A 275,103-nucleotide genomic window follows, 5' to 3' on the forward strand; every position below is an offset into this window, starting at 1 on the left:
GCTAAAAATTAAAACAATTGAACTCGTGGAGATAGGAGAAGGGTGGTTACCAGAGACAAGGAAGGGTAGTTGGCAGTGGGGGCTGGTGATGGAAGGGGAGATGGTTGATGGGTACAAAAAATAGTTAGAAAGAATAAATAAGACCTACTATTTGCTAGCACAACAAGGTAACTATAGCAAAAAATAATTTAATTGTACATTTAAAAATAATTAATAGAGTATAACTGGATTGTTTGAAACATAAAGGTTCAATGCTTGCAGTGATAAATACCCTATTTACCTGAATATGATTATTATGCATTGCATGCCTGTATCAAAACATCTCATGTAACCCATAAATATATACACCTACTATGTACCTAAAAAATTAAAAATAAAAAATATCAAAAATGCAGGCTGGAGGCCGGGCATGGTGGCTCACGCCTGTAATCCCAGCACTTTGGGAGGCCGAGGCAGGCAGTTCACAAGGTCAGGAGATCGAGACCATCCTGGCTAACACAGTGAAACCCCATCTCTACTAAAAATACAAAAAAATTAGCTGGGTGTGGTGGCGGGCGCCTGTAGTCCCAGCTACTCGGGAGGCTGAGGCAGGAGAATGGCATGAACCCGGGAGGTGGAGCTTGCAGTGAGCCGAGATTGTGCCACCGCACTCCAGCCTGGGTGACAGAGCGAGACTCCGTCTCAAAAAAAAAAAAAAAAAAAATGCAGGCTGGGCACAGTGGTTCACACCTGTAATCCCAGCACTTTGGGAGGCCAAGGCAGGAGGATTGCTTGAGCCCAGGAGTTTGAGACCAGCCTGGGCAACATGATGAGACCCCATCTCTACCAAAAAAAATTAGCTGGGTATGGGGCATGTGCCTGTAGTTCCAGCTACTGGGGAGGCTGAGGTGGGAGAATTGCTTGAGCCCAGGGGGCTGAGGATTCAGTGAGCCATGATCACACCACTGCACTCCAGCCTCAGTGACAGATTGAGATCCTGTCTCAAAACAAACAAACACACACAACGCGGTATCATTTACATCAGCTCCCTCCAGAATGAAATATTTAAGTACAAATCTAACAAAATATGTACAAGATTTATATATTTTTTAAAAACTATGAAACTCTGATGAAAGAAATCAAAGAAGCCCTAAATAAATAGAATAATATTCCATGTTCATGATTAGGAAGACTCAATATTGTTAAGATGTCAGTTCTCCCTAACTTTGTCTATAGATTCAATGCAATCCCAATCAGTATTCCAGCAAGTTATTTTTTATATTGACAAACTGATTGTGAAGTTTATATGGAGACATTTAAAACAAACATCACCACCACCAAAGATACCCAGAGTAGCCATCACAATATTAAAGGAGAACAAACTCAGAGGACTAACACCATTCAACTTCAGGACTTACTATATAACTACAGTAATCAAGACACTGTGGTACTGGAAAAAGAGCAGACAAATCCATCAATGGACTAGAATAAAGAGCCCAGAAATAGACTCACATAAATACAGCCACCTGATCATTAACAAAGGGGCAAAGGCAATACAAATAGAGCAAAGATAGTCTTCGCAACAAATGGTGCTGGGACAACTGGGCATCACATGCAAAAAAAAAAAAAAAAGAAAAAGAAAAAAAGAATCTAGACACAAACCTTAAACCCTCCACAAAAATTAACTTGAAATGAATCATAGACCTAAATGTAAAATACGAAACTGTAAAACTCATAGAAGATAACATAGGAACAAATCTAGATGACCTTGTGTATGGCAAATACTTTTTAGATGCAATCTACTCATCTGACAAAGGGCTAATATCCACAATCTACAATGAACTCAAACAAATTTACAAGAAAAAAACAACCCCCGGCCAGGCGCGGTGGCTCACGCCTGTAATCCCAGCACTTTGGGAGGCTGAGGCGGGTGGATCGCCAAGGTCAGAAGATTGAGACCATCCTGGCTAACACAGTGAAACCCTTTCTCTACTAAAAAAAACACAAAATTAGCCAGGCGTGGTGGCGGGCACCTGTAGTCCCAGCTACTCAGGAGGCTGAGGCAGGAGAATGGCGTGAACCTGGGAGCTTGCAGTGAGCCGAGATCGCGCCACTGCACTCCAGCCTGGGTGACAGAGCGAGACTCCGTCTCAAAAAAAAAAAAAGAAAAAAGAAAAAAACAACCCCATCAACAAGTGGGCAAAGGATATGAACAGACACTTCTCAAAAGAAGACATTTATGCAGCCAAAAGACACATGAGAAAATGCTCATCATCACTGGCCATCAGAGAAATGCAAATCAAAACCACAGTGAGATACCATCTCACACCAGTTAGAATGGCGATCATAAAAAAGTCAGGAAACAACAGGTGCTGGAGAGGATGTGGAGAAATAGGAACACTTTTACACTGTTGGTGGGACTGTAAACTAGTTCAACCATTGTGGAAGTCAGTGTGGCGATTCCTCAGGGATCTAGAACTAGAAATACCATTTGACCCAGCAATCCCATTACTGGGTATATACCCAAAGGATTATAAATCATGCTGCTATAAAGACACATGCACATGTATGTTTATTGTGGCACTATTCACAATAGCAAAGACTTGGAATCAACCCAAATGTCCAACAATGATAGACTGGATTAAGAAAATGTGGCACATATACACCATGGAATACTATGCAGCCATAAAAAATGATGAGTTCATGTCCTTTGTAGGGACATGGATGAGGCTGGAAACCATCATTCTCAGCGAACTATCGCAAGGACAAAAAACCAAACACTGCATGTTCTCACTCATAGGTGGGAATTGAACAATGAGAACACATGGACACAGGAAGGGGAACATCACACAGAGGGGCCTGTTGTGGGGTGGGGGAGGGGGAAGGGATAGCATTAGGAGATATACCTAATGTTAAATGATGAGTTAATGGGTGCAGCACACCAACATGGCACATGTATACATATGCAACAAACCTGCACGTTGTGCACATGTACCCTAAAACTTAAAGTGTAAAAAAAAAAAGATATAACACCAAAGGCCTGATCCACAAAAGAAATAATTGATAAATTGGGCTTCATTAAAATTAAAATCCTGCTCTGTAAAATACAATGTCAAGAAAATGAGAAGACAATCCACAGACTGGGAAAAAAATATTTGCAAAAGACATTTCTGAAAAAGTACTGTTATGGAAAATATACAAAGCATGGTGGCTCATGCCCATAATCCCAGCACTTTGGGAGGCCAAGGCAGGCAGATCATTTGAGGTCAGGAGTTCGAGACCAGCCTGACCAACATGGCAAAACCCCGTCTTTCCTAAAAATACAAAAAAAAAAAAAAAAAAAGCCAGGCATGGTGGCGCACACCTGTAGTACCAGCTACTCAGGAGGCTGAGGCAGGAGAATCACTTGACCTGGGAGGCAGAGGTTGCAGTAGCAGAGATCATGCCACTGCCCTCCAGCCTAGGCGACAGAGCGAGACTTCATCTAAAAAAAAAAAAGAAAGAAAAAAAGGAAAGAAAAGAAGAGAAAATTTACAAAGAACCCTTAAAACTCAACAATAAGAAAACAAACAACCTGATATAAAAATGAGCAAAATATCCTGAAGAGGCACCTCAAAAGAAAATATACAAATGGCAATAAGCATATAAAAAGATGTTCAACCTCATATGTCATTAGGAATTGCAAATTAAAATAATGAGCTACCACCCCACACCTATTATAATGGCAAAACCCCAAAACACTGACAACACCAAACCTGGTGAGAATGTGTAGTAATAGAACTCTCATTCATTGCAAGTGGAAATGCAAAATGGTACAGCCACTTTGGAAAATAATTTGGTGGTTTCTTACAAAATTAGACATATTCTTACCATATTATCCAGCAGTTGCACTCCTTTTATTCAAATGAGTTGAAAACTTGTGTACACACACACACACACACACACAAACATGCACATGGATGTTTTAGCAGCTTTATTTATAATTGCCAAAACTTGGAAGCAACCAAGATGTCCTTCAGTAGGTGAATAGATAATGGAATATTATTCAGTGCTAAAAAGAAATGTACTATCAAGCCATTAAATGACATGAAAGAACCTTAAATGCGTATCACTAAGTGAAAGAAGCCAGTCTGAAAAGGCTACATGCTGTAGTATTCCAACTACATGACATTCTGAAAAAGGTAAAACTATGCAACAGCAAAAGGATCAGTGGTTGCCAGAGGTTAAGGGAGAAAGAGGGATGAATACAGGGAGTACAGAGGAGTTTCAGGGCAGTGAAACTACACTATCTAATACTATAATGGTGGATACAGATCATTATATATTTGCCAAAACCTATAGAAGGTACACCACCTGGAGTGAGCCTCAATGTAAACTATAGATGTTGGATAATAATGATGTGCCAAAGTATGTTCATCAACTGTAACTAATGTAAGGCCTCCCAGTTCCCCCTCACTTTTTCTCTTGTTCTGACAGAGAAACAGAGCGCCTTAGCAGCTGTATGTTATTCCCTGCAGGCTTGACCCCAAGCCGGGGACTTGAATATTCCCAGGCACTGAATAAGGTGTTTAGGTTGTTGCTCAAAACACTGAAGGAAACAAGCCCAAGCACTGAGCCAGGCTCTTTAAACCAACATATAAACTCATACCCCAACCTCCTTGTTGTAGGCATGCCTAGGTAGACCATCCTTTTTTCTTGCTCTCTGTTGTGATGATACACTGCAGCACTCTGTAAGTTTCCCTGAGAAATGGACTAACTACCTGGCATTTAGTTCTTCTTTCTTTGGATTCTAACTGACAGTTTGGGGCAATTCCCATACCTCAGCTTTTGGGGCAACTCCAGCCTCAAATCCACCAGGATAAAAAACTACCACTCTGGTGTTCTGGTATGGGATATTGATAGTTGGAGAGGCTGTGCATGTGTGGGAGCAGAGGGTCTATAGGAAATCTCTGTATCTTCTGCTTGATTTTGCTGTGAACCTAAAACTGCTCTAAAAATAAAAATTTAGAAAAACGACTCAGACTTCTTGATTTCAAAACTTACTACAAAGCTACAGTAATCAAAACAGTGTTGCTAGCATAAAATCGACATATAGACCAATGGAAAAAATTTGAGAGCCCAGAGATAAACACTCATTTATGGTCAATTAATGTTTGACAAGGGTGCCAAGACTATATAAGGGTGAAAGAACAATCTCATCAACAAATGGAGCTAGGACAAAGGGATATCCACATTCAAAAGAATAAAATTGGACCCCTACCTCACACCATATACAAAATTAACTCAAAATTGATCAAAGACCTAACTATAAGAGCTAAAACTATAAAATGCTTAGAATAAAAAATAGGGGTAAAATTTCATGGGCTTAGATTTGGCAATGGTTTCTTAGATATGATACCAAAAGCATAAGAAACAAAAGAAAAAATATAAAAATATGTGAATTGGACTCCATCAAAATCTTAAATTGTGCATCAAAGAACACTATCAACAATAAAAAGGCAACCTGCAAAGTGGGATAAAATATTTGATAATCATAAAACAGATTAAGGGTTTGATATCTGGAAAATATGAAGGAAGAATTCTTGCAATTCAACAACATAAAGATAAATTATTTAATCAAAAAATGAGCAAATGACTTGAATAGACATTTCTCCAAAGATGTACAAGTGTCCAATATTATGAAAAGATGCACAAAATCATTCATTAGGGAAATGCGAGATAGGAAAACACAATGAGATTCCACCTTACAAACAATAGAATACCTACCGTTAAAAGGACAGACAGTAGCAAGTACTGGTGAAGACATGGACTAATTGGAACCCTCATACGTTGCTGGTGGTGATACAGAATGATGAAAATGCTTTGGAAAACTGTTTGGTAGTTCCTCAAAAACTTAAACAGAGTTACCATGTAACCCAGCAATTCCACTCCCTGTTATAGGCTGATTTGGTCTCCCACCCCAAATTCACATGTTGAAGCCCTAACCCCCAATGTGACTATATTTGGAGGCAGGGCCCTTAGGGAGGTGATTCATGTTATGTGAATCATAAAGACAGGGCTCTAATTCAGTAGGACTGGTGTCCATATAAGAAACTGAAGAGAGACCAGAGAGCTCTCTCTCCACACATTCACAGAGAAGAAGACCATGTGAAGACACAGTGAGGAGGTGACTGTCTACAAGCCAGGAAGAGAGATCTCACCAGAAACTAACCGTGTTCTTGATCTCCTATTTCTAGCCTCTAGACCTGTGATTAAAGAAATCTCTGTTTATTAGGTCACCCAGCCTGTGGTATTTTGTTATGGCAGCCCTAGCAAACTGATACACACTTCTAGGTATATACCCAAGATAACTGAAAACGTGTATTCACACAGAAACGTGTATATCCGTGTTCATGATAGCATTATTCACAAAGACCCAAAAGTGGAAACAACCTGTCTTAGTCCGCTTGTGCTGCTATAACAACATACTACAGGCTGGGTGATTTATAAACAATAAAATATTATTTCTCACAGTTCTGGAAGCTAGGACATCCAAGATGAAGTCTCCAGCAGGCATGGTGTCTGGTAAGGGTCCAGTCTCTGCTTCTGAGATGGCACCTTATTGTTGTGTCCTCAGTAGTGTACTCATGGCCTAATCAGCTCCCAAAGACCCTCCCTCTCAATACTACTGCATTGGGGATTAAGTTTCAACATGAAGTGTGGAGGGGACACAAATGCTCTAACCATAGCACAACCCAATATACATCAATGGGTGAATGGATAAACAACAGGTAGTATAGCCATATAATGTCGTATTATTCAACCATGAAAAGGAATGAAATATTAATACATGCTGCATCATGGTTAAACCTTGAAAATATTATGCTAAGTGAAAGAAGAAGCCAGACACAAAAAGCCACATATCATATGGTTTCATTTATATGAAATGTCCAAAATAGGCAAATCCATAAAGAAAGTAAATCGTGGTTGCCAGAGGCTGGGAAAATGAGAAATGGAAGTGACCTGGGTGAAAGAGCGAGACTCCGTCTCAAAACAAAACAAAAAAAAAAACTGTGAGAAATAATATGGCATTTCCTTTGGGGGTAGTGAAAATATTTTGGAATTAGATAGTTGTGATGACTCCAGAATCTTATAAATATATTAAAATAACTAAATTTTACACTTTAAAAGGAATTTTTTTTGAGATGGGGTCTTGCTATGTTGCCAAGGCTGATCTTGAACTCCTGGAGGCAAGTGATCCTTCCACCTCAGTCTCCTGAGTAGCTGAGACTACGGATATATGCCACCATGCCCAACTAAAAGGGAGAATTTTATGGTAGGTGAAATAAATATTGATATAAAATTTTTTTAATGATGAATGTACAAAAGCAGCAAAATTGAAAGACATCTCAATGGCCAAATCTGGAACAAGATGAGCAACAAAATAAATCATGAGAGTAATAAATTAAAATCTTTTTTTTTTTTTTGAGGCAGGGTCTCACTCTGTCGCCCAGGCTGGAGTGCAGTGGCACAATCAGGGCTCACTGCAGCCTCGACCTCCCAGGCTCAAGTGATCCTCCTACCTCAATCTCCTGAGTAGCTTGGACTACAGGCTTGCATCACCACACCTGGCTAATTTTTTGTAGTTTTAGTAGAGACAGGGTCTCAGCATGTTGCCCAGGCTTGTCTCAAACTCCTGGATTCAAGTAATCTGCCCAACTCAGCCTCTCAAATTACCGGGATTACAGGTGTGAGCCACCACGCCTGACCTAAATTAAAATCTTTAGAGTAAATATCCATGAGCCCATGTTGATGTAAATAAATCATTGAATAAATAAATAAATTAGGGAGAAAGAACAGCCTCAGAATGCAAATTTTAAAATGTATAGCCTGGGCAATATAATGAGACCTCATCTCTACAAAAAGAGATTTTAAAATTAGCTGGGCATGGTAGTGTGTCCCTGTAGTCCTAGTTACTTGGGAGGCTGAAGCAGGAGGATTGCTTGAGCCCAGAAGGTCAAGGCTGCAGTGAGCCCTGATTGCACTACTGCACTCCAGCTTGTGCAGCAAAAGTGAGACCCTATCTCAAAAAAGAAAAGAAATGTAGAAAGAATGATGGAAATAGAAAATCACCATTAGGCAAACACCATAATAATAATTGTTTCAGGCAAGAATCATGAATCAATGCTCAAATCTGTGGGCAAAAGCATGGTGAGGAACAGGTTATTTGCATAGTCTCAAAATAGTTCCCTACAAGACACTTATGATTACAAAATAAAGACTAGTAACTTCACAGTGGAGAACTCTGACAGAAGACAGACACCACTTTAAGCAAGTGATCAGAGCAAAGCACCAGGAATAGGAGAAGTAATGTGCTGCATTAAGAAGGGCGCAAGAGCACTTACGTGACATTCTTGCCAGAAATACCACCCATCTAATTAGGAAAAGACATCAACCAAATCCTAATGGAGAGATATTCTACAAAATAACGGTCAGTGCCCAAGTCAGAGTCATCACAGAATCACAGAGGAACTGTCACAGATAGAAGACTAGAAGGCATTTCCGAAACTAGACGCAATGTGAGACCCTGGAGTGAATCCTGGACCAGAAAAAGGGCATTAATGGAAAAACTGGCAAAATTCTAGTAACGACTACAGATCAGTTAGTCTTATTTTATCAGTGCAGATTTCCTGGTTTTGATCATTGGACTACGGATATAGAAGATGATAACGTTAGTGTCACAGTATCGTTAGGGTGTCCCTTTGCCAGCTGGAAACCTCCATGGCCCGTGGCGCCTGTACTTGGGTTTTGCACCCACTGGGCTCATTCTGCACACCCGGCCTGGGAGGCTGCATTTGGCTAGTGCTACCAGCACAGATCCCACACCTGCCAAGGGCAAGCCAGGGATGTGTGAGCCAGCGAGTGTGGGGTCCAGCCACCGCGCGGAACAGGCACACCAGCCGCTGCTGCAGGGCAGGCAGCTCTGGGTGTCAGCACAGGTGCCGGCTCCATGCGAGGCTGCGGCTGGACCAGATGTAACACACACAGCTTCCGCTGCGGGCACCCGTGTCTGGACGAGGGGAACACAGTGGCACCCAGAAGCTTGGAGATGCCAGGAACTGCAGAGCCCCAAAGAGGCTGTCACAGCCCCTGGCTTGGGGAGCCCCTAGGTCTGGGGATCCTGGAAGGGCCTCAGCTCTTCTCTCCTTCTTGTCTCTCACAACATGGCAAGGGTTGGGGGGTATGGCAGGGACGTGTTTTAGCCCTGTTTGTGTTACAGCTCTTTCAGTCCTGCCATTTGGCAGGTCCTAAGTTCTTGTCCTGTGACCAGGAAGAATGAAGTACATGGACAACTGGAGGGTGAGCAAGGTGGAGAGGAGCTTCATTAAGCGACAGAACAGCTCTCAGGAGACCCGAAGTGGGTAGCTCCTTTCTACAGGCAGGTTGTTCCCCGAGTGACCAGCTCTCAGCAGAGGAGAGACCTCCAGTGGGTAGCTCCTTTCTGCAGACAGGTCATCCTTTCTGCAGGCAGGTCATCCTGAAGAGTCCAGGAGACCCAAAGTGGGCCGCTGCTTCCCTCTGCTGGTAGTCCTGAAGTCTGTTGGAGTCTGGCTGAGTCCTGGGTGTTTATAGGATCAGAAGGGAGGAAGTGCGTGCTGATTGGCCCATGGACGGCTATGGGTGGGCCTGGAAAAAGCACCGTAAATTCTCCCTCAGGACTTCGGACTCCACCCAGAACTGGCAGCCCAGCTCCCAGGCTTCAGGCCATTTCTCGCTTGAAGGTAGGGTTTCACCAGGACCACCCCTTTCCGCCCAGGAGCCTGTCTGCCTCCTGCCACCATCAACATGCTGTCCTGTCCGTGGTGCCCAGGCTGTTCATGCTGAGGGGAGCCTGCAGGCCCGAACCCAGCCCCGCCTTGGCCTCCCTCCCATGCTTATCAGTGCCCAAAGTCTGGAGGTGGCCAAGGTGGCAGGGGGCTGGTGTGTCAATGCCACCTCGAGTGTGCACACACCCAGCTGGGTTGCAACAGCGCCTAGGCTGGGCCACAACTTTGCTCCAGGAGTGGGGAGAGGCCAGGGAGCGGGAGCAGGCACTTTCAAGCCTGTGGGGGCAAAAGGCTTCCTGGGCCCTGAAGAGCGCAGGGATGCTGGGGTCTGGAGCTGCAGCTGGGTGGCTGCGGCTGCACCAGGGGTGCTGGCTCCTGCCCTGCCAAAGGGGCTTTCACCTGTTCCCAGCTCCCGCCGGCCCCGTGGGCCACACAGCCCCGGCTGTGCCTCCTCCTCTGCGACTCCCACGCTGCAGCCTGCATCTTCGCAGCTGTGGCTCCCGATGGGCTGCTGCTGCCATTAGGAGAAGCCAGGTGAGGAATATTTAAGAACTCTTTGTACTACTTTTGCAAGTTCTCTCTAAGTCTAAAACTATGTCCAGTAAGAGTTGAAAAAAGTAATGAGATGGTGGTATGGTCTACATGTTTGTCTCCCTAAAATTCACAGGTTGAAATCCCAACCCTCAAGGCGATGGAACTAGGAGATAGGGCTTGGGGTGAGATGATTAGTCATGAGGGTGGAACTGTCATGAATGAGATCAGTGAGCTTATTAAAAAGGGCCAAGAGGGCGTGGTGGCTCACGCCTGTAATCTCAGCACTTTGGGAGGCTGAGGCCGGCGGATCACAAGGTCAGGAGATCGAGACCATCCTGGCTAACACGGTGAGACCCCGTCTCTACTAAAAATACAAAAAAATCAGCTGGACGTGGTGGCAAGTGCCTGTAGTCCCAGCTGCTCCAGAGGCTGAGGCAGGAGAATGGCATGAACCCAGGAGGCTGACCTTGCAGTGAGCCGAGATCGTGCCACTGCACTCCAGCCTGGGCGACAGAGCGAGACTCCGTCTCAAAAAAAAAAGGGGCCAAGAAAGCTGCCTTGCCCCTTCCACCATGCGAGGATACAGCAAGAAGGTGCCATCTGTGAACCAGGAAATGGGTCCTTGGCAGATACCGAATCTGACAGTGTCTTGATCTTGGACTTCCCAGCCTTCAGAACTGTGAGAAATAAACTTCTGTTATTTATAAACTACCCATTGTATGGGGTTTTGTTTTAGCAGCCCAAACAGACTAAGACAGATGGTTATTGTCTAAGTAAGAGAAGCCACATCCACCTCTAACCCTTGGTTCCTAGACTGTTGTATTATGACCAAAAGAGAAAAAACATCACATATAGGTCATTGGTTCAGAGCACTGTACTGTGATTACTTAGATTGTGTATTTGTCTGTTTGGCATCCATTAACCTAAGGGCCAAACTAATGGCTAAAGTTGTTTCCATCTTTCCTGTGATCCAGAGCCCATACTCTGAACTACTTTCTTACTCAACCCTCAAACACCAAACCAATATTTCTCCTGCCCTGAATCAAATCAGGGCCAGGTGCTAGACAACAAGAGACAGCCCCTATGCCCCCAAACCCACCAGAGTTATTCAAATTAGCCAATCCTGTGCTCTTTCTGAGGTAGGAGACCAGTAGGACTTGTTTTCTGATCACAACACTGCTGACCAAAACAGGATCTGATCTAGACAGGATAAAGTGAGGAAACTGGCAGGAACCAGCACATAGCAAGGAAAGTGATCCCTGGCTGCCCTCATTATTCATTAGCATAAGCCACTCCCACAAGTACCGTGACCATTTAGAAATGCCATGGCAATGACCTGGAAGCTACCACCCCTTTCCATGGCAACAACTTGGAAGTTACTGCCCTTTTCCTAGAAAGTTCTAAATAACCAGCCCCTCAATTTGAATTGACTCACTCCTTAATTTGAATATAATTGAAAATGCATTTAAGTGAATATAAACACAGTTGCCAAGACTCCATACATTTCTTTTTTTTCTTTCTTTTTTTGAGATAAAGTCTCACCATGTCATCCAGGCTGGAGTGCAGCGGTGTGATCTTGGCTCACTGCAACCTCCGACTCCTGGGTTCAAGAGATTCTCCTGTGTCAGCCTCCCAAGTATCTGGGACAGGCACCCGCCACCACGCCTGGCTAATTTTTGTATTTTTAGTAGAGACGGGGTTTCACTATGCTGGCCAGGCTGGTCTTGAATTCCTGACCTCATGATCCACCCAACTCAGCCTCCCAAAGTGCTGGGGATTACAGGCGTGAGCCACCATGCCTGGCATTTTTTGTTTTGTTTTGTTTTGAGACGGAGTCTTGCTCTGTCGCTCAGGCTGGAGTGCAATGCACCATCTTGGCTCACTGCCACTTCTGCATCCTGGGTTTAAGTGATTCTACTGCCTCAGCCTCCTGAGTAGCTTGGATTACAGGCACTCACCACCACGCCCGGCTAATTTTTGTATTTTTAGTAGACACGAGGTTTCACAATGCTGGCCAGGATGGTCTGGAACTCCTGACCTCAAGTGATCTGCCTGCGTCGGCCTCCCAAAGTGCTGGAATTACAGGTGTGAGCCACCATGCCTGGCCTAACCCATACATTTCTTACTCTGGGTGCACTGCCAATTAGTTAGTCATGGTCTGCAAGGAGCAGCACCATTCGGTAAAAGTTGCTGTTGTCTAACACCACTGGCTCACCCTTGAATTCTTTCCTGGGTGAAGCCAAGAACTCACCCAAGCTCAGCCCTAATTTTGGGGCTTACCTGTCCTGTATCATCTGGTGACCACAAAGACAACAAGCAGAGATGACAGCTATTGGTGACTGGTGAAGTGGCAGTGAGACAGTGGTGACCAGCGATCAGCAGAGAAGTGATGTGACAGCAGAGACGGCAGCAATCAGTGGACAGATGGTGAGAGACAGTGATTGACAGTGAGACTGGTGATCCACGATTGGCAGAGAGGTGAGACGATGAGAGACAGGGAGAAATGGTGATCAGCTAGACAGAGATTGGCAAGGCGGCGGACAGTGAAGAGGCAGCAATAAGAGAGAGGCAATGAGAGGCAGCAAGACAGCAATGAATGAGAGTAGGTGAGATGGTGACTGGTGCTACAGCAATACATGCTGCAGAGCTGTAAGACTAGCCAAAGGCTCTTTTAAGAGCCATTACCTTTCCTGGCAGGCAGTGGAGCCGAGCAGACAGGTGAGCAGCCACAGAGCTACTGCGTTGTGTGGGACCCGCCACTCTGACGAGCAGATCACTGGCCTGTGCGCCAGTATCCGCCATGGTAGCTGAGCCTGTTCAAGCTGGGGAAACTTGGGGAGGAGCCCTTAACCCAGGCCCCAAGTTGGAGACTGACTGGTCCATTTTGGCTCCTGCAGATGGGTGACTGTCTTCTCTGTCCCTTGATGTTAAGCCAAGAAATAAGGCTTTGGGCTAGATTGTCATTTCAAAGTCTCCCATGGCATATCTGACCAACTATGTCATTGTCACTCCTTCTCTCAGTCTTTTCCCTAACATCTTTTCATTTTTCCATTGCCATTTATTTTTTATTTTAAATGTTTTTCTTTTTCTTTTTATTTATGTATTCATTGTTTGAGATGGAGTCTCACTCTGTGTTCCAAGCTGGACTGCAGTGGCATGATCTTGGCTCACTGCAACCTCCACCTCCTGGGCTCAAGCGATCCTCCCACCTCAGCCTCCTGAGTAGCTGGGACCACAGGTGCATGCCACCACACTTGGTTAATTTTTTGTATTTTTGGTAGAGACAGGGTTTCACCATGTTGCCCAGGCTGGTCTCGAACTCTTGAGCTCAAGCAATCCACCTGCCTCAGCCTCCCAAAGTGCAAAGATTACAGGCATGAGCCACCACGCCCAGCCTTTTATTTTATTTTAATTTTTTCTCTGAAATGTATGTTTCATTTGTAGTTTTTGCTTTAGTTCCCTGATAGACTGTATTTGGGCAGTTGTTTAAGGCAGAACACTTGTCTTTGAGAGGTCCCCTGTTGTGTTGACCCTGGGACACCAGAGTCATGTTGTTCTGTGGCCCCAACCAGGCCTTTGGGGTTCACTGTTGGCTGCCCCCTGGCACTCCAAGGGTTTTGGCATTGGTACTGTCTCTCAGGATTGTGGGATAGAGGCACACTCTAGGGGAATCTCGGTCTTGCCTTTTCTTGTTTTCTGCCTTAAAGTTAAAGTTATTTTCTGTAGCAGCATTTTCTTTTCTTGCCACTTCATTTACACTTTTCCTTCTACATTTTGCTTGATAAAAATACTTTCTTTGTCGTACTTCATCCACTGGAAAATGCCTACAATCCACTTCCATAATGCCTTGCTTACACCTCTGCAGGAAATGAGAATCTAAAAGGGAAAAATAATGACAGCCCAGTTGTTTTCCCTCTCACTAGACTTAGAAAAACTTCTGGCCAGGCGCAGTTGCTCATGCCTGTAATCCCAACACTTTGGGAGGCCGAGGCCGGTGGATTACTTGAGGTCAGGAGTTCGAGACCAGCCTGACCAACATGGTGAAATTCCATCTCTAGTAAAAAAATACAAAATTAGCCAGGCGTGGTGGCGCATGCCTGTAATCCCAGCTACTCAGGAGGGTGAGGCAGGAGAACTGCTTGAATCCAGGAAACGGAGGTGGCAGTGAGCCAAGATCGTGCCATTGCACTCCAGCCTGGGCAACAAGAGCGAAACTCCATCTCAAAAAAAAAAGAAAAGAAAAGAAAAGAAAAACTTCTATGTCCAGTATAAATCCTTGTTAGACATGGAGACAACGATGAACATCCCAGAAGACTCACCACTAGGGTGTCTTTTAGGCTGTTGGAGCAAATTCAAATTCAACTTAACGAAAAAGAAACTCATTTTCTATCGCAGCACCACTTGGGTCCAAAACAAATTAGAAAACCAAGAGATTTGGCCTAATATATAGATTTGGTTCTATATATTGTAATGCTATTTTACAATTGGACTTATTTTATATAAAATAAGGAAAATGGGAGGAGGTCCTTTATGTACAGGCTTTTATGGTCCTTTATGGGCTCATGTTACTCCCAGGAACCCGGAAGCCATGCCTAAGGGTTTCCCTCCTAGCTTCTCCCCCTAGAAGGCCTACATCTTTCCTGGAGTCTCCTCAGTCCCCCAATTCTGAGGGAGTCCACCCCAAGTTTATCAGGCACCCTTATCCAACTAGCCCCAGCCTATATTCCTCACTTCCCAAGGTAGTAAGCCCAACCAGTACCACCAGGAGTGGGGCCCCATATTAGCCTCTAAAATAAAACTTGTGTCCATTGTAGGAGGTAACTGATGGAAATGGGGTAATACTTAGAATACATGTGCCATTTTCTATGTCAGATTTGGCTTTATGCAAAAAATTTGGCCAGTTTTCAGAAAATCTAGAAAAGTTTATAGAAGAATTTGTTGACAATGTTTTTAATTTAACTTGCCATGACTTGCAAGTATTGTTGTCTCCCTGCTGTGCCATGGGGGAAAAAAGTGGAGGAAAAAGTGTGTAGTTAAGCCAGCCAATTATGACAAAGTTAGATAAGTAACTCAGGGAAAAGATGAAAATCCCACTCTGTTTCAAGGTTGTTTGGTTGAGGCACTCAGGAAATATACTAACACAGACCCAGACTCCCCAGAAGGGCAAACTCTTCTGGGTATGCATTTTATTACTCAAGTTGCCCCTGACATTAGGAGGAAGCTACAAAAAGCAGCAATGGAACCTCAAACCCCTATGAGCCAATACTGAAACTTGGCCTTTAAAATTTACAACAATAGGGACAGGGAAAAAGAGTTGAAAAAAAAAGACAAAAGAAACAGCTCTAGCCCGGGCAACATGATGAAACTCTGTCTCTACTAAAAATACAAAAAATTAGCTGTGCATGGTAGTGTATGCCTGTGGTCCTAGATACTGAAGAGGCTGAGGTGGGAGAATCACCTGAGCCCAGGAGGTTGAGGCTGCAGTAAGCTGAGATGATGCCACTGCAACTCCAGCCTGGGCAAGTGGAGTGAGACCCTGTCTCAAAAAAGAAAAGAAATAGCCAAAAAGTGCAATTGTTAGCTGTTACTTTAAGTCTTCTGCCACCTTAGAATTACCTATCCTGAGAAAGTGTCACAAGATCACCATCTGGGATGCCCAAATGAGAGCCCCCAACTCACTGGCTCCTGGTCCAGAATCAGTGTGCCTACTATAAGCAAAAGGACCATTCACAATGAGAATGTCCTAACCATCGCCAGCAAATGAGGGAAAAAGCTCCCTGTCAATATTAGAACTAACCTTCTTCCATATGTCCCAATGTGTTTTTTATTGGGAAAAATAATAATTTTTGTCTAATTTGGAAGTTATTAAAAGAGAGGTTCAAAATGTGAAGGAACCAGTAAGTAAACAAGAGAGATATGAAGAAAGTTATGGATAGATGTACTTTTTGCAAGGAAGGATACAAAGAAGGATACTAGGAAGGATACAAAGAAGGATACAAGGAAGGATACAAAGTTATTTTATATGAGGAGGGATCTTGTGTAGTAAATTCTTATCCTAGAGTAAAATGATTAGTTCTTTAAGGAAGGGGTCCTATAGGACAAGTCAGAAAGTCCAAGCATGTTGTAGATGGTCCATGTGGGTCATGATGGGGTTTGTGAAAGGGAATTTTGTGTATGATTAAGCTTAAGCTGACTATGACTAAAGGAAAACTGTTTGTGGTAGACTTTCTAGAGAATGGTCTATATATTGGCAACAGGTTTTCTTAAGGTATTGATTTGCTAAATTACAGAAAGTTTTGCTTTTAATAATCTACCTGGTTTATTTTAAAATGTCTTGGATTCATATCTCAAAGATTCAACTGTTGTTGTGTCTCACTGCTTTCAATTCTTTCTCCATTTAAGAAGGCCTGGGATGATGGCTCTTTCCATCAACCTTTTCATCAACATTGTGACTTTTTTTCCTCTGGTTCTGACTATTGTTGGGCCCCAGTGCTAAAATGTTTTGTCTTAGAGGTCTGTGAAAACAGTGTTTTCCCCCAATATAGCTTGATTCTATGCTGTTTTTTTTTTTTTTTTGACATATAACCTTATTGGCATTTAGTTTTTGACTCTTATATTGCTTTAAAAGATTTTAAGGGCAAATGAGTGCCTGCTCACCTCCATTTCCTTCTGACCTAGGAGGTTTAATTAGCTATAAGTCTTTTGACTCTAAGTCCCTTAGCCAAAGGGAATTCCAAAGAAGCCTTCAAAAAAAAAAAAAAGAAGTCAGACCATGACAGGAAACAGGGGGCCAAACATGCCTCACTGTGCCACCCCTTAGAATTTAGGCTAGGCACAAAGGCCCTTCAAAAATTATAAAAACAAAGTACTTCCCTTTCCCACACAGGAAAGAAATAGCTCCTCTGTTCAACCTGAACACCTAGTCTTATGAAAAACTTTTTGTTAAAAAAGATCCCCAGAGGATCAATTACAACCCAAACGGAAGAGCCCCTATCAGGTATTGTTAAGTACCTTCCCTGCTGTTAAACTTCAGGGAATCACTAGTTGGGTACACCTGTCCAAGATTAAATCTGTTTCCTATGAATTCCTGACAGCATAAGAGGAGGACACCATGATTTACACTTGTGAGCTCCTACAAGACTTAAAGCTGTTGTTTCACAAACACAAAGATAAAAAACATGATGCCGTGGGCATAGATGCATTAATTTTTCTCCTCCTCCAAATTATAATTTTCCTGTTGACCTCCTACTTAAGTTTATGTCTTCTAGATTCCACATAAAGATGATGCTGGCACAAGGTTTCAACCCATCCCATCTTATGACCTGAAAAATGAAAATATCCTGCTGTTGCACCCTTTAGATCAGGTATCCAGAGATTACCAGAGGCTAGGGGCATGGGAGAGCAGGAAATGGGAAGATATTGCTCAAAAGGTACAAAGTTTCAGTTAGACAGGTGTATTAGAGTTCTCTAAAGGGACATAACTAATCGGATAGATGTATATATGAAGGGAAGTTTATTGAGGAGTATTGATTCACATGATCACAAGGTGAAGTCCCACAATAAGCTGTCTGCAAGCTGAGGATCAGGGAAGCCAGTCCAAGACCCAAAACCTCAAAAGTAGGGAAGCCAACAGTGCACCCTTCAGTCTGTGAACGAAGGCCCAAGAGCCGCAAACCACTGGTGTAAGTCCGAGAGTCCAAAAGCTGAAGAACTTGGAGTCTGATGTCCGAGGGCAGGAAACATCCAGCATGGGAGAAAGATGAAAGCTGGAAGACTCAGCAAGTCAAGTCCTTCCATGTTCTTCTGCCTGCTTTAATCTAGCTGTGCTGGCAGCTGATTAGATGGTGCCATGCCAGACTGAGGGTGGGTCTGCCTCTCCCAGTCCACTGACTCAAATGTTAATCTCCTTTGGCAGCACCCTCAGAGACACACCTAGGAACAATACTTTGCATTCTACAACATTTTTATATTACTGTATTGTATTAGAGATGGGGTCTTACTCTGCCACCCAGGCTGAAGTGTAGTGGCACAATCATGGCTCACTGTAGTCTTGAACTCCTGGGCTCAAGTGATCCTCCTGCATCAGCCTCTCCAGTAGCTGGAGCTACAGGTGTGAATCACCACACCTGACTAATTTTTTTGGGGGGTTAGAGATGGGGTCTCACTATGTTGCCCAGGCTGGTCTGAAACTACTGGCCTCAAGAAATCCTCTCACAGCCGGGCGCAGTGGCTCACACCTATAATCCCAGCACTTTGGGAGGCCGAGGTGGGTGGATCATGAGGTCAAGAGATTGAGACCATCCTGGCCAACATGGTGAAACCCCGTCTCTACTAAAAATACAAAAATTAGCTGGGCATGGTGGCATGTGCCTATAGTCCCAGCTACTCAGGAAACTGAGGCAGGAGACTCACTTGAACCCGGGAGGTGGAGGTTGCAGTGAGCCAAGATCACGCCACTGCACTCCAGCCTGGCAACAGGGCAAGACTCCACCTCAAAAAAAAAAAAAGAAATCCTTTCACATTAGCCTCCCAAAGCACTGGGATTACAGGCATGAGCCACTGCAGCTGGCTATGAGGTAGACATTTTTAGATTTTGCATGTAAATGAGATCATGTGGTATTTGTCTCTCTGTGCCTGGCTTATTTCACTGAACATAATGTTCTCTAGGTTCATCCCTGTTGTTGCAAATAATAGAATTTCCTTTTTTTTTTTTTTTTTTGACACAGTTTCACTCTGCCTCCTAAGCTGGAGTGCAGTGGTATGGTCTTGGCTCACTGCAATGTCTACCTCCTGGTTCAAGTGATTCTCGTGCCTCAACTTACTGAGTAGCTGGGATTACAGGTGTGCACCACCATACCCAGCTAATTTTTGTATTTTTAGTACAGACAGAGTTTCACCACATTGGCCAGGCTGGTCTCAAACTCCTGACCTCAAGTGATCCGCCCACCTCGGCTTCCCAAAGTGCTGGGATTATAGGCATGAGCCACCGCGCCCAGCCAGAATTCCCTTTTTTGGGGAAAAAAAAAAGGCTGAATAGTATTCTGTTTTGTATATACACCACATTTTCCTTATTCTTTCATCCACCGGTGGACACATAGGTTGATTCCATATCTTGGCTATTGTGAATAATGCTGTGATTAATATGAGATTGTAGATGTCTCTTCAACATATTCATTTCAGTTCCTTTAAATATATACCCAGCAATGGGATTCCTGGATCATATGGTAGTTCTATTTTGAGTTTTTTAGGAACCTTCATACTCTTTCATATTAGGGCTGCACTAATTTACATTTCTACCAACAGTATACGAGAGTGCCCTTCTCTCCACATCCTCGCCAACACTTTGTCTTTAATCTTTTTATTTTTTTATTTTCTTATTTTTATTTATTTGTTTGTTTTTTTGAGACGCAGTTTCACCCTGTCGCCCAGGCTGGAGTGCAGTGGCGAGATCTCCACTCACTTCAACCTCCGCCTCCCGTGTTCAAGTGATTCTCCTGCATTAGCCTCCCAAGTAGCTGGGACTACAGGTGTGCACCACCACACCAGGCTAATTTTTTTTTTTTTTTTACTTTTTAGTAGAGATGGGTTTTCACTATGTTGGTCAGGCTGGTCTCGAACTCCTGACCTCAGGTGATCTGCTTGCCTTGGCCTCCCAGAATGCTAGGATTATAGGCATGAGCCACTGTGCCCAGCCTCATCTTTTTAATAATAGCCATTCTAACACATGTGAGGTGATATCTCATTGTGGGTTGCATTTCCATAATGATTAGTCACGCTGAGCATTTTTTCATATACCTTTGGCCATTCATATGTATTTTGAGAAATGTCTGTTCAGGTCCTTTGCCCATTACTTCACTGGGTTATTTGTTTTCTTGCCATTGAGTTGTTTGAGTTATATATTTTGCATATTAACTGCTTATCAGATATATGGTTTGCAAATATTTTCTCCCATTCTGTTTTTGTCTCCAGTCTATTAATTGATTCCTTTGCTGCCCAGAGGCTTTTTAGTTTGATACCATCCCATTTGTCTATTTTTGCTTTTGTTGCCTGTGCTTTCAGGGTCATTTTCAAAAATTCATTGCTCAGACCAATGTCGTGGATCTTTTCCTCTATGTTTTGTTTTTTCTAGTAGTTTTACAGTTTGTTTTATATTTAAGTCTTTAATCCATTTTGAGTTGATTTTTGTATATAGTGTAAGATAAGAGTCTAGTTTCATCTTCTGCATTCTCAATACAATTTATTGAAGAGAGTATCCTTTTCAAATTGTATATTCTTGGCATCTTTGTCAAAAATCAATTTGCCATAAATGTATGGGTTTATTTTGGGGGCATTATATCCTGTTCCATGTGTTGATATATCTTTTTTTTTTTATGCCAGTACCATGCTATTTTGATTACAGTAATTTTATAATATATTTTGAAATCAGGGAGTATGATGCCTCCAGATTTGTTCTTTTTGCTCAAGATTGCTTTGACTATTTGGGGTCTTTTGTGATTCCATGTGGATTTGAGGATTGTTTTTTCTTTTTTATAAAAAAAGACTTTGGAATTTTGATAAGGATTGCATTGAATCTGTGGATTTGGGTAGTTTGGTTACCACGGACATTTTAACAATACTAATTATTCCAATCCATGAACATGGGATATCTTTGCATTTATATGTGTTTCCTTCCATTTCTTTTTTTTTTTTTTTTTTTTTTTTTTTTGAGATGGAGTCTCACTCTGTTACCCAGGCTGGAGTGCAGTGGCACGATCTCAGCCCACTGCAACCTCCACCTCCTGAGTTCAAGTGATTCTTCTGCCTCAGCCTCCTGAGTAGCCGGGACCACAGGCATGCACCACCACGCCCGGCTACTTTTTGTATTTTTAGTAGAGATGGGGTTTCAGCATATTAGAAAGGCTGGTCTCGAATTCCTGACCTCGTGATCTGCCCACCTCGCCTTCCCAAAGTGCTGGGATTACAGGCGTGAGCCACCGTGCCTGGCCTCCTTCCATTTCTTTCATCAGTGTTTTATAGTTTTCAGTATACAGGCCATTCCCCTTCTAACAGCAAAAGCATTTGACAAAATTCAACACCTTTTCATGATAAAAATAAACACTCAACAAACTAGAAATAGAAGTATATGCCCTCACCATAATAAAAAGCCATATATAAAACACCCACAGTGAACACCATACTCAACGGTGAAACATTGAAAACATTTCCTCTAATATCAGGAACAAAGCAAGGATGCTTGCTTTTACTATTTCCATTCAACATAGCACTGAACATTCTAGCCAGAGCAATTAGGCAAGAAAAAGAAATAAAAGGCATCCATATTGGAAAGGAAGAAGTAAAATCATCTCTGTTCACTGATTATATTGATCCTTTTTTTTTTAGTTGGGGTCTTACTCTATTACCCAGGCTAGGGTGCAGTGGCACAATCATGGCTCACTGCATCCTTAAACTCCTGGCCTCACGTGATTCTCCCACCCCGGCCTCCCAATTTGCTATGATTACTGGTATGAGCCACCAGGCTCAGGCCTGATATGATCTTTTACGTAGAAAATTCTAAAGGTTCCACACATCAAAAAAAAAAAAAAAAACCTGTTAGAATTAATAAATGATTTCAACAAAGTAGCACATACAAAGTAAACACACAAAAAGTCACATTTCTATGTGCTAACAATCTGAAAAGGAAATTTAAAAACAATTCCATTTACAATACATTAAAAAGAATTAAATATTGGCCAGGTGCAGTAGCTTACGCCTGTAATCCCAGCACTTTGGGAGGCTGAGGCGGGTGGATCACCTGAGGTCAGAAGTTCAAGACCAGCCTGGTCAACATGGCAAAACCCCGTCTCTACTAAAAATACAAAAATTAGCCGGGCATGGTGGCAGGCCCCTGTAATCCCAGCTACTCGGGAGAGTGAGGCAGGAGAATCGCTTGAACCCAAGAGGCGGAGGTTGCAGTGAGCTGAGATCGTGCCACTGCTCTCCAGCCTGGGCGACAAGAGGGAAACTCCATCTCAAAAAATAAAATAAAATAAAATAAATAAAATAATTAATAAATAAAATAAAATTAAATATTTAGGAATTAACCAAGAGGTAAAAGACTTATACAATAGAAACTACAAAACATTGCTGAAAGAAATTAAAGAAGACACAAATTAATGGAAACACATCCCATGTTTGTGGATTGGAAGAGTTAATATTGCTAAGATGTGAATACTACCCAAAGCAATCTACATATTCAATGCAATCCCTATTAAAATCACAATGATGTTTTTCACTGACATTTCTTAAATAACCATCCTAAAATGTATATGGTATCTCAAGGTGACACAGGGCAAGTTCTTGGCTTTATTCAGGAAGGAATTCAAGAGCAAGCCGGGGGTAGAAGAAAACAGGTTTATTGAAGCAGTGGCAACGTTACAGCTCCGTGGCTGCCCCTGCCATGCAGGGCTACCCCATAGGCAGTGTGCTGAGAGTAGCAGCCTAGGGGCAGTTTTGCAGTTATATTTATACCCACTCTTAATGGTATGCTAATTAAGGGGTCGGTTATTTTAAAATAGCTCAAAAATGAGCAGTGACTTTCAGGTGTTGCCATGGCAATGGTAAACAGTCATGGCATTAGTGGGCAGGTCTTATGGAAAAGTGCCTTCAGTGTCTCTTCCCAGTTTCTTTTTTTGAGATGGAGCCAGGCTGGAGTGCAGTGGTGAAATCTCAGCTCACTGCAACCTCCGTCTCCCAGGTTCAAGTGATTCTCCTGTCTCAGCCTTCTGAGTAGCTGGGACTATAGGTGCCCGCCACCACATCTGGCTAATTTTTGTATAATATTTTATATTTTTAGTAGAGACGGTGTTTCACCATGTTGGCCAGGCTGGTCTTGAACTCCTGGCCTCAAGTGATGTGCCCGGCTCGGCCTCCCAAAGTGCTAGCATTACAGCCGTGAGCCACCGCACCCAGACTCTTCCCAGTTTCAACCAGTCTTCAACCTGGCCCAGAGTCGAGTCCCACCTGCCTCCTACCTCATTCTCCCCTCAGAGATCAGATACTCCTCCTTAATCTGAAAGGGGTTGCAAAAGGGTGGAGGTCCATGTTCTGTAACTGCTCCCTGTTGAGTTTATGGGAATAGGCCCTGCATAGCACTAGAGGAGTAAAAATCTCCAGATACCTGACCCAAGGCGGCCCAAAGGCAGGATGCTTTCATTCTCTAGGTCAGAAGATGGATGGGTTAGAAATCTTGTGCCAGCATTGTCTTTACCTGGAACTGTTGTAACCTAGAAGACACAAACTTTATTAAGAGGTTAAACAAGCAGGCCGGGAGTGGTGGCTCATGCCTGTAATTCCAGCACTTTGGGAGGCCGAGGTGGGCAGATCACCTGAGGTCAGGAGTTCGAGACCAGCCTAACCAACATGGTGAAACCCCATCTCTACTAATAATTCAAAAATTAGCCAGGTGTGGTGGCTCACACCTGTAATCCCAGTTACTCGGGAGGCTGAGGCAGGAGAATCATTTGAACCCAGGAGGGGGAGGTTGCAGTGAGCTGAGATTGTGCCATTGCACTCCAGCCTGGGCAACAAGAGCAAAACTCCATCTCAAAAAAAAAAAAGAGGTCAAACAAGCAAGGGACAAAGATTAGTAATAATTACAAGACAGCTATCAAAGGTCCTAGGAGAGGTAAGAACCAAGTGAGACTTGGGAGGGCTTTTTTTTTTTTTTTTTTTTTTTTTTTTTTGAGATGAAGTCTCACTCTTGTTGCCCAGGCTGGAGTTCAATGGCACGATCTCAGCTCATTGCAACCTCTGCCTCCCGGGTTCAAGCGATTCTCCTGCCTCAGCCTCCCAAGTAGCTGGGATTACAGGCGCCCGCCACCACGTACATCTAATTTTTGTATTTTTAGTAGAGAGAGGGATTCACCATGTTGGCCAGGCTGGTCTCGAACTCCTGACCTCAGGCAATTCACCCGCCTCGGCCTCCCAAGTGCTGGGATTACAGACATGAGCCACCGTGCCCGGCCGGGAGGGCATTTTTGATAATCGACCAGATATAGCTGGAGTCAGTGACCCAGCATCTATGTGACCAGATAGATTGCTGATAGATCGTTTGAATGTTAATCTCAACCTGTCCAGGTTTTATTCATAACTGCACAGGTTCCACCTTGTTCAGCTAGTAGATAATCCAATGCTAGTCTGTTATCAAGAACTACATTTGCCAAAGAGTCTGGGAATCCTTGAATTCCTTTTAATGCCTGACCTGTGTTGGTGGCTAATGATTCCAGGGTTTGAGTCAGTTCTTTAGGGTTAACTCATGGTAGGCAAAGCCACCCTAGGGGGCCACTAGTTCTATTGCCACTCCAGTTCCTGTCAGAATTAATCCTATTGCTCATTGATTTCTGGTATTCCTCAGTCTTACAGGGTTTTATATGGTGACCGGCCAAGGGTGGCCAACATACACTCAACCCTGTTCCAAGTTTTTGATATACAAAGGAAGGCTACTCTTAAAAGAACAGGAGGTCCCCTGGGGAGTTAGGAGTGGTTATGGGATGTGACTTCTTCCCACTTATGACCACAAATGAAAATGAACCCATTTGGGGTGCAATAGAGGCCCTATGAGGTGTGATGTCTATCTTTTGCCACTAAGTTGGGTCTGTAGAGATATAAGATATCTCCCCCCACTCCAGTGGGGGGGACCAAACAACTCTGGTAGAGTTTTCTGGGTTTTGTTTGTTTTTTGCTTTTTGACAATTGGCAGAGCTAACTGAGGCTTTATTTTGAAAAAACAAAACAAAACAGTGGAATTGTTTTGTGCCTGGAGGCATGGGCAAGGGAGTTACCCTGCACAAGTGGGCTGTGGAGGAGGGCTGAGCCTCAAGTGTGTCTCCTGTTCCCTGCGCCTTCCTGCACGGCGGCCTCCCCCACAAGCTCTGGGGTAGCTGCAGGAGGGGGTAGGCTAGGAGGGACTGCCATAGTTTTTCGCTTGGGCAGGACATCAGAGGAGTCGGACACCAGCTTCCCAACCATGGTCCTGGAGGAGCTGGTGTGGCTGAAGGAGCTGAAATCCCTGCCAGAGTCAAGGCTGGAGCCCAGGCCGTAGCTGAGGCCAGGGCTTGTGAGGCCCCCGGAGGCCGAGCTCAGCTGTCTACTCAAGCAGCTGTGGCACCAGGTCCTGTTGGCCCGCTGCAGGGCGGCCTCCAGCTCCACCAGCTCCCCACGCTGCTCAGCATCCGCAATGGCCTCTGAGGCCCTCAATCTCAGCATGGACCCCACTGATGCTGCGGATCATCTCAGAGTTCTCCATCTTCCTGCGACGCAGGTCATCCCCATGCTTCCCAGCCAGGGTCTGCAACTCCTCATCCTTGACCTGGTGCAAACTCTTAGCCTTGCCTGGCCACAGTGGGCGATCTCCTCACACTGGGCCTTGACCTCCGTGATGATGCCATCCACGTCCAGGGAGCAGCTGTTGTCCATGGACAGCACCACAGATGTGTCCGAGATCTGGGACTGCAGCTTCCAGATCTCCTCTTCACACAGCTCTCTGGGGAAGTTGATCTTGTCAGTCAGCCCTTCCAGGTGAGACTCCAGCGCTGCCTTGTTCATGTAAGCTCCATCTACCTCCTTCTCAATGAAGGCAAATTCATTCCCCATCTCTGTCCGCTCGTCGATCTCATCCTGGTACTTATCGTTGAAGTCTTCCAGCAGCCCCTGCGTGTTGCCAAGCTCTGCCTCCAGCTTCAGCTTCTCCCGGCTCACTGTCCAGCTGCTGCCCAAGGCTGTGGATGTGGCTCTCAAACACGCGTCCATGTTGCTCCCAGCTGTCTTCCGCTGCTGCAGGAGGCTCCACTTAGTCTCCAGCATTTGTTCTGCTGCTCCAGGAACTGCACCTTGTCGATGAAGGAGGCAAACTTGTTGAGGGTCTTGATCTGCTCCTTCTCCTGGGTATGCACAGCCTGGATGTTGGGGTCCAGGTCCAGCTTAAGGGGGCTCAGCAGACTCTGGTTCACCATGATGGCTGTGTCGCCCACCCCCACCCCATAGCACTGCCCCGCCATAGCCACCACCCAGACTCATGCTGGTGCCTAGGCCACTCCAGAAGCTGCTGTGGCTGCCAACTCGGGAGAAGCTCAAGGAGCTGATGTGGGCACTGGGACCGCTGGTGTAGGAGCAGCTGCTGAAGGCCCAGGGGCCAGAGATGGATGCCTTGTAGGGCTTCTGGGTCACCGTGATGGACACGATGGAAGCAGGAGTGGAGGTAGGCAGGCCGAACCAGATGTAGATTCAAGGAGTGGAGAAGCTGCCTCTAGGTCAGCCCTTGTTTTCCAGAAGGGGGTGGTAATCCCAGCTTCCCAGATTAGGCAGTTGTTTTTTTCTCTGTATGTTCTGATCTGGGAGAAGGCACTGTATATGGTCTCCTTGCTCACAAGTGGAATCTTATTTATCTTGCTGTGGCCTTGGGAACTTGGCAACTAGAGTTGGGTCACAGCATTGCGGGGAAACTTCCACTTTTGTGTCATTAACACAACAGTGGTTGCAAAAGATAGAATCATTAGTGATCTAGAGATCTAGATACACACCTTGATAGAATCATTAGTGCCCTGGGGATCTAGATACATGCCTTGATAGAATCATGAGTGCCCTAGAGATCTAGATACATGCCTTGATAGAATCATGAGTGCCCTAGAGATCTAGATACACGCCTTGATAGAATCATGAGTGCCCTGGAGATCTTGACACACGCCTTCCCAGGTCCAGGCAATAGTGGTGGGGGATTTCAGGTAGCATCCATCAAGTGCACGAGAGAAAGTTCCACCTAATGGTCGGGGTCTGGGTACTTAGAGATTGCTATGGATGGTGAAGAGGGCCAGGGAGTTAGCCAAGAGAGTTTTTGGATTGGCCAGAAGGTGAAATTCTCTATCCTGGGGATGTGGATGACAAATCCAGCAACCATGAAGATGATTTCCTAAAGCTATAATTTTTGAAATATTTACTATAAAGTTTTGTTCCCACTTACATGGGATTAGGTTAATTGGAGAGCAAACAGGATTAATGGTGGCACATGGTATCCACTTGGGCCTTAGAGTGGCCTCTACACCCAACAAGGACAAAAGAGATGCTTCCTGGGAGGAGGTAGTTGCCCAAAGCGACAGAAAAGAAGTATTACAATCAGGAAGAAGAGAAAAACGTTCCCACCCACAGCGTCACGTTACCACTTATGGCTGAATATTGATTCTTTTAAATAGGTAGCAGAGGTCCTCCAAAGGTTCACAGATGTAGGTCGTGGTATCCTGCTTTTGTGCCTGTGACTCATAAGAAACAGGTTTAATCCTAGACAGGTGTACCCAACAAGTTATTCCCTGAAGTTTAGCAGCAGAGGGGCTACTCAACAACACCTGATAGGGGCTCTGTCATTTCGGTTGTAATTGATCCTCGGGGGAATCTTTCTTTCCAACTTTTTATTAAGACTAAGCCTCCTGGCCGGGCGTGGTGGCTCACGCCTGTAATCCCAGCACTTTGGGAGGCCAAGGCGGGCGGATCACAAGGTCAGGAGATCGAGACCATCCTGGCTAACACGGTGAAACCCCGTCTCTACTAAAAACACAAAAAATTAGCCGGGCGTGGTGGTGGGTGCCTGTAGTCCCAGCTACTTGGGAGGCTGAGGCAGGAGAATGGCGTGAACCCCGGGGGGTGGAGCTTGCAGTGAGCTGAGATCGCGCCACTGCACTCCAGCGTGAGCAACAGAGCAAGACTCCATCTCAAAAAAAAAAAAAAAAAAAGACTAAGCCTCCTGGTTGAATGGTGGAGTCAATTTCTTCTCTTGTGAGATGAGCCAATATTGTATTTCCGTATGCTTGGAGGGCTCAACCTGGCCTAAGTTGATAATATGAATGAGCATTGTATGTGCCTCTTCATCAAACAAGAGGTCTAAAATTAAAAAGGGCTTCTCATAAGTCATTTCAAATGTGCTAAGCTTTAAGGCTCCCCTTGGAGCCGTCCTCATGTGCAGAGGAGCTAAGGTAGGAGAGAAACTCAGGCCACTGAGGTCTCCTGACAGGATTTTGCTAATGTCCTTTTAATTTTTATTTTATTTTTATTTTTTGAGACGGAGTCTCACTCTGTTGCCCAGGCTGGAGTGCAGTGGCGCTATCTCGGCTCACTGCAACCTCTGCCTCCCGGGTTCAAGCGACTCTCCTGCCTCAGCCTCCCAAGTAGCTGGGATTACAGGCACCCACCACCACGCCTGGCTAATTTTTGTATTTTTAGTAGAGACAGGGTTTTGCCATGTTGGCCAGGCTGGTCTCAAACTCCTGACCTCAGGTGATCCACCCGCCTCAGCCTCCCAAAGTGCTGGGATTACAGGCGTGAGCCACCGCACCTGGCCTGCTCGTATCCTTTTAAAAACACGGTTGGGGCCAGGCACGGTGGCTCACGCCTGTAATCCCAGCACTTTGGGTGGCCGAAGCGGGCACATCATGAGGTCAGGAGATCAAGACCATCCTCGCTAACACAGTGAAACCCTGTCTCTACTAAAAATACAAAAAAAATTAGCCAGGCGTGGTGGCGGGCGCCTGTAGCCCCAGCTACTCGGGAGGCTGAGGCAGGAGAATGGCGTGAACCCGAGAGGTGGAGCTTGCAGTGAGCCGAGATCACGCCACTGCACTCCAGCCTGGGTGACAGAGCAAGACTCTGTCTCAAAAAAAAAAAAAAACAACAACAACGTGGTTGGGTTTTTCTACTGTACCTGAGGATTGAGGTCTCCAGGAGGAGTGAAGATGATAGATGATGCCTGAGTCTGAGGAAACCTGCTGGGTCACCCTAGCTGTGAAGGAGGGTCTGTTATCACTGTGCAGGCTTTTTGGTAATCCAAACCCTGTCTCTACTAAAAATACAAAAATTAGCCAGGCGTGGTGGTGTGTGCCTGTAGTCCCAGCTACTCGGGAGGCTGAGGCAGGAGAATTGCTTGAACCTGGGAGGCAGAGGTTGCAGTGAGCCGAGATCTCACCATTGCACTCCAACCTGGCTGACAGAGTGAGACTCCGTCTCAAAAATAAATAAATAAATATAAAAAAATCAGCCGGGCATGGTGGTGGGCACCTGTAATCCCAGCTACTTGGGAGGCTGAGGCAGGAGAATTGCTTGAGCCCGGGAGACGGAGGTTGCGGTGAGCCGAGATTGTGCCACTGCACTCCAGCCTGGCTGACAGCGGACTCTGTCTCAAAAAAAAAAAGGAAAGGAAAAAAATGCATATTTCCTAGCTTTGTCCACTGGAAATATCTAGAAACAAAGGCTAACTCAGTAGCAATGAATACATCTAGTATCAGATCAGATTACTAAATATCATTTCCCACTGAAGGGAACCAGGGATCTTTGGAGAGATGTATAATTCCAAGTCTGGGGCAGGAAATGTACAAGATGAGCCAGGAACATCTTGTGGTACTAGAAAACAAAGATATGTATAAAAGATCACTATGGTCATATCAGAAGATTCAGGAGATAACTTGAAGAGACTTCCACTGGCAGAAGATGGGGAAATTTGCACCTCAATAAGAATAATAACCACAATTATGTGAAACATAAAAGTGTTAATCCATTATTATTTTTATTTATATTTATTTATTTAATATTTATTTAACATTTTTAAAAGGTTCACCATTGGAATATGCTAGGGCAACAAATCATTATTTTAAGAACTGGAAAATAAAAGGATTTTTTTTGAGATGCAGTCTCGCTCTGTTGCCCTGGCTGGAGTGCAGTGGTTTGATCTCAGCTCACTGCAACCTCCACCTCCTGGGTTCAAGCAATTCTCCTGCCTCAGCCTCCTGAGTAGCTGGGATTATGGGCATGCGCCACCACGCCCAGCTAATTTTTGTATTTTTTAGTAGAGACAAGGTTTCACCGTGTTGGCCAGGCTGGTCTCGAACTCCTGACCTCAAGTGATCCACCCACCTCAGCTTCCCAAAGTGCTGGGATTACGGGTGTGAGCCACTGTGCCCAGCATAATTATTTTGTCTTTCTTATCCTCAGTGTACCAACAGGCAATCAAATGGCTGATGGGGAGAGTTTTTCTTTATAGACCTATTTCAGCTAGTAAATGAAGAAGAAATGGGAGGACTTAGAATATCAGTTTTAGGCTGGGCACCATGCCTCATGCCTGTGATCCCAGCACTTTGGGAGCCCAAGGGAGGGGAGCAGATCACTTGAAGTCTGGAGTTGGAGACCAGCCTAGCCAACATGGTAAAACTCCGTCTCTACTAAAAATACAAAAATTAGCCTGGCGTGGTGGTGTGCGCCTGTAATCCCAGCTACTCGAGAGGCCGAGGCAGAATTGCTTGAACCCGGGAGACAGAGGTTGAGCTGAGTGAGCCGAGATCGCGCCACTGCACTCCAGCCTGGGCTACCAGGTGAGACTCTGTCCCAAAAATATCTGTGTGTGTGTGCGCGCACATGCGTTTTAACTTCTAACGAATTAAAGGATCTGTGTGTGTGTGTGTGTGTGTGTGTGCGCGTGCGCGCCCGCGCGCGTTTTAACCTCTAACGAATTAAAGGATCTAGGCAATGATCATCTATGGCTGCTAACCTCACAAAAAGAGGGAAAAACACAAAACCACCCATGAGGTAGTCTTGCCCCCTCCCCTCCCCAAAGAATCGAATTAAGCTTCTAGATGTAATTACAGAAAATACAGGTATAGATTACCTTGACACTATAGGAATGCAATTACTAATATCCAGACTATGGGAAACTTGCAAAACCAAAAACATAAAAATAAAAAATAAGATCCAACATCTACTCCCAATTTTTAAAAGCTCTTAGTAGTACAGCTTTAATGAGACATATATAACAAGTCAAAAGGCAGTTTCATGATTATTGGTGAAACAGCAGAAGCACTCCCATGAAAGTTTCAGGAAAAAGACAATGTTGTCCTCTGATACCAGTAACATTTGAAAGACTGTTCTGCAAGTACTGGCCAAGGCAATTAGAAAAGAAAACAAATTACAAGGTGTAATGAAAACAAAAAAAGACAAAAAACAAAAAGAAGATGTAATGGTGAGGTAAAAATTATCATTATTTGAAAGAGAGGTGAGTAATTCTGGGGATCTTAAGAAAATAAAATAAAAATCACTAGGAACAAAATAATTCAGTCGATATCTAGTTTAAAAATGGACATATAAAAATCAACAGGTTTGCTATAGACAAGGGGTTTGAAAACTATGGCCTGTGGTTCAAATCCAACCCCTTGTCTGTCTTTGCAAAGATTTACTGGAACACAACAATGCTCATTCATTTATGTATTGTCTATGGCTGCTTTCATGCTATAACGGTGAAGTTGAGTAGCTGCGACAGAAGCCATAAAGTCCACAAAACCTAAAATATTTACTATTTGACCCCTTACAGAAAAAGTTTGCCAACCTCTGCTATAAATTTAAAAAAAAAAGTTGAAAATAAAATGAAAAAAATAAAAGCCCCAATTTTGGTTTTTAGAGAAAGGATCTCCCTCCATAACCCAGGCTGGTGTGCAGTGGTGCAATCGTGACTCGAACGGCAGCCTCAAACTCCTGGGCTTAAGTGATCTTCCCACCTTAGCTTCTTGAGTAGCTGGGACTACAGGCACATGCCACTGTGCCCTACTCATGTTTAAAAAAAATTTTTCTTTGTAGGAACGGAGTCTTGCTATGTTTCCCAGGCTGGTCTCAAACTCCTGGCCTCAAGCAATCCTCCCCCATCTTGGCATCCTAAAACACTGGAATTACAGGTGTGAATCATCATGCCCAGCCCCTCAGTTCTTAATAGAAACAATTATTAATATAAGCTAGGAAGAAATAAACTTTACAATATGTATTAATAACTATTATATATGAACAAAACCTCACAACTGTACAGATATCCAAGGAGATGTGAATAAATAGAATTATGTCTTTCCTGGTAGAAAACTAAAGCAAGCCTTTTTCTAAATTAATCTGACACTCTAGTCAAAGACCACCAGGAATACCTCTGCAGTTGAACAAATTGGGTGTATTACTCCTGCACTCTGGGGAATTTCAGTAAGAGGGTGCTAGAAAGGACTTAAAGGAGGATTTGTGCCCATGTTCAGTGATTTCAGTCAGGGTTTAGGGAAGCCAGGCTTCTCTCTGGTTTGGATGCTGTCAGAGGTGGGGGTATGTCTATGACGGACTATCTTAATGAATCTTGCCCAGGAGAGAAGATTAGTTGGAGGCTAATGCTGTAATTGGTAAGGAAACAACAGTCACTCTCTTATGGGAGAAAGAGGGATGTTTCATGCCTTTTGTGGTTTGGATAGTGTTCACCTTTGTCAGCGTTCAGATGTGACGATGGAGTGGTTCTGTTTCTGTCTTGCTCCCTCACGGTCACAGAGTGACCTTGTCCGATGCTGATGTTCTCTGAAATTGTTTATGTTCAACAGAATACCAAGGCCAGCTCCCAGATGTCCAGGGATGTATAAATTCAATGCAGTTTAAACCTAAATTTCCAGTTTTGTGTTTGTTTTATGTGAGAACTTGAAAAAATATATCTAAGTTGGGTGTCTGAACAAATAAACATTAGAGAAGAGCTGAGAAACCAAAGAGAGAAATCTAAAAGACTGAAAAATGTTGGTAAATTTGACTACAAAAACTTAGTGTTTGTCCTGGGTGCAATGGCTCATGCCTGTAATTCCAGTGTGATTTGGGAGGCCAAGGCGGGCAGATCACTTGAGTCCAGGAGTTCAAGACCAGCCTGGGCAACAGGGCAAAACTCCGCCTCTACCAAAAATACAAAAATTAGCGACATGGTGGCGCAGGCCTGTGGTTCCAGCTACATGGGAGGCTGAGGTTGGGGGATGGATTAAGCCTGGGAGGTCGAGGCTGCAGTGAGCCAATCAAACCACTGCACTCCAGCCTAGGCGAGTGAGACCTTGTCTAAAAAACCAGACAAACAACAATAAAAATAAGTCTTTGTCCAGCAAAAATCACCTTTACACAGGTTTGCAAGACAAACCACAGATAAAACATTTTCAATGCATTTAAGAAAAGGGTTGATGTCCCTAATAAACTAAAAATGAATAACCTACCTACTAATCAATATAAAAAGAGTATTTTTCAGAATCGTTTTAGATTTTTACAACGACATGTGCCATTAAAAACAATAAAAGAAAAAAACCCGGCTGGGCGCGGTGTCTCACGCCTGTAATCCAAGCACTTCTGGAGCCGAGGCTGGAGGATCACCTGAGGTCAGGAGTTTGAGACCAGCCTGGCCAACATGGCGAAACCCCGTCTCTACTAAAAATACAAAAATTAGGTGGGCGTGGTGGTGTGCGCCTGTAATCCCAGCTGCTCCGGAGGCTGAGGCAGGAGAATCACTTGAACCCAGGAGACAGAGGTTGCAGTGAGCTGAGATCGTGCCACTGCACTCCAGCCTGGGCGACAAAACGAGGCTCTGTCTTTAAAAAATATATATAAATAAGAAAAAGAAAGAAAGAGGGAAGAAAGGGAAGGGAAGGGGGGAAGGCAGGGAGGCAGGGAGGAGGGGGGAAGGGGAGAGGGAGGGGGAGAGGAAGCGGGAGGGGGGAGGGGAGAGGGAGGGGGGAGGGGAGGTGGGGAAGGAAGGAAGGAAAAAGACAAAACACAACTGGAAAACCCTAGGACTTGGACCCAGGGAAAGCGTTAGGGGTAAGGGGACTACACTTCCCGTGAAGCTCCGCGGCGGCTTCCCGTGAGGCTCCGCGGCGGCTTCCCGAGAGGGCCTGCGCGGCTTCCCGAGAGGGCCTGCGCGCCTTCCGCGCAAGTTTCAGCGTCAGCCCGCGAGCCCTGGCGTCGTGTAGGAGCGAAGATGGAGAGCGGCGACGAAGTGGCCATCGAGAGGCACCGCGTCCACTTGCGCTCCGCCACATTGCGCGACGCCGTCCCCGCCACACTGCATCTACTGCCCTGCGAGGTCGCGGTGGACGGGCCCGCCGCGGTGGGGCGCTTCTTCACGCCCGCCATCCGCCAGGGCCCCGAGGGTGAGCCCTGCGGCCGGACTACGGCTCCCGGCAGCCCCCGCGCCGGCCCGCGCTCTCCTCATCGCCTGGGCTCCTGGGGATCGTGGTCCGTCCGGAGGTGGCGGGAGGGCAGCTCCGGGCTCGGCCCCAGGGGCTCGGGCCCTGGGCCTAGTGTGGGTCCTGCCTGAGGCCCTTTGCGCCTCCCGCTCCAGGACTCGAAGTGTCGTTTCGGGGCCGCTGTCTACGGGGAGAGGAGGTGGCGGTGCCGCCTGGCCTCGTGGGATACGTGATGGTGACGGAAGAGAAGGAGGTGTCGATGGGGAAGCCAGACCCCTTGCGGGATTCCGGGACTGACGACCAAGAAGAGGAGCCGCTGGAACGGGACTTCGTGAGCAAAGGGATAAGGTTGAAAGGGGGTGCGGGCGGGAGCTGTAGTCCCGATGCTGAGCCAGGCCCCTTCCCCAGGACCGCTTCATTGGAGCCACTGCCAGCTTCAGCCGCTTCACCCTGTGGGGTCTGGAGACTATCCCTGGCCCGGATGCCAAAGTGCGTGGGGCCTTAACTTGGCCCAGCCTTGCGGCAGCGGTGAGTAAACAAGGAGTTGCGTCTTGCCCCCGGGTGGATGGGCTGGGAAGCACAATTGCGCAGACAGAGCCTGGAGGATTCTACTGGGTAGTGTGTGGGAAGCGTAGCTCCCTGACCACTCTTCCTAGCATGTCTAGAAGGGGTTATTCTGAACAGCTGGGTCCTTCCTCGGGTATGGGGGCCAGCCTGCCGCCCTGTCTTACAAGTCCAACAGTAGAGGCGACTCCTGTTGCAGATTCACGCACAGGCGCCCGAGGACTGAGAACCAGAACTTGAAATTCAAAGCTGCGATCCCTTCACAGCAGTAAACCAGCTCTTTGGAACCACTGATTCCATCATCCCAATAAAGGAGCTCTTCACAGCACCTGTGAGTCTGGGCGCCTTAGAGCCCCTAAGCCAGCATGGGCCCCTTCCCCCTCCTTCCCCCACGAACTTTGCATGGCTCTGGCATATAGAAACAATTTATTTATTGCCGGGGGCAATAGGGGTAAGAGAAGCCAGAAATTTTTGCAGCCAGCACCCACCCCACCCCCAACTTCTACTTTACAAAAGAAATTTTTACAATCACCAGCCCTCTGTACAGAGCTCCCCCACCCCCCATCTCACTGTACACAGCTGCCTGGCTCCCTCTGGTCCCTGCTTCAGAGCAGGCCTGGGCCTGTGGCCAGCTGACCTTGGAGTTGGCCTGAGCCTGGAGCTCGCCTTGGTGCCGGGCACCGATGGGCCCCTGCTAGGCCTGTCCCCTCCTTTTCGAGCTGTCCTCAGCCCCATCTCCCTTAGACTGCTTTGTGGGAGCTGCAGCGGGGGCGGGGTGGGCTATCAGCCCCAGTCCTGCTGCCATCTTGGCACTGCAGCGGGCAGTGCCCGGTCACCACTTCCCCCTCTTGCTCCAGTCCTTGGGAGTGAAGTGCAGACACTTGGAGTCGATCCGCAGGAGCCGCTTGAGCATGGCCCGCTCATGGCCATCAACGATGTCCTCTGACAGTGTGAGGATGTACTGGCCCTGGGCAGAGGAGATGGATTCAGCAGGTGGTCAGCCCACAGGGGCCTGCACTCTGCATCCCACATACCTGTCTCCCCTGCCTGCCTCCCTACCTTGTAGTAGTTGATGAGATTGAGGTACTGCAGAGTGGAGATGACATCCTCCTTCTTGATGCTGGTGATTTCACTTATCTCACTGTGGGAGAGCAAAGGTCAGGTTCCCTGAGGACCTTCATCTATCCCCAGGGGCCCCGAGAGAGTGAGAAAGCCCAGCAACAGACAAGCCATGCCATGTACCCCCAGGTAGGCAGCGCCAGGCTCACTTGATGGTGATCTGTGGCCTCTCCCCGCTCTCCGACTTCAGCCCCATCAGGATCTCCAGGATGGTCTGGGACCAGTAGCTTCGATAGGATAGGAGGCCAAGGTCTGAGAGGGGCTTCTCAGGGGTCCCTGTTTTCCCTTCCACTTTGGAGAGTTCATAGCCTAAAGCAATGGAGCAGGAGAGGGTGAGTAAGAGGCCACAGATGAATATAAGCAACGTTTAAAAACACAGGTCGCCAAGGCAGGCTGCCTAGTTCCCATCATGGCCCTGCCACTTGGCAGTTCTGTGCCCTCCACTTCTGTGCCGCAGTTCCCTGAGGAAGAACTGAGTATTCACTCTTCCCGTGTGCTGCGCACAGTGGAGGGCGTGAGGGCACCGAGAGCAGCAGCTGCAGTCAACCATGAGGGTGATGAGAGGCCAGTGAAGGCTTACGGGCGGGGGATGCAGAGAAATGGCTCATGGGAAGAAGGTGCCTCCAGTTTTCCTTTTGCCATCCCAGGCTCCGTGTCTGGGCATGAAAGGAAGTGGAGACAGATTCCTGTCTCTAATCCAGACCTGAGAATGCTTGAATTCTCAAAGTCCTCCTAGCTGGGATCTTGCGAGTGTCAGCTGCTTTAACACCTGAACGGCCTGACTGGGTGGTTGTGAGGATGCAAGGAGAAAAGGTGCACCAAGGTGCTTCCTAAGTTGGGGAGACCATTCCTGGTAGCCAGGTGACTGACCCCCACCGTGGCTCTTTCCCTCCAACTCGTGCAGATAGCTGGGCACTGGGAGGCTGTCCCCAGTGAGATCCTCAGACCCTGCACAGCCCTGAGTGGCTTCACATCTCTCGGTCAGTGTCTTCATTCTCCTCAGTCAGGGACCTGGGATGTTTGTTACTTCTAGAAGCCCCTCCTAACCCTCATAATGGACCTTAGCCCCTTGCTGGTCCCACTCACATCCCGTCTCCATTGCTGTCTGAGCTCCAAGACTGAGTTTCTTCAAGCATCCACTTGTGCTACCAGGCTGAGAAATTCTGAGGATGTGACCCCATCTGGGCATCATTTAACCAATAAAATTTCTTGAATGGACCATAACCTTGATCAGGTAAAGCCTCTGTGTCTTCACCAGGCCAACAGCTAGAACTTCCTCCTTGTTTCTCAGATCAGAGCTTGGTTATTCCAAGTGAGTGGTGAGATAGAATGGGGGGTGATGGGGAGTAAGAGGCTGGGAAGAAGGGGCCTCAGGGTTGGGGAGGGCCCTGAAGAGCCCATGTGTGATGAAGGTCAGAGTTCCTTCTGGCTTTAAGAGACTGACCTCACTGGACACAAGGAGCGAGGGACAACATGCTTACGTCTATCTGCTGACAGCATTTTGGACACCTGCCTGCAAGGCTCGGGACAACTGGGGACATTAGCCACTGGTCCTTGCCCAAGGACTCGTATCATGGCACACGTTACCAGATACATGAGCACCAGCGGCTCACTAACCTTCTGCCCATGGCCCCAGGCAGCAGCATGTAAGTCAGATTTGGGGAAAGCTGAGTGGCACTTAGAACCCTGGCCAAGGAGCAAACTGGGGGGCTGAGAACCTACCCCAGATAAGCAGGGCAGTCAGCCTGAACGGAGAGAACCCCGGGAGAGTGCCACTGTTATTTCTGGCTGGCTCCCCTAGAGGCTGGGCCGCACAGCCAGGGTTGAGAATCACAGTAGCCTGGCACATCTGCCCGTGAGGCACCGATGATGGGTCCACTACCCCCTGGCCGCAGCACACATACTCACTGAACTCGATCAGCAGCTTGCCGTAGCCCCGGCGCTGGTAGGGAGGCAGGGTTAGGATGCAGGCCACATTGTAGTCTTCTGTTGATTCTTTCTCCTAGAAAAGGGGGTCAGGTGAGTGTCAGGGAAGGGACCTGGCTCAGGACAGGGCACAGGGACAGCTTGGGCAAGCACTGACCTTGGAGAAGTAGCCCACGATGTGGAAGCCCTTACAGTCGTACTCCGTCATGACGTAGAAGAGGAAAGGGTCTGTATCATAGTACAGTGTCTTATGGTCAAGGAAACACTTGGCCAAAAGACACAGGTTCTGGGAATAACTCTGCAAGAGAAAAGACTTGTCACCACTCTGGGTATCCCGCCTTGAGCCTGGTTCAGGGTCGACCAGGAGCTTCACTGTTCGTGCTATGCCCCAGGCTGATAGGTGATGAGTGTTCTTCCCTGGCTGGGCCTGACCCACTCCACCAGCCTGCAGCTTAGGCAGCAGAGCTGCTCCTCAATGTTGAAAAGCCTGTGTGCCAGATGTGTGATGGTATCTGAGTGCCTCCCTGCTCAGTCGGGCAAGTTTCCCGCCCTGCTCCGCACACCTCCATCTAAGCCTGACCAGGAGAGACCAACCGCCTTTTAATGTTTTTTAACAGCAGACAACAAACTAATGTGTCCAAAGTCAGACTCTGACCACAGCTCCTCAGAGAAGGTCTCTCCCTATCTGACAGTCTTGGGAGTCTAGCTGTTAAAAAACCTAACATTCTACATCCACAGTCACACCTCCTGGGAACTGATCTGCTACTCTACAACAGAGTTGAGGAATTCTGGAATTTAACAAAGTAACTGCCTTAGGGGTTACCCCAGCAAAATTATGAATCCTGCTGCTTTACTTCTGCACACAATTTCTCCCGCATTTCAGATATTGTGGGGTTTTTTTTTTTTTTTTTTGAGACAGGGTCTTACTCCTGTCACCCAGGCTGCAGTGCAGTGGTGCAATCATGCAATCATGGGTCACTGCAGCCTTGACTTCTCAGGCTCAGGTGATTCTCCCAACTCAGCCTCCCGAGTACCTGGGGGTTTCTCCATGTTGCCCAGGCTGGTCTCGAAATTCTGGGCTCCAGTGATTGGCCCACTTTGGCCTCCCAAAGTGCTGGGGTTACAGGTATGAGCCACTGTGCCCAGCCAGAAATTGCTTTTTATTTATTATTATTTTTTTAGACGAAGTCTTGCTGTCGCCCAGGCTGGAATGCAGTGGTGCAATCTCGGCTCACTGCAAGCTCTGCCTCCTGGGTTCAGGCCATTCTCCTGCCTCAGCCTCCCGAGTAGCTGGGACTACAGGCACCCACCACCACGCCCGGCTAATTTTTTGTATTTTTTAATAGAGACAGGGTTTCACCGTGTTAGCCAGAATGGTCTCGATCTCCTGACCTTGTGATCCGCCCACCTCAGCCTCCCAAAGTGCTGGGATTACAGGTGTGAGCCACCGCACCCAGCCCAGGAATTGCTTTTTAACCGCCTGCTGCTGGGTACTGCCACTTGGATGCCCAGGTCCACATTAATAATTACAGAACGGTGGTTAACACAGCATCTTCATCACCTGAGCTCTGTCCCGTGTAAGAGCCTTCCCTCATCCTCCCTTTTCTGCCTCCCAGTCAGAATGATCTCTGCCTTTCACAAAGACTATCTTTGTGCATCCATGCCTACTCCTCAGAACACCACTGCGAGAAATCCCCTCAGCCACTTTGTCATCCACCAAGGCTCAAAGGTAATCCTCTATGAAGCTCTGCTGACCACCTCCTTTGGGTCCTGCTAACCTACCCTCTGTTTCATGACAATTAGGACACTGGGAGCTAGAGGTCATTGGTATGTCTGTCTCTCCCATGGACTAAGCTGTCAGAGAACAGAGACTGTCTCATTCCTGGCTGCCAGCACCGGCCAGACAGCAGGAACTCAATAAAAATGGGCTGGACTGATCTGCTGGCTTGACTGGTCAGTGTTTACCTGAGCAAGAACAAGCTATCATAATTTGATTCACCCCAGCGCCCCACTGCCTCTCAGGCACTAACCTTGTTCTTACGTCCATCAATCTCAAAAAAAGAGATGGTGCCCTTGCGGTAAATCTCATTGCCTGGAGGATGTCGTAGGTCGCACTTGGTCTGGGGAAGAGAGGAGGATCAGGAACAAGGGCAACGTGGTGCTGGGAAGGCAGCCTCCCTGGACCCCTCATACCAAATGACGCTGAAGACACTTGAGGCTACGGCCGTACTTGAGGCAGAACTCGCACAGGTAGAGGACAGGCAATGTGGTGAGTTCCTGTGGGTACGGGGAGAAGTACCACGGCTTGAGGCGGTGCCGGCCCAGCTCAATGCACTCAATGTTCTTCATCCGGGTGACGATGTCGTCGTGGCTTCGGTCAGACACCAGGCTGCCAGTCATGCGTGGTGCTGACGGTATTCCATCTGAGCTGTCCTGGGAGTCCTGCCCAGGGCCAGTGGAAAATACCAGGTTATAAGAGACAGCTCAGCAGGACACCACAGCTCATAGCCCTTTGACAGGTTTCCTTCAAGCCTTACAACAACCCTATGGGGGAGGTCCCATGATCCCCAATTTCCAGATAAAAAATCTGAAACCCTAAGGAATTGATGATGTGGAAAAGATCACCCAATGACCCTGCTTTTGAGATGGAGTCTCAGTCTGTCGCCCAGGCTGGAGGGCAGTGGCGTGATCTTGGCTCACTGCAACCTCCGCCTCTGGGGTTCAAGCAATTCTCCTGCCTCAGCTTTCCGAGCTGGGATTACAGGCGCCCGCTATCACACCTAGCTAATTTTTGTATTTCTAGTATAAACAAGGTTTCACCATGTTGGCCAGGCTGGTCTCAAACTCCTGACCTCAGGTGATCCGCCCGCCTTGGTTGGACTCCCAAAGTGCTGGGATTACAGGTATAAGCCATGGTGCCCGGCCCCAATGACTCATTTGAACCATGTTCTGCCTGTCTCCTAATCCCACCAACACTAGCCTTGCCCACCACCCCTTATTTTTAAACTCATCACTAAATAACTCTCCACCCTGCCTGCATCCCTTCCTTTTCACCCAGCTCCCTTCTGCTGCTCCCCAGACCCACCTCATCAGTGCCCAAACAATTCGATTTTCGCTTCCGTCCTGGCTGGGCTGCCACTGCCCTACGGGCTGCTCCATTCTGCCGAGACAGTAGGAAAAGAAGGGATGGTTATGAAATGAGCCTGAAAAAAGCCACCAGAAGGTAGAAGAGAGGAAGGGAACACGAGATGGTTTGGGGAACTCACCTGGGGAAAAACCGAGGCCGGGGCTGTCTCGCTGGGCACTGGAGTTGCTGGTGAAACCACCTCCACCTTCCGTTTCTGCAGAGAGAAACCAACAAAGGTGGGTCAGAAGGTAGAGAAGGTGGGACCTGAGAAGAAAGCAAGGTCCCTGGAATTGCTGAGGGTACCGTTGAGCGGTGGTTGGGCTGCAGGCAGGAGCTGGAGGAGAGCGGCTGGTCAGGCTCGCCACCGGGAATGGCCTCCCGCTCCTTGGGCAGGTTGAAGCGGAGTGTGATCTGGACCGGGATTGGCAAGGTCTTCCCGCTGGCCTGGGCCGAGGCCGGCTGTAGAGATAGGTCCAGGGTCTTCCTCTGGGGCGGGGATGGCAGTGGGATGGGGAAGGGGAAGAGGGGTCCCTCACCTCAAAATTATCAAACCCCACCCTCGCCTTCTGAAGGACACAGGACTAGCTACTGGACTCTGGGAGCTATATGTGCAATTTGGCCCCCATCCTTTGCAAGATGAAGTCAGGGTGAGAGGGAGCCGCCTCCTGCCCATCCAGGAGCCCCTAATGCCAACAGACAAGAGAAATAGGAGGCAGGAGAGAAGAGGTGAAGTGGGGGACCTACTCACCACCTCTCTCTCTGGAGAGCCGGGACGGGACCCAGGAAGTCCGTTCTTGGTGGGGGTCTTGGCCTCTTTCTTGGGGAACTGGATCTTCTTTAGGTCCAGCCGCTCGTGCGTCACCCATTCATCCAGACGTTTGTTGACTGCAGCAGTGGGGATGGCTCAGGACAGAATGCCAAAGACTGTCCCCCAACCCTACCCTGATGTCCCACCTCAGGCCCAGAACTCACAGTCAATGTAATGGACGTAGAAAAGCTTCCGGCCACTGATGTCCTTCACGCTCAGGATCTCGGCCAGGGCTATGAGAATAGCATAGACAGGGGCCTTAGACGGGCCAGGCTATGAGACTCCACCCTTCCACGACCTGAACTCCACCCCCAGGCCGGATCCCTAAGCTCCAGCACTTAGGTCTCTCCTAAGCCTCCTTCAGTCACAAGTGCCACCCCTTTCCACGCCCCGCCCTGTACCTCTCGGAGCAGCTAAGAGCCACGCCCCTTCATCAGAGTATCTGCGCCCCGCCCGCCCCATAACTCCAGAGGCCCCTCCCCATCCCGGGGGGTCAGTTGACTCCCTCCCGCCCCTCGCCCTCAGATTCCTTAGCCCCGCCCCCCAACGTCACTCACGCCACTCATCTTCGTTGTCCTGGTTCCGCCGCAGCACGGGTAGGCGGCAGCCCTCGATTATCTCCCCCTGGGGAGACAGCGCGACGCCAGGGTCGGCTACTGGGGGGCCTCGGGCTCTACCCACCTCCCCTGGCTCCCTCCGCCCCGCCCCGGGCACCGGACTCACCACCTCCGCCATCTTCCCTCCCTCCACTGCCACTTCCGGCCCCTCTGGGAGACGTCACTTCCGGGACCGAGCCCGCTGTGGGCCCGGGCCTCACGAAGCCCCTGTAGAGGGGGACCTTTGAGAGACACCGCGACCCAGCTGCAAGGGGCAAGACTGCCCCTGTGACTCGGGGGAAAACGGAGTGTTACAAGCCTCAGGCCGAGCGCTAGGTGGAAACCCCATAACATGCACAGCGATTGGAGGGCTACTGAGTCTGTCACGTGACGCCCACCGGGTGCGACGCTGGTCACGTGAATGCGGAGCGGATCACGTGGCAATACCGTTTGGGTTTTGACGGAGGGAAGTCCTCGGGCGTCTCCTTGTGGCGGCGGGAGGTGTTGCCGGGAGTCAGCTGGGCGCGAGAGGCTGGAGAAAGGAAGTGGGCCTAGAAGGGCTCGAAAGCTCCCCCAAGTCTGTGGGCTTCATTCTGTAGGCAGGAGGACTCAGGGAAGATTCCTAGCTTTATTTTGTATATTAGGCTTTTTAAATTTTTATTTATTTTTGAGACGGAGTCTCGCTCAGTCGCCAGGCTGGAGTGCAGTGGCACGATCTCAACTCCCTGCAACCCCCGCCTCCCGGGTTCAAGCGATTCTCCTGCCTCAGCCTCCCGAGTAACCAACTAATTTTTGTATTTTTAGTAGAGGCGGGGTTTCACCATGTTGGCCAGGATGGTCTAGATCTCTTGACCTCGTGATCCGCCCGCCTCGGCCTCACGAAGTACTGGGATTACAGGCGTGAGCCACCACACTCAGCCATATTAGGCTTTTTTTTTTTTTTTTTTTTTTTTTGAGACAAGGTCTGGCTCTCTCGCCCAGGCTGGAGTGCATCCAGCGAGGCACAATCTCCGCTCACTGCAGCATCCCCCTCCCGGGATCAAGTGATCCACCTCAGGCTCCGTAGTAGCTGGGACTACAAGCGCGCACCACCAAGCCTGGCTAATTTTTTAAAATTTTTGTGTAAACAGGGTTTGGAGACTGGGCATGGTGGCTCACACCTGTAATCCCAGCCGCCTCCAGTCTAGTCATGAGAAAAACATCAGACAAATCCCAATTGAGAAACATTTTACAAAATACCCCATGAATATTCCTCAAAACTGTGAAGGTGTCACCAGTGGAGGGTGTCCAGGTTCTTGGCGTCTAAAATAATTGGACAAAACGGCTGGGCGCGGTCGCTCACGCCTATAATCCCAGCACTTTGGGAGGCCGAGGCGGGCGGATCACGAGGTCAGGAGATCAAGACCATCCTGGCCAACACGGTGAAACCCTGTCTCTACTTTAAAAAAATACAAAAAATTAGCTGGGCGTGGTGGCAGTCGCCTGTAGTCCCAGCTACTCGGGAGAATGGCGTGAACCCAGGAGGCGGAGCTTGCGGTGAGCTGAGATTGCGCCACTGCACTCCAGACAGAGCAAGACTGTCTCAAAGAAAAAAAAAGAATTGGACAAAATGCACAAACAAAGCAAGGAAGGAATGAACGATTTATTGAAAATGAAAGTACACTCCAGTGTTGGGGCCGGCGGAGCACAGGTGCTCAAGGGCCCAGTTACAGAATTTGTTGGAGTTTAAATACCCTCTGGAGGATTCCATTGGTTATTTGGGATACGCCATATGTAAATGAAGAGGATGAAGTAAAGTTACAAAGTCATTTAGGGTGTACACCCTAAGGAGAGGATACTTCCTGTCATAACTGACGTGTGAATCGGCCTTATATGTTCCCTGCCTCCAGACCCTATTTTCCTGCCTCAAAGGTGGCTGAACATGGTGGCTTACACCTACAATCCCAGTGTTACAGGAAAGGGGTCCCCATCCAGACCCCAAGAAAGGGTTCTTGGATCTCGTGCAATAAAGAATTCAGGGCGAGTCCAGCACTTTGGGAGGCCAGGCAGGTGGATAACCTGAGGTCAGGAGTTCGAGACCAGCCTGACCAACATGATGAAACCCCATCTCTACTAAAAATACAAAAATTAGGCAGGCGTGATGGTGCGCACCTGTAATCCCAGCTACTCGGGAAGCTGAGGCAGGAGAACCCGGGAGGCGGAGGTTGCAATGAGCCAAGATCAGGCCACTGCACTCCAGCCTGGGAACAGAGCAAGACTCCGTCTCAAAAAAAAAAAAAAAAAGTATTCAGGGCGAGGCCATAAAGTGAAAGCAAATTTGTTAGGAAAGTAAAGGAACTCAATGCTGGTTGCCTATTTTTATGGTTATTTCTTGATGATATGCTAAGCAAGGGGTGGATTATTCATGTCTCCCCTTTTTAGACCATGTATGGTAACTTCCTGACGATGCCATGGCACTGGTAAACTGTCATAGCACTGGTAGGAGTGCAGCAGTGAGGACGACCAGAGGTCACTCTTATGACCATCTTCGTTTTCTTCGGCTTTCTTACTGCAACCTGTTTTATCAGCAAGGTCTTTATGACCTGTATCTTGTACCGACCTATCATCTCCTGTGACTTAGAATGTCTTAACCGTCTGGGAATGCAACCCAGTAGGTCTCAGCCTCATTTTACCCAGCTCCTATTCAAGATAGAGTTGCTCTGGTTCATGCACCTCTGACACCGAGGCGGGTGGACAACTTGAGGTCAGGCGTTCGAGACCAGCCTGGCCAACATGGTAAAACACCGTCTCTACTAAAAATACAAAAGTTAGCTGGGCATGGTGGCATCCGCCTGTAATCCCAGCTACTCAGGAGGCTGAGGCGAGAGAATCGCTTGAACCCAGGAGGCAGAGGTTACAGTCAGCCAAGATCGTGCCACTGCACTCCAGCCTGGGCAACAGAACGAGACTCTATCTCAGAAGGAAAAAAAAGAGGCTGTGTGTGGTGGCTTGCTCCTGTAATCCCAGCACTTTGGGAGGCCAAGGCAGGCAGATCACAAGGTCAGGAGTTCGAGACCAGCCTGGCCAATATAGTGAAACCACGTCTCTACTAAAAATACAAAAATTAGCTGGGCGTGGTGGCATCTGCCTGTAGTCCCAGCTATTCAGCAGGCTGAGGCGGGAGAATCGCTTGAACCCAGGAGGCAGAGGTTGCAGTGAGCCAAGATTGCGCCAGTGCACTCCAGCCTGGGCGACAGAGGGAGACTCCGTCTCAAAAAATAAATAAATAAATGAAATAAAAAAGAAAAGAAAAAGATGTTGCTCAGGCTGGCCTCAAACTCCTGAGCTCAAGCAATCTGCCTGCCTCAGCCTCCCAAAGTGCTAGGGCCACCGCACCCTGCCGTTGTTTTGTATATTAGGTTTCTTTTTTTTTGGTCCAGTGGCTCACGGCTGTGATCCCAACACTGGGAGGCAGAGGTGGGAGGATCGCTTGAGCCCAGGAGTTACAGATCAGCCTCGGCAACAGAGCGAGACTCCGTCTCTACAAAATTTTTGTTTTAATCAGCCAGGCGTGGCGGTGGCCCTCGCTTGTGTTCCCAGCTACTCAGGAGGCAGAGGAGGGAGGATCGCTTCAGCCTAGGAGTTTCAGGCTGCAGTGAGCTGAGATCGTGCCACCGCACTCCACCCTGGGTGACAGACAGACCCGTCTCAAAATAAATAAAGACCTCTTGCCCTCAGGGCGCTTACATTCTTGGAGTTTGGGAGAGAAGAGGATGGGTATAGATAGTAATCAAACATATTTTTAAAATAAATTATTCAATTAAAGAGTAGTAAGTGTTAAGGAAAACAAAAAACTGAACAAGGTAAAGAAAATATTTAAAAATAGGTAAAGAAGATGAACAGGCAGGTCACAATTTTAAATACAGTGCTGAGGCAGGCATGGCTGAAAATATATTATTTGAGCAAAGGTTTAAAAGGGTAAACCTGCAGATAGCTACGGGGAAATGTTCCAGAAAAACACCACAAGAAGGGAGAGAAAATATAACCTCATGTTATTCGAGGGAAGTGTGCACAATGAACATTTTGGCCTAGTGTCTTGTAGACCAAGGGTGGGCAAACAGTGGCCTGTGGGTCAAAGCCAACCTTCTACTTGTTTTCTTACAGCTTGTTGACTAATAATGATTTTTACTTTTTTTTTTTTTTTTTTTGAGATGGAGTTTCGCTCTTGTTGCCCAGGCTTGAGTGCAGTGGCACAATCTCAGCCCACCACAACCTCCGCCTCCCGGGTTGAAGCGATTCTCCTGCCTCAGCTTCCCGAGTAGCTGGGATTACAGGCATGTGCCACCACTCCCGGCTAATTTTGTATTTTTAGTAAAGACCGGGTTTCTCCATGTTGGCCAGGCTGCTCTGGAACTCCCGACCTCAGGTGATCCAGCTGCCTCAGCCTCCCAAAGTGCTGGGATTACAGGCATGAACCACCGTGCCCGGCCAATTGTTACATTTTTAAATGGGGAAAAAAAAATCAAAAGAAGAATATTTCATGATGCAAAAATTATAACGAAATTTAAATTTCAGTGTTCATGAATAAAGTTTTATTGGGACATAGCCACACTTGTTCATTTACATATATCTATGACTCCTTTCACATTAAGACTGAATACTTGTGCCTGAGATGTACAGTTCACAAAGCCTAAAATCTTTGCTATCTAAAGTGTTTGCCAACTCCTACTTTAAACTATTGTGCTGTTTAACACAAAAATTGGTAATTTGGTTCTTAGTATGCATACCGACTTGTTACTAAACATTCTATAGCACTATTTTAATGATTAAATAGTGTTAGATTATTTAGATGCACCTTGTAACCCATCCTGTTATTTGTTGAATATTCAAATTATTTCCAATATTCCTCTATTACAAACAGTGTCGCAAAGAGCATCATTATACATACAATTTTTTACATATTCAACCCAACATGATTTGCACTGAAGATATAAGTGGGTGTATTAGGGTTCTCTAGAAGGACAGAATTAATTAGATAGATGATAGATGGATAGATAGATAGATGGATAGATAGATAGATAAAGGAGAACTTATTAAGTATTAACTCACATGATTACAAGGTCCCAAAATAGGAGAAAGGAGGGCCAGTCCGAATCTCAAAACTGAAGAACTTGGAGTCCGACGTTCAAGGACAGGAAGCATCCAGCACAGGAGAAAGATGCAAGCTGGAAGGCGAGGCCAGTATCTCCTTTTCACGTTTTTCTGCCTGCTTTATATTCGCTAGCAGCTGATTAGATTGTGTCCACCAGATTAAGGGTGGATCTGCCTTCCCCAGCCCGTTGACTCAAATGTTAATTTCCTTTGGCAGCACCCACACAGACACACCCAGGATCAGTAGTTTGTATCCTTCAACCCAATCAAGTTGACATTCAGTATTAACCATCACAAGTCCACCCCTTTTCAACTTGAACCCATACACATCTCCTGAGATCATACATAATCTCCAAATAAAGACAATAATAAGGTCATAATTAAGCCTAACATAATACAATTATCCTTCGTACAACCAATCCCCAACCCAAATACAATTACATAAAGTTAGCAATATTTAAATGCTGATATGAAATCAATAAATCTTATGTCACAAGATAGAGGAAAAGGAAATAAAGAATTTTTTTCTTTTCTTGTCTTTTTTTTTTTTTTTTTTTTTTTTGAGACAGTGTCTCACTCTGTTGCCCAGGCTGGAGTGCAGTGGCGTGATCTCGGCTCACTGCAACCTTTGCCTCTCAGATTCAAGCAATTCTCCTGCCTCAACCTCCCGAATAGCTGGGATTACAGGCACACGCCACTGTGCCCGGCTAATTTTTGTATTTTTAGTAGAGATGAGGTTTCGCCATGTTGGCCAGGCTGGTCTTGAACTCCTGACCTCAGGAAACCTGCCCGCCTCGGCCTCCCAAAGTGCTGAGATTATAGGCGTGAGCCATCCCACCTGGCTGTAGCTGGTATTGATGACTACATTCTTCTACTACCCATTCTGTATTCTCTTTGCCTTCAGCAAGCACTTCAGCAGGTCGTGGTTTTCTCCCTGGTGGGGTTACCCAAACCTTCACTCCTGAGGGGTCTGGGCCATTTATAGTCCTGCCTGGATTGGGCTGTTGTAGTTTTCATTGACCTTAATCTCAGGGCATCGTAATATTCAGAGATGCCCTAATGGATCTCCTGTGTTCCATGCATACTCTTCCTTACCTCTGTTGTGGAGTAGTAAACTGATTTCATCTTGATAGTCTGGGTCAGTCACCCCAGCCAACACTGTAACTCCCTTCTTAGCCTGTTGACTTAAAGGTAGGAGGAGCCCAAAGTGTCCAGGCGGCAACCTTAACTTCCAGTTTAATGGAATCGTTGTGTCTCCGGGTGGCAGCGTTCCTCCCTCTGGAACTAAGACTTGTAGGCCAGCAGAACCTAATGTTGCAGGAAGAGGAAGCAAAAATTTTGCTAGTGGATCACTAGGGGTGACAGTGAGTGGTGCCACTTCCACTTCCACCCCTTGATTCCTGGACCAGTGAATCCTGGCTATGGGAGAAACAGTACCGTATATTGGACACTGATTCAGAGCATACCTGGTCTTCTGGAGAACTTTGCCCCAGGCCTGCAAAGTACTGTCACCTAGTTGGCATTGTAATTGTGACTTCAAAAGGCCATTCCACCGTTCTATCAATCCAGCTGCTTCAGGATAATGCAGAACATGGTAAGACCAGTGAATTCCATGAGCATGAGCCCACTGCCACATTTCTTTAGCGGTACAGTGAGTGCCTTGGTCAGAGGCAATGCTGTGTGGAATACCATGACGGTGCATTCCGTGAGTCCACAGATGGTAGTCTTGGCAGAAGCATTGCGTACAGGATAGGCAAACACATATTCGGAATAAGTGTCTATTCCAGTGAGGACAAACCTCTGATCTTTCCATGATGGACGAGGTCAAATGTAATCAACCTGCCACCAGGCAGCTGGCTGATCGCCCCGAGGAATGGTGCCATATTGAGGGCTCAGTGTTGGTCTCTGCTGCTGTCAAATTGGGCACTCAGCAGTGGCTGTAGCCAGGTCAGCCTTGGTGAGTGGAAGTCCGTGTTGCTGAGCCCATGCGTAACCTCCATCCCTGCCACCATGGCCACTTTGTTCATGGGCCCATTGGGCAATGACAGGGATGGTTGGGGAAAGAGGCTGAGTGGTGTCCACAGAACAGGTCATCCTATCTACTTGATTATTAAAATCCTCCTCTGCTGAGGTCACTCATTGGTGAGCACTCACATGGGTTACAAATAGTTTCACAGTATTTGACCACTCAGAGAGATCCATCCACATACCTCTTCCCCAGATTTCTTTGTCACCAATTTTCCAATCATGCTTCTTCCAAGTCTCTAACCATTCAGCCAAACCATTGGCTGCAGCCCATGAATCAGTATATAATCCCACATCTGGCCACTTCTCCTTCCATTTAAAGTTCACAACCAGGTGCACTGCTCAAAGTTCTGCCCACTGGGAAGATTTCCCTTCACCACTGTCCTTCAGGGATGTCCTAGAAAGGGGCTGTAGTGCTGCAGCTGTCCACTTTTGGGTGGCGCCTGCATATCGTGCAGAGCCATCTGTCTTCTGCACAGGCCAAATGGGAGAGTTGAACGGGGATGTGATAAGAATCACCATCCCTGCGTCTTCCAAGTCCTTGATGGTGGCATTACTCTCTGCAATCCCTCCAGGGATGCAATACTGTTTTTGATTTACTATTTTTCTAGGTAGAGACAGCTCTAATGGCTCCCATCTGGCCTTTCCCAGAATAATAGCTCTCACCCTACCAGTCAGGGAGCCAATGTGGGGGTTTTGTCAGCTGCTAAGTATGTCTATGCCAATTATGCATTCTAGCACCGGAGAAATGACCACAGGATGAGTCTGGGGACCCACCGGAACCACTGTAAGTCGGACCTGAGCTAAAACTCCATTAATTACCTGACCTCCATAAGCCCCTACTTTAACTGGAAGACCACAATGACTTTTAGAGTCCTCTGGAATCAATGTCAGCTCAGAGCCAATGTCCAGTAGTCCCTGAAATGTCTGATCATTTCCCTTTCCACAATGGACAGTTACCCTGCTAAAAGCCAGAGGTCTCCTTGGGGAAGGATGAGAGAGAGATCCACTGCATAAATTGTCAGTAATCTAGTGGGGTCCTTCCTCAAGAGGACCCAGTCTCCCCTTCGTTCAAGAGTTTTTGGGTCTGTAAACTGGCTCAAGTCTGGAAATTGATTGAAGGACCCTGATTCTCTATTTTTATAATTCAAATTAGCATTTTGTCCATTCGACCTAGAAGTTTTCTGCTTGTATAAATCAAGTAGGAATGAAGTAGGCTTCCTATCAATTTCACTTCTAGGAACACCATGAGTCAGACTATTCTGATTGCCACTTTGCCTCTGCTGTCCATCACAGTAGCTACTCCCACCTTGCCTTTGATGGTTGAGTGCCTCCACTTGCCCCTGCCACCTCAAGATCCAATTACTCCCATTGTATTTAAATTTTGTAGTTGAGTGACTGTGGTTCCTGCCATTAGCTCTGACATACAACAATTATAGGGCTCTTCGAAGATGCGGGAGCTGTCCTCACAAATCTATTTCGTAAGGCAAAGGTTAAGGGTATAGCTTCTGGACCCTCACAGCTGGGATGAGTAGGTCATCTAATTTGACTAATCCACTCTACCATTGCAATCTCCCTAAGCATTTGGATACCTTCCTGTACATTAAACAAAGAGAGATCAGGCATTTCCAGTTTGCTTACAGTGGGCCATCTTTTAATTCATATTTAGCTAACCAACCTTTAACTTTTTTTAACTCCCAGAGCTGCAACATTAAATGCAGAGTCCCTACTTAGTGGGCCCAAATTAATAAATTCAGCCTGATCCAACTCTGTTTCTTCCACAATTATCCCATACCCTTAATATCCATTCCTATGCCTGTTCTCCAGATTTCTGTTTAGATAAATTAGAGAACTCAAACAGTTATTTTTGAGTATAGCACACTCTCAGCCTCACCTCTAGGGGCCTGCCGGGACTGAAGTCTAGTTATAGGTCTAGAAGCAAGCAGGTGTTGGGGGTGGTTCCTGGGAAGAATCAACACTATGTTGCCTGGCAACTGCCTGGAGGAGGCCATTACTGTTGCCCCAGGACGAACAGGGTTTATCTCCTCAGACAAAGGTAGAAAGGCTAATGACAGCATGGGTTGGGGAGGGGATGTTGCCGCTACTGGGAATGGGGAAGCTGTGTCTTCTGGCAAAAAAGGTTCATCAGAGTTTACAAGCTCAGTGTCCCCAGCTTCATCAGGGTCCTCCCACATGTCCCCATTCCAAGTTGCAGGGTCCCATTCTTTTCCAATCAGTGCCCTCACTTTAACAGTAGACACCTGGCGAGGCTGTGCATGCACCTTTCCTTGCAGGTCAGCCACTTCCATGATAAGAGCTTGTATCTGTTTTTCCACAATTTCAGCTCTTTCACTACAGGAGATAAAAAACTCACTCAGGGCAATCTTAGCAGATTTGAGGCTCAGTATCTGCCTCTGAAGCCGGCAGACAGAATCCCTGAGTTCATTTTCTTTAATCACTTTGTCCACTGAACTTAGGAGCAACCACCAGCATCATTATATTCCTTGGTTCTCCACATATGGTTAAAGGTATTATGTACAGAGTCACTAAACTCCTTGCCTCTCACGAGCAGTGAATCTGGAGTGTCAAATGCATTTATTTTGCATAACTCTCTAAACAGTTCGCTCCAAGGACTAACAGTGTTCTCCATACTATTAGAAATAGAGTCTCTGCCGGGCACGGTGGCTCACACCTGTAATCCCAGCACTTTGGGAGGTCGAGGTGGGTGGATCACCCGAGGTCAGGAGTTCGAGACCAGCCTGGCCAACATGGCAAAATCCCGTCTCTACTAAAAATGCAAAAATTAGCTGGGCATGGTGGCAGACGCCTGTAATCCCAACTACTCGGGAGGCTGAGGCAGGAGAATCGCTTAAATCCGGGAGGTGGAGGTTGCAGTGAGCCAAGATCATGCCACTGCACTCCAGCCTGGGTGACAGAGCAAGACTGTCAAAAAAAAAAAAAGCAGTGTCTCTCCATTTTTGGATCTAATCATATTAAACAGCTAACTCCAGAAACCCCAAAACCAAAAAAATAACTACATCCTTAATATTCTGTTCCTCTAGAACCACTCCTGGTACCAAAATCTGTATTAGTCAGGGTTCTCTAGAGGGACAGAGCTAATAGGAGATTATATTATTAAGTATTAACTTACACAATCACAAGGTCCCACAATAGGCTGTCTGCAAGCTGAGGAGGAAGGAGAGCCAGTCCAAGTCCCAAAACTGAAGAACTTGGAGTCCGATGTTTGAGGGCAGGAAGCATCCAGCACAGGAGAAAGATGCAGGCTGAGAGGCAAGTTTAGTCTCTGTTTTTCACGTTTTTCTTCCTGCTTTATATTCACTGGCAGCTGATTAAATTGCTCCCACCCGGTTAAGGGTGGATCTGCCTTCCCCAGCCCACTCACTCAAACGTTAATCTCGTTTGGCAACACCTTCACAGACACACCCAGGCTCAGTAGTCCAATCAAGTTAACACTCAGTATTAACCATCACAATGGGGTAGAGTATATATTTGCATTTTAGAAAGATCACCCAATGGCAGCATTCTGGGGTTGGAGGAGGTTGGACCACAACCGGAGACGAATCAGCAGATGTTAAAATCAGCCATTCACTAATAACAGTTAATAAATGTTTATCCAGGACCTGCCAAATATTGCAATAAGCACAATTTTGGCCCTGTCCCCTTGTGAAAGTCACAGTGGCATCCCACATCGCAAATCAATTGTCCACTTTCCAATCCTTAGTGGCAAATTGGTGGCATTTGACATGGTTGGCCACACCTTCTTCCTTTAAACACTCTTTTCTTTGCTTCCCAGGACAGCAGACCCTCCTGGTTTCCTTCCATTTCCCTCGCTGCTCCTTGTCTCCTTTGCGGGTTCCTCTCCCTGTTTCTGACCTCTAAACATTCACAAAACCCAGATTCAGTCCTGGACTTCATCTTTGTATTCACACTCACTTCCTTAATGATCCCCTTGAAGATCTTGGCTTTAAATACCATTCATGTGCTGAGGTTTCTCAAATTTGTATCTTCAACCCAGATTTCTTCCCTCAACAAGACTCTCACTGCCCACTCAGCAGTGAGATTTGGATTGTCTAAAGGGCACATCCAAAACTAGACTCCTGATCTGCCTTCCCAACCTGCTTCTCCCACCATCTTTCTTGTTCCTGTCAATGATCATTTCATCCTTCCAGTTTCTCAAACCAAAAAAAATTTTGTTTTAAATGAATAGGGAGAGGGCCTCACTATGTTGCCCAGGCTGATCTCAAACTCCTGGCCTCAAGAGATCCTCCTGCCTTAGCTTCCAAAAGTGCTAGGATTACAGGCGTGAGCCACTGCACACAACCACAGATCAAATACCTTAAAGTCATCCCTGACTTCCGTGTTTTTTTCACATTCAATCTGTCAACAAATGCTCTTGGCTCTGCCACTTCTATCTGCCTTTGCCATTGACGCTCTGGTGCAAGCTACCACCATCTTTTCACAGAACTCTTGCAGTAGCCTATATGTAGGAACAGGAGAGATCCTTTAAAAATATAAATCAAGGCCAGGCGTGGTCACTCATTCCTGTAATCCCAGGGCTTTGGGAGGCCAGGGCAGGAGAATCACTTGAGGCCAGGAGTTTGAGATCAGCCTGGGCAACATAGCAAAACCCCTGTCTCTACAAAAAAAAAAAAAAACTACACACACAGCCGCACACACACAAACTCACACAAATCCAGCCTCCCTTCCTCCCGCCGTCCCACAATTACTGCTCTGCCTCATCCTCTCCTGCTCCCCCACTTCTCCCCCAACCCCCACTTCCCCCCCACCCCCCCACCCCCCCACCTCCTCCCCCACCGCCCTTGCATTCCAACCACATCCACCACCCTGTTGTTTTAGCACAAAGCAGGCAGGTTCATCCCTAGGCTCTTTGCTGTTTCCTGCCTGCAGCATTTTCTCTCCATTTATCTACTGGGCTTTATCCCTCACCTCATTCAAGTCTTTGCTCAAATGTCACCTTCCCTGGGAGGTCTTTTCTGACCTCCCAGTTAAATCTGCCCATCCCCACCCGCCTCCTGCCCTCCTGGTCTCCCTCCTTCTCCACTTCATTTTTCTACGTAGCATTTATCCCCAGCCGCCAAATCACACATCTTCCCTGTTCACTTACTTCCTGTCCTCCACCCGCTAGAATGTAAGATCCATTAAGGCAGCGTTTACATTGTTGTGTCTACTGCTATTTTCCCAGCTGCTGGCATAGTGCCTAACTTATAGTAGCCATTCAGTGAAAGGCGCCAAATAGATGGGGCACATGGTCTCATCAGGGGGTCAGAGATGTGCGCTAACAATGACTGCGGACAGTCTAATGTGATGGGAAGGAAGCCCAGGTTGGGGCCCAGGAAGGGGTCTCAGAGCATAGAGGATGAGGTGAAGAAAGGGGCTGGGGACATTCCAGAGAGTGGGGCCAGACAAAGAGATCAAGAAAAAAGGAGGGAAAAGGAAACAGCCAGGTTAACAGGGGATTGGCCATTGAACAGCATTAATTGAGCAACTACTGTGTGCAACACCTTGAAGGGGCAATGTGAGCAAAAACAGATGAGGCCCCTGCTTTAGGGGCAGCCATGAGCAATTAAACACAACAAAGCAAAAAACAATCTCTTTGGATAGTGGCAGGGGCTGTAACAATTATGGAACAGTGTAATCCTGTCAGGAGTGAGGGGCTGGTCAGGGTGACCCCACTCTGGGGCCATCACTGCAATTCACACAGCACCAGCTCAAACTGGCTTCATTGGGGAGGCCTTGACCCAGGCACACAGGGCTTCAGAGATGGCTTTGCCTGGGGACACAACATTGTCACTACCAACACTGTTTCTGTCCTTCCATTCTGGCCTCCTCGGGGTTGACTGCTCTTATGCTTGACAGACAGATGGTGGCTCACAGCTGCGAGGCCTCATGTGTCCTCCTTCCACAGAGGAAACTCTCTTCCCAGCTGTGGAAGGAAAGTACTGGGCTTCCCTTGGATCCCTTGGATTTAACCTTTTTTTGTTGTTGTCGCCCAGGCTGGAGTGTAATGGTGCGATCTCGGTGCTCACCACAACCTCCACCTTCTGGGTTCAAGCAACCCTCCTGCCTTGGCCTGCTAAGTAGCTGGGATTATAGGTGCCTGCCACCATGCCCAGATAATTTCTGTATTTTTAGTAGAGACGGGGTTTCGCCATGTTGGCCAGGCTGGTCTCGAACTCCTGACCTCAGGTGATCCGCCCGCCTTGGCCTCCCAAAGTGGTGGGATTACGAGCTTGAGCCACCGCGCCCCGGGTAGATTGAATCATTTTAGGGATGTGCCTCTGCCTCAGCCAGTCTCTGTGGCCAGGAGAATGGAAGGCCACTGCTTTAGGTGAACCAGGACCCACCCCTGCAGCTGGGGCGGGCCAGTCCCATCCAAACAGTTTGGGTGCGACAGCTGAAGGAGGATGGAACAACTGCCGGGAGGCAGTCGGGGTGTCCACTGCAAGAGATAGTAAGTGACCTGAGGCAGGATCTTCATGGGGACGGAGGAGGACAGAGGTAAGACGAAGAGACAGAAACAGAGTCCCATGGAGGCTGGAGACTGGTACAGGCAGATGCTACCCCCTCCCTTGTGCAGGACTCATTCTCTTCCCCCTCATGCCACTCTCTGGCCTCTCACCGCCCTTCCTGCCTGGGCACCCTCCCCTGGCTGACACCTTCTTGGCTTAGATGCCTCTTCCTCCAGGAAGCCTCCGTACCTCACAGCCCCAGCTGCTTGTGGGTTGTGAAGTGAGTATCCAGCTACGCATCTATTTCCCCTGCTCGTGGGGCTGCGTCGTCATCCAATTGCACCAGCACCATCCAGTGCCTGCGCAGAGGAGACTCTTAGTGAACATCTGCTGGACGAATGGATCTGAGTGGTTCCACCCTCATGTCACCCTGTGAATGGCATAGGTGCTCTGCCCATTTGACAGGTGAACCATGAAGGCACAGCGCTCTGGTGACTTAACCAAACAATGGAGCTGAGACACCATTCCAACACAGACTCTACCTTCCTTCCAACCCAGTGTTCAACCCACTGCCAGGCCTGCTCCAGGTGAGTGACCAGGGCCAGCAGAGACCCAGAAGGACAGACCTTACCTTGGCAAAGAAGCTGGGGGAGCTGTCTGAGTGGCCGCAACAGTGACTGGCAGGCAGGAGACAGCCTGTAGGTGCTGTGGGGTGTTTTGTTTTGGAGACAAAGTCTCACGCTATTGCCCAAGCTGGAATGCAGTGGCGCAATCTCAGCTGACTCAAACCTCCGCCTCCCGGGTTCAAGCGATTTTCATTCCTCAGCCTCCTGAGTAGCTGGGACTACAGAACTGTGCCACCACACAAGGCTATTTTTTTTTTGTATTTTTAATAGAGACAGAGTTTTACCATGTTGGCCAGGCTGGTCTCGAACTCCTGGCCTCAAGTCATCCGCCTGTCTTGGCCTCCCAAAGTGCTGGGATTACAGCTATGAGCCACCGAGCCAGGCCGTGTACATTCTGTGTTTCATCCTAAAGATGAATGTGGGGTTTCTCATTCTAGTTTACAAGAGCAGACTTTTGTTGTTGTGATCAAGTCTTCTTAACCACAAATAGTGTGCTTAAGTATTTTCAAATATCCTTCTTATGCCCATTGTTGCAAAAATGCAACATGTCTGATTGAGCAGTATTGGTTCTTGCTCCATCTGTCCTAATGAGCACACTTTCACACGTCAAGTGGTCTTCTGAGGCATAAGGAAAATTTGACTTGTGCTCTGCGGAGGACCATCCTGAAGATAGAGGGCTCATGTAGACTTTTCAGAATTATAATTTCACCCAAAATATACTTCATTGTTTAAAAATATTTTTTTCTCTGATTATATAAAACCATTATAAAGCCCTGTCCACCCACAGCAATGTCACCATCCCCACTGGGCCACATGCAAAGTGGATAGCAAAGAGAAAGACAGGACTCACCCTTCTACGTTAGCTCAGAGTTTTGGCTGGAAGGGTGTTCCAAAAGTGTTTGCTTGAGAAAACTAGCCCCTCCTCAGACCGAGTCATCTCCTTCAAGATAGCACTTGCTTTCCATTCTAAATGTCACCAGCACAGAGGACCCCAACTCCATTTTGCCACTTTCAGAAGAGTTTATGTGCAGAATTCACGGAGACACACTGGTTGCTTTATCATGGGGACAATCATGGTAACACCTAGAGATGATGCACTTGGGGGTCAGGCATGGTATTCAGCACGTGATGGGCATCCAAAAATCAATAGGTCTTCTTAACCACAAATAGTGTGCTTAAAGATTTTCAAATATCCTTCTTATGCCCATTGTTGCAAAAACGCAACATGTCTGATAGTGCTCTGTCCCCCAACCCCTGCATCCCTGATCAAGGTGTCTCACACATATACCTGCAACTCTGGGGCTTCCCCTGGCTGCAGGAGTGTGTCCAGCCTATGCATCCGGAAGGCCAGAAGTGTGAGGAGTTGACACCTCCTGAAGCAACTCTCAGCCAATGCCTGATGGGAGTTGGAGGGTAAACTCCCTTGTCCATGGGGTGAGACCACTCTGAGGGAGGGCAGACTTTTAAATTTAAAATGTTTTTAGATACATTTCATATATATTTTTCCATAAATGCATATATAGTCTTGATGGTTAATTTTAAGTATCAACTGGGTTATGGGGTGCCCAGATAATTGATTAAATATTATTCCTGGGTGTGTCTGTGGGGTGTTTTTAGATGATGTTAGCATTTGAATGGATAGATTGAGGAAAGCAGAGGGCCCTCCCCAGTGCAGGTGAGCATCATAGTCAGAGACTGAATAACACAAAAAGGTGAAGGAAGAGAGCGTTTGCTCCCTCTGTCTGACTGCTGGAGCTAGGACACCAATCTCCTAACCTCAGACTGGAACTTACACCTCCAGCTTTCCTGGGTCTCCAGCTACAGACAACAGATTGTGGGACTCCCCAGCCTCAGCCGCCATGATTGCATGGACCAGTTTCATATATGTCTCTCTCTCTCTCTCTCTCTCTCTCTCTCCATATATATCTATATAAAATCTCCCATTGCTTCTGTTTCTCTGAACTCTGATGAATATATGGTCATAATACATGTTTGTTTTTGAGACAATGTCTCATTCTGTTGCCCAGGCTGGGGTGCAGTGGTGCCATCTTTGCTCACTGAAGCCTCCACCTCCCAGGCTCAAGTGATCCTCTTGCCTCAGCCTCTGGAGTAGCTGGGACTACTCCGGGCATGCATCACCGTGCCTGGCTCATTTTTGTATTTTCTGTAGAGATGGGTTTCGCCATGTTGGCCAGGCTTTTCTTGAACTCCTAGACTCAAGTGATTTGCCCACCTCAGCCTCCCCAAATGCTGGGAGTACAGGCGTGAGCCACTGCGCCCAGCTCATAATACATGTTTTTTAATGCAGTCTATTTTTTCTTTGTCTTTCTTGCTCGACTTCTCCCTCTCTCCACTCGTATTTCCCACTTTACCCCTAGATAACCCAGGTTAACACCCTGATATGTATCTTCTATATTTTACCCATACTCTTATAAGTAAGAATAAACCTATATCTAATTGGAGTCTCTATAAAGGTATATACGCGGGATGTGTCTAGTGTTTTGTTTTTAGTCACAATTGCTTTTACTAAATGCACTTTTCTTGTTCAACAGTAGCTTGTGGAACATTCTCTGCTCTTTTTAATGGCTTTAATACTCCACAGTGTGGAATGTGGCTCTCTGTGGGCCTTTGCTTTATTCCCAGTTTTATGACAACGTGAACAATAAATTCCTCATAGGGTCTAAGGGATGGAGTCGCATGAATGAGATTGTTGGGCTGAAAATGTAAGAATGTTCTATTTTACTAGATATTAGCTAAGTTTTTAAAACTTAACATCTCTTATCCACAAAAAAGTATGAAAATTTCCATCTCCCCATATCCCCATCATTAATAGATGTTAAAGCTCATATATATTTATATTATATATAAAACATATATAAGTATATATATAGTATTAGTCAATTTCCATACTGCTATAAAGAACTGCCTGAGACTGGGTAATTTATAAAGGAAAGAGGTTTAATTGACTCACAGTTCAGGATGGATGGGGAGGCCTCAGGAAATTTACAATCAAGGCAGAGGGTGAAGGGGAAGCAAGGCACCTTCTTCACGAGGTAGCAGGAAGGAGAAGTGCTGAGCGAAGGGGAAAGAGCCCCTTATAAAACCATCAGATCTCATGAGAACTCACTCACTATCATGAGGACAGCATGGGGGAAGCTGCCCTGATGATTCAATTACCTCGACCTGGTGATTACAATTCAAGATGAGATTTGGGTGGGAATACAAAGCCTAACCATATTTTATATATATGATATATAGATAGATATAGTATATATATATGATATATATGATAGATATGATAGATATGATTGATAGATATGATAGATATGACAGATATAACATATGATAGATATGATAGATATGATATATGATATATATGATATATATGATATCTAGATATCATATACATGATATATAGATAGATATCATGTATATGATATCTATATATAGATATATATGATATCTATATATAGATATATATGATATCTATATATCATATATATGATATCTATATATCATATATATGATATCTATATATCATATATATGATATATATATGATATGATATGATATATCTAATCATATATATAACCATATCATATATATATCTATATCATATATATAACCATATCATATATATATAACCATATCATATATATATATATATATTTTTTTTTATCCTGAGGCACAGTCTCAAGAGGTCCTGAGAACATGTACCCCAGCTCCTGGCTTGAGCAATGCTCCTGCTTTGGCCTCCCAAAGTGCTGATATTATAGGCATGAGCCACCATGCCTGGCCCCAAAGCCTTTTCAATTCTTGCCAAGCTGATGGGTATAGTAGTATAACTTTACTTTGCATTCCCCAATCTTTTAGCCAGATTAAGCTAAAAGATTTTCTTAAACAAAAGATTTTCTTTTGTTTGTTGGCCACTGGAACTTTTCTTATGTGAATTGCTCCTCTATATGTTTAGCCCACTTTTCTGTTGTGTTGTCCACTTCTTGATTTGCAAAAACCCCTTTTTTGGGGTGATATTAAGCTGCTATTGCCTTCAGCTGTGTAAACATTTTTTCTGAGTTTCTCCTTTGTCCCTATACTTTGTCTCCAGCCTCTTTTGGCATGCATACATTTAAATAGTCACATTTCGGCCGGCGCAGTGGCTCACGCCTGTAATCCCACCACTTTGGGAGGCTGAGGCAGGCGGATCACGAGGTCAGGAAATCGAGACCATCCTGGCTAACACAGTGAAACCCTGTCTCTACTAAAAAATACAAAAAATTAGCTGGGCGTTATGGCAGACACCTGTAGTCCCAACTACTTGGAAGGCTGGGGTAGAAGAATGGCATGAACCTGGGAGGCAGAGCTTGCAGTGAGCCAAGATTGGGCCACTGTACTCCAGCCTGGGCGACAGAGTGAGACTCTGTCTCAAAATAAATAAATAAATAAATAAATTGTCACATTTCATAACTTCTGGGTTTCCAGTCTTGGTTGAGAAGGTCTTCTCATATTTTACATTTTTTTACAAGATTCATATTATGGTTTGTTTTTTTTTTTTTCATTTAATAAATCTCTTCTGGAATTTGTTTTGTGGGCTAGTGTAAGAGACAGGCCCAGGTGCACTTTCTTCCAGATGGGGAGTGAGCTGACTGCAGCGCCTCTCATTACATAATTCCACCCTTTCCCGCCGAATTAAAATGCCACATGTGGCTGGGCGTGGTGGCCCACACCTATAATTCCAGTGCTTTGGGAGGCTGAGGCAGGCAGATTACTTGAGGTCAGGAGTTCAAGACCAGCCTGGGCAACATGGTGAAACCCCATCTCTACTAAAAATACAAAAATAGCTGGGCGTGATGGCACATGCCTGTAATCCCAGCTACTCAGGGGGCTGAGGCAGGAGAATCACTTGAACTGGGGAGGCAGAGGTTGCAGTGAGCCAAGATCGTGCCACTGCACTCCAGCTTGGGTGACAGAGTGAGACCCTGCCTCACACAAAAAAAAAGGAAGTCAAGAAAGAAAGAGACACTGTGGGACCAGCTGGCATGCAGGGAGCATGGGAGGAACAGAGTAGCACTTGTCTGTGACATTAAGGAGCACGCAGCCTCCAGCCAGTAGTCATAACACAACAAAGCAGAGAACCTTTACTTTCTTTATTTCTTTATTTTCTCCATAACTAAACTTAATCTCTGATTTCAGATCCATCATGCTTAGGGCGGTAGGGAACATAATCTCAGGAACTTTTGAGATGTAGACTCCCATCCAAGGTGGAGCTGGAGGGCAAGGACAGGATGACCTGGAGATACATCAGTCATTTGATTTGATGGGTGAGAGCCATATGAGAAACAAAGAATAGTACTGAGAATTAAAAGAGACATTTTATCTTTATAAAGGAGTTATTTCATTAAGAAAACATCAAAGTCATAACAGTATGCATTCAATAATTCAAAATGCATGAAGCAAAAACTGACAGAACTGAAAGGAGAAATTCCTTTGAGACAGGCATGAGCCACCATACCTGGCCTGTCTTGCTGATTTTAAGTGTGCAATTCACTGCCATTCAGTACATCTACAATGTCATGTAACTAACACCATTTTCCATCTCTGGCATTTTTTCATTGTCCCCAACATAAATTCTGTATCCATTAAGCAAAACTTCCCATTCCCCTCCCCTCAGCCCCTGGTAATCTCTATTCTACTTTTTGTTTTTATGAATTTGCCTATTCTAGGTACTTCATATAAGTAAAAATCACACAATATGTATCCCTCTGTGTCTGGCTTATGTCACTTGGCATAATGTGACATAGGTTGATCCATGCTGTAGCATATGCCAAAATTTCACTCCTTCAGATTGCCACAGAATATTCTATTGTATGTATACACTGCATCGCGTTTCTCCATTCATCTGTGGATAGACATTTGAATTGTTTCCACATTTTGGCTATTGTAAATAATGTTGCTATCAACATTGGTGTACAAATATCTGTTGAAGTCCTTGCCGTCAGGTTTTGTTTTGTTTTGTTTGTTTGTTTTGTTTTGTTTTGTTTTTGAGATGGAGTCTCGCTCTGTGGCCCAGGCTGGAGTGCAATGGCACGATCTCGGCTCACTGCAACCTCCATCTCCCCAGTGCAAGTGATTCTCCTGCCTCAGCCTCCTGAGGAGCTGGGATTACAGGCGCGCACCACCACGCTGGGCTAATTTTTGTATTTTTACTAGAGACAAGGTTTCATCATGTTGGTCAGGCTCGTCTTGAACTCCTGACCTCGTGATCCACCGCCTCGGCCTCCCAAAGTGCTGGGATTACAAGTGTGGGCCACCGCTCCCGACGCAGTTCTTTTGGATATATACTTAGAATTGGAATTGCTTGATCATAGGATAGTTCTGTGTTTAACTTTTTGAAGAATTGCCAGGCTGTTTTCCACAGTGGCTGTACCTTCTTGCATGCCCACCAGCAAGGCACTAGGGCTCCAATTTCTTCACATTCTCACCACAGCTTATCTTTCATTTTTTGGAATTAAGGGTTTGATTTTAACAGTTGTTCAGATTATATCACATTGCTCCATGGCAACAGTTAATAATGGTATATTCTAGACTTTTGATTAAAATATGTACTGCTTCCAAGAAGCCTTTCTCATTTTGAGAGTGAGATTCAGTTTTATAGATTCAAACAAGAATACCAATCAAAATCTCAGCAGACTGGATTGGTAGAAATTGACAAGCTGATTCTAAATGGTATACAGAAATTCAATGGCTCACACCTGTAATCCCAGCACTTCGGGAGGCTGAGACAGGAGGATAACTTGAGGCAGGAATTTGAGAATGGCCTGGGCAATGTAGGAAGACCCCATCTCTACAAAAATAAAATAAAATATTAGCCATGTGTGGTGCCATACGCCTGTAGTTCTAGCTACTCAAGAGGCTGATGCAAGAGGATCACTTGAGCCCAGGAGACACAGACAAAAACCATATGATTATCTCAATTGAAACAATTATTAAATTGCATTTAATAAAATTCCATATCCTTTCATGATAAAACCTCTAAACAAACTAGGAATAGAAAGAACTTACTTCGGCCGGGAACGGTGGCTCACGCCTGTAATCCCAGCACTTTGGGAGGCCAAGGTGGGAAGATCACGAGGTCAGGAGATCGAGACCATCCTGGCTAACACGGTGAAACCCCGTCTCCACTAAAAATACAAAAAAATTAGCCGGGCGAGGTGGCGGGCGCCTATAGTCCCAGCTACTCGGGAGGCTGAGGCAGGAAAATGGCGTGAACCCTGGGGGGCAGAGCCTGCAGTGAGCCAAGGTCGTGCCACTGCACTCCAGCCTGGGTGACAGTGAGACTCCATCTCAAAAAAAAAAAAAAGAAAGAACTTACTTCATAACAATTTATTGATATAACAAACCCACAGCTAACATCACATTGAATGGGGAAAATCTGAAAGTCTTTTCTCTAAGATCTGGAATAAGACAAGAATGCCCACTTTTATCACCCCTATTCAATACAGTGATGGAAATCCTAGCCAGAGCAATCAGGCAAGAAAAAGAAATGAGTGGCATCCAAATTGAAAAAGACAAAGTCAAACTATCCCTCCTTGCTGATGATATGATCATATATTTAGGAAAACCTAAAGACTCCACCAAAAACTCCTATAATTAATAATAAATTCAGTAAAGTTGCAGGATACAAAATCGACATACAAAAATCAATAGCATTTCTACATACCAATAATGAGCTAGCTCAGAAAGAAATGAAGAAGCCCATTTATCTTGCTGCAAAAAAAAAAAAAAAAAAAAAAAAGTCTAGGAATAAATCTAACCAAGAAGGTGAACTATCTCTACAATGAAAACTACAAAACACTGATGAAAGAAATTGAAGAGGACACAAACAAATGGAAAGACATCCCATACACATGAAATCAGAGAATTAATAGTGTTAAAATTGAGAGAGGAGACCAGCAGGTCTTGTTTGGAAAGAATCAGCAGATGGTGACAAAAGCAATCCCTAGCTGCCCTCATTGTTCCTTAGCATAAGACACTCCCACCAGCATCATAACAGTTTACAAATGCCATGGCAATGACCCAGAAGTCACCACCCCTTTCCACACCAGTGACCCAGAAGTCACCACCCCTTTCCACACCAATGACCCACAAGTCACCACCCCTTTCCTAAAAGGTTCTAAATAACCCCGCCATCAATTTGCATTAACTCACCCTTCTATTTACATATAATTAAAAATGAGTATAAGCGAATATAAATACAGTTGCCAAGAGCCCATAGGTTGCCTGCTGCAGGTGCACTGCCTATGAGTTATCCCTGCTCCACAAAGAGCAGTACCATTCAATTAAAAAACTGCTCTCTAATACCACTGTCTTCCTCTTGAATTCCTTCCTGTGTGAAGCCAAGAACTCTCCCAGGCTAAGCCCCAATTTTGGGGTTCATCTGTTCTGCATCCCCTGGTGACCATGAAGACCACAAAGACAGCAGAGATGGCAGCAACTGGCAATTAGCAGACAGGCAGCAAGACAGTAAAGACGAGAAAATTGGCAATTGGTGGTCAGCAATTGGCGGGATGGTGAGACAGAACAGAAAGACAGCAATAGATAGCAATTAGAGAGAAGTGGTGAGAGCAACTGGCAAGACAGTGAGACAGCAGAGAGATGGCAGGAGGTGGCAGTTGGAGAGAGGTGGCGAGAGATGTCAAGACGGTGATCAGCAAGAGACAGCAGGTGATCAGTGCTACAAGCAATCAAAGTTGCAGAGTTTCTAACACTGCAGAGGTGTAGCACTAGCCCAAAGGTTCATTTTTAAGAGCCACTGTCTTGGCTGGGCACAGTGGCTCACTCCTGTAATCCCAGCACTTTGGGAGGCCAAGGCCAGTGGATCACCTGAGGTCAGGAGTTTGAGATCAGCCTGGCCAACACAGTGAAACCCCATCTTTACTAAAAATACAAAAATTATCCTGACATGGCGGTGCACACCTATAATCCCAGCTACTCAGGAGGCTGAGGCAGGAGAATCGCTTGAACCCAAGAGGTGGAGGTTGCAGTGAGCCGAGATTGCGCCACTGCACTTTAGCCTGGGCAACAGAATGAGACTCCGTCTCAAAAAAAAAAAAAAAAAAAAAAAAAAAAAGAGCCACTGTCTTTCCTGGCAACCAGTGCAGCCAAGCAGATGGGCGAGCAGCCATAGCAGCACTGCCTTGTGTGGGACCCACTATTCCAGCTGGCATGTTGCTGGTATACCTGCTGATCCCCCTTTGGCAGCCAAGCTCGCCCAAGCTGGGGAAATCTGGGGAGGAGACCTTCACTGTGCCCCACATTAGAGACTGGCCAGCACCATTTTGGCTCTTGCGGACAGGTGACTGTCCCCTTTGCCTCCTCCCCTCCATATCAGGTGATCCAGGAAATAAGGCTGTTGGCTAAATAGTCAATTCAAAGTCCCTCAAAGCGTGCCTGACCAATTGCATCCTTGTTGCCCCTTCTCTTGGTCCCTTCTCCTCTCATGCCATTTAATTTTTCTGTTGGCCATTTTATTTCATTTTATTTTCCACTCTGAAATATATATTTCTTTTGTAGTGTTTGCTTTGAATCCCCACTAACTGTATTTGGGCAATTGTTTAAGGCAGGACACTTGCTTGTGAGAGGTCCCTGTTGTATTGACCCTGGAAAAAGTTGTTCTATGCCCCTGACTTGGTCTTTGGGATTCACTGTTGGCCACCCCCAAGATGGTCCAGGGTTTTTGACATTTGGTGTGAGGACTCTCATTGGCAGTGAGGTGGTGGGGGCTGGGACATGGGCTCTTCCTGGGGACACCCCAACTCCTCTGCTCCTTTCTACAACCTCTGCTGTTCCTCTCTTCTCCTTTCCTCATCCTTTCATAATCACCTTGGTGGGCAGTGGTAAGGTGACTGGCTCAATATCTGAGCATTTATTCTTCCAAATCTTTTTGGGTTTGGGTTTGGGGGAGTTTTTGTTTTGTTCTGTTTTTTAGACAGCATCTCACTCTGTCTCCCAGGCTGGAGTGCAGTGGTGTGATCATGGCTCACTGCAGCCTCAACCTTCAGCGCTCAGGTAATCCTCCCCACTCAGCCTCCCAAGTATCTGGGACCAAAGGTACATGTCACCACACCTGGCTAATCTTTGTATTTTTTGTAGAGACGGAGTTTGGCCATGCTGCCTAGGTTGGTCTGGAACTCCTGTCCTCAAGCCATCCACCCGCCTCGGACTCCCAAAGTGCCGAGATTACAGGCGTGAGCCACTGTGCCGGCCCATATCTATTGTTTATGACACTGAAACCGGCATCGTGAGTTCTTTTGTTCTACTGTGTCCTGAGTCAGGGACTGGAGTGGGAGGGTCACAGGACAACAGGAAATGTGTGTGTGTGTGTGTGTGTGTCTGTGTGTGTGTGTCTGTGTGTGCTTATGTGTGTGTGTCTGTGTGTGTTTGTGTGTGTGTGTCTGTGTGTGTCTGTGTGTGTGTGTGTGTATGTGTATTTGACCTGTGATATCATCTCACACTGTGTTCTCCTGTTTGGGTGTCTGTTAGAATCGGGTTGAGGGGAGTGAGGGAGGGTGGAAGTCGGGCGGGGAAGAGCGCTGATGCTTGATTTTGGACCCTGGCAGGGCTGGAGAAAGATTTTGGAGGTAAAAGAGGCCCGAGATAGGGGGAGAGTCTGAGAGTGGGGAGGAAGATGTCTTGAGAATAGGTGAGCCATGGCCGGGCGCAGTGGCTCACGCCTATAATCCCAGCACTTTGGGAGGCCGAGGCGGGCGGATCACGAGGTCAGGAGATCGAGACCATCCTGGCTAACACAGCGAAACTCCGTCTCTACTAAAAATACAAAAAATTAGCTGGGCAAGGTGGTGGGCGCCTGTAGTCCCAGCTACTCAAGAGGCTGAGGCAAGAGAATGGGGTGAACCCGGGAGGCGGAGCTTGCAGTGAGCCGAGATTGCTCCACTGCAGTCCGGCCTGGGCGAAAGAGCGAGACTCTGTCTCAAAAAACAAAAAAAAAAAAAAAAAAAGAGAGAGAATAGGTAAGCCAGATTTCAGGCTGAAGAAGGCAGAATGTGAGTTTGGTCAGAAATGCCCATGGGCGCTGGCTGGAGGAGGCAGCAGACAGTTAGGGAGCGAGCTCTTGAGTTTGGGAGGAGGTGGGGAGGCCAGTAGATTGGGCCTGTCTTGCTGTCTGCTTATTTAGTGTTTGGTGATGGGGAAGCAGGATTTTTTTTTTCCTTTTTACTGGAATTTGGCCAGATTAAGCTCTAAGACTGCCCTGCACATATGGCCTCTCCAAACCCTGGGACCAGCCAAGGCTTCTTATGTGGGGTCACCCCAGCCAGCTCCATGGCCCTGTTCTTCATGTAGCTACCTTATCTGGGACCACATTTCCAATGGGTCTCCGATCTAGAAAGCTGGAATGATCCAGAGAGGCTCTAGATCAAGGGGTGGGGCATGTCTCTGCCTACATGGGACTTAATTCCTGTCTCTTTAAAATGTCAACTCCACCAGGCCTTATGACTTCTTCTTGTCCACTCCTCTATCCTGGGCACATTGTGGACACACAGTAAATATCTGCTGAGTGAATTAGCCAAGATCTGAGAGGATTCCCTAGGCTGGGAAGGAGCCACGTGTCTTCTCTACAGCCCCAAAGGGCAGAAGGCTGACCATCCCATGGAAGCTAAAGGGGGATGGATTTGAACCTATCACAAAGGGCCTTGACCAGCCAGAGCTGCTGAGAGCATCGTGTCACCTGAGCTGACCATGCTGGGGCCAGGGGTGAACCCGGAATGACACTGTGGAAAATGGCTTGCTTCAAGCAGACCTGAAGGGCCCCTGAGGATCCTTGCAGCCACTGTGTCCAGAACTAGGCTTCTGGGTCCCATTGTGGTAGGTAATGGCAATTGAGATGGCAGCTCTCAGCCAAGGGCAGTGGCTCACACCTGTAATCCCAACACTTTGGGAGGCCAAGGCGGGAGGATCGCTTGAGCCCAGGAGTTCAGGACCAGCCTGGGCAACATGGCAAAAACCCCCATCTCTACAAAAAAATACAAAAATTAGCCAGGGATAGTAGTGTGGGCCTGTAGTCCCAGCTATCCGGGAGGCTGAGGTGGGAGGATTGAGCCCAGGATTTCAGGATCAGCCTGGGCAACATAGCCATCCCCCGTCTCCAATTTTTTTTTTTTTAATGTGAAAAAGAGAGAGAGAGAGATGGCAGTCAGACAGACCTAGGTTTAAATCCTGGGTCCTCCATTAATCTGCATGATTTGGGCATGTTACTCAATGTCTCTAAACCTGTTACCTCATCTACAATGTGAAGATACTAATGGTATCACCTCAAAGGCTGGCTGTAAGCATTAGATTCAAATAATAACCTTTTTTTTCCCTTGAGTCCGGGTCTTGCTCTGTAACCCAAGCTGGAGTGCAGTGGCTTGCTGCAACCTCAAATTCCTGGGCTCAAGAGATCCTCCCACCTCAGCCTCCCGAGTAGCTGGGACCACAGATGTGCACCACCACGCCCTGATCATTTCTGGGTTTGTTTGTTTTTGTATAAACAGGGTCTCAGTTTGTTGCCCCGGCTGGTCTCTAACTCCTGACCTGAAGCAGTCCTACTGCTGCAACCTCCAAAGTGCTGGGATTACAGGCATCACCCACTGCACTCAGCCTCAAACAACAGCCTATTATTTAGAGCAACATCTATTTTAGATCAACATCTGGCACACGGCCTAGACTCAATAAACATTGGCTATTGTTACCGTGCTGGAGATGGGCCAGAGGGGGCTGGTTCCTAGGGCCCAGTGAACCAGGACAGACGACATGTAAAGTAAAAAAACTGGTCGGCAGACAGAAAAGTGCATGAGTGCTTCTTTAGATACCCAAAGTACACTTTTCTAGTATGATACAATTTTTTTGAAGAGACAGGGTCTTGCTGTGTTGCCCAGGCTGGAGTACTGTGGCTGCTCACAGGCACGATCCCACTACTGATCAGCTCAGGAGTTTGGATCCACTCCTTTCCGACTTGGACAGGTTCACCCCCCTTAGGCAACGTGGTGGTCCTGCTCCCAGAAGGTCGCCCTATTGAAGGTGAACTTGGTGCAGACACCCAACGGGTATAGTGCACTGTCGCCCAGAGCTCCAGGGCTGAAGCGAGCCTCCCGCCTCAGGCTTCCCAGTAGCTAGAACTGTAGACGTATGCCACCATGGGGGTGTGCCTAGAAATTTCATACAATTTGGATTCATATACTTCCAAATAATCATGGGGAGTGGGGAGCAATATCCAGAGATACAAAAGGTGGTGTTTTTTAAAAGAGCTACAGAAACAGATATTAAATCCATAACTGGTACCGATGTTTCTCATTTGTGTTAAATACAAAATGACAGATATCTTGATTCTAAGTCGCTTACGCACACAGAAAGGTTTCAGGCCTAGTTTCTTCCCTCTTATAACAAACATCTCCAACAAAAAAGCTATCTAGGGCTGGGCACAGTGGCTCACACCTGTAATCCCAGCACTTTGGGAGGCTGAGGCGGGCAGATCACTTGAGGTTAGGAGGTCCAGAACAGCCTGGCCAACATGGTGAAACCCCATCTCTACTAAAAATACAAAAATGAGCCAGGCATGGTGGCGCACACCTGTAATCCCAGCTACAAGGGTGGCTGAGGCAAGAGAATCGCATGAACCCAGGAGGCGGAGGTGTCAGTGAGCCAAGATCACACCACTGCACTCCAGCCTGGGCAACAGAGCAAGACTCTGTCTCAAAAAAAAAAAAGCTCTCTAGATTGTGCTACTGACAATACTTACATTGTTTTATTAACCTAAACTCTGTGTTAAACTGGATCATTTGTGGAAATAGTAAGTACATCAATAATGACAATAAACTTTCAGGGTTTTTTTATTATTTTATTTTTTGAGACACGGTCTCATTCTGTCACCTAGGCTGGGGTGCAGTGGCACAATCACAGCTCACTGGAGCCCCAACTTCCCAGGCTCAAGTGATTCTCCCACCTCAGCCTCCTGAGTAGCTGGGATTACAGCTGCATGCCACCAAGCCTAGTTAATTTTTTTTTTTTTTAGAGATGGGGTTTCACTATGTTACCCAGGCTAGTATCAAACTCCTGGACTCAAACTATCTTCCTGCCTCAGTCTCCCAAAAAAGCGCTGTGACTGTAGCCAAGTATTCCCATTTTTCTTAGAAAAACAGAATAAGTTACTATTATTTTTTTCTTCTTTTCTCTTCTTTTTTCTTTTCTCCATTTCTCCTATTCGCCACTTCCTAATTAACCAATGCAATTATAACCTTTCAGCTCCCCTTCACCAGACACTCCCCACAGGGCAAGTTCATCTAACCACGTGCTTAGAGGCTCCAGGGCAGAACGCTCTCCCACCAAGCGACTGTCTCAGAGATAACAGTCAATTTGCAACCCAAAGTATGCCCACTATGAAACTCTCTCCCACCAGGAGGTTGCCGCAAGAGACAACAGTCCATCTACGACCTCAAGTATGCCCACTACAAGACTGTCTCCCACCTGGAAAGTCTTTGGCCACTTTTACAACCCACGAAGGTGCCAGCAGTTACCAACGTGACTGCCCAGTAGATAAGGCACCAAAGGGAGTCAGCAGATCCCCCACCTGCTTGCTTCCTCTCCCACATGCCATGCATGCCAGCATGCCAGCCTCCCCCACATTAAAAGCGCCCACTTTCTGCTCCAAAGCCAAAGCACTGCCCTCAAGGCAGGAAGCCGGTACTTCTTCCCCTAAGTTAGCTTTGGAATAAAAAGTCTCTTTATACCAGACCTTGCTCTCATTAACTGGACTCTGGAAGCAGCAAGCGACTGAACCTGCATTTCAGTTACAATTTTGGTGACCCACACGGGGAAGTGCTGCCCGCCCTAGGTGAGTCTGAGCTGGATAGCCCAGTTATGCTCCTGGGTGAGGCATGGGGTCACCTGTGAGTGCTAGCCGCTCATAGCTAGCCGACCCCGTGACAGGAACATCATGGAACTTCCCGGCAGCTGCCAAAAATGCTTTTGTTTTTGGAGGAGTCTTCCTTTCACCTCCCAGCATGACATCTGCCACCTTCAGTGTTTCACTGGTACAAAGCAAGTGACCTCTGAAGAAGACAGCAAACTTTGGAACTGGGTGAGTTATTTGGAGTGCACCTGACCACCCTCTACCTCTTTTGCAGTGTCACTGGGGGCCCTGCTCTACTTAAGATTTGGCTGCTATTGACACCATTTGAGCATTTTATGCATTTATATTTGTTTGTGCATGTGGAACCATAAGAGCTTTGCTTAGCTCAAACTCAGCTGCCCATGAAGCCATTTGGATCTGAGGAGGGGGATTCAGGGCCTTACCCAGCCCCTCAGTTGGAGACTCACTGGGAAGCACACTGTTTGTTTGCAAATGTGAATGTATGACTGTGTGTGGGCTCTGGCCCTTTTCTTGACTCTCTACCTTCAATTTCACCCTCCTGACTATCCAGGAGAGCTGCCCACATGGGCTACTGAGACTTTCCCTCATGGAAGACAAACAAGAATGGTGGGGTTTTTGTTTTGTTTTGGTTGTTTTGTTTTGTTTTCCAAGAGGACTCTTTTTTTTTTTTGAGACAGAATCTTACTCTGTCACCCAGGCTGGAATGCAGTGGCATGATCTTGGCTCGCTGCAACCTCCACCTCCCAGATTCAAGCGATTCTCCTGTCTCAGCCTCCCAAGTAGCTGGGATTACAGGCATGCACCACCATGCCTGGCTAATTTTTGTATTTTTAGTAGAGACGGGGACTCACCATGTTGGCTAGCCTGGTCTTGAACTCCTGACCTCAGGTGATCCGCCCACCTCGGCCTCCCAAAGCACTGGGATTACAGGTGTGAGCCACTGCACCCAGCCTCATCTATTTATTGATATTACTATTTAGCCACTTCCCAGCAGTGTGACTGCTGTAACAAGAACAGGACTCAATTTCTAAAGGTAATAAAATAACAAGGACATCATAGACAGAACATCGGGAACACTCCTTATAGGGAACTGGCTTTTCTTTTCCAGCCAGGTGCCAGGTAGCATTCCTGATTACCCGCCTCCTGGTCCCAAACAGAGGCACATCTTTGCTCATCTCAGCCCCGGGGTTGGGGGGCAGTGGTATTCTGGATGGCCATCTCCCTGCCCCTGCACCGCCTGACCTTCTCAGTTCATCTGGGTAAACCTGCCGTGCTTCCTGTCCAGGAAGCGAGAAGTGAGGCGCTCACGAAAGGCTGAGCCAACGTCTACTAACTGTGGTGGCTGGAAGGCTCGTGAGTTTCCTTTCGGTCACTTTCCCTTTTTTTCTTCCTCTCCTTTCTTTCTCGTGTCCCACTTGTGAATCCCGGCTCCTAGGCAGAGGCCTGCCAGGTTGGCTTTCTCTGTCTTCTTTTCTGCCTGCTTTACATCTGCTGTTACTAAGCTGCTGGTGCTGAGATAAGACTCATTGTTTGCGGACTAGCTAGAATGTGAACGCTGGAAACGAATTTGAAACTGAAGGAAACACGGGCAAAAGAGGTGTTTTTAAAGACCAAACCGCCACAGACACTGCTTTACCCCAAATTTTTTTTAATTAATTTTTTTTTTTTTTTTTTTTTTGAGACAGAGTCTCGCTGTGTCACCAGGCTGGAGGGCAGTGGTGCGATCTCAGCTCACTACAATCTCCACCTCCCAGGTTCAAGCGATTCTTCTGCCTTAGCCTCTTGAGTAGCTGGCACCCGCCACCGCACCCGGCTAATTTTTGTATTTTCAGTAGAGACAGGGTTTCACCATATTGGCCAGGCTGGTCTCAAACCCCTGACCTTGTGATCCACCCACCTCGGCCTCCCAAATGGCCTGGATTACAGGCATGAGCCACCACGCCTGGCCTACCCAAATTTTAGTTCATAGCTTTCATTGGATTATATACTGGGGCAAACAAATTTTATTTAGCCATGTAAACATTCCAATTTCGTGAAAGAATAGTGTGGATTCAGCTATCTTTTATAAAAGTGGTGAGTCTGTATTTTTTTTTTTAACAAATGAGACTAATTTGTTATTACTAGTTCAATGAAAACAGCTAAATCTTCTGAGTTATCAACAGAATGCCTATGTGTTTGACTTTAAGGTTCTTAAACACCCAATGCTCACAGCCTTTAAAAATGGTTAACAGGGAAATAATTTTAAATAATGACCACCTTTGTGTAATATCTCAGTTTTCAGAAGTAATCTAAATAAACGATTAAATATGGGAAAATTGGGTACATACAAATGAGATACATTCTTGTAAGTAAACTTTTGTATAATTTAAAATCTTAAAATCATGTTGGACATTTATCGGATGTCTATGTCATTTCCAATTAAGAAAGGGTTATCGTATGGAAAACGTTCCAAAAGTTGTTGAATGGTTCTCATCTATAAAATGCTAATATCTGATAGGCAGTTCAGGATTTCTTGCTTCCCAAGTTTATATAAAATGTGCCAAAGAAGATGTGTTCTTAGCTGGGCGCGGTGGCTCACGCCTGTAATCCCAGCACTTTGGGAGGCCAAGGCGGGTGGATCATGAGGTCAAGAGATCGAGACCATCCTGGCCAACATGGTGAAACCCCGTCTCTACTAAAAATACAAAAATTAGCTGGGTGTAATGGGGCGCACCTGTAGTCCCAGCTACTCGGGAGGCTGAGGCAGGAGAATCACTTGAACTCAGGAGGCAGAGATTGCAGTGAGCCCAGATCACTCCACTGCACTCCAGCCTGGGCACAGAGTGAGACTCCGTCTCAAAAAAAAAAAAAAGAAGATGTGTTCTTATTGAGAAAAAGAATAATTTTGTCTAATTCAAAAGTTATCTAAAAGCTCATTCAAGCTGGGTGCAGGGCCTCATGCCTGTAATCCTAAAACTTTGGGAGGCTGAGGTGGGAGGATCACTTGAACCTGGGAGGTCGAGGCTGCACTGAGCCGTGTCACACCACCGCATTCCAGCCTGGGCAACAGAGCAAGACCCTGTCTCAAAAAAAAAAAAAAAAATCTAATTCAAATTATGGACTTGGAAAGGTTATTACGTCCATGTAACCTTCTGTATTGCTTTTAAACCCCTTGTGCTGTTAAGTCACAGGGCTTTGACTCTTGGGTCTGAAAAGGGCACATGATAATGTCATGTTCAGCCTTAATTCTTCTGAGGAGTTATCCTTTGCAAGCTCACCAGTGACTGCTCTAGGCTCCTTCTGGGAAGAACAATGGTGTCTCCCCCATGCTGTAGCTCAGTAGCTAAGGCTTCAGTCTTTCACAACGGCAGCCTGGGTCCAATTCACGATTTAGAGAATGAGTCTTTTCTGGTTTGTTATTTGTTGACCTTTGCCATTTATTGATTCATTTTCCCTCCGTGGACAGATTCTGATTTCCTGTCTTGAAATTTTTCTTTCTCTGAGCTACCTCTGGGGCAACTCTAGATCGTGTAAAAAATGCTTGCCATGGCCGGGCGCGGTGGCTCATGCCTGTAATCCCAGCACTTTGGGAGGCCGAGGTGGGTGGATCATGAGGTCAGGAGATCAAGACCATCCTGGCCAACACAGTGAAACCCCGTCTCTACTAAAATACAAAAAATTAGCCGGGCATGGTGGCGGGCGCCTGTAGTCCCAGCTACTTGGGAGGCTGAGGCAGGAGAATGGCGTGAACCCGGGAGGCAGAGCTTGCAGTGAGCCAAGATCATGCCACTGCACTCCAGCCTGGGCGACAGAGCAAGACTCCGTCTCAAAAAAAAAAAAAAAAAAAAAAAAAAAAAAAACGCTTGCCATCTCTGAAAATACCTCGTGCACCTGTGGTTAAGTCATACCCTTAGTTAAGGCTTATTGATTTCACGTAGGAGGTTACATTTAGTTAAAAAAAAAAAAAAAAAGTTCAAAAGTCAGAAATATCAGTCATTTGTGCTGGCTAAAATCTGGTAATAAAAAATTTAAAAAGGGTTTTTCTTTTGAGAGCTCTATAGTTAGAAACTGACTTAATTAAAGCTGATATTTGGGCTATATGCGTACAGATAGTGCTTTGAAGCCCCTGCTGTCCCTCTAAAAACTCCTCAGTCAATGGAATCCTGTCTGATTCTCCATTTACTCCTGTCTGTTCCCCTTCCTCTTTTTAGTTATTTATTTGTTTGCTTGTTTGTTTATTTTGAGATGGCATCTCAGTCTGTCGCCCAGGCTGGAATGCAATGGCGCGATCTCGGCTCACTGCAACCTCCGCCTCCTAGGTTCAAGCAATTCTCCTACCAAAACCTCCCGAGTAGCTGGGATTACAGGCACCCACCACCATGCCCAGCTATTTTTTGTATTTTTAGTAGAGATGAGGTTGTGCAATGTTGGCCAGGCTGGTCTTGAATTCCTGACCTCAAGTGATCCACCCGCCTTAGCCTCCCAAAGTACTGGGAATACAGGCATGAGTCACCATGCCCGGCCCAAAATTTTATTTTATTAAAACTAATTAATATTAGATAGATTTGTTTATAAGGTTTTATTAAGAATTGGGTTTAACAGGCCAGGCACAGTGTCTCACGCCTGTAATCCCAGCACTTTGGGAGGCCGAGGTGGGCAGATCACCTGAGGTCAGGAGATCGAGACCAGCCTGATCAATATAGTGAAACCCCATCTCTACTAAAAATACAAAAATTAGCCAGGCATGGTGGCACCTGCCTGTAATCCCAGCTACTCGGGAGGCTGAGACAGGAGAATCGCTTGAACCCGGGAGGTGGAGGTTGCAGTGAGCCGAGATCACACCATTGCACTCCAGCCTGGGCAACAAGAGCAAAACTCCATCTCAAAAAAAAAAAAGAATTGGGTTTAACATTAATAGTACACTAAAGCAAAGGTGAAATTTGACTTTCTCTTTTGAACAAATATTTGTGTAATACTAAAAGGTAATAAAACATTTTGCTAGCCTGGGCAACACGGTGAAACCCTGTCTCTACCAAAAACACAAAAATTAGCTGGTCGTGGTGGCAGACACCTATAGTTCCAGCCACTCATACGGGAGGACTGCTTGAGCCTGGGAGGTTGAGGCTACAGAAAGCCAAAATCACACCACCGCACTACAGCCTGGGTGACAGTGAGACCCTGTCACAACAACAACAAAAAAACCCAAAACATTGTTTGTCATTTGAATAAACAACAGAAAAAAAGGGGAGGGAAAAGAGACAGATTTGGTTGGCCTCATGCTGTCTTTATTGAGTCTTGTTTGGAAAGTCGAGTCTACCATCAGTCAAGAAGTAAAGATTTTTGCCTTTAAAATTTTTTTGAGTTATCATTTTGGCTACATAAATGACTTCTAATGACCTGGGATTCTATTTTGTAATATCAAGTGTTTAAACCTTTGATATATGACAAACTTTCCAAAGTCAAATTCTAAATTAAGTCTTGTTTTTATCTGGTTAACGCTTTTTGATATTAGGTACCCTAAAGACCTAAAGAGACATATTAGGCCTAGTTGGTATATTAAACTGTTGGAGGGCAAGCAAGCTTCAAAACTGGGGCTTAGCCTGGGAAGGTTCTTGGCTTTGCTCAGGAAGGAATTCAAGAGAAGCCAGTGGTAGAAGAAAACAGCTTTACTGAGGTGGCAGCGTTACCGCTCCATAACTGCTCTGCAGAGCATGGCCACCCCATAGGCAGTGTGTCGAGAGCAGCAGCTCAGAGGCAGTTCTGCAGACATATACATGTCCGCTTTTAATTATATGCAAATTAAGGGGCAAGTTATTTGGAATTTTCTAGAAAAGGGGTGGTATTTCTGGAAAGGGGTGGTAACTTCCAGGTGCAGTCATGGCAATGGTAAAGTGACATGGCACTGGTGAGTGTGTCTTATGGAGAGGTGCTTTTGCCTCCTCCCTGTTTCAGCTGGTCTTCAGCCTGGTCCAGAGTTCAAGCCCCACCTCGGGAGTCAAGTCCTGACTCCTATCTCATTCTCCCCTCAGAGATGAGATACTCCTCTTTACTCTTAAGGGGGCTACAGAAGGGTAGAGTTCCATCCTCTGTAACTATTAATACTTCCTGCTGAGTTGATGGGCATAGGCCCTGCTTAGTACTGGAAGGGTAAAAATCTCCAGATACCTGATCTAAGGGGCCAAAAGGCAAGATGTTTTTATTCTCCAGGTCAGAAGTTGGATGGGTTGGAAGCCTTGTGCCAGCATTGTCTTTACCTGGAACTTCTGTAATCTAGAAGACACAAACATTACTAAGAGGTTAAACAAGCAAGGGCCAAAGATTAGTAATAACAAGACAGCTATCAGAGGTCCTAGGAGAGGTAAGAACCAGGTGAGCTTGGGAGGACATTTTTGATAGTCAACCAGATATAATTGGGGTCAGTGCCCTGTTTAAATCTATGTAGACAGGTAGCTTGCTCATAGATCTTTTGAGTGTTAATCTCAACCTGTCCAGAGTTGGTAATATATATGCAGCAGGTTTTATTCATAACTGCACAGACTCCACCTTGTTCAGCTAGTAAATAATCCAATGCTAGTCTGTTTTCAAGAACTACATTTGCCAAAGAGCCTAGGGACTCTTGACTTCCCTTTAATGCCTCACCTGTGTTGGTAACTGGGGATTCTAGAGTTTGAGTCAAGTTCTTTTTTTTTTTTTGAGACAGGGTCTCGCTCTGTCACCCAGGCTGTAGTGTGGTGGCGCAATCTTGGCTCACTGCAAGCTCCGCCTTCCGGGTTCACGCCATTCTCCTGCCTCAGCCTCCCGTGTAGCTGGGACTACAGGCACCCGCCACCACGCCCAGCTAATTTTTTTGTATTTTTAATAGAGACGGGGTTTCACCATGTTAGCCAGGATGGTCTCGATCTCCTGACCTTGTGATCTGCCCGCCTCAGCCTCCCAAAGTGCTGAGATTACAGGCGTAAGCCACCGCGCCTGGCCTGAATCAAGTTCTTTAGGGTTGACTCGTGGTAGGCAAAGCTGCCCCAGGGTGCCACTAGTCTTATTGCCACCCAATTCCTACCAGAATTAATCCTATTGCTCATTTATTTCTGGTGTTCTAGGTCTCATGGGGCTATAGAATGTGACCCCTGGAGGTGCAGGGGTAGCCAACGTGCATTCCTCTCTCTTCCAAGTTTTTGATATACGAGGGAAAGCTACTCCTAAAAGAACAGGTGACTGCATGGGAATCAGGAGTGGTTACAGGATTGACTTCTTCCCAGTCATTGACACACAAAAATGAAACCAGTTGGGTCACAAACAGAAGCCCTATGGGGTGTGATATTAACCCTTTGCTGCCCAGTGGGTCTATAGAGATATTTTTCCCCTGCTGCGATAGCAGTGGCCAAACAATCTCTGTTTTCCACAAAGGGCAATACTCCCCTCTTTTTTTTGAGACAGAGTCTTGCTCTGTCACCAAGCTGGAGTGCAGTGGCATGATCTCGGCTCACTGTAACCTCTGCCTCCCAGGTTCAACCAATTCTCCTGCCTCAGCCTCCCGAGTAGCTGGGATTACAGGCACACACTAGCACGCCTGGCTAATTTTTTGTATTTTTGTAGAGATGGGGTTTCACCATGTTGGCCAGGATGGTCTCGAACTCCTGACCTCGTGATCCGCCCACCTCAGCCTCCCAAAGTGCCAGCACCTGGGATTACAGGCGTGAGCCACCGCGCCCGGCCAGTACTCCCCCCTTCCTAGACTAAGCAGTTGCTTTTCCCCTGTGTGGTGTCATCTGGGAGAAGGCACCATATATGGTTTCCTCACTTACAAGTGGAATCCTATTTATCTTGCTGAGGCCTTGGGAACTTGGGAACTTGGCAACTACAGTTGGATCAGAGCATTGCAGAGAAACTTCTGCTTTTATGTCATTAACACAACAGTGAGTGCAAAAGACAGAATCATTAGTGCACTGGAGATATACATACCCAACTTCCTAGGTCCAGGCAATAGTGGTAGGGGGATTCAGGTGGAATCTGTCAAGTGGAGGAGAGTTCCACCTCACAAGTTGGGGTTCTAGGTACCTTGGGATTGCTATGGTTAGTTAGGAAGCCTGGGGAGATGATAGATTTTCTGGATGGGACAGAAGGTACAACTCTCTCTCCTAGGGATGTTGATGACAAATCCATCAACCATGAAGATGATTCCCTGATGCTGTAATTTTTGAAATATTTACTATGGAATTTTGTTCCCAGCCACAGTCAGTCAGGGTAACTAGGAGAGCAAAGCCTTGGAGTGACATCTATACACAATGAAGACAAAGTAGGTGTTTCCTAGGAGGAGACAGTTGGCAAAAGCAGTAGAAAAGAAGTATTACAGTCAGGAAGAAGAGAAAAATGAACGCTCCTATTCCCACCCACAGCATCACATTACCATTTCTGGCTGAGTGTTGATTCTTTTTTTTTTTCTTTTTTTTGGGGGGGGATGGAGTCTCACTCTGTCACCCAAGGTGGAGTGCAGTGGCATGATCTTGGCTTTTGTGCCTGCAACTCATAAGGAACAGGTTTAGGCCGGGCATGGTGGCTCACGCCTGTAATCCCAGCACTTTGGGAGGCCGAGACAGGCAGATCATTTAAGGTCAGGAGTTCGAGACCAGCCTGGCCAACATGGTGAAACCCTGTCTCTACTAAAAATACAAAAATTAGCCAGTCGTGGTGACGTACGCCTGTAATCCCAGCTATTTGGGAGGCTGAGGCAGGAGAATTGCTTGAACCTAAGAGGCGGAGGTTGCAGTGAGCCAAGATCGCACCACTGCATTCCAGCCTGAGCAACAAAGCGAGACTCCTTCTCAAAACAAAACAAAACAAAACAACAAACAGGTTTAATCCTGGATAGGTGTACACCCCAGCAAGTTATTTCTTGAAGTTTAGCAGCAGTGGGGATACTCAGCAACACCTGTTAGGGGCCCTTTCATTTTGGTTGTAATTGATCCTTAGGGGTTCCTTCTTTCCACATTTTCAGTAAGACTAAGCCTCCTGGTTGAAGGGGTGGGGGTAATTATTTATCTTGTGGAAGGAGGCAATATTTTATTTCCATACCTTGAAGGGCTTTTGCACCTGGCCTAAGTTGATAATATGAGTGAGAATTCTATGTGTCTCTCCATCAAACAAGAGGTCTGAAGTTAAAATACTTCATAAAATAAGATTAAAACTTATTTTGCAAATAAATTTGTACTACTATGATTTGTCTTTAGCAAAATTGGGATTAGAGAGATAAAAATTATGTTTTGGAAAAAAACTATAGGCCGGGAGCAGTGGCTCACACCTGTAATCCCAGCACTTTGGAAGACCAAGGCAGGCAGATCACTTGAGGCCAGGAGTTTGAGACCATCCTGGCCAACATGGCAAAACCTCATCTCTACTAAAAATACAAAAAATTTGTTGGGTGTGGTGGCACACGCTTGTAATCCCAGCTACTTGGGAGGCTGAGGCATGAGAATCACTTGAATCTGGGAAGCAGAGCCTGCAGTGAGCCGAGATTGTGCCACTGCTCTCCAGCCTGGGCAACAGAGTGATACTCTGTCTCAAAAAAAAAAAAATATAGTAAACCTGTTGTTAGATTCTAGTCTTGTCTGTAGTTTTCGAGTTTTTATAATTTTCCACAACTTGGATTAAATCTTGAATTCTTTCCAGGCTACAGGTTATTAAATTAATGCTTTCAAATTATTCTTCCATTGTTCTGATTTGAACTCAATGAAAGTACTACTACATTATTCCTTGTAATACAGGTGAGAAAAACACATCAGATGGCCACTCCCTTCCTCCTCTGTGATTAAAGATGCTTTGAATCTAACATCTGGATATATTGTGCCTAATATTAACCTTTGTTTTTCTTCTGTTTCCATAGAGGCTAACATCTGGATATATTGTGCCTAATATTAACCTTTGTTTTTCTTCTGTTTCCATAGAGGCTAACATCTGGATAAACTGTGCCCAAAATTAACCTTTGTTTTTCTTCTGTTTTCATAGAAATGCCTGTTTTTATTTTGAGACCTCTGTCGCCCAGGCTGGAGTACAGTGGCTTGATCTCAGCTCACTGCAACCTCTGCCTCCCAGGTTCAAGTGATTCTCTTGCCTCAGCCTCCCAAGTAGCTGGAACTACAGGTGCCCGCCACCACGCCCGGCTAATTTTTGTATTTTTAGTAGAGACAGGGTTTCACCATATTGGCCAGGCTGGTCTCGAACTCCTGACCTTGTGATCCACACGCCTCGGCCTCCCAAAGTGCTGGGATTACAGGTGTGAGCCACTGCACCCGGCCAGAAATGCCTCTTATTAAAAGTCTGTTTGCTTTCATCACATGTAAATGCCTAGCCCATCTGCAATGCCACCTCCTGGATGGGACGCAACTATTTAACCAAACTGATCCATTCTCAAGAACTAGACAGGACTTATGATCACCTTCATGAGTGTTTATAGCTTTTCCTGTAACCTGTTAAATCCATATTTAGCCAACCTGTCATCATATCTGGTTACAATGGACAGTGGGGAACCTGCCTTATAATTAAGACTAACTGCTGTGTATACATCACAGATAATTTGGAAATGTCTCAGATAGCCCTGCAAGATATGCACCAGCAAATCAAAGCTATGTCTGCCCCCACATGGTCGCTAGATCCATGGATGGCGTCCTGGTTCGGGTCAGGACCATCCTGGGGATGGAAGCTACTTACTACTCTAGCCCTAGTTGCAAAAACAGGTACACTTCTCCAGTGTGGATTTTACTGCTGTTGCATCCTCTGTATGAGACTGCATGACAGGCTTTCCCAGAGAATTTCCACACCTCGCACCCTAATGTTCCAACAAATATCATCTGTAAGACCGGGTACTTGTGAAGATTTCCAACTTCAAATAGATCAGTTCCTCTTTGACACCCAATGACCTATAACCACTTTCAGCAGGAAGTAGCCAGAATGAATATGGTGTCCAAATCCCAAAGAAATGGAATGGAACTTGATGGTGGGGAATTGTAACCAAGTACCCCCAGTTTTCAAAGAAAAAGATAATGAATTACTACTATTTTTTTTATTATTTTCTCTTATTTTCTGTTTTCTCCATTTCCCCCATTCCCCACTTCCTATGTAGTCCTTTAGAAATGCAATTGTAAACTTTTACCTCCACTTCACCACACACTCCCTACAGGGCAAGTTCATCTAACTATGTGCTCAGAAGCTCCAGGGCAGAACTCTGTCCGACCAGGGGACTGCCTCAACAGGTAACAGCCAATTTACAAACCAAAGTGTACCCGCTGTGAAATCTCTCCCACCAGGAGGTTGCCTCAAGAACCTACATTACAATAATAGTCCATCTACAACCCAAAGTACACGCACTACAAAAATCTCTCCCCTTTGGAGAGTTCTGGGCCACTTTTACAACCTAGTCCTGCCCACAAAGGCACCAGCAGCCACCAGCTTGACCACCTGGTAGATAAGGCACTGAAGCGAGTACACGAACCCCCACTTGTTTGCATGCCAGCATGCCAGCACCCCCACCTTTAAAAGCATCAGCTTTCTGCTCTGAAGGCAAAGTGGTACCCTTAAGGCAGGAAGCCTGTGCTTCTTCCCCTAGCTGGCTTTGGAATAAAAAGTCAGTTTCTTTATACCAGACCTCACTCTTATTAATTGGACTCTGCAAGCAGTAAGCAACTGAACCTGTGTTTCAGTTACAGGATTACAGGTGTGAGCCACTGTGCCTGGCTCACCAGTTTTTTACTTACTTACTTACTTATTTATTTTTTGTTTGTTTGTTTGCTTTTGTTTTTTGTGTTTTTTTTGAGACGGAGTCTCACTCTGTCACCGAGGCTGGAGTGCAGTGGCGCGATCTCGGCTCACTGCAAGCTCCGCCTCCCGGGTTCAAGCAATTCTTCTGCCTCAGCCTCCCAAGTAGCTGGAACTACAGGTGCCTGCTACCACGCCTGGCTAATTTTTTGTATTTTTGGTAGAGACGGGGTTTCACCGTGTTAGCCAGGATGGTCTTGATCTCCTGACCTTGTGATCCGCCCACCTGCCTCAGCCTCCCAAAGTGCTGGGATTACAGGCATGAGCTACCGCACCTGGCCAACAGTTTTTTAAAATGTAGCAAAAGGCTGGTCGCGGTGGTTCACACCTGTAATCCCAGTGCTTTGGGAGGCCGAGGTGGGTGGATCACAAGGTCAGGAGATCGAGACCAGCCTGGCCAACACAGTGAAACCCCGTCTCTACTAAAAATACAAAAAATTAGCCGGGGGTGGTGGTGGGCACCTGTAGTCCCAGCTACTCAGGAGGCTGAGGCAGGAGAATGGCATGAACCCGGGAGGCGGAGCTTGCAGTGAGCTGAGATCGCGCCACTGCACTCAGCCTGGGTGAAAGAGTGAGACTCCATCTCAAAAAAAGAAAAAAGAAAAAAAAGTAGCAAATGGGGCCAGGTGTGGTGACTCACGCCTATAATCCCAGCACTTTGGGAGGCCAAGGCGGGTGGATCACGAGGTCAGAAGATCGAGACCATCCTGGCTAGCACGATGAAACCCCGTCTCTACCAAAAAATACAAAAAATTAGCCCGGTGTGGTGGCGGGTGCCTGTAGTCCCAGCTGCTCAGGAGGCTGAGGCAGGAGAATGGCGTGAACCCGGGAGGCGGAGCTTGCAGTGAGCTGAGATCACACCACTGCACTCCAGCCTGGGCGACACAGTAAGACTCCGTCTCAAAAAAAAAAAAAAAAAAAAAATGTAGCAAATGGGCCGGGCACAGTGGCTCACACCTATAATCCTAGCATTTTGGGAGGCTGAGGTGGGCAGATCACCTGAGGTCAGGAGTTTGAGACTAGCTTGGCCAACATGGTGAAACCCTGTCTCTACTAAAAAGATAAAAATTAGCCAGGTTGGACCGGTGTGGTGGCTCACGCCTGTAATCCCAGGATTTTTGGAGGCCGAGGTAGGTGGATCATAAGGTCAGGAGTTCAAGACCAGCCTGGCCAACATGGTGAAACCCCGTCTCTACTAATAATACAAAAAAATTAGCTGGGCATGGTGGCGCGTGCCTGTATTCCCAGCTACTCGGGAGGCTGAGGCAGGAGAATTGCTTGAACCGGGACCTGGGAGGCGGACATACCAGTGAGTGAGATCACGCCATTGCACTCCAGCCTGGGCTACAGAGTGAGACGCTGTCTCAAAAACAACAACAAAACAAAACAACAACAAAACAAAACAACAACAACAACAACAAAATTAGCCGGGAATGGTGGCACATACCTGTAATCCCAGCTACTCAGGAGGCTGAGGCAGGGGAATCACTTGAATCCAGGAGGTGGAGGTTGCAGTGAATGGAAATCATGCCGCTGCACTCCAGCCTGGGTGACAGAGTAAGACTCTGTCTCAAAAAAAAAAAGCAAATCTAGTTAACCTTAGGCCAATGTTTGTAAATTCCCAGAACAAGAACAATGATGAAATTCTGACTTTGAGACTCTTATTTAGAGCTAAACTCACGAGAGAGGCCAAATTAGTTCCAAAATGGATCCAGTGCTCCCATACCTCCTCACCCTACCAGTCCTAATGGCAGAAGATGGAGCAGAAGCAGAAACAAGCCCTCTGTGGAAGGAAGCGTTCCCAAGGTGAACCCACGGAACTGTTATTTGACCTCACAACCACCCACCAAACCCATGAAGGTAAACGACCATGAGTGCATATCAGCAGAAACAAGAAACAACTTCCTGTATATGGCATAAGGGAAAGACCAAGTTTCACTATTTTTCCCTATTGTTCCAGCACCATTTCTCAAAAAGATTAAACTTTCCCCCATTAAGTTTCCTTGGAAAACTTGTTAAAAATCAATTAAGAGAGGCCAGGCGCGGTGGCTCACAACTGTAATCCCAGCACTTTGGGAGGCCGAGGTGGGTGGATCACAAGGTCAGGAGATCAAGACCAGCCTGGCCAACACGGTGAAACCCCGTCTCTACTAAAAATACAAAAAAAGTAGCCGGGCGTGGTGGCAGGCACCTGTAGTCCCAGCTACTTGGAAGGCTGAGGCAGGAGAATGGTGTGAACCCAGGAGGTGGAGCTTGCAGTGAGTCGAGATCGCGCCACTGCACTCCAGTGTGGGTGACAGAGCGAGACTCTGTCTCAAAAAAAAAAAAAAAAAAAAAATCAATTAAGAGAAATAGGGAAGGAGAGGTGAGTGGAGGGAAGAATTTGTTCTCACTCCAGGACTGGCTAGGAAACATTGCTAGCAATGTAAACAGAGGGAATTTCTGCAATAAAGAGTGCCTTCATCACTTTTTTTTTTTTGAGACAGGGTCTCACATTGTTACCCAGGGTCAAGCAATCCTCCCACCTCCCACCTCCCAACGAGCTGGGACTACAGATGTGTGACACCACACGCAGCTAAGTTTAGTATTTTTTGTAGGACACCAGACTCAGCTAATGTTTCAAATTTTTTGTGGAGACAAGGTCTCCGTATGTTGTCCAGGTTAATCCTCCTGCCTCGGCCTCCCAAAGTGCTGGGATTATAGGCATGTGCCACCACACCCAGCCAGTGTTATTTTCTTAGTTTTGTTTGTTTTGTTTTGTTACTGTCAGTAAAACTTTCTTTAATCAAGCCCAATATTTGGCTGGGCATGGTGGCTCACACCTGTAATCCCAACACTTTGGGAGGCCAAGGCGGGCAGGTCACTTGAGGTCAGGAGTTTGAGACCAGTCTGGCCATCATGGTGAAACCTCATCTCTACTAAAAAATACAAAAATTAGCCAGGCGTGGTGGCATATGCCTACAGTCCTAGCTACTTGGAAGGGTGAGGCAGAAGAATCACTTGAACCCGGGAGGTGGAGGTTGCACTGAGCTGAGATCGAGCCACTGCACTCCAGCCTGGGTGACAGAGTGAGACTCAGTCTCAAAAAAAAAAAAAAAATTTTCTAGAGATGGAGGTCACTATGTCTCCCAGGCTGGTCTTGAACTCCTGGCTTCAAGCAATCTCTCACCTCAGCCTCCCAAAGCACTGGCATTGCACGTGTGAGGCACCATGCCCAGCCATGGGCCTGATTATTTGAAAGGACTAACGTTTCAGATAACATTTCTATTCTCAAAGCCAAACTGTTTTTAAAAGTCCCTTTTGCTGTAGGGGCGTGAGTAGAGCAGTTAAGATAGTGTTTTACATTAAGACTTTATTGAGTTAAATATGTATGTTCAATATTATCGTAATATAGTAAGACCGCATTGAACATGTTAAGGTATTTGGGGCCGGGCGCGGTGGCTCATGCCTGTAATCCCAGCACTTTGGGAGGCCAAGGTGGGCGGATAACCTGAGGTTGGGAGTTCGAGACCACCCTAGCCAACGTGGAGAAACCCCGTCTCTACTAAAAATACAAAATTAGCCGGGCGTGGTGGCACATGCCTGTAATCCCAACTACTTGGGAGGCTGAGGCAGGAGAATCGCTTGAACCCAGGAGGCAGAGGTTGCGATGAGCCAAGATTGCGCCATTGCACTCCAGCCTGGACAACAAGAGCGAAACTCCGTGTCAAAAATAAATAAATAAATAAATAATAAAATAAACAAGGCATTTGGCAAAATCCAGTAATCACAATCAAAACTCTCAGCAAACTAGAGATAGAAAGGAATTCCTCAGCCCATTAAAGGCATATATGAAACACCTGCAATTAACATCTTACTGAGGAACAAGAATGCTTTTCTTATAAGATCTGGAAAGGACAAGAATGTCCACTGTGACCACTTCTTTTCAAACTTGTACTAGAAGCTCTAACCAATGGAGTAGTTTTGTTTTGGGTTTTTTTTGTTTGTTTGTTTGTTTTTGAGACAGAGTTTTGCTCTTTTGCCCAGGCTGGAGTGCTGTGGCGTGATCTTGGCTCACTGCAACCTCCGCCTTCCGGTTTCAAGCGATTCTCCTGCCTCAGCCTCCTGAGTAGCTGGTGTTACAGATGCCTGCCACCACGCCCGGCTAATTTTTGTATTTTTAATAGAGACAAGGTTTCACTATGTTGGCCAGGCTGGTATCAAACTTCTGACCTCCTGATCCACTCGTGCCTCGGCCTCCCAAAGTGCTGGGATTACAGGTGTGAGCCATCGCATCCAGCTTGCTCTGTTTTTAAAAGAGAATTAAAAGGCATTCAGATTGGAAAGGAAAAGGTAAAGCTGCTTTTATTTACAGACAACATGATCATCTATGCAGAAAATCCTAAGGATTTACAAAAAACGGAGTTACAAGAACTAATATGTGAGTTCAGCAAGGTTGTATGTCTCAAAAAAAAAGGTACATGGATAAGAAATAACATGAGAAAAGATTCTCAAAAAAACCTCAAATCTCTGACAATAAAAAGAGTAAGCACAAATCAATACTCTAACGAATGAAAGGGAAATGTAATTACAGATATAGCAGATTTGTTGTTGTTGTTATTTTTTGATACAGAGTCTCGCTCTGTCGCCCAGGCTGGAGTGCAGTGGTGTGGTCTCAGCTCACTACAACCTCCGACTCCCAGGTTCAAGCGATTCTTCTGCCTCAGACTCCGGAGTACCTGGGATTAGAGGTGCACACCACCTCGCCCGGCTAATTTTTGTATTTTTAGTGGAGACAGGGTTTTGTGGTGTTGGCCAGGCTGGTCTTGAACCCCTGATCTCAGGTGAGCTGCCTGCCTCATCCTCCCAAAGTGCTGGGATTACAGGCGTGAGCCACCACACCCGGCCAGATGGGGGTGTGTGTGTGTGTGTGTGTGTGTGTGTTGGGTTTTGTTTGTTTGTTTGTTTGTTTGAGACAGGGTCTCACTCTATTACCTAGGCTGGAGTGGCACAATCATAACTCACTGCAGCCTTGACCTCCTTGGCCCAAGCGATCTTCCCACTTCAGCCTCCTGAGTAGCTGGGACCACAGGTATGCACCACCACACCCAGCTAATTATTATTATTATTATTTTTTTTTTGAGATGGAGTCTTGCTCTGTCGCCCAGGCTGGAGTGCAATAGCATGATCTCGGCTCACCACAACTTCCACCTCCCAGCTTCAAGTGATTCTCCTGCCTCAGCCTTCCGAGTAGCTGGGATTACAGGCATGCGCCACCACGCCCGGGTAATTTTGTATTTTTAGTAGAGATGGGGTTTCTCCACGTTGGTCAGGCTGGTCTCGAACTCCTGGCCTCAAGCGATCCTCCCACCTCGGCCTCTCAAAGTCCTGGGATTACAGGTGTGAGCCACAATGTCTAGCTGAAGATACTAAAAACATATGAGAACTGTCCTTAACACAAATAAATTTGAAAACCTAGTGCCCTGCTGAAACCTAAACCCCAAGGTGATCAGAAGTGGGAGGTGATTAGGTCATGAGAGTGTGATTAGTGCCCTTATATTAATAGAAGATACTTTTGCCCCTTCTGCTGCTTGAGGACACAGTAAAAAGGCACCATATTGGCTGGGCGCAGTGGCTCACGCCTGTAATCCTAACACTTTGGGAGGCCGAGGCAGGCGGATTACCTAAATTCAGGAGTTCAAGACCAGCCTGACCAACATGGAGAAACCCTGTCTCTACTAAAAGCACAAAATTAGCTGGAGGTGGTGGCGCATGCCTGAATCCCAGCAACTCGGGAAGCTTTGGCAGGAGAATTGCTTGAACCCGGGAGGCAGAGGTTGAAGTGAGCCGAGATCGCGCCATTGCACTCCAGCCTGGGCAATAAGAGCGAAACTCTGTCTCAAAACAAACAAGAAAAAAAGAAAACAAAAATAGCCGGCTGTGGTGGTGGGCGCCTGTAATCCCAGCTACTCGGGAGCCTGAGACAGGGAGAATTGCTTGAACCCTGGAAACGGAAGTTGCAGTAAGCTGAGATCGAGCCACTGCACTCCAGCCTGAGCGACACAGCAAGACTCCGTCTTGGGGGGAAAAAAAAAAAAAAAGGCACCATATTTGAAGCAGAGAACAAGTCCTCACCAGACACTGAACCTGCTGGCACCTTGACTTGGACTTCCCAGCCTCTGGAAAGCAAGCAATAAATTTGTTGTTTGTTTAATTACCTAATCTAAGGTATTTTGATATAGCAGCCAGAATGGAAATATTCCATTGACTCAAGAAAAATGGAATAATCCTATAAATACTAAATATTCATGTATATTAAAGAAATTGGCCAGGTGTGGTGGCTCACACCTGTAATACTAGCACTTTGGGAGGCCAAGGCAGGAGGATCGCTTAAGTCTAGGAGATCCAATCAAGATCAGTCCTTCTGATCTTGATTAGAGAACTCTTATAGAAGAATTCTCACTGCAACCTCTGCCTCCCAGGTTCAAGCATTCATTTAAAAATTTTTGCAGATGGCAGATTGTGGGGCTTCTCAGCCTCCATAACCTTGTCAACCAATTTCCATAATAAGTCACCTCTTATATATCTATATCTGTTTGGTTCTTTCTGGAGACCCCGGACTAATGCAAATGGATTAATAAACTGTGGGCCAGGTGCAGCCCACAAAAATTCATTTAAAATTGACTAAGTTTACCATAATAAAACTCAGAATTTCTGTTCATCAAAAGACATCCTCATACTGCAATTTATCTAAGAAACTCTGGATATAAAATATATTTTTTAAGAAGAAAGAAGAGGCCGAGTGCAGTGACTCACAGCTGTAATCCCAACACTTTGGGAGGCCAAGGGGGGGGGGGGGGCGGATCACCTGAAGTCAGGAGTTCAAGACCAGCCTGGTCAACATGGTGAAACCCCACCTCTACTAAAAATACAAAAATTAGCTGGGCATGGTGGTGCACGCCTGTAGTCCCAGCTACTTGGGAGGCTGAGATAGGAGCGATTATTGCTTGAACCCAGGAGGCAGAGGTTGCAATGAGCTGAGATCATGCCACTGCACTCCTGCGTGGGCCACAGAGTGAGACTCCATCTTTAAAAAAAAAAAAGAAGAAGAAGAAGGAGAAGGAAGAAAACACATGATGAAATAGAAAAAAGAAGTGGCCGGGAGCGGTGGCTCATGCCTGTAATCCCAGCAAGCACTTTGGGAGGCCGAGGCGGGCAGATCACAAGCTCAGGAGATCGAGACCATCCTGGCTAACATGGTGAAATCCTGTCCCTACTAGAAATACAAAAAATTAGCCGGGCGTGGTGGTGGGTGCCTGTAGTCCCATCTACTCGGGAGGCTGAGGCAGAAGAATGGCATGAACCCGGGAGGTGGAGCTTGCAGTGAGCCAAGATCGTGCCACTGCACTCCAGCCTGGGCGACAGAGCGAGACTCTGTCTCAAAAAAAAAAAAAGAAAAGAAAAAGGAAAAAAAAAGAAAAAAGTGTTATCAGTCTGAGTGTGGTGGCTCACACCTATAATCTCAGCTCTTTGGGAGGAGGCCGAGGTAGAAGTATTGCTTGGGCCCAGGAGTCTGAGACCAGCCTCGGCAACAAAGCGAGACCTCATCTCTACTAAGATTTTTTAAAAAAAATTAGTGGGGTGTTAGCTGGGCGTGGTGGCCCACGCCTGTAATCCCAGCACTTCGGGAGGCTGAGGCGGGCGGATCACGAGGTCAGGAGATCGAGACCATCCTGGCTAACACGGTGAAACCCCATCTCTACTAAAAATACACACACACAAAAAAAATTAGCCAGGCGTGGTGGCGGGCACCTGTAGTCCCAGATACTCAGGAGGCTGAGGCAGGAGAATGGCATGAACCCGGGAGGCGGAGCTTGCAGTGAGCCGAGATCACGCCACTGCACTTCAGCCTAGGCGACAGAGCAAGACTCCATCTCAAATAAAATAAATAAATAAATAAATAAATATTAAAAAATTAGTGGGATGTTATAGTGAGTGCCTGTAGTCTCAGGCCTCAGTCTCCTCTGAAGACTGAAGGGTGAGGATCCCTTGAGCTCAGAAGTTTGGGGCTACAGTGAGCTATGATTGCACTATTGCCCCAGCCTGGGCAACAGAGCAAGATCCCGTCTCAAAAAAAAAATTAGTTACTTATAGGGGGAGGGAGACAGCAGGTTGGAGAGGACAGGGATAGAAACAAGACTTCTTTTAATATATCTTGTTATATAGATTTGACTTTGGAACGATGTAATATTTCATCACATCATTATGAAGAAAAATAAAACTTTAAAAAGCAATTCCTTAAAAAGGAAAATAAAACTATGTATCAATTTGCTGGTATAACTTTATGGAGATTAACTATTCAAAGAGATTCAAAACAAAGTTATCTGACTATCATCCCTAGTGGGCTATAACCTAAGGACAAGAACTACAAAAATATATTTTCAGAAATCATATTATGTTGAGTCATAAGTTTTATGAAAAATAAAAACAAGAAAAAAGAAATCATTATGGAGGTAGAGTTGGTATCATTATTCTGAAACTGTTTTGTATACAGTGTGAGATAAAGCAAATGAGTAATGGGTTGGTGTCACTGAGAACTGAGGCTGGGTGCAGTAGCTCATATCTGTAATCCCAGCACTTTGGGAGGCTGAGATGGGAGGATTGGTTGAGCCCAGAGCCAAGGAGTTCAAGACCAGCCTGGGCAACAGAGCAAGACCCCATTTCTAAAATAAAATAAAATAAAAAAAAGAGAAAGAATTGAGATTTTTTAAATTGTGGTTAAATATATATAACATAAAACCTACCATGTTACCCATTTATAAGTGTGCCACTGAATGGCACTTAGTACATTCACACTGTGTGCAACCATCAATCACCACCATCCTGCTCCAGAATCTTTTCATCTCCCCAACATAAACTCTGCATCTGTTAAGCATTAACTCACCATTTCCCCTTCTCTCCAGCTTCTTGTAATGGGTATTCTACTTCCTTTCTCTATGAATTTGACTATTGTAGGTATCTCACATAAGCAGAATCATATAACATTTGTCCTTTTATGTCTGGATTCTTTGACTTAGCATGTTGCCGTCAAGGCTCCTCAATATAGCATGTATCAGAATTCCCTTCCTTAAGGCTGAATAATATTCCTGTGCATGTATATACCACATTTTGGGGTTTTTTGTTTTGTTTTGTTTTGTTTTTGAGACGGAGTCTCACTCTGTCACCCAAGGTGGAGTGCAATGGTGTGATCTCAGTTCACTGCAACCTCTGTCTCCTGGGTTCACGCAATCCTCCTGCCTCAGCCTTCCAAGTAGCTGGGATTACAGGCATGCGCCACCACACCCAGCTAATTTTGTATTTTTTTTTTAGTAGAGACAGGGTTTCGTGGGGTTTCACCATGTTGGCCAGGCTGGTCTTGAACTCCTGGCCTCAAGTGATCCACCCGCCTCAGCCTCCCAAAGTGCTGGCATTACAGGTGTGAGCCACCGTGCCCGGCCCGCATTTTATTAATCCATTTGCATTAATCCGGGATCTCCAGAACAGAACCAAACAGATACAGATATATAAGAGGCGATTTATTATGGGAATTGGATGACAAAGTTATGGAGGCTGAGAAGTCCCACAATCTGCCATCTGCAAGCTGGAAGACCCGGAAAGCCAATGGTGTAATTCATTCCAAGTCCAAAGACCTGAGGACCAGGTGAGCCAATGGTGTAATGTCTCCGAGTCTGAAGGCCTCCAGGAGCTCTGATGTCTGAGAAGATGGATGTCCCAGCTCAAGAAAGGAGAGAATTCACCTTTTCTCCACCTTTTTGTTCTATTTGCGCCCTCAGTGGATTCGATGATGGCCACCTACGTTGGATAGGGTGGATCGTTTTACTCAGTCTGATTCAAATACTAACCTCTTCCAGAAACACTCTCACAGACATACCCAGAAATAATATTCTGCCAGCTATCCGGGTATTCCTTGGGCTGGTCAAGTTGACACACGAAATTAACTATCACACTGGTCATGCATCAATGGACATCTGGGTTGTTTCCGCCTTTTGGCTATTGTGAATAATGCTGCTATGAACACTGGTGTACAGATATCAATTTGAGTTCCTGCTTTCAGTAGTTTTGAGTACTATGAAATTTCTGGATCATGTGTTATTTCTGGTTTAATTCTTTTGAGGAACCGCCATACTGTTTTCCAGAGCGACTGCACCATTTTACATTCCCACCAGCAATTCACAAGTGTTCCAATTTCTCCACATGTTCTCCACATCTCCACATTTCTCAGCAAACAGCTGTTACCTTATTTTTCTGATAACAGCCATCCTGACGGGTGTGAAGTGGTATCTCTTTGTGGGTTTTTTTTGTTTTGTTTTGAGACGGAGTCTGGCTCTGTGGCCCAGGCTGGAGTGCAATGGCACGATCTCAGCTCACTGCAAGCTCCGCCTCCCAGGTTCACGCCATTCTCCTGCCTCAGCCTCCCGAGTAGCTGGGACTACAGGCGCCTGCCACCAGCCCGGCTAATTTTTTGTATTTCTAGTAGAGACGGGGTTTCACCATGTTAGCCAGGATGGTCTCGATCTCCTGACCTCGTGATCCGCCCGCCTTGGCCTCCCAAAGTGCTGGGATTACAGGCGTGAGCCACCGTGCCCGGCCTATTATTAGTTCTTTATATGTTCTGGGTATTAATCCTTATCAGATATGTAATTTGCAAATATTTCCTACCATTCGGTGGGTTGATTTTTTACTTCAGTATATTGTATTTGATGTACAAAAGTTTTTAATTTTTATAAGCCTAATTTTTTTTGTGTGGTCTGTGCTTTTATGTTGTATCCGAGAAATCACTGCCAAATTCAATGTCATGAATATTATACAACATAAATGATAACATATAAACAATAAAAACATAAATAATAACATATAAACAATAAAAAACATGGAGCACTATGTTTTTTTCTGAGTTTATAGTTTTAGGTCCTACATTTAGGTATCTGGTCCCTTTTTAATTCTTTCTCTTTTTTTTGAGAGAGTCTTGCTCTGTGGCCCAGGGTGGAGTGCAGCGGCGCGATGTCGGCTCACTGCGAGCTCCGCCTCCCGGGTTCACGCCATTCTCCTGCCTCAGCCTCCTGACTAGCTGGGACTACAGGCGCCCGCCACCGCGCCGGGCTAATTTTTTTTTTGTATTTTTAGTAGAGACGGGGTTTCACCGTGTTAGCCAGGATGGTCTTGATCTCCTGACCTCGTGATCCGCCTGCATCGGCCTCCCAAAGTGCTGGGATTACAGGCGTGAGCCACCGCGCCCGGCCCCAGTTCTTTATTTTTTTGAGACAGGGTCACACTCTGACGCTTAGGCTGGAGTGCAGTGACACGGTTCACTGCCGTGAACTCGAACTCCTGGGCTCAAGCGATCCGTTTCAACCTCCTGAGTAGCTGGGACTACAGGCATGCACCACCATGCATAGCTAATTTTTTTCTTTTTTTTTTTTTTCTTTTGTAGAGATAGGATCTCGCTATGTTGACCAGGCTGGTTTCAAACTCCTGGGCTCAAGTGATCCTCCCGCCTTGGCTTCCCAAAGTGCGGGAATTACTGATGTGAGTCACCAGGTCCAGCCATTTGATCCATTTTGAGTTAATTTTTGTATATAGTGTTAGGTAAGGGTCAACTTCATGCTTTTGCATGTGGATACCCAATTTTCCCAAAACCATTTGTTGAAAAGATTGTCCTTTCCCCCAGTGAATGGTCTTGGCGCCCTTGTTGAAAATCATTCAGCCGTATATGGAAAGGTTTTATTTTTATGGGCTCCCTATTCCGTACTATCGGTCATATGTTTGTCTGTTTTTTTTTTTTTTTGGAGACAGAGTTTCACTCTTGTTGCCCAGGCTGGAGTGTAATGGCTCAATCTTGGCTCACTGCAATCTCCACCTCCCGGGTTCAAGCGATTCTCCTGCCTCAGCCTCCCAAGTAGCTGGAATTTCAGGCATGTGCCACCATGCCTGGCTAATTTTGTATTTTTAGTAGAGACGGGGTTTCTCCATATTAGTTAGGCTGGTCTTGAACTCCCAGCCTCAGGTGATCCACCCACCTCAGCCTCCCAAAGTGCTGGGATTACAGACGTGAGCCATGACGCCTGGCCTATATGTCTGTCTTTATGCTAGTATCACACTGTTTTGATTACTGTAGCTTTGTACTAAGTTTTGAAATCAGGAAGTATGAGTCCTCCACCTTAGTTTCTCTTTTTTAAGATTGTTTTGGTTATTTGGGTCCCTTAAGACTCCATATGGACTTAATTTAAGAGTGGACTTTTCTATTCCCTCAAAAGAAAATCAAGATTTTTGACATGGGAGAAATATGTAAAGTGACTAAGGTTAAGTTAAAACCCTATAATTCTAGCCGGGTGCAGTGGCTCACACCCGTAATCCCTGCACTTTGGGAGGCTGAGGCAGGTGGATCACGAGGTCAGGAGTGTATAAAACCAGCCTGGCCAAGATGGTGAAACCCCGTCTCTACTAAAAATATAAAAATTAGCCAGGCATTGTGACAGGTGCCTGTAATTCCAGCTACTCAGGAGGCTGAGGCAGAGAACTGCTTGAACCCAGAAGGCAGAGGTTACAGTGAGCCTGGGCAACAGAGCAAGACTCCATCTCAATAATAATAATAATAATAATAAATAAATAAAAATTTAAAAACCCTGTAATTCTAAATTTGAATATGAAACATTAGTATGAATTCCTGATGCATTTCGTATTTTTAAAAAAATTACAGCCAGGTTCGGTAGCTCACGCCTGTAATCCCAGCACTCTGGGAGGCCAAGGCAGGCAGATGACAAGGTCAGGACAGGAGATCGAGACCATCCTGGCCAACATGGTGAAACCCCGTCTCTACTAAAATACAAAAAAAATAGCAGAGCGTGCTGGCGCGTGCCTGTACTCCCAGCTACTCAGCAGGCTGAGGCAGGGGAATTGCTTGAACCTGGGAGGCAGAGGTTGCAGTGAGCCGAGATCGCGCCACTGCACTCCAGCCTGGCAAATGAGCAAGACTCCATCTCAAAAAAAAAAATTACTAACTAGGCCAGGCACAGTGGCTCATGCCTATAATTCCAACACTTTGGGTGGCTGAGGCAAGAGGAGTGCTAGAGCCCAGGAGTACAAGATGAGCCTGGGCAACATAGTGAGACCTCATCTCTACTAAAAAATAAAAAATTAGCTGAGCATGGTGGTGGGTGCCTGTAGTCCCAGCTACTGGGGGACCTGAGGAGGGAGAATCACTTGAGCCTAGGAGTTCGAGCCTGCAATGGGCTATGATCACACCACCACTGCAATCCAGCCTGGATGACAGAGCAAGACTCCCATTTTTTAAAAAATTACTGGCTGGGCATGGTGGCTCACGCCTGTAATTCCAACACTTTGGGAGGCCGAGGCGGGCGGGTCACTTGAGGTCAGGAGTTGGAGACCAGCCTGGCCAACATGGAGAAACCCTGTCTCTACTAACAATACAAAATTAGCCCGGTGTGGTAGCACATGCCTGTAATCCCAGCAACTCGGGAGGCTGAGGCAGGAGAATCACTTGAACCCGGGAGGCAGAAGTTGCAGTGAGCCGAGATCATGCCATTGCACTCCAGCCTGGGCAACAAGAGTGAAACTCTGTCTCAAAAAAAAAAAAAAAAAAAATTACTAACTATTCACCGAAAACATCTACAATGACTGACTCAGTAGCAATAAGTATCCGAAGTACTCAAGCTGTAGTCTTTAAATATCATTTCCTACTAAGAGAAATCAGGACTCCTTGGAAAGCTGTCTGATTCCAGATCTGGGCAGAAAATTTACTAGATGAGTCTAGAAATATCTTTTCAGGCCAGGCGCTGTGGCTCATGCCTATAATCCCGGCACTGTGGGAGGCCGAGGCAGGTGGATCACCTGAGGTCAGGAGTTCCAGACCAACCTGACCAACATGGAAACCCCATCTCTACTAAAAATACAAAAATTAGCTGGGCGTGGTGGCACACTCCCGCAATCCCAGCTACTTGGGAGGCTGAGGCAGGAGAATTGCTTGAACCCGGGAGGCAGAGGTTGCAGTGAGCCGAGATTGCACCATTGCACTCCAGCCTGGGCAGTAAGAGCGAAACTCCATCTCAAAAAAAAAAAAGAAAAAAGAAAAGAAATATCTTTTCATACCAGTCAGCAAGGAAGCTATCACAGGCTACTGTAATTGCTTTTTTTAATTATTTTTTTAATAGACACAGGGATCTTGCCATGTTGACCAGGCTGGTCTTAAACTCCTGGCCTCAATCAGTCTTCCCCATTCAGTCTTCCAAAGTGCTGGGATTACAGGTATGAGCCACCAAGACTCATATATTGGAATTGTGTCAAAAGGACTGAAGAACAACCAACTTGAAGAAGTTCTCCCTAACCAAAGATGAATAATTTGAATTTCAATAACTATAATTGATTAAAACACAGCTAATATATTTAAATCCATGCATTCATTAACATTTTTAAAAACTCAGCCGGGTTTGGTAGTTCATGCCTGTAATCCTAACACTTTGGGAGGCTGAGACAGAAGGATTATCTGAGCTCAGAGGTTCGAGACCAGCCTTGGCAACATAGCAAGATCTTGTGTCTACTAAAAATTTTAAAAAAAGAAATTAGCTGAGTGTGGTGGTGCACGCTGTTAGTCCTAGCTACTTGGGAGGCTAAGGTGGGAGGACTGCTTGAGCCCGGGAGTTTGAGGCTGCAGTGAGCAATGAGTCACGCCATAGCATTCCAGCATGGTGACACAGTGAGACCCTGCCTCAAAACATTGTTTTCTTTTTAATTAGCTGGGTGTGGTGGTGAGTGCTTATAGTCCCAGCTACCTGGGAGGCCGAGGTAAGAGGATCCCAACTGATAGGGGCGTTGGTGGAAGAAAAAGTAGGTTTACTGATTTATTCTGAAAGCCAGCAAGACTGAGAGGATGGTGTACCAGCGTTCTAAAGTACCATTTTAAGTCAGTACAATCTTAGGCTCTTTCTATGTTAAGGGCAGGGAAGAGGAGGAGTGTGTAACCAAGAAGTACTCCATGGCAGACATCTGGGCAGCAGTGAGGGTCTGAGGAGGTTGGGAACTTCTTTGTCCTTGGTCCAGTCACAATGCTCCTACAAATCTTTAAGAAAACATAGTTGTTTACATACTTCTTTAACCCCAGACTAAGTTTTAAAAACTACATGATTGCTGTTTTTGCATATTAGCTCAGTGCTCTAAAGCTTATGGCAGCAAAAAATGAGAAGTCCAAATGCCCATGGCCGGGTGTTGTGGCTCACGCCTGTAATAGCACTTTGGGAGGCCGAGATGGGCAGATAACCTGAGGTCAGGAGTTAGAGACCACCCTGGCCAACATGGTGAAACCATGTCTCTACTAAAAGTACAAAATTAGTCGGATGCAGTGGCTCACGCCTGTAATCCCAACATTTTCAGAGGCTGAGGTGGGTGGATCACCTAAGGTCAGGAGTTTGAGACCAGCCTGGCCAACATGGTGAAACCCCGTCTCTACTAAAAATACAAAAAGCCGGGCATGGTGGCAGGCACCTGTAATCCCAGCTACTCAGGAGGCTGAGGCAGGAGAATCACTTGAACTCAGGAGGCAGAGGTTGCTGTGAGCCGAGATTGTGCCATTGCACACCTGCCTGGGCAACAAAAGCGAAACTCTGTCTCAAAAGAAAAAAAAAAAAACACAAAATTAGCCGGGCATGGTGACGCATACCTGTAATCCCAGCTACCCAGGAGGCTGAGGCAGGAGAACCACTTGAACCTGGGAGGCAGAGGTTGCAGTGAGCCGAGATGGTGCTCTTGCACTCCAGCCTGGGCCACAAGAGAGAAACTCCATCTCAAAAAAATAAAAATAAAAATGCCTATCTTCAGGATGAATAAACAAACCATGGTATATTTACACAACAAAATAGTATACAGCAGTGAAAAGTGAATTAACTGTGAAACATGAATCGTAGTAACAGGTTGAATGAAAAAAAGCAAGTAACAAAGGACAACAAATCATATGATGCCCTCTTCATAAAAGTTCAAAACTGGCCAGGTGCGGTGGCTCACACCTGTAATCTCAGCACTTTGGGAGGCAGAGGCTGGCAAATCACCTGAGGTCAGGAGTTCGAGACCAGCCTGGCCAACATGGTGAAACCCCGTCTCTACTAAAAAAATACAAAAATTAGCTGGGCGTGGTGGTTGGCCCCTTTAATCCCAGCTACTCAGGAGGCTGAGGCAGGAGAATTGCTTGAACCTAGGAGGCGGAGATTGCAGTGACCAGAATGCCACTGCACTCCAGCCTGGGGGACAGAGTGAGACTTTATCTCAAAAAAAAAAGTTCAAAACTAAGGAAAACCAAAAGATATATTGTGTAGGCATACAGATATGAGTAACTTTTTTTTTCTTTAAAATACAGAATTCTGGGCCAGGCGTGGTGGCTCAGGCCTGTAATCCCACTTTGGGAGGCTGAGGTGGGAGGATCGCTTGAGCCCAGGAGTTTGAGACCAGCCTGGGCAACACAGTGAGACCCATCTCTATTTATAATAAATACATTAATTAATTAATTAATTTAAAAAATACAGAATTCTGGCCCAGCATGGTGGCTCATGCCTGTAATCCCAGCACTTTGTGAGGCCAAGGTGGGGGGGAAAGTTGAGCTCAGGAGTTCAAGACTAGCCTGGACAACAAGGTTAAACCACTTCTTTACAAAAAATACAAAAATTTAGCCGGGCATGGTGGTGTGCTCCTGTAGTCCCAGCTATGCAGGAGGCTGAAGTGGGAGGATTGCTTGTGCCTAGGAGGTAGAGGGTGCAGTGAGCCGAGACCGTGCCACTGCACTCCAGCCTGGGCGACAGAGAGAGACCGTGTCTCAAAAAATAAATAAATAAATACAATACAATACAGAATTCTGGATGGTGGTGGCCCCTTGAGTTTTGCAATGGGTACATGGGTGTTTATCTTATTAATTTAAAAGTTATAAATATACATGAATTTTAAGAAGAGGATCCATGCAAGGTTCAGTGATAATTGTATATCATTAACCAAAGATTTTAATTAATCCATTCTGTCACCTGAAGTTGGCCTCCCCCGCCCCCTGCCAAAAGTAAACACTTTTCTAATCAGGGCCAGCCACTGGAGAAACTGAAATGAGTAGGCGGGGTGCTAACTCTATTTTCACTTTTCTCTTCCTGTTTCTTCAGAGCCTGGGAAACAAGTCAGAATTTCCAATCTTTTCCAATTCCCACATGATTTCCTAATTTAAGACGAATTCAGAGAAAATAAAAAAGTCTTTCTCCATCTGGAGAAGACTCCGCCCCCTGCAGTGGAGCATCCTCCTTCGGGGATGAGGCCTGGGGTGGGGGTGCGCCAGCCCCAGCCCCCACACGGACGCGCCTTGGGTTTGGTCTTGGGGGAGCTACCTGCACTGTGGGGTCACATGACAGAATTAGTGGTCAGCCCTAGCTGGAGGTCCAGGGCAAACACAGGCGGGGGCAGGGGGGTGGGGGGTCGTGACCCTGCTGATTCAAGTGTCCCCTGTGGGTCCCGGACCTTCTGAGACACAAGCGCCAGGCTTCAGAGACGAGGCTCCGGGGTTTACCCCTGGGCGCCTCCTGCTCCCATAGCCGCTGAGGGCCGGCAGTTTGGCTGCATCGTAAGCTGGCGCTTTAGCTGGAGAGGGACGAGCCCTCGGCCAGCTCGCCAGCGGGAGGGACTCAGTCGTCCCATCCTGGCTGCAGGCTCCGCAAAGCTCCGGATGCACTGTCAGGCTGGGAGGTCCGGCCGCTCCCCTTCCCCCACAGCCGCATCTAGACTGGGGTGGGTAGGACATTTTAACGTGCTTCTGAGACAGCCGCCACCGAAAGGTACCTTTAGCGATTAGGAAACCCGCGCGGAGTTCAACCCCCCGGCCTCTGCGGAGCAGAAGGCCCAGGCGGGCCTTTCCCTGCGCGGGGCGGGCGGCCGCAGCCCAGTAGCCCTGGCTTTGCTCCAGACCCGGCCCAGCGTGACATCACCAAACTCCGCCGATAGGCGGGAGGGGGCCCTGAAATCCCCTAAAAACAAAGTGAGTAATCGGCGGACCCACCCTCCAGGCGGGGCCGGGACCCGGGAGCTAGCCGAGCCACCGGGCACGCCAGCCTCTTCGTCCTCGGCGAGGCGCGCACTTGGCCCCGACCCCCGGCAGCGGCTGTGCGTGCAGCCTCTTCGTCCTCCGCGCGGCGCGCACTTGCTCCCGGCCCCTGCGCCGGGCGGCGGCGGGGCAGCGCGCAGGCGCGGCCGGATTCCGGGCAGTGACGCGACGGCGGGCGCGCGCGGCGCATTTCCGCCTCTGGCGAATGGCTCGGCTGTAGTGCACGCCGCGGGCCCAGCTGCGACCCCGGCCCCGCCCCCGGGACCCCGGCCATGGACGGTGAGGTCGCCCTCTGACCCCTCGGGGTGGCATCGCCGGAGCCGCCGCAGCTGTGGCGGGAGCCCCCGCGCCGCTTTCCGCCCCTTCCTGCGCCGACGGGCGCTGCGCAGGGAGCGGTCGGCCTGCCGGATGGTGGCGCGGGGCGGGGCAGGCGGGGAGGGGTCTGACTCAGTTTCCCCTCTGGGTGGAGGGGTGGGCCCTTGACTCAGCATCCTCCCTGGGTGGGGGAGCAGAGGGAACCTTGACTCGGTTTCCCTCCACACCGTCCATAGGGGCAGCTCTGGCTTCGTTTCCCTATTAGGGGAGAACGGGGAGAACGCATCTGATTCAGTTTCCTCTCTGGAGGGAGGTGGGGCGTGCCCTCCCTCAGTTTTCCTTAAGAAAGTACAACAGGCCCTGATTCAGCTTCCCTCGGGAGAAGAAGGATTCCTTACCCCGTTTTCCCTCAAGAAGCAGGTGTTTCTGGTTCCTTTCCTCCACCCCTTAGTTTCACCGCAGGTTTTAGGGAGCAGGTCCTGACTCAGTTCCCCTGGGAGGGAGCCTGGCTTCTCTCCGTGGAGAGCAGATTCCCCCTTGTGAGGATGGGCATTGGGTGTGTGCTGACCCTGATCTCCCTCCCCTTTCAGAACTGTTCCCCCTCATCTTCCCGGCAGGTAAGTGGCCCCCGCGGCGGTCGGGGAGGTGCTCCATGGGGTAGGGCAGCGGGGGCAGCCGCCTAATGGGCCTGCGGTGTCCCCTGGCAGAGCCAGCCCAGGCCTCTGGCCCCTATGTGGAGATCATTGAGCAGCCCAAGCAGCGGGGCATGCGCTTCCGCTACAAGTGCGAGGGGCGCTCCGCGGGCAGCATCCCAGGCGAGAGGAGCACAGATACCACCAAGACCCACCCCACCATCAAGGTCAGCACTGCGCCAGGGTGTGCGGGGAAGGGACTGTGGAACCCCAGCCCTCTGTGTTTGGGAGTCAGGTTTGGATGTCTGGGCCTCTGTACTTTGGACAGATCAATGGCTACACAGGACCAGGGACAGTACGCATCTCCCTGGTCACCAAGGACCCTCCTCACCGGCCTCACCCCCACGAGCTTGTAGGAAAGGACTGCCGGGATGGCTTCTATGAGGCTGAGCTCTGCCCGGACCGCTGCATCCACAGGTGAGCTCCCTGCAGGCTAGGAGGCCCAGCATGAGGGGACAGGAGGCGGGCTATGAAGTAGCCGCTACAGTGTTACTAATTTCTGGACACAGGGCAGAATTCCTCACTCCTTGCCCTTACTCAGCTCTGCAAGTAAACTCCCTTTGTCTTGAAGTTATCTATTTGTATGTCTACTCTAGCAGATAAGAGCTCCAGGGGATACGAATGGGTCCCTAATCACTTCTGAATCCCTGACCCCTGTAGCTGGAAGGACAAGTCCCTCAGAATCACGTCTCTTGTTTGAGGAAGAAAACCATTGAACCAGCACGCTCCCCTGGAGTTGACATTGCAGTTGACAGAGACAGGCCGTGAAAAAAATATACAGGCCGGGCATAGTGGCTCATGCTTATAATCCTAGCACTTCAGGAGGCCAAGGCAGGAAGATCTCTTGAGCCTAGGAATTCAAGACTAGCCAAGGCAACATAGTGAGACCCCATCTCTACAAAAAATAAGAAATTAGCTGGGTATGGTGGCATGCGCCTATAGTCCCAGCTACTTGGGAGGCTGAGGTGGGAGGATCGCCTGAGCCCAGGAGGTCACTGCTGCGGCAAGCTATGATTGCAGCACTGCACTTGGGTGGCAGGGCGACACCTTGTCTTTTTTTTTTTTTTTTTTTTAAGATGGAGTCTTGCTCTGTCCCCAGACTAGAGTGCAGTGGCGCGATCTCAGCTCACTGCAACCTCCACCTTCTGGGTTCACGCCATTCTCCTGCCTCAGCTTCCCGAGTAGCTGGGACTACAAGTGCCTGCCACCACGCCTGGCTAATTTTTTGTATTTTTTATTAGAGACAGGGTTTCACCGTGTTAGCCAGGATGGTCTCAATCTCCTGACCTTGCGATCTGCCTGTCTTGGCCTCCCAAAGTGCTGGGATTACAGGCTTGAGCCACCGCACCCGGCCCGACACCATGTCTCTTAAAAATAAATAAATACACAGATAAATAAACAAGGTGCTGTCAGAGTAACAGTTTCAGTCCTGAAAATAAAACAAGGTCATAGGATAGAAGGATAACCTGGGTTGGGAGAGTTAGGGGAGCTAGTGTGTGATGACTTTAGATTGGGAGGTCAGGGAAGGCCTCCCTCAGCTAAGACTTGAATGGTGAGGAGGAGGAGAGAAGTAGGAAAAGAACATTCCAAGCCGACCAAACAAGTGCAAAGGCCTTGAGGTGGGAATGAGTGTCCTGTGTTTAGAGAGTGGAAAAGGAGCCCCAGTGGTTGTCAGCAGGGAGCCCACAGGGAGGCTGGCAGGGGCAGGGGCACGGAGGTGCTTGTCAGCTGAGTGAAGGGACAGGGTTAGTTGCAGCACAGTAGGAAGCCACTGGAGAGGGTTAGGCATGGAGCGATGATCTGGGGGTGGGCGGGGCAGGAAAGGGCAGGCTGGGCAAGGCAAGAAGGTCCCGGCTCTGTGAGACGCAGTGGGACAGACGACTGGGGGCGCTCAGTTTCCAGAACCTGGGAATCCAGTGTGTGAAGAAGCGGGACCTGGAGCAGGCTATCAATCAGCGCATCCAGACCAACAACAACCCCTTCCAAGGTGAGGGCAAGCCTGCCTGCCGCACCCGCACCCTCTGTCACCCTCCCCAGCCTGCCTTTCCTGCATCTCCCTCACTGGCCAAGACACAGTAAAGATGGAATCTTGGTGCCCATTCAGTACTCTCCCACTTTACCATTAGGAAACTGAGGCCCAGGAGGGGACATGACATTCACGTCACAGTGGAGTCAGTGCTGGGTTCTGCCTCCTCTAGGACTTGTGTTTCGCACACGCACCAACGGCCCTCCCAGCGCAGAGCTCCCTGCCCCCACTGATAGCACCTATATCCCCACTTCCCCTGCTCTCCTGATCTCCTGTTTTCTTGGCAGTTCCTATAGAAGAGCAGCGTGGGGACTATGACCTGAATGCTGTGCGGCTCTGCTTCCAGGTGACAGTGCGGGATCCATCAGGCAGGCCCCTCCGCCTGCCGCCTGTCCTTTCTCATCCCATCTTTGACAATCGTGAGTAGCGAGGGAGACACAGGAAGGGGAGAGGGTGGGCCTGAATAGGAGGAAGGGCGTTGGGGTGAGTGTGGCCTGCAAGAGGCGCTCTGGCTTCATTCAATCATCTTGCATATTTGTCTCCTCTTCTCTGCCCAGCTCTTTGTTGGCTGGGGAGAGAGGGCAAAGAAGACCCAGAGCTGTCCTTGAGGTGTAGCTCTGGCCTGGCAGGAAGTCTAGCAGAGAGTCTGATGGGAGATAGGCATTTTCAGTATTGTGTGATGAGAAGGTGATGTGCCCACAACTGCGATAATGACTCTGGGAAATGAACTCCCAGGAACAAGATAGTGTTCGAGAATGATGATTCAGTGATGGAAGCCCACAGATGAATTGGGCTGACTGATCAGCTGCAGTCTTTAATTAAGTAACCAGCAGGATGAATGGAAATAAAACGAATCTGGAGCCCCAAGGATGGGAAACCAGGATAAACTGGGGGTCAGGAGGGAAGGGCTCATTGCCAAGGTGGGTATGGACTGGCCTTAAAGATTGCTTTGGTCAGGTGGAGAAAGAGTGTGACCAGATTGGCACCCACTGGACTATAAGCTCCGTGAGAGCAGAGAGGTTTAGGTTTTCTATGTGGTTATATTCTTGCTTAGATCAGTGTTGAGCGCACAGTAGGCAAATACTTGTTGAATCGGTGGGGGTGAGGAGCTAATAAGAAGGTCTGACTTTGGCTGCAAAGGTGTAGATGGCAAGCTCTGGGCAACCTTGACTCTGGGCTGGGCAGGGAAGTTGCATCTCCTGCAGGCCACCCTGGGGACCTCTGGTGGCTCAGGTCATCCTTCCTTGTTTTCACTGCCTCAGGTGCCCCCAACACTGCCGAGCTCAAGATCTGCCGAGTGAACCGAAACTCTGGCAGCTGCCTCGGTGGGGATGAGATCTTCCTACTGTGTGACAAGGTGCAGAAAGGTATATATCAGGAGGCAGGGGTGGGCTCTTGGGAGCAAGGGGTGAAGCTGAGCAGAGAAGGGGAGTGTCAGGTAACTGGCTTTGGATACTTCCTCCTGTGCCTCGGGGGCCTCAGGTGGGCCACAGGGTGATGTATCAGAAGACAAGCATCAGAAGTTGACGGGGAGACCATGGAGGGTTAGACACACTGACCCACACTGCCACCGCATCTCCTGCAGAGGACATTGAGGTGTATTTCACGGGACCAGGCTGGGAGGCCCGAGGCTCCTTTTCGCAAGCTGATGTGCACCGACAAGTGGCCATTGTGTTCCGGACCCCTCCCTACGCAGACCCCAGCCTGCAGGCTCCTGTGCGTGTCTCCATGCAGCTGCGGCGGCCTTCCGACCGGGAGCTCAGTGAGCCCATGGAATTCCAGTACCTGCCAGATACAGGTACACAGCTGGGGTGGCAGCATCAGGGCAGCTGGGCTCTGTGCTATGAGAGAAAAGCCAAGACTGCATGTCTGGGGCTGTAGTTGAGGGCCAGAAGCTGGAGTCAGAGCTTGGGATCCAAGAAATTGGAATCCATTTCTTGCCTCATTTAATAATAATGATACCTCGGACACTGAGCTAGTACTACACATCTGCCCCTATTCCAGGCACTTCACTGGATTACCTGATTTTAATCTCATGACCCTTTTGAAGTAGGAGATAGTGTCCAACTTGCCTGGGTTCATGTGGCTAGTAAGTAGCAGAGTCTAGCAGAGTCAGCGTTGGAACCCAGGCCATCTGGCTTCAGGGTCCTTTTGCCACACTGGTTGTCTTGTCACTACCATACAGCACAGCCACATTTTGGTCGAGGTTTGAGTGTCCACTTGGTACCAGGGCCTGTGCCAGGTATTTTGAATACAAAAAATGAGTAAGACATGCTCCCTGCCCTTCAGAATCTCAGTCACTTGAGGAAGACAAATGTGCAAAACAGATCCTTAAGTCAGAGAATGACATGTGAAACGGAGGTGTGCGCAGAGAAGCACGGGGGCACGGTGGCCTCCGGGGAGCTGGAGACAGCTGCATGGAGAAGGTGGCATTGAAGCTGGAGAAAGACACGGAAGTGTGTTCTCCAGGCAGGTGGCCCAGCACCTGGAAGGGAAAGGGTGTTGGCAACTGCACGGCCTGTTCAGGGCCATCTTCGTGGTTTGAGCTGATGTTGGGCAGTGAGCAGGCTCAGAGATAGGAGGGCCTGCTTAAGCTGAAGGCCTCTAAGCAGAGAGGTGACAGGAGCAGATTTGGAAGTTGACTCAGGAGGCCACGTGTAGAAGATCAGAGACAGAGAGACTCAAAGCAGGGAGGCCATTCTGGAAAATGTTGCTGTAGTCCAGGAAGAGAAGATGCGGCACAAACCTTACAGAAGGAATAGCAAAGCAAGATCACATCACCACTGTCCTCAGTTACCCTTCAGCCCTGCAGCCGTTTTGCGTCTTATAGATCAAGCTCAGTCTCACCTCAGGACCTGTGTCTAGCTGTTGCCTCTGCTTGGAATGCCTGGCCCAAGTTTTTAATGCAAGTAGCTCATGCCAGTCCTTCCCTCATCTCTAAATTAGTCCTTCCCTCTACATTTAGACTGTTCTGACCTCACTTCCGGTATTGTTACATCACCATATCTTCCCTGGACCACCATCACTTGAGATTTTCTGGGGTTTTTTGTTTTTGTTTTTGTTTTTTGTTTTTTTTTTTTTTGAAACAGTCTCACTCTTGTCGCCCAGGCTGGAGTGCAGTGGCACAATCTCGGCTCACTGCAAGCTCTGTCTCCCGGGTTCAAGTGATTCTCCCTGCCTCAGCCTCCTGAGTAGCTGGGACTACAGGCGCCCGCCACCACGTGCGGCTAATTTTTTGTATTTTTAGTAGAGATGGGGTTTCACCATGTTGGCCAGGGTGGTCTCGATCTCTTGACCTCATGATCCACCCGCCTCGGCCTCCCAAAGTGCTGGGATTACAGGCGTGAGCCACCACGCCTGGCCGAGATTTTCTGGTTTGTATATATGGTTGTGTCCCTCTCACTTTTTCACTAGGATGCCAACTTTTTGGGAGCAGACACCTTGTGTGCTTACTCACGGCCACGTCCCCAGTGTCTAGAAGGGAGGCTGGCACATAGTAAGTGCTTGATAAATATGTGTCAAGTTACTGGTGGGGAGTGAGAGAAAAGAAGCTCATCCTTCCAGGGTCTGTAGCCTTGGTGACAGGGCAGATGGCAGATGGATAGTCAGGGAGTACAGGAGGAAGAACCTAGTTTTTGAGGGATGAGGTTGTCTTTGAATTGATGGAATTGAGGTGCTTTGGAGCTACTGAAGTACCATTGTAATTAAAAAGACAGTTCTGAAAACTCTGACTAAAATATGAAACCATTAGAGATAAGAATAAGAGTCTCTGCTGAAGTCTTAAGGCAGTTGTGCCTCAGCTGCCCCAGAGTGCCAAGAAATTCTCGCCAGGCCTGGGTGGAGGCTGACAATGAGCCAGGATGTGAGCAGTGCAGGAAGGTGTGAGCTGGAGGCTGGGGCCCCTCAGGGCTCCTCTTTCCCCAGAGCATGGCCCCTGTACTCGGCCTCACCATGTGGTCTTAGAAGGGCAGATTCAGCCAACAGAGGCCTCCAAAAGCTGTGGGATTCTCAGAACTGCTGAGTGTCACACATCCCTTCTCATTGGCAGAGAAGGTGGGGAGAACGGGTCTTGGGAAAGCCTGGCTCCTCGCCTTCCTCCTGAGGGGCCTTTGAGAGCATTGGGGGCCCACCTGAGGAGAGCAAGTCCCACTTCTCCCCCTTACTTTCCCAGACGATCGTCACCGGATTGAGGAGAAACGCAAAAGGACATATGAGACCTTCAAGAGCATCATGAAGAAGAGTCCTTTCAGCGGTGAGATGGGGACTGGGAAAGCCAGAGAGGAAGGCAGCGGGCAGGGAGGGGACACCCTGGGGCTGAGAACTGACCCAGCCCTTGCCCTACAGGACCCACCGACTCCCGGCCTCCACCTCGACGCATTGCTGTGCCTTCCCGCAGCTCAGCTTCTGTCCCCAAGCCAGGTAAGGATTTCCTTTTGTCCCACTGGAATGACAGGTTCAGCTCTGTTCAGCTGAGGAGTAGTGGAGATGCAGACTCTTGGGCCCCATTACAGACCTACTGAATCAGAGGCTTTGAAAGAATGGCGCTGGTTTGGGATGCTAATGCACACTGAAGCCTGAGAACCACCGTGCCACTTACATTCTATATTGGGTGTCTTGGGATTCAGAAGTTAAAAATGCAGAATCTCTGCTCTCATCTCTCACTTGAATTAGGGGAACAAAAATCACCTCTAAATTAGCAAGATGTATGTGCCGGTGTGAGGCTCAAAAACTGACAAGCTGTCCACTTCAGGCCGCTGCTCACTTGGTGCTCCATGGGCTCATTGCCTCTCAGGACTTAGTTTTTCAGCTGTAAACTGAAAAACTTATCTCAGGAGTTCAGCTTATCTCTCAAAGTGTCCCTTCCTCTAAAAAGCTGGGAGAGTTTCATGGGCTTGAGTAGTCAGGGAGGACTCCAAGGTGGAGGTGTGGCTAGAACTGGACCCTACAGGCTGGGTCAGATGGGGTAAGAGGAAGGAGATAGGGTGTTGGCATTGACTCCCTAGAGAGGGATTGAGCCTAAGCACCATGAAGAGGGGCTGGGGTACAGAGGACAGGGTGGATCTCTAGGGCTTTCTCTGACCCCTGCCTCTCTGTCTCTCTCCTCCAGCACCCCAGCCCTATCCCTTTACGTCATCCCTGAGCACCATCAACTATGATGAGTTTCCCACCATGGTGTTTCCTTCTGGGCAGATAAGCCAGGCCTCAGCCTTGGCCCCGGCCCCTCCCCAAGTCCTGCCCCAGGCTTCAGCCCCTGCCCCTGCTCCAGCCATGGTATCAGCTCTGGCCCAGGCCCCAGCCCCTGTCCCAGTCCTACCCCCAGGCCCTCCTCAGGCTGTGGCCCCACCTGCCCCCAAGCCCACCCAGGCTGGGGAAGGAACGCTGTCAGAGGCCCTGCTGCAGCTGCAGTTTGATGATGAAGACCTGGGGGCCTTGCTTGGCAACAGCACAGACCCAGCCGTGTTCACAGACCTGGCATCCGTCGACAACTCCGAGTTTCAGCAGCTGCTGAACCAGGGCATACCTGTGGCCCCCCACACAACTGAGCCCATGCTGATGGAGTACCCTGAGGCTATAACTCGCCTAGTGACAGGGGCCCAGAGGCCCCCCGACCCAGCTCCTGCTCCACTGGGGGCCCCAGGGCTCCCCAACGGCCTCCTTTCAGGAGATGAAGACTTCTCTTCCATTGCGGACATGGACTTCTCAGCCCTGCTGAGTCAGATCAGCTCCTAAGGGGGTGACGCCTGCCCTCCCCAGAGCACTGGGTTGCAGGGGATTGAAGCCCTCCAAAAGCACTTACGGATTCTGGTGGGGTGTGTTCCAACTGCCCCGAACTTTGTGGATGTCTTCCTTGGAGGTGGGAGGCATATTTTATTCTTTTATTGGCAATATCTGTATCTCTCTCTCTTTTTGGAGGTGCTTAAGCAGAAGCATTAACTTCTCTGGAAAGGGGGGAGCTGGGGAAACTCAAACTTTTCCCCTGTCCTGATGGTCAGCTTCCTTCTCTGTAGGGAACTCTGGGGTCCCCCATCCCCATTCTCCAGCTTCTGGTACTCTCCTAGAGAGAGAAACAGGCTGGAGGTAAGGCCTTTGAGCCCACAAAGCCTTATCAAGTGTCTTCCATCATGGATTCATTACAGCTTAATCAAAATAATGCCCCAGGTACCAGCCCCTCTATGGCACTGGCATTGTCCCTGTGCCTAACACCAGCGTTTGAGGGGCTGGCCTTCCTGCCCTACAGAGGTCTCTGCCGGCTTTTTCCTTGCTCAACCGTGGCTGAAGGAAACCAGTGCAACAGCACTGGCTCTCTCCAGGATCCAGAAGGGGTTTGGTCTGGGACTTCCCTGCTCTCCCTCTTCTCAAGTGCCTTAATAGTAGGGCAAGTTGTCAAGAGAGTGGGGGAGAGCAGGCTGGCAGCTCTCCAGTCAGGAGGCATAGTTTTTACCGAACAATCAAAGCACTTGGACTCTTGCTCTTTCTACTCTGAACTAATAAATCTGTTGCCAAGCTGGCTAGAGATTCGCTTTTTTTCAGCAAACACTGAGCACACATTTTGCTAGTCACATCAGGCCAGACATTGGTGGTAGAGGGCTGGGTGAATGCGTGCACTGTCCTCTGAGAGCTTGCAGTCAGTATGCCCTTGGAAACCCCGAGTTACCGTCCAGTGGATGAAAATGGGCAGCTAAGGCAAGAGTCCTAGCACACTGAGAGCCTAGTAGAGCCCGCTGGCTGGGGGATGGAGCAGTTTCACGAGTCTTCCAAGAGGCCCCATTAGCTCCAGGTCTTAGATCAGCTGAGAGTGGATCTCAAAGAGGGACTAGCCAGCGTCAGAGGTAAGAGAAACGATGTTCGAAAGATATGATGGGGCCAAATTCCTTGGGTGGCCCAGGGAGTGTGTGCTTCTCTTGGGGAATGTGTGGTGCCAGGTAAAGATCTACCCCGCCCACCGATGCTTTGATACTCTGTTCTGGGAGGAACGGTGAAATCTTCAATCCACAGCTTCAGGAAGCCAAAACAAAGGCCCAGCCGCAGCCCACAGGGCTACAGCTGGACGTACTTCCGCTTTGCCCCAGCGCAAGCGCAGCAGCAAAAAGCGCTGGCCGGCGTGAGCCCCCTTCTTGAGTGCGCAGGCGCACAAGGAGCCCTCAGCAGCCGGAGGCCGGGTCCCGCGTCTGGGGGAAATCCCCGCCGAGGCCGATGGCGTCTTCCTTTGGGCTTCGCACCGTCGCGGGAGGACAATAGCAGGGGAAAAGGAGTTATCGTCAGCGGGACGCGTCCCAAAATTCAGCAAGTCTCCGAGGAACACAAAAGGCCCTGGGTGCAGGCTCCAACGGGCGGCGCCTGCGAGACGGCAGGCCGACTCCGTCGAGGAAGTGGCGTTTTCCCCGGGGCTCTGGCTCCGGGGGGGCGGCCAGGGGCGGGGCTTGGAGCGAGGGCGGGCCTCGGCGGAACTCCCACGCGAGGGGCGGAGCCCGGGCTCGCGGTGGCCAGGTCAGGACCCGGGCGAAGCTGCCGGGGAGCACCTGGGAGGCGGGGCCGGGGAGGAAGCGGGCGGGGTGAGAAGGCTCCTAACGCTGAGGAAGCCGACGGCTGAGCTGCGCAGGGACCCTGACCGGAGGTCCGCGACCCGAGCCCCAGAGGGAAACCAGGGAGCCAAGGCCCTGCAGCCCAGGCTGCGCCTCCCTCGTCTTGGCTTTCTCGGTCCCGCGACCTCCCGTGACCCACGGGAAGACCTCTCCTGGTTCTTCTCTCATTCGTGAATCACCCCATCATGCTCCTGGCTCAGCAGCTCCAAGTCCTCGTATCCAACCCAGATCTCTCTCCCCTGCACACCAGCCCCTGGACATCTCCACTCTGACATCCTCGGGCCTCTCAAACTCACCCTGTTCCAAATGACCTCAGCCATCCCCAGCCTGCCTCTCCTTTTCCCTGTCAGCCCTGGCCCTGCCACCTTCCAAGGGCTCCAGCCAGAAACCTGGCCACTACCGTAGATGCCGCCTCTTCCCTTAGTAACTTGGGTCCAGTCTTTCCACGAGGTCCTGGAAAATCTGCCCACTTCTCCCCACTGTCACCGCTATCACTGAGTTTAAGTCACCACTAGACCTCCCACTGGACTGCGGCCACAGCCGCCTCCCTGCAGCCAAAGAGCTCTGACATCCAGATCTCACCATCAATCTCCCTTCAAACATCAACCACAAGACCGGATCCCAGTTTTCTGCAGACACACCCTCAGTGACCAGAGCCTTCCACACTAGTCCACAACCAGGAAAAACTGGCAGTCTTGGGAACTGCTAACCCAGGATCCCTAGTGCACCTTCACAACCCTTTCTGATCCGGCTTCTTTGACCCTGGGTTCCTGGGTGTGCCTTGGCTCTAGTCCAGCAGGCCTCAGCCAGACTGGTCCTACCAGGATACCTCTGACGTCTCTGCCTGGTGAACTCCTACCCAACCTTCAAAACTCAGCCCTCATATTACCTCCTCCATAAAGCCTTCCTGATCCTCAGATGCTCTGTTTCTCCAAGCCTAGCTCATCCTGCCAGCACCTAAGTTAACAGACCCAGGGCCTAGGTCTCACCATGGAGCTTCAGCCAGCCTAGGGAAGGGACTGGAATAGGCATGAGATGCTGGGCAAGTCTGCCCTGTCTGGGCCTGAGGTCCAGAAAACAAAGGATTTAGACAAAGTCCCAAGTTTGGACTTGATGATGCCACTTCGGGGAAAGGCCTGGCCTCGCGAGGAACAGAGAGGACCATAGGCTGGTGAGGACAGAAGTGGCTCAAGGGCCCATTTCCTCCAGGACATAGAAACAGCCCCAGTCAACTGAGGCGGAGATGCCACCGCCTCTGGAATTGGGCCCTGCAAGAAGTGGCCAGGTGGGTAGAGAGAGGACAAGGCCTGGGGGCTCAGTGGCTTCAGAGAGAAGAGTGAGGCCTGCGCTGAGAGAAGAGGAGTGAGGCCTGCGCTGAGAGAAGAGGAGTGAGGCCTGCGCTGAGAGAAGAGGAGTGAGGCCTGCGCTGAGAGAAGAGGAGTGAGGCCTGCACTGAGGCGCAGGGCCTTGGGATGCATGGTCAGGGTAGGTGTGGGGCGTGGCCACCTGCTTCCCTGCAGAACCAAATAAACGTTATGGGAGAGAAGCCAAGCAGTGGCCTGGCCTCAAGGACCCCCTCAGTGAGTGCCAGCCCATCTGAGCCAGTGTTCCCAGGGCCTGTCCTGCCTGGTCCGAGGAGTTTGGCTGGGGCCTCTGGAGGCAAAACCCCTTGCCCTGCCCTGTCTTGGACACATGTTCAGACACAGACAGCAGTGGCTTTTTTACTCCCTGAAGTCCTCTTTTCTCCACAGAATATTTACAAACAGGGAAGGGGTGGAGGCCACTTGCGCCACCAAATAAGGGGCTAGGGAGGGGGGCAGTGCTAAGACGCGCCTCTGCGCAGGGAGAGTTCCTGAGGAGGGCCCAGTGTGACCATGGTGCCCTCAGGGGCCCAGGTGGTTCCAGATGGCTCAGGCCAGGTCGGCAGTGGGTGAGCCCAGCTGCTTGGAAGCCAGGAGCAGGCGTGTGGCTGCACTCTCAGACTCTGCCTGTAGCCGCCGGTTGTTGTGTCTCAGGCTCCGCACCTCCTCCTCCAGGGCCGCCCTGTCCGCCTTCTCCTGGGGTGCCGGGGAGACAAGTCAGAGCCGCCAGCCCCTTTCCTGGGGCAGCCCTGTGACTCACCCCAAGCTCAGCCTACCCCTCACCTTCTGCAGGTCCTCCTGCAGCTTCCTGAGCATGGACTCCAAGTGAGAGACCTTCTCTGAGAGGTTCCCAGGCTCTGGCCTGAAGACATGGGGGTCAAGACTCAGCAGGACCAAGGCAGGGGGCAGTGCACCAGCTGACTCCCAGCCCCACCTAATGAGAGGGGCCCCGCTGGTCTTCTAGGCATATGTGGCAGCAGAGCCCAGGACAGAGCTCCACCCCGGCGGACAGGCACGAAGGGGGCGGGTCACGTGGGCAGGTAAAGCGGCTGTGGGGAGTTGGGGAGCTTACTCAGCATCAGACTTTGGAGTTCCCTTAGGGTCTCCGCTCTCTGGGATGGGCTGTCCTGTGGGAACAAAGGGATCAGGTGGGCAGGTCAGAACGGGGGCAAGAGCACTGCCCAGGCTTACCGCAGCACCCTGGTGGCCTCACCCTCTCGGGACAGCGACTCCAGAATGGTGTTGCAAGTGGAGGCAATCTCCGAGATGGCCTGCCACTCGTCCTCCAGGGTCCCACTGCCCGCCTCCGACATGACTGTGGGCACAAGGAGCAGGCTGAGCTGGGGAAGCCCAGGAGCACCCCCCGACCCCTCCCCTGGTCTCCTGGGTCCAGACTCACTCCTGCTGATGGAGTTCCGCAGAGACAAGGTACGTGGCAGAAAGGAGGCCCTCAGCTCCGGGGCCGGGTTGCCCTTGTCCTCAGAGCCACTGGGACTGCCTGGCCTGTCCTGTGCCACAGAAGTGGATACAGATTCAGTGATGCCCACGGTCACCACTGTGCTGTTGGGCTCCAGAGCCTGGTTTCTGCTCACCTGGGTCACGGGTGTCTCACTGTCAGCACTGGGTACTGATGGGTTGGCTGTGGTGGCCAGGAGGAGGTCCGGGGTGGTGGTGGGCAGGACTGGGGCCTCATCCGACAGGGAGCTGGGGAGAGCAGGGGTGGCTCAGAAAGGGAAGGCGCTTTCCCAGAGGCCTGGAGGAGAGGGAAGGCCAAGAGTGTGCACCTGCATGGTGACAGCGAGTTCTGGCTGTGCAGGAACTCAGTCCTCTCCTCGGCCAGATCCCCAGGCCCTGGAGGACTGCCACCATCTTGCAGGCACAGGTGCAGCAGCTGCTTTGTGGTGGGCAGTAGGGTCACCCCCTGGACCTCATCCTGCACAGGTTCTGGGGCCCCCCGCCGGCTGGGCTCCTGCAGCGACAGCGTGTACAGCTCTGAAAAACTCCTGTTGGGGGGGACACGGTCAGGCAGGACTTCCCCAGTCCCCAGCGTCCTGCATCACCAGCCCCACCCCCAGCCCCTGCCAGGCTCACTTCCAGGAGCAGGAGAGCTCCCCAGCTTCCTGACAACAGTGAAAAATGTCTGCTTGGTTACTGGCCATTTTTCCAGACCATGGTTCAAATTCCAGTGCTGCCCCTGTATATCCCAAGCAAATCACTCTGAACATCAATTTTCCATCTGTGAAATGGGGATAATAGTACGAACCTCATAGTGTGCTGTGAGGATTTAAATAACACGTGTAAATTGCTTAAATCCCAAAACTACTGTCTGTAGCCAAATCCAACCTGTGCCTTTTCCTTTTCTTTTCTAAAGCAGATGTGCCAGTTTCTGTACTGCGAGCTAAGCATGGATTTTACTTTTTTTTTTTTTTGAGATGGAGTTTTGCTCTTGTTGCCCAGGCGGGAGTGCAATGGCGCGATACACAGCTCATGGCAACCTCCGCTGCCTCCTGGGTTCAAGTTATTCTCCTGCCTCAGCCTCCCAAGTAGCTGGGATTACAGGTGCCTGCCATCACACCTGGCTAATTTTTGTATTTTTACTAGAGATGGGTTTCAGCATGTTGGCCAGGCTGGTCTCGAACTCCTGACCTCAGGTGAGCCACCCGCCTCAGCCTCCCAAAGTGCTGGGATTACAAGCGTGAGCCACCGCGCCCGGTTCGGATTTTACATTTTTAACTAGTGGAAAAATCAAAAGAATATTTCATGATAAGTGAAAATCATATAAAATCCAAATTTCAGTGTCTGTAAAGTTTTAGCGAGACACAGGCACATATATTTATTCGTTTACCTACGACAGAGTAGCTGCGGCAGAGACCAGATGGTCCAGAAAGCCTAAAATATTTATTATTTGGCCATTTACAGAAAATGTTTGCCTACCCCTGGTTTAGCACAGGAAGTTATCAATAGTGTGTAGTGTGTGTGGTGCGGGGGCGGGTGTCAATACTTTTAAAAAAAAGATAGTGGGGGCTGCTATTTGATCTTTTAAGCAGTGGGAGCAACCCGCTTAACTGGTCCCATTCTACATACAAAGAAAGAAGTTCAGGGCACGGTGACTCACGCCTGTAATCCTAGAACTTTGGGAGGGTGAGGCGGGTGGATCACCTGAGGTCAGGAGTTCGAGACCAGCCTGGCCAACATGGTGAAACCCCGTCTCTACTAAAAATACAAAAAGTTAGCCGGCCGTGGTGGTGCATGCCTGTAATCCCAGCTACAGGGGAGGCTGAGGCAGGAGAACTGCTTGAACCCGAGAGGCGGAGGTTGCAGTAAGCCGAGATCACGCCACTGCACTCCAGCATGGGCAACAAGAGCGAAACTTCATCTCAAAAAAAAAAAAAGAGAGAGGAGAGAGAGACAGAGACAGGGAGAGACAGGCTCAGACGGGCTAAGAGACGGGAGATTCTTTCCAGAAGGAAAGGTATCCCACACTGGGTTCCTGAAACTGCTGATGGCAACCCGGGAGGCGCAGACTGCGCGGTGGCCAACTGCCGGCCCTCCCACCTCCCCGCGTCCCCGGCACCCTGACCTGCGGGGCCGGCCGCTCTCGTCGGGGGGCAGGACGGTGACGCAGACCTTGGGCGCCGAGCGCAGCAGCTGGGCAGCGGCCTCGGGCCGGAGGCTGGGCAGCGTCTGGCCGCACACGCGCAGCAGGCGCGCCCCGGGCCGCAGTCCCGCCGTCTCGGCGAACGTGAAGCGCTCCACGTGCGTGACGAAGCCCTCGGCGTCCACCTCGAAGCCCAGGCGGCCTTGACCGTCACGGGGCAGAGCGAGCTCGCGGGTCTCGCAGCCACGGCTCACCAGCTGCGGGCGGGGCGGGACGAGTGGGCGGGACTGCCGGGAGGTGGGGCCGCCCCAGCGCCCGCCCCCTGGACTGCGTCCCAGGCCACACGGAACGTTCCACAGACCCCGAGGGCCGCGTGTGCCATCGCCCGAGGGATGAAGGCCAGAAGTCGCTTACCCGAGGGCACCAGTTCCGGCCTTGCCAAGCCCCGGGGCTGGTTCTGCCCTCCTCGACTTTCCCTTCCGCAGGAGTAGGGGACAAAGGCGGCGAGAGGGAGGGGTCCAAAGCAGGCTCCGCCCCGCCGCCCGCAGGGGCCCCAGTTTACCGCTCAGGCTCACCTGCAGACGCGCCACCACCTCGCCCACGGCTTGGCCGGGGGACCCGTCGAAGCGCAGCGTAATCGCCTCCCCGCGGCCGTGGTACAGGTCCAGCTGCTGCTCGGAGAAGGTCCAGGCCAGCACGTCGCGACAGGCGCAATTGAACACTACGCGGCCGTCGCGCGGCGCCACCAGTACCAGAGCCTCGGCAGAGATGCCCAGCAGGCAGGGCACCTCGGCGCCTTCGGGGCCGCTCGCCTGAGCCCCAGCGGCTACCCGCGCCCCGGGCGCCGCGCGCACTCCCCACACCAGTGAGCCTGCTGCCTGCAGCTCGGCGCCCGGGCCCCGAGGGGCCGCCCGGCGCCTCCCACTCAGGGAGGGCAGGCCGAAGCGTGAAGCCGAGTCCAGCGACGTAGTGGTCACCTCGTTGGTGGCCAGGTCTTGCAGGTACTGCTGGCGGGTGCGCGTGGCCATGGCGTGGAACTGGCGAGCGTGGCCGGCCGCCTGCTCGCCATTCAGCGCCTTGGCTAGCAGGAAGGCCCGGAAGTCGGCGTTGGCTGCGAAGGGGCCTCCGCCAGCGGGCAGAGCTGGCCCGAAGGCCGGGGTGTCCTGGGTGCGGCTCACAGCCACCCTGCGGGGAGGGAGGCGGTAGTGAGGGGCGGCAGGACTCTATGCCCACGGGAGACCTGGGACCACTCCGGTGCCCACCTGTAGGAGGTGTGTGGCGTGCAGGGTGCGTGTGCCCTCACCACTAGGAACACGTGCTGGAAGTGCGAGCGGATGGTGGTGGGGCAGAAGGGCTTGCTGCCAGGCTCCTGGAATACGATGGTCACAATGTCGTTGCCAATGTGGCGCTTCCGCAGGAGCTAGGGGTTGGATAGTAGGGGCTCGTGATGAGGCCTTCTGTGCCCCAAACCCCTCCTCATTCAGGCAGGAGAAAGCCACGGCACCAATGGCTCCCCCACTGCCCCTGGTGAAGACCTAGGGTGTTTGTCTTTGGGAAGGGGCCACCAGAGGGGCGGGTTGTTGGGGCCAACAGAGCTCCCGCCAAAGCTCAAATGTCATGGACCATGCAGGGCCCTCCATGGTTCCCAGAAGCCCCACCCCCACGCTGGTCCCCCTCACACCTGCTGCTGGTTATTAGGGGTGTAAGGCAGCATCGTGGACACGTGGAACATGATCTCGTGGTCCTGGTACGTGGTGTAGAGGGAGTGCGTGCCTGTGGAATCCGCTGTGGCCAGGGAGTTAGGGACACAGAAGGAGAAAACAAGGGGAATCTGAGTGGCTTGAACTTGCCATTCCTGTCTGCACACAGGAGCCTCTGTGCCCCAAACAGCAGGTGGACAACCAGTCATGCCACCAGCCAATACCCAGCCAGTGAGATCCAAGGGCCTCAGCCCTGGGTGCCCCTCCTCCCCTCCCTCCACAGGCTCCAGCCCCATGCCAGAGTGAAGAGGGGTCAGAATGGGAGAGTTGAAACAGAATGAAGACAGAAATGAGAAGTGGTCTCAGAGGGAGGCCAGGGCCAGGTGTGCTAGGAGGACAGGTGTCACTCCAGGCCCAAGCATGTGTGGCATGCTGGGAAAGTGAAAGGCAGGCGGGGGGTGCTCAGTACAACACCTCCCAGGGGTCCTGGGGCCCCTTCCACCAGGGAGGCAGGGGCACCTCTTCCATGAGGCTGAGCTGCTGGAATGTGTTTGGTGGAGGGGTAGTGCCCCCAAGCCACTTTAGCCCCAGCTCAGGCAGTTGGGTACTTGGGCCTTGAGGGACAGTCCCAGCTCCTCTTTTCAGCCCATAGCTTGGCCCTCATAGCCCTGACTCAGATCCTTAGCTCACCCAAAGAACTCTCCAGTCCCCAGCCCCAGGATTGTATGGACAAAGGAGTGACAAGGCAATTCGTGCTCACCCCTTCAGCACTGATCTGCTCCCACCCCTCCTGCCCCTGGGCCTCACTTTTGGTGTCTAGCTGGGCCCGGTAACTCTCAAAGCCTTTGAGCCGCACCACATCGCCCAGCAAGGTGAGAAACTGCATGAAGGCGGGTCCCGCCTCCTGGTTGTTGTACATCTCCTCCTCCGAGCCCTGGCCCGCCCGGCAGTACAGGATGCCCACCTTGCGCTGGAAGCTCAGCTGTGGGTGGGAGACAGAAGGCATAGGTCTCAGTCCCCTGCAGCCCCACCCCACCAGCTTTTAGGGAATGGATGGGACGCTGGCCTTGGGGCTGAGCACCAGCCCTTTCTGAGCCACTTGTGTCCTTGCCTGTCAGGTGAGTACAGTTGGTTGTGCTCCTCGTGCTTTGGAGGGCACAGGTAGGAAGGGATGGGAGGAGACTGGTTCCCATGTGGCAGTAGAGAAGGTGATTCACAGAAAGGACCCTTCCAATAAACATACACACTATCATCCTCCTTATCTCAAGGCTGGACTGTCCTCTCCGCCCCTGAATCCAAGGCACCGCCACCCCAGCCCCTGCAGGCCTTGAGCCAGGCACCACCTCTGCCCCCCGTGCTCCTGTTTCTGTGCCCTCTTCCCGGCTCTTCCCTCTGCGGATAACTGGATAACCATGCCCAGCTCAAAGTGCTCTGAACTCCTCCAAACAGCACAGGCTCCCCTCCAGCGGTCACCTCCCTTTTCCACAACTAAACTTGTCTGCACTCACAGTCCCCACTTCAATTTCATTCCTCCCAACCCCCTGCAGCCCCCACTCCCCATATGGCCCCCAGATGTGGCCTCATCCTGGCACCCTCTCAGCCACAGGTGGCACTGGGGATAGCTGGAAACTCACCTTGCCTAGGGCCCCAGGGACCCCACCTTCTGCCTGGGCCTCTTCTCCACCCATGCTCCTCCCGTTCCCTGGCTGCAGCAAGGATGACACCCCCATCTCCGCCTCCCATTCAGACCGGCCTACCAAACCCTGGGCCTTTTTCTCCAGCTGCCTCATGTCTCACCTTGCTGTGACTCCCCCACCCTGCTCCTCCTCCTTAAAGCACCACTCCTGGGGGCCAAGAAGCTGGGGAATCCTAGCACTTCACCCCTTCCAGTCAGCCACATGACTACCCAGTCCCTCCTGGACTGTCACCTCCTCTTCACCTCCACTGTCGCTGCCACCGTGTCTAGCCTGGGCAACTGCAACAGCCTTCAGCCTGGCATCCCCGCCCCATACAGTCTAGTCCCCATGCTGCAGCCAGAGAGCTGCCCCTCTCAGATCTGCACCGTATACCTCCATGGCTTCCCAATGCCCACGGGAACAAATGCAAGCTTCTCCCCAGCCCCTCCCCACAATCCCAACCCCAGCCACACTGAACTGACTGCCTAATGTGCCATGCTCTCATTCTCCAAGCCTTTGCATAAGTTATTCCTTCTGACCAGAAAACACCTGCTTATCCGGGCTTGAGCCCTTTTGTGTTCTCCATGCTGGAAAACCCTGGCCAAGGAAGGGCTCTCATTCACTAGCCTTGTGGCCCAGGGAGCCCTCCACATTCCCCTTTCAGTGTTATAGCACTCCTGTATTTCAGCAGTTCTCTGTGGATCTCTTTCTCCCACCCAGCTGTGAGCTACTCAAGCAAAGCACTTGGTCTAGACCTGTCCCCAGCATCCAGTCTGAGGCCTGGCACCAAAAAGGTCTAAGAAATGTTTCTTGAATGACTGATGGGTTGAATGATACAGAGAAGACTCAGCCAATGGGCAGCTTTCAGCATGGAGTGGGGGATGGAAGGAGCCGCTCCAGGAAGCTGTGAGCACCACATGTTAGAGGAAACCCAGCAGGGGCTGTGGGGGAAATTGGCCAGGAATGATGCGGGAACTGCAGGACCAGTGGGGTGAGTCAGACCAGGGCATCTGGGACTGCAAAGATCTTTTTAAAATGCAGACTCTGGGCCGAGTGCAGTGGCTCATGCCTGCAATCCCAGCACTTTGGGAGGCCGAGGTGGGCAGATCACAAGGTCAGGAGTTCGAAACCAGCGTGGCCAACATGGTAAAACCCCATCTCTACTACAAATACAAAAATTAGCTGGGCATGGTGGTGTGCACCTGTAATCCCAGCTACTCAGGAGGCTGAGGCAGGAGAATCGCTTGAACCCGGAAGGCAGAGATTGCAGTGAGCTGAGATTGCACCATTGCACTCCAGCCTGGGTGACAGAGCGAGACTCCATCTCAAAATAAATAAATAAATAAAGTGCAGACTCTGATTCAGATGGTCTGGGGTGTGGCCCCAGAATCTGCATTTCTACATGATGTGGATACTGCTGGTCTACAGAGCTCACTTTGAGACGCAAGGCTCCAGATGACCTCTGATGCCTTCTCTGAAAAGCCAGCTCTCCTGGGGGTCACCACCCAGCCCAGGATTAGGGTCAAGGCTAGGGGTTTGGGAGCTGGGCAGGCTGGGTTCAGACTGGGGCCAGCTGTACGGCTTGGGGGCTCCGCGGCCCGCCACTCACCACTTGCTCATCCAGTATGAGCAGCGTCCGTGGTACCTTGGGTGAAGCTGAGCCCAGGCGCAGGCAGCTGGGGCTCAGCTGCGGCGCCACGTGCTCCAGAAGTTTCCTTGGGGACAGACCCCGTGGGGGCCCCGGCGGCAGCGCGTCCTCCGAGATGGTGCCACGGAGGGTCCGGAGCTGAGGAAGGGGTGTAAGGGCATTCAGGATGCATACAGGGTGTCGGGGAGGCAACCCACGTCCTGATCCCGCGATCCCGGCCCACCTGCGTGGTCCGCACGATGACGCGGTAGCTGTGCAGGGTGCCCCCTCCGCTGCCCTCCTTCTCCTCCCGCCGCAGGCTCACTGCCACCGGGCCCAGCGACTCGTCCATCCCGAAGAAGTTCTGATGTTCTGGGGGACCGCGCCGAAGTAAACGATTGGTCCCGCCCTCTGGCAGCCCCGCCCCCGCTCGACCACGCGCATCACTAAGCCCCGCCCTAGGCTTCATCTCACCACCAAATGCTGACCCTAGACTAAGTCCCGCCCCTCTGTAGCCCCGAGCTCAATATCTTGATCTCAACCCTGACCCAGAGGTGGACCTAGACCCAGACCTAGACCCACGCGGCCAGCTCCCAGGCCTAAATCCTGCCTTGGCCCCGCCCGCCACGCCCTCATTCTCCCTTCTATGTCCTGGAGCCCTCCCTCCGCAGTGCTGGTGAGAACAAGGTTCACGGATGCAGGGATTTGAGGCCTGAGTTTTCACCACACAGAAAAGCCCATAGGGAATCTCTCCCCAGCCCGGCAGGTTCAACTAGATGGAGGATGAACCAATACGGAGGCAGAGGGACCAGCCCTGGCTGGGGGTGAGGGGCCAGGGATTAGCCTTAAGAGGGTGGTTGAAAGTGGGTCCAGGAGGACCCCAGCTCAGCTCTTGAGCCCTCCCACGGCCAGGGACTTTACAGGAAATGGACAGTTCATGAGCCCTACTGTGTGCACTGCAGGTGACAGGGACCTCTTCTTCAGCCCCCCTCCTCCCCTCCCTGGAACTGCCTTTCCTCACCTTTGCCATAGAAGTACTTGCGGTAGTAGCCAGCACCCAGGTCTGCGTGCTCCAGGCTGTAGGCCGAGGTTCGGTTCTGTGGCTCCTCCAGGATGGACACGGCCGCGTTGGGCAGTGCAGGGGGCACAGGTGGGGATGCTGGTCCACCCAGGCCTAGCTCACCCTCACCCCCGAGCTCACACACAAAGCCAGGTGCCCCATGCAGCAGGTCCGAGCTGGCAGCCTGGTCCTCGGCTGAAGCCAGGGTCCCAGAGCTGGCCTCTGAGTGGCTCCCCATCCCCTGAGACCTCGGAGCCCAATCAAAGAGCAGGCTTTGCACGTCATAGTGGGCAAACCATCGAGGCTCAAGCACTGGCGGGAAGGCAGGCTCTGGTTCCTCTGCTGGCAGCCCCAGCAGTGCCAGCGGGTCAGTGAAGAGCCGGGTGGAAGTGGCTGCAGGGCGGCTGGCCTCTTCGTGGCTGTGGGCACGGGCACGGGGGCTGGCTGGCGTGGGGGGCCTGGCCTCGCCTGCATCGCTGCCGCTGCGCAGGAGCGGGCCCCGGACTGGCCTCGGCTCGAAGGTGTGCGGTGTCAGCGGGGGCCTTGCCGGCTGGCGCAGCTTGCGGGCAAAGAGGTCATCCGTGGACGCAGGGGCCATGCCCCGCCGAGGGCTCCCCACACCGCCGGCCCACATGGGCATGCTCTGTGGGCCTGACTCTCCGGGGGCTGGGCCGCATTGGCGGGCACGGGTGTTTGGTGCCCAGCCTGAGGTTGCAGCAGCAGTTCCTGCCCTGAAGGAGGAGGGGGCTGCTCAGAGGGGCCTGGGCAGAAAACAGGAACCCAGGCCCCCAGCCTGGTCCTCCACCACCCGTGTTGGCTTCCGGCCCCCTCCGAGACCATCAAAGCTGCTTCCGCTTTCCAGGCCACTTCCTTGTCTGCCTAGGGCTGAGGTTTCCAGCCCCCTCCCCAGCTTAGCTGGGCAGGGCTAGAGGCTGGGCTGTTGGGTCTTGGTCCTGAGGGTCCTGGAGCCTGGGCAGCCCTGGAGCTGCCAGGGTCCCCCAATCGCCACCCACACACCTTAGCTTTGGCCTGGGCCCAGAGTAAGGGTCCCACCAGGACCTAGCCCAACTGGACAGATGACTTGTATTGGCTGGGACGGGAAACCCAGGGGCCACTGGTGTCTGGGTCCTGCCCACTTAACAAAGGGAGGACGTCCTGTCCCCAGAGACCTTCCTCCCTGCCCCTCCCACTTCCTTCAGGGTCCCTGGAGAGCTGATCACCCAGAGAGGTCTGATCTCAGTGCCCTGGACCTCAAGGCCTCAATACCACAAGGACACATGGGTTCCCAGGGGGGCAGCGGCAGGGCAGCAAGAATGGCAAGAGGACTTCCTTCAGCACAGGAAGTAGCCCCAACTGTGGGCCCAGCCCTCTGCCAGGCCCCCACATCCTGAGGAAGGTTCTGGGGTCACAGCAGCTGTCATGGGACCCCAGTCACCCTGGCCTGAAGGACAGGCCAGCTCACCTTCTTGCAGGCTACTGTGCCCAGGCTTGGGGGCAAGAGGAGTCACAATGACAGGGACCCATAGGGACCTCTGCCTACCTGGTCTCACTGATGCAGACAGGGAGGTCTGAACCCCATGTGACAGATGGTCAAATGAGGTCCAGAGGAGATGCTCTTGCCTGAAGCAATTCCGTGTCAGAGCTAGGATGTGAGCCTGGGTCTGTCCATCTCCAGGCCCTAAGCAGGGCTGCACCTGCCCACTGCTGTCTGTGTGCGTAGGTTTTGTGGGGGTGGGTGTTGGGCTGAGGTTCAAGGTCTCACAGGATGCAAGATTGAGACACCCAAAGCCCCAGGGACCTGCTAAGTACGGAAATGTGACGCCAGAGGCAGGTGCAAATGGTAGTGTGAGAACTTGAGGGAAGCCACGCCCAGGCAAGCCCTGGATGGAGAAGGCAGTGAGGACAGGGAGCTGGGGAACCTCCACTGGGGGTACAGGCATCTAATGGTGGGTCTTCATGCAGCATCCAGCAACATCATGCGGGGCTGGGCCGGAGGGGGGTGGAGGAGGGGCTCCACACACCCCTCGTCTGGGGCCTCCAAAACCAAGCTAGTGTTGGCTCCCCAGCCCAGGTGCCTTCTACCTTGATTTCTCCTGAATAAACTCCCATGCTGACCTTGAGCCTCTGTTTTCTCATCTCTAAAATGAGGTTAACTGGCCGGGCGCGGTGGCTCAGGCCTGTAATCCCAGCACTTTGGGAGGCCAAGGCAGAGGGATCACCTGAGGTCAGGAGTTCAAGACCAGCCTAGCTAACATGGTGAAACCCCGTCTCTACTAAAAATATAAAAATTAGCCGGGTGTGATGGTGCGTGCCTATAGTCCCAGCTACTCAGGAGGCTGAGGCAGGAGAATCGCTTAAACCTGGGAGGCAGAGGTTGCAGTGAGCCGAGATCGCGCCACTGAACTCCAGCCTGCGGGACAGAGCGAGACTGTCTCAAAAAAAAAAAAAAAAAAAGGGTTTAACTATTTCTGTCCCCTCCCAAGGCTGCTGAGAGACTGAGAAGAGTGAGGTGAGTGTTGCTAGCTATCTGTGTGTGTGACGGGTGTAGCCCCTGGCTCCATGAGCCAAGCTCTGGGCACATCCAGCGCTGGGGCCTGGGCTATAGTGTGTGAAGGAGTAGGAGGGCATGAAGGAAGGGGTCTGTGCAAGCCCCGCTCTGTGTGGGCTGAGCTCTGCACGCTTGGAAGTGAGATCTGTGCCTGTGTGCACCCAGCCTGTGAGCTGCCTCTTGCTGTGGCCCAGTGCCAGGCTCTGGCGCTGCCTTGAGGGGTGTTCTTGGGCTCTGCCCCTCACCCTGAAGCTTCACACAGGGTCCATTGAGGCCAGGACATTCCTCCGGGCCTGTGTCACTAGGGGTGGGGGGAAAGGGCCGGCCCCGCCCCCACAGATCCGGAAGGCCTGGCTGCCCCAGGAGGAGGAGCTGGCCACTTCCCAGCACATCTGGAGGTCATGACCCCATTTCTGCTGCCAGGGGGCGCGACAGATGTTTCCTCCCAGGCCAGGCCAGGGACTGGGGTGGAGGCCGCCTAAGAAGAAGAGGAGCCTCAGAATAAGGGGGAGCCCCGCACACACTTGCAGTGTTGAGGGGGAAGGAGTCACAGCGCCGCCACCAGGAGTCAGGAGCCGCCGCCTCCACTCACCGGCCGGCTGGCCAGGCTAAGCCGTCACACAGAGAGGGTGGGAACGGCTGGTCAGAGACAGGGGGCTGGACATATTGACTCGGGACTGAGCGGGAGCCCGGAGGGAAGTTGGGAGGGTGCTGGCGGCGAACGTGGCGAGGACCCCACTCCCATACACATCACCCGGGCCCACGGCTAGGCCACCTGTCCCCTGTCGGGCCCGACAGCAGTGCCTCCCGTCCCCTGCTCCCGCCAGTACCTCTGGGGCTCCCGTCCAGCCGCCGCCGCCCGCGCTGGGGTCCCGCTACCGCTCTCCCGCTACCGCTCCCGGCGCCGGCTCCGCCTGGGGGCGGGGCCATGCTGGGAGGCGGGGCCATGTCGGGAGGCGGGGCCGGCCGGGAGCTGTCTGCGGCGGGAAGCGCAGCAGCGGGAAGCGCAGCAGCGGGGATTCCAGGCCTGGCGGCGGTCAGCACCGAGCAGTGCTGATTCTAAGACCATTTCCTCTACTGAGAAACTTGCGCCTGCCTTCCAGACCAACCGGGAGGGCTAGCGGAGGCCACCTAGCGTCCAGCTCCCGGCCAGCATACAGCAGGTGCTCAAGAGTCTGCACTATTTTATGGAGCACTTGCTAAGCACTGGGCCCTGGGCAACTGTTCCACTAGCGCGCACTCATTTATTCTAAAAACACCTTAGATAGGTGTCATCTCTACGCCTTGGAGCAACTGAGGTCCAGAGAAAGGCTTTTGCCAAGGACAAGCCTGATAAATGTAGGAGCCACCAGACCTGGAAGTCTTTGACCATATGGTGGGAAATGGCAGACAATACCCTTCAGATAAAGGCTTGAAAAGGGAGCAGCCCTGCAGGGAAGAGGACCTGCTTCTACCTGAACCCCACCTTGGTCTGCCCTTGATCTCTACTAGACTTCAGCCCCACATCCTTCTCCCCTCTGTGTGCTTGTCCATCCCAACTTGGCCGCCTGAACTGTCATGTACCCATTCCCAGGTAGAAAAAGAAACTGCCGACCAAAATCAAAAATAGTGTTATTAATTCTGATGTCTCCGAAGCACAAAAAAAAAAAAAAGAACCAAAAAAAAAAAAAAAAAAAAGGAAAGAAAGAAACCACCAGTCCCACAATTCAGGCCCCAGGTCCAGGCCAAGGGGGCCACCCCTGCAGGCAGTGCAGGCCCAGGGGCTGAGGTGGTCCTGGCCACAGGCTCCAAGTGGGACCAGCCCATGGTTTGGCTCTTAGGGCCTGGCTGGGAGGCTGACTGCCTCCATCTGGGGAGCCCAGGCCCTGGACTGGGGATGAGAGAGAGCAGGGGTCAAGGTCAGAGGTCTGGGTCACTCAGTTTTGGTACTCTGGCCAAGGCAGCCAAAGGTCAGGATTCAGACATGGAGGCCAAAGCCACTCAGTTCTGTGGTCCAGCAGAGAGGCAGCAGAGCAGGTCCGTTACTGAATCCTAGGAGGAGGTCCAGTGGGCGCCAGGTAGCTCAGTACTGGTGTTCCAGCAGGGGCTGGGCTGCCGGGCTCTCACGCTCCTCGATAGGGGCAGGCCAGTCGCCCAGGGCACCTGTAGGTGTGCCACTCTCAGGGGCACTGCTGTCCAAGCAAGGAATGTCCTGGGAAGCTCTGGGGGGTGAGGCCTCAGTGGTGACATCGGGGCTGAGGCTGAGGCTGAGGCTGAGGTCTAGAGGCGCCTGGGGGAGGGGAGAGAGATTGGCGGGTGAGCAGGCCTTAGCCTTCTGGGACCCAACCCTCCCACAGGTGCCTTACCTGAGATTTGGGGGTACCTCCTTTGGGGCTCCCTGAGGCTGGCTCCCCGTCAGATCCTCCCAGCCCCTTCCGGCCCCCCAGGCTCCACTTCCCACTGGGGCCCTCAGAACTGAGGAGACCAGGGCCAGGGGGCCGTGAGGTCCTGGGACCCTCTGTGGGGATAGGCGATGCAGGGGGTGGTCCAGGGAGCCGAGGGGGAGGCCACTGCAGCAGAGGTGGGGGCCGCCCATCACCAGAGCCACTCAGGGAGGATCGAGGCCCCCAGCCAGGGCCTGGTGGGAGGGGTTGGTCACCATTGCCTGTAGGAGACAGATAAGACAGCAGAGACCTCAGCTGGGCTGCACTCCTCACCCACGGGTTCAGCCCAGCCTCGCCTGCTCACCTGCCGTGTTCTCAGGCGTGGGGTGTGCCACGGGGGGGTTATTGCTGAGGGAGGTCAGGCCACCGCCCCCACTACAGTCTGAATCATCCACGTTCCCACCACTATTGCAGCCGGCGCCACAGCCCTTGTGAAGCCTGGGGGTGGAGAGGTAGAAAAGGGATCAGGAGGGACACGGCTGAGGCCAGAGGCCTCACAAGCATGAGTCCTCAGCCCCAGTACAAGTCATCTAACACCTCTGAGCCCCAGGATCCTCCCCTCTAAGAAGCTGCCACCTACTTTGCAGAGTCTTTTGAGGGTGCGTTGTCAACAGTGCTTGATGACTAAAGGCCACTGTCAGCTCTGGGGGTAAGGTGACATCTAGGAGGGGCAGGTCAGCTCTGGGAGGGGGTCATCTCTCGGGATTCAAGCCCTGGCTCCAGCACGTCCTCCCTCTGAGACCCAGGAGGGACGTACTGCACCTCAGCTTCCTCCCGCGCCACATGTCACCCCTTCCCGAGGCCTCACCTCTCCCAGCTGCGCAGGAGCCAGCGGGCAATGGCACCCAGGCTGATGGGGCCACCCCACAGTGCCCGTAGCTGGGGGTGGCTGCCAGCCAGCGAGGTGGTAAGAGGCGACACGTAGATGGGGTAGCCCAGCGGCTGGTCACAGGAGGAGTTGATCATGTTGCGAAGCGCCTGCTTGGCGTTCTGGATGCTGCCACGCTCGGGGTTGCGGTTGCGCAGGAACACCAGCTCCTGCTGCTGCCCAGCCCATAGGCCACGCACGCACTCCCGGTTCACCTGAGAGCCACACGCCAGGGTCAGGGGGCCGGCCCAAGGGGGGTTGGGGGCAGGGCTTAGGGCAGGTGGGGCCAGCCCAACCTTGATGACTCGGAAGCTGAGGTGGCGCCGGTTGAGCATGATGATCTTGTACTCGTCGGAAGCATCATCCAGGACGTGGCGCAGCGCCAGCAGGGAGGGCGTGTTGCTGAGGATGGCGCTGCGCCATGCCGGGTCGCCCTCATGTGAGATGACCAGCCGCTCTTCGTTGGCCGCAATGGCATCGTATAGGGCTGCTGGCTCCTCATATTCATCTGGGGACGTGAAGTGGTCCTGGTAGGGAAGACAGGGGAACAGGGGTCAGTGGCCCCTGCCCTGGAGAGAGGCTTCGTCCCCCACCCGCCCATGCTGCTGGGCATACCCCTCCCCAACCTGGTGAAGCTTGAGGGCCATGCGAACCCCAGGCGCCACAACGCGGTGAAGCAGATCCATGTCGGCAAAGACCCACTCGTCACGTGGGGAGGTGATGCGAAAATCTCCCTTGAACAGGGCGTGCAGGCCGTAGAGGAAGGGCTCCAGGCTAAGTGGGAGGAAAAACAGGGAGGGGAGAGAGGGGTGTCGAGGACCCAGGGGTAAGCCTTCAGAGTGATCCAAGCAGAGGCCTTTCCTCACGCTGGGCCTCAGTTTCCCCATCTTGACAAAGAGGCCAATCTCTGCCCATGTCTCTCACAGAGCACTAAGGAGCAGGCAAGGTCATGACCAGGAAGTGCCCTGCCCGTGGGAGAAGAGGTACCCCAACAGGAAGGGCCACTGCAGTTTCTGTGGTCACTGCGGCCAGAGACCACAGGGCTCTTCGTGGAAGAGGTGGGGTGGGGACGGCAGCAGGCCCCGCGGGACACCCGAGCACTCACCTTGCAGACATGCTGTGAGATGCTGTCCCCAGGGCCCGGCGGCCCAGCACACACAGGCCAAAACACAGCGTGACCAGCGGGGAGTTCCAATCCTGGTCCACGGGCTGTGGCATAAGGACCCCCGTCCCAGAGCCCGGCTCAGACCTGGGACAGGGAACTTGGAGTGGGGGCTGGGGCTCAGGCCAAGGGAGGCTCAGAATGAGAGGAAACCAAATGGGGAGAAGGGGAGCAGGGAAGCCCAGGTCCCACAGCCCCAGGTGGCAGCCTCAGGTAGTGGAGCCTGACCTGGCTGCGCCGGGACGCGCAGTACTGGATCCACTCGAGGTGCACTGCGCAAAAGGAGGGCAGCGAGAGGCCAGACAGGCGGAGGTCATAGTCCTCATCCACACTCAGCGAGAAGGTGGGATCCGAGTCGGCATAGCCGGGCGCCCGCACAGGCCTCAGGGCTGCCGCGATGCCCTCATGGCTGAGCCATACCTCCAGTTTTGGTGAGCGGCTCACGTAGTAGATGATGCTCTGGGAGAGGAGGGGCAGGCATCAGGCTGGGGTCCCAGCCCTGGCCACTGGAGGAGAAAGCATGGAGGTTCAGAGGCTCCTCCCCGAGACTGAGCTGAAGTCCGCTTTCTGGGATGCCCCACTCCTACAGCCATCTCAGCTCTCAAGAGCAACCAGGCAAGCTGGCTCCTTCCCCTAGGCCAGGGAGGAGTGACAAAGCCACCAGGAAGCACCCACTTACAGAGCGGGAAGTCCTGTGCTGGGGCTAGCACTCACAGGCAGCATCTGCCTGCCTCTGCCCTAGAATATGCCCCGTTCGTATGAGAAATTGAGGCTCAAACAAATGGCAGCCCGCGACGAGAACAAGATCATCACACTCAACCTTTACCACCTCAGCTTCCAAGTCATCAAGGTGGAGCTGGCCCCACCTGCCCTGAACCCTGTCCCCCACCCGCCTCTGGCTGGCCCCGACACTGTGGTGTGGCCCTCAGGTGAACCTTCAGTGCCTGTGCAGCCCGTGGGCCAGGCAGCAGCAGGAGCTGGTGTTCCTGCACAAACACAACCCTGAGCGCGGGAGCATCCAGACATCACGTGGGCAGGGAGCAGGGAGCGAGGGGGGCAGGACAAACTAAACTGCAGTCTGAACCCCGGACCTTCCCCATTATGACATTGTGGGATCCAGATCTCGGGGCCGGAAGGGCAGGTTGAAGTAGTGGGCCTGCCTCAGAGCGCCTGGGTCACAGGTTCCTTTAGGCAGCTGAAGCATGACAGCCATCAGGCCTCACCTCAGAAAGAAGCCACGGGCACATCTGGTACCCAAAGCTGGGGGCTCCTGGACCTCTTGTTAAAAGGCCCTGTTGGTTATAAGCAGGGACTCGGGCAAAAGTACAGGAGCTTTTGGAAGGCAGGTAGCTGGCATGGCCAGGATGCACGAGCGGGTTAAGGCCGGCAGGGCAGCCAGTGAGGTGATGGGGATTCCACGTGCCACCCTGAGACGGAGCTAGTGGGGCAGGCCCTTTGCCGGGGCAGACCCACTCCAGACTGACTTTCTTGCCCATAGCTTGCCTCTACAATCCAGGCACCACCAGAGCTGCTAAAAAAACCCAGAAAAGAAAAGCTTCAGCCAGGCAGGGTGGCTCACACCTGTAATCCCAGCACTTCGGGAGGCGGAGGTGGGAGGATCGCTTGAACCAGTTCAAGACCAGCCTGGACAACATGGCGAAACCCCATCTCTACAAAAAATACAAAAATTAGCCAGGCGTGGTGGTGCATGCCTGTAGTCCCAGCTACCTGGGAGGCTGAGGTGGGAGGATTGCTTGAACCCGGGAGGTGGACACTGCAGTGAGCCCAGATGGCGCCACTGCACTCCAGCCTGGGTGACAGAATGAGACCTTGTTTCAAAAAAAAATTAAAAAAAGAAAAAGAAAAAAGAAAAGCTTCAGGGACAGGGAGAGGAGCTGGCCTGGCACATATCAGGTGCTTGGTTGACCTTCACCAGCGCCATCCTTTTCTCTGACACAACACTCACGGTCATCTCAGGAGGAAACTGAACACGGGGGGCAATACCAGCAGCCGCTCCGCCTGTGAGCGCTCACTGTGAGCTGGGCTCTGCCCAAGGTGCTTCCCGGGAAGCACTGCCCAGACTCCGTGCAGCCTCAAGCCACGGTGCCTTTTCCTGCTCTTGTGGCCTTTCCCAGCTGTAGGAGCAGGTCTGAGAGCCCAGTAACACCCACAGGAAAGGCAAAGCTAACAGGAGGGGCTCCGCCTCGACTGGCCAACCTCGAAGGCTGGAAAGGACCTATCACTGCAGCTGGGACACTTCCTCAGATGCACCAGGCTCCCCAGCACACCCGCCTCCCCCCGCCCCACCCCTGGCAGCCCTGACTTGTCCTTCCAAGCTTCACCCTCGGTCCACATCCTCAGCGGAGCCACCCCAGGTCCTCCAAGCACTTCCTCCAGACTCAAATTCTGCCCAGGCTTTGAGGCAGCCTTAGATGTGGCAAGTCAGCTTCCCCATGGGACAAGAGACCTGGCCAGGCGCATCTCAACCTGCTGGCCCTGGCCTGGCAGGCACAGCAGGGCAACCTGGGCAAGGGCACCTCTCTCAAGATGGGACCGGAAGGTGGACCAGGCCATGACCTCTGGGTGACCTGGGACTGGGAATGTCCCTCTCTAGACACAGCCTCCTTCTTGATGAAATGGAGGTGGTCTCACAAATCCTTGCCTAGGAGTGGCTGGGAGGGCAGAAGGAATGACAAATGACAGCTCCTCTGATATGTGGTATGGACAGGATTTCCTCTGGAGGACAGCCAGGGCCGCATGCAACTGCCCCAGAGAGAACCTAGGTGGCAGGCTCACCTGGGCCCCAGTAGGCCACCCCCCGAGCCCAACATAGGGAGTGCCAGGGTAGATCCTAAGAAGGCACGTGGGAGCCTGGACTGTGATCAGCAGGCCACCCCATTCCCAGTACCCTTATTCTGGGCACCACAAGCCTCAAAATTCCTTTTTTTTGAGACAGTCTTGCTCTGTTGCCCAGGCTGGAGTGCAGTAGCACGATCTCGGCTCACTGCAACTCTGCCTCCCAGGTTCAAGCGATTCTCCTGTCTCAGCCTCCCGAGTAGCTGGGACTACAGGCACCCACCATCACACCCAGCTAATTTTTTTGTATGTTTAGTAGAGATGGGGTTTCGCCACATTGGCCAGGCTAGTCTCAAACTCTTGACCTCAAGTGATCCACCTGCCTCGGCCTCCCAAAGTGCTGGGATTACAGGCATGAGCCACCACGCCTGGCCAAGCCTCAACGTTTCTGCCACCTCAGAGAACTGCAATAACCCCCACTTCTCTAGGGGTAAGCTGAGGCACACAGGGAAGAAACATTCCAGGCTGATCAGAACCCCCATTCCAGGGCTCCTTATGCACCCCACATTGCCTCACCAACCCCCGCCACCCCCAAGAGGTCTCAAGATCCTCAGGCCTGGCTCAGAGCCCCCAGGCTGAGGCAGGAAAGTTCTGTGGCTCAGGGCCGGCCTGGGTTCAAAGCCTGGCTTGGCCACTTTCTTCAGATTCTGGAACCTCTGCAAGCCAACTTCCATATCTGTGAGACAGCAGGCCCCCTCTCAAAGGGTGGGGGACTCCACCCAGCTCAGGAGAGATGCCCAGCATAGCGCCCACCTGTGGTAAACGCTACTGCTCAAGCAGCTGCTCCCATGACGATCGTTAACGTGACAACTGTTAGCTCTACCGCTGCTCTGTGCTGGGTGAGCTGGGGGCAGGGGGCTGGTGGTTTCAAAGGCTGGCCTCTGCAACTGCCCACCTGCCCCATACTCACTGCCCAAAGCAAGCCTTCCTTGCCTGGGCACCTATCAGAGCCACATGGGCACAGCGGCCCCTGCAACCTGAGGTCTGGCAGTGGCACCTCAGGGGGCACTTAAACTCTCTGAGGCCTCGGCTTCCCTTGGACAAAACAGGCTCCCAACAACCCAGAAAGGGGGTACTGGGGCCTCTGGTCAGCAAGCGCTCACCCGCAAGGGCCCTGCTGCCCGGCTGCGTCTGCCCACCGTACCTTGACATAGTAGGTGATGAGGATCTTGCGGAGGTCGAAAACCTGCAGCATGGAGGCAGCATTATTGTCACTAATGCTATAGCCCTCCAGCACGTACTTGCTGGCTGTCACCTCCCAAGCCAGCCAGCGCTGCCCAAAGGCGGCATTGAAGGACAGGACCCGTGGCAGGTGGCCAGGTTCACAGCAGCAACAGCCCTCGTCCTCCTCCACACCCTCGGTGATGGCCTCCACCTCGCGCTGCTGGCAGTAAGTGCCTGTGGAGGAGGGGTGTGCAGTCAGGAGCCGCTAGGACAATCCCTACCTGCCCTGTCCTGGGAGAGTGACCAACATGGCATCAGAGGCCTGCTGCCATTCACCCCCCTGGACGCCAGGGGAGTCAACCTTATTGGATGCCAAGATTCACAAAGGAGCGCCTGCCTTTCTCCTCTCAACTCCCAGCATCCAAGGGCAGGGCGGGAAGGAACAGGGACACAGGGTCTGGCCCCTCTGCACTCTTCGGGCATCCAACACACACGTCTTCCTGAGAGGAAGGAGCTGGCTCACTCATGGCGCTCAACCCATGGGCCAAGCCTGAGACCACAGAGCAGGCTGGGTGTGAGAACTCAGACCTCCAGGCCCAGGCCCTCACTGCAGCGACCTGTAGAGTCACTGGGACCTCAAGTTGGGGCAGGCACAGGGCTTGGCCAAGAGACCCTGCCACCTCATTGCTCAGACTGGGAAACGCAGGCCCAGGGAGGAGGAGTGCCTTGCCCAAGGCCACCCGCCAGCCTGGGCAGAGCTGGACTGGACCTCATTCGCACGCGCTATTGAACGCAGCTCCCCCATCAGGCCCGAGCCGTGCCTGCCCACCCGAGCCTGGTCCTGCGGCTCACCCCGGAACTCAAGGCCACGCAGCTGGAAGGTGACGAGCCCATTGCCAACCTCGATGAGGTGCACCAGGGCGTTGAGGTAGTCGGAGGCCAGGACGAAGCAGTCACCAGGGCCATAGTTGCCCCAGCGGCCCAGCACCAGGTCCCCACACAGCGTGTGCTGCAGCGAACGGGTCAAGTGCTCATAGAAGATGGAGTTGAGGTTGTTGTCATCAGCGCCTAGGACCCAGGACAGACAGGCAAATGGACAAAGTGACAAGTTAGTGAGGCTCCCTCCCCAGGGAGGCCCTGCCCTAAAGCCCCTTGGATGGCTGGGTACACACCAGGGTTCCGGTCCAGCTGTGTGACCAGGCGGGTGTTGGAATGATCCACACGTTTAGTGCTGTTCAGAGAGAGTGCAACAAGGCGGTTGGCCGAGAAGGTGAAGAGAGGGTGCACCCTGCTCATGCTCTCCCTGTGCCACAAGGTCAACGCCATCCAGGACAGCCCCGTTATGCAGGCAGATGAGGAGACTGAGGCTCAGGGACATGAAGGGACTCACACAGGACACACAGCCAGGAAGCGGGGAGGCTGAGCTCATCCCCAGACCCCACTATCCCCAAGCTGTGAGCCTGAGACCTTGGCCTGGTGCAGGCTCTGCCCGCATCGGATCTGCTGCCTCACGTGTCCCCACTGTGACCAAGCCCTCCCATACCTGCTGTGGGCCCCTCTGTGGGTGGCCTCCAGCCTGGGCTCCAAACCCTTCTCTTCCTGCCCTGCTGGGCATGCTCCCACCTCCTGTGAGACTCACTTGTAGTCGCGCTCCCAGAACTTGAGGGGCCGAGCGTAGGACATGATGAAGACAGCGCTGCCTAGCAGCGGGTTGAGAGGTGTGGAGAAGAGCCCCGAGAGCAGGGCCTGGACGAACAGCATGGCCGAGTCTGAGACACAGTCAAGGAGGCGGCAGGCAACAGGACCTCCCAGCCCCTCACCACGCCCCACTGCCCCAGGCCACAGCCCTCCCTGCACACCCCCACCCAAACACAGGCCAGATACGTGGCACGGCAAAGGGCTGGGCAAAAGCGTGGAAAGCCGAGCCCCAGGTGATCTGCCAGGGCGCGATGTAGGTCAGCACGAAACGCAGCTTGTACAGCAGGTCCCACAGCTGGCAGAGCCAACAGGGAGAAGAAAAAAGACATGCAGGGTCACTCATGGAAGCCCCCGGATGCCAGGCCCCATTCAGAGGCTTGGGTCATCCCACTGGCTTGCCCCACCAGGGCCAAGCTCAAGATCACTGCCAGCCCTTGTGCTCTGGACATGGCTCAAGGCACCTGATACCATTAGCAACCCCTGCCTGAGCTCTAAGGGGGTGGTGGCCATTTAGTTCACACAAGTACCCTGTGAGCTTCTTATTACTATTGCTGGCCCCATTTCACAGATGGGAAAGTTGAGGTTCAGAGAAGACAGAGAAGGTAAATGACTTCCTCAGGTCATGCCACTAGGTCACTGGTGAGGCTGAAGCTGGACTATAGTACTGAAAGTCGAGGACAGCCACAGGCCCTGCCCTCAGAGGGTACACAGTGTGGATCCCCACCATCCTGGGCCAGGCCAGAAAACAAGAACAGAATGTCCATGTGAGGGAGAAAAAGCCTCAGGCCTGCCTGGGGTTCCAGGTACCACTGCTGGCCTCCAGGAGAGTGCAGGAGCATGGTTCCTTAGTTCAAAGAGCCCCCCAAGCCCTGGCAATGCCACAGCCGGCAGAGCACCTATATACGCCCAGGCACTAGGGGCTTCTGAAACTCAGCTCTGACTGCTCTGGATCTAGGGTAGCAAAAGAGCGTGGAACTCAGAGGTCTGCGTTCAGAGGATAAGGCCAGGTCCTGATTACCCTAACCATTTCTGAGGAGGTGGTTGTGAGGTCAGACAGGCCTGGGTTCAAATCCTGGCTGACCACCAATTCTCTGGAAGCCTGAGGCAAGTCCCTCAACCTCCTTCAGACTCAGCTTCCTCTCCGTAGAGGGTGGAAGTAACCCCTTCCTTGAGAGGCTGCTGCAAAGGCCCATGGGGCTGATAGAGAGCAGTGGCCACAGGCCCTCAGGAAATTCTCTTCCCACCCAGGCAGAAGTTGGCTCTGCTCCCATTGGGCAGCCTGGCATCTGGGCCACAGCCACCAACTCACCTTGCTGCAAAGCAGGGACATGAGGAAGTAGTCAAGCAGAAAGCCCTGGGAGAGGCGCGGGTAGTCAAAGTGGAAGAGCAGGACGGTGAAGGCCAACGTCAGGTACTGCTGCGGGGGGCAGCAGAAGGCTGAGCGCAGCAGCTTCAGCCCAGCCACGGTCATCAGCAGCGCTCGGCAGCTGTGGGCGAGAGGCAGGCATCGGGTGCTTGGTAGGGGACCGGGGCAGTGGGTATAGGTGTCCCATCCCTCGCCTACTCTGGCCGGAGAGCAACCCCTGGCCTCTGCTCTGTTGGGCTGGTCCCTGCTCTTTTGGGCCCGTGACTCTTAGTCTCTGCTCTTCCAAAGGGAGCGGTGGGAACACATTTGCCTTTGAAGAAGCAACCACTTCCTGGGATGGCATGTCAGGAGCTGGGGTCCTGCTTTAGCTTGCTAAACAACCTTAGACATGACTCATTCCCTCTCTAGGCCTGTTTCCCCATGGATCAAAAGGGAAAGCGGATGATGGGATCATTGAGGGTGGGGTGGTCCTCACTAGAGGCAGTACTTGTCCGGGTGGCTGACGACTGTGTGGGCGTCCACCGTGAGGGCGTTGAGCACCACGGCGGGGTAGATGAGGTACTTCTCTACGCACTGCAGGCCGGCATACAGCTTCTCAAACCACATCACCTGGGCAGCACCTGTGTGGAGAGGCCGGGACTCAGCACCTGGCTTCCACATGCCTGCCTTCCCTGAGGAAGTCCTTCCCTAGGAGGGCAGGGTGTGCGGTCCTGAGTCCTCAGAGACCCTGGGGGGAGGGGCTGATCTGTGGCAGCTCAAATGGGAGCAATGAGCCCCAGCAGGGCAAGGGCTCCACATGCCACTTAGCACATCGAGGCTTGCTTTATGGCAGGTGCTCTGCTCTGTCTGCGAAAACAAGGCCAACGATGAAATCACAAACACCCACGTACAGCAGGCTGGCTAGGGCCTGAGTGCACAGTGAGCCCATGAGCTGGGCCCTTCTAAAGGGCAGACCCCTCAGTTCAGGCTGGTTGTAGCCACAGAGGGATGCTCGTCCAGGAGGCAAAATCTTCTGTTGTTTGAGAAAAACTCAAGAAACATGGATCTTCGTATCTCAAATCGAAATGCTAAAATACAGGATCCAGGATTTTTTAAAAACCGTTACGCAGCCCAGTGAAAATGTGCTCCTGGCAGCTCTGGTCCACTGGTGATCAGTGTTTAATTCTGGACAAGAGATCCCTTCAGGGCCCTGGGGTTCTAATTCTTCCGTCTTATCACAGACAGCAAGGAGGGCAGGACCAGGGCAACGCAGGCAAGGGAAGGGCACAGCAGGGCACGAGGAGAAGAGTAGGTGGAGAGCGCAGCCGCGCAACAAGGACACAGGGCAGGGAGGGTGCAGAAAGGGTAGTGTGGGCAGTGAGTGCCCCCTGCTGGCACTCCTGAGCCGAGAGGACCACAGCTCCCACCAGCCAAGCTGCAGCCCGAAACACTGCCCAGGCCTGGCCATCAGGGGCGAGCACTCACCGCGCACTTCATACTGGCTGTACTCCAGCGGCTTCAGCACGGGCTGTGACAGGCAGAACCAGGGCAGCTGTTTGCGGAGTTGTGGCAGCAGGTAATGTGTGAAGAAGCCCACGGCCCCAGCCAGTGCGTACAACACGAAACCCAGCACCGACTGCAGGAGGGAGAGGCCAGAGGCTCAGCTGATGGGAGCAGGCCAAGGGACCACAGAGGGCCACCTGGCACAGGCCGGGGAGGGACTGCCCAGGGCGCTCAGATTGAGCAGGCTCCTGCCAAGACAGCGAGAGGCAGCGGCGGCCCATGCCACACAAACCTTCAGGGCAATAAAGACGGTGCTGGCGCTGATGGCGAAGGTGAGCACGGCGATCACCACACACATCACCAGGTCGGAGTGCAAGACCTCACGCTGCAGGGCCAGGAGAGACATTCAGCTGCCCGGCCAGGAGACACACTCAGCTGCCCAGCAGCCCGGGCTGGACATGCCCCTCCCAGGACCCCCAGGACCTGTCACCACCTCCCCACAGACCCCCACCCCCCGCCCCCTCACCACCGACTGGCGCATCTTGTCCGGCAAGGGGTCCGGGGGCTCAGCCCGGGCTGTCTCCAAGCTGCGCTCCTCCAGCTCAGGGAAGAGTTTGCTCCGGATCAGAGACCTGGGGGTGAGAAAGAGTCAGAAGGAGGACACCCCTCCTTCCCCCCGGCCCCAGTCACGGGCACGTGCACAGACCACAAACCCCTACTGTGCAGACACAAACACGAGACCCGGAGCACACACACCAGCGCGAGCACAGGCGCGTGCGGGCACCCACCAGAGCACGGTGGGGTCGCTGCTCTGCCGGCTCAGGTGGTAGGACAGCGCTACCAGGAGGCCACAGAAGACTGAGAAGAGAACAGGGACGTGCTGCTCTGGCCACGGAGTCTGGGGAGAGAATCCATGCTGGTCAAGGGAGGTGAGGTAAGCATGGGGCCCGGGCTGCCCCCGTGTGAGAAGCCACTGCTGAGCCCAGTTCACAGCCCCGCCCCAACCACCCTTACGCACTGCAGCATGCCCCCACCTCGCAAGCCACCCCTACCTTGATGGCCCCAAGGCAGAAGCCGTAGAGCAGGGCAGCAGCCAGCAGGCTTCGGGAGAGGCTGAAGACTGCTGTGAGCGGGCTGGTGGCGGCTGTGTGGAGGGGAGAAGTACAGCCCAGCTCTCACCTGCAGGTACCCCACCTCAACCCTAGCCGTGCTTCCCCTCAACTCCCTGAGGCTGGCCTCCCTGGAAAGGCACCCCCAGCCCATTGTTCTCTGCTGCCCCAAGCCCCAAGCGGCCTTCAGAGCTTCCAAGATTCTCAGATTTAAACCACTTGCCTGGGGAGGGAAGGAGAGGGGAGAGGGCAGAAACCTTGAGTCTGCAGTACAGACGCAGGAGAAGGTTCTGCAAGGGTGGAGCCAAGGACCCAATCCGAGGGCCCTCCTGGGCCTCCACACGGGCCCCACCCCTGAGCCACCTGTGGGCATCATACCTGTGCCCCCGAAGCCGTGCATATCTATTTGCTCCAGCAGGTACATGAGGCAGGTGTTGACCTGGGGCAGGAGGCCCAGGAGGAAGACGAAGGGGAAGCACAGGGTGAACACTGGCAGGGAGGGGACACGAAGGCCTGGTCAGCCTGCTGGCTTCCCGTGGCCCACCCTCGGGGACTCACTCTCCTGGGCCACCTCATCCCTGCCCCAGCCTCACCAGTGGCCACGTCTCGGGCACAGAAGAAGAAGGAGGCAGAGAAGAGCGTGAGGCCGTAGAGGGAGACAGGTGGGAAGGGCTGAGCTGAGCCCAGGGCGTCCAGCAGCCAGATGAGCAGACAGCAGATGCAGAAGTAGACAGGACGGCTGTACGCGATCACCCAGTTGTGGCCCTGAGGGATCAGCCCATGAGGAGCTGGGTCTCCCCCACTGGCCACACCTCTGACACATGCACACACTCAAGGTCTCCAGGCCTGGCCCTGGGTCCAAGCTGGAGAGCCTGGCCGGGTGGGGGCGAGGGGGGTGGTCAGGGAGCCCCAGCCCTCCATGCCTTACCCTCCTCCCAACCTGGTCTCAGCCCCTCCCAGGGCCTCCTGGCCAGAGGCGCTGCTCCATGGGTACTCACGTGCATGGGGGACGCCGCATCAGGCTGAACGCTCTGGAAGAGACAGGGCTATGTTGGCAACTAGTGCCGATGCCCACGGGATGGTCAGAGGCCCCGGACCTGTTCAGCTCCACCACTAGGCAGTTATGAGTGACCAGGTCAGGCCCCCGAACTGTCCTGAGCCTCAGTTTTCTTGCTTGTAAAAGAGCTGGCCAGCTCTAGGGAACCTTAGGCAAATTATCTACCTTTCAGCTTATACTCCTTAAAACTGGAGTTGTGGGAAGGGCAATCTTGGGAAAAGTTGGGTGGGGAAGGAAACACAGGGAGCCCGGCCTGACCTTCAGCAGGGAGTACTGGCAGGAGGCGATGACCAGGCAGAACTGGAAGACCCAGATGTCAGTGAAGAAGCCCTTGAGCAGCAGCAGGTAGCCCAGGAAGGCCACAAGGCTGCTCAGGCCCACGCCGAAGATGTTCTCCAGGACTCCCCGCGTCCTGCAGGGACAGCCGAGTCAGGGAGTGCCCGTCCTGCCTCACCTTCCAGTGGGGCAGTGGGGGAGATGGATCTTGCCCTAAAGGCGCAGCTCTCGGACCGTGCCCATGCCAGACCCTTGTCCTCTCAAGATGCAAACACCTATAACTTTGTGAGGACGCGGCCCGGCAGCACCTGCTCCAGCGACCATTGTATTGCTCTCTCCTTCCCAATCTTTGCCCGCTCTGGACATTGAGGGCTGAGAGCTCAGGGTGCCTTCACTCCCAGGATTCACCCATCCCCAGCTGAGGCTGAGTTAACTCCACATGGCCACATCGTGCATGCTGCCTCGGGCGTGCCACGCTATGCACACAGGACCAGCACCCAGTCACTGTGCCTAGAGAAACCCAGATGGACGGGAAGCCACATGGGCTCTAGGCCCAAGTTCTCTACAACGGGTACGTCATCTGACTTCTCGATTGGATTTTCTGGGACTCGGTGTCGCCTCTGAGAAATGGGAAAGGTGAGATAACTGGTCTGTGAGCTTTTCTAGGTTACAGCACTCGATTTTCAAATCAACAGAAGCTAATAAAAAAAAAAGTGAATAGGATGGCCGGGTGCGGTAGCTCACGCCTGTAATCCCAGCACTTTGGGAGGCCGAGGCGGGCAGATCATGAGGTCAGGAGATCGAGACCATCCTGGCTAACACTGTGAAACCCCATCTCTACTAAAAAAAAAAAATACAAAAATTAGCCAGGTGTGGTGGCGGGCGCCTGTAGTCCCAGCTACTCAGGAGGCTGAGGCAGGAGAATGGCATGAACCTGGGAGGCGGAGCTTGCAGTGAGCCGAGATCATGCCACTGCACTCCAGCCTGGGCGACAGAGAGAGACTCCGTCTCAAAAAAAGTTTTTTTTCAGCAGGACTTTGGAATAGATAGATTTAATACAGCACTACCCACTTGGCCACCCCTTTATACCACGAATGAACCATAGGAACCACCACTGCCGACTCCAGCCAACAACAGGCCCTCAGCTTCCCCCGAGTCAGGCTCTCTGCTGCCATGACTGCCTCCACAGGTACAGAGTCTGGGGAGCCAAGGTCCAGGGGCTTTCCAAGAATTGGGGGCCAAGGCTGCGGGACACTCACCGGTCCAGCAGAGCCAGCAGGGCAAGCCGCTCATAGCGCACAGAGGTCCAGCGGCCAGGGAGAAGCCAGTACTTGTAACTATGCTGGGCCCGGGGTGGCGCTTCTTCCATCAGTGTCTGCTCCTGGGATTCGTGCAGGGAGTCCTGGTCCAGCAGGTCAAACTGCAGTCCCCACAGCCGCGGCCGTCAGCCCCGCCACCCCCACACGGTCTACTGTTACCCACCTTCAGCACACCGGTCTGGTTGACCATTTCCATCAGCACATAAAGGCCCCTGTCTAGCAGCCCTGGACCCCACCCGAACCCTTCATCCCAAGGGGCTCCTCCTCTCTCCAGGTTCCCAGGACGTCGCTCAATGGCTGCAGGGGCTGCCTAGAGTCACCCGCTCCCACGCCTGTCTTCCCCAGTCAGGCAAACTCTCCCACTTCTTCTGAAGCTCAAGGAAGTCCACTTGTCCTTTGAGACCTGGCACAAATGCTACCCTCCTCCCAGACAGGGCCTGTCACTGTCACTCTGACTACCCCATCTGAGTGTGCATGCAGGGCTCAGCCTTGAGGACAGGCCTAGGTGCCAATGCCAGCCCTGAGGCCCTGGGCACATGAATTGACCTCTCTCGTCTGTTGTATCCTTCACTCAACAAGCACTTGCAGGGCCCCAGCTATGGGCCCGGCCCTGCCCTGGGCTCCAAGGATAAAATGGCAAGCCAGAGGCGCACAGCCCTTCCCTCCGGAAGCGGCCGCCAGCCAGGCTTCCACCCCACATGGTTACGAGAAAGAAATGAACCAGAAGGGGGCAGGTGGGAGCTTCTGGGGGCTGCTCAACCTATCTGTGGCCTTGAGGGTCAGGTGCTGGGTACCCTCTTATGATCATTCTTTAAGCTCTGAGATGATGTTTTATGCATTTTTAGCGCTTCTGGCGTTAATAGATTAAGTACATAAATTTACTGTTCAAATTGTGATGTTCTTAAGAATGACAGAGCACTGTTAATGACTATACTGAGACAGGAAGTGTTAACAGAGAGCACCCCAGCAGCCACACGTGCAGTGTACGCAGGGCAGTACAGTCACCACAGGGTCCCTGCTTGCCAACAGAACACTGCCACTTCCGCAAGTAACATCATTAACACCCATGGCCCGTGTTCACTGTGGGCCCCTCCAGAGTTAGGAATATACTCCAGAGGCATTCGTAGAATAAGCAAATAAATGACTTCTCCAGCCATTCAGACCCAGAGTCTCTGCCAGCATCAAAGATCAGGACAGACACAGTAGGGCCCCTGGAGCCCTCACTCAGCACTGCCCGTCCCTCCTGGGGCGCCTGGGCAAGCTCCCTATGCAGGCCGGAATCAGTGATCTGCCCACCCCATCACGCCCCACTGGCACAGCCCTTCCCCGGCTGCTCCTCACCTCCGGGATCTCCAGGGGCACCCGGCGCACCTGCATGCCCTGCAGAACCACAGGCCTCGGCTGCAGCAGGTTCAGGCCGCCTGTAGCCTCAGGAACATCAGCCGAGTGGAAGCTGGAGGAATGCGAGTGTCCGTCCCTGTGAGAACAGCAGCCATCAGGATCCCCCCCATGGGCGAGCCCTGGGGCTGGGTGGGGTCGAGGCCAAGGCCAGGCAGGTAGGGCTGTCTGTGCTGAGACCAACCAGGGCCCAAGGGACAAGTGCTGAGGTCAGGTGGCAGAAATGCCTCCCTCCCAGACCCTGGCCCGAGTGTCGAGGCTGTGCCCTGGGCTTCCTAGAAACTTCCTAACGGGAGTGTCATGGAGCCAGGGACCCCAGGAAGTCTGTCCTTTGCTGCTCCCCATCCTCTCCCTGCAGGTCCGAGCTGCCCCTGCCCAAGCCCAGCAAGAAGAGAGCAAACTCCAGGCTCAGGGAACTTCCCAGAGATGCAGGCCACCAAGACAATGGCCTGGGAGGCCAGGCTTGGGAACTCACCAGGCTCCATTAGCTGTCTGCTCCCCTTGCTGCCCTACAGGGTTCTCGTAGCCGCCTCCAGCCAGGCCAAAGGTGTAGGAACGCCGCACACCTGGGGCAGGGTATGGGAGATGAGGCAGCGTGGCAGAGACAGGAGCACCAAGGCCCGGCTCACGTGGGCACCAGACCCATCAAATGAGGCAGAACCCTGTGCTGTGTCCTCTGAGAGGGCAGCCCAGCCTCTGGAGAGGAAAGGGCCTACAGGTCAAGAGCCTGGGCGCGGCAGTCACCTGTCCTGGCTTTAGATCTCCCCTGTACTGTAAGCTGAGCCTCTGTTTCCTCATCAGCAGAAAAAAAGATGACAGAAACACTGTGCCTCAGAGAGGCTGCAAGGATGACGTCTGGCAGCATTAGCAGTGTACCTGCCACAGGGCCGAGTGAGCACCACTGCTGGGAGGACTCAGGCTGTTGGGGGAGGGCGGGGAGGCACCGGGCCGCCGGGCTTGGGAAAGGCTCACCGCTCTCATCGTAGAAATAGTGCACAGCACCCTCAGAGGTGTCATCAAAGGTGCAGGCCTCATGCACATTGGCACCGGCCCGGGTGAGCAACAGTGAAGAGGCGAAATGCAGCGCAGAGGGCAGCGTCAGCGCCCGGGAGTGGGAGGCAGCCCGGCCCCGCTGAGCCTCCTGCAGGCTGCTGGAGAGGGTCAGCCCCAGGTCAGCGCCAGTTAGAGCTTGCAGGCCCTCCCCGGCCCCCAGTGCCCCTCGGCCCAGCCGGCAGGGTGCTCACCTGGGCGGCGAGCCCATGACAGAGGCTGGAGGGGTGGGGTTGCTGCCAGCATTGTGGCGTCTCCGAATGGCCTGGGTCCGCCTCACACTGCTTGAGCGGTCCCGCCTGCCAGTCTCCTCGGCTGCTGCCCAGAGAGAGGCCCCCAAGTGTAAGTGACAGATGCTCAGACAGAGCTGGGGGAGTAAGGCTGGGGACGGTGTTCCGCCAGGGAGCTGAAGGCCTAGTACAACCACGCCCCGGCTCTGAGGCCCAGCCAGGTCACACAGCCCCATGCTCAGTTTCCCTACTTGCAAACAAGGATGACACTGATCTGCCCTGCTCCACCCCACTGGTGGTGGGAGGATGAGTGTGGATGATGAGAGTCCTCAGGGGACAGAAACTCAGGTGCTAATTAAGGATGTGGAGCCAAGTGGCTGAGCCCATGTCTAAGAGATTTGGCAGACAATGTCAATCATCACCAGGCCCACGTCCATCTGCTACCTATGACAGACGCTGAGCTGACACTGACCAAGTCCACTCTTAACTGCCCTTTGCCCAAACCCAAGCCCGTAGCTCACATCCCCCAGCCCCTGCCTCTAGAGCAAGCACTCACCTCCCCCCACAGCACCTTCCTCCTGCAGCTCCCCCCGCCAGCCGGGCTGGTTGGCAGCGGGTCCCCTTCGCGCCTCAGCAGGCAGCACAACAGGCTCACCAGCAGCCTGCTCCACCCCAACCTGGACCTCCAGCTCGGCCTTGGAGCCAGCCAGTGGGGGCCTCAGAACATCACCCCCAGCCCCATCCATGCTCAGCACACGGGCATGTGTTTTAGCGCTGGCGGTACTAGGCGTCCGCTGGGTCCCATATGGCCGCTTGGGGGGCACAGCAGTTCCCTCCTCAGCCCCATGGGGGGCCCTCCGCTTCCGGGGTCCCCCTGCTGCACCCCGGGAGCTCTCAGGGGAGTAGCAGGAAGTAGAAGAGGAGCTGTCAGTACTGTAGCGGCGCTGCGATCGGAGACTGGAGGCCGGGCTCAGTTCACTGCCCTCACTGGTGTCTTCATCCTCAAAGAAGCCCCCACCTTCAAGCAGGGGCCGTCGAGGGGCACGGCCAGGTGGAGAGTGTCTTCGCAGGGGTGGCTGCCGTTTGCTAGGCCGTAGCAGGGCCAAGTCCTTGGGCCGCACAACCAAGAGCGACTCAGCCAGGCCCGGTGGCGTCCCTGCTCCAATGACTGTGTCAAAGGAACGCAGCGTGTCATCTGAGGGGACCCCGGCGTCTGGTGAGGCGGGCAGCTCAGCCTCAGAGGGTGGGTCTGTGTCGCTGCCCTCAGGGGCTGGCCCCCCTGGGGGGCTGTCCAGATGGGTGGAGTTGGTCTTCTCACTCTTGAAGCTGCTCAGTGTCTCCCTGTCAGTGCCGCTGAAGCAGGAGTCTGAGGAGCCGGCTTTCTGGGGCGTGGGCTCCCCTGAGCCCCGCCGGTCAAGGGGCTGATAGCCACCTGCCCCCCTGCGTTGTTCCCGTCGACTGCTGGTCCTCACCAGGGCCCGGTCAGGCCGAGTCAGGGTCAGGAAGCTCTTGCTCAGCTCCTGGCTGAGGCTCCCCTTCAGCAGGGGGCTCATGGGAGTGTCAGCCATGCTGCTCCCACTCCAGGGCGCTCCATCTCCAGCCAGGGGAGAAGGCTCTGAAGAGTCTGTACTAGGAAGAGAGGGGTCTGGGACAGCCCCTGGAGGCGTCTGGGAAAGGTCTCCAACTGCCAAAAGAAAGGGAGACAAAAAATGAAAAAAGGATTTTCTGCAAAAGACACTGGTGGTTAAGGGGGGTCTTATGCCCTGTACTTTCCCTGAGAGCCCAGCCACAGCAGCACACTGGGGAGGTCCCACAGAGGAATACAGAGGACACCCAGGATGGAGCCAAAGTTGAGGGGATTCAACGATGAAAAGCTGGTCTAGCCCACAAGCCTCGGCCTCACAAGGCCCACGCACTCAGTTTCTCCTGCGAGCTGAGCTTCAGCATCTCTCGGTCGGCAGAGGTCACGATCACATTGTTGCTGCCCTGCTCCCGCACCAGCTCCTTGATGTCTGCAACCATGGCCCCAGAGATGTCAGCAGGACCCCCTGGCACAGCATGCCAGCCCCTGTTCCACAGCACTATGCTCCAACCCTGAAGAGCAGCCACCTACCTCTGAGGGGCCCAGAGTCCTCCATTCGGGGCAGCAGCTCCTGAGTAGACAGAGAGAGGCGTGAAGGAGTAAACAAGGCAAGAAATAGGCTCAGGACGCACCCACAGTAGGGACTGGCTCGTGGAGGAACAGGAGGACAAGCTGAGGTCCAGGCCCACTCACCGAGACCTGGTTGAAGCCAAACACAGAGTGCTGGGAGCTGCAGCGCACCGGGGGTGTGGAACTGACTTTCCGGAACACTGTCATCTCCACTCCGGGGTCCCTGGCAGTGAAAAAGAGCAGCAGCTTTGAGCTAACCTCTCCTCTGTGTATGCTACTTCCTCCCATCTTTGTCACTGCTTCTTCCGAAATCACTTTACAATTCCAGGACTAACACAGGACAAGTATTCACAATCACTCAGAGAGCCAATGTTCCCTAAGCCCCTACTCCACCCTGCAAGGTTCGGGCTCAGGCACCAAAAACCCTCAATCCCCAGCACAGCCCCTACCCCACCCACCTGGGTGGATTGCTGTCCCCCTGGGCAGGCTCTTCCTCCAGCTCCCCCATCGTAGAGCTGCGCTTCTCCACGATCTCGCCCTGGTCAAACATGGCATGAAGCCGATAGTTGACAGTCTTGATAGTAGCAAAGATGACAGCCACCACAAGGCAGTACACGCCGGCCACCAGCAAGCTGGGAGGCAAGACCTGAAGATGAAAGTAAGCCAGGTCCCTTTTCACAAAGCCTTGCCCCCACAGGATGTACCTGCCATCAATGTCATAGCTGGGATTCACAGACTCACAAGAAAATTTCATCACCTCTCCACACAACCAGTACACAGACCTCGGCAAAGGGCTCTGTATTCTGCTTAGCTGGATGAGATTAAGTGTGGAGTTCAAGGTCACTCGATCCAAGAAAAGAAGACTTTGGCCCCTCTTCCACACAAACCCAAACTCTGCCGTGATTCCTCTCTCTCCACGTCCCAGAACCCAGGGCACTGCCCCGAATCCCTGCCAGGCTGCCCTCCCTCTCCCGGCTGGAGTTACAGGTGGCCGTGGCGTCTCACCATGTACAGCAAGAAGGGAAAGATGAGCAGGAAGATCCAGACATAGAGGTGGAAGCAGTTGGAAAAGGTGCTCTGGTGCGGGTCGAAGAACCAACCGCCGGTGAGCGAGGCCCACACCCCCTGGCGCAGGATCTGCAACACCTGCGACCCCATGGCCCCGCCACTGCTGCGCGCGCCCCCCTCCCGGGACCCTCATGGGGGCGGCCCCCGGCCCATGCCCCGTCTGGCGCCTGAGGGCCCCGGGGCCCGGCCTCACGCTCACGCCATGGCCTCCCCCAGCGGGGGAGGGGGGCTCGGCCGCGCGACGGTGCGAGCAGGGGGCGGGGCCGGCCGGGACAGTCAGCGGTGCAAGGCCCGGTTGCGGGGGTGGGGCTGCATCAGGGGCAGGGTCCGGGTCTCCACTCCTGGCCCAGAATTGCTCCGAGGAGCCGAGCCAGCAGGCAGGCGCGGGGCACCGGCCGGGCACCCGTCGGCGGCATCCAGAGGTGGGCGTGGGGTGGGTGCTCCCGGGGTGCAGGCAACAGCTCCCTAGTCTCCGGACCAGGGAGAACTCCACGATCTGGGGTCCACTTCCGGGGTCGCAGTTCACTCGCTTGGGGCTCCGCGCTCGCCCGGCTTCTGCCGGTGCCGGCCTAAGGAGGAGGCCGGAAGAAGGAGCCGCGAACCGCCAGCCTGCAGTGGCGCATGCGCCCAACGGTTCCAATTGGGACCCGGAAAAGGAAAACTTGACGGCATGAATGCGCAAGCGCAGAGAGGTGATGGCGCGGTAGGACGCGAGGGGTGCCCTTTGGGCGTGCGCAGAATCCAGGACTAAAGCAGGTTCGAGCGTAAAAGCGTTTGGGCGCATGCGTAGACCCAGGGGTTGCCAACCGAGGGGTAGACGACTGGGCGGAACCAAAGAGACAGTTGAGTAGCCATTGGGTAACGGCAAAGTAATTGGTGCACAGCTCTTCCAATGAGTTACAGGAGGCGGGGAAAATGTGGAGGCGTGGACTCCCCTAGTAGCAGCGAGAGTGCTGCGCTACCGAAGCACGCCCCTCTCGGCCCGCCCCCTTTAATGCTGGACCTCGTACGTCACGAACATTTTTCTCTCCCAGCGGCGTCTACTTCCGGGTCAGAGCTCAGACCTAGGGTGTAGAGAACAACCTTCCGTAACAGGCAGGAATAGTCGAAATAGGATAGCATCGTCTTTCTTAAAGTGACAGGCTCAAAGCAATTGGGGAAGCCCTATCCAGAAGTTGTGAGGGCGACTCAGCTATTCTGAATCCAATCCTGGGCAAAGTTCTGGACAAGTCTCACGTTTCTGCCAATGAGGAAGGGATATGAAGAAGCAGATTGTTTCCCAGGTGAGGAGAAGAGGAGAGCCTTAGACAATCCACTCCAAGAGCCTGAGGTGCAGCCAGTTTCGTCTGTCCTCCAGTCTTCCCCACCCCATCCTACTAGCTCTGCGAGGCAGAGCTTTCTCGTCCTCATATCATATATGAAAAGAATGGCCGGGCGCGGTGGCTCACGCCTGTAATCCCAGCACTTGGGGAGGCCGAGGCGGGCGGATCACGAGGTCCGGGGTTTGAGACCAGCATGGCCAACATGGTGAAACCCGTCTCTACTAAAAATACAAAAATTAGCCGGCCGTGGTGCCACGCGCCGGTAGTCCCAGCTACTCGGGAGGCTGAGGCAGGAGAATCGCTTGAACCCGGGAGGCGGAGGTTGCAGTGAGCTTAGACTGCGCCATTGCATACCAGCCTGGGCGACAGAGCAAGACTCCGTCTCAAAAAAAGAAAAAAGAAAAAAAAGAAAGAAAGAAAATAATGAGGCTCAGAATCGATGGATCGCACAGTCCCACAACTTCGCAGCCAAGACCAGACTCGGGTTCACCCCCTTCCCAAGTGTGGTTCTGTAACCCCGTTTTGCTGACGCCGATGCGGATGCAGAGGGCAGAGATGGCCCATCCTTAGCAGAGACCAACCTCCACCCTAAGCAGCAGAGCACGCAGCTGGGGGCTTTTCTTTCTAGATCTCAAAAGCCTGCTGTGATGGGGGATCTGGTTCTGCCGTTTCCCTCCTCTGCCTCTCCTGGCCCGCCTACCCGGGAACTCCCCGCCTGGAGCCTCTGGGAGGGGAGCGGTGCAGGCCGCCCGCGTCATCTGATGCTGTTTCCTGCAGGAGGGAGAAGAGCGGAAAAAAGTGAAACTCCACCCTCCACCTCTGCCTCCCGCCCCCGGGGCCAAAGTACAAAGGGAGGAGGAAGAAGGGAGCGGGGTCGGAGCCGTCGGGGCCAAAGGAGACGGGGCCAGGAACAGGCAGTCTCGCCCCAACTGCGGACGCTCCCTCCACCCCCTGCGCAAAAAGACCCAACCGGAGTTGACGCGCTGCCCCTGGAGGCCCCACCTTACACTTGGCGGGGCCGGAGCCGGGCTCCCAGGACTGCTCCAGAAGCGAGGGAAGCTCGGGTCCCTCCGAGCTAGCCATGGTGAGGCGCCGGAGGCCCCGGGGCCCCACCCCCCCGGCTTAACCACACTGCCCTGGGTGCCCTCCTCCAGAAGCCCGAGATGCGGGGGGCCAGGAGACGACACTCCTGGCTCCCCGGAGAGGCGTGGGTCTGGGGCTGAGGGCCAGGGCCCGGATGCCCAGGTTCCGGGACTAGGGCCTCGGCAGCCAGCGGGGGTGGGGACCACGGGCACCCAGAGAAGGTCCTCCACACATCCCAACGCCGGCTCCCGGGCATGGAGCCCTTGAAGAGCCTCTTCCTCAAGAGCCCTCTAGGGTCATGGAATGGCAGTGGCAGCGGGGGTGGTGGGGGCGGTGGAGGAGGCCGGCCTGAGGGGTCTCCAAAGGCAGCAGGTTATGCCAACCCGGTGTGGACAGCCCTGTTCGACTACGAGCCCAGTGGGCAGGATGAGTTGGCCCTGAGGAAGGGTGACCGTGTGGAGGTGCTGTCCCGGGACGCAGCCATCTCAGGAGATGAGGGCTGGTGGGCAGGCCAGGTGGGTGGCCAGGTGGGCATCTTCCCGTCCAACTATGTGTCTCGGGGTGGCGGCCCGCCCCCCTGCGAGGTGGCCAGCTTCCAGGAGCTACGGCTGGAGGAGGTGATCGGCATTGGAGGCTTCGGCAAGGTGTACCGGGGCAGCTGGCGAGGCGAGCTGGTGGCTGTGAAGGCAGCTCGCCAGGACCCCGATGAGGACATCAGTGTGACAGCTGAGAGCGTTCGCCAGGAGGCCCGGCTCTTCGCCATGCTGGCACACCCCAACATCATTGCCCTCAAGGCTGTGTGCCTGGAGGAGCCCAACCTGTGCCTGGTGATGGAGTATGCAGCCGGTGGGCCCCTCAGCCGAGCTCTGGCCGGGCGGCGCGTGCCTCCCCATGTGCTAGTCAACTGGGCCGTGCAGATTGCCCGTGGGATGCACTACCTGCACTGCGAGGCCCTGGTGCCCGTCATCCACCGCGATCTCAAGTCCAACAACAGTGAGTTTCTGGGGGCATGGTTGGGGGTGGCAGGGGTCTGGTACACACCTGCTCCCAACCTTCCCCTGAGCCTAGCTTAGGGTCTACTGCAGGTAGGAGCTCCCACCCTAAGGGGTCCCAGCTGACCAGGGGTGCCCATGGGCTCAAGGTAGCCCCCAAACAGAGCCCCAGGCACCCAGCAGAGTCTTCCTGCCCCAGCTTCAGAAGTCCTTGACCCCAGCCTGCAGCTGCGGTTTGGACAAGTTAAGAAATTGGTATCTCTCAGGTGGGTCATAAGCATCCTGCCCAGCCGTGGCTCCCAAAGTCCTCTGGAAGCTTGTGCTCCTCATCTTCTCCTCCCCTAAATTCATATTCGTGGAGGTTGGTGCTCTGTCCTCCCCTCCCGTCGTCATGGGCAGCTCCTCCAGAACAGATATCTCAGAGAGGGAAGCCCTCCTTGGCAGTCAAGGCCAAGGCCAGGGCTGGAATTCTGGCCTAGCCCTCCCTGGCTTCATGACCTCTAGCTGGTTACTCCAACTCGGAGCCTCAATTTCAGAATCTGTAAAAAGGGAAAATGAAACAGCTCAACAGCCTGGGCAAGCCCGACCTGCAATCCCCAACCCGCAGCGGGTCCTCAGCCGTGGAGACAGACATTTGAGGGCTGGATCGCCAAGAGGGCCTAGCCTGGAATCAGTGCTTGGGGTGGGAGTGCTGGGCTAAGGGAGACTCCATCTCCCATCATTTCAAGCCCCCCACACGCTGCCCATCATGGCCTAAGAGAAGCAAGTGACAGCTTCAGAGGGTTTCCTGGAGCACGCAGCATTTAGAGAACGAAGGCATGGAGGCAGGACCCAGCACACAACAGGGACCAGGAGCAGGGGCCTCCTAGAGCCCAGAGTGCAGGCTGGAAAGCAGCAGTAGGAAATGCAGGAGGGGCCAGGCTCAGTGGGGTCACTGGAAAAGCATGAGACATTCTTAGAGGGGGGTCAACGTGGATATTTTGAGCCTCCTAGCCTGGGCTGACCATGGACAAGGGGCTTGCAGGAAACAGAGTGCTGAGCCCCAGATATCCAAGTTCTTGCCAGGGCTGGAGGAGCCAGGGGAGGCCTGCCAACCACCCTACCCACTCTACTCATCCCTGGTAGGGTGTGGTTCCCACCTCTCAGCCCCAACCCTGGGATCTAACTATCTAGGGACCCCCACTACCTGCCCCAATCTGAGGGGGATTCCCCGAAGGCGCAGGGGGAGGGGACTCCCATCTTCTGTTTTTCCTCCGTTTTCTTTCCAGAAAAAATGGAACAATAGCCCAGGCCCCTGCTCCCCACCCTCCCCACTGCTTCCTGCGTTTCCTGCTGCCCCTGAGCCGGCTTCCTGTCCCTGCTCCAGCCCCTGCTCCCTCCCTAGCCCAGCTGCCTGCAGGGAGGAAAGAGCTGGGGGTGGAGGGTTTGCGGGAGGAAGGCGCCTGGAACTGCTCCCCCACTCCCCTCTAGTTCCCCTGCTTCCCTCTCAGAGTCTGGGAGGTGGTGGTAAAGGGCAGGCAAGGTGCTCTCAGCCTCCCTGAGCCTGGCATTTAACCTTGGAGACCCCAGTCCTAGGCCCATGTTGCCGTCTGCGGGACTGGGGTGGGGGGAGTCCCTGGGCTGGGGGGGGCACAGGCAAGAAACAATGGCATGATTTTCCTGGACAATGGGGGCCTTGTGAGGAAGCCTGGCGGGGAGAGGAGGGGGAATTCTCCAGGCCCACGAGTCACAGGACTGACCAGCCAGCCTAGCCTGGGCCTGACCTCCCCCAGTTCTCCCCAAAAGGACTCCCCCTCCCAAGTGGGAGACCTGGCCCAGCCCTCCCAGAAAGGAGAAGTAGGGACCACGGGAGGGAAGCGGAAGAGGCGTGAGCTGCCCAGGCCACTCCCGAGCCCCACAGAGGCCAGCCCAGGGAGACAGCTGGTGGCCAGGTCCCTGTCAGAGGCCAGGGAGCCCTAAAGGGGCACTGAGAGCTTCCCCCAGCTTCGGGGTCTCTGGCCCATTCTCCTCTGGGTGACCCCTGACCTCCCATGCCTGGGATCTACATCAGACACCAGAACAGCAGTTTGAGTTAGGACAGTTGAAAGCACAGAGAGGAGCTTGGAGAGGAAGCAGAGGATGGGGCTTAGTAGCTGGCAGAGCCAGGAGCGGGGAGATAGCAGAAAGGCCACAAGTACAAAGAAGTCCTGAAACTTTGGATGAGTTGCTGCCCCTCTCTGGGCCTCAGATTCCCCACCTGAAAAAGGTGGAGAGTGGCCACCCGGCCTGAGATACTGGAATAGCACTTTGCCAGTCTGGGGTGCCACAAGTGGCTAGAAACCAGGCCAAGAAGCAGCAAGTGTTGCTTTTCAAAGGGGAAGGTGGGCCCTGGCACCAGGGGAGGTGCCCATTTCCACTCCACCCACTGCCCCAGCCTGCTGTGTTTCCCCTTTGGAATGAGCTTGTCGTGGGGGGCTTGCTAAATGCTCAGGTCCCCAGCCTCCAGCAGCCAGACCGGAGGCTGTTGTGAAGTTGGCAGTAAGAAGTGACAGAGGAGAGAGAGGAGGGTGGAGATACGATAAGTGCTTTAGGATAACTGGCCTTTAGGATGCTTCTGCCAGGTGGCAGCCCCCGTGCAAAAACTTTAAAAAGTGTGGTCTTGTTTCATGCTCGTGACAGCCATCTGAGGAGGGTTTTGTTGTCATCCTCAGCTTGATAAAGTGTTCAGGACTTGGCTCCAAGGTCTGGCTCAGAGGAGTGGGTAGATTTTGAGACCGTTCTCTGGATTAGGAAAAATTGCAGAAAATCTACTGGGCATGCCGGGATAGTAAAGGTGGTCATGGAGGGCACCTGGACATCAGGTAGAGCTGCTGAGCCAATTTGTCTGGCCTGGAGTTGCAAATGTGGAAGATGCCAGTGGGGAGAGGGAGCTGGTACCTGGAAGAGGCTGAGTCAGCCAGGGGCAGTGGGCAGAGATTGAGGAGAGGTCATGCTCTGAGAAGCACCAGCGCTGAAATGGCTGAAGGTGGAGGACACAGAAACAGAGCCAAGCAGCCAGGGGCTGTGGGGGCTGAGGACGGTGGGGCAGCGGGGACAGCTGGCAGCAGTGCCAGATGCCTCCTCAAGGCCCAGGTGGCCTGGCCAGCAGCAGGATCAGGGCTTGTTGCTTCAAGCCCTGAAAAATGAGCACCCTGGTTCTGCCACCTCCTCTGGGAAGTCTTCCCTGACTCACCAGGCTGTATTAGGTGCCCTTCCCATCTGCCCCACCCCCTGTGCCCTATGCTGCCCCCATGACAGCTGTGTCACACAGGGCAGGAGAGCTGAGAGGTGTGCCCTGACATGGGTCCAGAAACATGGTTGACTTGATATCGCTTCTCTTCCACAGTGCAGTTGGCTGTAACCAGAAAAGTAAAGGGGCCCTTCAGACCCTTCATGACTCTATGACTTTGTCCTCTTTCTATTCCTCGAAAACTTCTCTCATTTGAGCCATTCCTGTCCTGGTGAGAGATTTGCAAGTTGCTGCTTCTCCTCTTTGTACCAAGTATGGTGGCCCCATTTGGGTTAAAGCCATGAGCCCCTGCCAAGTCTGACCATCCACGCCTACATTTACCCCAAGCTCCTCCTCTGTGGCCAAGAACCATCACTTTCTTGGACCCCACCCTTTCTCTTCCCTTCCAGCTGCATCGGTAGGTATCTTTTGGAGTCTTTGCCTTGGGAGTGGCTGCATTTGCCACAGTGTGATGTGGGCACTAGGGGCCTGTGGTACCTGCTGGGCTTCTTTTCTCACCAAGAGCTTCCCTCTTGCTCCCCACTCCAAGGGGGGTTCTGATTCACGCTCCTGCCTCAACAAAATGACAGGAGATTCACAGATCTCTCTTGAAATCAAAGCCATAAATGCCCAGAGCTGCCACCTTGCCAGTTTTGCTTCAGTGTAGTATTAGGGAAAAGCTAGAACACTGGTTTCAGAGCCACACAGACCAGGTTGTAATCTCCGCTGTATTTGTTGTATGACCTCTGCGAAGTCATTTCCCTGCTTGGTTTCCTCATCTGTGAAACGTGAAAAATATTATTTAGCTCATAAATGGTTTTGAGTGCTGGGGTTGAATGTGAAATGTTTGGCCTTGGCCAGGTGCAGTGGCTAACACCTGTAATCCCAGCACTTTGGGAGGCCAAGGCAGGCAGATCACCTGAGGTTGGGAGTTCGAGACCAGCCTGACCAACATGGAGAAACCCTGTCTCTACTAAAAATACAAAATTAGTCGGGCGCGGTGGCAGATGCCCATAATCCCACTACTCGGGAGGCTGGGGCAGGACAATCGCTTGAACCCAGGAGGTGGAGGTTGCAGTGAGCCAAGATCACGCCATTGCACTCTAGCCTGGGCAACAAGAGCAAAACTCTATCTCAAAAAAAAAAAAAAGGGAAAAGAAAAGAAATGTCTGACCTCAAGTAGGTCCTCAAGATCTAGACCAAGTCACCTCTGTGCCCCCAGGACCCAGCCAGGATGTCTGTCAGATGAGTTTGCTCCCAGCTCTTACCCTGTCCCCACCACCTGATCCTGGAGCATCCACAATCTGGCCCCTCTTCTCTAGTTTTGCTGCTGCAGCCCATTGAGGGTGACGACATGGAGCACAAGACCCTGAAGATCACCGACTTTGGCCTGGCCCGAGAGTGGCACAAAACCACACAAATGAGTGCCGCGGGCACCTATGCCTGGATGGCTCCTGAGGTTATCAAGGCCTCCACCTTCTCTAAGGGCAGTGACGTCTGGAGGTGCGAACCTCGGTGGGGCTGGACAGGGGCTGCTACGGGGCTGCAGAAGGCAGAGGTGGCTGCCTAAGTCTAGGGCTGGGCCAAGTCCAGGGACAGGGACCCAAACCACTTGGCTCCTAGTTGCTTTTGGGTGAAGTGGCAGTAAGGGGGTGGGGGTTGGGAGAGAAAAGGGAATACAGACCTGTTGTCTCGCCCACAGTTTTGGGGTGCTGCTGTGGGAACTGCTGACCGGGGAGGTGCCATACCGTGGCATTGACTGCCTTGCTGTGGCCTATGGCGTAGCTGTTAACAAGCTCACACTGCCCATCCCATCCACCTGCCCCGAGCCCTTCGCACAGCTTATGGCCGGTAAGAGGACGGGGAGGGCAGGTGAGGTGCAGAGCTCCCTGGCCCAGGACACGTCCACCCATAGACCCCTTCTTATTCTGTCCCCGCTGCACGCCGTGCCCCTAGACTGCTGGGCGCAGGACCCCCACCGCAGGCCCGACTTCGCCTCCATCCTGCAGCAGTTGGAGGCGCTGGAGGCACAGGTCCTACGGGAAATGCCGCGGGACTCCTTCCATTCCATGCAGGAAGGCTGGAAGCGCGAGATCCAGGGTCTCTTCGACGAGCTGCGAGCCAAGGAAAAGGTGCGAGGAATCAAGGGACCCAGGGTTGGAAGGAGTGTCTCCCCGATCTCCCTGGGGCAGAGTCGGGGCGGGCGCTGCCGGGATTGGTGCCAGGCTGACCTCTCCACCTTCGCTGTCTCGGGCGCAGGAACTACTGAGCCGCGAGGAGGAGCTGACGCGAGCGGCGCGCGAGCAGCGGTCACAGGCGGAGCAGCTGCGGCGGCGCGAGCACCTGCTGGCCCAGTGGGAGCTAGAGGTGTTCGAGCGCGAGCTGACGCTGCTGCTGCAGCAGGTAGACCGCGAGCGACCGCACGTGCGTCGCCGCCGCGGCACATTCAAGCGCAGCAAGCTCCGGGCGCGCGACGGCGGCGAGCGCATCAGCATGCCACTCGGTGAGGGGCGGGCCCCGGGGCGTCCCCCGCCATTGGCTGCGGGGGTGGGGGTGGAGCCAGGCCTGTGTGCTGACCGCGCTGGGATTGGTTTAGGGTGTTGTGGTTGGGCCGGTGAGATGAAGGCTGGGAGGGATAGGGCCAGGAGTGTTTTTTTCTGCCTGTGGGCGGGTTCTGGCGGAAACATTTGCATGTCGGTCTGGGAGTGGCTGCGACCGGGAAGGGGTGGGGTTCACGAAAGTTCTGGGAAGGTCTAGGGGGCGGTGTGGGCCGGCGCCAGGGCACCTCCGACTCAGACGAGTAGCTTTCCTTATCCAGAACCAGGGGCTCAAGAAAGCGGTGAGGCTGGCCACAGTCTCATAGCCACCGTGCCGCTCCCTGTGTGGCCTGGGAGCTGGCCTTGGGCCCCTGCAGGTTGGGGTCCTGGCTCTCCTTCATCACAAACCTGAACCCTGCTCCCCCCAACCCAAACCCCAGACTTCAAGCACCGCATCACCGTGCAGGCCTCACCCGGCCTTGACCGGAGGAGAAACGTCTTCGAGGTCGGGCCTGGGGATTCGCCCACCTTCCCCCGGTTCCGGGCCATCCAGTGTAAGAAACTTCGCCTCTCATGCCCCTCTCCGCCCCCCAGCCCCATATTCTCTGTCAGACCTTATCCTTGGAGGTGGATCCCACTCACTATCCCCTCTCCCTCCCCGCCCCCAGGCTCCATGCCCTAGGTCTAGCCTGTTACCTCTGAACTCCCCAAGCAGCATTAATTTTACTTATTTTTTTTAGTCAAATAATTGTATGATACTATGTACTACTAATTTTCTAAATGCTTTGCTAATATTAATTTCGTGCAATAATTCTATTAGGTAGTTATTTTTATTGTTAATCTAAGTTTTATGGATGAGAAAAGTGAAAAAAGTAACTTGCTACACAGTAAGTAGAAGAGCCAGAATCAAACCCAGGCAGTTGGTGTCAGTGTCTGTACTAATTACTAAGCAGCAAACGTCAGCTGAAGGGCTAGATGAGATGCCCCACCCCACTGTTGGCCCCAAGACCCAAACCCACCCAAACCTTGCCCAAAGCTCACCCTGGGAATGGTACAGGGCCCAGCCTGCTCCCCATACTCTAAAGGTTACCCCTGAAGACTGACTGTGATGATGGAGGAAGGATAAAGATTATCTCCGATTTCATCGGTTTCCCCTGCAGTGGAGCCTGCAGAGCCAGGCCAGGCATGGGGCCGCCAGTCCCCCCGACGTCTGGAGGACTCAAGCAATGGAGAGCGGCGAGCATGCTGGGCTTGGGGTCCCAGTTCCCCCAAGCCTGGAGAAGCCCAGAATGGGAGGTGAGTACCTGAGTGCCCCCCAAACCCAGCGTCATCTGCTTTCCCCAAGTCCTGAAATCCCTAAAGCACCCCTCCTTGCCTTCCCATCACCAGGAGAAGGTCCCGCATGGACGAAGCCACATGGTACCTGGATTCAGATGACTCATCCCCCTTAGGATCTCCCTCCACACCCCCAGCACTCAATGGTGAGTGGCCTTCCTCCCCCGGCAGGATCTGGCTGAGCTCCTTCCGTGGGCACCTTGGGGAGGCCATGATAGGCTAGCAGGCAAAGCAGGAGTCCTGCCCTGGTTGCTCTCATTCTAGAGACTAGGAAACCAAGGCTGAGACAAGACAGAGCCGATCCTGGAACCCAGGTCTGACCTACAGGCCCACGATCAAGCGGCATACAGCCCAGGCCTCGGCTCGGGGCCCAGAGTCTCATCCCCTTGTTCAGACCTGGCCTGCAAGAAGGCTCTTCCCTGGCCCTGTGGCAGCCCCTGTGCCTTTAGCAGGCTCCAGGGAGAAAAGAAAGACAGGAAGCCCACCCGGCATTTGGTACCCAAGGGAAGCTGGACCCAGATGAGGGAAGGAATCAGCCTGTGTGGGGTGGAGCCAGACAAGTGTCAGCCACACTGTGCTTCTCAGAGTCCCTTCTGGGAGCCTGTAGGTGAAGAAGAGAATGAGAAGGCCGAGCAGGCAGGATCCAGGACCCATTCTCACCACATCCAGGATAGCTCAGGGCCTTTCTGTTCTCCACGATGGTAACTGCCCTACTGTGCCAGGCATTCCCTCCAAGCATTGATGAAGAGGGGCTACTATTACCCCATTATGCAGATAAGGAAACTGAGGCTCTGAGAGGTGAAGTAACCTACCTCAAACCCCCAGCTGAGGATTTGAACCCAGAGAGGCTTCAGCTCCAATGCTCTCGTAGTGAGCTCAGAAGCTTTCACTTGAAGAAAGGGTTTCTCACGTACAGACTGCTTAGGAAGCCAGAGGGTCAGGCAGAGAGCAGGGTTCCAGCATCACAGGGAGGAGGGCTTACTCAGCTCAACACTGCCCAGCTCTGACTGAGGCCAGAAAGTTACGGCCTCCCTTGCCTGTGGGTCCCTGTGCCAACCTAGGGACCATCCTCAGAGCCCCCACACCTGCTGCTCACAGCCAGAATGTAGGACCCGCTTAGCTGCTCTCAGAAGAGTCCTGTTCAGCAAGCCATTTAAACTCACTCTTCCCATCCCACCCAGCCCATCGCCTCTACCATTCCCTGAGCTACACTCGATAGTTGTAACAATAGCTAACCTTTGTTCGTTCTCTTCTATGTGCCAAGCAGTTCTGTGAGGGGAGTAATAGTATTGGCCTCATTTTACAACAGAGAAAACTGAGGCACAGAGAGATTAAGTGGTTTGATGTAAGGCACCCAGTAGAGCAGGGATTTGATCTGCTCTGTCTGTCTGACCACAGAGGCAGAGCCCTGGGCCTCCATCCGCCCCACCATTTGCTGCTCCAGCAGCTGCGCTGCCCCCAGCATCTGTCCTGCAGGGACCGAACTGAGAGCTGGAAGGCCAAGGAGGCTTCTTGAATTCACTTGCTCTAAAATGTACCAGGCCAGATGGGCCAAAGGAGAACTTGAGAGCCTGTCAACCCAGGTGTGTAGGCTGAAGCAGGTCCTGACTGTTCCATAGAACCCTCTGGCCCTGAGCTACCAGAAGGAGGGGCACAAGGGGCCTGGGCCCCATCGTTCTCAAGCTTGCCCCATGTTTTTTTATCCAAAGAATTTGTTAATTATTTATCAAGAGAAACTACTTATTAGCCCATATATTCATGAATAGTTCAGGTCAGTGAAAAACTTCTAAGTAATTCAACCCAAAGAAATTCTTCATATTCCAAAATCACTTTGCATTCTGAGAGATAGCAGCCTTCCTCATCTCCTCCAAATATTTCATGGCATTATAACTTCTGTAGACATCTGTGCCCGTAGAAATCTGAAATGCCTTCTTTCTTGGTCCAGCCACAGCAAACTGAGAGAGCTATAGCCCCCAGGGATACAGTGAATGCTCCCACAATATGAAATTGCAGATGTGTGGCCAAAAGGCCACATGTCTGAGGTTTCGTGAAAGCGCTGGAAACCATGGTAGTTACTGTTCTTGATAAGTATGTCGGCCTCAACACCAATGCCCTTCCTGGCTGATGAAGAAATGGATTGCCACTTGCCCCGAAAGGATGTCAGCTGCCCAGCTCAGTGGCTGGCTGAGCATCTGGTTCCCCTAGCCCAATCCCACACTCCACGCATCATCTGGGTCCATGAAAGTACATGACATTGACCTCACAGCCACCCCCAGAAACCCAGCTAAGAATCAAGTAATGGGGCTTCACAGAGGTACCAGACCCTGTGAGATGGTCCCCGGCATAAGCCACACCACTGGAGAGTCACACACACCCCCCCCACCCTGCCCCCAGGGGGCTGTTCTGGTCCCTGGAGAGCTGGCTGCAAGGAGTGGCACGTTGGCAGGGTGCACTCAGCTACACTGATAGCAACTGCCCTGTGAAGCTAGTTGCCTTGGAGCCAATAACTGCGTGGCCGTGTCCTCCCTGTGAGGCCTCACGGAAACAGTTTCGCCTCTATCTATCTATCTTTGGGTCAAGAAGAGTCACGCAGCTTTCTCCTAAACAACAGAGTTGCTAACTCTTGCTGCCAGGAAGCTTAGAGGCAGATTCAAATCCTAGCTGGATTACGTTGACCAAGTCACTTACCCTTCAGAACCTCAGTTTCTCAGGCCATTGACTGCAGGAACTTCTGTTCACTCTCATTTTGTCTGCTGGACCCTATCTTCTCTTCCCTTTGTCTCATTTCTCTTTTATCTTTTTAAAGACAGAGTCTCATTCTGTTACCCAGGCTGGAGTGCAATGGCATGATCATGGCTCACTGCAAACTCTGCCTCCCAGGCTCAAGTGATCCTCCCACCTCAGCTTCCTGAGTAGCGGGGACTACAGGTGCATGCCATGCTTGACTAATTTTTGTATTTTTTGTAGAGATGGGGTTTTGCCATGTTGCCCAGGCTGGGCTGAGCTTAAGTAGTCCACCCACCTCAGCCTCCCAAAGTGCTGGCATTACAGGTGTGAGCCACCACACGCGGCTTTCTCTTGCTTTTTTTTTTTTTTTTTTTTTTTGAGAAGGAGTCTTGTTCTGTCACCCAGGCTGGAGTGCAGTGGTGCGACCTCAGCTCACTTCAGTCTCCACCTCCCATGTTCAAGCAGTTCTCCCTCAGCCTCCCCAGTAGCATGTGCCACTATGCCCAGCTAATTTTTTTTTTTTTTTTTGAGATGAAGTGTCATTCTATTGCCCAGGCTGGAGGGCAGTGGTGCAATCTCGGCTCACTACAACCTCCACCTCCCAAGTTCAAGTGATTCTCCTGCCTCAGCCTCCCAAGTAGCAGGGATTACAGGCATGTGCCACAAGGCCCGGCTAATTTTTGTATTTTTAGTAGAGATGAGGTTTCACCATGTTGACCAGGCTGGTCCCGAACTCCTGACCTCAAGTGGGCCACCTGCTTCAGCTTCCCAAAGTGCTGGGATTACAAGTGTGAACCACCGTGCCCGGCCTAATTTTTGTATTTAGTAGAGATGGGGTTTGACCATGTTGGCCAGGCTAGTCTCGCACTCCTGACTTCAAATGATCTGCCCTCCTTGGCTTCCCAAAGTGCTGGGATTATAGGCTTGAGCCACCACTCCCAGCATCTCTTGCTTTTTTTTTTTTTTTTTTTTTTTTTTTTGAGACCAAGTCTCGCTCTGTCACCCAGGCTGGAGTGCAGTGGCGGGATCTCAGCTCACTGTAACCTCCGCCTCCTGGGTTCAAGCGATTCTCCTGCCTCAGCTTCCCAAGTAGGTGAGACTACAGGTGCGTGCCACCATGCCCTGCTAATTTTTGTGTTTTTTAGTAGAGACAGGGTTTCACCATGTTGGCCAGGATGGTCTCGATTTCTTGACCTCGTGATCCGCCCACCTCGGCCTCCCAAAGTGCTGGGATTACAGGTGTGAGCCACCGCACCCGGCCAACTCTTTCTTTTTTTTAAACATGATTTCCCCTCTTCTGTTTAAACTCACTGTAAATGATCAGTTCTTCATCTGCGAAGTGGGGGTGATAATGATAACCTCGTTGTTGGTGCAAGGATTATAAAAATGGATTCTTCATCAAACAAGAATTTGCTTTTTTTTTTTTCTCGAGACGGAGTCTCGCTCTGTTGCCCAGGCTGGAGTGCAGTGGCGTGATCTCGGCTCACTGCAAGCTCCGTCTCCTGGGTTCATGCCATTCTCCTGCCTCAGCCTCCTGAGTAGCTGGGACTACAGGTGCCTGCCACCACGCCTGGCTAATTTTTTGTATTTTTAGTAGAGACAGGGTTTCACCGTGTTAGCCAGGATGGTCTCGATCTCCTGACCGCATGATCATCCCACCTGGGCCTCCCAAAGTGCTGGGATTGCAGACATGAGCCACCGCGCCCAGCCCAGGGATTTGCATTTTAAGAGCCAGGCATCAACATGTTAAACACTGCCCTGACCTCATATGATGAAGGAGGCAGACTCATAAACAAGTCCAGTAGCACCTGTATGAGGCATAACGTGAGCAATAACTATGCAGGTTCAGGGAGATTCTGGGAGGCCTTCACAGAGGAAGTGACATCCCAGTGGGTCTTGGATGGTGCATAAGAGGTCACTGAAAGCCGAGGTGGGAAAGGTCAGCCAGCCAGAGTGAATAGTGTGTGCACAGGCATGCAGCTCACCATACCCAAGGAAACGGCAACCTGGCTGAACTCCGAGAAGAGTTGAGAGCCAAGGAGTGTCAGGACTGGGGCTGCGGACAGGGGCCAAGGCACATGGGTCAGTAGATGTTGATTGAATGAATGAGTGAATGAAGCTGGAAATGATGGGTAGTTTTTAAGCAGAGACCTGTCTTTAACAGGTTTACATTTTAGAAGGATTCCCTTGTCCCTTCAGTGGCAGTGGCCGGGGTGGGAGTTGGGTGAGGTAAGAGGCAGAGAGTCTGAGTAAGGGTTGGGGCTGACAGAAGGGACTGTGAGCTGAGTCCTGGTTCATACTAGAAGCTCATTTTTCCCAGCCTTGCATTTCTTCCTCCCAACATCCAACCCACCGTTGCACTCCAGGCAGGAGGGGAAAGGCAGAGGGACAAGGCCAGGGAGGGTTTCAGAAGTCCAGCCAAGGAGGCCAGACTTTCTCCTAGTGACAGTGGAGAGCCATAGCAGTTTCTAGAGCCAAGGAGGGATCTGACAAAATCAGGGCTTGCGAGAGCCCATCCTAGAGTCCTTTGTCTTTAATGAGGGGTTCCCCATCCCTGCCCAAGTGATCTAGAATGGAGTCAGGCCAACCCTAGACTGGAAGGTAAGACACTAGTGTCTTGAAATCTAGGGCAGAGTCTGGTTGGGAAATGGTAAGGAGCAAAGGTTTTACTGCCCTTGCCTGGGTGAGGCCGGCTCCACCTTTCACTGGCTGTACAGCTCAACCTCTCTGAGCCTGGAACCCCTGGGGCATGAGGATCAGACAACATAATGCCCCTATGCCATTCAGCTCAGGCCTGGCACAAATACGTACTCTGTAAATTAGCTGTGACCTTGGGCAAGGTACTGACCCCTCTGAACCTCATTTTCCTCCTTTCTAGAATAGAGACAGGGATTTATGCCCTCAGGGCTGCCAGGTACCTTAGAGTTGACTGTGTGCATCTTACAAGCTACAGCTGGAGTGGGGGTGGGTGGGCAGAAGGGACAGGGCTGCCAAGCCAGGAAGCTGGTGGGCACAGAGCACAGGGCGCCGGTCCCAGTCAGTGGGACCTGCCATGCCCCTGGGCCTGGAGGTTGCCCCTGGCAGGCCATGGAGGCCCACCGTGACCTGGCCCCAGCCCGCCTCCACTGGGACTGCCCATCCATCTTTGGGGTCTGGGGTTGCTGGCTGCCATTGGGCTTTGCTGCCGCTTCCTCCACCTGCACTGCCCTCCCCTCCCAGCGCCCATCTTGTGAAAGGCCAGAATGTGGGTGTGTGATGGGGAGGCCGTGGGACCTGTGGGACCAGGGAAGATGCTAGTAGAGGGCAGAACTCAGTCCTTGTTCCAAGACCACGGAGAGGTCTTGGGCCGTCACCCGGAAGATGCACCGGCCATGCCTTCACCTGTGCCGCCTCCGCCCGCAGGTAACCCCCCGCGGCCTAGCCTGGAGCCCGAGGAGCCCAAGAGGCCTGTTCCCGCAGAGCGCGGTAGCAGCTCTGGGACGCCCAAGCTGATCCAGCGCGCGCTGCTGCGTGGCACCGCCCTGCTCGCCTCGCTGGGCCTCGGCCGCGACCTGCAGCCGCCGGGAGGCCCAGGACGCGAGCGCGGGGAGCCCCCGACAACACCCCCCACGCCAACGCCCGCGCCCTGCCCGACCGAGCCGCCCCCTTCCCCGCTCATCCGCTTCTCGCTCAAGACGCCCGACTCCCCGCCCACTCCTGCACCCCTGTTGCTGGACCTGGGTATCCCTGCGGGCCAGCGGTCGGCCAAGAGCCCCCGACGTGAGGAGGAGCCCCGCGGTGAGTGGCCTGAGGCCGGCCTGTTTCGCAGATGGCAGACGGGGGTTCCCAGGGAGGGAGGAGTGGCTGGTGGGGACATGCAAGGAGGCAAGGACAAGACCATAGTCAGCAGCTGGACCCTGAACCAGGCACTCGGGGTACTGAAGACGCATGTAGGGAGCAGAGTTCTAAGTTCAGCTATCAGGTGGTCCAGGCAGGTGGGGGCGATGCCTGCTGTGAAATAACAAGTAATTGGGCCAGGCGGTGGTGCATGCCTGTGATCCCAGCACTCTGGGAGGATCACGTGAGCCTTGAAAGGTTGAGGCTGCAGTGAGCGGTGATCACGACACTGCACTCCAGCCTGGGCGACAGAGCATATATGTAGTCATAATAGTAGCAAACTCCTGGCTCCTTACTTGTGCCAAGTACTGTTTGCAAGGCTTTCCCGAGATGGTCTCATTTAGTCATAACAACCAGAGAACTAAGTGCTCTTAGATGCCCATTTTTAGATGAGGAAATTTAAGGCACAGAGATTAAGGGACCCACAGCTCCCACAGCTAGTAAGTGGCAGAGCCAGGATCCACATCCAGGCCAGCCTGCTCCAGAGGCCTCACTCCTAACCATTACAAAAAACAGAGGCACCATGGAGCAGGAAGAGCCGTGGAAGTTGAGTCAAGTAGGTCACTGTGCAGATGGGGAAACTGAGGCCCAGAGCAGGACAGTGTCTTGGGGACCTCAGCAGTTGGGGGTTGCCTGACCCTGTGCCCCTCCTATATCCTCACAGGAGGCACTGTCTCACCCCCACCGGGGACATCACGCTCTGCTCCTGGCACCCCAGGCACCCCACGTTCACCACCCCTGGGCCTCATCAGCCGACCTCGGCCTTCGCCCCTTCGCAGCCGCATTGATCCCTGGAGCTTTGTGTCAGCTGGGCCACGGCCTTCTCCCCTGCCATCACCACAGCCTGCACCCCGCCGGGCACCCTGGACCTTGTTCCCGGACTCAGACCCCTTCTGGGACTCCCCACCTGCCAACCCCTTCCGGGGGGGCCCCCAGGACTGCAGGGCACAGACCAAAGACATGGGTGCCCAGGCCCCATGGGTGCCGGAGGCGGGGCCTTGAGTGGGCCAGGCCACTCCCCCGAGCTCCAGCTGCCTTAGGAGGAGTCACAGCATACACTGGAACAGGAGCTGAGCCAGCCTCTGCAGCTGCCTCAGTTTCCCCAGGGACCCCACCCCCCTTTGGGGGTCAGGAACACTACACTGCACAGGAAGCCTTCACACTGGAAGGGGGGCCTGCGCCCCCACACCTGAAACCTGTAGGTCCCCCCAGCTCACCTGCCCTACTGGGGCCCGACACTGTACCCAGCTGGTTGGGAGGACCAGAGCCTGTCTCAGGGAATTGCCCGCTGGGGTGATGCAGGGAGGAGGGGAGGTGCAAGGAAGAGGGGCTGGCCTCAGCTGTCACCAGCACTTTTGACCAAGTCCTGCTACTGTGGCCCCTGCCCTAGGGCTTAGAGCATGGACCTCCTGCCCTGGGGGTCATCTGGGGCCAGGGCTCTCTAGGTGCCTTCCTGCTGCCCCAGCCAGGGTTGGAGTCTTAGCCTCGGGATCCAATGAAGCCAGAAGCCAAATAAACTCAAAAGCTGTCTCCCCACATGTAGCCTGTCACCTTTCTTGGAGGTAACCAGGTGACCCAACCTATCATACAACTCTGGTGTCCTGATGCCCCAACAATAGGCAGTTGGATGCCTTGTACTGCATGCCTCTCCTGGGACCAAATCCACCAGCCTTGGTCAGTCATTCAAGGCTCTTCTTGGCCAGGTGTCATCACAGCACTCCTGTCATCACAGCACTTCGGGAGGCCGAGGCCGGCGGATCACATGAGGTCAGGAGTTCAAGACCAACCTGGCCACATGGTGAAACCCCATCTCTACTAAAAATACAAAAATTAGCCAGGTGTGGTGGTGCATGCCTGTAGTCCCAGCTACTCTGGAGGCTGAAGCAGGAGAATTGCTTGAACCTGGAAGGTGGAGGTTGAAGTGAGCCAAAATCGTGCCACTGCACTCCAGCCTGGGCAACAGAGCAAGACTCCGTCTCAAAAAAGAAAAAAAAAAGCGTAGGCCAGGCACGGTGGCTCACGCCTGTAATCCCAGCACTTTGGGAGGCCGAGACGGACAGATCACAAGGTCAGGATTTTGAGACCAGCCTGGCCAATATGGTGAAACCCCGTCTCTACTAAAAAAAATAAATAAATAAATAAAAAAATACAAAAATTAACTGGGCGTGGTGGCGGGTGCCTGTAGCCCCAGCTACTCGGGAGGCTGAGGCAGGAGAATAGCTTGAACCCGGGCAGCGAAGGTTGAGTGGCCGAGATTGCACCACTGCACTCCAGCCTGGGCGACAGAGCGAGCTCCATCTCAAAAAAGATAAAGAGTAGTAAGTTCCACCCACCTCCCAGTATGGTGACTTGCCATGGCATCTGGCACCCCTGACAGTTCTCTTCACACTGCCATGGGGGCTCTGGCACTCCCACACCATACCCTAGGGCAGGGTCCCTTCCTCGGCCTCTGTCCTCGGCCCCTCTGAGGTTAGAGGAGTTGGAACCCAGGCTCCCCCTTCCCCTCTCCCAGGTGCCCCATGGCAGCCAGACTCTGTGTCTGCAGTTCAGGGGCAGGGAGTCAGGAGAGCAGGCACAAAGGGTTCTCGGGAAGAACTGGCAATCGGGCGCAAGGGTATCATCTGCCCGGGTGCCCTGGGCACCCTGGAGTCCTCTCCCCACCTCCCACCCCCACCTGATCCTTCCCAGCTGCCACCATTCCTCTCCCACCACACCGCCCAGGCCAAAATCACTCCATCCACGACACCTACAGTAGCCCAGCGTAGGTCTCCCTGGACCACATTTGTCCTCAAGGGCCTGTGTCCTTATCCCCCCTTCACCCCCAACTGTCCCCCACCACATCCAGCCCTCTGTTCCTCTCACCCAAGCTCGTTCCTACCTTCACTGGCCTCTTACTCCCCAGCTGAAATGTCACCTCCTTAGCGGAGCTTTCCCAGTGAGATAACACCCCCGCGCCCCGCAGAGCTCTCCCATCACCCAGGGTGTTTCCTTCATGGAACTCATGACGATGTGAGGTTGCCATGTTTCTTTGCTAAGAGGTTTCTTGTGTAAACACCAGGAAGGAAAGGACCTGTGCCTGTCCTCTTCCCTAAGCACTTGAATGAATGAATGAATGAATGAATGAATGAATGCGGTATGGGTGCCTGAGTGAGCAGGACCTTGAATAAGTGTGAGGTCCTCTCTAGGCTTCAGCTTCCTCCGCCTCCTCCCCTCACCGCAGCCGCCTTCCTCCACCATCCCAGCTGCTGTGAAATGGGCAAATGTCTTGCCTCCAGGACCTGGGAAGGGTGATGGAGCTCACCCTCCCTCCTGTTCACACCCCAGCCACCCCAGCCACCCCAGCCGGGTCCCAGCCACCCACATAGCACCTCCTCCTGGCCCCGCCCTGCCCAGCCCCTCCCAGGTGCCTGAGGTGGAGCCGCCAGTTCCCACAGCACCCCAGCGGCCTGCCATGGGGGGTCTAAGGCCCTGGGCCCGATATGGGCTCCTGGTTGTGGCCCACTTGCTGGCCCTGGGGCTTGGGGCTGTGGTGTTCCAGGCCCTGGAGGGGCCTCCTGCATGCAGGCTTCAGGCTGAGCTCAGGGCAGAGCTGGCAGCCTTCCAGGCAGAGCATAGGGCCTGCCTGCCACCCGGAGCTCTGGAAGAGCTGCTGGGCACTGCCCTGGCCACCCAGGCCCATGGCGTCTCCAGCCTGGGCAACAGCTCAGAGGCCAGGACCTGGGACCTTCCCTCAGCCCTGCTCTTCGCTGCCAGCATCCTCACCACCACAGGTAAGAGAGCCAGGCAGCCAAGTCGGGGGACGCGGCTCTTGAGGCCATTGCTCCCTGGGGGCTTTGGGGTTCATGCAGCCCTTCCTTCAGCCCCAAAGAGCCAGATGGAGCCCAGGCCCTGTGAGGCCTGACATCACAGCTGGGGCTCCCCACCAACACACCCCAACTGGTGCCTCCACTTCAGCTGCCAGGAAGGGTGTGGCCTCCCCAGTCCCACCCCAGGCACCCTTCGAGACCCTGGAGAGCTGCCCAGATGCCACAGCCTGTGGCCAGATAGGGGATACAATACAGTGGGATGGATTCTTGGATGGAAGCAAACAGAAGGAACCTGGCAAGAACAGATCAGGACCATGGCCTCGGGTGGGGGAGTGAGGGAAGATAGGGGAGGAAGTCGGCGTGAGATGCTTGTGGATCAGGAGGGCACAGACAGGGATGAGGGAGTCCTGCAGAGAAATCGCGTGGGCACAGGCCCAGGGAAAAGCAGCAATGAACCCACAGCCCTGGGTTTTCGTATTTTTTGCCCCACAAAGTGTCTCAGTATTTTTTGAATTGGAATTTGTATTTCCAACTTTTTTTTTTTTTTTTTTTTGAAACGGAGTCTGGCCCTGTCACCCAGATGGGGGTGCGGTGGTGCGATCTTGGCTCACTGCAACCTCCACCTCCTGGGTTCTAGCAATTCTCCTGCCTCAGCCTCCTGAGTAGCTGGGATTACAGGCATGTACCACCACCATGCCCGGCTAATTTTTATGTTTTTAGTAGAGTTTTGCCATGTTTAGTAGAGTTTTTAGTAGAGGGGTTTTGCCATGTTGGCCAGGCTGGTCGCAAACTCCTGACCTCAAGTGATCCACCCACCTCAGCCTCCCAAAGTGCTGAGATTACAGGTGTGAGCCACTGTGCCCAGCCCGTATTTCCAACTTCTTTTGGAAAATCAGGAAACCTACTCACACTGAGCCAGAATCCCTGCAAGGCAACATCCTGACTGGAGCAGAATGGGGCCTGCCTTTTGGATACAGCTGACACTCTCCAGTGTACCCCTGTCCCCACCACTCCTGTTTGTCTCCCATCTGGCTGCGGTAGGCATGTGCGTTTGCAGCTCTGTATTAGCTGATCTGTTCTCTCAGCACACCACGCACTCCCACCCCTCCCTGCCTGGCACATGCCCTCTCTCGCCCATGCTGCTTCTTTGCAGCCCTTCGTGATTTGCCTGCCCAACTGCCCCACCAGAAGGGGCAGATCCTGGGCTGACTCAGATCCCAGTACAAAGCCTGGCACATGGGACATGACATACATTTGGGGAAAAAGTGGATGATATTCCACCGGCTGTGGAATCGGGAGTATCTGTTAAGGGCAGCGCAGTTCTCAGAATTGTCCCAGCTACAAAAGGCCTGAGGAACTGTCTTCTTTCATGCTTTCATTTTCCAAAAAAGAGAAGAATGGCCCAGAGAGGGTAAGGGATACCCTGACGAAGGAGCAGAGCCAGCTAGAACCTGGGCCTGGCCAGTTCAAGGCCACCAGAGGGCAGCCTTCTGCGGAAGGCGGTATTGGGGTAGGCAGGGACCCCAGCAGACATGGCACTCAGAGCTCTCACTGTCCACTGACTCTTTCTTCTCCAGGTTATGGCCACATGGCCCCACTATCGCCAGGCGGAAAGGCCTTCTGCATGGTCTATGCAGCCCTGGGGCTGCCAGCCTCCTTAGCTCTCGTGGCCACCCTGCGCCATTGCCTGCTGCCTGTGCTCAGCTGCCCAGGTGCCTGGGTAGCGGTCCACTGGCAGCTGTCACCGTCCAGGGCTGCGCTGCTGCAGGCAGTCGCACTGGGACTGCTGGTGGCCAGCAGCTTTGTGCTGCTGCCAGCGCTGGTGCTGTGGGGCCTTCAGGGCGACTGCAGCCTGCTGGGGGCAGTCTACTTCTGCTTCAGCTCGCTCAGCACCATTGGCCTGGGGGACCTGCTGCCCGGCCACGGCCGCAGCCTGCACCCCGTGATTTACCACCTGGGTCAGCTCGCACTTCTTGGTAAGTCCAGCCACCTAAGAGCGTGTGGGGGAAGGGGGAAGAGAAGCCTGGACTAGGACTCCCATAAATCACTGGGGGGCTGGGCCTTGCAGGTGGAGGGACCCCACTCCAGGGCACGGTGTGGGAGGGGCAGTCAAAGAGCTCTGGTGGCAGTGTTGAGAAGGGGGTGAGTGGTGCCAGCTGCCAGGGCAAGTCACCGCGCTGGGAGGTGGGTGGGGAGCATCACCAGAACCCAGGCGCTGCCCCAGCACCTTCTCCTCCCCAGGTTACTTGCTTCTAGGACTCTTGGCCATGCTGCTGGCTGTGGAGACCTTCTCTGAGCTGCCACAGGTCCGTGCCATGGGGAAGTTCTTCAGGCCCAGTGGTCCTGTGACTGCTGAGGACCAAGGTGGCATCCTAGGGCAGGATGAACTGGCTCTGAGCACCCTGCCGCCCGCGGCCCCAGCTTCAGGACAAGCCCCTGCTTGCTGAAGCGTCAGGTGACCGAGTTCAGCTCCATAAGGTGGCGGCACCTGAGGAGGAAGCAGCCAGGAGTGGCTGGGGAAGAATCGGGAGATGCAGCCGCGGTGGGGGTGGGCGGGAGGCCTCAGGGAATACTGTGTTAATCATAAAATGAGCAACGACTTCGGCTGTTTTCAAGTATTTCGAATGGGACTTCCCTGAGCCACCGGCCACCATCCCGGGAAGGCCGAGATCCGGCCTCCGCTGGCCCTGGGAACCTCGAAACCACACCGCCCGGCTTAGGATGGCAGAGCCGCCCTCCTCAGCCTCGGCCCGCTCTCCTCCGCCTATTGACAGCCCAGGTGGAGCGGAGAAAAGGCCGGCGCTGGCGTAGCCTCGTCCAACTTTATTGCTCTGGAAAACAGGAGGGCAAGGCGGCACGGGGCGGCAGTGCCCAGGCATCCCTCTCCCCGAGGGCGCCAGCCCGGCCGTGCCGTCCGGGAGGACCCCGCACCCGCCGCGAGCGCGCACACACCCTCGGTGACAAATAAATACGGCGGCCGCCCCGCCCGTGAGGTCGGGGATCCGCCCTGCCCCGTACCGGGAAGGGCGCCGGCGGCCCCTAGCGGACACGCGCACGGCCTCCGGGACGGCCGGGTCCTCCGCAGCGCAGACCCGGGACGGCTGTGGACGCCGGGGGCGCGAGAAGTTATGGGCCACCCGGGCCGGCGGCCTCAGCTCAGCACGCAGCGTTCCCGCCGGCTCAACTGCCGGCTCAGCTTGCGGCGCCGCTGTTCCAGGCCGCGCTCCAGGCGCTCGTCCTCCTCCAGGGCGCTGGGGGGAACGGGTTCGAGTCAGCGCGCCGTTGGGCGGGGTCCACACCCAGCCCTCTGCGGGAGCATGTCCCGGACCCTCCCAACTCCCAGCGCCGCCCAGCGCCACTCACATCCGCTCCTTGTGGTCCAAGTCCCGGACTAGCTCGTCGCGCTGGTTCACCAGCGACACCAGCTCCTCCAGTAGGAGCTGCTCTCGGTGCTGCTGAGCGGACGTTTTCTGCCAGTCTGAGGGTCGAAGCGGCTAAGCGTCAGGAGGCGCGGGCCCAGCGCTGTGCCGCCTCCACCCTGGCTCTGTCTTGCCTCCCGGCCCCTGAGCCCATGTCCCACCTTCGATGGCCAGCATGGCCCGCAGCTCGCGGCTCAGCAGTTCGAACCTTCGCTCCAAGTCCTGCTCCTCGATGCTGGAAGGTGGGCGGGGGGTGGCAGGTCAGGAAAAGGGGCGTAGGGAGAGAGTGCCCCGGGCTCTGGCCACTCCCTGACCCCATCCCACCTCCCCAGCAGTTCCCGAGGGCAGGGCTGACCGCAGAGCTATCCTCCAGTCTCCAAACCACATTATCTCTTTTCTTCTGTTTTCTCCAATTGCTGGGTGTTTGTATTGCCCCTCCCACACACCCCCTAGAAGGACCCCCGAAGGATTATCCGGATGAACAGTACTCATAAACAGGAATCACTGGCTACAGTTATTCTGAAAAATGATCCCAAACGCAAAAGGGAGGCAAAGCTGTCTCCACCGGGCAGGATGACAAAGGCAATGGCTGCAGAGTGGCTTCGGACCCCACATGGGAACCAGATCAGATCTCTCTGGGCTTCTGTTTTCCTTACTGTAAAGGAACAGGGTGACACTGGGGAATTCAGCCCTCACCTTCCTGGGCCTCGGTTTTCTTTTTTTTTTTTTTTGAGATGGAGTCGCCCTCTGTTGCCCAGGCTGGAGTGCAGTGGCACAATCTCAGCTCACTGCAATCTCTGAACCCCGGGAGGGTTCAAGCGATTCTCCTGCTTCAGCCTTCCCAGAAGCTGGAACTACAGGCGCCCGCCACCACGCCCGGCTAATGTTTTGTATTTTTAGTAGAGACAGGGTTTCACTGTGTTAGCCAGATGGTCTCAATCTCCTGACCTTGTGATCTGCCCGCCTCGGCCTTCCAAAGTGCTGGGATTACAGGCGTGAGCCACTGCACCCAGCCGGTTTTCTTATTAGTAAAAATACTTCTAATTTAAGAGTTTTACCCTTAATTTTTGTTTTAATTTTTATTTTTTGAGACAGAGTCTCGCTGTGTTGCCCAGACTAGAGTGTAATGGTCTGATCTCGGCTCACTGCAATCTCTGCCTCCTGGGTTCAAGCGATTCTCCTGCCTCAGCCTTCCAAGTTGCTGGGATTACAGGCGCGTGCCACCATACTTGGCTAATTTTTGTATTTTTAGTAGAGATGGGGTTTCACCATGTTGGCTGGTCTTGAACTCCTGACCTCAGGTGATCTGCCTGCCTTGGCCTCCCCAGGTGCTGGGATTACAGGCATGAGCCACCGTGCCTGGCCAGTTTTACACTTTAAACAGCAATTTGGTTAGGACAAAAACAGTAAGATGGAAGAGGAATCGTCTGTCAAAAAGATCTCTGTAGGAAGAAGAAAGTAGTGAAGAACCCTAACCAAGTAGCTAAGAGTCCCTCTGCTCTCCTGGCCCGGGGCCAGCACTCACAGCAGCTGCAGCTGGTCCTGTCTCCGGATGAGAGCGTTCTTCTTGTTGACCAGGGTGAACCACTCCTGGATCAGCACCTCCTCCTGCAGCTTGTTAGCACCTGCATTGGACAGGGACAGTCACCAGGCCTGCCTCCTGCCCCCGGTGTCAGGGTAGGGCAGCTGGGGGTTGGGGGAGGGGGTTTGCTCCCTTGTGACATCCCAGAAGCCAGAACTGTGTGCCTCGAGGAAGCCACTTCAGGGCCTCAGCATGCCTGGCTATAAAATGGGAACGCTGACACCAGCCGTGCCTCCTCCCAGCAACTCCCAAGGTCAGGAACAGCTGCAGGGCCGGACAGACCTAGTGGCATGTGTTGGGGAAGGGACCCCCAGATGTATGCCCCACCTGACTCCATGAGGCTCCTCAGCTGTGTCTCCACCTCAGCTGCCCGCCCATCTATCTGCCTCTGCTCCTGTTCCAGGGCCTGCAGCTCTGCACACACATACTGACTTGTGTCCTGGAACCGTTGCTGGGGGTGGAAAAGGCAGAGAACAGGGTGGACTCAGCCCAGACCCTGAATAGGTGGTGCTAACCCATCAGCTCCTCCCACTTAGCCCTCCTTACCAGCCCAGCCTCCTCCCCTGGGCTTGGGGGTGGCTCCTCCGAGGGGGGACTCCCACCTGCAGACAGAGATGATGATAAGGCACCCCCTAACCACCACCCACCCCCAGGAAATCCCCAGTCCAGGCTTTGTGAGCAGCCTGAACTGAGATGGTCACCACTCCTGCTACTCACCAGGGGGCTGTTGAGAGGCTGCTGCTGTGGGTGGGCCCGGGGCAGGGCTGGGGTCAGGGGCTTGGCCTTCCTGTGGAAGAAGGGGCCAGTGAGGGCTGGGAGGGGTTTCCCGCCAGCCTGGGCCTGGGGCCAGCCAGAGCCACTCACACAGAGGAGAGGAGGGGTCCTTGACCCCAGGCCTTGCCCACCCCTGCTCCTTCTCTAGTCCTGCATGCACAGAACCCCCAGGCCCACCTCCTTCCAAGGAAAATGCCTCCTCAAGCAAAGGCCACAGCCTTCAGCCTTCCTGGCCCTGTGGCCCTGGGCCCATCCACGCCCAGGCTCCAAGCCTCCCAATTCCCCTCCTGGGGCTGGGCTGAGCTCCGGCCTCACAGGATGAGAGCCTGTGAAGGGCCCAGCCCAGGCCTCTCCTCCCTACTTTTTTTTTTTTTTTTTTTTGAGATGGAGTCTCGCTCTGTCGCCCTGGCTGGAGTGCAGTGGCAGGATCATGGCTCACTGCAACCTCCACCTCCTGGTTCAGGTGATTCTCCTGCCTCAGCCTCCCAAGTAGCCACCGGCCACCATGCCCAGCTAATTTTTGTATTTTTAGTAGAGACAGGGTTTCACCATGTTGGCCAGGCTGGTCTCGAACTCCTGACCTCAGGTGATCTGCCGGCTTTGGCCTACCAAAGTGCTGGGATTACAGGTGTGAGCCACCACGCCCGGCCTCGATTCCTCCTCCATGGAACTCCCTCAGGCCACCTCTGACTTCTGTCACCTAGTGCTGGTTTCTCCATCATGGCCAGGGCCCCATGCAGTGACCATTGCACTGCCCCATATGGCCCCATCCGTGTGACCCAGCCCAGCCCTGCCTCCTGCAGAGGCCCCACCAGGCTCCCTCCCTTTCTGTCCTCAGGGCTCCCCAGACCTGGACCCTCCTAAGCCAGCACCTCCACCTCCTGGCCAAAAGGGGGTGCCCTGCTGCCTTTTCAGTTTCCACACCCAGGAGCGGCTGCTGCACGCTCACACACACAGGACAAGCCAGGCTGGCTGGATCTCTGAATTTTAGCCTGGAAGGGCAGGGCTGACCCCATGTGCCTGCCCGCCCCTAGTGACTTGCTGGGACTGTCAGCCCTGGGGGTCCCCAACTTTCAGCTCAGCTGACAGCCTGGCCCCTCAACTGCTCCTGCCCTGGCCCCCCACATCTGGGTCATCTGACCTGTGTCGGGGTCATGGGGCAGGGACAGTGGTTGAGCCGCCCGTGTCCACTCCCACCTGTACCTCTCTGAGAGGCAGCCCTGGACATCCCTGGCTCAGGGGCCATCCTCTCTGGCCTGGGGCAGTGGTGGCTTCCCCACCAGCCACCACCATGGCCTGCCTGCTGACTCAAGCTGAAACTGAGAGGCCTCTCTGACACCTTCACCCCCGGTGTAACTGTTTCACATCTCTCCTCAGCCCCCCAGCCTCATGCCAAAGCCTCAGGTGGTCCCAGCCTCAATGTTCCTACCACCCTCAGCCACGCCTAGACACCGCCCCCTGGCCACAGTGGCCGACTTTCAGTTCCCAAAATAGCTTTCTCAGCTTGGAGTCGGCCTCATCTTGGGCTGCCTGGTACCAACATGACCTCCATGACCCAGCCCAGCCCTACTGCCTCCAGAGACCCCCCTGCCGGGGCCCCCACACTCTTCCCGCCTCCCTCTCTGACTTCCATGTCTCCAGAAGCCTCCTCTGATCCCCAGGCTGGGCAGATGCTCCTCCCGTGAACTCCCCCATCACAGCTCCAACCCCCACTCACCCCGTCACAGCTGCTGGTTTCCCATGTCTCCCCCTTATAGAGCTGGGCCCAGAAAATATAGTCAAGGTACACTGACTAATAGCAGCTAATATCTACCAAGTGTTTCTGTGCCGGGCACTTAAAGCACTTTATGTGCATTGACTCATTGAATCCTCCCAACAGCCCTGTGAGGCAGGGACCATGACCCTCCCCACTTTACACATGAGGAAACTGAGGGTCAGAGATGAGGCTCCTAAAGGGTCTGGTCTAGGGCCCAGGGTTATCTAACCCAGCAGTTTGTTCCCAAGCTTGGCCAACTTGCTGTGTGCCTTGGGGCCAGTCACACCCATGGGGCCTCTGTTTGTGTCCTTGTATGTAAAATGGGAGAAAGCCCAGCCCTGTGTGACCTGGGAGCTGCAGGGCTTCTAGAAAGGAATCTAGGGAAACACACAGCTCCCCTTTTTTGACAGCAACTTGCAGGAGGCCTCAATGCCACCTTCAAAAGGCTTTCATACACACTCTGAGTCCATGGGCAGGCCAGGCACATAAAGAGTGCTGAGCTGACAGGACAGGCAGAGGGAGGAGAGTGGAGAAATCCAGCCTCAGCAGCAGCGGAGCTTCCTCATGCCAGGCCTCGTGGGAATTCCAGTGCTTCCCCATGTCTAACTCAAATTCCTCTTTTTTTTTTTTTTTTTTTGAGACGGAGTCTTGCTCTGTCGCCAGGCTGGAGTGCAGTGGCACGATCTCAGCTCACTGAGACCTCCACCTCCGGGGTTCAAACAATTCCCCTGCCTCAGCCTCCCGAGTAGCTGGGACTACAGGCCTGTACCACCATGCCCAGCTAATTTTTTGTATTCTACTAGAGACGGGGTTTCACCATGTTGGCCAGGATGGTCTCGATCTCCTGACCTCGTGATCCGCCCACCTCTGCCTCCCAAAGTGCTGGGATTACAGGTATGAGCCACGGTGCCCGGCCTCAAATTCCTGTTTCAATACCTTCATGCCTGGCCCCTCCTCCAGGAAGACCAGGACTTTGGGAACTTCCAAGGGCCGGGCCAGGCCAGACCACCTCCCACTGCACACAATGGGCATGAGGGATGGGGGTGGCCAATGACGAGTCCCCTCCAGCCCCATGGGTCAGATATCTCCTGTGAGACAAGAGCCGGGGGAAGGCCTGACTTGGAAAGACCAGATGCTGGAACTTGGGCCCAGAGGGGCATAGGCTGGCACCTCCCCTTTAAGATTTAAAGAGCCACTGACACACATTAATGAGGCCAACAGATGGGCCAAAGCTGGCCTCGTCCTCTTGACTCCTGCATATCACATCTTCTACAGGTGGGCGTCACCCATGCCCTCTGTCTCTCACTCACAGGCTCAATGCTTGTGCCTCTGACCCTACACCCAGGACTCCTGCTCTCAGCCTGGCCTCATTACCACTTATGGACCTTCCGGGAGATGGCTGGCAGTTCCCTAAACGAGACCTGAACTTTCCTGCTGCCACATTTTTGCTAATGCAATGCAGTTCCCACCATTTGAGAACCCCACTCATTTTTCACCTGGGAAAATCCTGGCCATCTTATCAACCTAGCTCGAATGGTAGCTTCTTCCAGAAAGCCTCTCCCAATGAATTCATTCATTTCCTTCAAATGCAAGGGTCATTCCTGGACAGCTGAAGGTTTGCAGCAGCCTGGCAGAGCTGCCCCTTGGTTGACAGGCAGGATGGGGCAGTGCTGGGACCCCAGCTAGAAAGCCCGTGTCCTGGACTCCAGCAGCTGTGGGTCACTGAGCAAATCCCTGCTCTTTCTGGGACCATGTCACCTTCAGCGCAGTGACATGACACTCTAGGAGATGACCTACAACCCATAGGGGATGACAGCAGGGACACATGGGCCCTCATGATCTCATATCTCCAACCTTCCATTGTAAGAAAAGAGGAGACTGGTCTCCAGCATCTGGGGTTAAAGATGCACGCCAGAGTCCTGGGGCTGGGAGGCCCTGGAGAATCCCCCTTGAGTACAGATAGTCTGCACCCAGCTATGGGGCAGGGTGGCTGCTGGTTAACGATGAGCCACCTGAAGGGAAAGAAATGCCCAAACCCACCTTCCAGCCTACCAAGCACTGGGCAGAGTGCCAGGAACGTGGATGCTCCAGGAACTTCCACTGCAGCCTGTGATTCCCCACACCAAGTGCCAAGCACTAAAAACCCTCAGCACTTATCCCAGGCTGGTCGCAAAGCCAGGGACCCTGCCTGGCGGGCCTTGGATCAAATGCGTCCCCTAACGGGGAGCTCACTACCACACCAGAGGACTCTTCCACAGCACCAGGGTCCCTCTGATCAGAAAGTCCCTCCCGGGTCCAGCCGAGCCCCACCACTCTGAAACCGTCACCCTCGCGCCAGCTCTGTCCTTGGAGCCCCTGGGGACTCGCCCGTTCTCTGCCCATCTTCCCGGGACCCCGCGCTGCGGCGGGGAAGAAAGGAGGAGCCCTGACACTCACTGCAGCCGCAGCTCCCGCAGCTCCCGCGGCTCCCGCGTCCGGATCATCCACCGAGAAGGAGCTGCTGTTCCGCAGCCGCGAGCGCCTCTTCTTGAGCAGGTCGGCGTCGCGCACGTGGGAGAAGGAGCCGTGCGCGCGGGGCGGGGGCACCGGCCCGGGCTCCCCGTTGACCGAGGGCCGTCGCAGCCTCACGCCGCCGCCGCCCGGTGCCCCAGCCCCGTTCACCAGCCCGTCGGCCGGGACCTCCGCGGGTCGCGCCTCTCGGGGGGCCTCGGCCCCGCCGTCCTTGGAGGCGCGGCCCGCGTCCGCGTTCCTGGAAGCCACCCCCGGGGCCGCCCCGTCCGCGCTGTCCGCGGCCTCCTTGGGCTCCTGGGGCCCCTCGGCCCCGTGACCGCGCAGCCGCTGAGCCAGGCCTCCGGCGTCCAGGTCGTCGGGCGGGCTGGGCTGGGCGCTGCCCACGCGGTACGTGCCGGCGCCGCCGCCGCCCTCCAGCTGTACCAGCTGCAGCTCCTGCCCGGTGCAGAAGGCGCGGATCTGGCACAGGTACGTCATTACGATGAGCTTGTCGGGCACCGACAGCAGCACCATGTCCGCGGGCTCCAGCAGCCGCGACACGCCCAGAGCCGCAAAGCCATCGAAGGCCTAGGGGAAGGGTGCACTCGGGGTCAGCGGCGGCGGTGGCCCGCGCCACCTGGCAACGCTGCGGTGCCGCCCCACGGAGGGGGTCCCCGGGATTGGCACCCCGAGTTTTGCCTAGCAACACCGCCCCCTCCTATCGAGGGAAATCCAGCAACAGGGCCCGCCCTCGCGTTGCTTAGCAACGGCACACGGTCCACCCCGTTACCAAAGGGTGGTTTTGGAAAAATCATCTAAGGGAGGAAAAACGCTTTAAAACAAACAAACGAAAATAAGGAAAACAAACAATTTAATGAGCAAAGGAGTAAAAAGTGGCAGAACTTCCAGAAGACACTGCTGGGCCCGGCAGTCCATTTTATCCAAATCTGAGGCTGAAAGCCTGGCTCTCCAGACCCTCCTTCCCTCCAGGCAGCCCCCCACCCCATCTCACCTGCTTGTTGTTCTGCTTGATGTTGAGTGGGTCTAGCGAGGCATAGTCACTGCAGAGAGTGTGCTGGTCAGAGGCTGGGTCCACACTGCCCTCCCTGACGGCTCCCCCATTCGTTCCCACCCCTCTGGCAGCTCACATCTTGTCTGGGTAGAATCGGTGCAGGATGGCACAGAAGGCCAAGCCGTTGCGCCAGGATGTGGTGAAGTTGGTGATGCGGACGCCACGGTAGCCAGCGGTGACTTCCTGGCACCACTCCAGCAGGGACTGGCTGGAGCTGACCAGGGCAGGTGGTGCCTGGGGACACAGGGGTGGGCTTAGGGAATGTATAAATGGGATCTGTGCCCTCTGCCTCTTGGGGAAGCTCATGCCTGGCACACAACAGCCCCATCTCTGAGCTCGCAGGGGTCACCAGAGACCACTGGCCAGAGCCTTGGGGCCAGGTAACAGGGTTTCCAGATCCAGGGTTATCTGCCAAGGTCACCTAAAAGGTCAGTGGCCCCCAGACAAGATCAGAGGTCACCAGCAGCCACACCTCAAAGTCAGCCCAGAAAATCAGATTAGAGGTGTCCAGCTCCATGCGGCCCAGGGAAGATGGGGTAAGAGAGCCAGGGCATCCTGAGAGAGGAGGGGATGAGGGGGCTCCTTCAAGCTGAGCCCCCCACCCCACCCGATCCCATTCCACCAGGTGGGTCCATGCAGAGCCGCCGTTCGCTCAGCCCCAGGTTAGTGGGAAGCAGCAGACTGGGCCCTCGGCGGCCCCCATCCCTACCTGGCTGCCCGGCAGCCTCCTGTCCTCTTCAGCCTTCTCTGGGGAAGAGGCCCTGGGCGCCCCAGCCCCTGCCCCACTGGCCACCTGTGCTTCAGGCAGGCTGGCCTCTGTGAGGCTTCCCTCAGCTTCTTTCCCCTTCTCATTTCCCAAGACCCCAGCCTCCGCTTCCTGGGCCTTAAAAGTACCAGATTTGTTCTCTGGAGACTCGAAAACCTTCATCTCTGCTTCCTGGGCCCCCCAAGCCCCAGATTTGCCCTCTGACATCCCCCAAACCCCAGCCTCTGCCTCCTGGACTCTCAGAACTTGAGTCTCTGACCCTTGTACTCCTGAAATCTCTGCTTTTGCTTCCTGGGATCCTAAAACTCTTGGCTGAGTGACTGGGGCCCTTAAAGCCTCATATTTGAGAGCACTCCCAACTCCAGTCTCTGCTTCCTGGACCCCCGAAGTCTGAGCCTCTTCCTTCTCAGCCTCTGGAACTATAATTTCTGTCTTTCGGGTCATCAGTACTCGGGCCTCTGCCATTCCAGCCTCTGGCCCTGAGATCCCTGAACCCCCTACCTCTGTGTCCTGGGCCCCAGCTACCTCAGATTCTAGCCCTGGGACCCCTGAACTCCTAGATGCTATCTCTTGGGTCCCCAATATCTCAATTTCTGCTGTCCCAGTCTCTATCTCTGGAAGCTCTGAACCCCCAACCTCTTTCACCTGGATCCCTGTTGTATCAGCTTCTATCCCTGGGACCCCTGGATCCCTAGATGCTATCTCTTGGGTTCCCAATATCGCACCTTCTGCTGCCCCAGTCTCTATTCCCGGAACCCCCAAAAGCCCCACCTCTATCTCCTGGGCTACCAATATGTCAGACTCTGCTATCTCAGCTTCTATCTCTGGGACCCCTGAATACCTAGCTGTTATCTCCTGGGTCCCTAATATTTTAGCCTCTGTCCCCTCACCCTCTGACTCTGGTACCCTAGAAGCTTCCATCTCTGTCTCCTGGGTCCCCAACATCTCAGATTGTATTGTATCTTCTATCTTCAGTGGCCCTAAATCCCCAGATATCTCCTGGGTCACCAGTACCTCAGTCTCTGCTATCGTAGTTCTTGTCTGCAAAACTCCTGAACCCCCAGCTTCTGTTTTCTGGGTCCCAAATACCTCAGTCTCTGTCCCTGGGGTCTCTATGACCCCCACCTCTGTTTCCTGGGTCTCCAGTCCCTCACACTGTGCTGTCCCAGCAACCTCTGACTCCAGGACCTTTGATCTTGCTGCTTCTGTCGCCAAGGCCTCCAATATCTCAATTTCTAGTGTCCTAGTCTCTGGGAACTCTGAGCCCTCAACTTCTTTCTCCTGGGTTCCCAGCACCTCCAACCCTACCACCTCAGTCTCTGTTTCCAGGACCCCTGAATCCCCAGCTTCTGCCTCCCAGCCTCCCAGACCCCTGGATATTGCCCCCTGGGCAGCTGATAACAGGGCCCCCTGCCAGCTGCTCACCAGGGGCCCGGTGCTTATTGCTCCAACAGAGGGGCCCTGCTCCAGGCCTGTCCCCTCAATACCAGGGGCTCCGCCCCTCACTTCTGCACCCTCTCTCTCCTGGCCTGCAGCAGCCCTGGCCCCCTTGAGGTCACCAAGTTGCCCAGAGTGCCCTGCAGGCTCCACTGGGGGCAGGCTCAGGCCTGCGGGAGCCTCATTCCTGGTCCTGACTCCCAGCCTCCCCTGAGAACCCCTTGGAGGAGCCTCAGGGGTCCCCCTGCATCTTGCCTCAGGCATCACCCCTGTTGCCTCTGGTCCCTTAGTGTCCACATGTCTCACCTTTGACCTCTGCTCAGCATCCACTTGACAAACTGCTGAACTCTCTTCAGCCTCCCCAGCTCTGACTCCTGACCTCTTAGTGTTTGCCTCTCTGCCTCCTGACCCAGGCTCAGTGTCCACCCCACTGGCCTCTGGCCTGTCCTCAGTGTCCATCTCTTCAGCCTTGAGTCTCTGCCTTCCAAAAGGGTCTCCAGAGCCTTTATCCTCAATGCTCAGGCCCAGCCTATCTCCATGGGCTTCTGTCCCTTCCTGAGGGCATGCCTGGGCCCGGGTCTCCCTAGCAGAGCCCAATCCTGCTGGAGGAGCCCCTGAGGCTTTGGGGACCTCATCTTCCCCCTGGGGGACTGGGGGCCGGAGGGCATCAGAGCCTTTCCGGAGCCGAGGGGCTGGGGTGGGGGCCGTGTCCTGGCCTGGCTGCCTTGAAGACCTGAGAAGAGAGCAGGAGGGGGAGTTGGGGGGCTGCTTTGGCCCCAACTCTCAGCACCATCCGCCACCCTTCAGACTGTTGGGGCCCTGGAGAGGCAGGTTGGTGGGGGTGAGGACTGCAGCTCCTATCAGGGGGCAATGGGGGGTGGGGCTGGTTCCAAAGCTCACCTCATCTCTGGTGAGGTTTCCGGGGGCCTTGGGGCCTCAGGGCCTACCTGGCCCCCAGCTTCAGTAGCTCGTTCTGACCCCTGGCCTCGGGAGGCTCTGGCCGGGGGTGCAGGAGCAGTCACAGGGGCTGGGCTGGTATCGTCAGCATTAGAAGGGCTGGCAACTGAGAAGAAAGAGGGGGACACTGTGGCCTGGGCCCGGTGATCTGGGGTCCAGTCTCCACCCCCAACCCCAGCCTGGGTCTCACCTGCCTGCTGGGGTCGTCCTTGGCCTTCCTCCTCCTCCTCACAAAGCGTCTTCAGCTCTCGAGAGGGATCTGGAGGTGGTAGGAGAGGGGAGAAGGGCAGAGTCAGCCCAGGGCAGGGCCCCGCAGGCCTGACCCCCTCCCCAACTACAGTGAAGGGCCTACCTGGGAAACGCCCTGGCCTCAGGGCACCGCCCCGGCCTGCGAGAAGAGACAGGCCCACAGATGTGGAGAGAAAGAGAGAAAGAACCTCAACAGTGGACAGAGAAAAAGCCTGGACAAGCAGCAGGGAGGGATGAGGAAGCCCCAGCTGGCCCAGGAGGGCTGGTGGTGAGGGATCAGGAGCCGGGCTTCTGACCCAGCTGTCCTGGGTCAGGTACGGGCCTGGCAAGCACCACACAGGGATGAGGAGAGGACCCAGGAGCCCAGCGAGACATTGGGAACCCATCCTCCAGAACTCAGCTGAAGACCAAGGCTATCGTGGGACCAGTAGCCAGGTTGGGACGATTGAGGCTGCTGGGTTGGTTGGGACTGCCTGGGCAGTAATGAGTTCCCATCACAGGGCGGGCACAGCAAGTGGCTGGTGGCCCGGGTAACCCTCCCTCCCCAGGTCTTGGCAGTCTCGATCCACAGCAGGCTGTGAGCCCACCTGGCTGGGGGACTCTAGCCCGGGCCTCCGGGGCTCCTGGGCCATGAGCCTCGTCTTCATCACTCTCAGCAAAGTCATCCAAGTTACCCACATCACTAGGCTTCACACTCATAAGGCTTGCGAGACTCTGCATGTCATCGTCCCTGGGGGGCACAGGTTAAAGGTGAGGGTGGGGTCAGAGGTCACAGGCCAGGATCAAGGCGGGCAGGTAGGCACTCACGTGGCACGGCCCTCCCGCAGCAGCACCCCGGAAAGAGTGAGGCTCAGCTCAGCCTGCACCACCTTCACTGACTTCGGCTTCAGCCGCAGCCTCAGTGGGACTTGGGCAGGCACGGGCCCTGCATGGCGGGCCAGGTCCACCTCGGCCGTGGCCAGCACCTTCCGCTGCCCCTTAGACTCCTGGGGGCCGGGGGAGAGACCAGAAGAAGGGGCATCAGTGCTGTCCCAGGGTCCCCAAGATTCCAGACCTGAGCCCACTCCAGACACTCACATTTTCAATAATAAATGTCCACTCTTTGGCCTCATACTGGTCCACGTGGGGGTCCTGGGAAGAAGGGTGCTGGTGAGTACAGGACTGCTGGGGCAGCAGCAAAGGGAGCAGAGCCTGTCTGGCTCAGGAGGTGCTTGGTGGTGGTGGCTTTTTTTTTTTTTTTTTTTTTTGAGACAGAGTCTTGCTCTGTTGTCGAGGCTGGAGTGCAGGGGTGCGATCTTGGCTCACTGCAATCTCTGCCTCCCAGGTTCAAGCAATTCTTGTGCCTCAGCCTCCCGAGTAGCTGGGATTACAGGTGCGCGCGGTGGTTGCTACCTCCTCCTGGGATGCACCCCAGGTTCTGGTCCCAGCTGCCTCTCATGCTGCGTGTGTTGGGTAAATGCTGCCTCCTCCAAGGAGACCTCCTGGGCCAGTGATGCTGAGCACGTCCCCCTAATTCTTGGCCTCACCCCCCACATCCTCTTCTATGTGGATGAACAACCTACCAGGAGACCCGGGTGACTGCCTGTGTTGCAATTGTCTGCCCCGTTGCCATCCATGCTGGAGGGCTAGAGACTCACCCTGTAGAGGGTCACAGAGATGTCCACATTCTCAGGTACCATCCACACCACGGTGCCCCGGTATGGGTTCTGGATGCCCGGCTGCCAGCTGTGGGCCTACAAGAGGCAATCTGAGTCCTCCCCCCATCTTAACTCTTCCCTCCCACCCGTACCCCCATCACCAACCTTGACACCATCTTCCCCTCCCCTCTGTGGATTCTGATCTGAGCCTGAACCTCACTCTACTCCCCCATCAGCCCCCATCAGCCTCCCACTGGCCCCCATCCCTAACCTGGATCCCCAGTTGCCATCCTTCCCCACCTTGGAGCAGATGCGTCGGTTCCGACGGGTCCATACAACCACCAGCTTATCTGGCTGCCTGGGGGAGGGGGAGGGGGAGGGTGAAAGGGAGCAGGCTGCTTGGTCAGGCTCACCTGCCTCCCCATCTCCTCTTCCTCCTCCCCCAGCTCCCTCAGGGTCTTCCTTCTGCCCACCTCCCCCTCCTCCAGGAGACGGCCTGGGCAGCCCCTTATCTGGGGCCACAGGGTGTAGGGTGGAGCTGCTAAGGCAGGGTGGGGCCAGAGCAGAAGGGCAAAGGCCCAGACAGTGTGGGTAGGCAGGAACTATGAGGAAAGACAGCAAGAGAGAAAGGGACAGGCACATACAGAGACCAAGACACACAGAAACACAAGGACCCAGCAAGAGATGCCAGACACAGATGCACACGTGAGCATCGTGCACACACACAGACTCCGACACAGGGAGAGACAAAGACGAGGGATAAAAGAAGTCCCTTCGCGCAAAGATGTTTGTGGAGTGCCCACCATAAACCCAGCCCAGTTTTGGAGACAGAGGAGGGCAAAAGAGAGACAAGACCTTTCCAGTGAGGACAATGGAGGTGGGGGCAGACTACCAGTCAAGAAGGAAAATAAATTAACAAGCGAACTCCAGGGTGATGTGAGGGAACCCCTTGGGGGTCTCCTTCAGGTTGGGTTTCTGGGCAGAGATGAGTGGCAGGGGGATGGGCAGTGTGAGGATCTGGAGAAAGAGGGAACGGCAAGTCCAAGGGTCTGCGGCTGGAGGGTGACGTCAGAGAGAGGGGCAGAGAGTTGGGGGTGAGGCCAGAGAGGCAGCAGAGGGTCAGCTTGTCATTAACCAACACCGCCATCCCTCACCCGCCATGTCCAGCCCTTTGCTGGGCACAGGGGTCCCAAGGAGGATCAGCTTTCAGTGAGATGATGACAGTGGAGCCTGGAGGGCAATCAGAAAAGACTTCCAGGGGGTTACATCTAAGCTGAACAGCATATGCCAGGTCAGACATGGAGGAGAGGCAGAGGCAAAGCCAGAGGACAGAGATGGCTGCGCAGGGCCCATTCCCAGGCACTGAGTGGACTCATGGCTGGGCCTGGGGGCAGAGGGCCCCTTTGGGTTAGATGTTCAACTGCTGCCCAGGAGGGGTGATGCTTGAGGGGACGATCCGGCCAAGGGCAGCACGCGAACTTGCCTTGCCTGTACCCAGCCCCATGCCTGCACCCTCTCGTGATGCTGGGGTTTGCCCAGCTCACTGTTCGTCTGAGGCCAAGCCAGGATAAATGACTCTCTGTTAACCCTGAGGATGCTGAGGCCCAGAAAGGTTTGGAGCCAAACAAGTTTACACGGTTGAGCCTAGAGCCTTCCAGCCCAGAGCCAAGTTCCCTTCCCCAAGCCCAAATTGCCAGCGATGGCAGAGCAAGGGTAACTAAGGGGCCTTCCCAGAAAGGGGAAGCGGACGGGGGTGCCTAGGGAGGACGGGGCTTGGCTGAGCAGCCTGACTCAGGCTGGGCACGCCCTCCTGGGAAGCTGCAACCTGGGCAGGGGCAGCTTCCCGGCCTGGGCTCCAGGCTAAGCAGCCCAGGAGGCCCTACCCACAGCCGCCTGTGACTCAGCTGCATTGACACTGCCGGCACCCTCAGCCTGCTGTGCCCAGCGTTTCCCTGGCCTCCCGCAGGATGCTGGAGCAGGAGCCAGAGACCACAGTTCAAGTGTCAGCCCCTAAGCTCTCCCGGGCTCTGCTGAAAGACGTGAATGGCCCTCTAGCAGGCCCAGCGTGGGCAAGGCCAGGGATATGGCAGCTGCCCAAGGGACCCCAGCCTCCTGCTCACTCCCCTCCCCCTGGACCCCATGGTCTCTTCCTGCCCCAGCCCTTCCCCTGGGGAGCCTAAATTTAGCCCCGCCTGGCGGGTGAGGCCCCCACAGCTGTGCCCTAATCCAGCCAAGGGAAGCTGACACCAGCAAGCACGTATATTTAGGGTGTGACGCAGGGGCCTGGGCAGCTATGGGTGGCGGCATGTGAACAAGATGCCCCTGAGCCTGTTGGTAATCCGGGCTGGGGCCTGCACCCTCTCGTGAATCACCCCTCACCCTGCCACCTTGCCCTCCGCAACCCTCTCCTCCCGGACCCACAACCTCCTAGGTCCTCAGGCCCCTTTAAGCTGCTCCCCGCCTCCCTCCTCAATCCTCCCAGCACTCAGTTTCCCCTTTTAAGGACATTGTGGAGATGTTTCCAGCCTCCCAGCACTCTGGCTGAAGAGGCGGGAGTTGGAGGGGTTCTTCTGGCTCAACAAGATGGCAGGGGAGGAGGGAGCAACATCTCTGTTCTTAGCTGGACTAAGTAAGGTCAGGGAGGCTCCTGCCCCAGCCCTAGCCACCTGCAGACCTCAAAACTTGATCCCTTTTCCAGTGCTACCCTGAACCACTTTTCTGGCACAAGACATGCGGCCTCCCTCCCCCAGCCCTGACCACAGATGAGGAAGGAGTGGACACAGGCAGAACCTCAGGCCTGAAAGTCCTGACCCCCGCGCGGGGAAGGCTGCCCACGCCCCCAACTCCAGGGGTCCCACGAATTGCAAGGGCACTTCTGAATCTCCGAGCCTGGGAACGGAACCAGGGCCCAACCTGGGGTGGGGGCCCATTTGGTCATTGGGCTGGGGGGCAGAGTCCTCTCAGGCTCAAAGGGCCGGATGAGGTCCCAGCAAGTTCGGGGGAGCCCCCCGGCCTCCCTCCCACTCACCATTTCTTGGTACACTCCAACACCAGCTCGTGGTAACAGGCCACGAACTGGAACTTGGCCGCCCGCTTGCCCACGCGCTGCAGGCGCTTCCACACCGAGGTCATGGCCCCCGCCGCCCCGCCGCCCACTTCTCAGGCCCGGGGCTCCCGCTGGCCCGCCACGGCTGGCCCGGCCCGGGTCCCCATGGCCTGTCCGCGCCGCCCGCCCCGTCCGTGCGGAGGTGTCCCAGGCTCCGACCCCGGACCGCGCTCTCCGCTGCCGCCGCTGGGGCCTGCCGGGTGGTCTGGCTGAGTCGGCGGGGTCGTCTGGGGCGCGTCGGGTGGCCGAGCGCGGAGCTAGGAGCGCGCCGTTTCCTGGAGCCGCACCCCCGTCGGAAGGCGGGCGGGGCTCCGGCGCGGGGCGGGGGCCGGGGCAGGAGCGCGGGGGCGGGGCGACCCGGCTTCCGGGGCCTCGCGCGGCGACCGGGGAGTGGGAGCGGGGGCGGGGAAGGGGGGCGGGGAAGGGGTGTCGCCCGACCGCAGTGCCCGCTCGGTGCGCGCAGAGGCTAAGTGGAGAGAGGGCAACCAGCAACTTGGTGCCACCCTAGAGAGCGCTGCCCGGGCCGCCTCCCTTCCTGCCCGCAGCCCTGGGAGGTACGTACTGCTGGCCCCCTTTCACGGGCTGGGAAAACTGAGACCGAGAAAGGGGAAAGGACTTGCTCAGTCATACTGTGAATGTGGACGAAGACCAGCTCTCCTCAACTCCAAGGTGCAGCCACCCACGTCTTAACCAGAGCAGGAAGGCGTCACTAACCTCGGTGGCCCAACCTCAGAATCTGACTCTGCTGTCAAGTGGCAAGATAATCCCAAACCCCGACAAGTAGCTGGAGAATCACAACTGACTTCCAACCAAGTGTGACCTTGGGCAAAGCGCTAACACTCTGAGCCTCAGTTTCAACGTCTATTAAATGGGGATAATTGTAGTTCTGCCTTTTAGGGAATCACTGAGAGGATGAACCTCAGAAGGCATTTAGCAGAAAGCCTGGCTGATTTTGCCATGCCTTATTAAATGGGATGCGCTATAATGGATGGGGAAAACGTGTCATTTTTGTGTGTATGTTTACTCTCCCTCCCCAGGAAAGCCTGCCTGGAGCGTTAGCAGCTGTGAACCCCTAGATTAGAGCCCTTATCGCCTACCCACCCGCCCTGCATGGCAATGAGCCTCTGCAGGTGTCAGCTGCCCTGGGGCAACAGGTCAGTTTGCTCCCTCCCGCTGCTCTGCAAGGTGTGTGAATGGACAGGAGCCCGGTGCGTGACTGCTACTTGGTTTAACGGGATGTCTGAGTGCCAGGACTGCCATCTGGGCTGCATCTCCAGGAGGCAAATGGCTGCAGCAGGGCGCGGGGATGTGCTGTTCGTCCGCACACCTCGGTGTGCGGCTTCGCCTTTTTTCAAGAGGTTGTGGGGTGTCGTGTGCGCGTGTGGGGGGCTGAGTACCCACTGTCTCTGAACGTGCTGGCTTCTTCCGGTGGGCTTGACAACTGGGTTTGGTTCTCAGTCCCGGCGGTGTGGGTCCCCGGTTTCCTAAGAAGAAACCTTCCACAGATAACTCAAAGACTGCTAGTGCTGTGGGGAGAGCCGGCAGTCTTCATAGACTGAGAGGGGAATACGGGTCCCTGGAACCCCAATCAACCTTCACGGCCGCGGAGTCTCATGCCTGGCCTCCGGGAAGGCCCGAGGTGCCGCGACTTCACTCCCCTCTGCCGCCCCTCCCTCCCACCCGCGGGGCGTGAGGTCCCAGGCCGTTCCCGGAGGCGCCTCCCCCGCCCCCGCCGGGGCCCCTTGCTCCGCCGACTCCGGCCACCCATTTCCTGCGCCGCCTCAACCCCGCCCCGCGCGGGGTGGAAAGTTTCCCTCCTCAAGGTGGGCGGCTCCTTCTCCTTCCTTCCCGGCAGGCAGGGAAAGCCCGCAGCGAACTGGGAGGAGGGGCCGGGGGACTCGGAGGTCGCGGGCGAGAGAGGGGAAGTGACTCGACCGCAGTCACCCAGCGGCTGAGCCAGGCTCGGCCAGCCGGCAGCGCCCCCAGCCCCGCCCGGGCGGGACGGCAGGGCCTTCACTCGGGGGCGGGGAGGGGGGGGGGCGGGGGGGGGTAGGGCGCCACCTGCCGGCAGAGCGCGGGGCCGCACCTGCCAGAAACACCGCGGTCTTCCCGCCCCAGAGCCAGCCAGGCTGAGCACACAACTACGCCGAGTGTATTTATTTATTTACGCGCCCTGGAGACCGGCCCCTAAATTTAAATATCCAGCACGGGCCTTGGCCCTCTTGGCCGTGGGTGGGTATTGAGACGGGTCCTGGAGCCCTTCCAGGGCAGAGGAACCCAGAGCCCGGAGGTGGGATGCCCCTGAGCCAGCAGCTGCCGATAGCAACAAAAGGTGAGGAGGAGATGGGAGCCAGGCACTCATCCCAATCCGAGACGCCAAGCGGAAGGGAAGATGCTTCGGGCCCCACCGCAAGGCTGAGGGTTGGCCAAGCTAGGGGTGCACACATGTGGAAGAAGTGGAGGCCCAGTGCCGTGGGCAGAGGCTGTACCCTAGGTGCCCGCCCCAGTGCCAGCCAACCCAAGACAGGAGAAAGGGTTTGGCAGTTTCCCCTCTGAGGAATACATGCCTGGCCCTCCTGTGAGGTGAGGCGGTATGAGGGAAGGCGCAGGCTCCGCAGTCTGAGGGCTTGCCGGAGGGGGAGTTTCTGAACCTTTTGCATGGGTGCATGCCCCCTGTCCCCCAGCTCTTCAGAGGCTGATGTGGAAGGCATCCTGCAGCCACTGGTCACGGGCATTGTGCGTCTGGGGCACGGTAAGAGGTGGCGGGTCAGGAGGCAGGCTGGCATCGGGAGGCTCCTCGTCGTCAGACAGGCCCGCATCCGGTGGGTAGGAGCTGTCCGAATGGAGGGAGGATGACAGGTCCTGGCAGAAGCTCAGGTCTTGGCATAGGTGTTTGTAGTCCTGGATTGACTCGTACAGGCCCCACAGCTGGCACAACAGGGACATGTCCAACTGCCGCAGTCCCACCTGCAGACAACTGAGGGTGGGCTGGAGTTGGGGTCCAGGCCACCCCACCCCAGCCCCGCCCCGCCCCCTGGAATAGTGGGCCCCAGCCCATCTTCCCCGCACCTTCCTAAACAAAGTTTTTGTGGACATCAGGCACCACCTGCAAGCTATGCAACTTTAGTCATGACCCTCACCCAAAAAATGGGGTTACCCATTTAGCCAGATGAAGTAACGTCAGCAAAACATTTGAAAATACGGTAACTACTGCCATAATTGGTAACTATCACTAATTATTGTTACCATAACCCTTGCAACCCAACTGGTACCTGCAAGTCCTCTGAGATCCAGGCTGCCTACCCCGGTCCCCTGCGTTCCGCGTCAGCCCCCCGCCCAGCTGGCCCGGCGCCCACCCACTCACCATCTCCTTGCGCAGCGCAGCCAGCGCTGAATCGAGGTTGACAGGACGACGTGGGCCGGCTGCGGGTCCCGCGTTGGCGGCGCCGACGGCGTGGCGGGGCCCGTCCGGGGCGCGGGCGGCGCGGCTCAGCTCGTCGTGGATGCGGCTGCGCTGGCTGTAGACGCGCTCCAGCTCCCGCCACGAGCCCCCGCTCGCATTAAGGAGGCCGCTGAGGCCGCGCGGCAGCGGTGGGAGCCCCGCCAAGGCGCAGCCCGCCCCGCCCGGCGCCTCTGCCGAGGGCAGCCCGTTCATGGCCGGGGCCGGCGCGGACGGCGATGCCACCTCCTTCCCTCCAACGCTCCGCCCGGGCCGCCGCCCGCAGGCCCCGCACCCCGCGGCCCCGCCGGAGCCCAGCCGCCGCCCGCAGGCCTCGCTTTGTTCCTTCCCCAGCTCCTCAGACTCCGCCTCTGCCCCACCCCCTCCGCATGGGCCGGGCCTCTCTTAAAAAGGCAACGGCTGTGGGACCACGTCGCGCAAAGCTGAGAAAAGGCAACGGGGCATCCACTCACTCAAGGGGAGATGGAAAAATGCGGCAGAGGGGGGAAAAGGCCGAAGGGGGCAGGCGTGGTTTCTTCACGGTTCTTTTTGCTACCCCGTCTTCCCGCCGCGCCCCGCCCCCCCCCACACACACTGTTCTGCCCATTACCCTCCCAAGGAAAATGATCTAACAGTGGAGTCAGGAGACTGGCAAGTCCACACTTGGTGCCTAACGTGCCACCTGGCGCTGGGGTCACCACAAACTCCTGTCGGTGTCTGAGTACCTGGGGTGGGCATGAGATGGGATAGGCTGATAGGGTCAGGATGCTCAGGGGAAGGAGGGGAATCTATCAAGGGGATAGGAACCCAAATCCTCACTTCCAGGTGGGGAATGGACACCGGATGGCGGAAGAGGCTGCACAGGTGCTGCCAGAGACAAGGCTAGGGTCCACCCCTCTGGCTGCTACCTTTGAAAAGGCTATGGCTTCTTCCTTAGAAAAGGGGCATCACATAGTCCTCTACCTACTCCCTCATCCTGACTGGGGAAACTGAGAAGAAACAAGCTCAACTCATCTCAGGGCGTCAAGGAGAGCAGAGAGTGGAGAGGTGAGAGGCCAAAAGTTGGAAAAAGGTGAGTGGAGCTGGGGCTGGCATGCACACTCGGAACCAGGACAAGAACAAACCACACAGAGGAACAGCTGTTTTTCTAGAGGGTTTTTCTCAGGGGCTTCTCTTAGTGCTGCAGCTGCTGCAGGCTGCGCAGCGCCTCCGCACATGCGCGGATAAGGCCACACAGCTGGATGCTAGTCTCCAGGGAGGTGCTAGAGCCCAGTTCAGCAGAGGCCCAGGTCAGCTTCTGCAAGAGTGCTGTCTGTGTGCAGGCCATGACATCTGTATTTGGAGGTACAGCAGGAGCAGGTGGCCCCTGGGCTGCCTTGAGTCCTGCTGCAGCTCCCTCACAGTGCTCCGGACGAGGTACTGGGGGCTGGGATGCAGGTCGAGAGCCCAAGGGGAGCTCTGAGGCTGAGGCCAGCTGGTGCTCCCGAGCTTGGGAGAGGGCAGCCTGGGCATTCAGAGCTAAAAAGAGGAGAAAGTGGGTGGAATGGTCAGGATGCCTGGCCCACCTCAGCCCTGAGCCATCTCCTTTTCTGCTCTGCTCTTTCTGTGCTTGAGGTGTTTTCCCTGTCCCTCTATAAGGCAACTCATCCACTGTCTACTTTGTATCACATTTATGCCCTAGCTTCAATTCTCCATCAGTACTGGGCCTGATTGAGCTCAGACTCTCGTGCAGTGGCTGGCACACAGGAGGTGCTTGGTGCTCTTATTGAGTTAAGGGTCCTCTTTAGAGCCTAAAGGAGAAATAATTTTGCCTCTACCCCACCCAGAGACTCCACTGTCACCTCTCAGGCCTACTGTTCTCGGGCCTCTATCACCACTTAACCACGCTTCCCCCCTAAGCATATCCGGCCCCTCTTCCGGATTATTTTTTACCCTTACCGGGGTTATCTTTATCCACGTCTGAGTCGAGTTCCTGACAAGCCACGCAGTAGATTTTCCGCTGTTTGTCTTGGAGGAGGATCGTCTACGGACCAAAAAGCACACGGGGCCGAAATGAGACGCCGGCAATGGGGTCCAGAGGGGAGGGCCAAGGAAGGGGCTGAGTGGCCTGGCCCGCGGACCCATCCCCGGTCACTCGCCCGAGTCTCGCCTCACCCCGCAGTCCGCACACGTCTCGCCCAGCATGCGGTAACCGCGCAGCAGATAATCTCCCATGAGCCGGGAGATGCGATCTTGCCGCTCCCGTCGCGCCTGCAGCACCTTCGTCTCCGCCTCAGTCGGGGGCTCCCAGGAGAAGTCGTCGACTTCTGGGGAAGAGAGGCATAGGGACTGGGTGTCTTGCCGGAGCGGGCTGCCTCCCGTACCTCATAGACACAAGCCCCTGCCGCCCAAGTCCTCACCAGCTCCGTTCAGGGCCATGTTGCCGTTGTCACCGCCGGGCTCACAGGAAGTGACGTCAAAGCGGAGCGCCCTCCGCTGCGGCTCCGCCCCTTCCACAGCGGCCGCGGATCAGGGCGGACATGACGCCTTAGCGTGGTCGTCAGACCTCGCTGTGCCCGGAGTGGGGTGTGTCGGCTGCTACGGAGAACCTGCTCGGGGGACGCGTCCGTCAGCCGGAATCCAGGGGACAGAAGCTTCCGACGCGCGAGGCCTCGGGAGGAGCGTCTCCGTGGTAACTCTGCTCCAGTCGCAAGACCTGGAAGTGGCCCCAGGGGGTCGCCCTTACTGTCCGTCGTGGATGAATGGGACCACTTGGCTTCAGAAATCCCCGCTGGCCTCCGCCTCCCCTGGGGTTTCCCTTTCGGCGCAGGCTGGGCAGCGGCGTCATCACAGCCATCGCCACCCCAGTAATCACAGCGAGCGGCCCTTTGCGCACGCGTGAGCCTCTTCAGGCCTCAGTACTTCTCACTTCGCCCGGCAAGGCTGGCCAGGAGGGGAGCATTCTCGCTTTCCGCCTATTTCAAGACCCCTCCCCTTCTGCATGCTCGGTGTCCCAGTCTGTCTCCCCGCTGCCTGGGACTGAAGCAAAGTCCGCCCCGAAGCCGACCGTTCTTTGAAGCTGAAATCCTCAAAAAGCCTGCGGACTGAATAGCGCTGTACTGGGCACGCTCATTGCGCTTCCAGCCGCCCTTGGATGCTGCGTGCTGGGCCTGGTCGGGTTGGGGCCTTCCTACATACTCTTGGGACCATTAGGCTCTTCTTGGGTGAGTTGCAAGTTAAAATTACCAGGGCTCTGTGAACATGGACCTTGGTGCTTTTTTTTCTCTCTCCCTCTTCCGTGTTCTTTTTCAAACGCATCCTCTCCCTTATTAGATTCAGAGAAGCCAGACAGGGCAGGCAGGGGTCCTCAGATGTGCAGTCTGCAGGGCCTGAGGTTGTACACCAGGGCAGTGGAAAAGCAGCTAGGACTTGGACTTTCATAGTTACATCGACATTCTCCTCTTCCGGATGGCACATGCCCCCTCAATCTGACCTGAAGTCCCTTCCTTCTGCCCCCTCTTCCTTCCACGTAGAACCCCTGGAACTGTCATTCTTGCTGCCTCCTGCTTACCTAGAGAGCCCTGTGTCCCTTTCACATCTCCATCTACCAGTCAGGCTCTTGGGCAGCAGCGTACCTGACTTAGGGCCTGTACCACAAGTCATTTCTATCAGGCTGACTAGAGCCACCGTTTTTTGTGTGTTTTGTTTTGTTTGTATTTTTTGTAGAGATGGGGTTTCGCCATGTTGCCCAGGCTGGTCTCCAACTCCTAGACTCAAGTGATCCTCACACCTCAGCCTCCCAAAGTGCTGGGATTACAGCGAAGAGCCACGGCACCTAGCCTTAGGCTGACTAGAGGAACTGTCTCTGAACCATCTCTTGGACTCCAGCCTGTATGCACAGATCCCCAGGTTATTACCGTCTCCAGCTCCCAGCCCTACCCTGAATTCCTCAGTGCGCTGACTATGTCACCATCATGGCCAATATCCACTCAACTGTCTATTCTGCCTCGCACCTACAAAGACCCTTACATGAGTCCTCTCACCTCATCTCTCCAGTTTACTCCTGGTGACAACCTTATATATCCCCCATATAAGCAGGAAACTGAATAATTCTTTTAAAATACAGTGTCGTTCTTGTACTAAAAACCATCTGGCAGCCGGACACGGTGGCTCACGCCTGTAACCCCAGCACATTGGGAGGCCGAGGCAGGCAGATCTCCTGAGTTCAGGAGTTCAAGACCAGCCTGGCCAACATAGTGAAACCCCTTCTTTACTAAAAATACAAAAATTAGCCAGGCGTGGTGGTGGGCGCCTGTAATCCCAGCTACTCGGGAGGCTGAACCAGGAGAATGGCTTGAACCGGGAGGCAGAAGTTGCAGTGAGCCAAGATCACACCACCGCACTCCAGCCTGGGCGACAGAGTGAGACTCTATCTAAAAAAAAAAAAAAAAAAAAAAAAAAAAAAAACCCATTTGGCATCTCCCCATCACACTTAGACAAAAATCCAAAGTCCTTGTTATGGTCTCCAAGGTCCTATAAATCTGGTCCTTGACCCCCCACATCCAGACAACACATATAGAGATGCACACACATCTCCCATCCTCCCTGCATCCCTCTTCTCCCACTGCTGAAGAGGACTCTTGTCCCTTTTCTCCTCTCAGGGCCCCTCACCATCTTAAGTTCCACTATAGGGTGGACAAGACACGGAACTGGAATGAGGCAGGCCTGGGTTTGATCCTGGATCTGCTATTTACTGTATCACCTGGAGTCATTTACTTCATCGCTCTGGACTTCAATTTCTTATCTGTAAAACAGGGCCAGTAGACCAGGTGCGGTGGCTCACACCTATAATCCCAGCACTCTGGGAGGACATGCAGGAGGATTGCTTGAGACCAGCCTGGACAGCATAGTAAGAACCCATCTCTAAAAAAAATATGTATTTTTTAAATTAGCTGGTGCAGTAGCATGCACTTGTAGTCCCAGCTACTCAGGAGGCTGAGTGGGAGGATTGCTCCCAGCCCAGGAGATCCAGGCTGCAGTGGGCCATGATCAGGCTTCTGCATTGCAACCTGGGTGACAGAGCGAGACCCTGACTCAAAATAAAAATGGGGCCACTTATGCCTATTTGTTGCTTGTTTGTTTTTTGAGATGGAGTCTCTGTCACCCAACCTGGAGTGAAGTGGCGTGATCTCGGCTCACTGCCACTTCCACCTTCCAGGTTCAAGCGATTCTTGTGCCTCACCCACTGGAGTGGGATTACAGGCATGCGCCACCACACCTGGCTAATTTTTTTTTTTTTTTTTTTGAGACAGAGTCTTGCTCTGTTGCCCAGGCTGGAGTGCCATAGTGCGATCTCGGCTCACTGCAAGCTCTGCCTCCCGGGTTCACGCCATTCTCCTGCCTCAGCCTCCCGAGTAGCTGGGACTACAGGCGCCTGCCACCACGCCCGATTAATTTTTTTTGCATTTTTAGTAGAGACAGGGTTTCACCGTGTTAGCCAGGATGGTCTCCATCTCCTGACCTCGTGATCCGCCCGTCTCGGCCTCCCAAAGTGCTGGGATTACAGGCATGAGCCACTGCGCCCAGCCAATTTTTTTTATTTTTATTTTTAGTAGAGACGGGGTTTCACCATGTTGGCCAGACTGGTCTCAAGCTCCCGACTTCAGGTGATCTGCCCGCCTCAGCCTCCCAAAGTGGTAGGATTACAGGCGTGAGCCACCGCACCAGCTTCAAAGATGTTTATCTAGGGAACAGCCATGGAAGATGGAGATAGTGTCTCCCTCCAGAGCAAAGGACAGCCATGCTTACTGGCTTTGAGTTTCCTAAGCTTAGGGTCCTCTTCCACAATGTAATTCACTCTGTGTGCCCGCACTTGCCTGAGCCCATCAGCATCACCCGCATGGGACTTAGGATCAAAAGGAACTAACGGAAATATGCTGGTGCTCATGCTGTTTGCTGCACAGCGATCAAGTCCTTTGTCTCTGACCCAGGACTCTCCTGTATTCTGCCAGCATCCTTGAACCTGATGGGCTACCTTGGTAGCTTGCAAGTGGGTAAGATCTCAGATGCTTCACAGTCCTTGACATAGAAGGTGCTCACAGGTGTTGGTGGTAAAACCTATTCGCAGCAGTCACAGTGGACAGGCCAGTGTCTGTGGAGCAGCGGGCTTGGGCTCTTTCACACCCTTCCTTTGCCGACAATGTATCACACCTTCAGCCAGGCACGGTGGCTCACAACTTTAATCCCAGCACTTTGGGAGGTCAAGACGGGCAGATCACTTGAGGTCAGGAGTTTGAGACCAGCCTGGCCAACATGGTGAAACCCGTCTCTACTAAAAATACAAAAACTAGCTGGGCATGGTGGTACGAGCCTGTAGTTCCAGCTACTCGTGAGGCTGAGACAGGAGAATTGCTTGAACTGGGAGGCGGAGGTTGCAGTGAGTCGAGATCCTGCCACTGCACTCCAGCCTGGGCAACAGAGCATGGAGTCAGGGAAGAGAAAGGAGGGAAAGGGGGAGGGGGAGGGGGAGGGAAGGGAATCACAGTTTCATGTGAGCCAGTCCAAATTGGTCCCTCCTTGTGGCACCGATGACATGGCTGTAGTTAGGCTCTTTTCTGGGTGATAGAGCACACCACAGCAGCTCAGTCATGCACAGCTCAATTACAGCTCCCCCTGGGCTGGCTGATTTGGTGGGGATGGTTCACATGGCAACAAGTGGCCTATGCCATGTTGCTGTGCCTCTGAAAAACGTTAACTCACATCATTTGTATTTTCACACAGGCACTGAAAAGGGGTCAGCTATTCTTTTTTTTTTTTTTTTTTTTTTTTTTGGTGTTCACTGCAATATGAATCACCTTGACATTTCTGTGAAACAGGAAGTGGCTGGATGATACAACAATAAAAATAATCACACTCAACTTGGTGTGTGTGTTTTCTTTGGGCCAGGCACTGTGTTAAGAGCTCTTTATGAAGTATTTCACTTATTCCTTAGGACAACACTGGCAGCTAGGTCTTATCATCATTCCCAATTTGCAAATGAGGAGGCTGAGTCCTGGAGTAGTAAGAGATGTATCCACAGTCACCCAGTTGGGAGTGGCAGGGCTGGGGCTCCCGGCTGGCAGCTAGTGCACCTCTTGAGCCTGAGCTCTTACCAGTAGATTTCTCCTGAGCTCAAAAGGCGGGGAAGAGTGGCAGGGCAGAAGGGCCCCCTGATTTATCAAGCGTGAAGGTAGTTTCATTTCATTTCCAATCCCAACTCTCAGTGTCCATTGTTTTACTACCCACAGTAAGTGGCACATTAGAGGGGTTTAATAGCCACTTTCAGTAAAGTGTCTTTGGAGAGAAATGCTTTAGGGCAACCTTGTCCCCTCCAGGCCTTCATCACTTCCATCCCTCATCTTTAAAACTGATGAGCAAGGCCAGGCGCAGTGGTTCATGCCTGTAATCCCACATTTTGGGGAGGCCGAGGCGGGCAGATCACCTGAGGCCAGGAGTTCGAGATCAGTCTGACCAACATGGTGAAACCCCATCTCTACTAAAAATACAAAAATTAGTTGGGAGTGGTGGTGGTTGCTGCCTATAATCCCAGCTACTCAGGAAACCGTGACACAAGAATCGATTGAACCCAGGAAGTGGAGGTTGCAGTGAGCTGAGATTGTGCCACTGCACTCCAGCCTGGCAACAGAGTGAGACTGTCTCAAAAAAAAAACTGATGCGTGTGACCCCCTTCCCTTCTACCCACCCACCCCCTCGCTAAGAGCCATTTCTTTCTTCAGAGCCTAGAAGCTTCCCAAAGACATTCAGAACTCAGAGGGACAACACATGGAGGCGGCACAGCACCTGACACACAGTCAGCCCTCATGGCACGGTGGCTCCCCACCAGCAGCCCGTCTCTCGCCACCCTGCCCATCTTGGCTTGCAGATCCAGACAATGATGAAAAGGTCTCACATATCCTGAGTGCTTACTATGTGGCAGGCATCTGCTAAGGGCTTCATAAGTATCAGCCGACTGATTCCCTGCTTATTTTTATTTTTATTTTTGAGACAGAGTCTCGTTCTGTCGCCCAGGCTGGAGTGCAGTGGCACGATCTCGGTTCACTGCAACCTCTACCTCCTGAGTAGCTGGGATTACAGGCGTGCACCACCACATCCAGCTAATTTTTGTATTTTTGGCAGATGGAGTTTCACCATGTTGGCCAGGCTAGTCTCGAACTCCTGACCTCAAGTGATCCACCCACCTCAGCCTCCCAAAGTGCTGGGATTACAGGTGTGAGCTACCACACCCGGACTTCCCTGTTAATTTTTTTTTTTTTTTTTTTTGGTGGGGGGGACAGGGTCTTGCTCTGTTGCCAGGCTGGAGTGCAGTGGCGCAATCTCGGCTCACTGCAACCTCTGCCTCCCGGGTTCAAGCGATTCTCCTGCCTCAGCCTCCTGAGGACTAAGACGCGCACCACCACGTCCGGCTAATTTTTGCATTTTTAGTAGAGATGGAGTTTCACCATGTTGGCCAGGATGGTCTCAATCTCCTGACCTTGTGATCCATCCGCCTCGGCCTCCCAAAGTGCTGGGGTTACAGGCGTGAGCCACCGTGCCCGGCCAATTTTCAATTTTTTTTTTTTTTTTTTTTGAGACAGAGTCCCACTCTGTCACCCAGGCTGGAGTACAGTGGCGTCATCTCGGCTCACTGCAGCCTCTGCCTCCTGGGTTCAAGCGATTCTTGTGCCTCAGCCTCCCAAGCAGCTGGAATACAGGTGTGCGCTACCACACCCAGCTAATGTTTTGTATTTTTAGCAGAGACAGGGTTTCGCCATGTTGGCCAGGCCGGTCTCGAACTCCTGGCCTCAAGCAATCTGCTCGCCTCGGTCTCCCAAAGTGCTAAGATTACAGGCATGAGCCACTGAGACTGGCCTCATTCCATGTTTAAAAATGAGGAAAGCCAGGTGCAGGGTTGTGTGCCTGTAATCTCAGCTACTCAGGAGGCTGAGCGGGGAGGATCACTTAAGGCCAACAGTTTGACTCTATATTGACTGGGCAATATAGAGAGACTGTCTCTAAAAAAAAGGAAGGGTAGGGGGTCGAGGACTGAGGCATAGGGAAGTTGAAGAATTTTCCCAATTCACTTAGCTGGTGCATGACACAGCCAGTATGATCTAATGCTAGAAAACAACCACTGCAATGCTGCCTCCTGAGACAGAACTTTCATCATGCAGCTGCTGTCACCCTGTCCAGCCAATCCCTTAACATGGCATCAGGAGCCCTGAGTTCAGGTTCTGGCTCTGCTGATGGCTGGCTGTGTAACCTTAGTCAAGTCCCATATCTTCTCTGGGCTTCAAGAACCCAGGAACCTCAAGAACATTTGAGCAGCCCAAACATTCCCTGGGCCTGGGTCCTATTCCTCCTCCTTGTCCCATTCCAGCAAAGCCCCTCATTGCCCTCAGGGTCCTACCCACCTATCTTCAGGACATTTGTGAACAAATGTCAGGGCTCCTGATGCCTTCAGGACACCTCCCATTCCTCTCCCCAGGATCATTGTATATACAGGTTCTGGGTCAGGCAGGCTTGGGTTCAATCACCAGGTAACCTGAGTCTAGTTGGTTTGTTTGTTTGTTTTTGTTTTTTGGGACAGAGTCTCGCTCTGTCACCCAGGCTGGAGTGCAGTGGTGCTATCTCGGCTCACTGCAAGCTCCGCCTCCCGGGTTCATGCCATTCTCCTGCCTCAGCCTCCCGAGTAGCTGGGACTACAGGCGCCCGCCAACATGCCCGGCTAATTTTTTTGTATTTTTTTTTTAGTAGAGACGGGGTTTCACCGTGTGAACCAGGATGGTCTCGATCTCCTGACCTCGTGATTCGCCTGCCTCAGCCTCCCAAAGTGCTAGGATTACAGGCGTGAGCCACCGCGCCCAGCTGAGTCTAGTTGTTTCATCTTTCAGAGTCTTGGTTTCCCCTTTGCAGGGTCACTGGGAGGATGATGTGACCCCACAGTGTAAAGTGCATGGTAGATGGCAGGCACTCTCATGGCCTCTCTGTGCAGTCAATCAACAAACTTCAGCACCCTCTCTGTGCCAAGCCTTGTTCTGGGATCTGGAGACAAGGTTGACCCTCCCTGAGAGGGTGGTAAGATGGACAATAAGCAAGTCAACAAATCCACAAAGAAGAATGCTTCAGATTTTGTGGAATACCAGGGAAAAACACAGGTGATACGACCCAGAGGGCTAGGGATGGCTATTTCATTTTTTTTAAATTTTTAAATTTTTATTTTATTTATGTTTGAGACACAGTCTCGCTCTGTCACTGAGGCAGGAGTGCAGTGGTGTGATCTCAGCTCACTGCAGCCTCCGCCTCCCGGGTGCAAGTGATTCTCCTGCCTCAGCCTCCCAAGTAGCTGGGATTACAGGCGCCCGCCACCAAGCCCGGCTAATTTTTGTATTTTTAGTAGAGATAGGTTTTCACCATGTTCACCAGGCTGGTCTCAAACGCCTGACCTCAACTGATCTGCCCATCTAGGCCTCCCAAAGTGCTGGGATTACAGGCGTGAGCCACCACGCCTGGCCAAGGGATGGCTGTTTTAGAGAAAAGCATCTGCAGGAACCCTGACATGACGACCATGAAGTTGGCAGAAGAGCATCTCCAGACAGAGGAATGAGCTCAGCCACTCTGAGGCACAGTGGACCTGACAGGCTCGGGTAAGCAAGGGAAATCACTGGAGGTATTTTAAGGAGGAGAGTCGTGGTGGAATTAGGTTTTCAAAGGTGACTCCGGCACCAGGAGGAGGAGGGACCAGGTGATGCAGAGTAGCAGTGGGAAGACCTGTTATTGCCAGGAATGATCTGAAGTAATCAGGAAGATCATGGTCTCCTTGGACTTACAAGAGAATGTACATCATGGAGGAATAAAAGTGTGCTGGCAGCCGGGCGTGGTAGCTCATGCCTGTAATCCCAGCACTTTGGGAGGCCAAGGCAGGTGGCTCACTTGAGGTCAGGAGTTTGAGTCCAGTCTGGCCAACATAGTGAAACCCCGTCTCCACTAAAAATACAAAAGAATTTAGCCAGATGTGGTGGCATAAGCCTGTAGTCCCAGCTGATTGGGGATGCTGAGGTATGAGAATCGCTTGAACCCGGGAGATGAAGTTTGCAGAGTGGAGCCGAGATCGTACCACTGCACTCCAGCAGAGCAAGAGCTTGTCTCCAAAAAAATCCAAAAAAACCCCCAAAAATCCTAAAGTTAGCGAAGCATGGTTGTGCACCTATGGTTCCACCTACTGAGGCGGTGGTGGGAGGGGGGGTTTAGGTGGGAGGATCCCTTGAGGCTGCTTAAGATATGTTGAGGCTGCAGTGAGCCAAGATCATGTCACTGCACTCCAGCCCGGGCACAGAGTGAGACCCTGTCTCAAAAAAAAAAAAAAAAAAAAAAAAAAAAAAAGTGTGCTGGCAGTTTCTAGGCAAATGAGGTGCCACATGTAGTGATGAGGTTAGAAAAGATGTTCAGGCCAAAGAGACCATGTGTGTTGGGCTTTGTCAGCTTGCCCTGCAGACCCCTTTTGCATTCCTGACCTCCCTGCTATGCCAGGAAGCTAAGCTCCACCTGCTGTACCCCCAGGCCCCTCAGCCCACAGGCTTTCCTCTGGGTTCAGCCCACGGTTGGCCCAGCTGGAGACCCGTGGCTAGAAAGAGATTAGGGTGATATTTGTTCCCCCAGCGCCCTCCCTGCAGGCTGCAGAGGGCCAGGGGCTGCTGCTCTGCTTCAGGCCACACCTCTCAGGCACCCTCCCTGGTTATGCCAGTGGAGCAATGTGCACTGGAGTGATGTCCCTCTGTTGCTAGCCCCAGTGGTTTCAGCTATTTCCTGCGGAGGCCCTGAGAGCTGAAGGAATTTGGTTGGGTATCATTTGAGTTGGGCATCATTACTGGGCTGGACACTTTCATTGATCCCTCTCACTGAGTCCCCTCATCATGCCCTGACGAAGGGCTGTCAGCCCCCCAATCTTCCAGCAGCAGCTTTAGACACCGAGGGCCGCACCCTCCTCCTGGCTCTTCCCCACCACACTCCTGGTTTTCCTCTCTGCTCCCTCCAGCTGCTCTTTCTGGTCTTTCGCCTGACTCCGCCTCCTCTCCCTGCCTGACTCCACCTCCTCTACCTGACCTGGGAATGGTGATCTCCCCAGGGCACCCTGGGCTCTCTTCTCTCCATAGTAAGCCCACCCTTTCCCGCTGTCGTAGATGCCCCCCGTATAACCCCAAGCCTCTGTCTCCAGGCCAGACATCCTGTCTGAGCTGCAGACTCCTGGGTTCGGGCGCCTCCACTTGGATGACTCACAAGCATCTCAAACTCAGCAGGACCAGAACAGAGCTGTGGACCCTGCCCCATGTTTCCAGCTCCTCTGCCTCCCCTCTTCTTCGCCCATCCAGAGATCAGGCCAGGAACCTGGGGGCCATTCATGCCACCTACCTCTCCAGCACCCCCACTTCACCCAGTCTCTACATCTCCCCTCCCAAATACATCTCTCCCGGGGCCAAGTGAGATCTCTCTCCTGGGATGAAGGCAGGGTGCCCGCTCTTGCCCTGACACAGTCCCACTGCAATGAGAATAAAAGCAAATTCCTCACCATGGCTGGCCCCTCCCACCACCACTACACCTTCGGCTCTCCCTTTCCACCACACCCTGTTGTTCCACTGGCCTTCCCTCAGTTCTCTGGATAGCCTCCCCCTGCAGCCTCCCCTGAGGTCAGATGCCCACAGGTGTGACTCACACCTACTCATCTTCCAGCTTCCAGTGGAAGACTCTCTTTGTCTCCCAGGTCCCAGCCCTCTCCTGTCCTGCTTCCCTGCCCTTCTCTGTCACGGTACCAGCCTCTGTTGTAGCCACAGTTCTGTGTGAATTGATCTGGCACATAACCAGCTCCCCTAGCACAGCAGCTCCAGGAAGGCAGGACTGGTTCTATTTGTGGCCAAGAGCTTAGGACCTGGTGGAGTCTCAGTTTGTTGAGTGAATTTTTTACATTTATCTTTTAATGTTTAATTTTTTATTACCAGTAGTTGAACATAGATGTTGAGTGAATAGATCCCCATCTCACAAGCAAGGAAACTGGGGCTCAGAGACAGTAAGAATCCAACCCTGGACTGTTTGACTGTGCTGTGTGCTCCATGGTGAGCCACAGCCAGCTCTAGGCAGGGTCAGGACAGGTTCAGATGAGTGTTAGGAAAAAATGAGTATACAATGCTCAGCCCTGTGCCTGGCAGGTGGTCAGCACCTAGCGTTATTCCCTGCCTCAGTGTGGACCAGGGCCCCAAGCAGGGGCTTGCCCCTCACACCCTGTCCTGGATTCCGGCAGCAGGGATCCCTGGGGACATGTGATTGTCCCTCCCAGCCCTGCACCGCCAAGCTGTACTTACTAAGCGTCCCCCTAAAGCTACCCACATGAACTTACGCTCAGAGTAAAAACAGAGTTCCTTGGACAGGTGTGCCTGAAAGTGAGTCCCTGAACCTCCTCTCCCCAATTAGACTGCTGCCCCGGGTGCTGTCCGGGAGAGGGTCTGGTGCCGCCCTGACTTGGCAGAGCTTTTCCTGGATGTGCCCTAGCCGTCCCCACCTCCTGCTGAGTTCTGTGAGTCAGAGACTGAACCCTGGGGTCTCCTGGCAGGCCCCACAGTAAGGCCTGGGCCCCCGGACGTTGCAGCCTTTCCTTCCAGACCAGTGGACAAGCCTGGTCTGGAACTATGCTCCTCTCCAGCCATGGCCAACCTGAACACCCCCACCCCCAGCCGCTGCCAGCCCCTGCCCTGGGGCTCTGCTGTGCCCCTCTCCAGCCCCTGGGCCCTCGAACAGCGCCCCCCTCCTCCCGGCTGTTAGCCTGGGAAGGGGGCCAGGCCCTGAGCTCAGACCTTGGCGATTCCAGAGTGTCTGAGGCCCAGAGCCAGCCCCGCCAGCACGGCCAGACGAAGGGAAAGGGGGGAGGTGGCAGGGTGGGCACCAAGAAGCCATTCCGAAGGGGCTGGCAGGGAAGCTGGGTTCTAGCTTTGTTCTTTCTGCTCCTCTTCTGGACCCCACAGACTTCCTCCTGGGACCTCCGTGAGCCCTGGCCAAAGGCTGTCCCCACCCTTGAGCCCTTTCCTCAAGAGGGGATTGGACCAGCACTAACGAGAAGTTACTTTGGGGCCCTGAGACCCCCACGTTTGCAAGGGAGACTGGGAAAGAGCTGGAAGGCCTGGGCTCCGGCCCCACCCGGCCTCCATCGTCAGTGTGACCCGGCAGGGCCACCTCTCTCCCTCAGCCTCGGTATCTCGCTCTACGCAGGCCTCCCCGCCCCGCCCCGCCCGGAGGAATCCGCGGCCGGCCCGACGGTCCCAGGTGAGGGCCTCTGGAAAGGGCCCAGCGCGGCCGCGGGTTCCGGCGGGGGCGGGCATCTGGGGTGGGGACCGTCCCCGCGCCACCCCCCACCCCCCAGCCTCCGCCCGCCTGCACACCCTCGCTTCTCCAGGCGGCAGAGACGACGCTTTAAACAACAACAAAAAAAACTGTGTCCCTGGCCCGGGGCCAGCGTCCCAGCCCCCCTCGCCGCCGCCGTGCCGCGCTCCAGCCAGGGAAAACAACTGCTCACTTCTCCCTGCGCCCTCCCCGCGCGCTCCCTGCCTCCCCGCGGCCGCGGGAGAGGAGCCCGGCCAGGGGGAGGCGCGGAGCGGGCCGGCCGCCCGGCCTTCCTCTCCCTCGCTCCTCCTCTCCGCCTCAACTTGCTCCGGCCTCCTCGCTCCTGCCTGAGTTCGGGGCCTGGGCTGGGCTTCGTCCTGGGGCTGGGAAGTTTCTGCGCTCCCCGCGGTCCAGTCTCCATCTCCGCGCCTCCCGCCGGGCCCCCGCGGTCCCCTCCCGCCCGCTTCCCCCGCTGCCCTCCCTTGCTGCCCCCTACCCTCTCCTGGGGCTCCCGGCCCTCTACTCCCTTCGGGCGCGGGCCCCTCGCCCCGCCCGGGCGCGCCCCCCCTCCCCCGGGTCCTGCGGCCCCGGATGCCCGGGCCCCGAGGGGCTGCTGGCGGCCTGGCCCCTGAGATGCGCGGGGCGGGGGCGGTGGGGCTGCTGGCGCTGCTGCTGCTGCTGCTGCTGCTGCTGGGCCTGGGCGGCAGGGTCGAGGGGGGGCCGGCCGGCGAGCGGGGCGCAGGCGGGGGCGGGGCGCTGGCCCGCGAGCGCTTCAAGGTGGTCTTTGCGCCGGTGATCTGCAAGCGGACCTGTCTCAAGGGCCAGTGTCGGGACAGTTGTCAGCAGGGCTCCAACATGACGCTTATCGGAGAGAACGGCCACAGCACAGACACGCTCACGGGCTCCGGCTTCCGCGTGGGTGAGGGCCGGGGGCACGGCTGGGGGCAGAAGAAGGACAGGCACCAGGCCCGGTGGGAGAGCTAGTGGGGTCTTGGCCTTAGAGACTGGGGGCTGAGGGTATAAAGGGCAGAGATCCGAGGGCCTGGGGGACCAGGGGCCTCAGGGAACTTGGGAGGCTGGAAATCTGGGGCCAGAGTTGGAGGGCTGCATGGAGGCCTGGACTTTGAAGCTTTGCGTTAGGGTTGGGGCCTAAGGGGTGGGGAAATGCAGAGGTCCTGGATGACACTGGCTTCCCAGAAGGTGCTGAGTTCTGAGCAGGAGCACACAGGGTTTTTGAGGAATGTGAGCCGGGGACAGGAAGCCTCAGAGAAGGGATAAATATTCCCCCAAGAAGCAGATTTGCTGGAAGAAACAAGAAAAGTCTTTACAAAATGTCTAAAGTAGGGCCTGCCAGAGTAGACACCTGCATTCCCTGGGACGAGGAGCTAAGGTCAGGGCTGGGGATGGGAGCCGGTTACTGGCAAGGTCTGAGAAGGGAGGGTGTTGAGGCCTAAAAGTAGGGTGCAGGCCTGAAGGTAGGGACTAGTTCGGGGTTCTCAGCCTCTCCTTTTCCAATGCCTCCCCATAGGCTCCTAACGTCCTGCCTCAGAGGCCCTCAGGGCTCCCCTCATCCTCCCCCAAGCCCCTACACCCTCCCCAGTTCAGCTTGGAGTCCACCCCCTCCCCAGCATCTCTCTTCAAAGGGTCAGGCCTGGGGCTCAGTCATCCTCCTGCTAGGCCCCGTGGGCCAGGCTCGGGGAGGTGTCCCAGTAGTAATTACCCTCCTGGACAGGGTAATTAGGCCAGGCCCGGGATGGCACCAGCAAAACAGCCCCTCTTACACATTCCTATATTCACTCACCCACTCACAGAGCTAAGGAACCCCACTCATGTGGCTCACGTTTCTCATGAGATGGGGTGTGCGTGCATGTGTCTGTGCGCATATTGCCCCTGTGTCTGGGGTCATGCCATGGGCATGGCGTGGCACACTGTGAAGTACCCGTCTTTGTGTTGTCTTGGGTGTGTGTCTCTAGTCGCTGTTAGAGAGTGTGTGGGAATGTTTTTGTTTTTGTGTTTTTGAGATGGAGTTTTGCTCTTGTTACCCAGGCTGGAGTGCAATGGCGCAATCTCAGCTCACTGCAACCTCCACCTCCCGGGTTCAAGTGATTCTCCTGCCTCAGCCTCCCAAGTAGCTGGGATTACAGGCATGCGCCACCACGCCTGGCCAATTTTTTTGTATTTAGTAGAGATGGAGTTTCACCATGTTGGTCAGCCTGGTCTCAAACTCCTGATCTCAAGTGATCTACCTGCCTCGGCCTCCCAAAGGGCTGGGATTACAGATGTGAGCCACTGCGCCCGGCCAAATGTATGGGAATGTTTATGTGAACCTGTGTTGGTGTCAGGATGAGTCTCTGTGTGTGTGACAAGAGGACTGTGGGTGTGAGTGTATGCGTGTCCCTCTCCCAGGCTCCCTGGCCATCCTGCCCAGGCTGCTGTCTCCATCTGTGCTGCCCACATCCCCCAGGCTCGGTGCCCAGGCCACAGTGGGCGGGTGTCATTGGGAGGTCACTCTCACCGCTGTGAGTGACTCACTGGGAGACAGGAAAAAGAGAATCCTACCTCCCCCAGCCCAGGACACACCCCTCTGCTCTGTGAGGCCTGGCCCCAAGAGGCCAGGCAGGATGGGCTGGGCTGGGATGTGCTTAGCCTGACCCTGAGGGCCATGGATGTGGGCTGTCCCTGTGAGGCCCTCCTGCCCTCCTGCCCTGGGAAGTGAGGGCAGCCATGGGGTGGGTAGGAGAAGGGCTGGGGCTTTGGGATGAGTCAGAGCCCCAAGGCTGGCAGTAGCACAGGTAGAAGGTGAGTATGGGACAGAAACAGACAAAGGTCCCATCCTCTCCCTCAGTCACTCTTTCATTCATTCCGCCGAACCCCCTGTGGGACCCAGAGCTGAGGCCAGCCTGGCCCTGCCTTCCAGAGTACCCTCTATAAGGAGGCAGACAGACAAGAACATAGCCAAGCAGGTGCCAGGCAGAGCTGGCCAGCGGGTGGTAAGGCAGGAGAGGGAGCTCAGGGGGGCCAGATAGGAGGAGAGGCTCCCTCCTGGTGGAGACACTGAGCTAGGGAGGATGAGATCTGCATATGTAGAGAGGGGGGGACGTGGGCCCCTGTTGTGGAGGGAAGGGCATGAATGAGGCCAGGAGGCAGGAGGCAGGCACATTTGCAAGAGGGAGGTGGGTCCTGGGGTGTGCAGTGCACAGGGAAGGAGCAGAGGGGGATGGGCTGAAAAGGTTCTGGTCCTTGGAGTGAGCTTCTGCCTGAGGCAAGTTTCTCTGGGACACTGAGATTGTGGACCAGCAGGAGAGGCTGGAAGCCAAGGAGGGGTCTGGGTGGCCAGGCCTGAGCCAGGGCAGGAGCAGTGGCCCTAGGGAGGAGGGGAGGCAGGTTCATGGGACATTAGAGGCTGTAACTGGGCAGGGGAGAGCAGGAGGGACGGAGCCGTGGGGGCTCAGCTGTGGATGCCTGGTGGCCAGGTGAAGAGGAGGTGGGGAGGCAGGATGCTGACTTCTGACAGTATGTCCTGGGCAGAGGTGCCTGAGAGAGCCCTGGAAAGGCTGGGGGCTATGTCTGTGTCTTGAGATGTGGACATCTTTGGCAGTGGTGAGGTGGGGGCCCCAGGATGGTGAAGAGGGAGAGGGTGGAGAGCAGGCAGAGAGGACTGAGGCCTGAAGGAGGGAAGGGTTTAGGGGAGAAGAGGAGGAGGCGCCAGGGACGGAGCCAATACCTTTGGAAGGCCCAAGGGGAAAGCCAGATCACCATAATTATTTGCTACCACTTATTAAGCACCCTTTGTGTACCAGGCCCTGGAGTAAGCATTTGTACAGCCCTTACCTCATCTGACCCACACATCTCTACAGATGAGGACGCTGGGGCACAGGGAGGGGACATGAGTTGCTCAGGGTCGCACAGCTGGCACATGGCTTAGCGAGGATTTAAATCCTGGACTTGAGACTCCAGAACCCAACATGGGTGTAAGGATGTTGGGGAACCTAGAGAGGGCAGTTTCCCTATGTAGGATGTATCTCAAAACCTGGCTTCCCAAGAGGACAGAGCCAGTGGGTGGCAAGGAAGTAGGGAGGAGGGGAAAGAGACAGGATGTGGGTGAGGGCCTGACCCCGCTCTTCTCCCCAGTGGTGTGCCCTCTCCCCTGCATGAATGGCGGCCAGTGCTCCTCGCGAAACCAGTGCCTGTGTCCCCCGGACTTCACCGGGCGCTTCTGCCAGGTGCCAGCAGGAGGAGCCGGCGGGGGTACTGGCGGCTCAGGCCCCGGCCTGAGCAGGGCGGGGGCCCTGTCCACAGGGGCGCTGCCGCCCCTGGCTCCGGAGGGCGACTCTGTGGCCAGCAAGCACGCCATCTACGCCGTCCAGGTGATCGCTGACCCTCCTGGGCCCGGGGACGGGCCTCCTGCCCAGCACGCAGCCTTCCTGGTGCCCCTAGGCCCGGGACAGATCTCAGCAGAAGGTACCAGGCAACTGGCATACCCGGGAAGGTCGCCAGTGGGTGGGTACTAGGGTGGCCAGGGCAAGGCAGGGTCAGCCCTGGAGGAGCTCAGCGCGGTGACCCGCGGCGCGGTGCGGGCAGCCCTGAGGCCACCGCGCCCGCCCCCAGTGCAGGCCCCGCCCCCCGTGGTGAATGTGCGCGTCCATCACCCGCCCGAGGCCTCGGTCCAGGTGCACCGCATTGAGAGCTCGAATGCCGAGGGCGCGGCCCCCTCCCAGCACCTACTGCCGCACCCCAAGCCTTCGCACCCCCGGCCGCCCACCCAGAAGCCCCTGGGCCGCTGCTTCCAGGACACTCTGCCCAAGCAGCCCGTGAGTGAATCCACAGTCGGGATTGGCCTTTCCTTCTCTCAGGGTTGCTCTGCGCCAACTCACTCGGACAGCAGAAAACTGAGGGGCGGGGGAAGAGGAAAAGGCCCAACCCTAACAGGCGGCGCCGGGGCGGGGTGCTCTGTAACCCCACCTCCCCCTCCTTCCCCTAGTGTGGCAGCAACCCCCTCCCCGGCCTCACCAAGCAGGAAGACTGCTGCGGTAGCATCGGCACTGCCTGGGGCCAGAGCAAGTGCCACAAGTGCCCCCAGCTGCAGTGTGAGTGCTTGGGCTCAGGGGGCGTTCCCCATCTGGTGGCCCCTCCCCACCCGTCCCACCCGTCCCTGCAGTGGGAGTCCCCAGATCACCAGATTCCTCTCTACATCTGCTGTGCCCCTCCCCAGTTCCCTCCTCACTCTCCCCAGCCAAGCTGTCCTCTCTCTGCAGACACAGGAGTGCAGAAGCCAGGGCCTGTACGTGGGGAAGTGGGTGCTGACTGCCCCCAGGGCTACAAGAGGCTCAACAGCACCCACTGCCAGGGTATGGCCAGCTAGGAGATTCTGTGGGCTGGAGGGGCAGGCCAACCATTACTGGGGGTGGGGAGGGTCCCGAGGTGGGCGAGAGAGGAGGTGGGGCTGGGGCAAGACCCTGAGGTCCTTGGAGCAGCCTGCTGTCACCCCATGGCCCCAGACCAGAGGGGCCAAACTTCCACTTACCACAGACATCAACGAGTGCGCAATGCCGGGCGTGTGTCGCCATGGTGACTGCCTCAACAACCCTGGCTCCTATCGCTGTGTCTGCCCACCTGGCCATAGTTTAGGCCCCTCCCGTTCACAGTGCATTGGTGAGACCTGGGGCTCAGGTTCCTGGGAGGTCACAAGGCATGGGTGGGAGCAAGGATCAGAGATCACAAGAGATCAGAGTGGGCTTAAGGGTTGACTGTAGGAGGAACAAGGCCCAGAGAGACAATAGGATCAGGGATCAGCGGGGTCCGGGGTCACATGAGATCTGCCATTAGCAGTCACGTGGGGTCAGGGATTACATAGAGTCAGAGTCATGCAGAACATAGGCTTGATGAGTAGGAGTGGTGAAGTCCAGAATAGCTAGAATCGGGAGTCAATGGCGTGAGTGGTCACATAAGTTTCAGGGGTCACATGAGTTCAGGGTCATATGGGGTCAGAGACCACAGGAGATCAAGGGTTGTCTGGGCCAGAGAGGCAAGGTCTGCAGCAGCTGGGCAGAGGGACGTGGGCAATGTGCAGGCTCAGATGTCCCTGCCCCCCACTGCCCCCTGCAGCAGACAAACCGGAGGAGAAGAGCCTGTGTTTCCGCCTGGTGAGCCCTGAGCACCAGTGCCAGCACCCACTGACCACCCGCCTGACCCGCCAGCTCTGCTGCTGCAGTGTCGGCAAGGCCTGGGGCGCGCGGTGTCAGCGCTGCCCAACAGATGGCACTGGTGAGTCAGGGTTACCCAGGGGTAGGGGGTTCATAGGTCCATGCACCTGTCCAGGAAATGCTCACTTTTGTGTCTGCTGTCTTGACTGCAGCTGCGTTCAAGGAGATCTGCCCAGCTGGGAAGGGATACCACATTCTCACCTCCCACCAGACGCTCACCATTCAGGGGGAAAGTGACTTTTCCCTTTTCCTGCACCCTGACGGGCCACCCAAGCCCCAGCAGCTTCCAGAGAGCCCTAGCCAGGCTCCACCACCTGAGGACACAGAGGAAGAGAGAGGTCTAGCCTGACCCCTTCTGATCCCTGACCCATGCCGAGCCCCTAGGCCTGACCCCTTGACCCGTGATCCACAGATCTGACCTCACAGTCTAACCCCCAATTCCTTATCCCTGACCCATCCACTGACCTCCCACCTGACCCTCTGACTCTTGACCCACATATTTGACCCTGAGCTATAACCTCCTAAGCCTTCTACAGCCTGACCTGTAACCCAAGGCCCATCAACCTGATCATGTGACTACTATGCAAACACACCCTAACCCCAGAATCTAACCCCTGACCCTTGACCTGGAGACATGATTGTTGAACTCCCAGAGACCCTAACTACAAATACTCAGCTGCTGATCCCAGATCTGACTCCCTTCTCCCACCCCAACACTTCATGGCCCCATCTTCTTCCCTTTTAGGGGTGACCACGGACTCAGTGAGTATGAGAACCCAGATGGGAGGGGTGGGCAGGCGAGGGACAGGAGGGCTCATGCTGCTGTCACCCGCAGCCGGTGAGTGAGGAGCGGTCAGTGCAGCAGAGCCACCCAACTGCCACCACGTCTCCTGCCCGGCCCTACCCCGGTGAGCTCGGCACTGTAGGGATGAGTCCTCAAGGGCTAAATCACTGGGTGGGCGGGGAGTTCATAGTTTAAGTACTCGGGGACAGTCAAGCTGGGGTGGGGCGCCGGGCCAAGACTGAAGTGGAAAGGGAAGCTTCAGTCAATATCGTCTCTGACCAGAGTGCACTGCCGCCCGCAGAGCTGATCTCCCGTCCCTCGCCCCCGACCATGCGCTGGTTCCTGCCGGACTTGCCTCCTTCCCGCAGCGCCGTGGAGATCGCGCCCACTCAGGTCACAGGTAAGGCCCGCTCAGCAAAGCCACGCCCTGCCTAGGCCACGCCCCCAGTTTAGTTTTCTCTCCTCCCTCCCGCCCCCAGGCATTCCCTAGCGCTAATAGGCTAGCGTGCATCCAGGGCTGAGCACTGGGGAAGCCTGGTGAGCACCAGAGATCCCACTGCCCTAAACGATCCAGGTAGCTGGTGGTTAGCCCATTCTGAGGGAGTTCATTCATTCAACAAATACTTATTAGTGTTACAGGTATTTTAGAATTTGTCTAGCAGGTTTCCCAGGTTTTTTTTTTTTTTGAGACGGAGTCTTGCTCTGTTGCCAGGCAGGAGTGCAGTGGCGCAATCTCGGCTCACTGCAGCCTCCGCCTCCCGGGTTCAAGCGATTCTCCTGCCTCAGCCTCCCGAGCAGCTGGAATTACAGGCATGCGCCACCACGTCCAGCTAATTTTTTTTTAGTAGAGACGGGGTTTCACCATGTTGGCCAGGATGGTCTCGATCTCTTGACCTCGTGATGCGCCCGCATCGGCCTTCCAAAGTGCTGGGATTACAGGCATGAACCACTGTTCCCAGCCCATAACTATCTTTCAAAATCTGTTCAGAAAGCCTTCTATCATTGCCACCCTACTTATTATCACAACCCTCAGAATTCCTTCCTACTTTGATTTTTTTTTTTTTTTTTTTTTTTTTTTTGAGATTGAGACGGAGTCTCGCTCTGTCGCCCAGGCTGGAGTGCCGTGGCGCCATCTCGGCTCACTGCAAGCTCTGCCTCCCAGGTTCACGCCATTCTCCTGCCTCAGCCTCCTGAGTAGCTGGGACTACAGGCTCCCGCCACCACACCCGACTAATTTTTTTGTGTATTTTTAGTAGACGCGGGGTTTCACCATGTTAGCCAGGATGGTCTTGATCTCCTGATCTTGTGATCCGCCCGCCTCGGCCTCCCAAAGTGCTGGGATTACAGGCGTGAGCCACCACGCCTGGCCCTGATTTAGTTTTTCATAGCATTTATAAGACATAGGAGATTCTGCTTATTGATCGGCTTGTTGCCTCTCCGCTCTGCAAGGACAGGAAATTTTTGTCTGTTTTTGTTCATGCAGTATCCCCAGCACCTCAACAGTGCCTGGCACATAGTAGGTGCTCAAGAAATATTTGGGTTCCTTTCTTTCTGTTTGGTTTGTTTTTTGAGACAGAGTCTCACCTTGTCACCTAGGCTGGAGTCCAGTGGCAGGATCATGGCTCACTGCAGCCTTGACCTCCTGGGCTCAAGTGATCCTCCAGCCTTGGCCTCCCAAAGTGCCAGGATTACAGGTGTGCGCCACCATGCTCTTTTTTTTTTTTTTTTTTTTCCGGCCTGGGGAGTTTTCCTGTGAAAACTGGGAAACTGTGGCAGGGTGCAGTGGCTCATGACTGTAATCTCAGCACTTTGGGAGGCTGAGGTGGGTGGATCACGAGGTCAAGAGATTGAGACCATTCTGGCCAACATAGTGAAACCCAGTCTCTACTAAAAATACAAAAAAAGAAAAAGAAAAGATTAGCTGGGTGTGGTGGTGCATGCCTGTAGTCCCAGCTACTCAGGAGAATCACTTGAACCTGGGAGATGGAGGTTTCAGTGAGCCGAGATCGTGCCACTGCACTCCGGCCTGGGGACAGAGTGAGACTCCATCTCAAAAAAAAAGAAAGATGGTTAGAAATGCCAGAGACATGAGGAAGGGAGGGGCATTCAGGTTGGGACAAGGATATCACAAGGGAAGTTAAGTTGGGCAAAGGCATGGAAGCATGAAACACTGGTGGAGGAGGGAGAACCCACACACAGGCCAGTGTCTCTGAACCAGGGGAAGTCCAGTGCATGGAGCCTTGTGAGGAGGCTTGAGTTTAATGCCAGAGGCTATGGGCAGTGTCTGCAGGATTTTGAGCATCATAATTGCTAGCTCAGACTGAGTAGTCCCTCTGTGCCAGGTGCTATCTGAAGAGTTTTACGTTCTAAATACCATTTAACCTTCTCATACTCTGCAAAATGAGCGTTGTTAGCCTCATTTTCCAGATGAGAAAGCTGAGCCTCAAAGAGGTTCAGTAACCTGCCCCAGGTCACACAGCTGAGCCGCATTCAAGCCCATGCCTGTGTGGGCTTCAAAAGCACAAGGAAACTGCCAACCCAACTGAAACCCTGATCCTCCATGAGCTCCTGGGGTTAGGGCTCAGGTGGGAGATGGCTGTTCTTGGGGACTTTGGGAATGTGGACAAGGCCCCTCAAAGGAGGGGCTGTTAAAGCAGCCTAAGGAGAGGTACTCCAGGCAAAGCCCACTGGCCAGGTGAGTTTGGGGCAGAGCAGAGTTCACTGTCATGGCCCAGGCTGCATGAAAGGAGTGAGGGGGAAGGGGTGTGGGAAATGAAACTGGTGAGCAGTGAGGATCCAAAGGAGGGGGAGGTTGGAGGCAGGGAGTCCTGGGCTTGGTGACAAAGAGAGTGAGGGGGGGAGGGGGGCAGTTCCTGGATCTGACTGCCTGTGCACAGCTTTGGCACTAGTTAGGATTCCCAGGAAACCAGCTCCTGCTAGTCTTGGGAGGCGGTAATCAACCCTTCTGGAATAGGGGGGTCGGGTCCCTGGGGCAAGGGCTTATGGAGTCACTGGGCTAGAGGACACTGGTGTGACTGAGGCTATAGAGTTTAAGGTATTGAGGTGACTGGGGAGAAAGGGGTTTTAGTCCCTTGGGTGGGAGTACTGGGACGACTGAGGGGCCCTGAGGGGATGTGGTTTGGTTTGAGGTGACTGGGGTCAGGGTCTTGCAGTAAACTGGGAATGGAAGTATCCGGGCCTGGGTGTGGGGGTGATACGGATGTCAGGGGCCTGGAATTCTAGTTTGGAGCTTTCTGGGGGTCTTGATATTGGGGTTATCTAAAAGAGAGAAATAGGACATCCTGGAGTTGGAGTATGGGCCTACAGGAACTTGAGGTCATGGTGTGACTGGGGTGTTGAGGTCTGCCCTGGGGATATGACAGAAGGTGAGCGCTCCCTGCTCCGCCCCTTGACCTGGCCGTGCCCGCAGAGACTGATGAGTGCCGACTGAACCAGAACATCTGTGGCCACGGAGAGTGCGTGCCGGGACCCCCAGACTACTCCTGCCACTGCAACCCCGGCTACCGGTCACATCCGCAGCACCGCTACTGCGTGGGTGAGCGCAGGCAGGCGGCGGGCGTGCAGGTGGGTAGTGGAGGGAGGGGGACCCCAGATAACGACGCTTCCTTTGACTTTTCTCGGCCTACCCGTTCTTCTCAGATGTGAACGAGTGCGAGGCAGAGCCCTGTGGCCCGGGGAGGGGCATCTGCATGAACACCGGCGGCTCCTACAATTGCCACTGCAACCGCGGCTATCGCCTGCACGTGGGCGCCGGGGGGCGCTCGTGCGTGGGTGAGCGCCGCCAGGGCGGGGGCGGCCCTGGGTGGGAAGGGCTCTCCTCCAGACCGCCGTGTAATCCCTCCCCTTGCCCGCCGCCTCCTACACCCCCTTCGTGGCCCCTTCCTCCCGCACAGACCTGAACGAATGCGCCAAGCCCCACCTGTGCGGCGACGGCGGCTTCTGCATCAACTTTCCCGGTCACTACAAGTGCAACTGCTACCCCGGCTACCGGCTCAAAGCCTCCCGGCCTCCTGTGTGCGAAGGTGAGGGGACCCCATTCAGACCAAAGAAGGGGCTCCTTAGCTGTCTCTCCACCTGGGGTGGGGCTGGGGGGGCCTGCATTTTTTTTTTTTTTTTTTTTTTTGAGACGGAGTCTCCCTCTGTCGCCCAGGCTGGAGTACGGTGGTGAGATCTTGGCTCACTGCAACCTCCGCCTCCCGGGTTCAAGCGATTCTCCTGCCTCAGCCTCCCGAGTAGCTGGGATTACAGGCGCCCGCCACCACGCCTAATTTTTGTATTTTTAGTAGAGACGGGGTTTCGCCATGTTGGCAAGGCTGGTCTCGAACTCCTGACCTCAGGTGATCCACCCGCCTCGGCCTCCCAAAGTGCTGGGATTACAGGCGTGTGCCACAGCACCCGGCCTGTATGCTCGCCTCTGGGACTCTCAGAGGTTGGGGTCCGGGAGCCTCGTTGATCTGTGTGGGAGGAAGGCCCTGCTGTGGACGCTGGGAGCCGGGCCAACCGCGTTGTCCCCAGATTGGTCCTCTTCCTTCTGCCTCCCGTGCAGACATCGACGAGTGCCGGGACCCGAGCTCTTGCCCGGATGGCAAATGCGAGAACAAGCCCGGGAGCTTCAAGTGCATCGCCTGTCAGCCCGGCTACCGCAGCCAGGGGGGCGGGGCCTGTCGCGGTGAGGGCGGGGCCCGGAGGCGAGTGGGTGGGGCCGTCGGGTGCCTCCCCTAGTCTGGCTCCGCTGGGGGCGGGGCGGGGTAGCGGTGGTGATTGGCGTCTGGGGGCGGGACCTTCCGGGAGTAGAGGCTGCCCTCTCAACCCCGCGTTCCAGGGAGGAGACCCACACCCCCGCGCGGTGCGCAGTCCGCCTTCCGGTGGGGCAGAGTCCGAGGCTAGGTTTTTCCGCCGCAGACGTGAACGAGTGCGCCGAGGGCAGCCCCTGCTCGCCTGGCTGGTGCGAGAACCTCCCGGGCTCCTTCCGCTGCACCTGTGCCCAGGGCTACGCGCCCGCGCCCGACGGCCGCAGTTGCTTGGGTGAGCGCCAGGACACCCGCCCCGGGCCTCCGCCGCCCCCTACGCGCTGAAGCCGGGGAGCGGGTCACGCTGTCTGTAAACAGTGGGTGGAAGGTGGCTCATTCATCCCCAGGTGACTCTGCTCACTCATTTTCTCAACGAACCTTGCCAAGGAAGTCACCACTAGAATTTCCACGTGGGAAGGGTTTCAGGGGGCAGAGCTCGAAGCTGCGTTTGCAAAGCATGTTACTTAAATTTGAAGGAAAAAAGATATCAAAGAATGAGGGCAGACGATAGTACTCCCCCCTGCACTCATGTTTATTATACACCAAGAGGCGGGGCTGGGGGCTGGGACTCAGAGAAAACTGGAGAAGGAAAGACACAGACTGTAGCATGCAGTGTTGGGCCTGGATGGAGCTGGGCTGCTTTCTGGAGACACAGCGGGATGGGAGGAAGGAGGCCTGGGTCATCTTAAAGAATCACTAGGAATTAGGCAAGAAAGGAGGAGGAGAGGAACAGCATGCCAGGCACAGGGGCTGGCACTGGCAGATCAGAGGTGAGACAGAGGGTGGGGTGTTGGGGAACTGTAAGGAATGACCAGGGTATGGGGGCTGAGTCTGGCTGGGGAGGTGCAGATCCCCATCCCTTGGAGGGCCCCCTCATTCCTGCCTGGGAGGTTGTGCTTCACCCAGAAGGTGTTAGAGAGGGCACCTGACGCATTTTAAGTGTAAGAGTGACAAGATTTGCCATTTGTTTTAGAACGTTCCCTGCTGCTGATTGTGGAGGGAGGTCTCTTGGAGAGACTTAGGGCGGAGACAGTGGTGGACAGGATGAGTGGTGGGCTCAGGATGGCCATGAGACGATGATATTGGAGAAATATTAGACCTCCTGGGTTTTTTAACTGGATGTCAAGTGAAAGCGAGGGTGGTAACGACCCCTCCCCGTTTCCAGTTTGGGTGAGTGAGGGGGTGGTGCTGCTCACTGGGAATGGGTCCTCATGCATGGGCATGTTTGGGAGGGAAAATGCTGAGCTCTACATTGGACAAATTGAGTGGATCGTGCCTGTGAGCCTGTCAGCAGGAAATGCCAGCATACCCACCTGGAATGATGGACCATGGACCGGGGGAGCTATGGAGTCTTGGGTGGGCCTGCTTAGCCAACCCAAGGTGGGTTGGGTAAGCAGAGCATCTAGCAGAGCCTTGTGGACACTGACAGTTCAGGGGCAGGCTGGGGAAGGCGTTGGAGGAGATGGGGGGAGGGATGGTAGGGGCGCCTGAGGGGCACCATCTGGGAAGCTGGGGAGGACATATTTCTAGGGAAGGTGGAGGATGAGCTAAGTGCAATAGAGAGGTTCTTGTCAAATAATAACTGGTGAGACAATAAGTCTTAGGACAAGACTTAGGGGTCTGCCCCCTAATCCTACATGGAAATCCTAGTGATGCCTTCCTTGGCAAGAAGGTCCCTGGTGGCCTTGGCAGGGTAGCTTTTGGGATATGATGGGGACAGAGGCCAGGATATGTGGGCAGCAAGTGAGGAAGAGCAAGACCTGGGGACTCTTGCTCTTCCTAAGTGGGGCTTTGGTATAGGCTGAGGAGGTGATGCCAGGAGAGTGGACCAGGAGACGAGGGCAGGGTCAGGAGACGAGGGAGGAGAGCCAGCGGGCAGCTGGCTGTGGACAGGGGAAGGGACATCTCTTACTGTAACAGGAGCAGGAGGGGAATGGATGTAGATAACCATGTTCAGTGGGTTAAGGGCGATTACCTTTAATTCTCTCAATACACAGTGAAGGGCCTGGGTTGAGTAGGGGACTCAGGAGAACAGTGGCGATTTAGAAGTGTCCCAGGGCATGGGGCTGCCTAGGGGCTTTATGGAAGTCAAAGCTCGAGAGGAGTCGGAGAGGGAGGTGCCAGCCACATGAGGCTCTGCTGGACTGAGGCTGAAGCACGTGGCTATGGCCCAGCGCGCTCGGCTTGGTGGCTGCTCCAGTCCCACCCTGCACCCAGGCTCCACAGGCCACAGCTCTGACCAGAGACTGGGCATTGCCAGACCAGTGAGGAGGAAGGAGAGGTGTTTATGGATCAGGGACGGGAGTCCTAGGGATCATGAGCCCTGGGCTCCAGCTGGGAACTATCAGAGTCTGGGGGTGTCAGGCAAGCTCGGAGGACTGAGAGGGAGACCACCAAGCCCTGTGAGAGAGAAGGTGGAGGTGAGGACTTGAGAACCGTGGAAAGAAAGCAGCCTCTGAGGGCCCCAGGGTGGAGCAAATCTGAGTGATGAAAATCCCCTTGGGACCCTGAGAGTGAGGGGAAGGTCACAGAAGCCGAGAGATCCAGGAATGTGAGGTCAGAGGCTGACCTGGTTGTCCACGCGGATGTTCGAAACTCCCAGGATGGAGAGAAAAACAGAGCAGGAGGAACGAGGAAGGTGGGTGCTGACAGCCACAGGAGGGCTGAGGCTGCAGGAGGCCGGCGGCACCTCAGAGGCAGAGCTGTGGCTTGGAGGGGTCTGGGGTGTGGGCAATAACTGGCTCCACCAGAGAGGCCTCAGGAAAGTGTGTCCTGGGGGAGGGTCAAGTTCCTTTACTGCCTGAGCAGAAGAAAGTGGGAAAGACAAGGATAGGGAGTTTATCCACCCGGGAAAAAGGGAGCCATGGCGGGTGAGGGAAGGGTGGGAGCAGCAGTGAAAGCGGCTGGGCAGGGACAGAGGGTAGGGAAGGCTGGAGAGGCTCTTTAGCATCAGACCTGGCCTAGGGACCCTGGCAGCACCTGACCTCGTCACCAGGGCACTGTGTGCCACCCAGAAGCAGGGTGAGGCCTGTGCTTCTGAGTGCTGCTGGCCTCAGCTCTGGTGCTCCAGGCCATTGCGCAGAAGTGAGAAAAGACTAGTAGAAACCCAAGACCACCCAGCCTGGTCCTCTGACACCCCCTGTGCCCTGCAGATGTGGACGAGTGTGAGGCTGGGGACGTGTGTGACAATGGCATCTGCACCAACACACCAGGATCTTTCCAGTGTCAGTGCCTCTCTGGCTACCATCTGTCCAGGGACCGGAGCCACTGCGAGGGTGAGGGATCTTAGAGCTGGGGTGCTGACCTGTCCCTCCCTACCCCAGGACCCTCACCCCCCGAGGTCCAGTCCTAATCCAGATCTCAGGTGGGGCATAGGGGCGTGGGACTGACCCAGGGCTCTGGGGGAAAGCTTTGGCTGCCTCAGGCTGGGGTTGGTTATCAGCCCCTGAGATTCTCCACCCCTTCTATCCCCTACAGACATTGATGAGTGTGACTTCCCTGCAGCCTGCATTGGGGGTGACTGCATCAATACCAATGGCTCCTACAGATGTCTTTGCCCCCAGGGGCATCGGCTGGTGGGTGGCAGGAAATGCCAAGGTATGGGGGACTGGCTGAGGGTTCCTGAGGGATGTGGCAGGGAGCAGTAATTCCCTAGACACACTGTGGCCTTTCTCTATCTATCCATCCGTCCATCCATCCATCCATCCTTCTATCCTTCTATCCATCCATCCTTCTATCCTTCTATCCATCCATCCTTCCATCCATCCTTCTATCCTTCTATCCATCCATCCTTCTATCCTTCTATCCATCCGTCCATCCATCCATCCTTCTATCCTTCTATCCATCCGTCCATCCATCCATCCTTCTATCCTTCTATCCATCCATCCTTCCATCCATCCTTCTATCCTTCTATCCATCCATCCTTCCATCCATCCTTCTATCCTTCTATCCATCCATCCTTCTATCCTTCTATCCATCCATCCTTCCATCCATCCTTCCATTCATCCACCCATCCATCTGCTCAGCCTTCCAGTCTTTCACCTAGAATAACAATGATCACAGTAAACATGACAGTTAGTGCTATCGTGGTGCTTACTATGTGCCAGGCACTCTGTTAAGCTCTTTACAGATATTAATGTATTGGTCTTCCCCATCAACTCACCCATACACATGCATTCATCCAACAAAAGTTTAGGCTGAGCGCAGTGGCTCAAGCTGGGGGCGGTGGCTCACGCCTGTAATCCCAGCACTTTGGGAGGCTGAGGCGGGCGGATCATGAGGTCAGGAGTTCAAGACCAGCCTGGCCAATATGGTGAAACCCCATCTCTACTAAAAATACAAAAATTAGCTGGGTGTGATGGCGCGCGCCTGTAGTCCCAGCTACTCGGGAGGCTGAGGCAGAAGAATCGCTTGAAGATAGGAGGCAGAGGTTGCAGTGAGCCGAGATCACGCCACTGTACTCCAGCCTGGGCAACAGAGAGAGATTCCATCTCAAAAAAAAAAAAAAACAAAAAAAAAAACAGTTTATTGAGCACCTACTATTTTCTAGGTTCTGTGCTTTGTACTAGGTAATCAGCAATCACCCAGGGCTCCCAGCTAGGGGAGGCCGACATGTAAACTGATTCTGACAGTTCAGGGTTCTGGGTGCCAAGAAAGGTATGGACTAATGATTAATTGCAATGGGGAGGTAAATGTTGAACTGGACTGAACTGGACTGAAACGTAAGTAGGAGTTCCCTAAGCATGGGAAAGGCAAGGCACGAGAAGTCATTCCAGGACCAAAGAGCAGTAATTGCAAAGCATAGAGATCTGGAAGGAGCTAGTTGTGTTTACAGAGGAGGCGAGGGTGCCCTGAGCACAGAGTTGGGGAGTGGAGGGTGGTCTAGAGTAAGGTGTGATGAGACCTAAAGGTATCGGAAGCTCAATTTGAAAGGCCTCAAATGCCAAGCTGAGTTTAGTGGCATTTGAGGCCTTTCCATTTGGGCTTCCGATACCTTTAGGTCTTGTAAGATTAGTGGGAGCCACTGAAGGTGTTATGAAGGACAGCAGCGAATGTCCACGTGCACATTCAGACACATGAACAGACACAGCAGACTTCCTGCTGTACATACTTTGAAACCAAAGTGGAAATTCAGGTTCTGAACTTGTGTGAGGCCCTTGAGGTGCAGCCCCAGGGAAAGAGGGGCTGGGTTTCCAGCTGCGCTACTCTTGCCCTGCAGACATAGATGAGTGCAGCCAGGACCCGGGCCTGTGCCTTCCCCATGGGGCCTGCAAGAACCTTCAGGGCTCCTATGTGTGTGTCTGCGATGAGGGCTTCACTCCCACCCAGGACCAGCACGGTTGTGAGGGTGAGTGTCCTCCCAGCTCCTCCCTCAGACTGGACAACTCCCCTGAGCTGCAGCTGGGATTCAGAGATGTGTCCTGGCCCCACCCTCCTAAATTTGGGGAACCGGAAGAAGTCCCTTTTGGCTGAGGGAGTCTGGTGGGGCCAGACCATGAAGGGCCACGTTGAGAACAGAGCCAGCTCTCAGGAGGAGGCTAAGGGGAGCCAGGGCATGTGGGGGGAAAACCTGTGGTGGGTGGGCAGGGTGGACAGGGCCAAGGGGGTCTGTGCACGACCCTGAGCTGCGGTCCGCCCCTCAGAGGTGGAGCAGCCCCACCACAAGAAGGAATGCTACCTGAACTTCGATGACACAGTGTTCTGCGACAGCGTATTGGCCACCAACGTGACCCAGCAGGAGTGCTGCTGCTCTCTGGGGGCCGGCTGGGGCGACCACTGCGAAATCTACCCCTGCCCAGTCTACAGCTCAGGTCAGGAGCCGGGCAGGCCCCTTCCCAGGTCTTCAGTTTCTTCATCTGGAAGCCAAATGTGGGAAATGGCGCCCCCTGGCGGTTGGGAAATAGGCGGCGGGCTGCAGCCCTAAGCCCACGCGCGCGCTCAGTCCTGCCTCTTCCCTCCCCACGGCCGCCCTGCCCCTGCAGCCGAGTTCCACAGCCTCTGCCCAGACGGAAAGGGCTACACCCAGGACAACAACATCGTCAACTACGGCATCCCAGCCCACCGTGGTAAGCGCCCTGCGGCTCCGCCCGCCCCGCGCCCTCTCACCCCGGGTTGGGCTCGCCCGGATCCCGCCGGGGCTCGCTGGGTCAGCTGTCCGCGCCGGGTAAGCCCCGCCCTGTAGGCCCCGCCCCTCCTGTAGGCCCCGCCCGGGGATGGCATCGCTCCGGTGGTGCGCCCAGCCCACGCCTCCGGCCTGCGGCTGCGGGACCGGAGCGGCCAGTGTTTGTCACCCCGCAGACATCGACGAGTGCATGTTGTTCGGGTCGGAGATTTGCAAGGAGGGCAAGTGCGTGAACACGCAGCCTGGCTACGAGTGCTACTGCAAGCAGGGCTTCTACTACGACGGGAACCTGCTGGAATGCGTAGGTGAGCTCAGCCCCCCGGCGGCCGTGGGGAAGCCGCAGGGAGACACGCGCCACCGCTCCCATCCCAGGCCTGCCCCTGCCACCCACGCTTTTCCTCCCTGCAGACGTGGACGAGTGCCTGGACGAGTCCAACTGCCGGAACGGAGTGTGTGAGAACACCCGCGGCGGCTACCGCTGTGCCTGCACGCCCCCGGCCGAGTACAGTCCCGCCCAGCGCCAGTGCCTGAGTCCGGAAGAGATGGGTGAGGCCCGGGCCGGGGAGTGGGGTACGCGGGAGGGGCGGGGCCCGGGCCGAGCTGTGACGGCCCCCACCCACCCCCTCGCTGTTCGTAGACGTGGACGAGTGCCAGGACCCGGCAGCCTGCCGCCCTGGCCGCTGCGTCAACCTGCCGGGCTCCTACCGCTGCGAGTGTCGCCCGCCCTGGGTGCCCGGGCCCTCCGGCCGCGATTGCCAGCTCCCCGAGAGCCCGGCCGGTGAGGGCGAGGGTTGGCCTTGGCCGACCCCGGGGCCCTGTCCGTCACGTGGCCCCCGCGCAGGTGGGCTGGGGCGGAGGCGGGCGGTCCCTGCCTTGGGCCCCTCTCTGATGCCAGGTGTCTTCCGCAGAGCGTGCCCCGGAGCGGCGCGACGTGTGCTGGAGCCAGCGCGGAGAGGACGGCATGTGTGCTGGCCCCCTGGCCGGGCCTGCCCTCACCTTCGACGACTGCTGCTGCCGCCAGGGCCGCGGCTGGGGCGCCCAATGCCGACCGTGCCCGCCGCGCGGCGCAGGTAAGGCAGTCGGGGAGGATGGGGGCCAGGGCCCGGGGACCCGGACGTCGCTGACCAGTTCTGCTCCTCCCAGGGTCCCAGTGCCCGACATCGCAGAGCGAGAGCAATTCCTTCTGGGACACGAGCCCCCTGCTGCTGGGGAAGCCCCCAAGAGGTGAGTGCTGCCGGGTCGGGCGGTGGCGGGGTTGGTAGCCTTTGGCCGGGGCTCAGTGTTGAAGTCTATATTGTCCCGGGCCACGTAGATGAGGACAGTTCAGAGGAGGATTCAGACGAGTGTCGCTGCGTGAGTGGCCGCTGTGTGCCGCGGCCGGGCGGCGCCGTGTGCGAGTGTCCTGGCGGCTTCCAGCTCGACGCCTCCCGCGCCCGCTGCGTGGGTGAGCCGGGCTTCCGGGGTGGGGGCAGGGGCGGGGCCGGTGGTGAGGAGCCTCCTGGAGGCTCAGCGAAGCCGCACCTGTCGCCCCCACCTTCAGATATCGACGAGTGTCGAGAGCTGAACCAGCGCGGGCTGCTGTGTAAGAGCGAGCGCTGCGTGAACACCAGCGGCTCCTTCCGCTGCGTCTGCAAAGCCGGCTTCGCGCGCAGCCGCCCGCACGGGGCCTGCGTTCCCCAGCGCCGCCGCTGACGCCGCCCTCGGCCCAGACCTCGGTGATCACTGAGGGATTTCCGCGAGCTCGGCCTCACTCCTGCCCCGACTTGTGGCTCGGACCCAGGGACCTTCGGGGCCCGCAGACCCTCCGGGCGCCTTGAGACCCGAGGCGCCCCTACCAGCCCCCCTCCCCGGTTGGTGAGAGGTTGTAAGGTCTCCGGCGGGCGCTGCCTGCCTTCCTCCCTCCCAGAGGGTGTTTCCTAGAAACTGATAAATCAGATCGTGCCTCTTTACCCTTGGCTTTCGAAGCAAATTGATGTTCACCTCTGACGTGGGCGCGGGCTGCGCAGGGTGGCGCCAGACCCCAGCCGCCTCCCAGGGGCTAGACTGAGCCCGGCACAAGGGGTGTGAAATAGAATTTATTGTGGCTCTGATTATGTACACGTGAGATGACCTGGCCAGGCCGGCCGGGCTCACATGGTTTGTACAATAAATACATCTGCGGGGCGGGCTCTCCGCAGCCGGGAAGGGCCACTGCCACGGTTCAGTCCAGCTTCCGGGCTCCCAGCTTCATGGGGCCCTTGGCCACCTTCCTCTCGGCGCGTTTGGCCTCCATCTCCCGCCGCCGCTCTTCGCGCTTCTTCCGGGCCAGCTCAGCCTTGACCTGTCCTGGGGTCAGGAAGGGGAGCCCCGGTCTCAGCTCTCCAGCCAGTGCCTGCCGGGGGCCTGTAGGGGCGGGCTAGTCGGGGGAGCCCTAGTCTTCAGCCCACCCAGGGGAAGCACTTACGACTCTCAGTCTCGAGGCCCTCCCAGTTGTCCTCACCCCAAGAGTCCGGCCTTGGCTGTAAAGAGAAGTGTGGGCTGCAGTGGGGCCCACTTCTGGCTGAGGTCCACCATCTCTACCCTCTTGCCAGACCCGTGCTGGGTACCTGGGTGCTGGGACGTGCAGACAGGGTAGCGAAGGGGTCGCCCTTGTCGCTGGACTCTGGGCCACCCCAGTTATACTCGCTGGCCAGCCGCGTACCCTCAGGAGGTGGCTCCTGGGAGCTTGGCTCCTGCCAGCCCTGTTCCCAGGAGCCCTCAGCTTCCCAGCTGCTCCAGTCGGACTCTGGGGATTTGGAGGATTTGTGGTCGGAGTTGCTGACCTGTAGAAGAGCAGGAGGGGGAAGTAGCCCTGGGCCCAGGGAGGAAAGAGCCCTATACACACACACCCACGCCAGACCCAGCTCACCTGACTAGCACGGCTCACTTGGCCCCCGGTGCTCCACTCGTCCTGCTGGGCCAGCACAGACTCGGCCTCCTGCTGCAGTGTGGGAAGGGACCACTGACTCCCACCCCATGCTAAAGAGCAAGTGAGCCCGCCCCAGCACCATCCCAGCCACGGGCCCCACCACTGTCTTCTGCCTTCCTCCTCATTTGCTCCTCAGGCTCTGTTTCCCATCTATTAAATGGACGCTGACCCTGGCCTGCCCTCACCCCTCTTTAAGGCTGGGGAATGAGATCTAGATGCCCCTTCCAACAGCCTTGGGGGCCAGAAACTGCTGCTGTCAGCCAGATGGGGAAATTGGGCCCCCAGCTCTGCCCCATTCTGAGGACAGCCCCAGTCCTCCCTCAGCCCAACCTGAGCCCATCCCCCAAGCAGAACTGGTCTGGTTCTAGACCCAGGAGTGGCCTCTCCTTGCTGACCCCCGCAGCTGGGTGGGCACTGGAGGAGGGGAAGAGGGACAGTGTGGGTGAGAGTGAGGAAGTTCAGGGAATGCCCCAGGCACCATCTGCCCGGCCTGTTCCTGGGGCCGCTGGGGTTGAATGGGGCCTGCTGCTGGCTCTGGCCTACAATGGCCACTGCATGAGGCCTACGTGCCAGGGATGCGGTGCTGATGAGGACAGGCCAACTCCAGCCGGGACCCACAGAAGCTCCCTGAATGGCAGCCTGTGGATTTGAGCTGGGGTCCCCTGGGGAGGCTCCCTCAGCCCCACACACCTCCAGGCTGCCCCAGTCTTCGTCGTCCCATCTGTCAGCAGCGCTGCTGTCCTCTGCTGTGTCCTTGTCCTCATCCTGCGTCTCCCAGTGGCCTGAGGTGGTAGGGGCGGCAGGAACAGGGGTGGGGGCCGGGGCAGGAACTCCTGGGGAGCAGAGGCTCACTGAGCTTTCAGGGGGGTCTTGGGTCAGGGCAGAGGCTGCTAGGGGAAGGAGGCTACTGGGGGGAAGGGGCACCAAGGAAGCCCACAGGGTGACTAGAGCCTACCCCAGCTCCTATATCCCCCTCACCATCCCCGGGGGAGTCAGACAGTAACAGTTCCTGGGTGCCTGCAGCTCCCAGCCCTCTCAGCCACCGATGCAGCCAGGCCAGGACACTCACCTTCAGGCGTGGGTCTTTGGGGAATGTTGGTTTCTGTGGGGGCAGTGGTTGGGTGCGAACGGATCAGCTTGGAGGTGAGTGAGGAGACCCCGGTCACGGCCCAGCCTGCCCAGCTGGCTGCGGCTCCTCCCATGCCAGGGCTGGAGGCTGCATGGACATCCTTCTCTGGGCAGTGGCATGAGAGAGAGGTGGGTTTGGGCACGTCAGGCACCCATGGGTGACAGGACAGCAGGAACTGACAGTGCCCTGCAGCTGCCCCTGCCTTCTCCAGGCCTGAGTTCTCCCATCTGTGAAGGGGGAGCTGAGTCAAGTCTGCTCACTAGGACCTTTCAGAAACTCCAGTGGGGGTGGGACACAGGTCACAGTCAAGGACATGGCAGGGAAAGAGGGAACACGAGTGTAGGCCACTCACCCACTTCCTCCAGCTGGGTCGGGTCCTCCGACACAGACTCCAATTTGGACAGGAAGCTCCGAATGGCCTTGAAGGCCTGTGGGTTAACAAGGGGCAGAGCTGGGGTCTCTGGGGTTCCCAAGAACCTACCAGGCCAGCTAGGGCCTGACATCCCCTACAGCCCCAGCCCAGGGCCCAGGCCCAGCTGTGCCTCACCTGGTCTCGCACAGATTTCTCAGGATCTACAGTGAGACCGCAGAGCACAGGCAGGATCTTGTGGGCACAGTCGTTCATTGAGTAGAGGTTGTGGGTGGCAGCAAAGCCCAGGACACCCGCAACCCGGGATGGTGCAAACGGGTCCTTAGTGGCTCGGCTGAAGGCAGAGGTAAGGACCCTGTGTCTGGTCTACAATGGGGCAGGAAAGAGGGCTCCTGAGTGTACGGTCAATGTTGGGACCCAGAACCACCAGCCCTTACTTCCCAGAATGGGGCCACCCATAGGCCCCCAGAATCTGAAAAATGTGAATGAATCACTTAAATGGGGAGAGTTTACCTAAAACTCTGGACCTGGGCTTCTCTTCCCAAATCACTGGGCTCCACACTGCCTCAGGGCATGGGACCACAACAGCAGCTGTCCCCAGGGCTCGGACACAGGCTCCCTTCCTCCCTGCCCAGCTGACCGTTCATTCCTGTTAACTGTCTGGGCACGGCAAGCAACTGAACTTACAAACCCTGGCTGAGGGGATGCACACAGGCCATGGGGCCAAGCAGACCTGGATTCAGATCCCAGATCCCTCCTGGCTGTGTGACCTCGGCCAACTCATTCCACCTCTGGGAACCCAGATATGGGGCCAACAGTGTGCAGGGCCTACGTCTCTGGGAGAATGAAGGCCCCCACACACAAGACTCCTGGCCCTGGAGGAGGCTGTGGTCCTGCGACAGGGACCGGGCTCCAGCAGTTGTGCAGGACACTCACGCTAGCACTGAGGTAGGAGCCGATTTTGCCCAGGCAGACCGTGGTGTTGCAGCGGATGGGGCCCTGTTCATCCTTGGCCTGTAGCCGTGCAAAGTGCTTCATCAGCTCCACATTGAGGTTGGCCTCGTTCAGCTTTGGGGCCAGGAGCAGCATGGACTGTGGGGCAGAAATGAGTGGGAACTGTGGGCTGTGGCGGGCAAAGGGCCTTGTGCAGGAACAGCCTCCTGGCAGCCCTCATCCCAGAGCACAGCCATCAAAGCCTGCAAGGCCACCTCCCAGCCTGGGCCTGGCCCTGTCCAGCATGTTGAGGAAAGGGACCCCATTTCTGTCCCCCTTTACAGCAAAACCTCCAAAGTCCATCTGCACTCCTGTCTCCCATTTCCTCTGCTCTGCTCTCCTGACGGCACTCCACCTAGACTCACACAAACAGCCCCACACTCTGCCCAACTGGCTCAGGGTGAGGTTACTGATGCCCTCCATGGTACTAATTTCAACAGCCAGTTCTCCATCCTCACCAAACTTGACCCTCAGCAGTTCTGACACCCCTGAGATTTCCCTCCCTGAAACTTTGGTCTCTGGTCTTCCAGGACACCAGCCCCTCCTGGTTCTCCTCTGACCTGGCTGGCTGCTCCTTTTGCTGAGATTCTAACGTTCACACACTCGGAGCCGATCTAGAGGGCTCTTTTATATCTAACACTCTTGCCCTAGGTGATCTCGGCCATTTCATGGCTTTAAATGCCATCTTGTGAGCTGACAACCCCCAGGCACATACCCCTAGCCCAGACTTCCCTAAATTTCACACATGCATAACCAGTGGCCAACTCGACATCTCCATCCAGCTGCCTAACAGAAACAGCCAAGATGGGGCCCAACATGCTTGCATCATCTTCTCAGTAAATAGCAACTCCTAACCTTCCAGTTGCTCAGGCCACAAGCCTCAGAGCCACCCTCGTCTCCACATCTTTTCTGTTTTTGAGATCGAGTCTCACTCTGTCACCCAGGCTGGAGTACAGTGGTGCGATCTCTACTCACTGCAACCTCCGCCTCCTGGGTTCAAGCAATTCTCCTGCCTCCGCCTCCTGAGTGGCTGGGATTACAGGCGCCCACCACCATGCCCGGCTAATTTTTTGTATTTTTATTTTTATTTTATTTTTTTGAGACAGAGTCTTGCTCTGTCGCCCAGGCTGGAGTGCAGTGGCGCAATCTCGGCTCACTGCAAGCTCCATCTCCGAGGTTCACACCATTCTCCTGCCTCAGCCTCCCAAGTAGCTGGGATTACAGGCATGTGCCACCATGCCCAGATGGTTTTGTATTTTTTAGTAGAGACAGGGCTTCGCCATGTTGGTCAGGCTGGTCTCGAACTCCTGACCTCAGGTGATCTGCTTGCCTCAGCCTCCCAAAGTGCAGGGATTACGGGCATGAGCCACCGTGATCAGCCAACAATACATATTTTCTAATTCTGTTGTATTGTCTGGCAAGCCCACTCTCTGTGCCCTGGAAAGGAAGCTCCATGAGTGCAGGGGGCTGGGCACCTCATGCACGCTGCCTCCCAGCATGGGGCTTGGGCCAGGAACAGGCAGATGCTTGTTGTCTGCTGAATGGAGGACGTGCTCCCCCGCCAGCTGCCAAGCTGCACCCACGGCCTGAACCCACACAGCAAGGACAGTGCCTGCTTGGACCCATGGGCCAAAGCCAAGACCTCTGTGTCTAGGGTGAGCCCCTCCAAGCCTTGGAAAACCAGGGGTAGCCACTCTGGGCCTGGCCACACCCACCTTGACCGTCTGCTCCCGGATGGCGGGGTTGGTGTCCAGGAAGCCATGTACGACGTGGGGGAAGATCTGGGTGTTGACCGTTGGCTCGTCAAGGTACTGGATGAACTGCTCCATCTGTGGCCCAGGTTGGGATGTGTCAACACGGTCAGCCCTTCCCACTCTATCCCCATAGCCATGGAACCGCTCCTGGCTTAGCTTTTCCACCCAGCAGGCACTGGTCAGCCAGGTCAACCTCCTGAGCCACCACCCAGGTGTTTGGCCTCAGGCCCAGGTAGAGGAGTGAGGAAAGGCCAGGAGGGCGCTAGGAAGGCCTGGCTCATAGTCCAGCTCATCTGGCCATCCTCTCAGAGCCTCTTCTATTTTTTTTTTTTTTTTTGAGACAGAGTCTTGCTCTGTCGCCGAGGCTGGAGTGCAGTGGCGCGATCTCGGCTCACTGCAAGCTCTGCCTCCCAGGTTCAAGCGATTCTCCTGCCTCAGCCTCCTGAGCAGCTGAGATTACAGGCACCTACCACCACACCTGGCTAATTTTTGTATTTTTAGTAGAGACGGGGTTTCGCCATGTTGGCCAGGCTGGTCTTAAACTCCTGACCTCAGGTGATCTGCCTGCCTCAGCCCTCCCAAAGTGCTGGGATTACAGGCATGAGCCACTGCGCACAGCCTGAGCCTCTTCTATAAACGAGGGTATCACCCCTGCCCTGCTCCTCCCCGCCTGCCCACAGTGTCACGAGGAGGACTAGTGCGTTTGGTGGTCGCAGAGGGAATGGCACTGGGAGCCGCTGGTACTTCCTAGATCCCATCCATCCTGTCTGATGCTCCCAGCTGCCCTGGGGTTGGCAGGAGAAAGACTGTATCCCTACTCTAGAGGGCCAGAGGCACGGAGCCAGGAGAGGGGGCATTAGAGCGCTGCAGCCTGGGCAAGCTGGCCATTCCCAAAACTGCCAAGGAGCCCTGTGCGTGGCCAACTTTCTGAGAGCCTGGCCTCAGTGGGTCCCTCAGTTGTGTGTATGTTCAGGGGTGGGATTTCTGGGGTCCCTGTGCAACCAGGGCAGGTGCCTCCCCAGCCACCAGGGTGGGTTCTGGGTGGGGTGGACCACCGCGGAGTCTGGTACAGAGGCCTCACCTGCTGCAGGAGGCGGATGCGCATGGCCCGGTCAGTGGATGAGAACATCTTGACCACCACAGGGATAATCTTCTGCTGATACTCCTCAGCGCTCAGGAACTTGCCCACCTGAAAGGGCAGGAAGACGGGTTCAGCAGCTCACAGAAATGGGCTGACTTTGCTGGGCTCATCTAAATTCCTGGGGCTGATATCCCAGGGTGGGAATGAAGTGATGGCGGAGTGGGGGGCAGGCATTTCCTCAGCAGCTCCTCTACCCATATTCCACCTCAGCCTTGCCCTTAACCTTTCTGGGCCAAGGCCTCTTTCAGGAGGCTGATGAAAGCTCTGGACCCCTCCTTACAAACAGGAACCTTTATGCCATATGCAGAAATTCTGCCTGCAATTTCTGGGGGTCCTCAGCTATACAGGACTTGCTTGTCTTCTCCGTTCCTGGCAAGTCTTTCAGACGAAAGGGTTCTCCCCAAGGGGAGGAGGGCAGGGAACGCCAGGTGCCCAGAAAAAGGCGTGCTGGGGTCTGAGGAAGAGGTGGAAGATCCAGCCCCCAGAAGTCAGGTGAGCTGAGTGCTAAGCAGTCAGGAGGGAGGATGGCGAAGTGGGGTGGTGAGTAGGTAATCCCCCGGGGCCCTGGGAACCAAGGTGCACAGGTCAGACCCGGGGAGATGGAGGAAGGGCTGAGGGTTGTGAAGCCAGAGGTTTGTGGAAAAAAGGATTTTAGGGGCAGAGTCTCTCCTCCCCAGGGGACAGCTGGTCAGGTACCTGTTTATAGACACTGGCAGGAAGCTCCTGCTCATATGGGCTTGGGTCTGCCCTAACCAGCCTGCCCTACCCCAGGGCCTTCTCTTTGGCAGTTCCTGTGCACCCAGCCAGCCTTCTGGACCCCACAGTTCCACTTACCTTGAAGAGGGGCGTGAGGACAACGGCCCCAGCATTGCCGAACTCGAAGGCGGTCAGCAGCTGGGGCAGCACCTTGTGCCGACAGAAATCCTCAGGGAACGTGTCCAGGCTCTTGCTCAGCTCCTGGAAGAACTTTTGCTTCTCGGCTGGCTCTTTGATCTGGGGGAGTGAGGACGGGACCCGGGGAAGAGATCAGCCTGGTTTCAGCCCAAACCCAGCCATGGGTGAGGACAAGGAGAAGTGACGCTTATGGGCTCCGGAGCCTGGCTGCCTGGGTTCAAAGCCCAACTGTCCCACTTACCGGCCATGTAAAATGGGATAATAGCTCTACCATCTACGGGATAGTTCTGGGATTCAACCAGAAAATGCACATAAAAGCTGCAGCATAGGCTGGCACACGGCAGATGCTGGGTGGGTTAGGGACTGTTGCTGCCATTGCGGCCACCTGACCTGCTGCTGGGAGAGCAGCCACGAGGGGCAGCAGAGGCATCACTAGGGGCATCAGGCCCTGTATCAGTGTTGCCTCTACTGCTCGCCACCCAGGATGTGAGCACAGAGGAGGAAACTGAAGATCAAAGAGGTGAAGGGGCTTACTTGGTTCCCCTGCCCTGGCTGGGTTGGGCATGAAGTTCCTGGTAGGTTGTGGGAAGGCAAGGATTAGGTACACTTTACCCCCAGACCTCATCCTCTCACTGAGCCAAAATGGATCAGCCTGTAAGCTCAACGGTCTCCTTTAGTCCTCCTAACCCCCCTTTGAGGCCATAATACCCCCAATTCATATTTATTGAGCACAGATTATGAGCTAAAACCTTTACACAGATTATCTCAGTCCTCTTCACAACTTTACCAGGTAGGTGCTAATGTAATCCACATTTTACCAACAAGGAAGCTGAGGCACAGAGAGGGCAAGGAGCTTGTCCAAAGTCACACAGCTAAGAAGCAGTCAGAGGAGGGTCTGACTCAGTGGTTTGGCACCTCTCCTGTGCTGTACCCTTCAAAAGATGCTGTCACTCCCCCCATTCACAAAGTGGGAGACGGAGCATCAAGGTCAGCAGCCAAGAGTGGCCAGGCAGGGGTCATGACCCAGTGTTGTGTTCCAAAGTCCCTGTGCTCTCTGCTGTACCACCACCCCCATAGCCGTGGCTTGGCCTGGGAGAGGCGACCTCTGGCTTGGGACAAGGAGGACCTAGATGGCTCTTGAGCAGCTCAGACCAGTGTGGGAGGCCGGCTTGGTGCTCTGATCACATGGTTCAGTGGGGCCAAGGCCCAGAGAGGCTAAATCACATCCAAGGTCATACATCAAGAGAGTCGCAGCTGGGTTCTCCCCACCAGTCCATGTAACAATGGGAAGAGGGGCCCCTGGGCACTGCCCTCCCATGTTCTCCTGGAGGCTCCCGAAACCCTATTTCCTATGGGGTACGCTTTAAGGAGAAGGGCAGCTTGGCAGAGCCAGCCGTATGAGGAGAACTCCAGGTAACAAAGTTCCTGCTGCCCCGACACTGCCCAGGAGGCAACGGGGCCTCAGCGTTTCCAGCAGCTTCTCCTTCCAGGTTTCCACCCTCCAAAGGCCCTCCCCGCCCCGCAGCATCTGAGTCAAGATTCCATGACCTCTGCTGGGTCAAGGTCTGTGGAGTGTCTGCCACTCTCCTCCCCGGCTCCTGATTCTGATTCTCAGCCCCTGCTGTTTTCCCCACACACAGCTGGGTCCGGGCATTGCATAGGGCAGAGCCTCCCTCCCTCCTCCCTACAGCAACCCTGCAGGCCAGTGCACCCGGATGCTCCTCACTATACACATGTGGAAACCAAGGTTCAGAGGCAAAGCAGAGGGCTCCCTCCTCAGTATCTCTCCGTGTGCTGTCGCCTCTGCCTGGAACTCTTCCTCCAGGTACCATCCCTCTGGCTCCCACCGTCATGTCCTTCAGGCCCCAGCTCCAATGTCACACTTCAGAGAGCCCATTCCTGAACACCCACTCCAGTACTTTCCTTCCTGCACTGGTTTTTTCTTTTTTTTTTTTTTTTTAAGATTGAGTTTTGCTCTTGCTGCCCAGGCTGGAGTGCAATGGTGCAATCTCGGCTCACTGCAACCTCCTGCCTCCCAGGTTCAAGTGATTCTCCCACCTCAGCCTCCGGAGTAGCTGGGATTACAGGTATGCGCCACCATGCCTGGCTAGTTTTTTGTATTTTTAGTAGAGACGGGGTTTCTCCATGTTGGTCAGGCTGGTCTCAAACTCCTGACCTCAAATAATCCACCAGACCCAGCCTCCCAAAGTGCTGGGATTACAGGCGCGAGCCACCGCACTGGCTGGTTTTCTTATTTATGGTGTTTTTTTGTTTGTTTGTTTGTTTATTTTGAGACGGAGATTTGCTCTTGTTGCCCAGGCTAGAATGCAATGGCACGATCTTGGTTCACTGCAACCTCCACCTCTCAGGTTCAAGCGATTTTCCTGCCCCAGCCTTCCTGAGTAGCTGGGATTACAGGCATGTGCCACCACGCCCGGCTAATGTTTGTACTTTTAGTAGAGATGGGTTTTCTCCATGTTGGTCAGCTGGTATCAAACTCCGGACCTCAGGTGATCCACCCGCCTCAGCCTCCCAAAGTGCTGGGATTACAGGCGTGAGCCACCGCACCCGGCTCTTATTTATGGTTTTTATGTTTTCTGTCTTTCCCCCAACAAGAGTTCCCAAGGGTGGGGATCTGGTCTGTTTACTTTTTGCTAGATCCTTGAGGACAGTGATCTAGGTCTGCCTCACCTTCCTCCACACCGTGCTGCCCACACCCCTGCAGCCAGCACAGGGTGTTACACCCCTGGGGACCAGAGCCAGAATGTACACGTGGAGTGACTGGAGTAACCAGAGCTGGCTCTAAACGCCTGCTGGGCGCAGAACACTACCCCACGCACTTTCAACTCTGACTCCTCATTGGGTGCCTTTGAAGTAGGTACAGGTTGAGTCTCCCTTGTCCAAAATGTTTGGGACCAGAAGTGTTTCAGATTTCAGATGTTTTTGGATATTGGAATATGTGCATTATACCAATTCAACATCTTTTTTTTTTTTTTTTTTTTTGAGACAAAGTCTCATACTATCACCCGGGCTGAAGTGCAGTGGCGCAATCTCGGCTCACTGCAACCTCCGTCTCCTGGGTTCAAGTGATTCTCCTACCTCAGCCTCTTGAGTAGCTGGGATTACAGGCGCCCGCCCAGCTTATCTTTTGTATTTTTAGTAGAGATGGGGTTTCTACATGTTGGTCAGGCTGGTCTCGAATTCCTGACCTCAGGTGATCCACCCACCTCAGCCTCCCAAAGTGCTGGGATTACAGGCGTGAGCCACCGCGCCCGGCCCCAATTTAACATCTGTAATCCAAAAAAATCTGAAATGCAAAATGCTCTAATGGGCATTTCCTTGGATTGTAATGTTGGTGGTCAAAAAGTTTCCAGTTTTGGAGTACTTAGATCATGCATTTTCGGATTAGGGATGCTCAACCTGTACTATTATTGGGACTGAACTTCAGCCAAGGGAAGTCACAGGTTTGAACCCAGATTGGCCTAACTCCACAGTCCATGCTTGTCTCCTGAGGGTCAAATTGTGAGGTACCCTGAAAAGCAGGGTAGGGGCAGAATGAAAAAGGTGGGGTTGAAGCCCAGGGTGGGTTGGGGGCTTACCTGAATCTCTTCCAGGAAGAGGTTGGTCTCTACAAAGCGGTTGCTCATGAAGCCACCAGGTGCCCGGCAGTTCTGCAGGAAGCGGGCTGGGTTGGGACGCACCTTGGGGTTTGCTCCCACCAGCTCACAGTAATGGGGCACCAGCGATTTGGGGATCTGTAGGGGAGGGGTCAGTGTCAGGACAGGGGTAGCCAGCTGGCAGAGGGGCTGAGGCAGGACAAAGAACCAGGGGCAAGAAACTTACCTTCCCAGGGTTGCGTAGGGCTGCTGCCCGAGGTAGGGGCCCATTGAAGACTTCCCAGATGAGGCAGCCCAAGCGCCACATGTCTGCTGACCTGTGGCAGTGACCCAGAGCTCTTAGGGCCCCACCAACCACCTGCACAGGCCTCCAGCCTGCCTTGGGCCCCAGGCACCCACTGCATGCCAGGGCCTGACTATGTCCCTCAGCTGAGCCATCAGTCCCAAGAGGCAGGTTTCATTAGCCTCACTTAACAGATAAAAAAAAAACCGAGGCTCAGAGAACTAGGCACATCTGTGCAGGTCACAGAACTTTTAAGTTCAGAATCACCCAACCCCGAATGCTGTGTTCATCCTGCCCTACCGCCCTGAGGACCCTGGGGGCAGAGGAATGTCCCTCACTCCTGGGACACTGATTCCCTCCCCAGCCAGGCAGCAGGGGACAGGGGAGTGCCAACTAGTCTAGGAGTCCTGAGGCTGCAGGGGCCTCCAGGACAGGGCAGGTTGGGGTGCGCTGCCCCCAGTCACCCACCACTTCTCTCTGACCACTGTGCCACTGCTGTCAGCCAACTCCGGGGGGTCATACTGCTCAAGCTCGGGGATCCCCTTGCGGGGAGGTCCCCCACCGTTGCCCTGGGCTGAATACATGTAGTCCAGGCCCCCAAGCTTCCACTCGCCAGCTCGGTCCACGAACACGGCGGCCATGCAGACATTGTTGTGGATGAGGCTGCAGTCGTTGACCAGGAAGCTGAGGGCTTTCTGGGGGCAGAAGGAGCCATCACGCCCCAGCACCTGCAACCCCCCATCCCTGCTCTCATCACCACTGCCCCCCACCTCACCACGATCTGGTGTAGCCCCCAGGAGATCTCCAGCTCCTTCAGGCCACTAGCCTCCACTCTCGCCTTGAGGTATATTCCCAACGGGGTCACAGCCTCTGTCACGACGTGGAGGCATTTTTCTGTCTGGGGAAGGGGACACAGGGTTATCAAGGGCGGAGGGGCAGAGAGGAAGGAGAGATAAGCGACTTAAAGTGGGGAGAGATGGGGAAGAGGAAACCAAATCTGGGGGTGCTGGGGCACATAGGGTGGAAACAGGGCAGGAGGGGAGACAGGAGTGGGTAACCAGAAGATAGTGAGGGGCAGAGACCGGCAGGCAAGGCAGCGGGTACCTCCAGTCCATCGATGTAAGCCAGGATGTTGGGGTGCCGTAGAGTTTTGAGGCGCTTGAAGGCAGCTTTGGCCACCTGGGTCTGGTCTTCCGCGCCAGGCTTCACATCATAGACGAAGATGGACACGGGGCTGCCTGTGGCCTAGGGGAGGGCAGCGGGGCCTGAGATGGTCCCAGAGCTGTTGTGTGGCCGGAAGACAAGGGCCGGCAGCCAGGTCTCTCCCCAGGTCAGCCTTAGGGACACTTCGCCGGGCCCACGTGACCCCGGCCCTGTCCGCCTGTCGGTCCCTCGGTCCCTCGGTCCCTCCGCCCGCCACGTAGGCACTGCCCGCCCCCTCCCCGGCCCGCTACCCCTTGGCTCCGCCGCCACGTCAGGCCGGGCGCGACGCGACGGGGCCGGCGGCGCGGACTAGGCAAGGCCGAGGTCGGCCGCGGCCTACGGAGCTCGGCCGCACTTACCTTCTTGCGGCCGCGGTGCAGGGCCCAGGGCCCGGGCGGGCCGCCCTCTGGGGGCTCCGGGATGAGCTCGAACGGAAAGTCCCGGACCGGGTCCCGGGCAAAGAACCACATCGTCCCCACCGCCGCCGCGGGCTCGGGCGCCTTATCTCCGGGTCCTCCGGCCGCCCGAGCCGGGACGGGGCGGAGAGGGGGCGGGGCCTGCGTCGGACGGGGGCGGGGCCCTGGGCCAGAGCGGGGCCCAAGTCTAGGCGGAGCAAGACCTGAATTGGGGCGGGGAGGGGCAGAACCCGAGTTGGGGCGGGGCCAAGGTAGGGGCGGGAGAGGGGCGGGGATGGGGTGGGCTAGGGAGGGGCGGGGATGGGGGGGCTAGGGAGGGGCGGGGATGGGGGGCTAGGGAGGGGCGGGGATGGGGTGGGCTAGGGAGGGGCGGGGATGGGGGGGCTAGGGAGGGGCGGGGATGGGGGCTAGGGAGGGGCGGGGAGAGGGCGGGGCCAGTCCGGGGCGGCGGGCGGTACTAAGATCAGTATTCCGCCGCCGGATAACTCACTTAAAACCCTCCAAGCCTGTGAGTCCTTATATCTAAAGGGGCCTTAATCCTAAAGGATAATAGAGCCTGCCTCCTAGCGTATTGTAAGGATGAGAGCTTAAGAAGGGACAGACGGATGGGGAAACCGAGGCAAAAAGGGGGAGAGGTAGGGAGACTGACAGGCATGAGAGGGTGCAGTGAAGAGTGAGGCAGAGACCCAGAGAGCGAGACTGGCCCCACGCCACTCTCTCCCACCAGCAAGTGGGTGCCTCCAGGCTCCGAGGAGGAGTCCATGCTGGTGAAGCGACCATGAGAGAAGCACGAGGAGACGCCCCAAAGAGTGTGGGTGAGAGGCAGAGAGTGAATCCAAGGTTCCAAGGAGGTCCAGAACCCCGGGGCAGGAGCGGGCACCCAGGAAATGGAGGAAGGAGAGACTGAGGAGGGAAGAAGAAGTGACCCCAAGAAAGGAGGGATGGAGAAGGAGCAGCTGGGCAAGTCCGGAAGAGGCCAAAGGGCTGGGAGGGGCCCCTGCTCTCCTGGGCTCAGCTGCCCAGCTCTCAAGCCAACGGATTGCATCTCTCAGTGCCTGTGCAGACAGCCATGGAGTGGTGTTAGCTCAATCAGCACATCACACTGGTGGGGATCCAGCCCCTGACCTGTGTAGGAGGGGCTGGACAGGCAGTGGTTCCTCTGCAGGTAGGGTCTCAGGACCCAGGCTTGGGGACACTGCCTCAACCACAGCTATGGAGCACTGGTGAGATTCTGGGACCGGTTATGAAAAGTCTGGTTGGGATGCCTTTGGGAGATAACTCAAGGGCAGAGATGCCACAGTGAGACGGTGCTGGGTTTCAATCACAGTTCAGCCCCTCACTGGATGTGAGAACTCACACAGTTCCCTTTGGGTGCGTTAGGTCCCCCATCTATAAACTGGGGTGAGGGCCAGGCACAGTGGTTCACGCTTGTAATCTCAGCACTTTGGGAGACCGAGGCTGGAGGATCACCTGAGGTCAGGAGTTCCAGGTCAGCCTGACCAACATGTTTGAAGGGGGCCTGCCCCTCCACACCTGTGGGTATTTCTTGTCAGGTGGAGACGAGAGACTGAGAAAAGAAAGAAGACACAGAGACAAAGTATAGAGAAAGAACAGTGGGCCCAGGGGACCGGCACCGGCACCGGTCTCTCAGTTCCCTCAGTATTTATTGATTACTATTTTCACTGTCCCTGCAAGGGGACTGCGGCAAGAGAACAGGGTGACGGTGGGAAGAAGGTCAGCAGGAAAACATGTGAGTAAAGGAATCTGCGTCATAAATAAGTTCAAGGGAAGGTACTGTGCCCGGATGTGCACATAGGCTAGATTTATGTTTCTCTTTACCCAAACATCTCAGTGTAGCAAAGAGTAACAGGGCAGTATCACCGCTAGCATATCTCGCCTCCAGCCATAGGGCAGTTTTCTCCTATCTCAGAATAGAATGACTGGTGGGCTTTACACCAAGACATTCCATTCCCAGGGACATATGGGAAACAGAAGTCTTCCTCTTATCTCAACCGCAAAGAGGTCTTCCTCTTTTACTAATTCTCAGCACAGACCCTTTATGGGTGTCGGGCTGGGGGACGGTAAGTTCTTTCCCTTCCCACAAGGCCATATCTCAGGCTGTCTCAGTCGGGGAGACAATACCCAGGCTTTCTCAGGCAGAGGTCCCTGTGGCTTTCCACAGTGCATCGTGTCCCCGGTTAATAGAGAATGGAGCATGGCGATGACTTTTGCCAAGCATACTGCCTGCAAACATATTATTAACAAGGCACATCCTGCACAGCCCTAAATCCCTTAAACAATACAGCACGTTTCTGTGAGCACAGGGTTGGAAATAAAGCTACAGGTTAACAGCATCTCAAAGCAGAACAATTTTTCTTAGTACAAATCAAAATGGAGTTTCTTATGTCTTCTTTTTTTCTACATAGACACAGTAACAGTCTGATCTCTCTTCCTTTCCCCCACATATGTGTGGGCGGAGGATTACCTAGGTGCCGAGGCAACAGATTGAAGGCACAAACTGTTTCAGTATAATAAAGAAAATAGTTAGAATAAGAATAGTCATAATATAAATTAGATATAGAGATGATCATGGACAATTATCAATCATTGTTATAAACATTATTAATCATTAGCTTTTAATATTACTCTTTGTTGCATCACTAATATAACCTAGGAATAACCAGCGGGTATAGGGTCAGATGCTGAAGGGACATTGTGAGAAGTGACCTAGAAGGCAAGAGGTGAGCCTTCTGTCACACCCGCATAAGGGCCACTTGAGGGCTCTTTGGTCAAGCGGTAACGCCAGTGTCTGGGAAGGCACCCGTTACTTAGCAGACCACGAAAGGGAGTCTCCTTTCCTTGGAGGAGTCAGGGAACACTCTGCTCCACCAGCTTCTTGTGGAAGGCTGGATATTATCCAGGCCTGCCCGCGGTCATCCAGAGGCCTAAACCCCTCCCTGTGGTGCTGTGCTTCAATGCTCACGCTCCTTGTCCACTTTCATGCTCCTCCCGTACTCCTGGTTCCTCTTTGAAGTTCGAAGTAGATAGCGGTAGAAGGAATAGTGAAAGTCTTAAAGTCTTTGATATTTCTTATGAGTGCAGAGAAGAAAACGCTGACGTATGCTGCCTTCTCTCTCTGCTTCGGCTACCTAAAAGGGAAGGGCCCCCTATCCTGTAATCGTGTGACCTGCTTCACCTTGTCAATCACTTAGAAGATTCACCCTCCTTACACTGCCCCCTTGTCTTGTATACAATAAATATCAGCGAGCCCAGCCGTTTGGGGCCACTACCGGTCTCCGAGTCTTGATGGTAGTGGTCCCTGGGGCCCAGCTGTTTTCTCTTTATCTCTTTGTCTTGTGTCTTTATTTATTACAATCTCTAGTCTCCACACACGGGGAGAACACCTGCTAAGCCCCGTAGGGCTGGACCCTACACATATGTTGAAACCCCGTCTCTACTAAAAACACAAAAATTAGCCAGGCATGGTGGTGGGCACCTGTAATCCCAGCTACTGGGAAGGCTGAGGCAGGAGAATTGCTTGAACCTGGGAGGTGGAGGTTGCAGTGAGCAAAGATCGCACCATTGCACTCCAGCCTGGATGACAGAGCGAAACTCCATCTCAAAAAAAAAAAAAAAAAAGTGGGAATTTGGATGGGCACGGTGGCTCATGCCTGTAATCCCAGCACTTTGGGAGACCGAGGCGGGTGGATCACCTGAGGTCAGGAGTTCAAGACCAGCCTGGCCAACATGGTGAAACCCTGTCTCTACTAAAAATACAAAAATCAGCCGGGCGTGGCCGGGTGCGGTGGCTCACACCTGTAATCCCAGCACTTTGGGAGGCCGAGGCAGGAAGATCGCGAGGTCAGGAGATCGAGACCATCCTGGCTAACACAGTGAAACCCCGTCTCTACTAAAAATACAAAAAAATTAGCTGGGCGTGGTGGCGGGTGATTGTAGTCCCAGCTAATCCAGAGGCTGAGGCAGGAGAATGGCGTGAACCTCGGAGGCGGAGCTTGCAGTGAGCCGAGATCGCACCACTGCACTCCAGCCTGGGCAACAGAGTGAGACTCCATCTCAAAAAAAAAAAAAAAAAATTAGCTGGGCGTGGTGGCGCATGCCTGTAATCCCAGCTACTCAGGAGGCTGAGGCAGGAGAATTGCTTGAACCTGGGAGGCGGAGGTTGCAGTGAGCCAAGATTGCGCCATTGCACTCCAGCCTGGGGGACAAGAGTGAGACTTCGTCTCAAAAAAAAAAAAAATAATAATAAAATAAAATAGTGGGAACTTTAAGCTTAGCTAACAGGGATCCAAATGCTTCAAGGGAAAGTATTTGTTGTTCAGCCCACTGTAAGATATCAAGAGCTACTTGCTAATGGCCCACACTTTGTTTGTTGATGACTTACCATAGGAAAACCTTTGGTGTTCTTTCTACTTTATATTATATTATAACACATGAAACAGAAAAGCTGCTGTAAACAATGCTGAACCTTATGTAACAGTTAGCCAAATTTAATTTTAGAAAGTATTTAAATTGTGCTCTGTCCTAGATCTAAATGTTGAGAATTTTAAAAAACAAACGTTTTAACATCTGCAAAAGCATGTAAGAATAACTTCAAGCTGCCGGGCGTGGTGGCTCATGCCTGTAATCCCACCACTTTGGGAGGCCGAGGCGGGTGGATCACGAGGTCAGGAGTTCAAAACCAGCCTGGCCAACATACTGAAAGCCCATCTCTACTAGAAATACAAAAATTAGCCGGGCATGGTGGCACGCGCCTGTAATCCCAGCTACTCTGGAGGCTGAGGCAGGAGAATCGCTTGAACCCAGGAGGCGGAGGTTGCAGTGAGCTGAGATAACGCCACTGCACTTCAGCCTGGGACAGAGCGAGACTCCATCTAAAAAAATAAAATAAAAATAAAATAAACAATAATAACTCCAAAATTAACATTATTTTGACCCTATTATTTTCTTTCCAAAAAATGGTTCTGTGTTTTTTGTTTGTTTTGATTTTTACTTCTTTGTTTGGTTTGGTTTTTTTGTTTTGTTTTTAGCAAATATGATGCCTAAAAAATAAACTGTTCAGGATTCTAGCCTATTGTGGTCGGCAGAATACTAGCCCCTCAAAGATGTCCATGTCCTAACTCTCAGAACCTGTGAATATGGGCCAGGAGCAGTGGCTCACACCTATAATCCCAGCACTTTGGGAGGCCAAGGCGGACGGATTACATGAGGTCAAAAGTTTGAGATCAGCCTGGCCATCATGATGAAACCCCATCTCTACTAAAAATACAAAATTAGACAGGCATGGTGGCTCACACCTATAGTCCCGGCACTTGGGAGGCTGAGGTGGTTAGCTTGCTTGAGGCCAGGAGTTTGAGGTCAGCCTGGACAACATAGCAAGACTCAAGTCTCTACGAAAAAAATTAGCCCAGCATGGTGGCACATGCTTGTAGTCCCAGCTACTCAGGAGGCTAAGGCAGGAGGATTGCTTGAGCCCACCCAGGAGGTTGAGGTTGCAGTGAGGCGTGAGACATGAGCCATGATTGCACCACTGCACTCTAGTCTGGGCAACAGAGCAGGAAACTGTGTTTAAAAAAAAAAAAAAAAAAAAAAGTGCTGGGTGCGGTGGCTCATGCCTGTAATCTTAGCACTTTGGGAGGCCAAGGCAGGCGGATCACCTGAGGTTGGGAGTTCAAGACCAGCCTGACCAACATGGAGAAACCCTGTCTCTATTAAAAATACAAAATCAGCCGGGCATGGTGGCGCATGCCTGTAATCCCAGCTACTCGGGAAGGCTGAGGCAGGAGAATTGCTTGAACCTGGGAGGCGGAGGTTGCGGTGAGCTGAGATCACGCCATTGTACTCCAGCCTAGGCAACCAGAGTGAAATTCTGTCTAAAAAAAAAAAAAAAGGAAAAGAAAAACTCTACATCATGACTAAATAGGATTTATCCTAGGAATACAAGCTTGGTTTAACATCTGAAAATTAATTAATGTAATACATACTATTAATAGAATAAAAAGCAAAACAAAAAAATACCTGATCATCTGAATAGAAGCAGAAAAAGCAATTAACAAAATCCACCAGTCTTTCCTTTTTTTTTTAGACAGAGCCTCACCTTGTCACCCAGGCTGGAGTGCAGTGGTGCGATCTCAGCTCACTGCAACCTCCACCTCCCGGGTTCAAGCGATTCTCCTGCCTCAGCCTCCCGAGTAGCTGGGATTACAGGCATTCACCACCATACCCAGCTAATTTTTGTATTTTTAGTATAGACAGGGTTTCGCCATGTTGGCCAGGCTGGTCTTGAACTCCTGACCTCAGGTAATCTGCTGGCCTTGGACTCCCAAAGTGCTGGGATTACAGGCATGAGCCACCGGGCCCGGGCCAATCCACCAGTCTTTCACGGTAAAAAGAAAAAAGAAACCAGCCAGGCATGGTGGCACATTCCTGTAGTCTGAACTGAGGCATGAAGGTCACCTGAACCCGGCCAGGCACAGTGGCTCACACCTGTAATCCCAGCATTTTGGGAGGCCGAAGTGGGCAGAACACGTGAGGTCAGGAGTTCAAGACCAACCAACATAGAGAAACCCCATCTCTACTGTAAAAAAAAAAAAAAAAAAAATTAGCCAGGCATGGTGGCATGTGCCTGTAATCCTAGCTACTCGGGAAGCTGAGGCAGGAGAATCACTTGAACCTGGGAGGCAAGGTTGCAGTGAGCCAAGATCATACCATTGCACTCCAGTATGGGCTACAGAGTGAGCCTTCAGGTCAAAAAAAAAAAAAAAAGGAATGTTTTCAGATTGTTCGCTGCTATAGTGAACAGAAATACAATTGATTTTTGTATGTTGATCTTGTATCCTACAACCTTGCTGAACTCATTAATTTTAATAGCTTTCAAAGACTCCATAGGATTTTCTGTATACAAGATTATGTCATCTGTGAAGTTTTACTTACATGAGCCACCACGTCTGGCTCCATTTTTAATAACATAAAGAAAGAATAAATTACTAGGAATAAATCTAAGAAAAGAAGTTCAGGCCAGGTGCAGCGGCTTATGCCTGTAACCCTGGCACTTTGGAGGGCCAAGGCAGGAGAATGTCTTGAGCCCAGGAGTTCAGGACCAGCCTGGGCAATACAGTGAGATACTATCTCTACAAGAAAAAAAAAAAATTAAAAATCAGCTAGTTGTGGTGGTGCATGCCTAAGGTCCCATTTCCTTGGGAGGCCGAGGCAGGTGTATTGCTCGAGTCCAGTAGTTCAAAGCTGCAGTGAGCTATGATTATGGTACTGCATTCCAGCCTGGGCAACACAGCAAGCCATTCCAGACCCCGTCTCAAAACAAAACAAAACTGGCCGGGTGAGGTGGCTCACACCTGTAATCCCAGCACTTTGGGAGGCTGAGGCAGGCAGATCACATGAGGTCAGGAGTTTGAGACCAGCCTGGCCAACACGGTGAAACCTCGTCTCTACTAATAATACAAAAATTAGCTGTGCGTGGTGGCAGGTGCCTGTAATCCCGGCTACTCAGGAGGCTAAGGCAGGAGAATCGCTTGAACCTGGGAGGCTGATGTTGTGGTGAGCCAAGATCGTGCCACTGCACTCCAGCCTGGGCAACAGAGCCAGACTCTGTCTCAAAAAAACCAAAACTAAACAAAACAATAACTTTTTAAACATAAAGACATCTTCAAGTGGCAACCACTACCTAAATGCCATACCCAGCTAAGCTGTCATGAAAACTGAGAGCAAAATAAAGATATTTCAAACAAAGACTCTCAGAATTTCCCACTCAGAAATCAGCTACACCCCCATCGTGGCCCAGACCCCCGCCCAGCCCAGCCTTCTCAAACTGCACGTGGCTAGAACTGAGTGTGATCATCCCCCACATTGTAGCCAGAATCATCAGTCTTACCATCTGTTCCCCAGGGGCAAGCCCCTAACTCATCTGCTGTCCCAGGGCCTAACTACCCTCCAACCTACCCCAGCTTCTCTCTCTCTCTCCTCTCTCTCTCTGTCTCTCTCTATCTCCTTTCTGTCTCTCTCTCTCCTTTCTGTCTCTCTCCTCTCTCTGTCTCTCTCTCCTTTCTCTCTGTCTCTCTCTCTCCTCTGTCTCTGTCTCTCTCTCTCCTCTCTCTGTCTCTGTCTCTCTCCTTTCTGTCTCTCTCCTCTCTCTGTCTCTCTCTCCTTTCTGTCTCTCTCTCTCCTCTGTCTCTGTCTCTCTCTCTCTCCTTTCTGTCTCCTCTCTCTCTCTCCTTTCTGTCTCTCTCTCTCCTCTCTCCTCTCTCTCTCTCTCTCTCCTCTCTCTGTCTCTGTCTCTCTCTCCTCTCTCTCTCTGTCTCTCTCTCTACTCTCACTCCTCTCTCTCTCCATCTCTCTCTCTCCTCTCTCTCTGCTCTCTCTCTGTCTCTCTCTCCTTTGTCTCTCTCCTCTCTGTCTCTCTTTCTCCTCTCTCCTTTATCTCTCTCCTATGTCTCTCTCCTTTCTCTCTACTCTCTCTCCTCTCTCTCTTTCCTCTCTCTGTCTCTGTTTCTCTCTCTCCTTTCTCTCTCTCTCTCTCCTCTCCTCTTTCTGCCTCTCTCTCTCTCTCTGTCGCTCCTCCTCCCCTCTCCTCCCCTCCCCTCCCCTCCCCTCTCCTCTCCTCTCCTCTCTCCCCTTCTCCAACTCCTCTCTCAGCCTCCCTTCCAGCCACTCTGGGTTGCAATGCTCCACATTTCTCACTTTCAAGCTGTTCTCTCTGGAAGAAGGCTGTCCTGGTCTTTTCTATCCAGCAAATTCCTATTCTTTAAATCTCACTCCAAATGTCCCCTGCTCTGTCTAGCCTTCCCTGAATTATTCAGGCAGAAAGCATTGCTTCTAGCCTGGCAAGATGACTCACACTTGTAATCCTGGCACTTTGGAAGGCTGAGGTGGGAGGATCGCTTGAGCTCAGGAGTTCAAGACCAGCCTGGGCCATAGAGTAGGACCCTCATCTCAACAAAATATCAAAAAATTAGCCAAGCATGGTGGTGTGCACCTGTAGTCCCAGCTACTTTGGAGGCCGAGGAAGAAGGATTGCTTGAGCCCAGGAGGTTGAGGCTGCAGTAAGCCGTGATTCAACCACTGCACTCCAGCCTGAGCAACAGGGTGAGACCTTGTCTCAAAATAAAGAAATAAAAATAAATTAATTAATTTAATTAATTTGTTAAAAAGCATTGTTTCTGTGCTTTCCCAGTGCACTTCACAAGAAATGCTCTCAGAGACCAGGCACAGTGGCTCATGCCTGTAATCCCAGCACTTTGGGAGGCTGAGGAAGGAGGATTGCTTGAGCCCAGGAGTTTGAGACCAGCCTGGGCAACATAGCAAGACCCTGTCTCTATAAAAAAAAGAAAAATGCTCTTGGCCATGTGCGGTGGCTCACACCTGTAATCCCAGCACTTTGGGAGGCCAGGGCGGGTGGATAACTTGAGGTCAGGAGTTCGTGACCAGCCTGACCAACAGGGTGAAACCCCGTCTCTACTAAAAATACAAAGATTTGTATATAAATTGAATCATGCAGTATGTATTAATGGTAAAAACTGCAATTATTTTTTTTTTGAGGCAGAGTCTCACTCTGTCACCCAGGCTTGAGTGCAGTGGTGCAATCATGGCTCACTGCAACTTCTGTCTCCCGGGTTCAAGTGATTCTCGTGTCTCAGCTTCCCCGGTAGCTGGGATTACAGATGTGCCCCACCATACTCGGCTAATTTTTGTATTTTTAGTAGAGACGGGGTCTCACCACGTTGGTCAAGCTGGTCTGGAACTCCTGACCTCAGGTGATCCACTTGCCTTGGCCTCCCAAAGTGCTGGGATTATAGGCGTAAGCTGCCACACCCAGCCTGCAATTACTTTTGCACTAAACTAATAGTTTTTAAAAACTGGTTTATTTAATCTCAACATCTTTTGAAATTCTTATGTATTAGTGGTGTATCAGTAGTTTGTTCAAGATTTAAAACCTTGAGACACTATGAGCAAAGCTCACCCCTTGCCCTCCAGCATAAAAATTATAGATAACAGCTGGGCACGGTGGCTCATGCCTGTAATATCAGCACTTTGGGAGGCCGAGGTGGGTAGATCACCAGGTCAAGAGATCAAGACCATCCTGGCCAGCATGGTGAAACCCCGTCTCTACTAAAAATACAAAAATTAGCTGGGCGTGGTGGCGCATGCCTGTAGTCCCAGCTACTCGGGAGGCTGAGGCAGGAGAATCACTTGAACCAGGGAGTCAGAGGTTGCTGTGAGCCAAGATCGAGCCACTGCACTCCAGCCTGGCAACAGTGTGAGACTCCATCTCAAAAAAATAAAAAATAAAAAAAAATTAAATGATGGCTGATGGGTCCAAGGAGTATTTCGGGGATTTGATCCCTTTATGAATCTTGTGATAGATGAAAGTGGGAAGATGGCAACTAGTGGACAGCAGAGCAACCCTGAAAGAGCGGTAAGACGAGGGGGAAGCATCCTCATGTTAGAAGCCTTGGAACGACTATAAACAATGGCGGCTCTGCAGAGAAATCCAAGTCCCTTCTCCAAAGGACTTGTTTTACTATGATGTAAAAATTGGGCCATGGACTTTTTTTTTTTTTTTTTTTTTTTTGAGACAGAGTCTCCCTTTGTCGCTCAGGCTGGAGTGCAGTGGCACAATCTCGGCTCACTGCAAGCTCTGCCTCCCGGATTTATGCCATTCTCCTGCCTCAGCCTCTCAAGTAGCTGGGACTACAGGCGCCCGCCACGACGCCCGGCTAATTTTTTTGTATTTTTAGTAGAGACGAGGTTTCACCATGTTAGCCTGGATGGTCTTGATCTCCTGACCTCGTGATCAGCCTGCCTCGCCTCCCAAAGTGCTGGGATTACAGCCATGAGCCACCGCACCCGGCCTGGGCCATGTACATTTTTATATTAAGCTTTTTGTTAAGTAAACATTTGTAATAATAAAAATTTTAAAAAAGAGAGAGATTTAAAACTTCTACTCCTCAAAGACGCTGTTACCAAAAAATGAAAAGAAAGACACATATTGGGATAAAACTTTTGCAAAACATATATCTAAACATAAAACAGGCCACGGGCGGCGGCTCATGCCTGTAATCCCAACACTTTGGGAGACCAAGGCAGGCAGATCTCTTGAGGTCAGGAGTTTGAGACCAGCCTGGCAAACATGGCGAAACCCTGTCTCTATTAAAAATACAAAAATTAGTGGGGTGTGGTGGTGCACGCCTGTAATCCCAGCCACTCGGGAGGCTGAGGCAGGAGAATTGCTTGAACCCAGGAGGCAGAGGTTGCAGTGAGCTCTGAGATTGCACCACTGCACTCCAGCCTGGGCGACAGAGCGAGACTCTGTCTCAAAAAATACAAAATAAATAATAAACATACAACAAAAGTAAAAAAAGAAAAAAAATCTGACAAGGGATTTCTATCTAGAATATGTAAAAGCCCTTAACTCAACAAAAGATAAAAATGCCAACAACAATGGCAAGAAAAAAAAAACACAAAATGGCTGGGCACGGTGGCTCACGCCTATAATCCCAGCACTTTGGGAGGCTGTGGTGGGTGGATCATTTGAGGTCAGGAGTTCAAGACCAGCCTGACCAACGTGGTGAAACCCGGTCTGTACTAAAAATACAAAAATTAGCCGGGCGTGGTGGGGCGCTCCTTCAATTCCAGGTACTTGGGAGGCTGAGGCAGGAGAATCGCTTGAACCTGGGAGGTGGAGGTTGCAGTGAACCGAGATCGCAACACTGCACTCTAGCCTGGGCGACAGACGGAGACTCCATCTTAAAAAGAAAAGAAAAGAGAAAAACACAACACAAATGAACAGACACTTCACCAAAGAAGATACGCAACTGCGGCCAGACGAGGTGGCTCACACCTGTAATCTCAGCACTTTGGAAGGCTGAGGCGGGAGATCACTTGAGCTCAGGAGTTCCAGACCATCCTGGGCAACATGGAGAGACTCCATCTCTACTAAAAATAAAAAAATTAAGGCCGGGTGCGGTGGATCACATCTGTAATCCCGGCACTTTGGGAGGCCAAGGCGGGCAGACCACCTGAGGTTGGGAGTTAGAGACCAGTCTGACCAAAATGGAGAAAACCCGTCTCTACTAAAAATACAAAATTAGCCTAGCATGGTGGTGCATGCCTGTAATCCTAGCTAATCAGGAGGCTGAGGCAAGAGAATTGCTTGAACCCGGGAGGCGGAGGTTGCAGTAAGCCAAGATCGTGCCATTGCATTCCAGCCTGGGCAACAAGAATGAAACTCCATCTAAAAAAATAATTACCTAGGCATGGTGGTATGCACCTGCAGTTGCAGCTACTTGGGAGGCCCAGGTGGGAATATTGCTTGAGTTCAGGAGGCAGAGGCTGCAGTAAGCTGAGATCCTGCCACTGAACTGCAGCCTGAGCAACAGTGACAAAGTGAGACCTGTCCCAAAACAAAACAAAAAACACCAGTGCTGGGTGCTGTGGGTCACACCTGTAATCCCACTTTGGGAGGCTGAAGTGGGAGGATCCCTTGAGTCCAGGAGTTCAAGACCAGCCTGGATAACAAAGCAAGACACAATCTCTTTTTTGTTGTTTTTTGAGACAGAGTCTTGCTCTGTCATCCAGGCTGGAGTGCAGTGGTGCGATCTCGGCCTAATGCAGCCTCCGCCTCCTGGGTTCAAGCAATGCCTCAGCCTCCCAAATAGCTGGGATTACAGGAGCCAGCCACCATGCCCGGCTAATTTTTGTATATTTTTGGTCTTGCTGTGTTGGCCATGTTGGTCTCAAAATCTTGACCTCAAGAGATCCACCCTGGGCAGCCTTCCAAAGCACTTGGATTACAGGCGTGAGCCACCATGCCCAGCCACTCTTAATTTTTATTTTATTTTTATTTTTTTGAGACAGAGTCTCGCTCTGGTACCCAGGCTGGAGTGCAGTGACGTGATCTCTACCTCCTGGGTTCAAGTGATTCTCATGTCTCAGCCTCCCGAATAGCTAGGATTACAGATGTGTGCCACCACGCCCAGCTAATTTTTTTGTATTTTTAGTAGAGACAAGGTTTTACCACATTGGCCAGGCTGGTCTCAAACCCCTGACTTCAAGTGTTCTGTCCATCTTGGCCTCCCAAAGTGCTGGGGTTACAGGCGTGAGCGACTAAGCCTGGCCTTAATTTTTTTTTTTTTTGAGATGGAGTCTCACTGTTGGCCAGGCTGGAGTGCAATGGCACAATCTTGGCTCACTGCAATCTCTGCCTCCCTGGTTCAAGCAATTCTCCTGCCTCAGCCTCCCGAGTACCTGGGATTACAGGCATGTGCCATCACACTCAGATAATTTTTTTTTTTTTTTACTTTAAGTTCTGGGATACATGTGTTGAATGTGAGGTTTGTTACATTTTTGTATTTTTAGTAGAGACAAGGAGGTGTCTCCATATTGATAGGCTGGTCTCGAGCTCCTAAACTCAGGTGATCCACCCTCCTCGGCCTCCCAAAGTGCTGGGATTACAGGCGTATCCCTGCCTATATATATATTTTATGTGTATATATGTAATTTTTTTTGGGGGGGAAAGAGTCTCCCTCTGTCGCCAAGGCTGGAGTGCAGTGGCACTATCTCAGCTCACTGCAAACTCCGCCTCCCAGGTTCACGCCATTTTCCTGCCTCAGCCTCCCGAGTAGCTGAGACTACAGGTGCCCGCCACCATGCCCGGCTAATTTTTTATATTTTTTGTAGAGACGGGGTTTCACCATGTTAGTCAAGATGGTCTCGATCTCCTGACCTCGTGATCTTCCCGCCTCGGCCTCCCAAAGTGCTGGGATTACAGGCGTGAGCCACCGCGCCCAGCCCCCAGCCAATATTTTAAAAAATAATTTCATGGTATGTCCACCCAAGGGAGTATTACTCAGCAATAAAAATGCTTGTTCAGACGGGTGCGGTGGCTCACGCCTGTAATCCCAGCACTTTGGTAGGCTGAGGCGGGTGGATCACCTGAGGTCAGGAGTTCGAGACCAGCCTGGCCAACATGGCGAAACCCTATCTCTACTAAAAATACAAAAATTAGCCGGGCGTGGTGGTGGGAGCCTGTAATCCCAGCTACTCAGCTACTCAGGAGGCTTAGGCAGGAGAATTGCTTGAACACAGGAGGCGGAGGTTGCAGTGAGTGAAGATGGCGCCGCTGCATTCCAGCCTGGGTGACAGAGTGAGACTCCGTCTCAAAAAAAAAAAAAAAAAAAGCTTGTTGAACAAGTGTATTACAATGTATTCCAAAGCTAATGCATGCAATGCCCAATTTGTTCACTAGATGGCAGCAAGAGCCAAGTCATTGCTAGTTGCTTCCGGGTGGGTCTACTGTGGCTACTCTTGCTTGTCACAGTAAGCTGACAGAGCACACTGTCCCCAATTAAAGATAGGAAAACAGAGGCGTAAAGAACACTGCTTTGTCAGAGCCAGGATTCCGGTCTTCCAAATCAACAACCCATGAATGAGAACCCTCCCAGATCTCTTCCCCACACTGTCCCCTTACCCTAAGTCCTCTCTCTGGTAACTTCATCCATTTCCTGAAGTCAGAAGTACTCTGCCCGGGCCGGATGCAGTGGCTCAAGTCTGTAATCCCAGCACTTTGGAAAGCCGAGGGAGGCGGATCACCTGAGATCAGGAGTTCGAAATCAGCCTGGCCAACATGGCGGACACCCCCGTCTCTACTAAAAATACAAAAATTAGCTGGGCACCGTCGTGAGTGCCTGTAATCCCAGCTACTCAAGAGGCTGAAGCAGGAGAATCACTTGAACCTGGGAGGTAGAGGTTGCAGTGAGCTGAGATCGCACCGTTGCACTCCAGCCTGGGCGACAGAGCGAGACTCCGTCTCATAAATAAATAAATAAATAAATAAAATAAAAATGCAGAAATTAGGCCAGGTGTGGTGGCTCACGCCTGTAATCCCAGCACTTTGGGAGGCTGAGGCGGGTGGATCACCTGAGGTCGGGAGTTCCAGACCAGCCTGACCAATATGGAGAGACCCCGTCTCTACTAAAAATAAAAAACTAGCCAGGTATGGTGGCGCATGCCTGTAATCCCAGCTGCTCAGGAGGCTGAGGCAGGAGAATTGCTTGAACCTGGGAGGCAGAGATTGCGGTGAGCTGAGATCGCGCCATTGCACTCCAGCCTGGGGAACAAGAACGAAACTCCATCTCAAAAAACAAAGACAAAAAAACAAAAACAAAAACAAAAACAGCGGATCACGAGGTCAGGAGTTTGAGACCAGCCTGGGCAATATGGTGAAACCCTGTCTCTACTAAAAATACAAAAAAATTAGCCAGGTGTGGTGGCGCACAACTGTAGCCTCAGCTACTCCAGAGGCTGAGGCAGAAGAATCGCTTGAACCCAGGAGGTGGAGGTGGCAGTGAGCCGAGATTGCACCATTGCACTCCAGCCTGGGTGACAGAGCAAGACTGCTTCTCAAAAAACAGAAAAAAAATTAGCCAGGTGTGGTGGCAGGTGTTCCTATATCCCAGCTACCCCCGGGGCTGAGATGGGAGGATCACTTGAGCCTGAGAGGCAGAGGTTGCAGTGAGCCGAGCCTAGATTCTGCCTCTGCATTCCAACCTGAGCTACAAAGCGAGACCCTGTATCAAAAACAAAAACAAACCAAATCTCACACAGGTCCATACCAACCAGCCCCTGATCCTGGGTCTGAGGGGCTTGAGAGGGTAGGTTTTGGAGGGGTTGGGGAATGGTGGAGCTGCCCCTTGAACTCAGGATTATCAGGATGATGAAATCCAAAACTGTGGGCCGGGATCAGTGGCTCACACCTGTAATCTTAGCACTTTGAGAGGCCAAGGCAGGCAGATCACTTGAGGTAGGGAGTTCCAGACTGGCCTGGCCAACATGGTGAAACTCTCTCTACTAAAAATACAAAAATTAGCTGGGCGTTGTGGCGTGTGCCTGTAGTCCCAGCTACTCGGAAGGCCGAGGGAGGAGAATCGCTTGAACTGGGAGGTGGAGGTTGCAGTGAGCCGAGATTGCCCCACTGCACTCCAGCCTGGGCGACAGAGCCAGACTCCATCTCAAAAAAAAAAAAAGAAATCCAAAACTGAGGTCCCTGTGTACAACTGGAGGAGCACATATGGGGAATGCCTGGGGCTTGTTCATATTATTAAGAGCAGTTGGCCGGGCGTGGTGGCTCATCCCTGTAATCCCAGCACTTTGGGAGGCCGAGGCGGGCGGATCACGACGTCAAGAGATCGAGACCATCCTGGCCAACATGGTGAAACCCCGCGTCTACTAAATATACAAAAATTAGCTGGGCGTGGTGGCGCGCCTGTAGTTCCAGCTAGTCGGAAGGTTGAGGCAGGAGAATCGCTTGAACTCAGGAGGCAGAGGTTGCAGTGAGCCGAGATCACACTACTGCACTCCAGCCTGGCAACAGAGCAAGACTCTGTTTCAAAAAAAAAAAAGCACAGTCCCTTTGACTTCAACAGGACCTTTTGGGGAATTTATGCTCTCCATTTTGTGCTCACAGGGTGGAAATGACTTCTGGCCTACTTTTCTGCCTCCTCCTGTTGCTGTGATCAGTGTCTGATCTTTACATTTTCAATCCTGGAGAACTTCCTCAACACCAGGAACTACGTAGCCCCTGGCGAATGCCCAGCTCCTACTCTTTTTTTTTTTTTTAAGACGGAGTCTCGCTTTGTCGCCCAGGCTGGAGTGCAGTGGCCCGATCTCACCTCACTGCAAGCTCCGCCTCCCAGGTTCAAGCCATTCTCCTGCCTCAGCCTCACGAGTAGCTGGGACTACAGGCGCCCTCCACCACGCCCAGCAAATTGTGTGTGTGTGTGTGTGTTTAGTAGAGATGGGGTTTCACCGTGTTAGCCAGGATGGTTTCAATCTCCTGACCTCGTGATCCGCCCGCCTCGGCCTCCCAAAGTGCTGGGATTACAGGCTTGAGCCACCACGCCAAGGCTTTCTTCTTTTTTTTTTTTTGAGATAGTTTTGCTCTTGTTGCCCAGGCTGGAGTGCAGTGGTGCAATCTCAGCTCACTGCAACCTCCGCCTCCCGGGTCCAAGCGATTCTCCTACCTCAGCCTCTCAAGTAGCTGGGGTTACAGACATATGCCACCACGCCCGGCTAATTTTGTATTTTTAGTAGAGATGGGGTTTCTCCATGTTGGTCAGGCTGGTCTCAAACTCCTGACCTCAGGTGATCTGCCCACCTCAGCCTCCCAAAGTCCTGGGATTACAGGCGTGAGCCACTGTACATGGCCCCCAACTCCTACTCTTACTCCTTTGCTCTCCAGTAAAGTATTTGTGCTTCCACAGAACCTTCTGCTTTGGAAAAAGAGACCTTTCTCCATACGAAACTGACTGGGCATCAATTCAGAAGACGCTTAAGCAACTTAGGAGAGCACCTAGCTCAGCTTCTTTCATAACCAGCGAGACAGATACCCTGTCCCCCATTAGATCACTTCAAGAGAAGAGAAAGCTCCTGTGGCCAAGGCCTACACAGACTGGGTAGGTTGGGGGTTGGTGTGCTGCTGACTTGCCGGGCCATTGCTTCATCTATCAGAACATTCTAGACACTGAAGAAACAGCAACATAGGGGTTGAAGTGCTGAATGACTGACTAGGATTCTGCTGCGTTGGCAAAAGGGGCCCAATCAGAGTCTACCTCTCCATTTGCAAAATGTAATACCATTAAAAAAAAAAAAGGTAGTTCTGCTTTTAAGGCCCCTCCGTTAGGCTAAGGGTGTGGCCAGTCACAGGTTCCCCAGGCTGGAACATTCTTCAGATGTGGGTCCCTATCTCTGGTAAGTCTGGGTTTATTAGAATGCATCTCACACTCCAATAAGCAAGGTCTGACTTTTCAGGGAGATCTTAAGGGTAAGGAGGGCCAGGGAGGGTATTTCACCTGAGATCCCAGCCAGTCCTTCTTCCAACAGCCAGATGCCGCTACTAATCCCACAGCACATTCAAAGGGACAAAAGGGGACCAGTGACAACTGATAAAGGAAAATGTGATCCTGAGTGACCCAGGATCTTGGGACTCTGAGGGGGAACCAAAGAGCTTAATTGGCTTAAAAACTTGAAAGGATCAGCCAGGCTTGGTGGCTCACACCTGTAATCCCAGCACTTTTGGAGGCCCAGGTGGGTGGATCACATGAGGTCAGGAGTTTGAGACCGGCCTGGCCAACATGGTAAAACCATGTCTCTAACTGAAAATACAAAAATTAGCAAGGTGTGGTGGTGTGAACCTGTAGTCCCAACTACAGGGAGGGTGAAGCAGGAGAATCACTTGGACCCCAGAAGTGGAGGTTGCAGTTTGCAAAGATCATGCCAGTACACTCCAGCCTGGGTGACAAAGTGAGACTGTCTCAAAAAAGCAAACAACTTAGAGATCTTTCCAATGACACACACACACCCCACCCCATTTCTCCCCCAGCCCAGCTCACAGCCAATTACTAAATGGTGGAAATGAGGCTACTTAAAAGTTCTCCATTTTCCTGTGGGGGTTACTGGGCTTTTTAGTAGGCCACTCACCCACTATTCTCACACCAATCCCCCAAAGTCCATACCCTACTTGAAGATGCTGCTGTAATTAAGGGAGCTGTGTTTATAGACCACAGATTTAACAGAACAAGCCCACAGAACACCCATCTTTTTTCCCCAAGATTTGTTTATACACAAAAGAACCACAACAATTTAGAGCTTCTCCATTTTTATTACATAAAATTGTTAAGTTTTCAGCAGTAGGGCTTCTCAAAACACCAGTTTCAGGGTATTACCTGAAAAAGACAAGGCAGTTACATTAGGTTCTCGTGTAAATATGAATATACAATCAAGTCAAGCTCCTGACAAATTATATATCAAGGATGTATATAATTCAAAGGTATTGTGCTGTTACCTCCCACCTCCCCAAAACTCCAAGAACTAGCACCTGCAGAGAAAAGGAGAAATATGGAAAGAGTCCTGAAGACAGATTAGTAGTCAAGCAAAGACGCCGCAGGGATTTGAACCCCGTCCTGGAAACCAGGAGTGCCAACCACCAGCATCTTTTGCTTTTTTTTTTTTAAAGCTAGAAAAAGGCCAAAAAGCAAAACCTGAGAAAACAAAATGTGTTGTTTTCTCAGGAAAAGAAAAACCTTCATGACCCTACTGAAGAGCACTGGAGATCAGCTTCCGCTAAGATGCTAGCTTGGCCAAGTCTGTTATGTTCACCTGAAAAAGTCTTAGCAGAGAATTTTTGCATTCCCACCCAAAAGCCCTCTCAGCCACTCAAATGCCTATCTTCTCCAGTCTACAAGTTACATGTTCCCACCCAACATTACAGTTCTTGAACATGTTATTTCTCCACTTACTGGTTTAAGTTGGTTTTAGTCACTGGATAAGTGTTATATAGAGTTACTTAGCTATGGTTTTAATATCCTTGTTAACAATTTGCAGGCAAATTAATGGCCTTTTCTAACATAGCTCAACCCACCAAAGACCTCGGCACCATTGTTACCTTGAAACCGATTATGGATCATGCCCACAAGGATCCAAGCTACCGGCTGCATCGAGGTGAGGGGTGAAGGGTCTGTGCTAGATCAAAAGGCACGGGGTGGCGATGTGGCAGAGAAGTTGCTTGTGGGGAGACTTTTAACAGGCTTCTGGAAAAGCTAGGGAAAAGTGGTTGCCCGCTTTCCCCCTTTCCCTCCCCTTCAAGCACCGCTTGAGATTTGGGCTTTATTAAGAGCTGCTATAAAAACAGCTTGCTTAAATGTTAAGAGAAGCCCAGGGGTACACTTCAAGCATTCCTTTGGATGCTTCACTCCAGAAAGAGGGAGTTGAGGCAAGTCCTCATTACTAATAAAAATCAGGTGAGGCTGACACTTCTCTTGACCTTAGGATAATAGCGCTTTGTTGTCTCTCTTGCCACAGGAAGGCTCCATGGTTGTCCTACTTTAAGCCTTCGGTGCCTTTAGTGAGGGGTACCTGAAAAATCTTAAAAAAAGGCTTAGCACCCACCTCACCCCTCCACCCCCATGCCAACACAGTTTGCTCACATGCCAATTACTCCAGCATAAAGCTGAAATCTATTCAATACTATTGTCCCATAACTGATCTGACTTTGTATGTAAATACAGAAAAAGCTTGTTCACCTGTTGTCCTCATTTTGTCCACTGGTGAATTCAACTGGAAGCTCCTTCTACAGTTTGAAGAATACCATCTGAAAGAACTAGTGGTTCCCAATCCCCACATTTAAAATGGAATGTTTGGTTTGTTTATTTAAAGTAAATAGGCTATTTTTTCTTACTGGGTCTGGCTTCTCTGGCCCTTCGCATACGTGTGTCTGCTGAGTGTTCCTGCATGTAAGAATTAAGACCAAGGGAGGGGAGAGAGAAACCCACACAAAAACAATGCACTAAAGATCGCTGAACTGTTAAACATTTCCACTTGCCAGTTTAATTTCTTGAAGACTGTTGCTTGTTTGAATTTTGTTTCTTGTCACTGATTTTAAGGTTGCATCTGGAAAAGACTAAAGGCTTCAGTCCCCTCCCACCACCAGAAATGAACAAAAAGCATTTTACCTAAAAATACACAGCAAAATGTACTTAGCTTCAATCACAAATACGACTGCTTAAAACTGCAGAAATTTCCTCAACACTCAGCCTTTATCACTCAGCTGGATTTTTTCCTTCAACAATCACTACTCCAAGCATTGGGGAACACAACTTTTAATCATACTCCAGTCGTTTCACAATGCATTCTAATAGCAGCGGGATCAGAACAGTACTGCCATTTACTTGCCAACAGAACAGACAGACCTGAAGTCAAGACAACTGCATTCTCTGTGAAGTCTGTAAAAAAAAAAGCTAAAACAAGTAAGCCCCACCCCCCTCCCTCCCGTCCCTCCAAATTCCGGGAAAAAAATTTTGAGTATGCTTATAAACTCACTGCAAGGTCTCATACACTCACTAGGAGAACAGAAGGAGAGCCAAGCACCCATATGCAATTCAAAATCCTGAACAGCTTCATGAAGGATGAAATGCCTCTGCAAAGGAAAATTCTTTAAAAACCCACAGGCCCCCCGCCATGCCTATATAAGGTCAATAGTGTAAAACATTGCCTACCACTCTAAGATTGTAAGCATTTAAAGTTAACATGCAAACTTTGGAAATGTGAAAAAGTACTTTATTACTCTAGTCACTGTCAATTTATAGACCCCTGACTTTCTGGAAATAAAATGTGTAATTACCTTTTACTCTGATCATAATCTCCCACCTGTCTAAGAGGTTATTTATTCCTTATTTAGAGGGCCTCTATTGCCATGTGCCTGGAATTATATGCTCATCACTTTATGAAGAATAAAATTTGTCTTTCCTGCCTTAAGAAAGTTACATTCGTTCTTCCGCTCAAATCCTGATCTGGTCCATTAAAGAGTGTTCGCAGACAAAGTTTCTGAAAGATTAGAGAAGAATCCCCCCCAAGATTGCCCCAACACTAAACTACAAACAGTATTTTATTTAAATAAGGAGACAGCTTTCTAAAAGTATACATTCTCTAATAAAAATAGTTTATTATTTTGAATGATTTAATGGTTTTCTACACAATTTACATCACAACACAACATGTAAATTTTAGCAATAACATCCGATTCTAACAGCACATCATGCTATTCCTTTCATAGAGCCTTCAGAGATTCAATGCTAAACAAATTTCCTTAGTTGCATTAAGGCACTGATCACTTTAGAGGCTTTTAAGAAATTATTTAAAGATGCAAATGCCTCTCTGAAGTGTACTATCCCATCACTGAAGCCCACAGGAACAAGTCCTACAATTTTAAAGAGGCTCGATGGGAAAATTCCTCAATCCTGAAATCCCCTAGGGAAGGGGTCAGGAGAAAGTGCCATGGTTGATATTTAAGAACTCCACAGCTCTTAAAAATAAGCACTTATCCCTAACATGCAATACTGCAGATGCAAGTTAAACTTATCTGTTAACAGCTGCCTGCTGTTTTCTGCTCCCAGATGAAATGAAGCAACTCTTCTGATAACGAAGAGATACCTGTCTGAGGCAAACGAAACATTGGCACACAGCACAGCCTCCTCAATCCACTTGATCCCAACTCATCTCTCATTTATTTCGGCTTCTTTTATTCCAGGATTATGTAGTGTAACATTTTCATTTCATTTCGCTTTTATTCTGCTTTTGTAAAAGCAGTATTTTGAGATGGACATTGGCTCTTCATTGTATTTCTCATCATTATTTTTGTGGTTATAGCTTGACAAGCAATTAACTTTAAAATGGTAGATTCCATAACTTTAAATTGGTAGCTTTCATTTGCTTAAAATTTTTTGGCATATGCAGATATGTTCTCATCAGTAGTAAGAATCTCAGGGTTATGCTTATTCCCCAATGGAGGTATGACATATAATCTTTTCTGCCTTTACTTATCATTCACCAAGGAGCTGTTTTCTCTGCATCTAGGCCATCATACTGCCAGGCTGGTTATGACTCAGAAGATGTTATCTGAAAAAAGTCTATAGAAAAAAAAAAAGTTTCCCCTCCCTCATCAACAAAAGCCCACCCTCTAAGAGACATTCACGCTGAACTATCACAATTCTTAATCAGTTACGATTTACAAACAGATAAATTTAAAATACACAATTTACAAAATTTTTGAAGCATACCTTAACATCGTTTTGCAGTTAAACAATGGAAAAGTATTTCTCCTATGCTAAAAAAAACTTGCTTACACGCAACTGAAAATAGAATCTTACTTGATAATACAAAAGCTACCATCAGAAGAAATCCCTTCAGGATCATTAAGCCACTTCCTTTGCTCTGAAGTTTCTATAGTAGTTTTAAATTATTATTAAATCACCTGAAAAAAATTCCAAAAGAGAACCACACACTACCATATCCAAACAACTTTTGCATTTCCCATAATTGTAGTTAATGTCAGCCCAGTGGGCCAGACCAACCCCCCGTTCAATACTTTCCTTCCCCAAGCTCTATACTTTGAAGGAAAACAGATACAGTATCAAATTATGACACTTTCCTTGCCCAAATTAATGCACTGGAACACCCAGTGGCTCATATATAACTTCCCCCAGCTTCCCAATTCAAAAACTGGGGGAAACAAAAACTAAATCATTGAGAGTTACTTGCCAACTTGAAATTGGTATTTCTTTACCTTTTCCATCCTAAGACTTTTAAGTTCTCTGGCATGAGTTTATCTGCAATCATAAACTAAACAATTACCTAAACCCACCCCACCAATCCCAACCGTAACAGGCCACTGCCAACTAATTGCCAATATCTGCCCCTCCCCTTTAATAAAACTTTTAAGAAGTCACATTATTGGAAAACTTAACTTCAACATTTGGCCTACTCAAGCTCTTCTGAAGTTCTCCTGAGACGACTGAATATGAACCAAAGCTGCACTGTGCTGTACTTTTCAGCTTCAACTGGGAATACTCTTCCAAGGATAAAAGCAGCTCCAGTCCCTGAAGGTGTTCGTGCCAACAGCACAGCGGTACACTCCTTCTCTAACCCAGTTTGTCAATAGTACTATAGCATCTGTAGAAAATCTTAGAAAAAAACATTTTCTCCCCCACCCTCTCTCTTCCCTGTTAAGACCATCCCAAAATACTTCAAGTAAAAAACAAGTTTAAGGAGTTAAGCACTTTTAAAGTCTGATTAAGGGGGTGGGGGGAAAAAAGAGTAACTACCAGCCATTTCTCCAATGGACATCTCTTCCACAGACCTCAACGTGAGAACTGCTCTAGTTTCTATAAACTGTAAACCTGTGGTGGTCTGATTATCCTGATATTGGATTTTCTTGTTTTCTGTTACACCTTGAGTCATTTGCCTTTAGGATTCTAGACAGACCTAAGGGAAAAAGAACTGAAAACATATTTTGCCCCCACCCCCACAAAAAAAAAAAATACTGAAAACTACCCCCCCGCCCCCCGCCTCAGTTACACATCCAAACTCTATATTTACAAAACGAATTCAGGGTGAGAAGTAAAAACAGGTCACCCATTGACAAAACTGAAATACTTCATTACCCCAACTAAACATACAAACTGCTTACAGATTTGCTGAAATTGTCTCAATTTTGGCTATCAAATTCATTTGGTTTTCCTCAAATTCGTAAAAAAAAAACAAAACCACAAACTTGCCATCTACTATTTCTCCAGGACTTGGCAGTCTGCCCTCAAAAGCTTCAGACAAGATTCATGAGTATAAGCCTGAAAAAGAGAAACCTACAACACCCGGAAATCGGCCTACGTCCCCATTTAAATCCCTTTACACCTCAGTACGAAACTCCCCCATTACATTAGAAAAGTAAATAAAAAGTTACCATACTCAAGTTCCAGAAAAACAACATATTGCCGACCTCACGGATTTTTACCAACCACTCGCTTTCCCTGTGGCCTTGGCACACTGGCATGCTGGTCTAGGATCCTCTATCTACGCACAACGCCTGCTCGCCTCCTCCGTGTGGTTGCCAAGCCAAGCCGCCTGCTAGCTTCATCACCAAATCGCACTCGCTCCTTCCTGGAATCCTTTTGCCTAGCTTCACCACCAAATCGTTAGCGCTCCTTCCTTCTTCCTAGCTTCCTTCACCAAATCGCACTGGCTCCTGGACTCTCTTCCTATCTTCACGAACTGCTGCTTGCTCCTCAGTCCTAGCTTCATCAAACACTGGTTCCTGGAATCCTGTCTGCTGCTGTCTTCCTAGATTCACTGAATCCACTTCTGTGTAGCACCTGGGTCAGCTGTCAATGCTAGTCCTCAGGATTTAAAAAATAATCTTAACTCAAAGTCCAATGCAAAAACATTAAGTTGGTAATTACTCTTGATCTTGAATTACTTCCGTTACCAAAAATCCTTCAAATTTTTCAAACTAAGCTACTGTATTTAAGGCCTTCCAAATTCTTCTAACTCTTCCAAAAGCCTTCTGCCTTAGTTTTTTTAAATTACACCAGTCCTTTTAGTAGCTTTTTGATGTGATTTTTAACCAACTTCCCCTTCTAGCTTCAAATATTCTTCTAAATTGGTTCTGGTCTACGTAAATACCCTCATCTTCTCAAGCTTTACCTTCTAACTTCTGCACCACCAGAAATTAAATTGATGGGCTTTTAAAATAAATTGGTTACCAATAACTTCCTCATTTTTTCAGTGCTATTTTATCCAATTTTTGGCTTTATATTTTTCTATCTTCTATGCTTCTCCAATACTTGTCTTAGCTTCTGTTTTTCATTTTCTATCTTAAACTCTTGACAATATTTTTTCTATCTTGTTTCTATCTTCCAGTTTTCTTCTAAGTTTGTACATTTTGCCCTCAGTTTTTTGTTTCCTAGCTTGTCTAATTTTTTTCTTCTGCTTCCTTTCAGGTTTAAACTTATTTTTCTTCTAAAAGTATGTTTTTATCTTCTAATTTCCCTATCTTCTCTATTCTTTTCTTCGCCTTCCTGTACTTCTGTCTTCCAGTTTTCCACTTCAAACTTCTCATCTTCTCCAAATTGTTTCATCCTACCACTCCCAATTAATCTTTCCATTTTCGTCTGCGTTTAGTAAATGCGTTAACTAGGCTTTAAATGACGCAATTCTCCCTGCGTCATGGATTTCAAGGTCTTTTAATCACCTTCGGTTTAATCTCTTTAAATGATCGCCTTCAAATTATTTTAATCACCTACAACTTTTAAAGTAAACTTTAAGCTGTTTAAGTCACCTTCATTTTAATCTAAAAGCATTGCCCTTCTACTGGTATTAATTCAGGGCTCTGTAGTCCTTTCTCTCGATTTTCTTTCAAATACATTTTTTCACTCCATGAAGAAGCTTCATCTCAACCGCCGTCATGTTTTAGAAACCTTTTTATCTTTTCCTTCCTCATGCTACTCTTTAAGTCTTCATATTTTCTCTTAAAATCTTAAGTTATTAAAATTACATTAAGAACTTAACGCTAAGCAATATCTTAGTAACCTATTGACTATATTTCTTAAGCAGTTGTATTACTCTCTCTTTCAAAGAGAAAAAAACTTATCTGCGGTTTCCTCAAGCTGCGCCCGCCCTCTCAGCAGCAACCCCTGCGCTGGCTGCCTCAATGCCTACCTCACCTCCCGGCCGAGGCGTATTTATAGGCGGAGTACAACTCGCATCACCGGAATTCGATCACCTTCCGCCGCCTTTGTGAGGGAGGCAAAAAGTAGTTCCTCGGTTAAAAATAGGTTCTAGTTTTACTTTTCTAGATTTTTCTTAACAGCTTATGGAACTTGAGTGCAAACTACACATGCAGAAATACTTAAATTACTAGCGTGTGGAAAGATTTTAGCTGAAAACTTTAGACAAAAGAAACATGGAAATCATATTTTAAACGGGTCATCAAACACCTCACAAAACCCCCGGAACTTTTTAAATACCTCTTAAAGCACTTTTTGTGTTGTCTTGAGGGATAGTAGGTATAGTTTACTACCCTTTGAAGGAAGATTAAGGTGTGATAGTTCAGGGCTTTACTTTCCATTACGCAACTGAGCCCCAGCCTTGCAGGGACGGTTGAGAAGTGGCGAAATGGCGGACTCTCTCCCCCAACTGCCTGCAGTCGTGCGACTTGCTCCAAAGACAGCCACACGTTTTGCTTTTTTATTCGAGAAATCCGAGCAGCACGGGCTGTCTGCTTGGGAAGTCTTAGAAACGTGAAAACCCACTCTTGGAAAACGCCTCAATCCCACACCACAGAGCTGCTTCCCCGCCTGAGCCCCCGGGTCCGTTGGTTGCCAGTGGCCCACTCTGATCTGCGGCCCCCGGTTGCCGCCAGCCCCTCACGGCCCGCACAGAAATTTTTCTACCGTTTTTCAGCTTGCAGGCTCTCCTGAAAGTGCTCACAAGGCAAATCGCCATAGAAAGCAAGTTCAAGTGGCCTTTTAAAGTAGCCCAACTAAGCGAATGGCTTTGTCTCCGAAGACACAGGGACCTTGGGGAGGCAGTCAGGGACACACCCTGGAATGTTTACACTGCTCTGGGTCTGCTTTTCTAGAGATTTTTGTTTTGCAGATTCTGTTTTATGCCTGGTTAGGTCTGAGCTTCAGACTTTCTGAACCGGAGCAGGAAAAAAAATAAGAGCTTTCCTCCAAACCCCAAGACCAAACTGCAGGGTTTGAGTGGTTTTATCTAAATACCACCACCTGGAATGGCCAGTCTAAAGGGACGGCTAAAGTAACAGTACAACTCGTCGCTGCGTCCCAAGGACTCAGGGAAACCTGGCCTCCGGGAGGCGGCAAAGGGGACCTGCTTTCAGGCGGGCTGAGGCCTTCAGCCGAGCTGAGGCTTCCCGGCTCCCGGCTTCCGCGTTGCTAAAATGGCGCGGCGCCTAAGAGGGCAGGTGAGAGGCTAGTTGCGGGGCTCCAGTGCTTTACAGAAGCCTCGGGCTGCAGGTGGCGGAGGAGACAGCGGGGGCGGGGAGCCACTGGGCAAGCGGCGAGGCTGCGGCAGGAACAAGGGCCGGGGGAGGGGCGGCTTGCGAGCGCCGCGCAAGGATACGCGAAGGCCGTGAGCCGCCCTCCCTTTGTGAAGCGCTGGCTCGTGGGCGGGCGCCACTGGTTCTAACCGGCTCTAGCCGGTCCTGGCCGCCTTCCCGGAGCTGTGGCGGTTGGCGCAGCGCGTGACTGCGCACGCGCGCCCCGCCCTGACGCCTGTGCCTGTTCTGGGGAATGGCATGGGGGCGGGGTGGCAGCTGGTCTGGGAACTTCTCGGTCGCTACTCTGCGCTGTCACCGCACTTGGGGGCTGGTCTTCCTTTCGTAGAGCTGCTGCCCAACTTCCCTTTTCAGTCTACGTCTTCCTTTCCCACCTTTCTCCTGTCCTTTGTCATTTCCTCCATATAGTCTCGATGTCATCCATTAATTTAAAATCAGAACACGACCCTCGTGTAGCTATCAAGGGCTATGGCGTTATTGTAAAATATCTTCGTCGTTTGTATGTCACCAGATCTTACTAGTCTAGAATTCTCGGGGCAGAAGTGGTCTCAGGCTGACCTTGCAGCAGCCTAATTTTTTAGAAAAGAAACTGAAGCAATGACCTAAAATGGAGAGTTCCAGGGCACACAAAGTTTGGAGCTGGACGGGGTGGTGACACCCACCCTCTCTGCTCCCTCACCCCCGGGTGTTTAGAACCTGTATCCATGGCTTGTTTTTAGGCAGTCAACTCCGAGGGGAGAGATTAGTGACGCTGTATAGGTTAGAATGGCAACTACACAATGACACAGCAGCTCTGTGAAGTTGATTTCTAAAACCCCTTTGGCTCCTGTAAATGATGCAGGTTGTGTAAGGTGTTGGTGAGCTGCCCCGGGGGCTCCAGCAAATGAGGGTCCTGTTTTCTGGGCCAACTAACTCCCTGTCCCCACCTGCCCACATAAAGCAGGGCCTGTTGAAGCAGCTGTTCTCAATTGACGCTGGTGAAACTGTTCTTGTTTTCTTTCTTTCTTTTTTTTTTTTTTTTAAGCCCGTAAGAGTGGAATATTACTGAGATGCAGCCGGATCCCTTCAGACACGGTCCTGATGCTTGTTCTGGGGTTGGAAATTTTTTAGTAGAATTTTATCGCTGGATGGAGGAAAACTGAGGCAGGTCACCTCGTTTCACAAATGGGGATTTGGGGGCCTGGAGAGTTTGTGATTTGCTTGAAATGACGCACAGCTAATTAATAGCAGAAGCTGTTCTTGAATCCCAGATTTTCCACGTCCTGCTGCCTCCCTTCCTCTCCAGCGCTTCTGTCAGTCTCCCCAACTGCGGTTTTTCTGTATCTAGGGGAGGACCTAGGACCTGCTCTGTGCTCTCTCTGCTCTCTCCCTCACTCTAGAGTGAGTGAGATGAACGTTAAGAGCCCTGAAGTGCTTTAAATTATTGTCAGTGTCACTGCATTAATTTTCATTACTTTTACAGATTACAGAATGTTTCTTTGTTTTTTTTTTTTTTGGAGACGAAGTCTCACTCTGTCGCCGAGGCTGGAGTGCAGTGGCGGGATCTCGGCTCACCGGAACCTCCGCCTCCCTGGTTCAAGCAATTCTCTTGCCTCAGCCTCCCGAGTAGCTGGGACTACAGGTGCCCACCACCAAACCCGACTAATTTTTTGTAGTTTTAGTAGAGACAGGGTTTCACCGTGTTAACCAGGATGGTCTGGATCTCCTGACGTCGTGATCCACCCGCCTCAGCCTCCCAAAGTGCTGGGATTACAGGCTTGAGCCACTGCGCCCGGCCGCCAGAATGTTGTACAGTCATCCCTTGGTATCCATGGGGCCTTGGTTCTAAAACCTCTCCTCGGATACTAAAATCTGAAGATGCTCAAGTTCCTTATGTAACCTACAGATATCCTCCCATATCCCTTAAATCATCTCTAGTTTGCTTATAATACCTAATACAATGTAAATAGTTTTGATATTGTATTGATGAGGGAGTAACAAGAAGAAACGAAGTCTGTACATGTTCAATACAGACTCAATTTTAAATTTTTTTTTTTTTTTTTTTTGAGATGGAGTTTCACTCTTGTAGCCCAGGCTGGAGTGCAATGGCGCGATCTCGGCTCACTGCAACCTCCACCTCCCAGGTTCGAGGGATTCTCCTGCCTCAACCTGCCGAGTAGCTGGAATTACAGACATGCACCATCACGCCCGGCTAATTTTGTATTTTTAGTAGAGACAGGGTTTCACCATGTTGGTCAGGCTGGTCTCAAACTCCTGACCTCAGGTGATCTGCCTCCCTTGGCCTCCCAAAGTGCTGGGATTACAGGCGTGACCCACCATGCCCGGCCTTTAAAAATATTTTTGATTCACAGTTGTTTGAATCCACAAATGTGAAAACCCATAAAGGGGCCAAGGCTGTTGGATCATATGAGGTCAGGAGTTCCAGACCAGCCTGTCCAACTTGGTAAAACTCGGTCTCTACTAAAAATGCAAAAATCAGCCAGGTGTGGTGGCCGCGTGCCTGTAATCCCATCTACTCAGGAGGCTAAGGCACGAGAATCACTTGAAGCCGGAAGGCAGAGGTTGTGGTGAGCCAAGATTGCGTCACTGCACTCCAGCCTGGGCAACAGAGCAAGACAACATCTAAAAAAAAAAAAACTCTAAAAAATGAAATAATAAAAAAAGACAGCCTAAAATTGCCATGTACTTTAGTGAGGAGATTAATAATATATTTGATTATGTGGCCTTCTGACCACTCTTGGAACTAAGGATCTTTTTAACATAACACTGAATTTTTTCAAGGCACCTTTTCTCTGTACTGCATCTGTGCTCCTTTTAACTTCATAATGTCCGATGGAAGCTGCCCCCTCCATTAGTCCTTTAATATCATGTTTGTTCCCTTTCACTTTAGTCTCAAACCTAGGCTTCATTTGTGCCTAAGGACACAAATATAAGAGGGCAAATTTGTTTTAGCCAGTCATCTCATGCTCCCCTCAAAAAAGCCCAGGCTAAAAATAGAAGGCCCTTGGTTCTGGTTTCTGGCAATTACTCCACTGACAAACAGCCCTGTGACCTCAGACACCAACCCAAATAACTTCCCAGTAGCAACTGAGATATGTAAAATGAGAGGATTCCATACAAAAAGCCATGATGCTGATTCTATGAAATACAGTAAACAAAGGGGTGGGGAGAGGACATGAAAGACTTTAGGCTGGGGCCGGGCGTGGTGGCTCATGCCTGTAATCCCAACACTTTGGGAGGCTGAGGCAGGCGGATCACCAGGTCAAGAGATCGAGACCACCCTGGCCAACATGGGGAAACCCCATCTCTACTAAAAATACAAAAATTAGCTGGGACGTGGTGGAGGGCGCCTGTAGTCCCAGCTACTCGAGAGACTGAGGCAAGAGAATCACTTGAACCCGAGAGGCAGAGGTTGCAGTGAGCTGAGATGGTGCCACTGCACTTCAGCCTGGCAAGAGAGCGAGACTGTCTCAAAAAAAAAAGGAAAGATCTTAGGCCTCCTGGCTGTACCTTCGAGAAGGCGGGGTGCTGAAAAAGACTAAAAGGGCAAAAATTTTGCATCCAGCCTCCAAGCATACAGTCAGCAAGGCCCTACCTTAATCCTCCTGACTCACGCCAGGCCAGAAACCTCCAGAGAATGCCAGAATCCACTCCACCCCTTCCCTGATTGGCAAGTCCAGTCAGGCTTAGTCAAGAGACAAGCTTCTGAGAGATCCTTCATCTACGGCCCTGGAGCCCAGAGGCCAGAGTGGCTGAGTCTTCATGGCACCTGGATTCCTCCCAGGCCTCCTTTGATTTTATCTAATCCTGTAATTTTTTCTTTAATTCTGCATTTCCAGAGCTCTCTAGAAATGCAGGTCAGAAATGAAGGGCAAAGACAGTCCCAAGAAAACAATTTTCTTGTTTTTTTTTTTTTTTTTCTTGAGACAGTTTTTTGCTCTTGTTGCCCAGGCTAGAGTGCAGTGACTGTAACCTCTGCCTTCCGGGTTCAAGCGATTCTGCTGCCTCAGCCTCCCAAGTAGCTGGGATTGCAAGTGCCCGCCACCATGCCCGGCTAGTTTTCATATTTTTAGTGGAGACGGGGTTTTACCATGTTGGCTAGGCTGGTCTGGTACTCCTGACCTTAAGTGATCCGCCTGCCTCTGCCTCCAAAAGTGCTGGGATTACAGGCATGAGCCACCACACCCAGCCCAAACTTTCTTGTTTTCTAAAGATTTTAGGAATTTGCAGTTCCCAATCCCATCCCCTGGCTGCCCACCTTCCCAGAGCCGATTTCTGGAACAATGTGACCTTCCATAGCTGCTGCACAAACTTAGGCTCCCTCACCTACGGTGACCACCCCACAGCAGGAAAAAACCTACAGAGATGATGCAGCTCAGAGCTCTATGATATGGAAGACAGAGCATTGTTTTCTAGGGGATTTTGGACAGCTAATAATTTACCCTGTAGAACATGTAAAATTATCCCTTGAAACCCACCAGACAGGCCCATCACTTCACAGAGAGCTGAGGGCAATTTCAGCAAGAATGAGTTACAGAAACTAGAAGTGGCTGTGTCATTGACCTTCCCAAAATGATATGCGGAAGAGGCAGCCAGGGCCTCTTCCATCACAGCCCTGAATCACCAGGACAGGAGGGTAGGGGAAACAGATTCTCTCTTCCTGAGACAAGAAAACATCTTCTAAATGTACCCACCTCTACTTCTAGCAAGCATTCCTTGTTAGATAGAATCCTCTTTCAGGGAGGGGAATAAAGGAGAAAGTATCTTTTTTGTTGTTGTTGTTCTTTCTTAGGAGAAAGTGTCTTAAGAAAGCAATTCCCCACCCCCCGCCTGAGAGTTCCAGGCTCCTAGTTCCGTCCTTGGTCTATTTGCTGCATAATGTACTTGGCCCTGGGCCCTGAGGCCTATTGGTGGATCCTTCCGAAAGGCCTGGCTGTGGCAGCCCAGCTGTAGCACTGTGGGCTGTAGGAGGACAGATTGACATCGAGGGGCACAACGGGGCTGTCCCCCATGCCTTCCTGGGGGCCGCGTCTGTAAAACCCTCTATCCACTCCCTGTGCATCTTTATTTTCTGTAACATGTATTGAGTGCTGTGCCTCACAACAGCCCTGTGGGGGAGGTGGTGTTGCTCTCCCCTTAGATGGATGAGGAAACTGAGGCAAAGAGCTGTCATTTGCCAAATCACCTGAGCCTGGCACACAGTAGAAGCTCCACGTGTGTCTACTGAGTAGTGACTCAATGAATACATTGGAATAGTATCTTTTTTGGAATTTATAACACACACACACACACACACACACACACACACACACACACACACACACACACATTCATTCTTCCTCAATGCAGGTGTGGCCCACATCCCACAGACGCACATCTCCTGGGACAAGGGGGCAGCGGCCACAAGGTTTCAGGCACTTTGCCGGGGTGTGTTTCTCAACACTGCTGGATTAAAACAGAAGCCCGCAGAATGGCAGGGCCTTCTCCTGAACTGGTAATAGTGGATCAGAGCCACCCAGTGTTTGAGTGGCATAAACCTCTAGGTAGCAAGTTCCCATTCCCACAGGTATCCTCCGGAAGCTGGGTGACCTTCCTAGGGTTCTTCAGTATCCCTGCATTGCAAAGAAGCTGGTCAAGAAAACTTGAGATTTTTTTTCCAATCCTGAAAATCCATAATTCTAAGTAGCCCCTCATGCAACAATTGAATAAGACTCAGAAAAGTTACATTCCCACAGCACTTTTTAGAGATGTGGGCAGATGGCCTCTAGGGCCCGGACATCTCCCTGAGTTAGCTGTAGGGACACTCACACCCTGGCTGCCCACCTTGTGGGCTTTCTCCTGGAAGCTTATGCAAGGGGTCAGGCTGCATTCAGTCTAGCCATGAGGGGAACAGATTAGTACAGGGAGTGTTACAACAGGAACAGAGCCCAGGAGAGACTGTATTCTGGCTAGAAAATTCCAGAAGCCAGGCTGGGCGTGGTGGCTCACACCTGTAACCCCAGTACTTTGGGAGGACGAGGTGGGCAGGTCATTTGAGGTCAGGAGTTCGAGACCAGCCTGACCAACATGGTGAAACCTTGTCTCTACTAAAATACAAAAATTAGCCGGGCATGGTGCTAGGCACCTGTAATCCCAGCTACTCGGGAGGCTGAGGCAAGCAGGAGAATCGCTTGAACCCAGGAGGCGGAGGTTGCCATGAGCCGAGATTGCGCCACTGCCCTCCAGCCTGGGCGACAGTGAGCCTCCATCTCAACAACAACAACAACAAAAAGGATGTGTAGGATTTAATAAACTTTTATGAGAGGCAGGGGGTGGGGAATATCTCAGACAGAATGGGTGAACAGAGGCCCTGCACCTGCACACCCCAAACTGGCAAGGCTTGTGTGGGGAGGAGGAAATGACTGGCCAGGTGGGTGCTGGGTGCAGCTGTTGGCAGGAAAGCAAGAGAAGACTGCAGTGAGGTCTGGGCTGGCGTGGACACCTGGAGAGGGCCATGGACATGGCTCTTAGGGCAGAAGGATGGCTTCTGAGCTGGGAGAAGCCCTGGCTTCCGGAAGCGTTGTCTGGCTGCTCTGGGCAAGATGGCAGAGCTGGGAGATGCAGCAGAGGGGAGGGCACTGAGGCCCAGTGCCATAGCCCAGGCCAGAGGTCATGGGGCCTGGATTGGGAGTTGGGGGGGTGGCCATGGGACAAGAGAAAGGAAAGGCTGTGAAAGAGTGGACTGAAGCTGCCTGTGCCTGCAATGCAGGCCCCCTCCCTCCTGTCTCTTAGTGCCCTGGCCCTTCCAGACTCCTGGTCTCTGCTGTCTTTGGCCCGTCTTCTGGGAATGCTCCTCTACAGCTCTTCAGAAGGCAGATTCATCGTCACCCTGACCACAGGGCACTCCTTGCACAGGACCCCTCTGGCCACTGTATCCAAAGTCACCACTTATCACCACCCCATCAGTAGTCTCTGTCCCAAGGCAGCCTATATTTTCTCAGATGACTGTGTGTTTGTTAACAGGGCTCCCTCGCTCCTCTGAGGATCAAAGGGGACAAAGGGGATTCCAGAGTTTCCAGTCTGGTTGGCAGGGAGGCCTCAGGCTCACTCCCAATACAGACATGAGAGAGAGGCAGGTCTTTGCCAACTCCACTGAGGGAGGGTCCCTCTCACCCTGGACAAAGGGCAAGGACATCATAGGGATGCCATTTTGCATTCCCAGCTGCTCCTGCTGTTCAGGAAGGCCTAACAGGAGGTGGGGTGGAGCCTGGAGCCCAGAGTAGGGAAAGGAAGGCCGTGCAAGGGGAAGGAGCTGTCAAGGTCTTCCCAGCTCCTCTTTCCCCTTGAAGTCACTTTTTCCCCTTAGAAGCTTCTAGAGATAGACATATAAAATACTCCCCCTGAGAAAACAGTGGACCCGGATCATTTCTGGAGAGCAGAAGTGCTGAACCCACAATATTTAGGTGCCCCTGGCCTTCTTCCACCCCTGCTGCCCTTACTCTGGGGGAGGCACGTCAGTGATGAGCTGATCTGACTCGAGTACTGCTGTGACGGAGGAGGCTGTTACTCCTCCTCTTTGCCCTCCCAGAAGCAGGGACCCTGGGGCGTCTGGGACCTGCCAGGCACGGGGGATGGCTCTGGTATTTCATGGCAGCTCAATGCCCCACATGCCTGAAATTCTGATGCGTCCACTCCACTGGCCTTCTGTGGCTGTCCCCGTGACCTGGAGGCTGTCCTTGGCCTCTTCAAGCCTGCAGCCCCCACAAGCGGAACTCAGCCCAGCAGGGCCTAGAAGAATGTGGAGCTGGGGACTGAGTGCTGGGAAAGGAATCTGGGTGGAAATTTCCGTGACTCTTCTGCTCAAGCAAAGACTGCAGCTGAGGCCCAAGATGTCAACAGAGACCAGGCCCCAGGTCACAAAAGGTCACTTTTCCTCTTTCTGGGCTCTTTATCACCTACTGCCCCACCCTGAGCCAAGGCCATAAACCTCACGCAGTCCAGCCTCCTCTGTTCCTGCCCTCCTCACCCCCGCCCCCACTGTTTGTGGCAGCAAGATCCCTACTTTCCCTACTTGCGCTGACCTCCCTCCACTGCTCCCCACGGTCACGGCCACTCTTCTGGCAGTGGGAGCCCCCCAACTTCAGGAGCCAGGTCAAGACCCCTTGAACATGAACAGTCAGTCCATGCTGCAGATTCCTGAGGCCTTCCCTGCCCAGTGACGTCACCAGCACGCCTGGGACTGTGCCCTTCATTTGGTGACTCAGCTGTTGTTTTTATTTTTTATTTTTGTTTATTTTCTTCTCATTGTTCAAACACATCTCAGCTCTTGTTATCCTGAGCTATGGTGTGTGGCTTTTATTGCTGTTTGTCATTGTCATCTGTCTTGAAAACAGAGTTCATGTCTTCTTATAGTTCTGCCTCAGCTCAGGACGGCTCTGCACATGACTTAGGCAGCATCCGCCCACACAGTCAGTCCCATGCAGCCTTGGGCTGGTGCTAGGGGCTCTAAGAGGCTCACCCCAGTCCCAGCTGGTGGTCCCTGTGGATTCCCCAGCCAGATCAGGCAGAAGTGTTTGTGGTTTGCCCTCCCTCTCTGCCCCCAGCCAGAATTC

General features: G+C 52.7%; 12 protein-coding genes, 2 long non-coding RNA genes and 3 pseudogenes across 52 annotated transcripts in view; 8 read left to right on the plus strand and 9 right to left on the minus strand.

Moving 5' to 3' along the window:
* Positions 1-25,172: 25,172 nt before the first annotated feature.
* On the minus strand, positions 25,173-26,579 carry LOC129007668 (keratin, type II cytoskeletal 8-like; annotated as a pseudogene).
* Positions 26,580-33,730: 7,151 nt separating this feature from the next.
* RNASEH2C (ribonuclease H2 subunit C) lies at positions 33,731-37,237 on the plus strand. The gene is made up of 4 exons (XM_054440660.2): positions 33,731-34,294; positions 34,486-34,661; positions 34,739-34,858; positions 35,094-37,237. The coding sequence occupies exons 1-4, from the start codon at positions 34,123-34,125 to the stop codon at positions 35,118-35,120; spliced, it is 495 nt and encodes a 164-aa protein (XP_054296635.2). The 5' UTR covers positions 33,731-34,122; the 3' UTR covers positions 35,121-37,237.
* Positions 35,302-42,913, minus strand: KAT5 (lysine acetyltransferase 5). 13 transcript variants are annotated; one of them, XM_054440656.2, is made up of 14 exons: positions 42,598-42,913; positions 42,432-42,498; positions 42,039-42,107; positions 41,815-41,951; positions 41,370-41,525; positions 41,206-41,280; positions 41,025-41,099; positions 40,133-40,381; positions 39,970-40,059; positions 38,097-38,237; positions 37,922-38,015; positions 36,163-36,322; positions 35,954-36,035; positions 35,302-35,861 (listed from the first exon to the last, which is right to left on the minus strand). In XM_054440656.2, exons 1-14 carry the CDS (start codon positions 42,607-42,609, stop codon positions 35,727-35,729), a joined length of 1,542 nt encoding a protein of 513 aa, XP_054296631.1. In that variant the 5' UTR covers positions 42,610-42,913; the 3' UTR covers positions 35,302-35,726. The 13 variants fall into 13 exon arrangements, with proteins under 13 accessions (XP_054296631.1, XP_054296630.1, XP_054296634.1 ...); XM_054440655.2 differs by having other exon boundaries at positions 41,370-41,552; positions 42,598-42,801; XM_054440659.2 differs by lacking the exon at positions 41,370-41,525 and having other exon boundaries at positions 42,598-42,890.
* A 57,395-nt stretch (positions 42,914-100,308) lies between these two features.
* On the plus strand, positions 100,309-111,103 carry RELA (RELA proto-oncogene, NF-kB subunit). Its single transcript, XM_054440664.2, has 11 exons — positions 100,309-101,840; positions 102,467-102,493; positions 102,584-102,735; positions 102,837-102,985; positions 104,464-104,555; positions 104,882-105,013; positions 105,857-105,961; positions 106,180-106,392; positions 108,766-108,846; positions 108,939-109,013; positions 109,702-111,103. Exons 1-11 carry the CDS (start codon positions 101,834-101,836, stop codon positions 110,322-110,324), a joined length of 1,656 nt encoding a protein of 551 aa, XP_054296639.2. The 5' UTR covers positions 100,309-101,833; the 3' UTR covers positions 110,325-111,103.
* Positions 111,104-113,890: 2,787 nt separating this feature from the next.
* On the minus strand, positions 113,891-126,689 carry SIPA1 (signal-induced proliferation-associated 1). Of its 2 annotated transcripts, none has more exons than XM_054440663.2 (16): positions 126,578-126,689; positions 123,161-123,930; positions 122,384-122,511; positions 122,122-122,298; positions 119,644-119,818; positions 118,818-118,921; positions 118,399-118,556; positions 117,712-118,321; positions 117,119-117,393; positions 115,323-115,541; positions 115,131-115,242; positions 114,938-115,046; positions 114,752-114,853; positions 114,611-114,665; positions 114,322-114,400; positions 113,891-114,234 (listed from the first exon to the last, which is right to left on the minus strand). In XM_054440663.2, the coding sequence occupies exons 2-16, from the start codon at positions 123,837-123,839 to the stop codon at positions 114,088-114,090; spliced, it is 3,129 nt and encodes a 1,042-aa protein (XP_054296638.2). In that variant the 5' UTR covers positions 123,840-123,930; positions 126,578-126,689; the 3' UTR covers positions 113,891-114,087. The 2 variants fall into 2 exon arrangements, with proteins under 2 accessions (XP_054296638.2, XP_054296637.2); XM_054440662.2 differs by lacking the exon at positions 126,578-126,689 and adding an exon at positions 124,740-125,629.
* Positions 126,690-127,341: 652 nt separating this feature from the next.
* On the minus strand, positions 127,342-148,523 carry PCNX3 (pecanex 3). Of its 9 annotated transcripts, none has more exons than XM_054440667.2 (35): positions 148,363-148,523; positions 147,816-148,003; positions 147,481-147,580; positions 147,319-147,358; positions 147,122-147,217; positions 145,762-146,889; positions 145,170-145,290; positions 144,898-145,076; positions 144,401-144,491; positions 143,869-144,004; positions 142,468-142,628; positions 141,191-141,344; positions 140,874-140,906; positions 140,469-140,640; positions 140,254-140,364; positions 139,819-139,910; positions 139,555-139,664; positions 139,293-139,398; positions 139,059-139,151; positions 138,749-138,899; positions 137,760-137,904; positions 137,228-137,405; positions 136,105-136,213; positions 135,860-135,989; positions 135,393-135,451; positions 135,073-135,288; positions 134,201-134,454; positions 130,429-130,659; positions 130,144-130,247; positions 129,665-129,812; positions 129,335-129,565; positions 128,979-129,253; positions 128,475-128,608; positions 128,093-128,391; positions 127,342-128,016 (listed from the first exon to the last, which is right to left on the minus strand). In XM_054440667.2, exons 1-35 carry the CDS (start codon positions 148,513-148,515, stop codon positions 127,810-127,812), a joined length of 6,135 nt encoding a protein of 2,044 aa, XP_054296642.2. In that variant the 5' UTR covers positions 148,516-148,523; the 3' UTR covers positions 127,342-127,809. The 9 variants fall into 9 exon arrangements, with proteins under 9 accessions (XP_054296642.2, XP_063527782.1, XP_054296641.2 ...); XM_063671712.1 differs by having other exon boundaries at positions 142,468-142,589; positions 144,898-145,073; positions 145,170-145,293; XM_054440666.2 differs by having other exon boundaries at positions 144,898-145,073; positions 145,170-145,293.
* Positions 148,524-150,489: 1,966 nt separating this feature from the next.
* Positions 150,490-167,080, plus strand: MAP3K11 (mitogen-activated protein kinase kinase kinase 11). Its single transcript, XM_054440679.2, has 10 exons — positions 150,490-151,823; positions 156,392-156,572; positions 156,772-156,920; positions 157,026-157,201; positions 157,329-157,572; positions 158,047-158,160; positions 158,767-158,902; positions 158,996-159,087; positions 165,071-165,445; positions 166,209-167,080. Exons 1-10 carry the CDS (start codon positions 151,085-151,087, stop codon positions 166,544-166,546), a joined length of 2,544 nt encoding a protein of 847 aa, XP_054296654.1. The 5' UTR covers positions 150,490-151,084; the 3' UTR covers positions 166,547-167,080.
* A 1,887-nt stretch (positions 167,081-168,967) lies between these two features.
* On the plus strand, positions 168,968-171,968 carry KCNK7 (potassium two pore domain channel subfamily K member 7). Its single transcript, XM_054440686.2, has 3 exons — positions 168,968-169,314; positions 170,928-171,326; positions 171,592-171,968. The coding sequence occupies exons 1-3, from the start codon at positions 168,996-168,998 to the stop codon at positions 171,795-171,797; spliced, it is 924 nt and encodes a 307-aa protein (XP_054296661.2). The 5' UTR covers positions 168,968-168,995; the 3' UTR covers positions 171,798-171,968.
* Positions 171,969-172,158: 190 nt separating this feature from the next.
* EHBP1L1 (EH domain binding protein 1 like 1) lies at positions 172,159-188,904 on the minus strand. Of its 6 annotated transcripts, XM_054440673.2 has the most exons (20): positions 188,518-188,900; positions 185,790-185,847; positions 185,490-185,585; positions 184,930-184,983; positions 184,660-184,838; positions 184,440-184,582; positions 183,794-183,862; positions 183,547-183,709; positions 182,953-183,379; positions 181,153-181,326; positions 180,520-180,677; positions 180,384-180,432; positions 179,318-179,959; positions 175,069-175,138; positions 174,898-174,953; positions 174,679-174,802; positions 174,295-174,394; positions 172,931-173,004; positions 172,714-172,828; positions 172,159-172,601 (listed from the first exon to the last, which is right to left on the minus strand). In XM_054440673.2, exons 1-20 carry the CDS (start codon positions 188,619-188,621, stop codon positions 172,502-172,504), a joined length of 2,955 nt encoding a protein of 984 aa, XP_054296648.1. In that variant the 5' UTR covers positions 188,622-188,900; the 3' UTR covers positions 172,159-172,501. The 6 variants fall into 6 exon arrangements, with proteins under 6 accessions (XP_054296648.1, XP_054296647.2, XP_054296650.1 ...); XM_054440672.2 differs by having other exon boundaries at positions 181,153-183,379; positions 188,518-188,902; XM_054440675.2 differs by lacking the exon at positions 182,953-183,379 and having other exon boundaries at positions 183,594-183,709; positions 188,518-188,899.
* Positions 188,905-190,737: 1,833 nt separating this feature from the next.
* On the minus strand, positions 190,738-194,057 carry FAM89B (family with sequence similarity 89 member B). Of its 2 annotated transcripts, none has more exons than XM_054440688.2 (3): positions 193,973-194,057; positions 191,960-192,477; positions 190,738-191,562 (listed from the first exon to the last, which is right to left on the minus strand). In XM_054440688.2, the coding sequence occupies exons 2-3, from the start codon at positions 192,248-192,250 to the stop codon at positions 191,284-191,286; spliced, it is 570 nt and encodes a 189-aa protein (XP_054296663.2). In that variant the 5' UTR covers positions 192,251-192,477; positions 193,973-194,057; the 3' UTR covers positions 190,738-191,283. The 2 variants fall into 2 exon arrangements, with proteins under 2 accessions (XP_054296663.2, XP_054296664.2); XM_054440689.2 differs by having other exon boundaries at positions 190,738-191,572.
* Positions 193,175-194,554, minus strand: ZNRD2 (zinc ribbon domain containing 2). The gene is made up of 4 exons (XM_054440687.2): positions 194,434-194,554; positions 194,189-194,340; positions 193,973-194,057; positions 193,175-193,552 (listed from the first exon to the last, which is right to left on the minus strand). Exons 1-4 carry the CDS (start codon positions 194,450-194,452, stop codon positions 193,209-193,211), a joined length of 600 nt encoding a protein of 199 aa, XP_054296662.1. The 5' UTR covers positions 194,453-194,554; the 3' UTR covers positions 193,175-193,208.
* Positions 194,555-206,603: 12,049 nt separating this feature from the next.
* On the plus strand, positions 206,604-226,281 carry LTBP3 (latent transforming growth factor beta binding protein 3). 2 transcript variants are annotated; one of them, XM_054440677.2, is made up of 28 exons: positions 206,604-207,332; positions 210,545-210,874; positions 211,022-211,224; positions 211,395-211,500; positions 211,669-211,761; positions 211,943-212,065; positions 212,519-212,677; positions 212,769-212,954; positions 213,362-213,378; positions 213,452-213,524; positions 213,702-213,800; positions 216,831-216,956; positions 217,061-217,192; positions 217,315-217,443; positions 217,968-218,090; positions 218,324-218,446; positions 221,364-221,486; positions 221,689-221,808; positions 223,430-223,558; positions 223,854-224,021; positions 224,193-224,276; positions 224,509-224,637; positions 224,741-224,878; positions 224,970-225,110; positions 225,241-225,402; positions 225,476-225,556; positions 225,645-225,776; positions 225,873-226,281. In XM_054440677.2, exons 1-28 carry the CDS (start codon positions 207,005-207,007, stop codon positions 226,022-226,024), a joined length of 3,909 nt encoding a protein of 1,302 aa, XP_054296652.2. In that variant the 5' UTR covers positions 206,604-207,004; the 3' UTR covers positions 226,025-226,281. The 2 variants fall into 2 exon arrangements, with proteins under 2 accessions (XP_054296652.2, XP_054296653.2); XM_054440678.2 differs by lacking the exon at positions 224,970-225,110 and having other exon boundaries at positions 206,727-207,332.
* Positions 214,029-214,071, plus strand: LOC129009121 (U7 small nuclear RNA; annotated as a pseudogene).
* A 113-nt stretch (positions 226,282-226,394) lies between the features above and the next one.
* On the minus strand, positions 226,395-239,249 carry SCYL1 (SCY1 like pseudokinase 1). Of its 11 annotated transcripts, none has more exons than XM_054440682.2 (18): positions 239,023-239,249; positions 238,565-238,705; positions 238,236-238,358; positions 237,929-238,155; positions 237,404-237,494; positions 237,160-237,315; positions 233,501-233,659; positions 232,607-232,714; positions 231,487-231,600; positions 229,715-229,870; positions 228,956-229,144; positions 228,761-228,836; positions 228,349-228,513; positions 227,970-228,112; positions 227,220-227,288; positions 226,918-227,133; positions 226,776-226,830; positions 226,395-226,657 (listed from the first exon to the last, which is right to left on the minus strand). In XM_054440682.2, the coding sequence occupies exons 1-18, from the start codon at positions 239,131-239,133 to the stop codon at positions 226,533-226,535; spliced, it is 2,424 nt and encodes an 807-aa protein (XP_054296657.1). In that variant the 5' UTR covers positions 239,134-239,249; the 3' UTR covers positions 226,395-226,532. The 11 variants fall into 11 exon arrangements, with proteins under 11 accessions (XP_054296657.1, XP_054296656.1, XP_054296658.1 ...); XM_054440681.2 differs by having other exon boundaries at positions 227,220-227,291; XM_054440683.2 differs by having other exon boundaries at positions 227,220-227,291; positions 227,970-228,061; positions 239,023-239,226.
* Positions 239,250-249,055: 9,806 nt separating this feature from the next.
* LOC129008427 (small nuclear ribonucleoprotein G-like) lies at positions 249,056-249,577 on the plus strand (annotated as a pseudogene).
* An 11,647-nt stretch (positions 249,578-261,224) lies between these two features.
* LOC134740313 (uncharacterized) lies at positions 261,225-266,477 on the minus strand. The gene is made up of 2 exons (XR_010127686.1): positions 265,461-266,477; positions 261,225-265,226 (listed from the first exon to the last, which is right to left on the minus strand). It is a non-coding gene; the product is annotated as an uncharacterized LOC134740313 (long non-coding RNA).
* Positions 266,478-274,500: 8,023 nt separating this feature from the next.
* The window catches only part of LOC129008429 (uncharacterized), a 2,927-nt gene continuing 2,324 nt past the window's right edge, over positions 274,501-275,103 (plus strand). The window contains exon 1 of the long non-coding RNA XR_010127687.1: positions 274,501-275,103. This exon is cut by the window's right edge and continues 652 nt beyond it. This is a non-coding gene — a long non-coding RNA (uncharacterized LOC129008429).

This window comes from Pongo pygmaeus, chromosome 9 (genome assembly GCF_028885625.2).
Source record: "Pongo pygmaeus isolate AG05252 chromosome 9, NHGRI_mPonPyg2-v2.0_pri, whole genome shotgun sequence".
Lineage (NCBI taxonomy): Eukaryota > Metazoa > Chordata > Mammalia > Primates > Hominidae > Pongo > Pongo pygmaeus.

What these genes read in the sequence shown, in the direction of transcription:
- RNASEH2C (XM_054440660.2), top strand. Translation starts at nt 34,123, where the DNA reads ATGGAGAGCGGCGACGAAGTGGCCATCGAGAGGCACCGCGTCCACTTG. An exon ending in CATCCGCCAGGGCCCCGAGG is followed by an intron (nt 34,295 to 34,485) that starts GTGAGCCCTGCG and finishes CTCCCGCTCCAG; the next exon opens with GACTCGAAGTGTCGTTTCGG. An exon ending in AGCCGCTGGAACGGGACTTC is followed by an intron (nt 34,662 to 34,738) that starts GTGAGCAAAGGG and finishes CCCCTTCCCCAG; the next exon opens with GACCGCTTCATTGGAGCCAC.
- KAT5 (XM_063671708.1), bottom strand. Translation starts at nt 42,609, where the DNA reads ATGGCGGAGGTGGTGAGTCCGGTGCCCGGGGCGGGGCGGAGGGAGCCA. An exon ending in CTACGTCCATTACATTGACT is followed by an intron (nt 41,952 to 42,038) that starts GTGAGTTCTGGG and finishes CCACTGCTGCAG; the next exon opens with TCAACAAACGTCTGGATGAA. An exon ending in AGCCCAACCACCGCTCAACG is followed by an intron (nt 41,281 to 41,369) that starts GTACCCTCAGCA and finishes TTCTCTCTGCAG; the next exon opens with AAACGGAAGGTGGAGGTGGT.
- RELA (XM_054440664.2), top strand. An exon ending in AGACCCACCCCACCATCAAG is followed by an intron (nt 102,736 to 102,836) that starts GTCAGCACTGCG and finishes TACTTTGGACAG; the next exon opens with ATCAATGGCTACACAGGACC. An exon ending in GAAGAAGAGTCCTTTCAGCG is followed by an intron (nt 108,847 to 108,938) that starts GTGAGATGGGGA and finishes CTTGCCCTACAG; the next exon opens with GACCCACCGACTCCCGGCCT.
- SIPA1 (XM_054440663.2), bottom strand. Translation starts at nt 123,839, where the DNA reads ATGCCCATGTGGGCCGGCGGTGTGGGGAGCCCTCGGCGGGGCATGGCC. An exon ending in CAAGTACTTCTATGGCAAAG is followed by an intron (nt 122,512 to 123,160) that starts GTGAGGAAAGGC and finishes GCGGTCCCCCAG; the next exon opens with AACATCAGAACTTCTTCGGG. An exon ending in CCCCTAATAACCAGCAGCAG is followed by an intron (nt 118,557 to 118,817) that starts GTGTGAGGGGGA and finishes TCCAACCCCTAG; the next exon opens with CTCCTGCGGAAGCGCCACAT.
- PCNX3 (XM_054440665.2), bottom strand. Translation starts at nt 148,515, where the DNA reads ATGGGGTCGCAGGTGTTGCAGATCCTGCGCCAGGGGGTGTGGGCCTCG. An exon ending in GCCAGTACTCCCTGCTGAAG is followed by an intron (nt 140,907 to 141,190) that starts GTCAGGCCGGGC and finishes TGTCTCTTCCAG; the next exon opens with AGCGTTCAGCCTGATGCGGC. An exon ending in GCGTGGCCTTGAGTTCCGGG is followed by an intron (nt 134,455 to 135,072) that starts GTGAGCCGCAGG and finishes CCTCCTCCACAG; the next exon opens with GCACTTACTGCCAGCAGCGC.
- MAP3K11 (XM_054440679.2), top strand. Translation starts at nt 151,085, where the DNA reads ATGGAGCCCTTGAAGAGCCTCTTCCTCAAGAGCCCTCTAGGGTCATGG. An exon ending in AAGGGCAGTGACGTCTGGAG is followed by an intron (nt 156,573 to 156,771) that starts GTGCGAACCTCG and finishes TCTCGCCCACAG; the next exon opens with TTTTGGGGTGCTGCTGTGGG. An exon ending in CTTCGCACAGCTTATGGCCG is followed by an intron (nt 156,921 to 157,025) that starts GTAAGAGGACGG and finishes CCGTGCCCCTAG; the next exon opens with ACTGCTGGGCGCAGGACCCC.
- KCNK7 (XM_054440686.2), top strand. Translation starts at nt 168,996, where the DNA reads ATGGGGGGTCTAAGGCCCTGGGCCCGATATGGGCTCCTGGTTGTGGCC. An exon ending in CAGCATCCTCACCACCACAG is followed by an intron (nt 169,315 to 170,927) that starts GTAAGAGAGCCA and finishes TTTCTTCTCCAG; the next exon opens with GTTATGGCCACATGGCCCCA. An exon ending in GGGTCAGCTCGCACTTCTTG is followed by an intron (nt 171,327 to 171,591) that starts GTAAGTCCAGCC and finishes TCTCCTCCCCAG; the next exon opens with GTTACTTGCTTCTAGGACTC.
- EHBP1L1 (XM_054440672.2), bottom strand. Translation starts at nt 188,621, where the DNA reads ATGACCTCGGTGTGGAAGCGCCTGCAGCGCGTGGGCAAGCGGGCGGCC. An exon ending in GGCTAGAGTCCCCCAGCCAG is followed by an intron (nt 183,863 to 184,439) that starts GTGGGCTCACAG and finishes TACCACCTCCAG; the next exon opens with ATCCCTCTCGAGAGCTGAAG. An exon ending in TCAAGCAGAACAACAAGCAG is followed by an intron (nt 179,960 to 180,383) that starts GTGAGATGGGGT and finishes CCCTTCCCCTAG; the next exon opens with GCCTTCGATGGCTTTGCGGC.
- FAM89B (XM_054440688.2), bottom strand. Translation starts at nt 192,250, where the DNA reads ATGAACGGGCTGCCCTCGGCAGAGGCGCCGGGCGGGGCGGGCTGCGCC. An exon ending in CTGCGCTGCGCAAGGAGATG is followed by an intron (nt 191,563 to 191,959) that starts GTGAGTGGGTGG and finishes AGTTGTCTGCAG; the next exon opens with GTGGGACTGCGGCAGTTGGA.
- ZNRD2 (XM_054440687.2), bottom strand. An exon ending in AGACGTGTGCGGACTGCGGG is followed by an intron (nt 194,058 to 194,188) that starts GTGAGGCGAGAC and finishes TTTGGTCCGTAG; the next exon opens with ACGATCCTCCTCCAAGACAA. An exon ending in CGTGGATAAAGATAACCCCG is followed by an intron (nt 193,553 to 193,972) that starts GTAAGGGTAAAA and finishes TCCTCTTTTTAG; the next exon opens with CTCTGAATGCCCAGGCTGCC.
- LTBP3 (XM_054440677.2), top strand. Translation starts at nt 207,005, where the DNA reads ATGCCCGGGCCCCGAGGGGCTGCTGGCGGCCTGGCCCCTGAGATGCGC. An exon ending in GCAGCACCGCTACTGCGTGG is followed by an intron (nt 216,957 to 217,060) that starts GTGAGCGCAGGC and finishes CGTTCTTCTCAG; the next exon opens with ATGTGAACGAGTGCGAGGCA. An exon ending in GTGCCCGCCGCGCGGCGCAG is followed by an intron (nt 225,403 to 225,475) that starts GTAAGGCAGTCG and finishes TGCTCCTCCCAG; the next exon opens with GGTCCCAGTGCCCGACATCG.
- SCYL1 (XM_054440681.2), bottom strand. Translation starts at nt 239,133, where the DNA reads ATGTGGTTCTTTGCCCGGGACCCGGTCCGGGACTTTCCGTTCGAGCTC. An exon ending in CTTACATCGATGGACTGGAG is followed by an intron (nt 238,359 to 238,564) that starts GTACCCGCTGCC and finishes CCCCTTCCCCAG; the next exon opens with ACAGAAAAATGCCTCCACGT. An exon ending in CCCTACGCAACCCTGGGAAG is followed by an intron (nt 237,316 to 237,403) that starts GTAAGTTTCTTG and finishes CCTCCCCTACAG; the next exon opens with ATCCCCAAATCGCTGGTGCC.